Here is a 288,358-nt window from a genome sequence, read left to right on the forward strand (position 1 = left end):
CTCCTGCCCTCCGTCCTATCACAGACCTTCCTTTTGTTCTTCTTCCCCCTCCCCCCTTTCATTTGCTCAAAGACTGTTACATTTCTAACTTTTGCCAGTTCTGGTGAAAGGTCACAGACACAAAATGTTAACTCTGTTTCTTTCTACAGATGTTGCCAGACCTGCTGAGTATTTCCGGCACTTTCTGTTCTCATGTTCACAACTACTCTCTGTTTCCTGTCACCCAGCCAGCTGCGTATCCATGCTGCCACTGTCCCTTTTATTCCATGGGCTCCAACTTTGCTGACAAGCCTGTTATGTGGCATTTTAATAAACGCCTTTTGGAAAATCGTATACACATCATCAACCGAATTATCCTCATCAGCCCTCACTGTTACCTCATCAACAAACTCAGGCAAACACCATTTGCCCTTAACAAATCTATGCTGGATTTCCTTAATTAATCCACATTTGTCCAAATGACTATTAGTTTTGCCCCAAATTATTGTTTCTAAAAGCTTTCTTGACACTGAGGTTAAACTTTATGGCCTGTAGTTGCTGGGCTTGTCACAGAAGCACAGAATTGTTACAGCATAGGAGGCCATTTGGCCCATCATGTCTGTGCTGGCTCTATGAAGGAGCAGTTTACCTAGTGCCACTCCCCCAACTTTCTCCCTGTAGCCCTGCACATTCATCTTTTTCAGATAACAATCCAATTCGCTCTTGAATGCCTTGATTGAACCTGCCTCCACCACACTCTCAGGTAGTGCATTCCAGATCCTAGCCATTTGGTGCATGAAAAAGTTTTTCTTTTGCTTCTTTTGCCAATTACCTCAAACTTGCACCCTCTTGTTCTCGATTCTTCCACCAGTAGGAACAGTTTTCCCTATCTACTCTCTCCAGACCCCTCATGATTTTGAACACCTCCACCAAATCTTTACTCTGGATTGCCCCTTGTCCTTTTCCATAACTTACCCAAACTTATGATGCTACGGTCACTGTCCCCTAAATGTTCTCCTACTGACACTTGATTTACTTAACCGACCTCATTTCTCAGAACCAGATCCAGCAATGCCTCCTTCCTTGTTGGATTGGAAAAATACTGATGTAGAAAATTTTTCTGAAACTCTTGTCCCTCTCTGCCTTTACACCATTACTATCCAAGTCTATATTAGGATAATTAAACACCATGAGCTCATATCTTGTACGGTAATCTTTTATGTGGCAACTTATTAAATGCCTTTTGAAAATCCAAATACACTGCAGCCAGTGGTTCCCTTTAGCCTCCCTGCTTGTTACATCCTCAAAGAACTCTAATAAATTTGTCAAACACAATTTCCCTTTCATAAAACCATGTTGACTCTGCTTGATTGTATTATGATTTTCTAAATGTGCTGCCAGTACTTCCTTACTAATGGATTCCAGCATTTTCCCTATGACAGACTAAGTTGCCACTAATTTCTTACATTCTGTCCCCCTCCTTCCTTGAATAGAGGTGTTATATTTTCAGTTTACCAATCTGCTGGGACCTTTCCAGAATGTAGAGAATTTTGAAAGATTACAACCAATGCAGCCACTTTTCAGCCACTTCTTTTAAGACCCTAGGGTGCAAAGCCATCAGGCTCTGGGGACTTGTCATCCTTCAGTTCTATTAGTTTTCCTAGTACTTTTTCTTTAGTGATAGTGATTGTTTTAAATTCCCCTTTCCCTATTGCCTTTTGATTTTGGGATGGTTTTTGAGTCTTCTACAGTGAGGACAGATACCAAATACTTTAGCTACTCTCTTCCTTTTTTATACTGGCAGAAACTCTTACGATCGTTTTTTATATTCTTTGCTAGTTTACTCTCATATTTTAACTTCTTTTTTTACTATTTGTAGTCTTCCTTTGCTGGTTTCTAAACTTTTGCCAATCTTCTGGCCTACCCCTAATCTTCGCAGCAGTGTACACCTGTTCTTTCAGTCTGGTTTAAATGTTGCAATAAAACGGGAGATGCTCTTTCAATTTGATACCATCCTCAGGGTTAATTAGGGATGGTTCATCCTTCTCGTAGAATCTGTTCAAAGGAGCGCAACCTCTGCTGCGGCTAACGTTTTGCAACATGTCACTGAACAAAACATAAATAAGCAAAATTATGAAATCAACATAGATATAATTCAAAGAGTAAAATGAGTCACCAAAAATCAACTTCAACAAACATCAAATCGCAGTGTTAAAAAAATTTAATACAGACACATGAAGTAAAAATACAATAGTGTGACAATTCCATCCTTTGCACAGTGAGAAAGCATTTCTCCTCAACCTCCAACACCTTCTTCACTCTCTGGGCGACTACTGTGAATACAAGAATGTTGCCTTCCCTCATTCTTGCTCCTCATTGGTTACCTTGCTCAGCGCGCGCACGTGTGATGCCTCACCAGCTGAGAGGGAACGCCATGACGTAAGTAGCACGTGCAGCTCCCTTGTGTCTACGTGGCAACGCTCTGAAGCGGCACATGGGGGAAAAGGGCTTGCGGTGAGGAGAGGGCGGGGCTTGCGAGGGAAGGGGGCGGGGCGCTCAGCTTGCTGAAGAGGTGTCAGTCCGCTTCCGCGGCCGGTGTATTTCTGTATTCCGTTCTCTCTAGCTGTTTAGTTCTGAATCGTGCGTGGGATGTCAACGTCCATGGATCGGGCAGTTTAATTGTTAACGAGAGAAAGTAATGCTGGACAGTGTATTGGCTTCTCCCAGACAAGTTCGACCTTAGTTCAAAGCGGCCTGGACTTCGCTTTGCACAACTTTTAATCGAGAGAAACTTTCACTCCCTGAGCCCCTTTTTCCTACTTTCACCGGTGTTGTCTGCCGGTTGGTGCTGTTGAGGTTTCTCGGGGATCAGGGCTTGTCTGCTACACCCTCACCACCCCGCTCCCTGGTGTTGTGACGGTTGGAAGCGCGTGGATCGACCATGGGTTCGCGGCGATGCTGGGGTCTCGCGCTGTTGCTGGCGGCGCTGCTTGCGCTCAGTTGCCAGGTACGCGGGGGGAAGGATGCGGAACTGTATTGCGGAGGTGAGTGAATGCAGGGCGAGGGCGGACTCGAAATGTTGCTGCACTGTCACTGACTGCAGCAACTTGTATTTGTAGAATGCTGTTAACCGAGTTTAAAAAGGTCCCGAAGCGTTTCACAGAAGATAACATTTTTCTCCTTCCTTGTCCAGCCAAAGAAGACGACTTTAAGGACAGGTGTCAAAGAGGAAGAACTTGCATTTTTATAGGCAGCCTTTTAATGGGACAAAACGTCCCAATGTACTTAAAAAATCATTTTTGACACCGAGCCACAGAAGGAGATGTCAGGACAGATGACTAAAAGTTCAGTCGAAGAGCCTAGTTTTAAGAAGCGTCTTGAGAGTGGCAAGAGACATAGAGGTTTTGGGAGGGAATTCCAGAGCTAGGGACTTGGTAGCTGACAGGGTGGTCGTCAGTGGTGGAACGATTCGAATTGGAGATGTGCAAGAGGGCATAATTGGAGACTTGTAAAGTTGAAGGAAGTTATAGAAATAGCACGGGTTGAGGCCATGAAGGGACTTGAAAATAAGGATGAGGATTTTAAAATTGATTTGCTGGATCGGCAGCTCGTGCACACAGATGAGTAAACAGGACTTGGGGCAAGTTAAGATATGGGCAGCAGAGTTTTGAGTCACGTTTCTCGACCTCTGGATTCCCCAAAGCACTTTACAGCTAATTATTTTCAATGGTATTTGCAATGTTGAAAACGCAGCAGCCAATTTGCACACAGCAAGGTTCTGCAAACAGCAATGTGATCTATTTTTAGTTGGTTGAGGAATAAATATTAGCTAGGACACCAGAGGACTCTCCTGCTTTGCTTCAGAATCACGCTGCGAGATCTTTAATGTTCACCTGAGAGGGCAGTTAGGACCTCAGGTTAATGTCTTGTCCGAAAGATGGTACCTCCGACACTGCAGCACGCACTCAGTACGGTGCTGTAGTGTCAACCTAAATTATATGCTCAAGTCTCCGGAGTGGGACTTGAACCCATGATCTTTTGATTGAGACAAGAGTGTTCCCAACTGTGCATTGGTTGTCACTAGATGTAGGTTTTAACTAATGGTCTTCATTGGAATCCATCGATACTAGCAAGGGGAGATGGAAGGAGGAGCCGATGCAGATAGAAGTTAAATGGACAAAAACAATTGGAGTCTTTGTGAACCTTGTGTCTTGGTGTTCAGCAGAGGAATGTGGAAACTTCTGTCCTGTAGCAAAGTGTCAGCTTTTAATTATATTTGTTGGATAGGTTGAAAGAATTTTTTGGGGGGAGGGAGAAGAGTAATTATGTAACAATGACTGCAAATTTTAAAATTCATGATCTACTTTTTAGTACACTTAATTGTAATATTGAAGTCTTTTCCTCAATGAATAATCAGTGTGGATTTGATATTACAGTTCTGAAATATGTGAATAAGTGAGAAAATCAACCAACTTATTCTCTTTCTGTTGCTTGATTTGAATACTATAAAACAGTAATTGCTGGTTAAAAGAAGGCCAAGGTCTATCTTGTTCGTCTTTTGACAGCATGGTAGTTTTATGATAACCATGATAACTGAATTGTTGACTAATCATAGTGATCAGTCTCTTATCAGTTACTCTACAATAGACCCAGACTTGACATGACATGACTGGGAGAGCTTTGGTAACCATAGGTCCAAAGTCACCTGCTCCTCCCAAAGTATGCTAACATTGCCATATGTTGTCTCAAATTACTGTATCAAATTGCTTGTTTACTGTATTCCAAAATCTTTTCTGAAAGAAATCTATCCAATTTGTATTTTAATTAATGAATTCTCACTGGTTCTATCAACTCCCTAGGGAGTCTGTTTCATAGATTGACTGCTTGCTTACTGAAATATTGTTTGTTTAGGTTAATTATAAATTTACCCACCTTCGGGCACTGTTCTGGACAAGGTGAAATAACTTTATGCTATCTTGTCCCTTTAGAATCTGAAAAACCTTGCAACTGGATTGTTCTTGGTGAGAACATGCCCAATATACATAATCAGTCCTCATAGTCTCTTCTTTGTTCAGGCGCTCTTGCTCGTGTATACGCGCGCTCCCCTTACACTTTCCCTTTCTCTGCTTTCTCCAACCTCACCACCCCCCCCTCCCTCTGCCCCTCCCCCCCCCCCCCCCCACAACATTGTACAGTTTTTCAAAAAAAGGAGAAAGGGATAGACCAAGTAATTACAGGCCAGTCAGTCTAACCTCAGTAGTGGGCAAATAATTGAAAAAAATTCTGAGCGACAGTATTAATCATCATTTAGAAGGGCATGGATTAATCAAGGACAGTCAGGATGGATTTGTTAATGGGAGGTCCTGTCTGACAAACATGATTGAATTTTTTTGAGAGATAATGAGGGTTGATGAAGCTTCTGCATTTGATGATGTCTACATGGATCTTAGCAAGGCATCTGACAAGGTCCCACATGGCAGACTTGTCAGCAAAGTAGAAGCCCAAAGGATCCAAGGGAAAGTGGCAAGTTGGATCAAAATTAGCTCAGTGGCAGGAAGTACTGGTGAACATTTAGAATGGACTGTCCAAGGAGGCAGACAGATAGTGTGGCAAATATTAAGGATTTAAAAGGTTTTGTTGGAACTGGCAAATGGACTGCATAGTCCTGGTTTTCCTATCTGTATTGGAATTAACATTTTCTTTCTTTACAAAGCAGGAGTATTCTTGAGAGACCAACTGGTCTTTTCCTGCCCCTCAATTTTGTATGTTGTTCCTTTTTAGTCAGTTTTCATTTTATTAAAGCTTTACAGATTTTACAGCTTAAAGTTTGAGCATTTCAAGTAAACCAAGAGCCTACAAGAGATTCAAGTATGTGACCTAGCAAAAGCAGTCATTACTCAAGAAGGCAGATGACCATCATCTTGGGTGAATGAGGGATGGACAATAAATGTTGTCTTGCCAGATTCACCCACATCATCATTTTTGGCCTCCTTGTCTCGAGAGTCAATGAGTAAGCGACTAGAGGTGGTCAGTGGTTTGTGGAGCAAGATTGCCAGATTCACCCACACCCGGAAGAAAAAACTTTAAAAATGTTGTGAAAGATGCACTGATCCAACATTACCATCACTGACTGATTACAGTATACTAATGCAGGTTAATAGATCATGAGCATTTCAGCAAAGTGCCCCATGTCAATAACTTAAAACTGTATGTAGACACTACTGATTATAGGCGGGATAGAGGGGGATGTAAAAGGGGTGGGGGAGTTGTATTACTTGTTAAGGGGAATATCACAGCTGTACTGCGGGAGGACACCTCGGAGGGGTCATAAGATCATAAGAACTAGGAGCAGGAGTAGGCCATCCGGCCCCTCGAGCCTGCTCCGCCATTCAATAAGATCATGGCTGATCTTTTCGTGGACTCAGATCCACTTACCCGCGCTCCCACCGTATCCCTTAATTCCTTTATTGTTCAAAAAGATATCTACCTTAGCTTTAAAAACGTTTACTGAAGTAGCGTTAGCTACTTCACTGGGCAAGGAATTCCATAGATTAACAACCCTCTGGGTGAAGAAGTTCCTTCTTAATTCAGTCCTAAATCTGCTCCCTCTAATCTTGAGGCTATGCCCTCTTGTCCTAGCTTCACCTGTCAGTGGAAACATCCTCTCTACTTGTATCTTATCTATTCCCTTCATGATTTTATATGTTTCTATAAGATCCCCCCTCATTCTTCTGAACTCCAATGAATATAATCCCAATCTACTCAGTCTCTCCTCATAATCCAACCCCCTCAACTCCGGAATCAACCTAGTGAACCTCCTCTGCACCCCCTCCAGTGCCCGTACATCCTTTCTCAAGTAAGGAGACCAAAACTGCACACAGTACTCCAGGTGCGGCCTCACCAGTACCTTATACAGCTGCAACATAACCTCTCTGCTTTTAAACTCAATCCCTTTAGCAATGAAGGACAAAATTCCATTTGCCTTCCTAATTACTTGCTGTACCTGCAGACCAACCTTCTGCGATTCATGCACAAGGACACCTAGGTCCCTCTGCATAGCAGCATGCTGCAACTTTTTACCATTCAAGTAATAATCCTTTTTACTGTTACTCCTACCGAAATGGATGACTTCACATTTATTAACATTGTATTCCATCTGTCAGACCTTTGCCCACTCACTCAATGTATCTATGTTCCTCTGCAAAGTTTCACAGTCATCTGCACACTTTGCTCTGCCACTCATCTTAGTGTCATCTGCAAACTTTGACACCCTACACGTGGTCCCCAACTCCAAATTATCTATATAAATTGTAAATAATTGAGGTTCCAACACCGATCCCTGAGGCACACCACTAGTGACTGATTGCCAACCAGAATAGCGCTCATTTATCCCCACTCTCTGCTTCCTGTTAGTCAACCAATCCTCTATCCATGCTAATACTTTACCCCTAACGCCATGCATCCTTATCTTATGCAGCAGCCTCTTGTGCGGCACCTTGTCGAAGGCCTTTTGGAAATCTAGGTACACCACACCCACTGGGTCCCCATTGTCCACCTTGCTCATAATGTCATCATAGAATTCCAAAAGATTTGTCAAGCATGACCTGCCCTTCATGAACCCATGCTGCGTCTGCCCAACGGGACAATTTCTATCGAGGTGCCCTGCTATTTCTTCCTTGATAATAGACTCAAGCGTCTTCCCCACTACAGAGGTTAAGCTAACCGGTCTATAATTCCCCATCTTTTGTCTACCTCTCTTTTTAACCAGTGGCGTCACATCTGCTGTTTTCCAATCTGCTGGGACTACCCCAGAGTCCAGCGAATTTTGGAAAATTACCATCAGTGCACCTACTATTTCTCCCGCCATCTCTTTTAGTACCCTGGGATGCATTCCATCAGGGCCAGGAGACTTATCAATCCTTAGCTCCATTAGCTTGCCCAACACTACCTCTTCCGTAATAATGATTGTTTCCAGGTCCTCACCTACGTTCGTCTCTTTGTCAATTACTGGCATGTTATTAATGTCCTCCACTGTGAAGACCGATACAAAATACCTGTTCAATGCCTCGGCCATTTCATCATATCCCATAACTAAATTCCCCTTCTCATCCTCTAAAGGACCAACGTTTACTTTAGCCACTCTTTTTCGTTTTATATATTTATAGAAACTTTTGCTATCTGTCTTTATATTCTGTGCTAGTTTTTTCTCATGTTCCATCTTACTTTTCTTTATAGCTCTTTTTGTAGCTTTCTGTTGACCTTTAAAGTTTTCCCAATCTTCTAGTTTCATGCTGCTTTTGGCCACTTTGTATGCCTTCTTTTTCTATTTGATAGCCTCCCTTATTTCCTTAGACACCCATGGCAGATTACCCCTTTTCTTCCAGTCCTTCCTTTTCACTGGAATATACTTTTGCTGAGCACTTTGAAAAATTGCTTTGAAAGTCCTCCACTGCTCGTCAACTGTCCCACCATAAAATCTTTGTTTCCAGTCGACTTTAGCCAAGTCCTCCCTCATTCTATTGTAGTCCCCCTTGTTCAAGCACAGGACCCTGGTATTGGATTTTATCTTCACACTCTCCATCTGTATTCTAAATTCAACCATACTGTGATCACTCCTTCCAAGAGGATCCCTAACTATGAGGTCATTAATTATTCCTGTCTCATTACACAGGGCTAGATCTAGGATAGCTTGCTCCCTCGTCGGTTCCATTACATAGTGTTCAAGAAAACTATCACGGATACACTCAACGAACTCCTCCTCAAGGCTACCCTGACTGAGCTGGTTCGACCAATCTACATGTAGATTAAAATCCCCCATGATAATTGCCGTACCATTTTTACAGGCATTAGTGATTTCTTTGTTTATTGCCCGCCCCAATGTGATATTATTTGGTGGCCTATAGACTACGCCTATCAATGACTTTTTCTTCTTAGAGTTTCTAATTTCCACCCAAATGGATTCAACCTCATTCTCCATAGAACCTATATCATCTCTCAGCACCGCCCTGATGTCGTCCTTGAATATCAGAGCTACACCACCTCCCTTACCTTCCTGTCTGTCCTTCCGAATAGTCTGGTACCCCTGGATATTTAACTCCCAGTCGTGACCAACCTGTAACCATGTCTCTGTAATGGCTACCAAATCATATTCATTCACGATGATTTGTGCCGTTAACTCATCAACCTTGTTACGAATGCTACGAGCATTCAGGTAAAGTGCCTTTATGCTCGCTTTCTTACCCTCATGATTTCCAACATCTCTAATAATAACTCCTGAGTTATCCTTCCTTTCTGCTTCTTTCATAGTCTGCCTTGAACTTAAACCCTCCTGCACACATGTTGACCTGCTGCTTACCTTTTTATTTACCATCATACTCCGTCGTTTTCCCTTTCCCTTCCCCCCGAGTCACTAGTTTAAAGTCTTAGAGACCACCCTATTTATCCTTTTCGCTAGAACACTGGTTCCAGATCGGTTCAGGTGGAGACTGTCCCATCGGTACAGATCCCCCCGGTTCCAAAACTGATGCCAATGCCCCATGAAATGGAACCCCTCTTTCCCACACCACTCCCTTAGGCACGTGTTTACTTCCCTAATTTTCTTATCCCTAAGCCAATTTGCACGTGGCTCGGGCAGTAATCCGGAGATTATGACCCTCGAGGACCTGTTCCTTAATTTTGTTCCTAGTGCTTTATAATCCCCAAACAGGTCCTCCATCCTAGCCTTGCCTATGTTGTTAGTCCCAACGTGGACGACAACAACTGGATCCTACCCCTCCCGCTCCAATATCCTTTCAAGCCGGTCAGAGATGTCCTGCACCCTGGCACCGGGCAGGCAACACACCATGCAGGACTCCCGATCCGGCTTGCAAAGGATACTATCTATCCCCCTAATTATAGACCAACGCAAACAGATGGACCGCTGGGTTGAGCACTACCTAGAACTGTACTCCAGGGAGAATGCTGTCACTGAGACTGCCCTCAATGCAGCCCAGCCTCTACCAGTCATGGATGAGCTGGACATACAGCCAACCAAATCGGAACTCAGTGATGCCATTGATTCCCTAGCCAGCGGAAAAGCCCCTGGGAAGGACAGCATTACCCCTGAAATAATCAAGAGTGCCAAGCCTGCTATACTCTCAGCACTACATGAACTGCTATGCCTGTGCTGGGACGAGGGAGCAGTACCCCAGGACATGCGCGATGCCAACATCATCACCCTCTATAAAAACAAAGGTGACTGCGGTGACTGCAACAACTACCGTGGAATCTCCCTGCTCAGCATAGTGGGGAAAGTCTTTGCTCGAGTCGCCCTGAACAGGCTCCAGAAGCTGGCCGAGCGCGTCTACCCTGAGGCACAGTGTGGCTTTCGTGCAGAGAGATCGACTATTGACATGCTGTTCTCCCTTCGTCAGATACAGGAGAAATGCCGTGAACAACAGATGCCCCTCTACATTGCTTTCATTGATCTCACCAAAGCCTTTGACCTCGTCAGCAGACGTGGTCTCTTCAGACTACTAGAAAAGATCGGATGTCCACCAAAGCTACTAAGTATCATCACCTCATTCCATGACAATATGAAAGGCACAATTCAACATGGTGGCTCCTCAACAGAGCCCTTTCCTATCCTGAGTGGTGTGAAACAGGGCTGTGTTCTCGCACCCACACTTTTTGGGATTTTCTTCTCCCTGCTGCTTTCACATGCGTTCAAATCCTCTGAAGAAGGAATTTTCCTCCACACAAGATCAGGGGGCAGGTTGTTCAACCTTGCCCGTCTAAGAGCGAAGTCCAAAGTACGGAAAGTCCTCATCAGAGAACTCCTCTTTGCTGACGATGCTGCTTTAACATCTCACACTGAAGAATGCCTGCAGAGTCTCATCGACAGGTTTGCGTCTGCCTGCAATGAATTTGGCCTAACCATCAGCCTCAAGAAAACGAACATCATGGGGCAGGATGTCAGAAATGCTCCATCCATCAATATTGGCGACCACGCTCTGGAAGTGGTTCAAGAGTTCACCTACCTAGGCTCAACTATCACCAGTAACCTGTCTCTAGATGCAGAAATCAACAAGCGCATGGGTAAGGCTTCCACTGCTATGTTCAGACTGGCCAAGAGAGTGTGGGAAAATGGCGCACTGACACGGAACACAAAAGTCCGAGTGTATCAGGCCTGTGTCCTCAGTACCTTGCTCTACGGCAGCGAGGCCTGGACAACGTATGCCAGCCAAGAGCGACGTCTCAATTCATTCCATCTTCGCTGCCTTCGGAGAATACTTGGCATCAGGTGGCAGGACTATATCTCCAACACAGAAGTCCTTGAAGCGGCCAACATCCCCAGCTTATACACACTACTGAGTCAGCGGCGCTTGAGATGGCTTGGCCATGTGAGCCGCATGGAAGATGGCAGGATCCCCAAAGACACATTGTACAGCGAGCTCGCCACTGGTATCAGACCCACCGGCCGTCCATGTCTCCGTTATAAAGACGTCTGCAAACGCGACATGAAATCGTGTGACATTGATCACAAGTCGTGGGAGTCAGTTGCCAGCATTCGCCAGAGCTGGCGGGCAGCCATAAAGACAGGGCTAAATTGTGGCGAGTCGAAGAGACTTAGTAGTTGGCAGGAAAAAAGACAGAGGCGCAAGGGGAGAGCCAACTGTGCAACAGCCCCAACAAACAAATTTCTCTGCAGCACCTGTGGAAGAGCCTGTCACTCCAGAATTGGCCTTTATAGCCACTCCAGGCGCTGCTTCACAAACCACTGACCACCTCCAGGCGCGTATCCATTGTCTCTCGAGATAAGGAGGCCCAAAAGAATTATAGAATCCCCTATAACTACCACTTGTCTTTTTGCTCCCCCCTCTTGAATGGCCTTCTGCACCATGGTGCCGTGGTCAGTTGGCTCATCCTCCCCGCAGCCCTTTTCCTCATCCACACAGGGAGCAAGTATCTCGTACCTGTTGGATAAGGTCAAAGGCTGAGGCTGCTCCACTCCTGAACTCAGGATCCCCCTACCTGCCACACTTGCAATCGCACCCTGTTGTCCCTGATCACTAACTGAATTTGAATTACTTAATCTACCAGGTGTGACTGCCTCCTGAAACAAAACGTCCAGGTAACTCTCCCCTTCCCGGGTCGTGCAGCGAGGCACTATGGGTGGAGCTCAGGAATAGGAAGGGTGCAGTCACGATGTTGGGGGTTTTCTACAGACCTCCCAACAGCCGGCGGGAGGTAGAGGAGCAGATATGTAGACAGATTTTGGAAAGATGTAAAGGTAACAGGGTTGTAGTGGTGGGTGATTTTAACTTCCCCTATATTGACTGGGACTCACTTAGTGCTAGGGGCTTAGGTGGGGCAGAATTTGTAGGGAGCATCCAGGAGGGCTTCTTGAAACAATATGTAGATAGTCCAACTAGGGATGGGGCCGTACTGGACCTGGTATTGGGGAATGAGCCCAGCCAGGTGGTCGAAGTTTCAGTAGGGGAGCATTTCGGGAACAGACCATAATTCCATAGGTTTTAAGGTACTTGTGCATTAGGATAAGAGTAGTCCTCGGGTGAAGGTGCTAAATTGGGGGAAGGCTAATTATAACAATATTAGGATGGAACTGAAGAATTTAGATTGGGGGCGGCTGTTTGAGGGTAAATCAACATCTGACATGTGGGAGTCCTTCAAATGTCTGTTGATTAGAATCCAGGACCAGCATGTTCCTGTGAGGAAGAAGGATAAGATTGGCAAGTTTCGGGAACCTTGGATAACGCGAGATATTGTGAGCCAAGTCAAAAAGAAAAAGGAAGCATTTGTAAGGGCTGGAAGGCTAGGAACAGACTAATCCCTTGAGGAATATAAAGACAGTAGAAAGGAACTTAAGTAAGGAGTCAGGAGGGCTAAAAGGCATCATGAAAAGTCATTGACAAACAGGATTAAGGATAATCCCAAGGCTTTTTATACATACATAAAGAGCAAGAGGGTAACTAGGGAAAGGCTTGGCCTGCTCAAGGACAGAGAAGGGAATCTATGTGTGGAGCCAGAGGAAATGGGCGAGGTACTAAATGAGTACTTTGCATCAGTATTCACCAAGGAGAAGGACTTGGTGGATGATGAGCCTAGGGAAGGGAGTGCAGATAGTCTCAGTCATCTCATTATCAAAAAGGAGGAGGTGTTGGGTGTTTTGCAAAGCATTAAGGTAGATAAGTCCCCAGGGCCTGATGGGATCTACCCCAGAATACTAAGGGAGGCAAGGGAAGAAATTGCTGGGGCCTTGACAGAAATCTTTGCATCCTCATTGGCTACAGGTGAGGTCCCAGAGGACTGGAGAATAGCCAATGTTGTTCCTTTGTTTAAAAAGGGTAGCAAGGATAATCCTGGAAATTATAGGCCGGTGAGCCTTACATCAGTGGTAGGGATATTATTAGAGAGGATTCTTCGGGATTTACTCCCATTTGGAAACAAACAAACCTATGAGCAAGAGGCAGCATGGTTTTGTGAAGGGGAGGTCGTATCTCACTAACTTGATTGAGTTTTTTGAGGAAGTAACAAAGATGATTGATGAAGGAAGGGCAGTGGATGTTATCGATATGGACTTTAGTAAAACCTTTGACAAGGTCCCTCATGGCAGACTGGTACAAAAGGTGAAGTCACACGGGATCAGAGGTGAGCTGGCAAGATGGATACAGAACTGGCTCTGTCATAGAATACAGAGGGTAGCAATGGAAGGGTGCTTTTCTGAATGGAGGGATGTGACTAGTGGTGTTCCGCAGGGATCAGTGCTGGGACTTTTGCTGTTTGTAGTATATATGAATGATTTGGGGGAAAAGGTAGCTGTTCTGATTAGTAAGTTTGCAGACGACACAAAGGTTGGTGGAGTTGCGGATAGTGATGAGGATTGTCAGAGGATACAGCAGAATATAAATCGGTTGGAGACTTGGGTGGAGAAATGGCAGATGGAGTTTAATCCGGACAAATGTGAGTAATGCATTTTGGAAGGTCTAATGCAGGTGGGAGGTATGCAGTAAATGGCAGAACCCTTAGGAGTATTGACAGGCAGAGAGATTTGGGCGTACAGGTCCACAGGTCACTGAAAGTGGCAACGCAGGTGGATAAGGTAGTCAAGAAGGCGTACGGCATACCTTCGGTCGGGGCATAGAGTATAAAAATTGATAAGTCATGCTGCAGCTGTACAGAACTTTAGTTAGGCCACACTTAGAATATTGCGTGCATTTCTGGTCGCCACACTACCAGAAGGACATGGAGGCTTTGGAGAGGGTACAGAAGAGGTTTACCAGGATGTTGCCTGGTCTGGAGGGCATTAGCTATGAGGAGAGGTTGGATAAACTCGGATTGTTTTCACTGGAACGACTGAGGTGGAGGGGTGACATGATAGAGGTTTACAAAGTTATGAGCGGCATGGACAGAGTGGATCATCAGTAGCTTTTTCCCAGGGTGGAAGAGTCAGTTACTAGGGGACATATGTTTAAGGTGCGAGGGGCAAAGTTTAGAGGGGATGTGCGAGGCAAGTTCTTTACACAGAGGGTGGTGAGTGCCTGGAACTTGCTGCCGGGGGAGATGGTGGAAGCAGGTACGATAATGACGTTTAAGAGGCAGCTTGACAAATATATGAATAGGATGGGAATAGAGGGATACGGTCCCCGGAAGTGCAGAAGGTTTTAGTTTAGACAGGCATCAAGATCGGCGCAGGCTTGGAGGGCCGAATGGCCTGTTCCTGTGCTGTACTGTTCTTTGTTTGTAGTGGTGGGTGATTTTAACTTCCCCTATATTGACTGGGACTCACTTAGTGCTAGGGGCTTGGATGGGGCAGAATTTGTAAGGAGCATCCAGGAGGGCTTCTTGAAACAATATGTAGATGGTCCAACTAGGGATGGGGCCGTACTGGACCTGGTATTGGGGAATGAGCCCAGCCAGGTGGTCGAAGTCTCAGTAGGGGAGCATTTCGGGAACAGTGACCATAATTCCATAAGTTTTAAGGTACTTGTGGATAAGGATAAGAGTCGTCCTCGGGTGAAGGTGCTAAATTGGGGGAAGGCTAATTATAACAATATTAGGCAGGAACTGAAGAATTTAGATTGGAGGCGGCTGTTTGAGGGTAAATCAACATCTGACATGTGGGAGTCTTTCAAATGTCAGTTGATTAGAATCCAGGACCAGTACATGGACAGAGTGGATAGTCAGAAGCTTTTTCCCAGGGTGGAGGAGTCGGTTACTAGGGGACATAGGTTTAAGGTGAGAGCGGCAAAGTTTAGAGGGGATGTGCGAGGCAAGTTCTTTACACAGAGGGTGGTGAGTGCCTGGAACTTGCTGCCGGGGGAGGTGGTGGAAGCAGGTACGATAGCGACATTTAAGAGGCATCTTGACAAATACATGAATAGGATGGGAATAGAGGGATACGGTCCCCGGAAGTGCAGAAGGTGTTAGTTTAGGCATCAAGATCGGCGCAGGCTTGGAGGGCCGAATGGCCTGTTCCTGTGCTGTACTGTTCTTTGTTCTTGATACCCTCCATCGTGTTGTGTGGCACTACCACTGTGCTAAATGGGATAGATTTTGACAGATCTGGCAATGCAAAACTGGGCACCCATGAGGCGCTGTGGGCCATCAGCAGCAGCAGCAGAATTATGCTCAACCACAATCTGTAACCACATGGCCCGGCATATCCCCCACTCTACCATTACCATCAAGCCAGTCGACCAACCCTGGTTCAATGAAGAATGCAGGAGGGCATGCCAGGAGCAGCACTAGGCATACCTCAAAATGAGGTATCAACCTGGTGAAGCTAGAACCCAGGACTATCTGCGTGCCAAACTGCGTAAGCGGCATGCGATAGAGCTAAGCGATCCCATAACCAACGGATCAGATCTAAGCGCTGCAGTTCTGCCACATCCAGCCGTAAATGGTGGTGGACAATTAACTAACTGGAGGAGGTGGCTCCACAAATATCCCCACCCTCAATGATCGGGGACCCCAGAACATCAGTGCAAAGGATAAGGCTGAAGCACTTGCAACAATCTTCAGCCAGAAGTGCAGAGTTGATGATCCATCTCGGCCTCCTCCTGAAGTCCCCAGCATCACAGATGCCAGTCTTCAGCCAATACGATTATACACCATAAGGATATTTTTAAATTGCCATTGTTACAACCAAGGCAGGAGGAGTACAGTGTTCATTCTAGTCCCACGTCTCCTCCACAGGTCACAACATATAGTTAAATTCTCCCACTTACTGATACGGTCAATCATATACTGTATTTTTCCCAAATAAAACGCACTAATGAACAACAAAATTTTCAGTATACTGGTTAATAACTTGTTATATAATAATGAAGTAAAGCATAAACACACAGATTGAAATATGAAAGTTCCCTTTTTACCTTAGCTCGTTACATACACACACACACACACACAGACTGGTTAACCGGAAAAATAAAGGGATATTGTTTGTAGAGCTCTATTACAGACAAAAAAAACTTGGGCTGAATACTTGCTCATTCACCGCATTATAAGAAGGATGTGGAAGCTTTGGAAAAGGTGCAGAGGAGATTTACTAGGATGTTGCCTGGTATGGAGGGAAGGTCTTACGAGGAAAGGCTGAGGGACTTGAGGTTGTTTTCGTTGGAGAGAAGGAGGAGAAGAGGTGACTTAATAGAGACATATAAGATAATCAGAGGGTTGGACAGGGTGGATAGTGAGAGCCTTTTTCCTCGGATGGTGATGGCAAACACGAGGGGACATAGCTTTAAGTTGAGGGGTGATAGATATAGGACAGATGTCAGAGGTAGTTTCTTTACTCCGAGAGTAGTAGGGGCGTGGAACGCTCTGCCTGCAACAGTAGTAGACTCGCCAACTTTAAGGGCATTTAAGTGGTCATTGGATAGACATATGGATGAAAATGGAATAGTGTAGGTCAGATGGTTTCACAGGTCGGCGCAACATCGAGGGCTGAAGGGCCTGTACTGCGCTGTAACGTTCTATGTTCTTCAAGAAACAGCAGATGAGATGTTTTAGAACACAACACTGGCATACAATCTGGCCTCAGAGTACACGTAGACCCGTCACTGGGATCTTTTAGAACAGTTCTTTTTAGGCGGCATTGAGAATTAATTTAGCAGGCTTTTCTTCAAAGACAGGAGACGAGTTGAGTTGACACAATGGAATTCTCCGGGTCCTTTAGAGAGGTGCTGGAAAGCTGAGCTGGATTATGGTCTTCTCTTCTCTCCTTGGAAATTCTCTTCTCTTCTTGGAAGTTCTCTCCCTTTTTATACAGTTCAACCCCAACTCGCAACAATTCAAAAGTGAAACAGAACCTTTTGACCTCCATCAATCTTGACCTGTCACTTCTTTGTAAACAACTTCTCCAGGTATCCAAAGTTCTCTGTTTATTGAGCCGGAAGTCGGGTGGTTTCCGGAAAGGCTTGTTTTCCTCACAAGATCTCTCAGTGCTCCTTTTTAAAAAAAAAAAACATTTCCAGGGGCTGTTTTTCAAAGTCAAGTGGCCTTTACATGACCCCCTTTTTGAAAACCCCCAAAGTTTAACATTTCTTCAATCTTTCAAAAATAAATCCTCAAAAAAAAAATATTTAACAAAACAGAGGCGCTTTCATAACACCATAAAGGCAAACCTCAGCAAATTTGAACTAATGAACATTTTAAATCACATTTTAACTGTGAGTAACTCCTTTATCATGCCTTCCTCGCATAGTTAATTTGAAACGCTCATAATGGAGTTTAAGGGAACTGTCTGTTCTTGTTGGCAAGAAGAAATACACTACTCACTCCCATGCTTGAATCACAAGCCCCCGGCCCCCCCCCCCCCAGTGGTTTTTAAGTTGATGTTTCTCTGCAGCAGGTTGAATAGCTTCTGGACTCTGATGCATGCAGACCCAAGTGGGGGTCTCTCGCGCTCTCTCCTTTTCAACTTGCAAGCTGCGAACTCTGCTTGTTGACTGACCACCTCTGCATATTCCGGCTACAAGCCCAAACCCCTTTGGAGGAAATCATCCACGTCGCTGTCTCCAAGAGATCCACCGAATCAGTCATCTATCTCTTCAAGCTAAAAGTCTCAGGACCACTGAATTCAGCTAGAAGCCAGCCGAATCACCAAACTCCACAGACTACACACCCTTTTTTTAATGGACTCTAACTCGACTAATCTACCCTTCCCCACTCTGTAACCTATTTGTGTGTGTGCGTGTCAAAGTTGTTGAATAATTTATTATTTTAATTAGTTTGGTTTAAGTACAATAAAGTTAACCTGTTCCTTTGTTAAACTCGAAAACCTGTCTGATTAGCTTTTGTTATGATCATCGCAAGTAAGTAATTAAACTTCTACTGAATTGGCCAGTACATCCACTTTAAAAAAGAATTAAACCTGTTGTGATCAGACAAGGAGCAGTAGAAGAGGGAAGCCCTTTGACCCCCTCCTCACCTAACCATAACACTTGACAGTCCGTTAGTGGCCCTATTCCTATCCTGACTTTGCTTTTTATTTATGTGCCTGTAGAATATTTATATTCATATTATGGTTACTACTGCCTTGATCTTTTACTTCAGTTATCTGCTCTGGTTTATCCCCAATTACCAGATCCAGTAGCAAATCCTCCCTTGTTTTTTGTTCCTTGATAAATTAATTTCCTAATTCCTCTTTGGCTTCCTAATTGTCTTTGACTTCTCATCGACTCTCTTCATATTCTCCCTTGTCATGCTCACCTGTGCTGTTCATGTACTTAGTGTATGTCTTTTTTCTTAGCCTCAATTTTTCCCCATGTCTTTATTCATGCATGGTGTCACATTAATGTTCTTGCTTTTTAGTGGAATATATTTTCCCCAGGTTTTGTTAATCACAATTTTAAACATTTCCCATTGCTCTCCTACATTATTGTTTGCCAATATTGTTATCCATCTTATTTCCCAAGCTTTATTCTCTTTTTATTTCCAAAAAAATTTTTTATTCAAATTATTTATTCAAAAAAATCTGTAAAAATTACATTGCCAAACAGTTTCAAACAGCACCAAAAAATACAAACATTGCAAGGGAGATCAGTTTCCTTCAATACAATCATGAGTTGCTTCACAACCCTTCCATTTCATTTGTCATGCCATTAACATTTTTATATTTTACAGCAAATGAAAATTTTTCTCATACAGTTCGAGGGGTTTCCCATGGATCCAGCCCCTCAGTTCAGCTTGGTGGGGGGACCTTATACTGTGGTCTTTCCCCATTGAGCCTTTGCTGCGGCTGCCCCAAGCTTTAGTGCGTCCCTCAGCACGTAGTCCTGGACCTTGGAATGTGCCAGTCTGCAACATTCGGTGGTGGACAACCCTTTGTGCTGGAAGACCAGCAAGTTTCGGGCAGACCAAAGGGCGTCTTTCACTGAATTGATAGTCCTCCAGCAGCAGTTGATGTTTATCTCGGTGTGCGTCCCTGGGAGCAGCCCATAGAGCACAGACTCCTGTGTTATAGAGCTGCTTGGGATGAACCTCGACAAAAACCACTGCATCTCTTTCCACACCTGCTTTGCAAAGACACATTCCAGGAGGAGGTGGGCAACCGTCTCTTCCCCACCACAGCCACCGCGAGGGCATTGCGCGGAGGGGGCGAGACTGCGGGCGTGCAGGAAGGATCTGACTGGGAGGGCTCTTCTCACCACCAGCCAAGCTACATCTTGGTGCTTGTTTGAAAGTTCTGGTGATGAGGCATCCGCCAAATGACTTTGGCGGTCTGCTTGGGGAAGCACCCGACCGGATCCCCCGTCTCTTTTTCCCGTAGGGCCTTGAGGACATTCCGTGCAGACCACTGCCTGATGGATCGGTGGTCAAAGGTGTTTTCCCGCAGAAACTGCTCCACGAAGGATAGGTGGTACGGCACAGTCCAACTGCATGGTGCGTTCCGTGGCAATGTGACCAGGCCCATCCTTCGCAACACCGGGGACAGATAGAACCTCAGCACGTAGTGATACTTGGAGTTTGCGTACTTGATGCAGCCGCTCACGAAGGTGGTCCTCAGGATGAGGGCCACGTTGGGTACATTTTTTCCGCCCTTATCCAGAGGTTTGAACATCGTGTCCCTCCGGACCCAGTCCATTTTGGATCCCCAGATGAAGCGTAAAATGGCTCGGGTGATTGCTACAGCGCAGGAGTGGGGTATGGGCCAGACCTGCGCCACGTACAGCAACAATGTGAGCGCCTCGCACCTGATGACCAGGTTCTTACCCACAATGGAGAGAGATCGCTGCCCCCACATGCTCAACTTTTGTTGTACCTTGGCTACTCGCTCCTCCCAGGTTTTGGTGCACGCCCCGGCCCTTCCGAACCATATCCCCAGCACCATCAGGTAGTCTGACCTGGCGGTGAGGGGGACAAAGAATCGGTCAGCCCAGTTCCCAAAGAACATGGCCTCGCTCTTGCCATGGTTAACTTTGGCTCCCGAGGCCAGTTCGAACTGGTTGCAGATGCTCATCAGTCTGCGCACGGACAGCGGATCTGAGCAGAAGACGGCGACGTCATCCATGTACAGGGAGGTTTTCACCTGAGTGCCTCTGCTGCCTGGGATTGTCACCCCTCTTATGCTCGCATCCTTCCTAATAGACTCAGCAAAGGGTTCAATACAGCAAACAAACAAGACCGGGGAGAGAGGACAGCCCTGTCTGACTCCAGATTGTATCGGGAAACTTTCCGATTCCCACCCATTGATTGAGACTACGCTACTGATGTTTGTGTAGAGCAGTTTGATCCAATTGCAGATTCCCTCTCCAAACCCCATTTTGGAAAGCACGTCCATCATGTAGGTGTGTGATATCCTGTCAAAAGCCTTCTCCTGGTCCAGGCTGATGAGGCAGGTGTCCACCCTCCTGTCCCGCACATAGGCGATCGTATCCCTGAGTAGCGCGAGACTATCAGAGATCTTTCTGCCGGGTACAGTACAAGTCTGATCGGGGTGGATCACCAACTCCAGAGCAGACTTGACTCGACTGGCTATGGACTTTTGGACAGAATCTTTTAGTCAACATTAAGCAGTGAGATGGGCCGCCAATTTCTGATTTCTGCCCTCTCCCCCTTCCGCTTGTCAATGAGGGTGATGATGCCTTTCCTCATGGATTCTGACATGCTGCCGGCCAGGAGCATACTCTCGTATACTTCCAACAGGTCTGGGCCGACCCAGTCCCACAGGGCCGAGTACAACTCGACCGGTAAGCCGTCGCTTCCGGGGGTTTTACTCGTCTCGAAGGACTCGATGGCCTTTGTCAGCTCGTCCAGAGTTAGCGGCTTGTCCAGTCTCTCCCTCCTGCTGTCGTCTAAGACCTCTGTGATAGATGACAGGAAGGACTGGGAGGCTCTGCTGTCTGTGGGCTTTGCATCCCAAGCTTCATTCTCAACCCCGCAAAATCTGCTTTTCTCCAATCTATTATCCTGGACTTTGTTATGCTTATGTCCTTCTAAGTTATTATCCTAATCCATATTATGGTTACTACTGCCTAGATGTTTTTACTTCCGTTATCTGCTCTGGTTTATCCCCAATTACCAGATCCAGTAGCAAATCCTCCCTTGTTGGACTTGTTGCATACTGGGTTAGAAAGGAGTCTTCCACACATTGTAGATACTCTATTCCCGATCCCCTTTACCTACCTCTCTCTGCCAATTAATTCCTCTGTGGTGATTATTTTTGTTACTCATTTCTGTAATTTGCGTATTTCTTCTTCCACCTCCTTCCATTATTAAGTGTCTGTAGCCTACCCGTTTATGTGATTAATCCTTTCTTTTAATATCTCTATCCACATGGATTCTGTTTGTCTTGTTAGCTGTATGCATTTTTCTGCTGCCATTATACTATCTCTGGTAAGTACAGCTACTCCACCTCCCTTTTTCCTACTTGCACTATCTTTTGTATTGCACTCGCTTCTAATTGTGTCTAAGAAAAATATAATTATTATAATTTATTGCAGCCTTTTTTCTAAAGTAAAGGCTAAATATTGTTGATGCTGGAAATCCAGAATATAAACAGAAAATGCTGGATATATTCAGTGGATCAGGCAGCATCTGTGGATAGAGCAACTGAGTTAACATTTCATGTCCGTGGCCTTTCATCAGTAGCTTGTATTCTGTTCTACAAACTTCAGAAAGCATATCAAGGAGAGAAAGCGTTTTTCTTTTGCGTTGAATTTTGAAGTGAAAAAAGCATGCATTTGTCTTAGCTGTGCATTATGGGCGGTTGGAAAATATCAAAATTCTGATTCCTAACACCTGTCAGGCGGAGGATAGCAAGACACACAGTGACTTCATACTGTTACGACTGAGGCGAGAGGAGTGCACTGTCTGTTCTAGTTCCACAGGTCACAACATATATTTAAATGTTCACCCAGTTACCGATGTACGCAATTATATACTCTGTCCTTTATTTCCACATCCCACCCCCCCCCCCCCAAGAATAAATTACACCAACCAGGTTTCTTAATAAACTGATAATTTTCATTTTATTTATAAAACAAGACTCAGCCAGTAAAGAAGCAAAGCATTAACACGGATTGAAATATGACAGTTCCCTTTATAAATACCCCACACACACATGCACACACACTGGTTAAAGAGGGAAAAAAAGAAATCTTCTCTGCAAAGTTCTTCTACAAAAAACAGACAAAAAAATACTTTGGCCAAATACTTGTTAATTCTTAAAGAAAACGGATGAGATATGTTGCGTCATAAAATGACATACAGTCTGGCATCCAAGTACACGTAGATGGGTCACTGGGATCTTTTCTGAAGCAGTTCTTTTCAGGCAGCATTAAGAATTGATCAAGCAAGCTTTCCAGCAGCTCTTCAGGAGAAAGGTGGCATGAGGGATTTTAGCTCCCACACACTCGATATGCAGCGTTTCACAGACACAAGAGGAAAGAGGCAAGCTGGGCACTTCTCTCTTGGCAGGTTGATCTCCAAGGGGTGCTTTCAAACAGTCCACATCACAACAGAACCAAAACAACACCTCAGAAACAAAACCCACTCCTGACCCTCATAAATCATATCATGTCACTTCTCTGTAAACATCTCCCCTAAGTCACCAAGGTTTCTGTTGTTTGTTTATATTAAAGGATGTGACATCCAGTAAAGGGTTGTTTTCAAACGCAACGGGCTGAATTTTACCAGCCCCTCGACGGTGGGGTCGTGGCGGAGGGGCCCGTAAAATACTTGCAGGAGTGGCCCACCACGACCCCCAACGCTGAGAAGGCCCTGCCGCATTTTACTGGCGGCGGCGAGGCCTTGATGCGGACCCTCCCCAAGCCGGATGGCGGCAGGGCCTTCATTTGCATATTATAATGAATGCAAATAAATGGTAAATAATTCACCCAGACGGGGCGGCGTCCCACACCGATATTACGGCCCCCCACCGCAACTTGCACGCCTTCGGGACTCCGTTTGGAGTTCCGAGGTGAGACACTATGGGGATGGGGGTGTGGTGGGGGACGAGTGAAATTATCAGGACGGGTGGTGGGGGAGCGGGAAAAACATCTTTTATTGGCTGTGGGGAGGGTGGGAATGGGTTGAAGGGCAAATGTGACGAGGTTGGGGAGAAAGTTCGGGGTGGGAATAAAGTTATTGTTTGTCATTGGCCAATAAAAAAAACATTTGGGGGGTGGTTGGGAAAGGGTCTCTAGCTTTTAATTATTTAAAAAAAAGAACAATAGTATCTCTTTAAAAACTCAAATGTGTGCTAAGGGCTTGAAGCCCTTTAAACATGGTGCTTGTGTGGTGGCACCAGACACCATTGCCGGGGATGGTGCGGCCGGCCCCGATGACGCCATCGGGGGGCGGCCACTCTGCCCCCGTCCATTGAAATGAGCCCCTGCGTGAAATGTCACAGGGGCTCAGCGGCAGCGCTTCCATACCTAAAGGCTGCCGACATCAAAATGCACCACCACGGTTTGTGGCGCTCTAATAGAATTCAGTCCAAGATCTCGTGTCCTTTCAGCGAACTTGTAAAAAAATAAAATCATGGAGTTTTTTCAGTTTTCTCAAAAAAACAATGTCCATGATTCTAAAATATGAATCCTCAAAAAGATTTTAAAAAAGAAGCACTTTCATAACAATACCAATTTAATTTTTTTTAAAGCAAGCAAGCTGAGTTTAGACAGAAAAATAACAAAGATGGGAAATTTTATTGGATTTTTTGAGGTAAATGGTTTGAATCACCTGTACTTGATCAACAGTAAGTCAATGTAATAATTTGTGCCATGTGATACAGAGGCGACAACCGCGATAGTGCCCTTGTCTTAAATTGTGGTTTTTTTTTCAATAGAAAAACTTAAGTTAAAACATGCATGCCTTTTTAGAGGGAAATTTATTGGAGAGGGAGAAGGGCAACTGGGTATGAGTGTAGGGTCCGATCACTTCCCACAGGCAGAAGAGGCCAGAGAGAGAAGGCAGAAGTGACAAACAGCAATATGAAGGCAAAAGATGCACAAGAGAGAAACTATATTCTCCAAATGATTGTATGCAATGCCACAGGAAATCCATTAATTACTATAAATGTGGAGGTGTCACCTCTGGCATCTTGAGAGACTGTGGAATTTGTCTCCTGGATTTGGGGCTGCAGGTAGAAATCCTGTGTTTATACCCCACTATAAACAAAGCTGTACAAAATTACCAACACCAGTTTCTGTGGTTTAAGTCCTCCTGTTTTTCCATTCTGCCCCATTATCTACTCTTGTGTAGATAGTAGAATCATAGAGCCTTGCAGAAGGAGGCCATTTGGCCATCATGCTTGTGCTGGCACTTTGAAAGATCAATCTTGCTTAGTCTCATATCCCTGCTTTTTGTCTGTAACCTTGTTAGTTCCTCATTCTCCCTTACATGTCCAGGTCCCTTTTTAAAATTATTTGTGGAAACATCTAGTACCACCTTCTCAAGTAGATCATTCTAGATTCTGATAATTGAGCGGGAAAAATCACCTCATTTTCAAATTTAGATCGTTTCCCAATGATTCTGTATCTATGACCTTTGGTTGTTGACCCACCGACCATAGAATGGCCTCGTTCTGTGCTGTAACCATTCGGTCTGTTGAGCCTTTGTTCGCTTTCTGCAAAAACAGTTGAGCTGGACTGTTTCCCTGTAGCCCTGAAGATTTTTTTTCTTCCATTCAGGTGTTTATCCAATTCCCGATTGAAAGCCACAGTTGAATCTGTCTCCACCAACTTTTCAGGCATTCCATTCCTGATTGTAAGCACTCATTGCATTTAAAAAAAAAAGTTTTTGCCCAGAGTTTTCTTAATCTACTCTATCAAAACCTCATCATCTTGAAAACCTCGAATAGGTCACCTCTTAACCTTTTCTGTTTTATGGAGGACAATCCTATCTTTCCAACCTCTACACAGAATAGGAGTTGCTGATCCCTGGTGTCACGCACAGTGGAAGTGCAATTATGCAAATTATGTATTCACTCTGAAGAGTTGTGAAAAACTGACTTTGTCTTTTAAACAGATTAACCTTTATTTTAAAAAGTGTACAATGGCCCAAAATGGTCACCAAAGGAAAAAGGGATTGGCCTTTGTCCTCATCAGACAGTTTGAACACGAAGGACAAATCTTCAAACCGAGGAGGTGTCAATTGCATCCCATCCTAAAACATTCCAGAATTGAATGTCTTCTTCTGAAACAAAGAATGTGTGAAGTAGCCACGTCCTGGGCCATTGTGCACCATGGGGGAAAAGATCAGAACATCTCTTACCAGGATGTCTGAAGTAATACCGCTTTACCTTAAAGACAGCCTAGAGAGACAGACAGCAGAGAGAGAGAGAGAGAAGCAACATCCAGCAGCTTATTTTCTAGTAAGCCAGAAGCCACGTGCCCTGCTGTAGAATCCTACATCTGCAGTGAACTAGAAATGATCCACTATCTTCAACAGAATTTTCAGTCAAGAGAGACATCTGCAATCATCTCAAGCCTGCACCCAATTTCCAAGAGAATTCAACAGGTTTGTTGTGACCTTCTACCTGCCCGCCACAACCCCACCCCCCCCCACCCCACTAAAAATCGTGATAATTCCCTCTCTACCTGTCTCTTCATACATGTGTGTGTGTGTGTGTGTGTGAGAGCGAATGCGTGAGTGGACGTGGTTGAGACTATTTCGGGATAAGGCATATTGTTCAATAAACAATTGAATTTCTGTTTTTTAAACCTACAAGAAAACCTGTCACTGTCTGTTTATTTGAAAATAAAACACCAAAGGGTTAAACCCTAATAACAAAGTACACTTGCTATGGTCAGATGGGGAGTTGAAAGTGGGAACCACCCATATTGCATCACATGGGCATAACACTGGTAATATCGTTGTAAATGGCCTCTGTACACTTTCTATCTTTTCTGAAGTGTGGTGTTCAAAATTGTCCATAAGCCTCCAGCTAATCATAGAACTTTATAAAATCAAACATGATTTTTAAAATATTTTTTACCTTTATTTATAAACCCAAGTATAGTTTGTAACATACTGTCTCTTCCTATTAGTCCTCCCAAAGTGCATCACTTCACACGCCACCATATTGACCTGCTTCTGCTCATTTTTATGATCCTGTGTTATACTGAAGCCTATATCTCCTGATCATGACCTACTATTTTGTCAAGTTTCATATCATCTGCAAACTTTATAATGCTACTGTCTATACCTGAGTCTGCATCATTAATAAAAATTGCAAAGATTAATGGACCCAAAACTGACTGGGCAATACCACTGCAGACCACCTCTCAGGGTGAGTAATATCCATCCACCACCATTCTTTACTTCCTGTCAGTGAACCAGTTTTGTATCCATATCTGGACTTTCCTCTTAATTTCATGAGTTTCCATGCTAAGACTCCTGTGTGGCACTTTGTTGAAATCCTTCTTAAAAGTCTATATACAACATCTACTGCACCACTTTGATCAGCCCTCTCTGTTAGCTCATCAAAAAAATTCAAATTTGTCAGACACTATTTGCCTTGAACAAATACATGCTTGCTTTCCTTCATTAACCTATGCCTTTCCAAATGAAAGTTTATTTTGTTCCTGATAGTATCTAATAACTTTCCCCATCATCAGTGTTAGGCTGGCTGACCTGTAGTTTCCTGTTTTATCCCTCTCCCCTTTCTTGAATAGTGCTATAACATTAGCAATCCTCCAGCACTATTCCTGTATCCAATGAAGATTGAATGATATTGACCAATGCCGTGCTTAACAAATCTACTGGAGATTTTTTGAGGATGTAACTAGTAGAATAGATAAGTGAGAACCAGTGGATGTGGTGTATTTGGATTTCCAAAAGACTTTTGATAAGGTCCCACATAAGAAGTTGGTGTGTAAAATTAAAGCGGTAATATACTGGCATGGATTGAGAATTGGTTGACAGACAGGAAACAGAGAGTAGGAATAAACAGGTCTTTATCCGGGTGGCAGGCAGTGACTAGTGGGGTACTGCAGGGATTAGTGCTTGGGCCCCAGCTGTTCACAATATATATTAATGACTTGGGTGAGGGAACTAAATGTAACATTTCCAAGTTTGCAGACGACACAGAGCTGGGGAGAGGTTGGGGGGGGAATGTGAACTGTGAGGAGGATGCAAAGAGGCTCCAATGTGATCTGGACAAGTTGGGTGAGTGGGCAAATGCATGGTCCATGCATTATAACGTGGATAAATGTGAGGTTGTCCACTTTGGTTGTAAAAACAGAAAGGCAGATTATTATCTGAATGGTGATGGATTGGGAAAGGGGGAGGTGCAACGAGACCTGGGTGTCCTTGTATACTAGTTGCTGAAAGCAAGCATTCAGGTGCAGCAAGCAGTTAGGAAGGCGAATGGTATGTTGGCCTTCATTGCAAGAGGATTTGAGTACAGGAGCAAAGATGTCTTACTGCAGTTATAAGGGCCTTGGTGAGACCACATCTGGGGTGTTGTGTGCAGTTTTGGTCTCCTTATCTGAGGAAGGATGTACTTGCCATGGAGGGAATGCGAAGAAGATTTACTAGGCTGATTCCTGGGATGGCAGGATTGACGTATGAGGAGAGATTGGGTCGACTAGGCCTATATTCACTAGAGTTTAGAGGAATGAGAGGGGATCTCATAAAAACCTATAAAATTCTAACAGGACTAGACAGGCTGGATGCAGGGAGGATGTTCTCTATGGCTGGGGAGTCCAGGTCCAGGTGTCGCAGTATCAGCATATGGGGTATGCCATTTAGAACTGAGATGAGGAGAAATTTCTTCACTCAGAGGGTGCTGAACCTGTGGAATTCTCTACCGCAGAAGGCAGTGGAGGCGAAGTCGTTAAATATATTCAAGAAGGAGATAGATAAATTTCTTAATGCCAAAGTGATCAAGGGATATGGGGAGAAAACGGGAACAGGGTACTGAATTAGACGATCAGCCATGATCATTTTTGAATGGCGGAGCAGTCCCGAAGGGCCAAATGGCCTAATCCTGCTCCTATTTTCTATGTTTCTATGCTATTTCTACTCTACATTTGCTGCTTTTAGCAACCGAGGATGCCTTTCATCTAGACCAGGTGACTTTTCAGTAATGCAAATCTTTTTAGTATGTCTTCCCTTTATTATCCTGTCCCCAATACCATTCTCCTCTTTTAGTGTAATCTTGACATTTGAGAAAATAGATGCAAAGTACTCATTTAATACTTTTGCCATGCCCTCTGCCTCTACATGAAGATTTCTCATTAGGATCTTAATAGGTCCAACTTTTCCCTAGCAAACCGCTTACGTTTTATATGTTTTATTTTAACTTTTGTTCCCTTTGCTATCCAGGATGCATTAGTTTTGGATGCTCTACCTTTTCCCTTCAGCGGAATATGTTGAGTTTGTATCTGAAATAATAGTAAGCAAGTAGTAAGTGGTGGGGCACAGTGGCGCAGTGTTTAGACCGCAGCCTCACAGCTCCAGTGACCCGGGTTCAGTTCTGGGTAATGCCTGTGCGGAGTTTGCAAGTTCTCCCTGTGACCGCGTGGGTTTCCGCCGGGTGCTCCGGTTTCCTCCCGCAGCCAAAGACTTGCAGGTTGATAGGTAAATTGGCCATTGTAAATTGCCCCTAGTGTAGGTACGTGGTAGGAGAATGGTGGGGATGTGTAGGGAATATGGGGTTAATGTAGGGTTAGTATAAAATGGGTTGTTGGTCGGCACAGACTCGGTGGGCCGAAGGGCCTGTTTCAGTGCTGTATCTCTAAATAAATAAATAAAGAGGATGATATATGCTTGGAGGTGCAGGGCAAGGCTAGAATACTCAATGAGTACTTTGTATCGGTGTTTACTAAGGAAGAGAATGCTGATTAATATATCGGCAGAGGCTGAGATGTAAAAGATAATGAATGGGGTAAAAATTGATAAGCAGGATGTACTGGAAAGGCTGGCTATGCCGAGAGTGGATAGGTCACCCGGTCCGAATGACTTTCATCCCAGGTTGCTAAAGGAAATGGGAGTGGAGATAGCAGAAGGACCTGCGGGGCTATGAACCATGTGCTGAAAGGTGGGATTAGTTTGGGCAGATAGTTTATTCGGCCAGTGCAGGCACATTGGGCTGAATGGCCTCCTTCTGTGCTGTACTTTTTCCATGGTTCTAATCTCTCAATCTTCCCTAGATATGGGGGAAGTGCCAGAGGATTGGAGAGTGGCAAATGCCAACTCCCTTATTCAGGAAAGGGGGTAAGGATATTCCTAGTAACTTTTTTTTCTATTGGTTCATGGGATGTGAGTGTCGCTGGCTAGGCCAGCATTTATTCCCCATCCCTAATTGCCCTTGAGAAGGTGGTGGTGAACTGCCACCTTGAACCGCTGCAGTCCACGTGAGGTAGGTACACCTATACAAAAACACGAGAAATAGGAGCAGAAGTAGACCAGATGGCCCATCGAGCCTGCTCCGCCATTCAATATGATCATGGCTGATCTTGGACTTCAATTCCACTTTCCTGCCCGCTCCCCATATCCCTTGATTCCCTGTGAGACCAAAAATCTATCTATCCCAGCCTTAAATGTATTCGATGATGGAGCATCCACAACCCTCTGGGGTAGAGAATTCCAAAGATTCACAACCCTTTGAGTGAAGTAATTTCTCTTCATCTCAGTCCTGAATGATTGACCCCTTATCCTGAGACTACGTCCCCACGTTCTAGATTCCCTGACCAGTGGGAACAATCTCTCAGCAGCTACCCTATCAAGCTCTTTCAGAATCCTATATGCCTCAATTAAATTGCCTCTCATTCTTCTAAAGTCCAGAAAATATAGACCCGATTTACTTATCCTCTCATCATAGGACAACCCCCTCATCCCAGGGGCCAATTTAATAAATCTTCGCTGCACTGCCTGCAGTGCAAGTATATCCTTTCTTAAATGTGGAGACCAAAACTGCACGCAGTATTCCAGGTGCAGTCTCTCCAAGGCCCTGTACAATTTCAGTAAGACTTCTTTATTCCTTTACTCCAATCGCCTTGCAAAGAAGGCCAAATGCTGATGGGAAGGGAGTTCCAGGATTTTGACATAGGCAAAGGAACGGTGATCTAGTTCCAAGTCAGGATGGTGTGTGGCTTGGAGGGGAACTTGCAGTTGGTGGTGTTCCCTTGCATCTGCTGCCCTTGTTCTTCGAGGTGGTAGAGGTCGCGGCTTTGGAAGGTGCTGCCTAAGGAGACTTGGTGAGTTGCTGCAGTGCATCTTGTAGATGATGCACGCTGCTGCCACTGTGCGTCGGTGGTGGAGGGAGTGAATGTTTGTGGATGGGGTGCCAATCAAGTGGGCTGCTTTATCCTGGATGGTGTCGAGCTTCTTGAGTGTTGTTGGAGCTGCACCCATCCTGGCAAGTGGAGAGTATTCTATCATACTCCTGACTTGTGCCTTGTAGATCGTGGACAGGCTTTGGGGAATCAGGAGATGTTACTCGTTGCAGGATTCCTAGCCTCTGACCTGCTCTTGTAGCCACGGTATTTATATGGCTACTCCAGTTCAGTTTCTGGTCAATGGTAACTCCCAGAATATTGATAGTGGGGGATTCAGCGATGGTAATGCCATTGAATGTCAAGGGGAGATGGTTAGATTCTCTGTTGTTGGAGATGATAATTGCCTGGCACTTGTGTGGTGCGAATGTTACTTGCCACTTATCAGCCTTAGCCTGGATATTGTCCAGGTCTTGCTGCATTCCTACATGGACTGCTTCAGTATCTGAGGAGTTGCGAATGGTGCTGAACATTGTGCAATCATCAGCGAACATCTCCACTTCTGACCTTATGATTGAAGGAACATCATTGCTGAAGCAGCTGAAGATGGTTGGGCCTAGGACACTACCCTGAGGGACTCCTGCAGTGATGTCTTGGAGCTGAGATGGTTGACCTCCAATAACCACAACCGTCTTCCTTTGCGCTAGGTATGACTCCAACCAGCGGAGAGTTTTCCCCCTGATTCCCATTGACAGACCTGTTTAACATCAGGTGAGGAAGGCTTGAAAGGCTTCCCTCTTGTCCCTCTCCTTGTTTGACCACAACAGGTTTTATTTCTTTTAAACAGTGGATGTGCTTACCAATTCAGTGAGTGTTTTACCCTTTATGTGCTATGATAATAAAAAAACAAATCGGACAGGTTTTCTTGAGTTTCAACAAGAAAGAAGTTAGTTTATTGTACTTAAGACCAAAATCCGATCAAAGTCAAATAATAAACTACACTCAAACTTTCTCTCGTGCACAAACAAATAGGTTACAAAGTGGAGAAGAATAGATTGGTTGGATTGGAGTCTGAAACAATAACAAAAAAGGGTATACAGTCTGTGGAGTCTGGTAATTCAGTTGTCTTCCGGATGAACTCGGTCCCAGTTTCTGGCTGGTAGATGTGGCCGACTGGTTCAGGTTTTCTTGAAGATGGTGATGCAGATGGTTTTCTTCCCGGGGTCTCTGTCTGCAGCAGTGATAGGCTTAGATGTTTGCAGCCAGCAGGCAGGGTTCGAACTTGCAAGGTCATATCGAGAGAGAGAGAGAAAGAGACCCTACTTAGGTCCTTCACTCGTCAATTTCTTGTGCTTGTCTGTCTGTGGAGAGAAGGAGTAGCTAGTTTCACACAGATGGTGAGTCTGTCACATGATGGCCCACTGCATTCTCTCTTTTGCAATTTAATTAGATTGGGACTAAGAATTCCAAGCTCTCTCGGTCCCATTGTTTCAGCGATTAGCCCTTGAGTGGACTGTCTCCATCAGTGTTAATGATTCAAGGTTGTGAATAAAGACAAGGCTAGTAACCCATTCAAAATTCTCAAGCCATTTTTCTGGTTGGAGATTTACCAGACCTACATCTCCACCACGATGCATTGGAATGTCAGGTCTTTAGATGTAAATTGCAGTGGTCATTTTAATTGCTAGCAGTGATCTTTTATCAATTCTTACTCTCCTATTTCTTTTGAAAGTTTAATTTAGGTTTCCAACCAATTTTTTTTAAAAATTCATTCGGCATAGCACATGTTGATGACAACAATAATCGGGAGAAAAAAATCAACAGGCACTTCACAGAATTGTTACAGTGCAGAAGGAGGCTACTCAGCCCATCGTGTCCACACCGGCTCTCCGAAAGAGCACTTTGCTTCCCCCGCCTTGTCCTCATAACCCTGCATGTTCTTCCTTTTGATATAACTGTCTAATTTGTTAAGTCTGCCTACCCATTTTTTTTTCACGTTTGTGCTTGTGGCTGTTCAATTTTCAGTCCATTAACACTCTATCTGTACTAATGCTTTGTCTTTCAACACACCATTAACATATTGTTTGCCTTAGCTCCATGACCTTCTGGTCAGTTATTCTCTGTGACCTTGTCCTATCTACACCTCCTTTAGAGTGATACAGCACTGAAACAGGCCCTCCGGCCCACCGAGTGTGCCGACCAACAACCACCCATTTATACTAATCCTACATTAATCCCATATTCCCTACCACATCCCCACCATTCTCCTACCACCTACCTACGCTAGGGGCAATTTACAATGGCCAATTTACCTATCAACCTGCAAGTCTTTGGCTGTGGGAGGAAACCAGAGCACCGGCGAAAACCCACGCGGTCACAGGGAGAACTTGCAAACTCCGCCTAGGCAGACCCAGAACTGAACCTGGGTCGCTGGAGCTCTGAGGCTGCGGTGCTAACCACTGTGCCACCCTATGTTCCCGAAGGTTCAGTGCTAGGACCACTGCTTTTTAGGTATATATAAATGACTTGGATGTTGGAATACAGAACAACATTTCAAAATTTGCCAGTGGTACCAAACTTGGAGGTGTGGCAGACAATGAGGATGATAGGAATCGACTGCAACAGGACATAGGCCAGTAGAATGGGCAGACAAGTGGCAGATGAAATTTAAGTATGAGGTGATGCATTTTGGCAGAAGGGATAATAAGCAATATAGACTTAATGGCACAGTTCTAAAGAGTGTATAGAGACTGAGGGTTCATGTGCATAGATCTTAAAAGGTGGCAGGACATATTGAGAGAGTAGTTAGCAAAGCATATGGGATCTTGGGTTTCATAAATAGAGGTATTGAGTACAAAAGCAGGGAAGTTATGCTGAACCTTTATAAAGCTCTAGTTAGGCCACAACTAGAGTATTGCATCCAGTTCTGGTCACCACACTTTAGGTGAGGGTCCTTGATAGGGGATTTAGCTACAAGGTTGGAGAAGCTGGGTTGTTCTCCTTGGAGCAAAGGAGTTTAAGGGGAGATTTGATTGAGGTGTACAAGATTATGACAGGTTTAGATAGGGTAGAAAAAGAGGAGCTGTTCCCATTAGCTGATGATACAAGGACTAGGGGACACAGATTTAAGGTTTTGGGCAAGAGATACAGGATGAAATGAGGAGGAACCTTTTTATGCAGTGAGTGGTAATGACCTGGAATTTGCCGCCTGCGAGGGTAGTGGAACTGGAGACTATGAATAATTTTAAAAGGAAATTGGATGGGCAGTTGAAAATAACCTGCAGGGCTTTAGGGTTAGAAAGGAGAATGAGGCTGGTCGGATTGCTGTACAGAGAACTGGCATGGACTCGATGGGCTGAATAGCCCCCTAAGCTGTAATGACAGTCTGTCTGAATCTATGAATCTTCCCTGAATATCCTCCATTACTTTGTTACTGCTCTACCCTGCAGTTGCCTTTTCCATTCTACCTAAGCTGCCCCCTCCCCCCCCCGCCCCCCCACCCCCGTTAAATCGATGAAATTAGATCTTCCCTAGTTGAGAATTTTTAAGTTTGATATTTTCTTGTCTCTTTTTTCCATAATTAACTTCAAAATGAATTCTGTTGTGTTCACTGTTACCTTGATCTCCTACAGTAATGCACTCCACTTGCCCTACTTCTTTTCCAAGAACAATATCCAACACTGCTTCCTTCCTTGTTGGACTGGAGACATATTGATCGATGAAGTTCTCCTGTGCACATATTAGAAATTCTGCTCCTTCCCTCCCCTTAGTGCAGGTAAACAGTGCTATCATCCTGTTTCTATACTCAATAGCACATGCCACTGGGAGTAATCCTGGGATTACTACCTTTTTGAGTTCCTGTTTTTTAATCTATTTCCAAGCTCCTGAAGCTCTGCCTGAAGGACCTCAACACTTTTTCTACCAACAACATTGGTTCCAATATGGATTGTGACTGCTTGCTGTTCCATTCTTGCAGAATAACCTGCATCTGATTGATATTCTTCACCCTGGCACCAGGGAAGCAACATAGCTTTTGGGAATCATGTTTGTGGTTACAGAAATGCCTGTCGATGCCCCTAACTATAGAGTCTCCTATGACTACGGCATTTCTATTTTTTACCCCCTGTGTGCAGTCAAATGTCCTGTGGTGCTGGGGGCTTGATTCTTAATGCAGCCCAACAAGGAGTAGTCATCCTCCCCAGTATTCTAAACTGAAAACTGGTAAGAGAATGCAACTGCCTTCTGGGGTACTATATCTTCCACCTACCCTGTCTGGTGGTCACCCATTCCCTTACATTCTACACCTTCTGTAGCTGTGGGGTGACCACATACTGGAACCTACTTTCCCAGATGTCTTGCAGTGACAAATGTGATTTTCCAGGATACATGAAGTGTCTTGGAGTTCCCACCTCAAAATGGATATGTGTGCAGTGGGACCCAGCTAGTCTGCCATGGTAGTCAATCTACTAATCTCTTTATCACTGAGACGCAGACCGCTAATGCACTTAACGCTGAGCGCTCAAAATTCTCTTAAGAAATTGACCACTGAAAGACTGAGATACTACAATTTTAAGTTAACTGAAGGCACTGGATGTTGTATCTGTTAATCTGAAAGACAATGGAAATCAGAAGAAATAGGAGCAGGAGTAGACCATTCAGCCCTTTGAGCCCACTCCGCCATTCAATGAAATCATGGCTGATCTTCTACTTCAAGACAACTTCCCTGCAGTCCCCGTGACCCTTGATGTTTTTAATAAGTACAAATTTATCGATCTCCATCTTTAACATACTCAACAACTGAGCCTCCACAGTCCTCTGGGGCAGAGAATTCCAAAGATTCACCACCCTCTGAGTGAAGAAATTCCTCCTGCTCCTCTCAGTCCTAAATGGTTTGACTGTGTCCCCTGGTTCTGGACTCCCCATCCAGTGGAAACATTCTTCTGCATCAACCCTATAGAACACTAAGAATTTTGTATGTTTGAATGAGATCATCTCTCATTCTTCTAAACTCCAGGGAATTGGTAGCAACTAAATTTCAACAGAGAATTATGAACAATTTAAAAATAAAACAAGCTAAAGCTAACACTTGCTTGTTTCTCACCAATCCGCTCGCTCTGTGGCAATAACATCAGTTTTGACTTTCTTTTAGAATTCTGTGTTCAGCTTGAACTCTGGCTGGTTGATTCTGATCTGGCTGACTAGTTTTGTTTCTCATCTTTTCTGATTGCCAGCTACTAGTCACCCAGCTGATGAATCAGTACCCTTCCATGTTCATCACCACTTGGAGGAAGCAGTGAGAGTAGCAAGGGCACAGATGTACACTGAGTGGCAGATTTCGATGTTCACTGAGCTGGCTGAGTCCTGAAGGACATAGCTGGCACACTGGGCTTGGGGTATGTGATGAGAGCTAACACTAAGGAGTACTTATCTGACCTCTTCCTCATTAATCTACCAATTGCAGATGCATCTGAGATTAACTGTTGGTAGGAATGATAACTGCACAATCCTTGTAGGGGCTCTAGTACTGTCTTCATACTGAGAATGGAATCTAATGTCTGAATAGTTTTTTTTTCAGTTTCACAACTCTTGTGAATAAAAAAATCCCGATGTTTCCTAGTGGAGTTCACAACATCATACTTACAGAACTAAAATCTGTCTGCTTGTATGGTGGGAATGGGGTCTGGGCTTCATTTTCCTGTTCAGTTGTACTCTAAATTTTTCTTCTAAAATGGAGCTGACTTTTATGCCTCTAATGGTGTACACTTTTTTCTATTTTGAGTATACTGGTTTGGGGATTATAAAGTAGCGACAATTCTTTCTGAGCACAAAGGTGGTGTATATCAAATGTTGGGTCCATTAAACTGCAGTTTTGTACCTGGTAGTATTCTATTATATTCTACATTTATGCTTCCTCACTTTTCTTGCTGAAATGCTGTAGCCTGGCTCTTCGCGTAGAGCAGAAAAAGAACAGATGGGGCAAGTTTTTTTTTCCCACAGAAACGGGTTAAAATTTAACTCTCCTTTCTGCATTAGGATCGTCATAGAGTTATACAGCCCAGAAACAGGCCCTTCGGCCCGTGTGTCTGTGCCGGCCATACAGCACCCAACTATTCTAATCCCATATTCCTGCACTTGGCCCGTAGCCCTGTATGCTATGGCATTTCAAGTGATCATCTAAATACTACTTAAATGTTGTGAGGGTTCCTGCCTCCACCACATCTTCAGGCCATGCGTTCCAGATTCCAACCACCATCTGGGTGAAAAAAATGTTTCCCCAAATCTCTCCTAAACCTCCTGCCCCTTACCCTAAATCTATGCCCCCTGGTTCTTGATCCCTCTGCTAAGGGAAAAAGTTTCTTCCTATCTAACCTATCAATGTCCCTCATAATCTTGTATATCTCAATCATGTCCCCCTTCAGCCTTCTCTGCTCCAAGGAAAACAACCCTAGCATTTTCAGTCTCTCTTCATAGCTGAAATGCTGCAGCCGTTGACCATTACTCTTTGCCTCCTACCACGAAGCCAATTTTGGATCCAATTTGCCAAATTGTCCTGTATCCCATGGGCTCTTACCTTCCTAACCAATCTACCATGTGGGACCTTATCAAAAGCCTTACTGAAATCCATGTATACTACATCTACAGCTTTACCCTCATCGACACATCTTGTCACCTCCTCTCAAAATTCAATCAAGTTAGTTAGACATGACCTCCCCCTGACAAATCTATGCTGACTATCCCTGAGTAATCCCTGCCTCTCCCAGTGGAGATTAATCCTGCCCCTCAGAATTGTTTTCCAACAGTTTCCCAACCACTGGTGTTAGACTCACCGGCCTGTAATTACCTGGTTTATTCCTACTACCTTCCGTGAATAATGGTAACACATTCCAGTCCTATGGTACCTCTCCTGTGGCCAGAGAGGATTTGAAAATTTGTGTCAAAGCCCATGCTATTTTCTCCCTTGCCTCACATAACAGCCTGGGTTACATCTCATCTGGGCCTGAGGATTTATCCACTTTTAGCCCACTAAAACAACTAATATTTCCTCCCTTTCAATGCTAATATGTTCAAGTATATCACAATCCCCCTCCCTGATCTCTACACCTACATCGTCCTTCTCCATAGTGAACACAGATGAAAAGTAATCATTTAAAACCTCACCTATGTCCTCCGGCTCCACACACACATTGCCACGTTGGTCCGTAATGGGCCCTACTCTTTCCCTGGTTATCCTCTTACCCTTAATATACTTAAAGCACCTTGGATTTTCCTTTATCTTGCCCACCAGTGTTTTTCATGCCCCCTCTTCGCTCTCCTAATTACTTTTTTAAGTGCCACCTTACACTTTCTATACTCCTCTCGTGCCTCCGCTGTTTTCAGCTCTTGGGATCTGCCGTAAGCTTCCGTTTTTTTTCCTGATCCAATCCTTTATATCCCTTGACGTCCAGGGTTCTCTGGGCCTGTTAGTCCTACCCTTCACCTTAACGGGTACATGTTGGCTCTGAACTCTCACTATTTCCTCTTTGACTCCCACTGGTCTGATGTAGACTTTCCAACATGTAGCTGCTCCCAGTCCACTTTGGCCACTTCATATTGAAATCTACCTTCCCCCAATTCAGTACCTTTATTTCCGGTCCATCTTTGTCCTTTTCCATAACTACCTTAAATCTTCCAGTCACTATTCCAGAAATGCTCCCCCACTGACACTTCTACCACTTGTCTGGCTTCATTCCCTAGGATTAGGTCCAGTACTGCCCCTTCCCTTGTAGGACTTTCTACATACTGGCTCAAAAAGCACTCCTGTATGCATTTTAAGAATTCCGCCCCTTTTTAAGCCTTTTGCACGAAGGCTATCCCAGTTAATATTGGGGAAGTTGAAATCCCCTACTATTATTACCCTATTATTTTTACACCTCTGAGATTTGCCTACATATCTGCTCCTCTATCTCTTCCTGACTGTTTAGAGGCCTGTAGTAGACACCCAGGCAAGTGATTGCCCCATTTTTCTTTTTAGGAATCTCAGAACCCTGCTCTTTATTTACAGCCGCCGCTCTGGAACAGGTGCCACGCAGGTCCGCCAGCCGCCGCTCCACTCTGCTCACAATTACCTGGGACGAAAAATGTTACTGCTCTTGTATGTGGCTGATTTTCGAATAGAAGCATATGCGATGCTTGGTTCAACTATCCGGCATCAGCTATTTGAGCACAAGGAAAACCAAATTCTCAGTGTGTTCCACTTGTCCATGGGTCAAGCATACATGCATCTAATTGTATTTAATTTTTATGACACTTTGCAAGCAAAATTAGCAAATTCATACCAGCTGCTGTTCACCCATCACCCCATGCTCGCTGACTTACATTGATTGGCTCCTGGTCCAGCAATGCCTGGCGTTTAAAATACTCATCTTTGTTTCCAAATCCTCCATTGTTTCACCCATCCCTGTCTCTGTCACCTCATTCAGCCCTACATTGCTCTGAGATCTCTGCATATTGCGTATCCTTGATTTTAATGCTGCACCATTGGCAGCTGTGCCTTCAGCTCTGGAATTCCCAGTTGTCACGGAACCGTATTTATTTTCTCCTCCGATTAGAAACAGTGTGCCTTTAAGACTCTGCCAAAAAGCAGTGCACCTTTAAGACAGAGAGAGAAGCTTTTGTATTTCTGAGGCACAGTGTGCCAGCTGCACTTGTTACCTACATGATAGCAGGAGAGAGAGAGGTCACATGGTATAATGTTTTGATTTGACCTGCTGTAAAACTGGCAGAAACCAGTTTTGAGAGACTCCAGCGAAGTGTGCTACAGAAAAGAAGAGCTGTCTTTTTCTCCGCAAAAATTCTACAAGGAGCAACAGGCTGAGTTAATTGCCTAAGGAGGAAAAAAAGCCCTTTTTTTTTTTGAAGAGACCATTTGTATTGCTGGAAGTAGCAAAATGCCTTTTTCTTTACTTCCAATCTAAGAGTCTTTGCTTTGAGATTGATTCTCTTCTGACTGACTGACTGATTGATTGTATTTTCTGGAATTCGCAATAAAGGTTCGACTGAGAGACCGTCAGTTTTAAAATTCAAGTTGATCCATTGCTGTGCTCATAGTTGAAAGAACTGTTTGATGCCTGCTGTAGCCGAAGTGTTTTGAATGCCTATCAAGAACTGACTATTTCATCAAATCTGTGGAGATGTCGAGTAGCATTTGATTATTTTCATATTGGAATACCTCAGCCATCAGGAACGTAACCCACAAAGACTTATTTATCTATTCTTAAGAAACAGCTAATTTTTAAAACATGATTTAAAAAAAAAGAAACCGGTTAACTGTGATTCTTGAATGTATGTGTGTGAATGGGTGAGTTAGGTTAAAATACGTTGTAAGGTCTTTAGACATAGGTTTATCTTCATAGTGTTTAAGGTTTAGTTTTAATAAATAGTTAATTTGTGGTTGTCTGAAGATACCTGGTTTGGTCCGTTTTATTCTAAGGGTTACTGGAGTGTTTAATTTGCCTATTTTTCCGTTTGAGTGGGAAAACTTTAATAATATGGTGCGATTTGTGGAGTGATGGGACTGAATTGACGGTGCATTGCTCCTGCCTCGGTCATAACACAGTCTAACCCTCTCCACTTCTTGACCAGTCACTGCTCCTTTTAAGATGCTTTTTAAAACCTACCTCTATCTGTCCTAATATCTCCTTATGAGTTTGTGTCAAATTTAGTTTGATAACCCTCTTGTGAAGCACCTTGGGACACATTACTATGTTGAAGTGCTATATAAATGAATGTGGTTTGGAAATTTAAAAAAAAAAAATCTGTGTTTTAATGTATGTAAATGTAACTTTGTAAACTGAATTTTAATTTGAAATTTTTAACTTTTTGTTTTGCATCATCTAGTCCTGAAGTCAAAATGTAACTGTCGCTGCTTAATCACTGCTGAAACATGTTCCATTGTAGCCTAGAGGTTTCAAGATGGGAATCATTCACTTTTAGCGACTACTCACTTGATCAACTGAGAAATACGGAAGTGCCTTCCTTGGGTATTTTGCTTTGAATGTGTGCTGGCAGATATTTCCTAGTGTTGCTCGTACTGACTCAGAGGTCTGGGAACATGCAACACCAAAGGAAGAATATCCTATACATAGGGCCCTACCAAATTCACGGTCAGATTTCATGGTCACTGCATTTTAAGAATTGTGAATTTCACGTGTTTAAATTGTAACTTTCATGGTGTCGCAACAAATCATGAAAATAATTTATTTAAAACAAAAAAAAGGACAAGGGAAGTTTCTGGTTTCAAATGGCATTTATTGTATACTCAAAGTATTGTAAAAAGCTGATTATAAATAGGTCACGTTCTTTACTCACTGAAGTCAATGGTCGAATGTGAGCATGGAGCAACCTGCCACTATCTGTCTTTCTTCATTCTGTCTCTGCGTTGTGAACACCTGTCTGTGTTTATACACAGCCCTCTCTGTGTCCACAGTTTGTTGGAATTGTCAGACAGTGTCCTGCTAGCCTTGCAAGGTGGGGGATTTTGCATTCCACAGAGTTCCAAAACTGCAGCACAGGCAAAGCGTCTTTTGCAGTGCTTTTATAAGCAAGAAGCTCTAGCCTACAGTTCTCATCAAAGCCAGGAATTGCATCAAATGAATTTAAATCCACCATCAATAGCTGCATTTGTTCAGGGTCAAAGATCTGTACAGGTTTCAGGAACTCAGCAGTAGGTTGTTGAAACCGCTGAGCTGTTGTTTCTTCACTGCTGGACTCTTCCCCGTAGCAGTAATATTGTTTGAGCTTCTTTGCCATGCAAGAAAACACCTGTTGAGCACAGCCATTTAATTCAGCATCATCAGGATGTTTGTTCAGCATCATCAGCCCAGAACAGTACATCCATTACTTTGTCAGTTTTGAGGGTTGTGACGTGTTGAGATTCAAACCAAGTGATTAAATCCATCAGTCGTGTAGCATTCTTGGCAGCAGACTGAACCTCCTCATTAAGCTGATCATCGTTTAGAAGGGTTACAAAGTCTGTGTTAAAGCCTGTGGTTTCTGTGTCAGTGTGAGCTCTTCTGAGACTAAGTCTGAATACTATTTCCGGTGATCTGCATGGTACTGTACTGTCCAAAACCTAAAATTCCAACATATAATTATTAGCTCTGGAGGAAGGGCGATGTTTCTTCCCCAGTTTCAGCCGCATTTGCAATGTGTTGCCTATATTGAAGCTTGCGGCTAGGGCAGTGTATGGAGATCTTTTTAATGTAGCTGACCCCCGGGTTGTTGACTTTCCCAAAGTCGTTTTTTCACAGCTCACTGACGAGAAATTTTATATGTGCATTACACCTTGGAGCACAGATTTGAAAGATTTTGTCATTAAGTTGCATTGTCACTAATGAAAGCAGACACTTTGTTGAAATCTGCACTGTATTTTGAAACTGTTTAGATTATTGTTTGGGAAATTGGTGTGATCAATAGCTTCGAAGTGGATGCAGTCTGCGAGCACTCTTGTACAGTCAAGAAAGCTAACATCTTCGGCCTTACCTGACATAAAATCAAACAAAACATGCGGCACATAGTTGTCTTGCTCATCAGTGGACTCATCGCAAATAATTGCAAAAGACTCACATGCGTTAATGAGATTTCATCTCCTCACAATGTGTAAGAAAAATCTTCGGTATGTAGTCCTGTTGTAGTTTATTTGCACTGGGCAGGCAATCACCATTTTGCACATTACGTTGAATGAATACCTGCAGCTTTGGGTGATCAAGTTTTTTCCAATAGTATGTTGGTGCTGGCAAAAGCATCCACAGGTTCCATTGTAACCAACTGACAATTTTCTGAGCTGTTGATTTCTTAAAAAGAGATGAAATTATTGTTTTTTTTTTGCATGTTCGTTTTCCAGCAGTGCAGTGTCGGATGCCCCCTTTATGCTGTGATGATGTTACGACCAGGTGAGAATGGGGTATAGGGGTTTCCTCTCGGCCTATTCCTGGTTCGACTGTAACAGGGTTTAATTTTTAAAACGCCGTGTTTTTAACTTCCCCTCAGTGAATCCTTGTTCACTGCTGTCCAATTGCAATGGCAAACAAATCAACCAGACAGGTTTTCTTAGCTTTGAACAAGAAAGGTGAGGTTTATTAACCATAAAACTCTAATTTTGGTTAAAAGTACTAAAAATACGCGATGCGACCATGCTACCATGCAGACACGATGAACACACACGCTGATAGAGACAGAAAAGGGGGAAAGAATCCCAGTAGCTGGAGTTCATTTACTGTTTTTTGAGTTTGATGTAAAGTCTTTGATTGCAATTTGATCTTGCCATCTCGTTGAGCCCAGTACACTCTTTCAAACTTGTGTCGATGGTTTCTGTCTTCTTGAAATCCAGTTGCAGATTCTTTTGGTGAGAGAGACCGCGCCAGGGAGAGACCTTCCTTCTCTTTTGTGTTCAAGTGGGGAAATGGAAGAGGACGGGATGTAGAAGGAAAGAGGAGGGAAGGGAAGAGGAGCAAAATAAGCAGAAAGTAGAAGATGGGGAGAGACCAGACAGGATGCAGAATCAAGGCAGGGAAAATTTGTCAGCAGGGAGGGGCTGTCCACATTTTCATCGAGAGTAAGGGGCCTACCCTCTCGCCAGGACTAGAAATTCTATTTGGGTGGTGATTCAGGCAGGAGTGTTACTGCTCAGCAATCTGCTGGTTCTCCTTTCCTAACCCACCCCCCCCCCCCCCCTCCAACTTAACCGAAATGGATGTTTATCTCTCAACCTTCAGCCTGATGCTGACCAACCTGCTGTGCATGTCCCACGCTTTATTTGTCTTTCCAGTTTCCAGTATTTGCAGTTTTTCCTTTTATATTTTGCTGATAACTTTTGTGTCCTACTTGAATAAATCTAATCTTCATTCCATTTTATAGTTATAACTAGGGCAGATGATTGATTACTCATATATGCTGATAACCTCCAGTACTGTAGAAAAATTGGAGTGCTTGGACACAAGGTGCAAATAAATTGCAAAAGGACAGGCACTGACTGGGCCAAACTGTAGCAGACACAATTCAGTGTGGGGAAGAGTGAAGTAATTCGCTTTGAATCTGACAAAGACAAATCGGAATATTTTCTTAGTGCAAGAGACTAGGAGCTGTGGAGGAGCAAAAGGATTTGGGTGCTCATGTACACAAATCATTAAAAGCTAGTGTACAGGTAGAAAAAGTAATCAAAGGCTAATACAGCGACACTTCCTGCAGATGTGTTTTTCTAGGATACATGGTGCGTCCATGATTTTCCACATGCCACAGGCTGTAATTTCCACTCGGCCGAGCTGCATGCCATACCTTAACTTTATAGACTATTACAAGTCGAATGGCTTATCAGTTACTCACCAACCAGCTCCTTCCACTGCACCAAAGGAAGAACCAAATACTGGAGGGCGAATAAAGTAGAAAAAAGGAGCACCTCCTTCCGGAGTTAACTCCTTCTGGAGTTAAACAAAGGTAATTACATAGGCATGGGGACAGGTTTGGCCCTAGTGGACTGGGCAAGAAGACTAAAAGGTAGAACAGTTGATGAGCAGTGGCAGATGTTTAAGGAGATATTCAATTCCTCCCATCTAAAATATATTCCAGAGAGGAGAAAAGAATGTAAGGGGGGGGAAAAACATCCATGGCTAAGCAAGGAAGTTAAGGATAACATAAAGACAAAAACTAAGGCATACCATATTGCAAAGGCCAGTGGCAGGCTGGAAGATTGGGAAACTTTTAAAGATCCACAAAGGGTTACTAAAAAAGTAATAAAAAGAGCAAAGGTAAATTATGAAAGAAAACTAGAGCAAAAATAAAAATGGATAGCAAAAGCTTCTATAAGTATATAAAAGGGAAGAGAGTAGCTAAAATGAATGTTGGTCCCTTGGAGGATGTGACTGGGGAGTTAATAGTGGGGAACGCAGAAATGGCGGAGACACTAAATCAGTATTTTGCCTCTGTTTTCACGGTGGAGGACACTAGTCCCATCCCAATAGTAACAGGTAATGCAGAGGTTAAAGAAAGGGAGGAACATAGAACGATCATCATCACTGGGGAAAAAGTACTATTGGGATTGAAGGCAGACAAGTCTCCAAGGCCTGATGGCCTACATCCTAGGGTCTTAAAGGAAGTGGCAGCAGAGATAGTGGACCCATTGGTTATAATCCAAATTCCCTGGATGCGGGGAAGGTTTCAGTGGATTGGAAAATGCTAATACAATGCCCTTATTCAAAAATGGACGGAGGCAGAAAGTAGGAAACTATAGACCAGTTAGTTTAACATCTGTCATTGGGAAATTGTTAGAATCCATTATTAAGGAAGTAATAACAGGACATTTAGAAAGTCAAAACTCAATCCGTCAAGAGTCAGCATGGTTTTATGAAGGGTAAATCGTGTTTGACTAATTTGCTAGAGTTCTTCGAAGATGTAACAAGGAAAGTGGATAATGGGGATCCTGTAGATGTAGTATATCTGGACTTCCAGAAGGCATTTGATAAGGTGCCGCACAAAAGGTTAATTCACAAGGTGAGATCACATGGGGTTAGGGGCAATTTATTAGCTTGGATAGAGGATTGGCTAACCAACAGAAAACAGAGAGTCGGGATAAATGGGTCCTTTTCTGGTTGGCAAGATGAAACTAGTGGGGTGCCACAGGGTTCGGTCCTCGGGCCCCAACTATTTACAATCTATATGAATGAGTTGGATGCAGGGATAGAAGGTACTATAGCCAGATTTGCAGATGACACTAAAATAGGTGGGATATTAAGTTGCAATAAAGAAATAAGAAATTTACAAATGGATGTGGATAGGTTAGGTGAATGGGCCAAAATTTGGCAGATGGAGTTTAACCTAGATAAGTGTGAGGTTAGCCATTTTGGTCGGAAGAATAGAAAGGCAAATTATTATCTAAATGGAGAGAAATTTCAGAGTGCTTTGGTGCAGAGGGATCTGGGTGTCCTTGTGCATGAATCTCAGAAAACTAGTATGCAGGTGCAGCAGGTAATAAGGAAGGCAGATGGAATTTTGGCATTTATTGCTAAAGGAATAGAGTATAAAAGTAGGGAAGTGTTGCTGCAACTGTACAAGGCATTGGTGAGACCGCACCTGGTGTATTGCGTACAGTTTTGGTCCCCTTACTTGAGGAGGGATGTAGTTGTATTGGAGGCAGTTCAGAGGAGGTTCACTAGATTGATTCCAGAGACGAGGGGTTTGTCTCATGAAGAGAGATTGAGCAGTTTAGGCCTTTACTCTCTGAAGTTTAGAAGAATGAGAGGAGATCTAATTGAGGTATATAAGATGATTAGGGGGATTGACAAAGTAGACGTAGAGAGGATGTTTCCTTTGGGGCAATCTAGAACAGGAGGTCATAGTTTTAGGATAAGGGGTAGCAGATTTAAAACCGAGATGAGGAGAAATTTCTTCTCTCAAAGGGTCGTGAATCTGTGGAATTCACTACCCCAGAGTGCGGTGGATGCCGGGATATTGAGTAAATTTAAGGAGGAGATAGACAGACTTTTAATTTAGTAATGGGTTGAAGTGTTATGGAGAACGGGCAGGAAAGTGGAGTTGAGGCCGGGATGAGATCAGCCATGATGGTATTGAATGGTGGAGCAGGCTCGAGGGGCTGAATTGCCTACTCCTGCTCCTAGTTCTTATGTTTCCCCTCCCTGCCCCCCCCCCCCCCCCTTCACCGAACTCGCCACTCACCAAACTCGTGACTCTACACTCCACTTGCAATTTGCATGCCGTTTGCTGGCTGCACCTAGACCTCTGTATTTATGCTTTTTGAAGCTGAAACTGCAGCGACCAGATTGGCCTGGTCAGCTACTTAACTAATCAGCTGCTCTGCAGTAGAGCCTATTCATCCTTGCCCAAGACTCGAAGAAACTTACTTTACTTTCTTAACCCTACTTTATCCTGAAGATAAATTCCAGTTAAAGGAAAACTGCAGACCAGATTTTTAGGAAGACATTGACACTTGTATCTCCGCACTCTGCTTGCAGTCTGCACTCCGTTTTTTTTTTTCTTCACTGTTGCTAGGTCAAAAACCTGGAACTCCATCGCTAACAGCACTGTGGCTGTACCCACCTCAGGTGGACTGTAGCGGTTCATGAAGGTGGCTCACCATCACCTTCTGAACGGCAGCTAGGGATGGGCAACAAATGCTGGTCTTGCCAGCAATGCTCACATCCCACGAAAGAATAAAAAAAAATTTACTTTTAGTGTGAAGATTTACCAGAACTGTACCAGAGAGTAAACTGTTAATTCATGAAGACAGATTCAGTAAACTCAGTTTATATTCCCTTGAAGGACTGGAGGGTGATCTAATTGAGGTATTTTAAATGATACAGGGATTCAACAGGGGAGATGCAGAAAAACTATCCCCTCTAGTGGGGGAATCCAGAACAAGGTTATACCTCGGCTTTTTGGGAGTGAAATCGGGGAGCACTGTTTCCCACACAGGGTAGTAGAAATCTAGACTTGCTCCCTAAGGGGCATGTTGGGTCAATCGGCATTTTCAAGGCTAATAAACATACATTTTTGATATGTAAGGGTATTAAGGGAATTAAGGGATATGAAGCAAAGGCAAGTAAATTGAGTTGAGGTACAGATTAGCCATTATCTCATCGAATGGAGAACAGACTTAAGTGGCTACTCTTGTTCCTATGTTCACAACAATCTCTGTGGGTCTAGACGTGTCCAACTGGTATACAGTACTTGATTCCTATGCTGAGGACATTGGCAGAGGTACAGGCAAATATTTAAAAGAAGCAACACCGTGGCATTGTGGGTGCAAGGAGTTACTAGAGCTGCTTTTGAGGAGAATAGGAAATTGGTAGTTGTGGACGATTCTATAATTGGGGGGGGAAAGCTATCCTCCCTTTCAGCCATGACGGAATTGTGAATGGTGTTTTCTTCAGTTGCTAGGCTATGGGATATTAAAGCATTGAATATTTTGGGTCAAAATCCTACACCCCAAGGACTGCAGTGGGTCAAGAAGGCGGCTTAACTTGTCGGGCATTTAGGGATGGGCAATAAATGCTGGCCTAGCCAGCAATGCCCACATCCCATGAATGAAGGAAAAAAGGATGTGAAGAACATCTGAAAAGGTTGAGTGTGACCACTGAGGAGCCAATGACTTCGGAAAGAGCGGAATGGAGGTTTTGCAAATTGTGTACATAGTTATGTCCTAGACTAAAGTGCAAAGCCTCAAGAGTAACTTCTGGGGGAGCAGTGGAGAGGAGCAGACCTGTGGGGAAAACACCGAGCGAGAGCAGAGGATAAATTGAGCTCGAGGATTGCAACCCAGTCACTTACCTTCCGGGAGAGCGGTGGACCTGTGGGGAGAACGCCGAGTGAGAGAAGAGGATAAATTGAACCCGAGGATCGCGGCCAGGTCACTTAACTTCCGGGAGAGCGGCCCAGGCGCACCGGAGTTTGAAAACAAAATGAGCAGTGACGTTACAGGAAAACTGCAAGGTGATTGGTTGGTGAGTAACTGCTGTTAGGGAATAACTCTAAGTAGCTGGGTTAGTAACTAAAAGTAAAGGGAAAGTTCTATAGTTTTTTAAATGTGGGTAGTGTTTTTTGTTTAGGGAATCAAGGTCCCTAGTGCAAATTTAATTTTTGGGTAATTTAAGGGGATAAGTTAAGGGTAAGTTATGGCAGGGCAGCTCGGCAACATGGAGTGCTCCTCCTGTGCAATGTGGGAAGTCAGGGACACATCCAGTGGCCAGGGCTAACACATGTGTAGGAAGTGTCTCCAGCTGCAGCTACTTGAAACGTTTCAGATCTGGAGCGGCGGCTGGAGACGCTGTGGAGTATCCGCGAGGTTGAGATCATCGTGGATAGCATGTACAGGGAGGTGGTCACACCGCAGGTAAAGACTGCTCAAGCAGAAAGGGAATGCGTGACCGCCAGGCAGAGTAGAAGAACTAGGCAGGTAGTGCAGGAGTCCCCTGGGTCCATCTCCCTCTCTAACAGATTTTCCACTTTGGATACTGTTGGGGGAGATGGCTTCTCAGGGTAACGAAGCAGGAGCCAAGTCTGTGGCACCACGGGTGGCTCAGCTGCACAGGAGTGGGGGAGCTATAGTGATGGGGGATTCTATCATATGGGGTACAGATAGGCGTTTCTGTGGCTGCAAACGTGATTCCAGGATGGAGTGTTGCCTCCCTGGTGCTAGGGTCAAGGATGTCACGGAGTGGCTGCAGGACATTTTGAAGGGGGAGGGTGAACAGTCAGAGGTCATGGTACACATTGGTACCAACGACATAGGTAGAAAGTGCGATGAGGTCCTGCAACAAGAATTTAGGGAGCTAGGTAGCAGATTAAAAAGCAGGACCTCAAAGGTTGTAATCTCTGGATTACTTCCGGTGCCATGTGCTAGCGAGTATAGGAATAGGAGGATAGAGCAGATGAATGAGGAGATGGTGCAGGAGGTAGGGCTTTAGTTTCCTGGATCATTGGGTCTCTTTCTGGCAAAAGTGGGACCTGTACAAGTTGGACGGGTTGCACCTGAACCGGAATGGGACCAACATCCTTGCTGGGAGGTTTGCTAGTGCTTTTGCGGGGGGTGGGGTTTAAACTAATTTGGCAGGGGGGTGGGATACAGAATGAAGGTACAGTGGGGGGGTGATGCACAGTCAAATATAGAAGAGAAACTGAGTCAGTCTGGAAGGCAGAGCAAATATAGACCTGGTAAGGCACAAGTGAAAAATGCAAGGCTGGATTGCATCTATTTTAATGCAAGGGGTCTTACTAGTAAGGCAGATGAATTGAGGACGTTGATTAGCACATGGGAATATGATATTGTTGCTATCACAGAGACATGGTTGAGGGAGGGGCAGGACCAGCAGCTCAATATTCCAGGGTACAGAATCTTCAGGCGTGACGGGCGGGGGTAAAAGAGAAGGTGGCATGACACTGTTGATCAAGGAGTCAATTACTGTTGTAAGGAGGGATGATATCTTTGAAGGCTCCTCAAAGGAGGCCATATGGGTGGAACTTAAAAAACCAAAAAGGAGACAATCACTCGGCTGGGAGTGTACTACAGGCCTCCAAACAGTCAGGGAGAGCTGGAGGAGCAGATATGTAGACAAATCTCAGAGGTGTAAAAATAATTGGATAATAATTGTAGGGGATTTCAACTTCTTAGTCTTAGTGCAAAAGACCTAAAGGGGGCGGAATTCTTAAAATGCATACAGGTGAGCCTTTTGAGCCAGTACGTAGAAAGGCCTACAAGGGAAAGGGCAGAACTGGACCTAATCCTAGGGAATGAAGCTGGACAAGTGGTAGAAGTGTCAGTGGGGGAGCATTTCTGGAATAGTGACTGGAAGATTTAAGCTGGTTATGGAAAAGGACTAAGATGGACCGGAAATAAAGGTACTGAATTGGGGGAAGGTAGATTTCAATATGATGAAGTGGCCAAAGTGGACTGGGAGCAGCTACATGTAGGAAAGTCTACATCAGACCAGTGGGAGTCATTCAAAGAGGAAATAGTGAGAGTTCAGAGCCAGCATTTACCCGTTCAGGTAGGACTACCAAGTCCAGGGAACCCTGGATGTCCAGGGCTATAGAGGATTGGATGAGGGAAAAAAACAGAGGCTTCCGGCAGATTCAGAGCGCTGAAAACAGCAGAGGCACTAGAGAAGTATAGAGAATGTAGGGGGGTACTTAAAAAAAGTAATTAGGAGAGCGAAGAGGGGACATGAAAAAACACCGGCGGGCAAGATAAAGGAAAATCCTAAGGTGTTTTATAAGTATATTAAAGGCAAGAGGATAACCAGGGAAAGAGTAGGGCCCATTAGGGACCAACATGCCAATGTGTGTGTGGAGCCGGAGGACATAGGTGAGGTTTTAAATGATTACTTTTCATCTGTGTTCACCATGGAGAAGGATAATGCAGGTGTAGAGGTCAGGGAGGGGGATTGTGATATACTTGAACATATTAGCATTGAAAGGGAGGAAGTATTAGCTGTTTTAGTGGGCTTAAAAGTGGATAAATCCCCAGGCCCAGATGAGATGTATCTGAGGCTGTTATGTGAGGTCAGGGAGGAGATAGCAGGGGCTCTGACACAAATTTTTAAATCCTCTATGGCCAGAGGAGAGGTACCAGAGGATTGGAGGACAGCGAATGTGGTACCATTATTCAAGAAGGGTATCAGGGATAAACCAGGTAATTAGAGGCAGGTGAGTCTAACATCAGTGGTTGGGAAACTATTGGAAAAAGTTCTGAGGGACAGAATTAATCTCCACTTGGAGAGGCAAGGATTAATCAGGGATGGTCAGCATGGCTTTGTCAGGGGGAGATCGTGTCTAACTAACTTGATTGAATTTTTCGAGGCAGTGACTAGATGTGTAGATGAGGGTAAAGCAGTTGATGTAGTCTACATGGACTTCACTAAGGCTTTTGATAAGGTCCCACATGGGCGATTGGTTAATTAAGAGCCCATGGGATCCAGGGCAATTTGGCAAATTGGATCCAAAATTGGCTTAGTGGCAGGAGGCAGAGGGTGATGGTCGAGGATTGTTTTTGAGAGTGGAAGCCTGTGACCAGTGGTGTACCACAGGGATCTGCTGGGACCTTTGCTGTTTGTAGTGTACGTTAATGATTTAGAGGTGAATATAGGAAGTATGATCAGTAAGTTCGCAGATGACATGAAAATTGATGGTGTCATAAATAGTGAGGAGGAAAGCCTTGGATTACAGGACGATATAAATGGGCTGCTAAGATGGGCGGAGCAGTGGCAAATGGAATTTAATTCTGAGAAGTGTGAGGTGATGCATTTTGGGAGGACTAACAAGGCAAGGGAATATGGTAGGACCCTAGGAAGTACAGAGGGTCAGAGGGACCTTGGTGTACTTGTCCATCACTGAAGGCAGCAGCACGGGTAGATAAGGTGGTTAGGAAGGCATATGGGATACTTGCCTTTATTAGCCAAGGCATAGAATATAAGAGCAGGGAGGTTATGATGGAGCTGTATAAAATGCTAGTTAGGCCACAGCTGGAGTACTGTGTGCAGTTCTGGGCACCACACTATAGGAAGGATGTGATTGCAATGGAGAAGGTGCAGAGGAGATTCACCAGGATGGTGCCTGGGCTGGAGCATTTCAGCTATGAGGAGAGACTGAAAAGGCTAGGGTTGTTTTCCTTCGAGCAGAGAAGCCTGAGGGGGGACCTGATTGAGGTATACAAAATTATGAGGGGCATTGATAGTTTAGATAGGAAGAAACTTTTTCCCTTAACGGAGAGGTCAATAACCAGGGGGCATAGATTTCGGGTAAAGGGCAGGAGGTTTAGAGGGGATTTGAGGTAGAATTTTTTCACCCAGAGGGTGGTTGGAATCTGGAATGCACTGCCTGAAGAGGTGGTGGAGGCAGGAACCCTCACAACATTTAAGAAGCATTTAGATGAGCACTTGAAACACCATAGCATACAAGGCTACGGGCTAAGTGCTGGAAAATGGGATTAGAATAGTTAGGTGCTTGATGGCCGTCACAGACATGGTGGGCCGATGGGCCTGTTTTTGTGCTGTATAACTCTTTGACTATGAGTAGTAGCCTCAGGATTGCTGTCGGTGTTGCATGTTCGGTTAGTGAGAGAGATCAAATCAGATATTCTGACATGTGACTGGGAGCATGATGCATCTGAAGGGTTTCAGATTCATCAGACACTAATGTGGTGAATAAGGTTGGTGAACTACAAGCACAAATAGCAGTATGGGAATATGATGTCGTTTTTAAAAATTCATTCATGGGATGTGGGCATTGCTGGCCAGGCCAGCATTTATTGCCCATCCCTAATTGCCCTTGAGAAGGTGGTGGTGTGCTGCCTTCTTGAACCGCTGCAGTCCATGTGGGGTAGGTACACCCACAGTGCTGTTAGGAAGGGAGTTCCAGGATTTTGATCCAGCGACCACAAAGGAACGGCGATATAGTTTCAAGTCAGGATGGTGTGTGACTTGGAGGGATCTTGCAGGTGGTGGTGTTCCCATGCATTTGCTGCCCTTGTCCTTCTAGTTGGTAGAGGTCGCGGGTTTGGTAGGTGCTGTTGAAGGAGCCTTGGTGCGTTGCTGCAGTGCATCTTGTAGATGGTACACACTGCTGCCACTGTGCGTCGGTGGTGGAGGGAGTGAATGTTTGTAGATGGGGTGCCAATCAAGCAGGCTGCTTTGTCCTGGATGGTGTTGAGCTTCTTGAGTGTTGTTGGAGCTGCACCCATCCAGGCAAGTGGAGAGTATTCCATCACACTCCTGACTTGTGCCTTGTAGATGGTGGACAGGCTTTGGGGAATCAGGAGGTGAGATACTCGCCGCAGGATTCCTGGCCTCTGACCTGCTCTTGTAGCCACGGTATTTATATGGCTATTCCAGTTCAGTTTCTGGTCAAAATAGCCCCCAGGATGTTGATAGTGGGGGATTCAGCGATGATAATGCCATTGAATGTCAAGTGGTTTGCTAGGCCATTTCAGAGGGCATTTAAGAGTGAACCACATTGCTGTGGTTCAGGAGTCACATGTAGGCCAGACCAGGTAGGACAGCAGATTTCCTTCCCTAAAGGACATTGGTGAACCAGATGGGTTTTTACAACAATCGACAATGGTTTCAAGGCCATCATTAGACTTGTAGTGGCAATAGCGGAAATGTGGTTTAAAAATGGCGAGGACTGGGCACTTAATATAGAGGGGTATAAAGTGTTCAGAAAAGATAGAGAAGGAAACAAGGGAGGTGGGGTGGCAGTCCTGATTAGGGAGGATGTCCTTGAAGGGGCAAGGACAGAATCCATTTGGTTAGAGTTAAGGAGGAAAAAGGGTGTGATCACGTTACCAGGGATATTCGATAGGCTTCCAAATAGTGTGTGAGAGGGAGATATAGGAGCAAATGTGCTGGGAAATCTGAGAGATGTACAAGAACTATAGAGTGGTGATGGGGGATCTTTAGTTACCCAAATATCGATTGGGATAATTTTAGAGTAAAGGGTAAGGAGGGGGAAGAATTTCTGAAATCTGTTTAAGAGAACTTCCTTGACCAGTATATTCTCAGCCCAACTGGAAAGGAGGCATTGCTGGATCTGGCGCTGGCAAATGAGGTGATCAAGTGTCTGTGGGGAGCACTTGGGCAAGACTGAGCCATTGTATCATAACGTTTAGACTCGTAATGCAAAAAGGAAGGAACAAATAAGGTAGAATGTCCAGATTGGAAGAGGGCTAATTTCAACGCGATGAGAAGGGGTCTAGCCAGGGTAGAATGGAACCAAAGACGGACAGGAAGAGCTGTATCAGAACAATGGGTTATCTTTAAGAAAGAGATGCTTCAGATGCAGGCTAAGAACATTCCAACAAGGGTGAAAGGTAGGGGAACCAAGAACAGAGCTCCTTGGATGAAGAGGGTAATAGAGACTATGATGAAACAAAAAAAAGAGGGTGTATGATGCATGTTGGGTGAACTCATCAAGTGAGAACCAGGTGATACTCAATAAGTTGAGAGGGGAGGTGAAGAGGAAAATAAGACTGGCAAAGAGGGAATATGAAAATAAAATGGCAGTCAACATAAAAGGGAACACAAACATTTTCTACCAGCATGTAAATAGTAAGTGAGTAGTAAGAGGTGGAGTGGGCCTATTAGGGACAAAGAGGTAATATATGCTTAGAGGTGCAAGGCAAGGCTAATATACTTAATGAGTACTTTGCATCAGTGTTCACTAAGGAAGCTGGGAAGGTAGAGGCAATGGAAAGGATAAAAATTGAGAGGGGATGGTGGGGGTAAGTACCAAAAAGGCTGGTTATGCTTAGGGTAGATAAGTCACCTGGTCTAAATGGCTTGCATCCCAGGTTGCTAGTAATAGAAGTGGGGATGGAGATAGCTTAAGGGCTAGCCTTAATCTTCCAATCTTCCCTGAATGTGGGGGAGGTGCCAGAGGATTGGATTGTGGCAAATGTGACTCCCTTATTCAAGAAAGGGTGTAAGGACAGTCCTAGCAACTACAGGCCAGTTAGTTTACCACCAGTGGTGAGTAAGGTTTTAGAAACAATCATCAAGGAATATATCAATGGACACTTGGAGAGATTCGAGTTAATTAAGGATAGCCAGCATGGATTTGTAAAAGGCAGATCGTGCTTGACTAATCTAATTGAATTTTTTGATGAAGGAACAGAGAAGGTTGAAGGGAAATGCGGTGGATGTTGTTTACATGGATTTTAAGAAGGCATTTGATAAGGCACCACATAAAAGTTTGGTTAACAATTGAGGCTCATGGAATAGGAGGGTCAGTGTCCAATTGGATAAAAAAAATGGCTTAAGGACAGAAAACAGTGAGTCATAGTAAATGGTTGCTTTTCAGACTGGAGCATGGTAATGGTGTTCCCCAATGGTCAGTGCTAGGACTACTGCTTTTTTTGCTCTATATAAATGACTTGGATCTTAGAATACAGAGTAGAATCTTAAAATTTGCTGATGACACTAAACTTGGAGGAGCGGCAAACAATAAGGATGATGTGAACAGCCTGCAACAGGACTGAGATAGGCTAGCGGGCAGACAGGTGGCAGATAGAATTTAATACTGTGAGGTGATGCATTTTGGCAGAAGGAATAGGGAGAGGCAATATATACTTAATGGCACAGTTCTAAACAGTGTGCAGGAACAGAGGACCTGGGGTGCATGTACCGAGATCGTTGAAGGTGGCTTCAAAAGAGTGGTTCATAAAGCATATGGGGATCTTGGGCTTCATAAATAGAGACATTGAGTACAGAAGCAGGGAAGTTATGCTGAACCTTTTGTAAGGCTCTGGTTAGGCCCCAACTAGAGTATTGCGTCCGGTTGTGGTCACCACAATATTTATGAAGGATATGAAGGACCTTGAGAGGGTGCAGAGGAGACTTACCAGAATGGTTCCAGGGATGGAGGATTTTAGTTACAAGGCTAGCTTGGAAAAATTGGGTTTGTTCTCCTTAGAACACAGATTGAAGGGAGATTTAGTAGAAGTGTAGAAGATAATGACAGGCTTAGATAAGTTCAACAAGGAATAACTGTTTCCATTAACAAATGGTACAAGCACTAGGGGACATAGATTGCGGCAAAGGATGCAGAGGGAATATGAGGAAGGACGTTTTTACACAGCGGGTGGCGATGACCTGGAACTCGCTGCCCACAAGGGTGGTGGAAGCGAAGACGATCACTGAGTTCAAGAGGAAGTTGGATGACCACATGAAAGAAATAGACTTGCAGGGCTACAGGGATTGAGCTGGGGAGTGGGACTGACTGCATAGCTCCATGGGGAGCCGGCATGGTCTCAATGGGCCAAATAGCCAACTTCTGTGCCATAAATGGCTATGACTTAAGTTGTGGAGTGGGAGAAGCTCTAAAAATGGAATTGGTTTCACCTGAATTAGACCAATGCCTTTACCCATGTAGAAAGGATAATGCAGTTTGGGAGTATTATTTGGGAGAGGCTAACAGAGCCGACCAAGAAAGATGAAAAATAAAGTGATGGAGGCAGATAAGATTAAAAGGTCGCTCTTGAGAATCTGCTGTGGAGGAGAGATTGAACAAAGAGTTAAGTAAGGGAAAATGTAGATGGAGGAGTTTAGAATGACTGACTGATTTACCAGAGGTAGGTGGGAACATTTTATAACCAATCTAATAGGGTTAAAAATGTGATCCTGTACACAATCTTGAAATTCTTTGTGAACAAATTGGTTATGGAGCTTGCATGAGGAGGGACACTGTTGAGCCTGATATAATGTAATAATCAGGAAATGATAGAGCAGGCAAGAATTGGAGGGAACTTTGGCAACAGTGACTGCACTGTGATAGGGTTTTAAGATTAGGCTGATGTTGAAATGAATAAGTACCATCAGCAGCCTAGAAGTAGACCATTTGGCCTATTGTGTCTGTGCTGATTATCTTAAAAAAAAAAAGATATCCACTTAAATCAGACCATTGCTCAGGATTTAAACCAAATAGCAAATGGCATCATTTTGAAAAGTGTAGATGAGCAAGGAGACCATATACATACATCCTTACAGGTGGCAGGACAAGGCAGTTAAAAAAGCATGTGGGTTACTTAGATTTATAAATAAAGGCATAGAATATAAAAGCATAAAGCATGCTAGAACTTTATAAATCAGTGGTTAGGTCTTAGCTGGAGTTTTGTAGATAATTCTGGGTACCACACTTCAGGAAAGATCTAAAGGCATTAGAAAGTGTACAGAGGCAGTTTACCAAGATGTTACTGGGGATGAGGAACTTCAGTTATGAGGAGAGGTTGGAAAAGTTAGGACTGTTTTCCTTGGAACAGAAAAGGTTAAGAGGTGACCTAATAGTGGTTTTCTGGATGATGAGAGGCTTTGATAGAGTAGATTGAGAAAAACTATTCCTAATGGCAAGTGTGTCAATAACCAGAGGTCATTGATCTGTTGCCAATCATTTTAAGTCTAGGGGGAAGATGAGACTTTTTTTTCCCATTGATTTGCCAGGATGGGGAACACTATATCTGAAAAGCTGATTCCATAAATTTTAGAAGGGAATTGAACAGGTACTTGAGGAGCTTACAGGGTTATAAACAGAAACGTCAGAGTGGTTGGGACTAAGTATGACTGCTTTTTACGCCAGCACAGGCATGACTGGCCAGATGCCTTCCTTTTGTTCAGTAAGTTCTATGATTTGATGTGAAATGGATCGTACCTGGTCATTTTTCTTTCAGGAGGTCGCGTATTTCAGCATTGTTTTTATCGAACCAGTCTTGGTGACGACAATGCTCAAACTCAATGGTCTAGACACAGGAGTCTAGTATAGCTGACTTTATTTATTCCCACTGTTCTGAAATTGAGTTGGATATGTGAAGATTTTTCAGATTGGTTGTGAGCTGCACTTGGAATTTCTCTCTTCGGTCGGGCTGCTTTAGGGCTGAGACATTGATCTTTCTTCCTCTTGGGCATTTGGGTCTTGCGATGTCTTGGTGCTAGGTGGATGTTCATCACTGATCGAACAAGTCGATGATCTATCTAGCAAGCATCAGTCCCCTGCATGGATCAAACTATACAGACATCACTTAGATCTTTGACTCAAACAATGACATGATCCAGGAGATGCCAGTGCTTTGATCTAGGATGCCTCCGTGTGGTTTTGTATTTGTCCTTCTGCTGGAAGAGGGTTTTTGTTATAGTGAGGCCATGCTGAGTACACTTTGTCAGCAGGAGGACACCATTTGCACTGGCTTTTCCCAACCCATTTTTTCCAATGGTTCCTCTCTCCAGACATCAGAGTCATGACCAACCCTGTCATTAAAGTCCCCCAGCAGGGTGATCTTTTCTTTTTGGATGGCAGTGAGGACTTCTTCAAGGTCGGAATAGAATTTTTCCTTAACATCTTCGTTGGAGTCAAGGGTCGGGGCATAAGCACTGAAATATGTAACCTCCTGGAACAAAAACAAGCAGTTCATTACCTGGCAGAACAACCCAAGGTCGCAAGTCAAGAAGGCAGCATTCCAACAGCTCAAGGCTTACACCCAAAGACAAATCCGGAAGATAAAGGGCAAGTGGTTGGCAGAGAAAGCCCAAGAGATCCAACAATATGCTGACCATCATGACATGCAAAGCTTTTTTGAAGCCACCAGGGCCATCTGTAGACCAAGGTCAAATGGGCAAAATTGGCTTCGCTCACAGGGTGGTGTCTTTCTTCTTGAGGATGACAATGCATCCGTCAACACTGGGAAGAACATTTTCAACAACTCCTCAGCCATGAATCCACAGCGGTAGCTGATACTCTCCAGGCTGTCCCCCACTACCCTGTGGTAGAATCCATGGGTGAACGACCATTGATGGGAGAGCTGCAACAAGCAATCAAAGGAATGAGAAACAACAGAGCCTGCAACCCCGATGGTATGCCAGTTGAGGTCTTCAAAGCAGGTGGGCTTTCACTCACATCAAGACTCCATACACTCATCCTATTGAATTGGGAGAAAAAAGAATTCCCACTACTTCAGGAATGTGACAGTTGTAACTGTCTTCAAGAGGGAAATAAATCATGCTGTGGAAACTATTGAGGTATTTCCCTCTTTTTCCATCGCAGGGAAAATCCTGACACGCATCTCCTGAATTGCATACTTCTGTGGCTGAGGAAATCCTCCCAGAGACACTGTGTGGCTTTAGACCTTCCAGATGAACCGTTGACATGGTCTTTGCTGCCAGACAAATCCAAGAAGAGTGTCGAACACCAGGAATTCTTCATTGCATTCATCGACCTGACCAAAGCATTTGACTCAGTAAATTGCAAAGCTCTGTGAATTGTACTGCAAAGATTTGGATGTCCAAGAAACTTCACCACAATCATGCAGTTGCTCCATGATATGACTGCAACTGTCTTGAGTGGGAGATCTGAAACAGCTCTCTTAAATCTGGCCTAGGGTCATGCAAGGCTGTGAGATCGCCCCCATGTTATTTACAATCTACCTGGCAGTGGCTGTTCACCTCATGAAAGGTCAGCTGCCCTCTGGTGTGAGTATTAAATAGATGGAAATCTCCTTAACCTCAGTCACCTCCATGCCAAAATTAAACTGGCCACCATAGACATAGATGATCTACAATTTGCGGATGACTGCAGTGTTGTTGCCCACTCTGCACCATGTTTGCAAGCTGTTCTTAGTCTCAGTCTGAATACAAGACTCAGCTTGTCCTTTGAATGTTGCCAAAACAAAGCTTATATTAACCCACACTTGGTCAACCAAATATTCCACCTCCCATATATGTTGAAGGAGAGACTCTGGAATATGTTGAGCACTTCTCATACCTTGGCAGCCACCTCTCTCGAAAGGCCACCATTGATGAGATCCAAAACCAGATCAGCTGCGCCAGCTCAGCCTTCTACAAACTATGGCAGCGCGTGCTTGACCAGAAAGACCGCCAAGTCAACAAATGTCCTTGTGTAAAGAGCAGTTGTTGTCGCCACACTCCTGTGCTGAAGTGAGACCTGGACTGTGTATGAGTGACACATAAGAGCGTTAGAGAAATTCCATCAGCAATGCCTCCGCCACGTCCTCTGGATTCAATGGGAGGACCTTCAAACAAATGCTAGTGTCCTCCTTGAATCCAAATCCACAATCATTCCAGCAAAACTCCTGCAACATCAACTTTGATGGACTGGACACTGTGTCTGGATGGCCAAAAACAGTCCCCTCTGCCAGGTCCTGTTTTCTCAACTCTCAAATGGCCAGCGTTCCGGGGAGGACAAAGAAAACACTTCAAAGACTCTCTGAAACTCTCTTTGAAACGTGGCAGCATTGACGTTGACAAAATGGCAACAACTTGTCCATCAAACTGCATCATGCTTTGAGTCCACACGCCTTAATGATGAGGCAGAGTGGCAGCAGAGAAGGAAAGAAAAGCGTTATGCCAGTGTGTTTTGTTGAAAATGTTCTTTGGTCCACTGGGTGGAGATCTGAATCTGTATTTTTTTTTTAAAGGACATTTTTAAAAGACAATCAACTTAAGATGATCATCACCTAGTTTTCTGCGCTGTATCCAACATTGCAAAGGACTATGAGGAGAGAGACAAAATGTCTGCATTTCCCAGCAAAAACCAAGAGGCAGGATATATAAAGGAACCACCTGTTCTATCGGCAAGAAGAAGAAATACTGCTAATTGCTATGTTTTGAACCACTCACTGGGTGACTGTCAGGTGATAAGCTCCTCCCCATTTGTGGTTTGAGGCTGGTGTTTTTCTCTGCAGCAGAGAAGCAGCTGGACTCTGACATGAGCAGACTCTTAGTGGCGGCCCCTCTCTCTCTTTCTCTCTCTATTCCGGCTTGAAAGCTATCTGATCCTTTTGTTGACTGACCACCTTTGCGTACTGTGGCTACAATCGGAAACCCCCTTGGAAGAAATCATCTGCATTGCTATCTCCAAGAGACTCACCGAATCAGTCATCTACCTCTTCAAACTAAAAGCCTCAGGACCACTGAATTCAGCTAGAATCTAGCTGGATCACCAAAATCCACAGACTGCATGCCTTTTTTATGGACTCTAACTTGATCAATTTACCATGCCCCACTCTGTTTTGTGTGTGTGTGTGTGTGTGTGTAAGTTGGCATGTTTACTTTATTAGTTCGGTTTAGGTACAATAAAGTTAACCTCTTTCTTTGTTAACTCCAGAAAACCTGTCCGATTTAGTTCTTGTAATGATCACAGCAAGTAAGTAATCAAACATCCTACTGAATTGACCAGTGCATCCACTTTAAGAAAGAGTTCAACCTGTTGTGGTCCAACAAGGAGAGGGAAAAGAGGGAAGCCCTTCAACCCCTCCTCACTTGACTGTAACAAAAGGTAGCAAATCCTGCACTCCGGATCCCACACCCTGTAGGACGTCCTGTCCCATGTGCGAGTCGAGAATCGGCCTGTTCAGTCACGTGAAGGTCCATGACAAAAACTCATGACCCTGAGTAAGCGTCATTCTCAAATCGAGGGAGAGCCAACCATGACTTGGTACATGTACTGTTAGAGAATTACCAAGTTTTACTATTCCAGTGTTGTCCAGTAGGTTAACCACTTGCCACATGTGGGTAATTGGGAATCCAGATGTATATAATTGCATTTTTGATCAGTACATGAAAAATGAGTAATAGACACCATTGTTGGGCATATGATTTCTATGCATATTTGCATGTCTTAGACATTATTTTAGTGTGCGTGCGTACGCATGCTTCACTTCCTTGGTTAATGCTTATTGGTTATCTGCTAAAGGATGTATGACAGTATTCTATAATATCTCCACATAAGAGGCAATAGGGATTTCTGAACATATGAAAAAAACAGCTGGTCCATCAAGACTGCCCACACCACAATGGCAGGACCATCATGGCTAAACACTTCAAAATTGCATCCGTCCTGCAGCCATGTACTCGCTTGGAAGAGGCAAAAAAACACAGAGCCAGGAAGGGGAAAAATGCTCTATAAATTCCTCTCCAACCCTCATGCGATCAAAACCAGTCCAGAAGATCACATGGGCCGAGTATTACCTATAAAGACCTTCTATATGATGTGATCACTGTCAGTCAGGAACTGATACAGCTCATTTGTGGAGAGTCAGCACCCACCACACCTGCTGGCAATGTATTCCAGAGCCTCTCAATTCTCAGGGGAAAAGAAGAGCTGCCTAATATCCAATCTCTTCCTACTCTTGCATAGTTTAAATTTTTGTTCCCTGGTCCTCCCCGGTCTGTTAAACTGGAGTAATCTATCACTAGGGCCACCAACCAGCCCTTCAGTTACTTTACAGAATTCTGTCAGGTCACCTGCAGTTTAAGCTGCTCTAAAATAAATAGACAAGGTTCTTAGGCTTATCTGAGAGCTGTGGGTATTTAAACTAGGAATCACTCTTGCAGCTGTCCTCTGGACCTTTACTGCCATGTGGGGGCCCAAAACTGGGCACATTACTCTAGATGCAGTTTGATCAGTGACCTGAACAGAATCAAAATGCTGTCCTCTGATTTATATGGTTCCATTAACCAACCCAATACCTTGTTCGCTTTATCTATAGTTTGTCTACATTGGTCACAAACCTTCAGTGATCTGCATATTAACAAGAATTTTTTTCTCTCAAACTCTTTCAGTATTGTTCCCTGCAAATGATCATGTATTCTGATGAAGGGTCACTGACCTGAAACGCTAACTCTGCTTCTCTCTCCACAGATGCTGCCAGACCTGCTGAGTATTTCCAGTATTTCTTGTTTTTATTTCAGATTTCTAGCATCTGCAGTATCTTGCTTTTATTATCATGTATTCTGTGTTGCCCTGACCAACATGCACAATGCTACATTCATGAAAATAAAATGCCATTTGCCAATTTGCAGCCCACTGTTGTAATCCTCTACCATCTTAACCCTTGCACAGATTTTGGTGTTATTTGTAAATTTACTTGCCAAATTCCCAAATCCATTGTGCGGGTCGTTAATAAAGACCTTAAAGTGTAGTGGACCTTGGATAGATTCCTGGGGGACACCACTAGTAACATGTCCAAGCTGGACCATATCTATCAACTAAAACTTTCTCAGCTGTGGGATTGGAGCTAATTCCTTATCCAGCATTTCAAATTTTGACTGATACCAAAGATCCCATTTGGTACCCTTTTTATTCTAGGTTAATTCACCTTAAAGGCTTTCTGAAAGTCCAGGTAGATCATGTCTATCAGATATGTGACAATATTCTACATAAACTAAACACCCAGCAGGTAAGTCAGCTTCTGCAAAGTGGTTAATATTGAGATGTGTATCCTTCATTTAGAACTAAAACATAAACATAAACAAGCATCTTGGGAATAAAACTAATCAAGTATCTTGGGAAGGTGGGTTTCAGAGGAAAAAAAAAAGGAAATGGGGTGCAACGATACTCACTCGAGAGGAAATTAATGATTGGAATGACCAATCAGCAGGTCTGGCAGCATCTGTGGAAAGAGAAGCAGAGTTAACGTTTCGGGTCAGTGACCTTTCTTCGGAACTGACAAATATTAAAAATGTCACAGGTTATAAGCAAGTGAGGTGGGGGTGGGGCAAGAGATAACAAAGGAGAAGGTATAGATTGGACAAGGCCACATAGCTGACCAAAAGGTCATGAAGCAAAGGCTACCACTACCAAACGCATCTTCCCCTCCCTTCCCCTGTCAGCATTCCGAAGGGATCGTTCCCTCCGCGACACCCTGGTCCACTCCTCCATTACCCCCACCACCTCGTCCCCGTCCCATGACACCTTCCCCTGCAATCGCAGGAGGTGTAATACCTGCCCATTTACCTCCTCTCTCCTCACTATCCCAGGCCCCAAATACTCCTTTCAGGTGAAGCAGCGATTTACTTGTACTTCTTTCAATGTAGTATACTGTATTCGCTGCTCACAATGTGGTCTGCTCTACATTGGGGAGACCAAGCACGGACTGGGTGACCGCTTTGCGGAACACCTCCACTCAGTCCGCAAGCAGGACCCTGAGCTTCCGGTTGCTTGCCATTTCAACACTCCCCCCTGCTCTCATGCTCACATCTCTGTCCTGGGATTGCTGCAGTGTTCCAGTGAACATCAACGCAAGCTCGAGGAACAGCATCTCATCTACCGATTAGGCACACTACAGCCTGCTGGACTGAACATTGAGTTCAATAATTTCAGAGCCCCCCATTTTACTTTCATTTTTAGTTGTTTTTTCTTTTTTCTTTTTTACATTTTTTACAACCTTTCTTTGCATTTATTTCATTTCATCTTGGTTTGTTCAGTTTGCTTACACACTGTTTTTTTCATGTTTTCAGTTGCTGCTGTTCAATATTCAGTCCGTTAACACCTTTTCTGTACTAATGCTTTGTCTTTCGACACACCATTAACATATTGTTTGCCTTTGCTCCATGACCTTTTGGTTAGCTATGTGGCCTTGTCCAATCTACACCTTCTGCTTTGTTATCTCTTGCCCCACCCCCACCTCACTTGCTTATAACCTGTGACATTTTTAATATTTGTCAGTTCCGATGAAGGGTCACTGACCCGAAATGTTAACTCTGCTTCTCTTTCCACAGATGCTGCCAGACCTGCTGAGTGGTCCCAGCATTTCTTGTTTTTATTTCAGATTTCTAGCATCCGCAATATTTTGCTTTTATTATATTGGAATGACCAAGCTGCTTTAATAGAAAAAAAGTTATGATCTTCGAGTGAGGTTTTTTTTCATTCATTCATGGGATATAGGCGTCACTGACCAGGCCAGCATTTATTGCCCATCCCTAATTGCCCTTGAGAAGGTGGTGGTGAGCTGCCTTCTTGAACCGCTGCAGTCCATGTGGGGTAGGTACACCCACAGTGCTGTTTGGAAGGGACTTCAAGGATTTTGACCCAGCGACAGTGAAGGAACGGTGATATAGTTCCAAGTCAGGATGGTGTGTGACTTGGAGGGGAACTTGCAGGTGGTGGTGTTCCCATGTATTTGCTGCCCTTGTCCTTCTAGTTGGTAGAGGTCGCGGGTTTGGAAAGTGCTGTCGAAGGAGCCTTGGTGCATTGCTGCAGTGCATCTTGTAGATGGTACACACTGCTGCCACTGTGCGTCGGTGGTGGAGGGAGTGAATGTTTGTGGATGGGGTGCCAATCAAGCGGGCTGCTTTGAGCTTCTTGAGTGTTGGAGCTGCACCCATCCAGACAAGTGGAGAGTATTCCATCACACTCCTGACTTGTGCCTTGTCGATGGTGGACAGGCTTTGGGGAATCAGGAGGTGAGTTACTCGCCTCAGGATTCCTAGCCTCTGACCTGCTCTTGTGGCTATGGTATTTATATGGCTACTCCAGTTCAGTTTCTGGTCAATGGTAGCCCCTAGGATGTTGATAGTGGGGGATTCAGCGATGGTAATGCCGTTGAATGTCAAGGGGAGATGGTTAGATTCTCTTGTTGGAGATTGTCATTGCCTGGCACTTGTGTGGCGCAAATGTTACTTGCCACCTATCCACCCAAGCCTGGATATTGTCCAGGTCTTGCTGCATTTCTACACGGACTGCTTCAGTATCTGAGGAGTCACGAATGGTGCTGAACATTGTGCAATCATCAGCAAACATCCCCACTTCTGACTTTATGATTGAAGGAAGTTCATTGATGAAGCAGCTGAAGATGGTTGGGCCTAGGACACTACCCTGAGGAACTCCTGCAGTGATGTCCTGGAGCTCAGATGATTGACCTCCAACAACCACAACCATCTTCCTTTGCGCTAGGTATGACTCCAGCCAGCGGAGGGTTTTCCCCCTGATTCCCATTGACCTCAGTTTTGCAAAGGCTCCTTGATGCCATGCTCGGTCAAATGCTGCCTTGATGTCAAGGGCAGTCACTCTCACCTCACCTCTTGAGTTCAGCTCTTTTGTCCATGTTTGAACCAAGGCTGTAATGAGGTCAGGAGCTGAGTGGCCCTGGCGGAACCCAAACTGAGCGTCACTGAGCAGGTTATTGCTAAGCAAGTGCCACTTGATGGCAATGTTGATGACACCTTCCATCACTTTACTGATGATTGAGAGTAGGCTGATGGGGCGGTAATTGGCCGGGTTGGACATGTCTTGCCTTTTGTGTACAGGACATACCTGGGCAATTTTCCACTTTGCAGGGTAGATGCCAGTGTTGTAGCTGTACTGGAACAGCTTGGCTAGGGGCACGGCAAGTTCTGGAGCACAGGTCTTCAGTACTATTTATTTAGCGATACAGCACTGAAACAGGCCCTTCGGCCCACCAAGTCTGTACTGACCATCAACCACCCATTTATACTAATCCTACATTAATCCCATTACCCTCACATCCCCACCTTCCCTCAATTCCCCTACCTCCTACCTATACTAAGGGCAATTTATAATGGCCAATTTGCCTATCAACCTGCAAGTCTTTGGCTGTGGGAGGAAACCGGAGCACCCGGCGAAAACCCACACGGTCACAGGGAGAACTTGCACACTCCGCACAGGCAGTACCCAGAATTGAACCCAGGTCGCTGGAGCTGTGAGGCTGCGGTGATAACCACTGTGTCGGAATATTGTCAGGGCCCATAGCTTTTGCAGTATCCAGTGCCTTCAGTCGTTTCTTGATATCACGCAGAGTGAATCGAATTGGCTGAAGTCTGGCATCTGTGATGAGGAGTCCTGACTCATCAACTGAGGGAGGGCAGTAGGTGGTAATCAGCAGGAGGTTACCTTGCCCATGTTTGACCTGATGCCTTGCGACTTCATGGGGTCCGGAGTCGATGTTGAGGACTCCCAGGGCAACTCCCTCCGACTGTATACTACTGTGTCACCACCTCTGGTGGGTCTGTCCTGCCGATGGGACAGGACGTACCCGGGGATGGTGATGCCAGTGTCTGGGACATTGTCTGTAAGGTATGATTCCGTGGTTATGACTATGTCAGGCTGCTGCTTGACTAGTCTGTGGGACAGCTCTCCCAACTTTGGCACAAGCCCCCAGATGTTAGTAAGGAGGATTTTGCAGGGTCGACAGGGCTGGGTTTGCCGTTGTCATTTCCGGTGCCCAGGTCGATGCCGGATGGTCTGTCCGGTTTCGTTCCTTTTTATTGACTTCGTAGCGGTTAGGTACAACTGAGTGGCTTGCTAGGCCATTTCAGATGGCATGTACGAATTAACCACATTGCTGTGGTCTGGAGTCACATGCAGGCCAGACCAGGTAAGGACAGCAGATTTCCCTTCCTAAAGGACATTAGTGAACCAGATGGGTTTTTACAACAATCAACAATGGTTTCATGGCCATCATTAGACTAGCTTTTAATTCCAGATTTATTAATTAAATTCAAATTCCACCTTTTGCTGTGGTGGGATTCGAACCCATAATAGAGAAATACCCTGGGTCTCTGGGTTACTAGTCCAGTGATAATACCACTATGCCACCGCCCAAGATATTAAGAGAAGAAATGAATGTGCAAGTAGCTAAGATAGCAGAAAGGCATAGGTGAGTGGCACACAAATGAAACTGAAAGAATGGGGAAATTGAAGAAGGAAGAAAAAAATTATTGGCTCTATAGGATTAATGGTGCAAAGAACTGAGTCTAATGGATCAGTTAACTGAATATTGTAATATCTTGAGGTACACAATTTTGTAAGGAACATGATTAACCAATTTCTATCTAGGTTGATAACACAGTATATAAAATGAAAGCATTGAAAATTAATTGTTTTGAAAAATGTGCAGTACTCAGAAGTAGTTTTCAAGGAGTGTCTTAAAGGATAAGAGGTAGAGAGGTGGAGAAGCGTACAAAGCTTCGAGCCAAGGCAATTGAAGGCACAGCCGCCAATGATGGAGCATTTGAAATCTGGGCTTTACAAGAGGCCAGAACTGGAGGATTGCAGATGTGGCTGGCCAGGAGAGTATTGGAATTGTTGAGTCCAGAGGTAACAAATGCACGGATCAGGCTTTCAGCAAGTGATGTGCTGAGGCGGGGCAGAGATGGGCGATGTAGCGAAGGTGGAAGTAGGCAGTCTTGTTGATGGAGAGGATATGGTGTTGGAAGCTCTGCTCAAGGTCCAACAGATGTCAAGATTACAAACGGTCAGGTTCATACTTAGATAGTGGCCAGGGTTGGAGTCGATGTTGGAACAGAGTTTGGGCAGGAACCGAAGACAGTGGCTTTGGCCTTCCCCAATTTTTAATTGGAGGAACTTTCTACTTGTGCAAGATGACAAGCAGCATGACAAATCAGAGGCAGTTGAGGGGTCGAGAGAGGTAGTGTAATGAAATATAGAATTATATTTCATTACTCTTTTAAAAAGTAATCGCATTTACATTTCTTTCTTGCTTCTGTTCATTTCTGCCTGTCAAATGTATCAAAATGTTGCTTTACACTATTAAAGAATTGTATGGCTGTTCAATGTGAGTTTAATAGAGAATAATTTTCCATTTTCTACAGTTCTTGTTTTGCTGCCTTAGTTTACACTTTAAAGCTGCAGGAGTGGAGGAAACTTTTTTGTTGGTGTTGATAAAATCTAGGACATTCCTGGTCTGCATGGCTGAGTGCCACACCACATGGTGTGTTTACCCCTTGAGCTATCAATTCTTCACTGGCTTTACCAGATGGTGGGAGGCTCCCTGCTACAAGCTATAAACAGAGAAGCTCCACTCATTTTTGTGTTTAACTTTCAAATTTGTTTTTCTCCATCTGTACAATGTAGTATTAAAAACTATTTAACCACTAACAAAATCAAATTGAAAAAAGACTGTTTTAGCTCTATATTTCAGCCAGTAGTAGTTTTCTCCTGTTTTAGTTAACAGTGATGGCATGACCTTATTTGATGGTGATTGGTTCTTATTCTAGTGGCCATGAGCTGTTTGAAGCAATCTGTTAAGTGGGAAAACTACTTTTTAAAATATGTACAACAAATCAAGATAGAAATTCTATTAAGAATTAGATATTAAAAGGAATGATCTGTATAATAGATACAATTCTAGCCTGACATATTTATTTCTTGTAGATTTCAGTAAATTCTCCGAAGCTCCCTTAGAAGTTTTAGGGTAATAGCAGATGGTATTCAAGTAAAAGGTGCTAAATATTGCTCAAGGCAGGATTTTGATTTTTTTTTTGTGTGCGTTGGTGTCTTCATCCTGTTTCTGTTACTCTGAGCTGGCTGATAAATACTGCAACTGAAGGGCAGCTTCGTGGACAGTGGATTGCCGCTATTTGGAATCTGTACAGAACGAGCCTGTGTGCAATCAAAGCCTCGTTTCTGCTTTCTGTCCCAGTGTTTTTAAGTTACAGTTTTTTTTGTGAGTTGTGTATTTTTGTTCTTTTGGAGGCTCTCCCACCTGCATAGATTTAATTCTCTGAAATCCTTTCTCATTTTAAGGAGTGGCAGAATGGTGCAGTCATCTTGTGTTGGTGTTGAACTTGGTTGACTCAGCATGAGTTGTGTTTGAGAAGTGTAGGAAAAGATTCCATCCTAACCAACTTTTCTTCATTCTAGTCTCTAGGACATTCTGGTTTTTAATGACGGTTGAACTAACTTCTGTCCATAAAATGATCCATTATTGTGGTTGAGTGGCTCTTATTGTTTTGGCATGTTCACATTGCAAGTTCCCATCTCTGCCTCGCCCCCTACTCATTAGCTACCTTTCTTTGGAGCTTCTCATACGTTTTTGTCAAACACTTGCTACGTATTATGCATGCCAATAATATCCATTTGGCTCCAGGAGCTCATTATATCCTAAATATTTCAGTTGTAGAAATATTCATAATTAATATTTCCATTTTATACTTTATCTTTCTAAAGTTATTGGTGAATATGTGACATCAGCAAGCTGTTTACATTCAATAGCTTACTTTTGAAATGTGGTCATTTTTTTTTTGTAGGCAAAAATGGCAGACAATTTACACACTTTTAGTTTGTTTATGTTTAGTTTAGTTTAGAGATACAGCACTGAAACAGGCCCTTCGGCCCACCGAGTCTGTGCTGACCATCAACCACCCATTTATACTAATCCTACACTAATTCCATATTCCTACCACATCCCCACCTGTCCCTATATTTCCCTACCACCTGTCTGCAGCCACGGCATGCGGTAAGTCCATTGAGGTGAAGAAGGAGCTGCGGGACCCGAGAGAAGTCCTGTGAAAAGGTGCCCCGAACACCCAAAACATCCACGAACGGCCCCCCCGGCCGCAACTTCAAAGCGCCCGCGGGAGATGGCTCGGAGAGCATCTGCAGCGCACTGTCGGCAATGCTGCATGCCTTTATTTAAACCACTGCAAAAAAAAAAACCCTTAGCAAATGTAATCACCTCTAAGTCTGCCAAATGATGCTTCACCTCCCGAAGGACGTGGATGAGCTTTCCGGACGTCGATGGTGGGCACTGAGGAAATGGCTTATTACCTGCACCAGATTCCCCCCCCCCTCCCCCCCCCCTTTACCCCCCTTCCACCCCCCCCCACCCCCGTCCCCTTCCCTGCTCCACCCTCTCAGCTCACCCCCTCACAACCCCGTCCCAGCCCGCCCCCCCCTCGCACCATCTTCACCCCGCACCCCCTTCCCCTGCACCCCCCCCCACCCCCTCCCTCTACCCCTCCCCCTTGCATCCCCTCCTCCCACCGGCACCATCCTACACCTGTGTAGGGGCCCCAACAACCCCACTGCCTTGTGGGCGTCTCGGGAGAGACCAAGGCTAAGGGAGTAAACCCTAACAGAAAATCCGGAGCGGAACCCCGTAGGCGGTCATGTGTCACCTTTGGCATGTTTCCGGCAGTTCCTGCAGCCATACTGGTGCCAAACGTCGTGTCCTGCACTCCTTTGGACCCCACCAGAAAGGCCGAGAGGGGGGTTTTGACGACTGGGCAACTCTCAACCTCCATAAATTTGCCCAGGCATGCGCCATGGAGAGGTCACTCCATAGTTGCCTCACAGCGACTGAAACAACACGGAAGGCAGCAGTTACGGGTTATAAGTCCAGATAAATTGGCGTAGAAACTGGGCGCCACGGGTTGCCTTTGTCGGTGGGAGAGGTCATTGCACCTCACTGGACAGCTACCGCCCGCCTCAAACCGGGCAGCCCCCGGTCAATAAGGTTCTGTCCCGCCACAGTCTGCCTGCTTCAATGGGTGCTTGGAGCTCAGGGTCATTGCCCGAAAGGTGGACTGATACACCGCACCAAACAACATGAAAAAAGGAAAGAAGGTACCAGCCCTTCGCTTTGCAAGCTGGAACGTCAGAACTATGTGTCCTGGCCTGTCGGAAGACCTTACACAAATCAACGATTCTCGGAAGACCGCCATCATTAACAACGAGCTCAGTAGACTCAATGTGGACATTGCAGCACTTCAGGAGACTCGCCTCCCCGCGAGTGGCTCTCTAGCAGAGCAAGACTACACCTTCTTCTGGCAGGGCAGGGATCCTGAAGAACCAAGACAGCATGGAGTGGGCTTTGCCATCAGAAACTCCTTGCTCAGCATGATAGAGCCTCCCTCAAATGGCTCGGAACGCATACTGTCCATCCGACTGCTCACCACCTCTGGTCCAGTACACCTACTCAGCATCTATGCTCCAACACTCTGTTCCGCACCTGAAGCTAAAGACCAGTTCTATGAACAACTCCATAACATCATTAGCAGCATCCCCAACACCGAACACCTATTCCTGCTGGGGGACTTTAATGCCAGGGTTGGGGCCGACCATGACTCATGGCCCTCCTGCCTTGGGCGCTATGGCGTTGGAAGGATGAATGAGAACGGGCAGAGACTGCTTGAGTTGTGTACCTATCATAACCTCTGCATCACCAACTCGTTCTTTCACACTAAACCCTGTCACCAGGTTTCATGGAGGCACCCAAGATCACGTCGTTGGCACCAGCTAGACCTCATTGTCACAAGGCGAGCCGCCTTAAACAGTGTTCAAATCACACGCAGCTTCCACAGTGCGGACTGCGACACCGACCACTCCCTGGTGTGCAGCAAGGTTAGACTCAGACCAAAGAAGTTGCATCATTCCAAGCAGAAGGGCCACCCGCGCATCAACACGAGCAGAATTTCTCACCCACAGCTGTTACAAAAATTTCTAAATTCACTTGTAACAGCCCTTCAAAACACTCCCACAGGGGATGCTGAGACCAAGTGGGCCCACATCAGAGACGCCATCTATGAGTCAGCTTTGACCACCTACGGCAAAAGTGCGAAGAGAAATGCAGACTGGTTTCAATCTCATAATGAAGAGCTGGAACCTGTCATAGCCGCTAAGCGCATTGCACTTTTGAACTACAAGAAAGCCCCCAGCGATTTAACATCCGCAGCACTTAAAGCAGCCAGAAGTACTGCACAAAGAACAGCTAGGCGTTGCGCAAACGACTACTGGCAACACCTATGCAGTCATATTCAGCTGGCCTCAGACACCGGAAACATCAGAGGAATGTATGATGGCATGAAGAGAGCTCTTGGGCCAACCATCAAGAAGATCACCCCCCTCAAATCTAAATCGGGGGACATAATCACTGACCAACGCAAACAGATGGACCGCTGGGTTGAGCACTACCTAGAACTGTACTCCAGGGAGAATGCTGTCACTGAGACTGCCCTCAATGCAGCCCAGCCTCTACCAGTCATGGATGAGCTGGACATACAGCCAACCAAATCGGAACTCAGTGATGCCATTGATTCCCTAGCCAGCGGAAAAGCCCCTGGGAAGGACAGCATTACCCCTGAAATAATCAAGAGTGCCAAGCCTGCTATACTCTCAGCACTACATGAACTGCTATGCCTGTGCTGGGACGAGGGAGCAGTACCCCAGGACATGCGCGATGCCAACATCATCACCCTCTATAAAAACAAAGGTGACTGCGGTGACTGCAACAACTACCGTGGAATCTCCCTGCTCAGCATAGTGGGGAAAGTCTTTGCTCGAGTCGCCCTGAACAGGCTCCAGAAGCTGGCCGAGCGCGTCTACCCTGAGGCACAGTGTGGCTTTCGTGCAGAGAGATCGACTATTGACATGCTGTTCTCCCTTCGTCAGATACAGGAGAAATGCCGTGAACAACAGGTGCCCCTCTACATTGCTTTCATTGATCTCACCAAAGCCTTTGACCTCGTCAGCAGACGTGGTCTCTTCAGACTACTAGAAAAGATCGGATGTCCACCAAAGCTACTAAGTATCATCACCTCATTCCATGACAATATGAAAGGCACAATTCAACATGGTGGCTCCTCATCAGAGCCCTTTCCTATCCTGAGTGGTGTGAAACAGGGCTGTGTTCTCGCACCCACACTTTTTGGGATTTTCTTCTCCCTGCTGCTTTCACATGCGTTCAAATCCTCTGAAGAAGGAATTTTCCTCCACACAAGATCAGGGGGCAGGTTGTTCAACCTTGCCCGTCTAAGAGCGAAGTCCAAAGTACGGAAAGTCCTCATCAGAGAACTCCTCTTTGCTGACGATGCTGCTTTAACATCTCACACTGAAGAATGCCTGCAGAGTCTCATCGACAGGTTTGCGTCTGCCTGCAATGAATTTGGCCTAACCATCAGCCTCAAGAAAACGAACATCATGGGGCAGGATGTCAGAAATGCTCCATCCATCAATATTGGCGACCACGCTCTGGAAGTGGTTCAAGAGTTCACCTACCTAGGCTCAACTATCACCAGTAACCTGTCTCTAGATGCAGAAATCAACAAGCGCATGGGTAAGGCTTCCACTGCTATGTTCAGACTGGCCAAGAGAGTGTGGGAAAATGGCGCACTGACACGGAACACAAAAGTCCGAGTGTATCAGGCCTGTGTCCTCAGTACCTTGCTCTACGGCAGCGAGGCCTGGACAACGTATGCCAGCCAAGAGCGACGTCTCAATTCATTCCATCTTCGCTGCCTTCGGAGAATACTTGGCATCAGGTGGCAGGACTATATCTCCAACACAGAAGTCCTTGAAGCGGCCAACATCCCCAGCTTATACACACTACTGAGTCAGCGGCGCTTGAGATGGCTTGGCCATGTGAGCCGCATGGAAGATGGCAGGATCCCCAAAGACACATTGTACAGCGAGCTCGCCACTGGTATCAGACCCACCGGCCGTCCATGTCTCCGTTATAAAGATGTCTGCAAACGCGACATGAAATCGTGTGACATTGATCACAAGTCGTGGGAGTCAGTTGCCAGCATTCGCCAGAGCTGGCGGGCAGCCATAAAGACAGGGCTAAATTGTGGCGAGTCGAAGAGACTTAGTAGTTGGCAGGAAAAAAGACAGAGGCGCAAGGGGAGAGCCAACTGTGCAACAGCCCCAACAAACAAATTTCTCTGCAGCACCTGTGGAAGAGCCTGTCACTCCAGAATTGGCCTTTATCCAGGCGCTGCTTCACAAACCACTGACCACCTCCAGGCGCGTATCCATTGTCTCTCGAGATAAGGAGGCCCAAAAGAACCTATACTAGGGGCAATTTATAATGGCCAATTTACCTACCAACCTGCAAGTCTTTTGGCTTGTGGGAGGAAGCCAGTTAAAAATCTGTTACACATCCTGTAGCAATCTGGAAAGAGGGTAGAAGCCAAAAATGCATGAGCATTAACTGTTGGGATTAACGTGACAGAGAAGGGGGTGGAAAGTTGTGTCTGTGATACTTCACCGGTATGCCAGGGCTATAGTGCACATACTTGGTACACTTTGTCCCTTGCCTTAAGTATTCCCCAGGAAGACTTGGAGGTCTAAATAAATGGAGTTGTGCCCTATTCTCCTGTAGCTTGGTACTATGCCATGCTGCCTCTCTGCACAAATGGTTTTTGAGTATTCATAATTCAGTCCTAGTCTAATAAAAATTGCTAAGACATGTTGGAAAGTAAATTAAATGAGAAAGGAAAGAGCCAATCAGTGTTTCTGTCTTAATTGCTTGTCCCCAATATGTTGCTAAACACTGCATTGCAAATCAGAGCAAAAATTTCCTGCTGCTTCAATTGGTTTTACACCAATGGGTATGCAAACAAGATGACCCAGGAAACCTGTGTGTATCTCCCTCTAGAGGCCACTGGCACAACACCATTGCAGCTGCAGCAGTTGTGTCCTATGATTTTATTTGTACATGCCATCATACATAATATTTCAGTAAGTCAATAAGCACAGAGCAGATGACTTTGTACCTCAGACTGCAGTGTGCCCAGTTTGAAAAAATAGAGGTCATGTTCCATCTCTCCATTTAATTATATATTAGAATCTTTAAGAATGTAAGTTTGTTCCAATCTTTATTTAGTTCCTGCTTTCAGAAATAAGAAGATTTTGGATCACAAAAACAGGCAGACAAACTTGTCTGTACTAAGTTGAGACTTGGAACAGGGAGAAATATTTAAATATACATTTTTAATATAAGGTGTAGCGAAACAAGTTCTGAAGATATTAGAAGTGAACAACAATAGAGGGAGCCATGAGGAAAAATTACACTTTTTTTCTTTTATAGTAATCCATAGTTAACTAGTTGCCTCCCATCTAGAAATCAAAATGGGAATAGGTAACATATTTCTGCCCTTCTAACCTCTCTGTGGCAAAGCATAGGCCAGAATAACTTTCGATTTGATTAACTGAAGAAAATTGGATGATACTGCATTACCACGATCTGATTGAGCAAATATATCTAAATATGCACTTTCTGAGCCATGTGTCTTCAGAAAATATTCGAGCAAAGTGTATGATGTCAGTTGTATGATGAACATTTTGTTTGTATTGGAGCTGAAATGCACATATCAGGAAAAAAATCCAAGATTTGGCCTTGTATTCCCATAGCTTTCCGACTTCATAATGGTTGCACGAGATGGTAGGTCAAAGCTTCACAAAAATCACAAACAAATTTAAATTGGTTTCCCTTGAGCCTTGTGACATTCTGCAATCTCTTATAAAGCCACAACAGCCTTATACATTCCTCTGGAGAGTATAATCCAGCCATTTTTCTTTTCATTAACCTGTCTGCCTCCAAATTGGTCGACTTGTACATGCTGTGAAGACCCAAAGAATTGCTTGCATTAGCAACAGTCTCTCTAGTAGTTTTATAGAAATGTATTTCTTTTTCTCTGTCTTTATTGTTAAAAAAAACTTATTTTTGCACTTTATCTGCCTGTAATCGTGCTTTCCATGTTCTATAGTGTTAATTATAGCAATCCTTTAAAGAAAAGTGCAAGTACAGAGAAAGAGAGAAAAAGGAGGATTAGTATTACAAAATCCAAGGAAAACTAAAATTTCTATTAACCATTTTTTCCCATTGTCAATCTGTTAATTTTAGTTTGGCGATTTCCCTCCTGGCTTCCACGATCCATTTGAAATTGGAGCAACTTAGGACTGGTCTTTGTAAAGCAGTTTTTAAGTCAATCAAAAGATATAACATCATGCTATGTTGTCGATGTGACCAGATCAATGTGTAAACAAAAAAAATCACCACAGCAAGAGCTGCTTAAAGGATGAGTAAACCTGTCGAGGGGGTCAAAACAACCCAATACCACTTGTGGGAACAAATGACAACTTGTTGCAACTGATGTTTTTTTAAAAATTCTTTCACAGGATGTGGGCATCGCTGGCTAGGCCAGCATTTATTGCCAAACTCTAATTGCCCTTGAGAAGATGGTGCTGAGCCACCTTCTAGAACCGCTGCAGTCCATGTGGTTTAGGTACACCCATAGTGCTGTTGGGAAGAGAGTCCAAGATTTTGACCCAGCAACAGTGAAGGAACGGTGATATAGTTCCAAGTCAGGATGGCGTGTGGCTTGGAGGGGAACTTGCAGCTGGTGTTCCCATGCATTTGCTGTCCTTGTCCTTCTAGGTGGTAGAGGTCACGGGTTTGGAAGGAGCCTTGGTGCATTGCTGCAGTGCATCTTGTAGATGTTACACACTGCTGCCATTTTGTGTTGGTGGTGGAGGGAGTGAATGTTTGTGGATGGGGTGCCAATCAAGCAGGCTGCTTTGTCCTGGGTGGTGTCAAGCTTTGAGTGTTGTTGGAGCTGCACTCATCCAGGCAAGTGGAGTGTATTCCATCACACTCCTACCTTGTGCCTTATAGATGGTGGACAGGCTTTGGGGAGTCAGGAGGTGAGTTACTCACTGCAGAATTCCCAGCCTCTGACCTGCTCTTGCAGCCACAGTATCTATGTAGCTGGTCTAATTCAGTTTCTGAACCATTGATCAGTAACCATTACCTGTGCAGTTAGACTTCAGGTTCATTCTCCATGTTCATCAACTTTATAACATTCATGTGCTCCCAGTTGACTGCATAACACAACTGACTTGTCCCCACCTGCCAAGCATGAGGCACATTGGTTTTGTTGTATGAACATTGATTTTGAACTGTTGCTGGAGTGAGGAAATTACTTGTTGAACAGATCAGTCTTGGCTGGAAAAAATTTGCATACTAACAGGTGGTGCTCGTGCAGACAAAGGACCATTCCCTGACACATTCTACGCACAATAGATGTTGATCACCGGAGGGGGTGGGGAAACGTATTCCAGGGCTTACTGGTGTGATGCAATCCACAGTGGCCAGGACTGGCTGGACCAGGGCTTTTTGAACTAGCCACAGAGTTTGAACTCAAAGACTTTGCTCCTGGACTGAGAAGATTTCTCCTGTCAGCTCCCATCTCTTTCTCACAAGCCTCTGAATCCACTGAAGACACATGAATCTCAAGAAAGAAAAGTCTCCTACAACGAACAAGGTTCAACAAGAATATTGGGCCCCAACGAAAAGCAAGATCAACCTACAATCAAGGACTCTACAATGAGCTCAAAGAACGGTAACACAAACTCTTCAGATATTGCCTCAAACTTTTTCACTTTGTTTCTTCTGCTCTTTTCTGCCTCGATTTGCACGTGGGTATCGCGTGTGCATGCTAGCATGGGCTTGTCGTGTATCCGTAGGCGTCAACCGAGATAGAGTTTAAGTTCAAGTTTAATAAATTCCAACTTTTCTTTAAACCTAAGAAAACCTGTTTGTGCTGGTTTCTTTGCCTTATAATTGGAAAGCAGTGAAGAAGGATTCACCAAGGGGGAGCTAAAAACACAGTGTGTTTAAAATTAAACCCTGTTATGGTAAGACTAGGTCAAGGCTTAGAGGGACCCCTGGACACCTTTCTCACCTGGTCGTAACACTTAATAAAACCGATATCCCTAAATGATATGCTGCCTAACTACAAATACATCAATTTGGCTTCTAAAAATATTAAATTGAAGCCCGTGGGATTGAAGGAGATGTGATACTGCGGGTATGAAATTGACTGCGATTAGTGGTGAATGGTTGGTTGTTTTTCAGACTGGATGGAATAATGCAGCAATGTCCCCCAGGGATTGGTATTAGAACTATTGTTTTGATAATTAATGACCTGGACTTGGTTTTAGGGGGCACAGTTCCAAAGTTTGCACATGATACAAAGCTTGGAAATGTAGTAACCAGTGAGGAGGATAGTAGCAAACCTCAGGAGGGCATGGACTGGTGAAATGGACAGAGATAGGGCAGATTAAATTTAATGTTGAGAAGTGTGAAGTGATGCATTTTGGAAGGAAAACTGAGAGACGATATGTACTCAATAGTGCAATGTAAAGATGGTGCAGGAACAGACGGACCTGGAGGTGTATGTACACAAATTTTTCAAGGTGGCAGGACAAATTTAAAAGGTTGTTAAATAGCATAGGATTCTGGCTTTATGAACAGAGGCATAGAGTACATCAGCAAGGAGGTCGCGGTAAACCTTTTTAAGCTAAATTCTAACCAATGATTTATAGAGTGTTGTGTTCAATTCTGGATACCATGCCTAAGGAAGGATTTGGAGAATGTGCAGCGGAAATTTACCAAGGATGGAGGATTTTAGTTACATGGGGAGACTAGAGAAGCTGGGATTGTTCTTGGAGCAGAGACTGTTAAAAGGAGACTTGCCAGAAGTTATCAAAATTGAGGGGTTTTGATTCAGCAAAAGTGTTTCCACTGGTGGGAGAGTTGGTAACCAGAGGAAATAGATTTAAGATAATTGGTAGAAACCCAGGAATGGGGAGGTGAGAGAAGGAAAATTACACAGCAAGTTATGATCTCGAATGCATTGCCTGAAAAACAGAGTGGAAGCAGAGATACTGGAAATCTGAAATAAAGACAAGAAATGCTGGAAATACTCAGCAGGTCTGGCTGCATCTGTGGAGAGAGAAGCAGAGCTAACGCTTCAGGTCAGTGACCCTTCAACAGTTCTGATGAAGGGTCACTGACCTGAAACGTTAACTCTGCTTCTCTCTCCACAGATGCTGCCAGACCTGCTGAATATTTCCAGCAGTTCTTGTTTTTATTGCCACACAAATACTGTTGTGATCCTTTTACATGATTTGCGGACCCAACTGTGTAGCGCACAAATGCTGAATTTCCAAGTATTTAGACATGCAAATTTGATTTACAGTTGATGCATCATTTAAGACATCTTCCAACATTGACAGTGCCTGCTTCTCCTCCAGCACACCTTCTCTGGTACCAAAACCCTCATGTACACCTTACTCACCTTGACTATTGATTTTTTTTTTTCAAAACGCTCTTCTCACCAGCCTTCCGTTCACAAAATGTAGCTAATCCAGAACATAGCATCCATTTAGGCTTGTCTAGCCAGCTTCTTATGCTTGGGCAAATCACCCTTTTTTAAAAAAAAAATCCTTCATTTTCATGTTTGACTACAGCATTTCCCCAGTACTATTTAGGTTATCTTTCTTGACATTCTCGACTCACTAAGCCCTTTCCCTTAGAATGCTTTAATTGCACTCCATCCTACCTTCAAAAACCTGTCTCTTTAAATGTTTCTTTGATCATTTTCTCCTCCCTCCTCACCTCCAATTTTATCTTGTTCCACCTTTATCCCGTTGCTTAATCACTTCCCTCCACCCTTGCTTGTTGGTAGGACTGTATTACAGCATTAGTAAGAGAGGATATAAGTAAGGGAATGCAAACAGCGCAGACTCTATGGTTAGAATTGAGGAATAAGGGAGGACTTAAAGCTTTGATGGGAGTTGGCTATGTACCTCCTAGTAGCAACAGTGAAGTGGCATAATGTATTAATTCCGAGATTAGAGAAGCTTGTAGCAAAAGCAAAGTTTTAATCATAGTGTGACAGAATTTCCATTTTTTTTGTTAAAACTTGGAATCTATATTTTTAAACTGAAGAGGCTGACCTTTGGGTGTTTTTTTTTAAAAGAAGCTCAGCAAAAGTTGACCAGTAAACAAGTTTTTACTGGAAAGCAGAGGGTTTGACTCGAGAGTTATTTTGTGTTGACAAGAGAGAATTTATGATTAGCGTGAGACTTGCCCGGAAAAAGTTTTGGTTTCACTTTGAACTGTTAAAAGATGTTGGTTTTTGGACTAAAGGAAGCATTTTGGAATTTGTTTATGGACCTGCCAGGAGTTCAGAAGAAAACTGTTGCCTCTCTTTAAAGAATCCCTGCTCTTGAAAAGCAAAAGCTTGTACTGTTGCCTCCTGTATTTTTGAAGACATCTTGAATGCTTGCAGAAACCTTGCATCTTTAAAAGCATCAAATGTGTGAGAACTGAAACTTTTGTTGCTGCACACCTGATGGTAGACCTATATGAAGCCTTCTGCAGTTGAATTTCTTTGAACGCCTACCCAAACAGACTGTTCATCAACCTCACCTGGAAAGATTTCTAGTGGCAGCCAACTATTCGACTTTGGGACACCTTGAAAAACAAAGAACTTCCATATTCAGCATACATTTTTTTTTTATTCCTTCTGTTTCTTTGTAACAGCTATGAACAAAAATCCCTTTTTTCCCAGTTTACTGGTTTTTGGATGTATGTGCATCAGGGATAGGATAAAAAAAATGGGACTTTAATATATCAATTCGCGTATATATTTACTTCGTTATTGGTTAAGACTTGGTTTATATTCAAAGGATAAACAAAAAATTATTCAAGAAGCCTGGTTGGTGTGCTTTATTCTGGGGACAAATAGATGGATGACTGTTTCGGTAAGTAGGAATATTTAATATGTTGTAACCTGTGGAGAAGTGGGACCGAATTAGCAATGCACTGTTCCCGCCTCGGTCGTAACAATAGAACAGTGCAGCACAGAAGGAGGTCATTCGATCCATTGAGTCTGCGCTGTTTCTTCCGAAGACCAGTCCAGTTAGTCCCGCTCCCCTGCTCTTTCCCCATATTCCTGCAATTACTTCTCCTCCACGTATTTATCCAATTCCCTTTTGAAGGCTACTATTGAATCCATATCTACCACCCTATCAGGCAGTACATTCCAAATCCTGACCACCTGTTGCATCAAAAAGATTTTAATCATTTCTGCTTTTGCCAATCGCCTTAAATCTGTGCCCCCCTCAATTCGATAAAATTAGCCCTCCTCCAGTTAAGTATTTTTGTAATGGATTGCTCCTATCCCTCACCATAATTGACCTAAGCTTTATGATACTATGATTACTATTCCTGCAGTACTCCTTACCTGTTATATTCTCCACTTGACCCACTTTGTTAACCAGGACTAGATCCAGCAATAGAAGAGTTTAATTGTCATATTGCATGGGAAGAGCAGAATTCAAGCCAGAAATTTCTTGAGAGCATTGAAGATGGTTTCTGGAGCAATAAGTTCTAGAACCAATAAGAGGGCAGGCCACACCAGATTTAGTAATGAGCCAATCTAACTGATCAGAATGCGTTCAAATTCAGTATTGGGGTTGATAAGTAGAAACTTCTCAGAGTTACGAAGATTCTAAATATTGATAAAGCTAACTTTAACAGGATGAGATAGAAACTGACAAAAGCAAACTGGTCCAAACTGTTATCGGGTAAAACTACAGATGAATAGTGGCCAGGTCATTCAGGAGTGAAGTTAATAAATACTTTTTCATGCAAAGTGTGGTAGAAGTATGGAATTCTCTCTCTCAAAGCAGTAGATGCTAGTTCAATTAATAATTTTAAATTTGAGAGTATAAAATGTTATGGAGCTAAGATACAAATCAGCCATAATCTCATTGAATGGTAGAACAGGCTTGAGGGACTCCTATTTCTATGTTCCTAAGAACATTATGTAAATACAAGTTGTATGCAACTGTTATTTGGCTCAAAGTTGTTTTGTATGTTTCTTTGGCATAACCATAATTCTCTAATACTTGTTCCTCAAAGAACTATGTGGTGTAGATATATTGGACCAGAATTTAATATAAAGATAACAGTGAGGCGAACATTGCTCACCGTTATTTATGCGCAAATTGAGCAGCAACTTCAGGTGAATGCAGCTGTGTTGTAACTTAACTACATTACTGTACACCCAGTGCTACTGCATTATTTGTATTTGTGTCATTTGTGCTGAGCAATGTTGTGTGTATAAAATTATTAATCATTATGTTAATTGTTAGCATAAGTGTCATTGAAAGTATATCGCGGCTAATGTGGATTTAGGATTAGAATTGGTGATCAGTCAAAATAAGTAAATGTGTGGAAACGTGCAGTGACTTCCAAATCCTTTACAGTTCTGAAAAATTGTGCGAACCTGTGGAGTCCAATCAACTTGTATTTGATTCTGTACAGTAAAAATCTGTGATCCAGTGGACAGCAATTTTTTACCTGATTCTTCTATGACTTTTCACCCAATTAAAATAAAAACGTGGCTAACCAACATAATGGCTGATTAACTATTATTTGCGTGCAAAGCGAACAGCAACTTCAGGTGAGCACAACTGTGCAATTAAACGTGAAAATCTGGAAATTGCTGTGCAAGATGTGCCACTCTGCCATAAAGTGGCACAAAAACGACATCTCGCTATCTGGCTATCCATTCAAATGTATCGGATGACCCAAAATTCCTGTATTTGCACGGTAGATGTGTACTGAACTCACCACAAAATTGAAGCTTGTCCATTTCAGTCTAATACCCTTTTTAATGGCATGATAAATGTTAATTACTACCGAATAACCCCTCTGGCACTGAAGGTTAACTTTTCTAAGTGTGGAGTCTTATTCCTTTAGATTTTAATTGTTTGATTTTTTTTTCATAAACTCTCCCCAGTCTTTCATTCCCTCTTTTGCTTTCTATACCTGATTTGATATTGAATTCACTATTCTGACTTGAACTTCCTGGTCCAGTCTGTGCATTGTTCATTAATAATATTTCAATCTAATTGGTTGAGGAGCCACACAGTTGTACAGAGGATGCCATGCCATTTGGATCTTTAACTTACAGCAACTTGCATGTGCTGTTTATTTGCAGGTTACAGTAAATTCTGGCCATGTCTTTTAAAAACGCATTTTTGAAAAGATGCAAAGTTAGCAATGTTTACAGTATCTTAATTTTTGAATTGTAAGTTAATGATTCAGATACAACAGGAAAGAAATGCCTTCAGTCCTGTTTGCAGGAAGATGTTTGGCTTTTAAACACATGACAGAAAATTGGTCTTATTGCAAGCTAATGTGGTGAATAGTTCAGTTCGGTTAAAAACCATTATACATTGTGTTATGATTACGTTTTAAAGTTCTATAAGTGTTTGCTCCTTCATTGGCTGAAAAGAGTGTACTCAGTTGCTCTGTCCTTTTCAGTTATGTTGAAAAATAACTTCTAATATTTTACCTACTGTCTATCAGTGACATTTCGTGAAACATTACTACAAAATAATAGAAAAACAGAGCGCTAGTTTATTAAGTTAAGTTTATATTCTTTATTTTCAAGAAACTAAAATTGCCCTTTTTTCAAAAGAATTACATTTTCCTGAAGGGAATACTGTGTTTAGTGGATGTAGTCTTTGTTCATATTTTAATTAATATCCAAATTTAGCATGCCAGCTCATCTTACCTAACAGTCACAGCAGGCTCCTGAATGACATGAAAAATAATTTGCACTATCGTCATATAAATCCCAATATTACAAAGTATAAATCCTTTTTTTGTATATTAATCTAGAAGAAAATAGAAAAATTGGATTGGTTGGGGATTTGTTGGCTGCATGCTTCAATAAGACAGTCCAGGATGAATGTGACATGGAAGCAGAGAAAGCATAAGCGAGCTGTCATAACCTCAGTCAATACGATATTTTAAGATTATATGTTATTTCTGGGACAAAAAGGAAAATATTCAAATTGTGTGTATTACACATTCACTTCAGTACTTTTTGTCTCGTGAAGATTTGTAAGGACTGCCAGGTCAAAGTAGGTGGGATTGTTTTGCATATAAATTAAAATTGCATCAAATTTTTGGGGGGATTATATTTAGTTCAAAAGAAGTTTAGAGATGCAAGCTCAGAGAGGAATGAGGTTTTAAACATTCTCATACGCTTATTAGGTTTTCATTTCACAATAATCAGTACAGTGATCTGATCGGATCAGCAGTGTTAAACTTTCCAAATAACCATAATTAATAAGTTGTAGCATGATGGATCAAGCTTGCATGAGCTCAGTAACGTTGATCTCTTTGCCTTAAGTACTTAAGAAATACTAAACCAGCTTATTTAACTAGCTGTATTACGTTTTGTATAGTGGAACATTTGCAATGGGCTGAAATGTATACTTCGGATGTAAACAATGGCGGGCTACACGTCGCGGAGCCGCCGCAATATTAAGTGTGGTGAATCATTTAAATAGCTGGGGCGAACTGCCCATCCTGATGATGTGGCGGGGGCGGGCTGTCCGTCCCCAGCAATGGCATCAGCTGCCTTTGCGCAGGCGCTGACGCCATTTTTAAAGGGCTTCGAGCCCTGCATTTCAATTTAAATATTTAAAGTGAGATTGATTTAAAAAAAAATAAAATAAATTGATCTTGACCCTCTCCCACACTCTTTCCCCCCCCCCCCCCCCCCCAACAACCATTGAATTAATTCCTTATCTCTTCTCTTCCCCTGTCCTCCCTCACCGCCACCTCCCCAAAATACTTACCTTGTACACCTGGCCATTTTCTCTCCCCACCCCCCCCCCCCCCCCCCAAAGTTCATAAACTGTAAGCCTTCCCACCATCCCCTACACCAGCCCCCTCCACCCTGCTCCTCACCGCCCCCCCCCCCCCCCCTCCCCAACCCCTTCCCCACCAGTATTCCACCTCAGATCCCCAGCACCGGCACCAATATCGCTCTCGGACAGACGGTGGGAGCTCGACGGTAATTTATTAATTAATTTAAATTGATTTGCATATTTAAATTAGGCTCCCGTCACCGAACGGCAGTGGGGCTGCGATGAGGCCTTGCCGCCGTCGGCAATATGGGGCCGGGCCTTCCTGGCGTCAGTCTGTAGCGGGCCTCTCCCTGAGGCATTTTCTGCCCCACCCTGCCACGAGCCTCACCGTCTGGGGGTCTGTAAAGTTCAGCCCAATGTCTCAGTAGGTAACCATGCCATTCAAGTCTTGGTCCCTTTTTTATATTCTAAGATAATTTCAGAGTTTCACTTTCAATTTTTTTGCATATGCCTAAATTCATACATTCGTATACTACAAACCTTGGTGGAAAACTTCATTAAATTGGGGCACTTGAATGTTTTAGATATGTTTTGTGAAAAAAATTATTCTGCTAATACTTAAAAGCCTTTTGTTCTTTTGTAAAACTTTCTTTTTGCATTATGTTTTGACTTGATTTTGTTTTAATTTAAGTTTGCAGGGCATTAGTCGATGAAATTGACTGGGCAGTTAAGAAAGTGGATCCAAAAAGGACTATTCAAGTGGGATCTTTCCGAATAAGTCCTGATGGCTCTCAAAAACCAAATGAGGTATGTATGCTATTTAATATGCACAATTTACAGCCACTTATTCAAACAGCAGTGGTCCACAAATTCAGTAACCTTAATCATATGGGGTAATAGAATATAAATTAAGTCTAACCTTGGGGAAATGGAAATAATTTTTTGTAATATCTTGGATGGACTTTATATATTCAAGTAATTGAGGTGTTCTAAGAATCTTCATGAAATACAGAAAGGAGAAATTCCAAATTTACCCTTCTACCTTTTGCTCTTTGTAGCTTTCAGTAGCAGTTCTGAGTTTAATGGAATTATAATTGGAGTAGCAAGATGACTTTTTCTCAAAAAAGCAGCTGGCATATTTATTGTAGTGTACTGATATTTTTAAGTGGTTTGAGTAGAATTCACTTGACCTGTTTGTTCAGGCTCACGTTTAATGTCCAGTTTTGTTGTATGTATATTTAATAGAATTTGTATTCAATGTAACAGCTAGCTCACTAAATTAAGAAGATTAATTCTGCATTTAGTTGCGTCAATTTTCCTCCGCAAAACTAAATAATTCCCTCTTTGATGAAGTATATATCTTAGTGATGTATGTAAAGATGGGAGTTTGGAAAAATGTTCAAAGGAATGACTTGTATTTGCAACCCTACTTAAAATTCTTCCAGTACTTTTTCTATATAAACTAAAATAGAATATTATGAAACAATGAGATGCATCATCAAAGGGGAAAAATTAGTTCAAATTAATCTACCATTCTTTTCATAGTACTCAAGTGCTGCACTCCTCATATGATGAATACATTGCTCTTAAATTTTAAAATGCACTACTGCTTTGTGGGGGCTTTCAAAGAGGAGATGGTTTAGATACAGAATAAATGCATTCCCATGTGGAGGAAGGAAGGACATCTAAAACTGGAACTCCCTGGATGACTCGAGATATAGAGGTTAAAATGAGACAGAAAATGGAGGCTTGTGACAATCATAAGGTTAATACAATAAAAAACAAAGCTAAATCTAGAAAGTATAGAAGAGTTTTTTTTTAAAGAGTAAGAAGATAAAGAAAGGGTATGAGAATAGATTTGCAACTAACATACAAAGAGCCCAAAAGTCTTCTTTAAACATGTAATTAGTAAGAGGGTAGTCAAAGTTTGGTGGGGCTGATTCGGGACCAAAAAGGAGATCTTGTGGAGGCAGAGGACATGATTTGGGTACCAAATGAGTACTTTGCATTTGTCTTCACTGGCAAAGAGGATGCTGCTAATGTAGCAGAATGGGATAAATACTTGGAACAGAGAAAGAATTGTATTGCTATGAGGACAGTGCAGAGGAATGGGATTAATTGGATGAGTCTATCAAGGAGCTGGCACAGGCACGATGAGCCGAATAGGCTCCTTGTGTGTAGGATCATGCTGATACTTCAGGTGTAAACAATTGCTTTAAAATGGAGTAGAAAGCGCATATGGGGCTTGTTAATTAGCACTGGCATTATATGCCAGCTAGGCTTAGGGTTAGGCATCTGCAAAACTGGGTCAATGTTTGTGGATTTGAGATTTATTCAGGACTTGGTGCATAACCTAGGCTTATAATTCACTTCAGCAATGAGACAGTACTACATTGTCAGAAATGCTGTCCTTTGGATTAAATGCTAAGATGGTGTTCTGGCTCCTCCTCTTCCTGGTACCTTGGCCAATACTCCTCCCTCAGCTAAAACTACCTTAAAATGATAGATTCTTTGGTCATTCATTTTAATAACGCGTTGTTTACCAGCATAGTCGACTGATGAACATTAAGTGTGTTTTATTTGCGGGCATTGCTGCCAAGGTTGGCATTTATTGCCCATCCTAGTTACTTGGAGAACGAGGTGGTGGACTGCCTTCTAAAACTGCAAACGTGGTTTAATTCAACTGAATGGCTTGCTAGGTCACTTTGGAGGGCAGTTAAGAGGCAACCACGTTGGTATTGGCCAGATAGGACAGCAGGTTTCCATTCTTAAAACTCATTAGTGAAGCAGTTGTGTTTTTATAATGATCTGACAATCTCTTGGTCACTTTTACTGATACTTTTTTTTAAAAATTCTCTCTAACTGAATTCAAATTCTCACACTGCCAGAGTCTGATTTCAACTTGAATTCTCATTTATTAGTCCAGGCTTCTGGTTTACCAGTCCAGTAACTTGACCACTACATTACAGTATCCAGTGGTACTGTATAACTTGTATCAAGTCATTTGTGTTGCGTAATTTAATGTGTGCATATATGTATCATTTAAACAGGTTAATTGTTTGCAGCAGGGGGTGCCATGAAAGCATATCACAGCTAATGTGGATTTTTGATTGGAATTAGTGATCAGTAGATAACAATGTATTTCCAGGGTGTGCACATTGACTTCTAACCCCCTACTATTCAGAAAAATTGTAGGGTCCTGTGAAGTCTAATCAACTTGTTTTTGACTCTGCACATTAAAAATCTGTTAGTCTATGTAGACAGCAATTATTTTAACCACATTTCTGGCTTTTCACCCAACTGAAAGAAAAATGTAGCTAACTGTAGCAATGGGCCAGAATTTCCTGTAAAAAATAAATAAATAAAAGTGTGGCTCAGCGTTATTTATCAGACAGCAACTTCAGCCAAGTGCAGCTATGCGGTTAAACATGCGCCACTTTGCCATAAGCTGCATGCAAACAGCATCTCGCTGTCTGGCTTCCCATTCAAATGTATTGAATGCCATGAAGTTATTGAATTATAGAAGGGTTACAGCACAGAAAAAGGCTACTCGGCCCATCGGGTCAGCACCAGCTCTCCAAGAGCAGTTCAGCTAGTCCCACTCCCCAGCCCTTTCCAGTGTACCCTGCAAATTTTTTGTCTTCAGGTGCTTATCCAATTCCCTTTTGAAAGCCACACTTTGAATCTTTCTCCACCACCCTCTTGGGCAGCGCATTCCAGATCCTAACCACTTTCTCTCTCTCTCTCTCTTCTCTCCCCCTCTCTCTCTTCTCTCCCCCTCTCTCTCTCCCTCTCTCTCTCTCTGCTCTCCCTCTCTCTCTCTCTCTGCTCTCCCCCTCTCTCTCTCTCTCTGCTCTCCCCCTCTCTCTCTCTGCTCTCCCTCTCTCTCTCTCTCTCTCTGCTCTTCCCCTCTCTCTCTCTCTGCTCTCCCCCTCTCTCTCTCTCTCTCTCTCTGCTCTCCCTCTCTCTCTCTCTCTCTGCTCTCCCCCTCTCTCTCTCTCTCTGCTCTCCCCCTCTCTCTCTCTCTCTGCTCTCCCCCTCTCTCTCTCTCTCTGCTCTCCCCCTCTCTCTCTCTGCTCTCCCCCTCTCTCTCTCTCTCTGCTCTCCCCCTCTCTCTCTCTGCTCTCCCCCTCTCTCTCTCTCTCTGCTCTCCCCCTCTCTCTCTCTCTCTGCTCTCCCCCTCTCTCTCTCTCTCTGCTCTCCCCCTCTCTCTCTCTCTCTGCTCTCCCCCTCTCTCTCTCTCTCTGCTCTCCCCCTCTCTCTCTCTCTCTGCCCTCCCCCTCTCTCTCTCTCTCTGCTCTCCCCCTCTCTCTCTCTCTCTGCTCTCCCCCTCTCTCTCTCTCTCTGCTCTCCCCCTCTCTCTCTCTCTCTGCTCTCCCCCTCTCTCTCTCTCTCTGCTCTCCCCCTCTCTCTCTCTCTCTGCTCTCCCCCTCTCTCTCTCTCTCTGCTCTCCCCCTCTCTCTCTCTCTCTCTGCTCTCCCCCTCTCTCTCTCTCTCTGCTCTCCCCCTCTCTCTCTCTGCTCTCCCCCTCTCTCTGCTCTCCCCCTCTCTCTCTCTGCTCTCCCCCTCTCTCTCTCTGCTCTCCCCCTCTCTCTCTCTGCTCTCCCCCTCTCTCTCTCTGCTCTCCCCCTCTCTCTCTCTGCTCTCCCCCTCTCTCTCTCTGCTCTCCCCCTCTCTCTCTCTGCTGTCCCTCCCCCCCCTCTGCTGTCCCCCCCCCCTCTGCTGTCCCCCCCCCCTCTGCTGTCCCCCCCCCCTCTGCTGTCCCCCCCCCCTCTGCTGTCCCCCCCCCCTCTGCTGTCCCCCCCCCTCTGCTGTCCCCCCCCCCTCTGCTGTCCCCCCCCCTCTGCTGTCCCCCCCCCCTCTGCTGTCCCCCCCCCCTCTGCTGTCCCCCCCCCCTCTGCTGTCCCCCCCCCCTCTGCTGTCCCCCCCCCCTCTGCTGTCCCCCCCCCTCTGCTGTCCCCCCCCCCTCTGCTGTCCCCCCCCCCTCTGCTGTCCCCCCCCCTCTGCTGTCCCCCCCCCCTCTGCTGTCCCCCCCCCCTCTGCTGTCCCCCCCCCCCCTCTGCTGTCCCCCCCCCTCTCTGCTGTCCCCCCCCCTCTCTGCTGTCCCCCCCCCTCTCTGCTGTCCCCCCCCCTCTCTGCTGTCCCCCCCCTCTCTGCTGTCCCCCCTCTCTGCTGTCCCCCCTCTCTGCTGTCCCCCCCCTCTCTGCTGTCCCCCCCCTCTCTGCTGTCCCCCCCCCTCTCTGCTGTCCCCCCCCCTCTCTGCTGTCCCCCCCCCTCTCTGCTGTCCCCCCCCCCTCTCTGCTGTCCACCCCCCCTCTGCTGTCCCCCCCCCCTCTCTGCTGTCTCCCCCCCCCTCTCTGCTGTCCCCCCCCCCTCTCTGCTGTCCCCCCCCCCTCTCTGCTGTCCCCCCCCCTCTCTGCTGTCCCCCCCCTCTCTGCTGTCCCCCCCCCCCTCTCTGCTGTCCCCCCCCCCTCTCTGCTGTCCCCCCCCCCTCTCTGCTGTCCCCCCCCCCTCTCTGCTGTCCCCCCCCCCTCTCTGCTGTCCCCCCCCCCTCTCTGCTGTCCCCCCCCCTCTCTGCTGTCCCCCCCCTCTCTGCTGTCCCCCCCCCCTCTGCTGTCCCCCCCCCCTCTGCTGTCCCCCCCCCCTCTGCTGTCCCCCCCCCTCTCTGCTGTCCCCCCCCCTCTCTGCTGTCCCCCCCCCTCTCTGCTGTCCCCCCCCTCTCTGCTGTCCCCCCCCCCTCTCTGCTGTCCCCCCCCCCTCTCTGCTGTCGCCCCCCCCTCTCTGCTGTCGCCCCCCCCTCTCTGCTGTCGCCCCCCCCTCTCTGCTGTCCCCCCCCCCTCTCTGCTGTCCCCCCCCCCTCTCTGCTGTCCCCCCCCCCTCTCTGCTGTCCCCCCCCCCTCTCTGCTGTCCCCCACCCTCTCTGCTGTCCCCCACCCTCTCTGCTGTCCCCCCCCCTCTCAGTTGTCCCCCCCCCCCCTGCTCTCCCTCTCGCGCTGTTGCTCTCTCTCTGCTCACCGTCTCCCCACCCCCCCTCTCTGCTCTCCCTCTCGCGCTGTTGCTCTCTCTCTGCACGCGCTCTCGCTCTCTCCTGCACGCGCTCTCGCTCTCTCCTGCACGCGCTCTCGCTCTCTCCTGCACGCGCTCTCGCTCTCTCCTGCACGCGCTCTCGCTCTCTCCTGCTCGCGCTCTCGCTCTCTCCTGCTCGCGCTCTCGCTCTCTCCTGCTCGCGCTCTCGCTCTCTCCTGCTCGCGCTCTCGCTCTCTCCTGCTCGCGCTCTCGCTCTCTCCTGCTCGCGCTCTCGCTCTCTCCTGCTCGCGCTCTCGCTCTCGCTCTCTCCTGCTCGCGCTCTCGCTCTCGCTCTCTCCTGCTCGCGCTCTCGCTCTCGCTCTCTCCTGCTCGCGCTCTCGCTCTCTCCTGCTCGCGCTCTCGCTCTCTCCTGCTCGCGCTCTCGCTCTCTCCTGCTCGCGCTCTCGCTCTCTCCTGCTCGCGCTCTCGCTCTCTCCTGCTCGCGCTCTCTCCTGCTCGCGCTCTCTCCTGCTCGCGCTCTCTCCTGCTCGCGCTCTCTCCTGCTCGCGCTCTCGCCTGCTCGCGCTCTCGCCTGCTCGCGCTCTCGCCTGCTCGCGCTCTCTCCTGCTCGCGCTCTCTCCTGCTCGCGCTCTCTCCTGCTCGCGCTCTCGCTCTCTCCTGCTCGCGCTCTCGCTCTCTCCTGCTCGCGCTCTCGCTCTCTCCTGCTCGCGCTCTCGCTCTCTCCTGCTCGCGCTCTCGCTCTCTCCTGCTCGCGCTCTCGCTCTCTCCTGCTCGCGCTCTCGCTCTCTCCTGCTCGCGCTCTCGCTCTCTCCTGCTCGCGCTCTCGCTCTCTCCTGCTCGCGCTCTCGCTCTCTCCTGCTCGCGCTCTCGCTCTCTCCTGCTCGCGCTCTCTGCTCTCTCCTGCTCGCGCTCTCTGCTCTCTCTCTCTCTCTCTCTGCTCGCCCTCTCTGCGCTCTCTCTCTCCGCTTGCCCTCTCCTGCTCTCTCTCTCTCTCTCCGCTCGCCCTCTCCCGCTCTCTCTCTCTCTCTCCGCTCGCCCTCTCCCGCTCTCTCTCTCTCTCTCCGCTCGCCCTCTTGCGCTCTCTCTCTCCGCTCGCCCTCTCGCGCTCTCTCTCTCTCTCTCTCCGCTCGCCCTCTCGCGCTCTCTCTCTCTCTCTCCGCTCGCCCTCTCGCGCTCTCTCTCTCTCTCTCCGCTCGCCCTCTCGCGCTCTCTCTCTCTCTCCGCTCGCCCTCTCGCGCTCTCTCTCTCCGCTCGCCCTCTCGCGCTCTCTCTCTCTCTCTCTCCGCTCGCCCTCTCGCGCTCTCTCTCTCTCTCTCTCCGCTCGCCCTCTCGCGCTCTCTCTCTCTCTCTCCGCTCGCCCTCTCGCGCTCTCTCTCTCTCTCCGCTCGCCCTCTCGCGCTCTCTCTCTCTCTCTCTCCGCTCGCCCTCTCGCGCTCTCTCTCTCTCCCTTCCCGCCCATTCATGCGTCCCCTCTTTCCCCCTCTCGCACCCTCTCTGCCCCCCCCCCCCCACCCTCGGGTTTTTCCAGCCGGTTCTGACTTTTATGTCAAGCTCACCAGAAGATTCGGAATCTGTCCGAAGTTCAGAAGCTGCCGTTCCCGATGTAGGCACCCTGTCAGCTGTGAAACTGCGCAATTTTTTTCCAAAAAGCCAGTCTGAAAGAAGAAGCCAGTGGGAAATTTCTCATCTCTGAATTTTATCTGCAGGCTGGATCCTGGCCTGTGGGCCATATGTGTATATGCACAGGTCAGGGTAATCTATGTCTCTTAGAGGTGATGGTGTTTGAACTACAGCTGTTCTTGTTCTTTTTTGGTGCGAGAGATTGTGGGGGAAGGAGATGCTGTTGCAGTAACTATGACTTGCAGCAGTACATCACACCTAGAACTTTGATGCCTAACATCTCACAAATGCAGAGCAGCAATCAAGAAGGTGAATCCAATGTTGAACTAACAGCCAAAACAGTATAATGTAGTCAGTGGAGATAGTGATCAAACCTAATAATGGTCTCTTCAAGCACACTTTGAATATTTGGTCTGGTTCTGGATACAAGAGATAAGGGAGACATTCAAGATCTGACAGTCATGCAGAGAGGAACTATGAGGCTGGTCCCCAATGTCAGTGAGTTATGAGGAAAGACTGGAGAAACTTGGAATTTTTAGCCTGGAAAAGAGACATCTGAGAGGTGATCTTTTAGAGGTGTGCATGATTAAGAGTATAGAAAAGGTTAATCTGGAATAATACTTCAATTTAAACTGTCAGGAAACCCTTCACACAGTGATCAATATATCGTATAAGCTTCCAGTTGTAGTGTGGAGGCAAAAATCCTGGAATCCTTTTAAAAATGATTGATTACTATAATGGGGAATATTAGAATCTCTTTGGATGGATAAAATAAGATGTGTTAAATTGCCTTCCTCTTCCTCAACTTGTGATCCTGTGGCTACGTATACTGCATTCACACATCACCGATAGTGGAGAGGATGTATATTGAGTCCAGTGGCAGGGTGCCTATTGTATGAAGTGCTCGACTCTGGATGTCATTGCTCGTGAGTGTTCTGGTGGTTGCACCTATCCAAGCGAGTGGTGAGTATTTTGTCACACTCCCGACATTCGCCTTGTCTTGGTGATGAGGCTTTGATGAATAAGGTGAGCCACTCATCAGAGCACCAAGTCTCTGGGTGTTTATGTTGCTGTCCCAGTCAAGCCTCTGGTCAGGGGTGACCTCCAAGATGTTGATGGTGGGAAATTGGACAATGATGATGCTGTTGAAAACCACGGCTTTCCCTTGTTTGTTCATTATCTCATGCGACTGTGCCACTTGCCAACTGGCAAGTGTCTGCTGCAGGCTGGCAAGGGCTGGAGAAGGTCTGAATGAAACTGAACACAGAATCATCAGAGAGTAACCCTAATTATGCCTTCTGGTGGAGTGCAGGTCATTGAAACAAAGGAAGATAGCTAGCCTGAGGACTTTTTGAATGGAGCTAAGAAACCGATAGTGAATAATAGAAAACTGTGCCTATGCTTGATTTGTGATTTTCCTCAAAAGAAATCCACATACAATGCCTACATTATTTTTAAGAAAATGGTGTGGTGAGGAACTATTGAAATCTGAATTGTATTTTTAAAGTTACAAGAGAAATTAGGTAATTAGATGAAATTTCAGTCATCACATGAGAAGCCAGACACTGATGATTGTACAGTTTTTTAGATTGAAAGTTAGAGGATGTTTTTGTTTCACAGAAATAGTCGCATTGCTGCATGTTACTTATTGTAGAACAGGTCCAACTGAATACAGTTTTATAAATAGTGTGCATTATGTCACATCAGAAGCAGGAAATACAATGTTTGTTTGCTGTGGTTGCCATCAATTTGATGTCAATGATCTGCTCTACTATTCCACCTAAAAGTCCAGGAAAATTAGATTATTTTTCCAATTTTCTCCCATCCACTCCCGAATGCAGTGATCCATGCGAGGATATTATTTCACAGGTATCAGCAGTGCTCTGGTGTTTCTTTTGCGACTTGAAGCCCCAATGTGATTCTGGCAGCATATAATTTTTTTTCAATTTCAGTATTTTAGTAACCTTTTACAGTGTGTTTCAAATGCTTGTACGTGCACAAACCATCTCTATTTATTTTAAATGTTCATGCCTAAGTCTTAGGAATAGTTTTTTAATGTACCCAAGAAATTTCTTCCTACAAGTGACTTTCATAGAATCATAAGAATGCTACAGAGCAGAAGGAGACCTTTTGGCTTGTCGTGCCTATATTGGTTATTAGTCCCATGCCCACAGCCTTTTCCTCACAACCCTGAAAATTAGTCCTCTTCAAGTATTTTGTTCTTAACTGGCTATATAAATTGCTGCTACGATGAATGGAAAGTTCAAATTTCCATAACTGATCTCTTACTACTGAATGCTGACATGAAATATTTATTAAATCAGTCTTTTTACACTTTAAACCCATCCTAGTTGTATGATATATCTGAGCATTTGTATGGAGAGGGTTTATTTGTTTATAGAGTACGAATTCTTCTACCACTTCATACACCAGATATATATTTTACCAATTACAGAATTTGCAGTTATTGTATTTGATAACCTCATTGTTATATTTATAGGAAAGGGGATTTCACTGAAGGACACCTATTTGTTTCTAAAATATGTCTTGCGTGTAGCTAATGACATTTCCAGAGAGCTTGAGGTGGTTCCAGATCGTGTCTTATAGAGGAGAGTTGTAGCATCTTATCAGTAGGGACAAATAAAATGGCATTGGTCAGGGTGATTTTAAAGACATGGAATTAGAGAGGGAAAACCCACTCTCAAAATACCACAGCTCGCTTTTTTTTTAAATGATTTTGCAGGCTTCAACCACTTGTGTTACATCACAGTATTCCTATGCCACTGTAACAATGTCCTGTTTAAACAGCCAGATTGAATTACCAGAGTTAAATAGATAATAGTTCCCACTTACTGACATGAGGTAAGATGGACATTTTTCACGTTTGAGCTTGTGTTGCTGAATTTAGCTGCTGGTCTCTTGAGTTGGATATTTGGTGGTTAGTCATTTTAGAAAGTGATCAGGATTTCAACTGCAAATTTTGTACATGGCATTTTAGTGCAATCCCTTCTCATAATTTTAAGTTTTCCATGCAGCTCTCTAAGACTGATGGGTGAATTTTGACAGTCTCTCAAATGGCTAGCAGAAGATGCACATGAGCGCCTTGGTGACTTACTCTTTTTATTTTCTCCCCTTCATGGGGAGCTAACTATGTTCCTCACAATGGCCCAGTGGGTAGAGAACTGCAACTCCAAATATGTTATTTTGGGGCTCCTTTTTGAAAATGAGAATAAATCTTTATTTTTATTATTTATGAATTATTTTTATGAACAGACAAGTTCACTATACTTTAAGTTAGCATTTGGTGCTTGTTACTCAAACCATTATGCCAGTTAGAAAGCATGCACAAACAGTGTCCATCACACAGTTTAAGACCTATTATCAAATCAGCAATCTTGAACTGCCAGATACCATGCTTTTCAAACAAAATACTGTAGGGTTGTCCTTATGGATTAGGAATAAATCTACATATGATGCTGTACTGAACTACACAGAGCAGAAAGGCCCTGGTTTAATTAAGGTGTGTACTGAGTTTGCTGATCTCATCCTGTGTCCTGTGGAGTTTATAATTTTTCCCCATTATAGCTCCATCTGCTGGTGCAATGTGCTGATCATTGTTCACCATTTTTGTCTTTGGATTTGTAGAACTTTGTTTTGGGATGGAGGGTTGGCGGGTAACTATTCATTTGAAAATGCTTTCTCGATGTAATATAAATAGGTTAAATTATCCCAATTAGCATACCATTCTAAATAATTTTCCATAATTATTTTCCTATATTACAAAATATAGTTTGTGCAATTCACAACAATAACTTGCATTTAACATCGCAAAACATGCCAAGGCACTTCACAGGAGTGTAATCAGACAAAAACTGACACCGAGCCAAAGGAGGAGGTATTAGGGCAGGTGACTAAAAGCTTGGTCAAACAAGTGTTTTAAGGAGTCTCTAAAAGGAGGAGAGGTTTAAGGAGGGAGATCCAGAGCTTGGGACCTAGACGGTTGAAGGAATGACTGCCAACGGTGGGACAAGGGAAACTTGTTGTATCATCATGTTGCATCTCCAACAGGTTCAAGCAGCAACTGGATAGAGAAACAAAGTTGATATTTTAGGTCAATGACCTTTCATCAGAACTGGAAAAAGTTTGCAACGTAACAAGTTTTAAGCATGTACAGAGGGAAGGGAGGAAAGACAAAAAGGGTACGTCCATGATAAGAGGGTAATAAGACAGGTAAAGAAACAAAAGATGGTGTAGAGGAGGTGTAAACAACAACAGCAGAATCATTACCAACATCTGCTGTCCATAAAAATGAGAGCCGTGGTTATGATCTGAAATTGTCCAATTCAATGTTGAGTCCAGAAAGCTGTAAAGTGTCTAATCGGAAAATTAGTTTCTGTTCCTCAAGCTTACATGAGCTTCATTGGAACAATGTATGAGGCTGAGGACAGAGGTCAAAGTGGGAGTGTAGCAGAGAGTTGAAATGACAGGTGACCAGAAGCTCAGGCTCACGCTTGTGGACTGAACAGAGGTATTCTGCAAAGCGATCACTTATCTCAGCTTTCCCAGTGTAGAGGGGATCATAGCGGGAGCAGTGAATACATTATACTAAATTGAAAAGCGCAAGTTAATCGCTTTCATCTGAAAGTCGTATTTGGGGTCCTGGGTGGTGTGAATGAAGGAGGTTAAAGGGTAGGTGTTGCGTCTTATACGCTTACAAGATGCTTTGGGAAGGGTGAGAGTGTTGGGGGTGATTGAAGAGTGGACCAGGGTGACGTGGAGGGAATGATCCCTTTGGAGTGCTGGAGGGGAGGGGAAGATGTGTTTAATGGTGGCATCACACTGGAGGTGGTGAAATGGTGGAAGATATTCAAGAAGGGTAGTAGGGATAAACCAGGTAATTACAGGCTGATGAGTCTAACATCAGTGGTTGGGAAAATATTGGAAAATTTCTGAGGGAAAGGATTAATCTCCACTTGGAGAGGCAGGGATTAATCAGGGATAGTCAGCATGGCTTTGTCAGAGGGCGATTGTGTCTAACTAACTTGATTGAATTTTTCGCAGAGGTGACTAGATGTGTCGATGAGGGTAAAGCAGTAGGTGTAGTATACATGGATTTCGGTAAGGCTTTTGATAAGGTCCCGCATGGGAGATTGGTTAAGAAGGTAAGAGCCCATGGGATCCAGGGCAATTTGGCAAATTGGATCCAAAATTGGCTTAGTGGCAGGAGGCAGAGGGTGATGGTCGAGGGCTGTTTTTGTGATTGGAAGCCTGTGACCAGTGGTGTACCACAGGGATCGGCGCTGGGACCCTTGCTGTTTGTAGTGTATATTAATGATTTAGAGGTGAATGTAGGAGGTATGATCAGTAATGTCGCAGATGACACAAAAATTGGTGGTGTAAATAGTGAGGAGGAAATCCTTAGATTACAGGGAGATTTAGATGGGCTGGTAAGGTGGGCAGTGGCAAATGGAATTTAATCCTGAAAAGTGTGAGGTAATGCATTTTGGGAGGACTAACAAGGCAAGGGAATATACAATGGATTGTAGGACCCTAGGAAGTACAGAAAGTCAGAAGGACCTTGGTGTACTTGTCCATAGATCACTGAAGGCAGCAGCACATGTAGATAAGGTGGTTAGGAAGGCATATGGGATACAGCCTTTATTAGCCAAGGCATAGGATATAAGAGCAGGGAGGTTATGATGGAGATATATAGAATGCAAGTTAGGCCACAGCTGGAGTGCTGTGTACAGTTCTGGTCACAACACTATAGGAAGGATGTGATTGCACTGGAGAGGTTGTAGAGGAGATTCACCAGGATGTTGCCTGGGCTGGAGCATTTCAGCTATGAGGAGAGACTGAAAAGGCTAGGGTTGTTTTCCTTGGAGCAGAGAAGGCTGAGGGGGGACATGTTTGAGGTGTACAAGATTATGAGGGGCATTGATAGGTTAGATAGGAGGAAACTTTTTTCCCTTAGCGGAGGTGTCAAGAACCAGGAGGCACAGATTTAGGGTAAGGGGCAGGAGGTTTAGGGGAGATTTGAGGAAACATTTTTTCACCCACAGGGTGGTTGGAATCTGGAACACACTGCCTGAAGAGGTGGTGGAGGCAGGAACCCTCACAACATTTAAGAAGTATTTAGATGAGCACTTGAAATGCCATAGCATACAGAGCTACGGGCCAAGTGCAGGAATATGGGATTAGAATAGTTGGGTGCTGTATGGCTAGCACAGACACGATGGGCTGAAGGGCCTGTTTCTGTGCTGTATAACGCTATGACTCTATGACCTGTTGAATGTGAAGTCTGGTGGGGTGGAAGGTCAGGACATAGGTGACCCTATTGTGGTTCTGGTAGAGAAGGAAAGGGTGAGAGCAGAAATGTGGGGAATGGGACAGACACGGTTGAGAGTCCTGTCAACCACGGTGGAGGGGAATTCTCAGTTGAAGAAAAAGGAAGACCTATCGGAAGCACTGGTATGGAAGATGGCATTGTCAGAACAGATGCGATGGAGACAGAGAAACTAGAAGAATGGAATAGTGTCTTTACAGGAGGCAGGATAGGAGGAAGTGTAGTCAAGGTAGTTGTGAGGGTCAGTGAGCTTATAGTGTATATTGTTTGACAGCCTACACCCAGAAATGGAGATAGAGAAGTCAAAGAAAAGCAGGGAAGAGTCTGAGATGTAACATTTTTAAAAAAATTCATTTCATGGGATGTGGGCATCGCTGACCAGGCCAGCATTTATTGCCCATCCCTAATTGCCCATGAGAGGGTCGTGGTGAGCTGCCTTCTTGACCTGCTGCAGTCCATGTGGGGTAGGTACACAGACAGTGCTATTAGGAAGGGAGTTCCAGGATTTTGACCCAGTGACAGTGAAGGAACGGCAATATAGTTCCAAGTCAGGATGGTGTGTTGCTTGAAGGGGAACTTGCAGGTGGTGGTGTTTCCACGCTTCTGCTGCCCTTGTCCTTCTAGGTGGCAGAGGTAGCGGGTTTGGAAGGTTCTGCCTGAGTAGCCTTGGTGCGTTGCTGCAGTGCATCTTGTAGATGGTACACACTGCTGTCACTGTGCGTCAGTGATGGAGGGAGTGAATGTTTGTTTGTGGATGGGGTACCAATCAAGCAGGTTGTTCTGTCCTGGATGATGTTGAGATTCTTGAGTGTTGGAGCTGCACCCATCCAGGCAAGTGAATCACACTCCTGACTTGTGCCTTATATGGCTACTCCAGTTCAATTTCTGGTCAATGGTAACCAGCAGGATGTTGATAGTGGGGAATTCAGCGATCGTGATGGTAATGCCGTTGAATGTCAAGGGGAGATGGTCATTGACTGGCACTTGTGTGGCACGAATGTTACTTGCCAGTTATCAGCCCAAGCCTGGATATTGTCCAGGTCTTGCTGCATTTCTACACGGGCCGCCTCAGTTTCTGAAGAGTCGCAAATGGTGCTGAACATTTTGCAATCATCAGCAGACATCCTCACTTCTGACCTTATGATTGAAGGAAGGTCATTGATGAAGCAGCTGAAGATGTTTGGGCCTAGGACACTACCCTGAGGAACTCCTGCACTAATGTCCTGGAGCTCAGATGATTGACCTCCAACAACCACAGCCATTTTCCTTTGTGCTAGGTAGGATTAAAATCAGAAGAGTGTTTTCCCCCTGATTCCCATTGACTCCAGTTTTGCTAGGGCTCCTTGATGCCGTACTCGGTCAAATGCTGCCTTGATGTCAAGGGCAGTCACTCTCACCTCACCTCTTGAGTTCAGCTCTTTTGTCCATGTTTGAACCAAGGCTGTAATGAGGTCAGGAGCTGAGTGGCCGTGGCGGAACCCAAACTGGGCATCACTGAGCAGTGCTAAGCAAGTGCTGCTTGATAGCACTATTGATGACACCTTCCATCATTTTACTGATGATTGAGAGCAGACTGATGGGGCGGTAATTGGCCGGGTTGGACTTGTCCTGCTTTTTGTGTACAGGACATACCTGGGCCATTTTCTACATTGCCAGGTACATGCCAGCGTTGTAGCTATACTTGGAACAGCTTGGCTAGGGGTGCGGCAAGCTTTTTTTTATTCATTCATGGGATGTGAGCATCGCTGGCCAGGCCAGCATTTATTGCCCATCCCTAACTGCTCTTGAGAATGTGGTGGTGAGCTGCCTTCTTGAACCGCTACAGTCCATGTGGGGTAGTTACACCCACAGTGCTAGCGGTTAGATACAACTGAGTGGTTTTCTAGGCCATTTCAGAGGGCATATAAGAGTTAACCATATTGCTGTGGGTCTGGAGTCACATGTAGGCCAGACCAGGTAAGGACAGCAGATTTCCTTCCCTAAAGGACATTAGTGAATCAGATGGGTTTTTACAACAATTGACAGTGGTTTCATGGCCATCATTAGACTAGCTTTTTAATTCCAGATTTATTAATTGAATTCAAATTCCACCTTCTGCTGTGGTGGGATTTAAACCCATGTCCCAGAGCAATACCCTGGGTCTCTGAGTTACTAGTCCAGTGACAATACCACTACGCCACCACCTCCCCTACTAGGAGTTCTGGAGCACAGGTCTTCAGTACTATTGCCGGTATTTTGTCAGGACCCATAGCCTTTGCAGTATCCAATGCCTTCAGTCGTTTCTTGATATCACGTGGAGTGAATCGAATTGGCTGAACTCTGGCATCTGTAATTCTGGGGACTTCAGGAGGTGGCTGAGATGGATCATCAACTCGGCACTTCTGGCTGAAGATTGTTGCAAATGCTTCTGCCTTATCTTTCGCACTGATGTGCTTGGCTCCCTCACCATTGAGGATGGGGATATTTGTGGAGCCACCTCCTCCAGTTAGTTGTTTAATTGTCCACCACCATTCACGACTGGATGTGGCAGGACTGCTGTGCTTAGATCTGATCCTTCAGTTACGGGATCGCTTAACTCTATCTATTGAATGCTGCTTATGCAGTTTGGCATGCAAGTAGTCCTGGGTTGTAGCTTCACCAGGTTGACACCTCATTTTGAGGTATGCCTGGTGCTGCTCCTGGCATGCACTCCTGCACTCTTCATTGAACCAGGGTTGGTCTCCTGGCTTGATGGTAATGGTAGAGTGGGGGATATGCCAGGCCATGAGGTTACAGATTGTGGTTGAGTACAATTCTGCTGCTGCTGATGGCCCACAGCGCCTCATGGATGCCCAGTTTTGCATTGTTAGATCTGTTCGAAATCTATCCCATTTAGCACGGTGATAGTGTCACACAACACGATGGACGGTCTCCTCAATGTGAAAGCAGGACTTCGTCTCCACAAGGGCTGTGCCGTGGTCACTGCTACCAATACAGTCATGGACAGAAGCATCTGTGGCAGGCAGATTGGTGAGGACAAGGTCAAGTATGTTTTTCCCTCGTGTTGGTTCCCCCCGCCGCAGACCCAGTCTAGCAGCTATGTCCTTTGGTGCTCGGTCAGTAGTGGTGCTACCGAGCCACTATTGGTGATGGACATTGAAGTCCCCCACCCAGAGTACATTTTGTGCCCTTGCCACCCTCAGTGCTTCCTCCAAGTGGTGTTCAACGTGGAGGAGTACTGACTCATCAGCTGAGGGAGGGCGGTAGGTGGTAATCAGTAGGAGGTTTCCTTGCCCATCTTTGACCTGATGCCATGAGACCTCATGGGTTCCGGAGTCGATGTTGAGGACTCCCAGGGCAACTCCCTCCTGACTGTATACCACTGTCCCGCCATCTCTGCTGGGTCTGTCCTGCCGGTGTGACAGGACGAACCCAGGGATGGTGATGGCAGTGTCTGGGACATTATCTGTCGGGTATGATTCCGTGAGTATGACTGTGTCAAGCTGTTGCTTGACTAGTCTGTGGACAGCTCTCCCAACTTTGGCACAAGCCCCCAGATGTTAATATGGAGGGCTTTGCAGGGTCGACAGGGCTGGATTTGCCATTGTCGTTTCTGGTGCCTAGGTCGATGCCGGGTGGTCCGTCCAGTTTCATTCCTTTTTATTGACTTTGTAGCTGTTACGTACAACTGAGTGGCTTGCTAGGCCATTTCAGAGGCCATGTAAGAGTCAACCACATTGCTGTGGTCTGGAGTCACATGTAGGCCAGACCAGGTAAGGACAGCAGATTTCCCTCCCTAAAGGACATTAGTGAACCAGATGGGTTTTTACAACAATCGACAATGGTTTCATGGCCATCATTAGACTAGCTTTTAATTCCAGATTTATTAATTAAATTCAAATTCCACCTTCTGCTGTGGTGGGATTCAAACCCATGTTCCCAGAGCAATACCCTGGGTCTCTGGGTTACTAGTCCAGTGATAATACCACTACGCCACCGCCTGTATCTTGATTTTAATCGTGATTGCATCTGAAACATGAAAAGTGGAATTTCAGTTGAAATCTACATGAAGTAGGTCTGAGCTAGAGATGAATGCTGAGGAAAGATGTGGCTTGAAAGCAAGTTTGGTAGATACCTGATCAAATATGAGGAGGGAAACTGGAGGCAGTGAAAATGAACAAAGTTTAAAAAAAACAAACTGAAATCCTGCCAGAGAAGAGCAAAACTTCTTTAAGGTGGGCATATCTGGAAGAGAAGTGGCATGAATTTAGCACTAAAATAAAAGCAATATACTGCTGATGCTAGAAATCTAAAATAAAACCAGAAAATGCTGGAAATACTCAGCAGGTCTGGCAGCATCCGTGAAGAGAGAAGGTTAATGAGATGAATTTTACGCCGCCCAAGTGGTTGGATGGTGGTGTGGGGGCGGTGTAAAGTTGAGCGGGAGGCCTACCCACCCCGCTCCCGCCTCCGGTCAACTTTATGGGGGTCGGGCGAGGGGTTGGGGGGTGGGAGGAGATTGCCCGCCCGCCCGAGGCCAATCGGGACCCTTAAGTGGCCACTTAAGGGCCCTCTTCCGCCTCCAAGGGTATTTTACCCGTGGCAAGCAGGTGTGCTGGAGACGTGAAAGGCCGCCCAACGATAGCTGCCGGCCCTTCTGCGCGCCAAGGGGTGGGAGGGGGGTGGTGGTGGTGGACGCATGGTAGTTGGGCACAGGGTGCCCGATTGAGGACCGCCCCGCCTCCCAACCCATCCCAGGGACCCAAGATGCCCCCCCCCCCAAGCGACCATTCCAGCCTCACCAGGGAAGGACCAATCTGCCTGGTGAGGCATGCCCAACTTTCCTTCACCTCTGGCTCCATCTGGTCAGCTGGGCTGCAGTCCCAGCAGTGCCCACCGCTCCTGGTGGCGCTGCTGGGACTAAGAGCTGCCGGCCCACTGATTGGCCGGCAGCTCAATGAGGCGGAACTTCCCCTCTCAAGCGGATGGAAGTCCCCCCTCGGAACAATTAAAGTTCGGGGACTAGTAAAGTGCGGGACAGATCCCCGGGCTAGGCGGAAGCGGATTCACCACTGATTTTTACATCAGTGCCAAATTCCCATCCCCCTTAGGTAAAATCCAGCCCAATGTTTCAGATGGATGACCTTGAGTCAGAACTGGAAAACTGAGATGTAACTAGTTTTAAGCAAGTACAGAGCCTGGGAAAGATGGGGGGAGGAAAGAACAAAAGGCAACGTCTCTGATAGGGTGGAATTCTCTAACCCATTCTCACTTTGACCTCTCTTTCCTTAGCCTACTGCTCTGTTCCAGTGAAGTTCAACGTACGCTTGAGGAACAGAACCTTTTATCTTGTGATTCAGCACTTTACAGCCTTCCGAATCAACATTGAGTTCAACTTTTTCAGACTGTAACCAGTGCTCCCATTTTTGCAGATAGCAGCTGTTCGTAATGACTCTATTATTGCCATTTACAACTCCTCAGGACCCATCTTTTGTTTCTTTTCTTGTTCCATTCTCACCCTTGCATTATTTGAAATCTCTTTCCTCTCCGCCCACCCCCAATTTGCCTCTGTACTTGCTTAAAAGCTGTTGCATCTTGTAACTTTTTCCCGTTCAGATGAAAGATTTCCAGCATCTGCAATATTTTGCTTTCCTAAAGTTTAACGCCCACTTCTAAAAATTGTTGAGGCTGTGCTGAGATTGTTCTATAATACTTCTCCTCTGATTACGTAAGTTGACTATTTGAGGCAAGCAATCCTTATGAGTGAAAGCAGGATGATCAATTAAACTTTTTTTTTGCAAACCTTTCTTACTGCTTAGCCCCATCTTGGAGATTGATGTCCCATTCACATCCCCCACTTTTCCTAAAACTATTTTGTTCCCAATAAGACGGCAGAGTCCAATCTTATTAGTTTCAAAAACTGGAGAGGGTAGTGGGGTGGGGGTGGAAATTGAAAGAAATCCAAATTGTGTACCCTGCCTTCACTTATGTCGAGATTGTGTGCCTTAAATAGCTAAAGGCTTAAGGATCTCTACTTCCATGTCGCAATCAGAAGATGCCACAGATATTTCTTTCACTTCAAGTGATGCAGCTTTGCATAGCCAGATGAGATGCACAGCATGGGATGTTTGAATCCCTGTAATTTTTTCGAAGCAGATGTTGAACCTACTTGAGCTGCTTCTGGTGCAGCAGCAATCAGTTACGATGTATCAGGACCCACTGTGATGGGTCCAGTCAGAGGTGCTTCTGATGCATAGGAACCAATTATGATCTCTGCCTCATTCATCGCTGTGGCAAAGCATTACATGCCACAATGATCCTCTGCCTAAAGGAATTTCTCCTGGCCCCTCCTTACCTCTGACAATTTAAAAATGATCACCCTTCATCACTGACTTCCCGAGGAAATAGTCTTTCCATGTTCAGTTGATCAAAATCCTTAATTTTAAAAACCTCCACTAAATCTCCTCTTATTCTGTACATCTTGGTGTCTCAAACATAGAAGAATGATGAGCGCCTTTCTGTGATCAAACCCCAGTTTTCAGAAGAACTGAAAAAACTTTTAAAAAAATGCCAAAACAGAAAGTGCTGGAAATACTCAGCAGGTCTGGCAGCATCTGTGGAGAGAGAAACAGTTAATCTTTCAGGTCTGTGACCTTTCATCAGAACTTGCTTGTTTTATAGTAACTATTTTTAACCCTTGGATGTCAAAACTGGCACTAATCAACTCCTTTGTGTAGATATGAACATTTGGTTCGTTGTCAAACAAAAAGATCCTCCTAACCACTTGTATTTATATAGCACTTTTACCATAATAAAACATCCCGAGGCGCTTCACAGTAAAGTAAAATTTGATAACGAGCGACATGATATATTAGAGAGCTGACCGAAAGCTTGGTTAAAGAGGTAAGTTTTAAGGGGTGTCTTAATGGTGGAGGAAAGAGAGGTATTGAGGCAGCAGGAGAGAATTCCAGAATTTAGGGCCTTGACAGCTGAAGGCACAGCCAGTAATGGTGGAGCAAATAAAATTCCCAAGAGGCCAGAATTAGAGGAATGCAGATATCTTGGAGGGTTGTGGTGCTGAAGGAGCTGACAGAGGTAGGGAAGGGTGAGGCCATGGAGGGATTTGAAAATAAGGATGAGAAATTTAAAATTGAGGTATTGCTTAACCAGGAGCTAATGTAAGTCATCGAGCACCCTAGTGATGGGTGACTAGGACATAGTGAAAGTTAGGATACTGGCAGCATAGTTTTGGATGACCTCAAGTTTACCGAGGATTGAATGTGGGAGACTGGCTAGGTGTGCATTGGAATAGTCCAATCTGGAGGTAACATAGGCATGGATGAGGGTTTCAGTAGCAGGGGTGGACGAAGAGGCATTAGAGGACGATGGTATGGTCAACCGTGTCAAAGGCTATAGACAGGGCAAGAAGGATGAGGAAAGAGTTTACCTTTGTTACAGTCACATAGTTTGTTCCATCACAAATGACATCCTATTTCTTGCAGAGGAGTAGGGCTGCAAATCAGATCAAGGAATTGAGACAAATGGTTCTCGATCTAAGATGCAATTTTTCAAAAAGATTCAACCAAAATGACCAATTTAAACTTTGCTACATTACTCCTCACCACCCCTCCACCCCCCATCCTTCCTCTGAGGACTTCTTGAGACGGGGTGCTCAAATACAGATTCTTGTCGTGATTTTTTTTTCTGATGGTTAATGAGAAGTCCTACATCTGTATATCGTCAGCAATGTTGCATTTTATTATTAACAAAGAACAAAGAAAATTACAGCACAGGAACAGGCCCTTCGGCCCTCCAAGCCTGCGCCGATCCAGATCCTCTATCTAAACATGTCGCCTATTTTCTAAGGGTCTGTATCTCTTTGCTTCCTGCCCATTCATGTATCTGTCTAGATACATCTTAAAAGACGCTATCGTGTCCGCGTCTACCACCTCTGCTGGCAACGCGTTCCAGGCACCCACCATCCTCTGCGTAAAGAACTTTCCACGCATATCCCCCCCTAAACTTTTCCCCTCTCACTTTGAACTCGTGACCCCTAGTAATTGAATCCCCCACTCTGGGGGAAAAAGCTTCTTGCTATCCAACCTGTCTATACCTCTCATGATTTTGTACACCTCAATCAGGTCCCCCCTCAACCTCCGTCTTTCTAATGAAAATAATCCTAATCTACTCAACCTCTCTTCATAGCTAGCGCCCTCCATACCAGGCAACATCCTGGTGAACCTCCTCTGCACCCTCTCCAAAGCATCCACATCCTTTTGGTAATGTGGCGACCAGAACTGCACGCAATATTCCAAATGTGGCCGAACCAAAGTCTTATACAACTGTAACGTGACCTGCCAACCCTTGTACTCAATACCCCGTCCGATGAAGGAAAGCATGCCGTATGCCTTCTTGACCACTCTATTGACCTGCGTTGCCACCTTCAGGGAACAATGGACCTGAACACCCAAATCTCTCTGTACATCAATTTTCCCCAGGACTTTTCCATTTACTGTATAGTTCACTCTTGAATTGGATCTTCCAAAATGCATCACCTCGCATTTGCCCTGATTGAACTCCATCTGCCATTTCTCTGCCCAACTCTCCAATCTATCTATATTCTGCTGTATTCTCTGACAGTCCCCTTCACTATCTGCTACTCCACCAATCTTAGTGTCGTCTGCAAACTTGCTAATCAGACCACCTATACTTTCCTCCAAATCATTTATGTATATCACAAACAACAGTGGTCCCAGCACGGATCCCTGTGGAACACCACTGGTCACACGTCTCCATTTTGAGAAACTCCCTTCCACTGCTACTCTCTGTCTCCTGTTGCCCAGCCAGTTCTTTATCCATCTAGCTAGTACACCCTGGACCCCATGCGACTTCACTTTCTCCATCAGCCTACCATGGGGAACCTTATCAAACGCCTTACTGAAGTCCATGTATATGACATCTACAGCCCTTCCCTCATCAATCAACTTTGTCACTTCCTCAAAGAATTCTATTAAGTTGGTAAGACATGACCTTCCCTGCACAAAACCATGTTGCCTATCACTGATAAGCCCATTTTCTTCCAAATGGGAATAGATCCTATCCCTCAGTATTTTCTACAGCAGCTTCCCTACCACTGACGTCGGGCTCACCGGTCTATAATTACCTGGATTATCCCTGCTACCCTTAAACAAGGGGACAATATTAGCAATTCTCCAGTCCTCCGGGACCTCACCCGTGTTTAAGGATGCTGCAAAGATATCTGTTAAGGCCCCAGCTATTTCCTCTCTCGCTTCCCACAGTAACCTGGGATAGATCCCATCCGGACCTGGGGACTTGTCCACCTTAATGCCTTTTAGAATACCCAACACTTCCTCCCTCCTTATGCCGACTTGACCTAGAGTAATCAAACATCTGTCCCTAACCTCAACATCCGTCATGTCCCTCTCCTCGGTGAATACCGATGCAAAGTACTCGTTTAGAATCTCATCCGTTTTCTCTGACTCCACGCATAACTTTCCTCCTTTGTCCTTGAGTGGGCCAATCCTTTCTCTAGTTACCCTCTTGCTCCTTATATATGAATAAAAGGCTTTGGGATTTTCCTTAACCCTGTTTGCTAAAGATATTTCATGACCCCTTTTAGCCCTCTTAATTCCTCATTTCAGATTGGTCCTACATTCCCGATATTCTTTCAAAGCTTCGTCTTTCTTCAGCCTCCTAGACCTTATGTATGCTTCCTTTTTCCTCTTAGCTAGTCTCACAATTTCACCTGTCATCCATGGTACCCTAATCTTGCCATTTCTATCCCTCATTTTCACAGGAACATGTCTCTCCTGCACGCTAATCAACCTCTCTTTAAAAGCCTCCCACATATCAAATGTGGATTTACCTTCAAACAGCTGCTCCCAATCTACATTCCCCAGCTCCTGCCGAATTTTGGTATAGTTGGCCTTCCCCCAATTTAGCATCTTCCTTTTGGACCACTCTCGTCTTTGTCCATGAGTATTCTAAAACTTACGGAATTGTGATCACTATTCCCAAAGTAGTCCCCTACTGAAACTTCAACCACCTGGCCGGGCTCATTCCCCAACACCAGGTCCAGTATGGCCCCTTCCTGAGTTGGACTATTTACATACTGCTCTAGAAAACCCTCCTGGATGCTCCTTACAAATTCTGCTCCATCTAGACCTCTAACACGAAGTGAATCCCAGTCAATGTTGGGAAAATTAAAATCACCTATCACCACCACCCTGTTGCTCCTACATCTTTCCATAATCTGTTTACATATTTGTACCTCTATCTCATGCTCGCTTTTGGGAGGCCTGTAGTACAGCCCCAACATTGTTACCGCACCCTTCCTATTTCTGAATTCTGCCCATATTGCCTCACTGCTCGAGTCCTCCTTAGTGCCCTCCTTCAGCACAGCTGTGATATCCTCTTTGACCAGTAATGCAACTCCTCCACCCCTTTTACCTCCCTCTCTTGAATTTAGCTTCACTGGCGGACACAGATATGCTCTATCTTGATTTGAGTGTGCCACTTTTTGAAGTGAAGTACAGCTGGAATGTAGGAAACGAGTGTTACGACTGACTGTGCCAATCAAAGCCCCCAATCGAAATATATGATTCTAATTGTGGGAGAAACGCACTGATAATTCAATCCCGTCGCTCCACTGATCGCCTAAGATATTATTTAAAACTTTCCAAATTAAAGAAACACCCAGCCAAATTGTACCATTTATTAACTCCCAACTGAGGCTAACTAAACCCGGTGTCTTTAAATCAACAAATTAACTCTTTAATTTGAAGAACTAAATTCTTAAACACTATGAAGATATAAACAACATTTAAAATAGAAAACATTAGAGTCCTTGCATATTTACAGTCCAATGTTGCCTGAAGTCCTCACAGAATGTTGCTTTCCTTCTCCAGCAAATTTCAATAATTAACGACTCGCAAACACTTTCAACAGAATCAATCTGACTTTAGAGTTTTTGAGGGATAAAAGATTGTCACAGTCTAACTTTCCTTTCTTCAATTTAAATTACCAGAGATCTCTGTTTTGACTTGATGTTTTAGAATTTTGAGAGATAATAATTAAACAGACTAAATTCCTATTCCTTCAGTTTAAATGGCTGAGTGCTCTTTTTCCAGCTGCTGACACCACAGCTGTGTCCTCTGTCTGTGTCAGAACAAACTGTCTTCAACTAAAAGCCAGTTCAAAACAGAATTGTAACAAATGTATCGCATGAGACTCACTCCCAGTAATGAGAATGGACCCTTTGAAGTATCCAAATGGCTGTTTCTAAGGCAACGAAAATGCACCTTCCTATAACTCTTGAGGCTTGCTGGTTCTTAAAGCAATACTGATCCTCTGCAAACCTTAAAGGCAAACCGCATATTCCCGAAAAAAAACTACAGGACCATTGCACGAGGTTGCCAAATTTTGAACAGTACGATCCCACAGCCAATATGATCAATTGATAACCTGTTTTAGTGGTGATTGGGGGATAAATATTTGCCAGGGCACCCTGCTTTTCTTTGAAATAGTGCCGTAAGATCCTTTACTGACCGGACCTCCGTTTAACATCTCATCCAAAAGATGGCACCTGCCGTCAGTCAGGTGCTCAAGTCGTTACAGTGGGACATTGAACCCACAACCGTCTGACTGGAAGGTGAGAGTGCTGCCAGTTGAGCTATGACTGACGCCTACAGAATTTCTACTGCAAATCTTGTCAAAACATCACAAGCTGGGTAGTGGTAGGTATGTCTGCTTTGACATGACTGCTGCTGCTAATATTGGTTTTGTTTAACCTTTTTAGACGTCCAGTCTATGAGCAGTATTTTCCACTGGTGCTGCTTTCTTCTGTCAAGCTGATGCTTAAGTAATGCCACTTATCATTTACCAGCTCTCCTGCCTCCACCTTGCACATCTCTAATTGATGCTGATGCTGCTCTTACTCCAGTTTGCAGTATCACAAGAAAAATAACAAGTAAGGAAAACCGTTTGGCACATCCCACCTCAGCTGTGCTGGCAAAGCCTATATTTTCCAGTAATGTCATCAAACTGACTCTAGAATGAGTACAAAATTCTTGCCACCATTCATTTACCAAGAACATCATTCCAGATCTGGATTTACTCTTTGCATGAAGAATTTGCTCCTGTATCTGTGCAAAACATTCATTAGTTTTAACCTATTTGTTTAATTCTGGCATATCTTGAAGTATAGCTGCAAATTAACTTAATCTGTGGTGTTTACTGTCTTGTATACTTCTACAGTGTTCTTTGTTAGGTGCTTGCTTCAAAGCTCTCCAGTCTTTTATCATGATTCCCTTCTTGATCGAAGCGATCAGTTTCATGGCTTGAATGCTTCCCTTGTGTATGTTTAACCAAAACTGAACAATGCATGAGGTATGATCTGACCAATGCATTATATGGTTTCAGCATGAGATCTATCTGTTTATATTCAATGTAACTTCAATACAACTAAACATTCTATTCACTTTATTTTACTGCTATTCCGCAGAGATTTGATGTGTTAAGTGCCAAATCTGCATTCACACCCAGATCCTTTTCTGCTTCACTTTTTACCAATTTCTACAACATCCCAAGTACTTGGGGCATCAATTTCTTCAGCTGTGCATTGTATGTTGCACTTATCTGTATTGAATGTCATCTGCCACTGATTTTCTTTATTTCAGATTTTGTCTAACTCCTTTTATTGCATCCTTGGCTACTGCTTCTAACTCAACTATCCCCAGGTTTAGTATTGTCTGTGAACAGTTTGTTTTGGTTTTGTTAAAACTAAGTCATTAAAAATGGATTAAGAACAGTGGGGCCCAGCAGTGACTCCGATGGCTATTCACTTGGGAGTTACTATACCCTACGCTCGGACATGCATCTGCTGCTTTATTTTCTTCAGCCAAATCTCTTAAGGTTTTGTCTTGCATTCCCACCAATTTTCAGCTTCAGTAGCGGCCTTTCATGAGAAATCTGTCGTCATAACCTGGTCTGACCTAATATGACACCAGTCTCATACCATTGTGGGGGTTTATTCTTAACTGCTCTCTGAAGTGGCCTAGAAAGCCACCAGTTGCAAAATTCGCTACATAGCTCAAGTAGAAAATTGGATAGACTTATTGACACCTGACGTGATGACTAGGCTGTTAAGCCAAACATAATCTCAGTGCATTTGGTTCATGCCCAAGTTGTGAGAGTTATCCCATAGACTAGTTGAGCAACAGTTGGACATGGAAATGTGATAGTGACTTTCAGCCAATGTCCCAAATACTTCGAACACCATTGATGGGTATATCCTGTCCTGCTGGCAGGACAGAGCCATCAGAGGTGGAGACACAGCGGTAAGCAGTCCAATGGATGTGGTTCTCCAAGACCTAATTATTGACTCCAGACCTGTCAAATGACCATTTACTGCCCTCCCTCAGCTCATGAGTCAGTGCTGTTCCATGTTGAACACTTGGAAGTACTGAGGGTAGCAAAGATACCGAATATACACTTGGTAGGGGACTTTGATATCCATTACCAATGGTGACGTGGTAGTGCTACCACTGACTAAACTAGCTGAATTCTGAAGGACATAGTTGCCAGACTGGTCTTGCAGCAAGGGGTGGAAGAACCAACACAAGGAAATAACCTACTTGACTTTGTCTCACCAATCTACCTCACACATCTGTCCATAACAGTATTGGTTGGAGTGACCACTGCACATTCCTTCTGGGCATCAAATCTCATCTCTCACTGAGTGCATGCTCTGCTGTGTCATGTGATTCTTCCACAGTTCTAAGCAGAATAGATTAAGAACAGATGTTGTAACTTAACTGGGAACCACTGGGTGCAGTGAGCTATCAGCAGGAGCAGATTTGTATAACATCATAATGATCAATCTTGGGTTCTGGTATATTTCTCACTACTCCATCACCATCAAGCCAACAGTGGTTCATTGAGAGAAGCATGAGACGAGCATGCCAGGAGCAGCACCAGGTGTACCTGAAAATGTGGTGTCAACTTGGTGAAGCTACAACACAGAACTATGTATGCTAAACAGCTGAAGCAACATTCTGGAGACAGTTAAGTGATCCTACATTCAATGGATCATGTCAAAGCTCTGTGTAGTCCTGCCACATCCAATCACAAATGGTGTGGGCAATTAAGCAACTAACTGGGAAGGACAGCATTACCCCTGAAATAATCAAGAGTGCCAAGCCTGCTATACTCTCAGCACTACATGAACTGCTATGCCTGTGCTGGGACGAGGGAGCAGTACCTCAGAACATGCGCGATGCCAATATCATCACCCTCTGTAAAAACAAAGGTGACCGCGGTGACTGCAACAACTACCGTGGAATCTCCCTGCTCAGCATAGTGGGGAAAGTCTTTGCTCGAGTCGCTCTAAACAGGCTCCAGAAGCTGGCCGAGCACGTCTACCCTGAGGCACGGTGTGGCTTTCGTGCAGAGAGATCGACCGTTGACATGCTGTTCCCCCTTCATCAGATACAGGAGAAATGCCGCGAACAACAGATGCCCCTCTACATTGCTTTCATAGATCTCACCAAAGCCTTTGACCTCGTCAGCAGACGTGGTCTCTTCAGACTACTAGAAAAGATTGGATGTCCACCAAAGCTACTAAGTATCATCACCTCATTCCATGACAATATGAAAGGCACAAATCAACATGGTGGCACCTCATCAGACCCCTTTCCTATCCTGAGTGGCGTGAAACAGGGCTGTGTTCTCGCACCCACACTTTTTGGGATTTTCTTTTCCCTGCTGCTCTCTCATGCGTTCAAGTCTTCTGAAGAAGGAATTTTCCTCCACACAAGATCAGGGGGCAGGTTGTTCAACCTTGCCCGTCTAAGAGCGAAGTCCAAAGTACGGAAAGTACTCATCAGGGAACTCCTCTTTGCTGACGATGCTGCTTTAACATCTCACACTGAAGAGTGCTGCAGAGTCTCATCGACAGGTTTGTGGCTGCCTGCAATGAATTTGGCCGAACCATCAGCCTCAAGAAAACGAACATCATGGGGCAGGACATCAGAAATGCTCCATCTATCAATATTGGCGACCACGCTCTGGAAGTGGTTCAAGAGTTCACCTACCTAGGCTCAACTATCACCAGTAACCTGTCTCTCGATGCAGAAATCAACAAGCGCATGGGAAAGGCTTCCACTGCTATGTCCAGACTGGCCAAGAGAGTGTGGGAAAATGGCGCACTGACACGGAACACAAAAGTCCGAGTGTATGAAGCCTGTGTCCTCAGTACCTTTCTCTATGGCAGCGAGGCCTGGACAACGTATGTCAGCCAAGAGCGACGTCTCAATTCATTCCATCTTCGCTGCCTCCGGAGAATACTTGGCATCCGGTGGCAGGACCGTATCTCCAACACAGAAGTCCTCGAGGCGGCCAACATCCCCAGCTTATACACACTACTGAGTAAGCGGCGCTTGAGATGGCTTGGCCATGTGAGCCGCATGGAAGATGGCAGGATCCCCAAAGACACATTGTACAGCGAGCCCGCCACTGGTATCAGACCCACCGGCCGTCTATGTCTCCGCTTTAAAGACGTCTGCAAACGCGACATGAAGTCCTGTGACATTGATCACAAGTCGCGGGAGTCAGTTGCCAGCGTTCGCCAGAGCTGGCGGGCAGCCATAAAGGCAGGGCTAAAGTGTGGCGAGTCGAAGAGACTTAGCAGTTGGCAGGAAAAAAGACAAAAGCGCAAGGGGAGAGCCAACTGTGTAACAGCCCCGACAAACAAATTTTTCTGCAGCACCTGTGGAAGAGCCTGTCACTCTAGAATTGGCCTTTATAGCCACTCCAGGCGCTGCTCCACACACCACTGACCACCTCCAGGCGCTTACCCATTGTCTCTCGAGATAAGGAGGCCAAAGAAGAGGGGAGGAGGTGGCTCCATTAACATCCCCATCCTCAATGATGGCAAAGTCCAGATGCTGATTGGATGATCCTTCATGCCCTCTTCCTAATGTTCCCACCATCACACAAGCCAATTTTAACCAATTTGATTCACTCTACGTGTTATTACGAAATGGCTAAATGCACTGGATGTAGCGAAAGCTATGTGCTCCAACATCATCATCATCATCGTCTGTAAAGCCGCAGTCCTGTGTTCCAGAACGAGTCTCACCTCTAACCAAGCTATTCCAGGACAGCTACAACACTGACATTTGCCTGACAATGTGGAAAATAGCCCAGTCTACAAAAGCAAGAAAAATCCATCCCAACCAACAACTGCCCCATCTGTCTACTCTCAATCATCAGCAAAATGATGAAGTTGTCAGAAGTGCCATCAAGTGGCATTTATTCACTAATAACTTGCTCACCAATGCTGAGTTTGGGTTATAGTGTCATAGAGTTATACAGCACAGAAACAGGCCCTTCGGCCCATCGTGTCAGTGCTGGCCATCAAGCACCTAACTATTCTAGTCCCATTTTCCAGTACGGCCCATAGCCTTGTATGCTATGGCATTTCAAGTGCTCATCTAAATATTTCTTCAATGTTCTGCCGAGATCACTTGGTTCCAGACTCAACAGCTTGATCCAAACACTGACACCAGAGCTAAATTTCAGAGATGAGGGGAGAGTGACAGCCCTTGACATAAGGCAGCACTTGACCTAATGCAGCACCATTCACAAGATGTATTGCAGCAACTCGCCAAGCCTCCTTCGACAGTATCTTCCAAACCCACGACCTAGAAGGCCTGGGGTAGCAGACACATGGGAACACCACCACTTGCAAGTTTCCCTCACGTCACACACCATCTTAACTTGGATCTATATCGCTGTTCCTTCACTGTTGCTGGTTCAAAATCCTGGAACTCCCTTCCTAACAGCACTGTGGGTGTACCTACACCGCTTGGACTGCAGCGGTTCAAGAAGGCAGCCGACCATCACCTTCTCGAGGGAAATTGAGAATGAGCAACAAATGCTGATAATTGCACAGTGTTCAGCTCAATTTGTTATTGCTCGGATAATGAAACAGCCCCTGCCTTCATGCAGCAAGACATGGACAACATTGGGCTGATAAGTGGCAAGTGACATTTGTGCCAGGAAAATGCCAGGCAATGATGATTTCAAACAAAGGAGAGTCAAATAACCTTCAATAGCAATAACATTCAATAGCATTACCAGCACCAGATCTCCCACCATCAATATCATTGACGAGCCATATAAATGATGTGGCTACTAGGACAAGTCAGAGGTTTGGTATTCTGTGAGTGGTTTCTGACTCCCTCTCTACCACCTACAAAGCACAAGTTGGGCGTGTGTTGGAATATTCTCCATTTATGTTTGATGGGTACAGCTGCAAGAACACACAAGAAGCTTGACACCATCTCTGACCAAACAGTCGTTGATCGGCATCCCATCCACCATCTTAAACATCACATTCACCACCAGTGTACTGTGGCTGAAATATGTACTATCGCTAGATTACCACAACACAAGAAATTGGGTTATAGCATTATGAAAACTCCCTGGTTTACTTTGAATAGTGTTATTGGAGTTTTTGCCTCTCCCTGATGTTATATCAGTCCCCTATTTTTAATGTCTCAACCATAGGATGATGCCTCTAAAAATGCAGTAATTATATGGCTCTGGAATATCAGCCTGAGTATGTACTCAGTTACTGGAGTAGGCTCAAACCCACAAAGTTCTGACTTGTGAACGTTTTGCCAACTGAGCCAAGATGACAAACAAAACTAACGTATTTCTGTTTAGTGTTGCTGTGGTTGTTGTCATTCTAGAAATTACTATTGCATTTTGGGACAAAGTTATTACACACAGAAGGAGGCCATTCAGACCATCGAGTCTATGCCAGCTATCTGGAGCAATCCAGTCAGTCCCATTGCCCTGCTCTGTCTCTGTAGCCCTGCAGGTTTATTTCCCTCAAGTGCCCATTCAATTTCCTCTTGAAACCATTGATCATCTCCACTTCCACCACCCTCATAGGCAGTGGGTAAAAAAAAAAGTTCTTCCTCTCATCCCTCTTGTATCTCTTGCCCAAAACTTTAAATCTGTGTCCCCCTAGTCCTTGTGCCACCAGCTAATGAGAACAGCTTCGCTTTGTATACCTTATCTAAACCTGTCATAATCTCCTACACCTCTATCAGATCTCCCTACAACGTCCTCTGCTCCAAGGAGAATAACCCAGCTTCTCCAACCTAACCTTGTAGCTAAAATCCCTTTATCACTGGTAAATTTCTTCTGTACCCTCTCATGTACTTTCACATCCTTCCTAAAATGTGGTGACCAGAACTGGATGCAATATTCTAGTTGGGGCCTAACCAGAGCTTTATAAAGGTTCAGCATAACTTCCCTGCTTTTGTACTCAATGCCTTTATTTATGAAGCCCAAGATTCCATATGCTTTATTAACCACTCTTTCAATATGTCCTTCCACCTTCAAAGATCTATGCACGTGCACCCCCTGGTCCCTCTGTTCCTGTACACTCTTTAGAACTGTGCCGTTAAGTATATGTTGCATCTCCCTATTCCTTCTGCCAAAATGCATTGCCTCACACTTGTCAGTATTAAATTCCATCTGCCGCTTGTCTGCCTATTCTGCTAGCCTATCTATGTCCTGTTGCAATCGAATGGTATCACCATCACTGTTTGCCACACCTCCAAGTTTGGTATCATCAGCAAATTTTGAAATTCTACTCTGTATTCCAAGATCCAGGTCACTTACATATATATCAAAAAGAGCAGTAGATCCTAGCACTAACATTTGGGAAACACCACTGTCCACCATCCTCCAGTCTGAAAAACAACCATTTACCACAACTCGCTGTTTTCTGTCCTTAAGCCAAATTTTTTGTTATGATGACACTGAACCTCCTATTCCATGAGCCTCAATTTTGTTATCCAGCCTTTTATGTGGTACCTTGTCAAACGTTTCCCTAAAATCCATATAGACAGCTTCCACTGCATTCACTTCTTCAATCTTCTCTGTTACTTCATCAAAAAATTCAGTTAGATTAGTCAAACATGATCTGCCTTTCACAAATACATGCTGGCTCTTCTTAATTAACTTAAACGTCTTAAAGTGCCTGTCGATTTTTTTTTTTTCCCCCCCGATTATTGTTTCTAAAACCTTTACCCACCACTGATTTTAAACTGACAGGTCTGTAGTTACAAGGAATGTCCTTACACCCTTTCTTGAACGAGGGTGTCACATTTGCCACTTTCCAATCCTCTGACACTTCTCTATATCTAGCGAAGATTGGAAGATTATGGAAGATTATTATATCTTCTATTTCCACTTCCATTTCACTTAGCAACCTGGGATGCATGGCATGCAGATTGACCACCTTACCCACTCTAAGCATAGCTAGCCTTTCCAGTACATCCTGTCTGTCAGTTTTCACCCCATCCATTACCTCTTCCATCTCCACTTGTACTGATATTTTGTCAACATCCTCTTCCTTGGATTTATGGAATGCAGGATAGGTCCAGTATGTATGCTCTTTTGACTGGTCTCACATTGTCCATGAACTTTGTCATCCAAAATTCTGCTGCCCATAACTTATACCACACCAAACTCCACTCATTTATCACTCCTATGATTGGTGATCTACATTGGCTCCCAATCTTGCAATGCCTCAAATCTAGAATTTCAGTCTTTATGGCCTTGCTCCTCTCTGTGTCTTTAACCTCTTGTAGCCCTACAAACCTTGAGAAATTTGTGTTTCCCTATTCCCTTCTCCTGCACCAATGGCAGCCTTGCCTTCAACCACATAGGTGTTAACCCTCCCTAACCTCTCTGCTCTCCATCTCATTTTTTTTTTAGTTTCTCCTTAAAATGGATCTCTTTGACCAAGCTTTTCATCAGCCAACATAATAATCTCTTCCTCTCTTGGCTCGATCAGTTTTTTTTTCTGATTACACTTTCTGAAGCACCTTGCTTTTTCTATGGTTAAAAATGCTGCAAGATGCAAGTTATTGTTGATGGTTGACAGTTTCACTTTGAAGCTGAGCAGCCAACCATCTAGAACACAGCATATCTTTTGTCTGTTTATTTCTTGAATATAAAAGCAAAGTTCTGTTTGAATCGAGGATCAGCTAGAATTGTAGATTCTTACATAACAGATGGAAACTATTCAGCCCATCGAGTCTGTGCCTGCTCTTTGAAAGAGCTGTCCAATGTAGTCCTATATCCCAGCGTTTTCCCCTTAAAAAGTAGCCCTCTTCAAGTACATGCCCGATTGCCTTTAAAAGGTTCTTTTGGAATCTGATTCCAGCACTCTTAACAACCCTATGTGTGATGAAACTTCTCATTTCCCCCCTAGTTCTTTTGCCAATTATTTTAACTCTATGACCTCTGGTTACTGACCCACTTGCAGAGGAAATAGTTTCTCCCTACTTGCTCTATTAAAAAACTGCTCATAATTTTTAATCGCTCTATTAAATCGACCCTTCTCCTCCTTTTGCTCTAAGGAGAACAATCCCAGCTTTTCCAATCTTGCCACATAACTGAAACCCCTCATTCCTGGTAAACCTCCTCCGTATCCTCTCCAGACCCTTGGCATCTTTCCTACAATATGGTGTCCAGAATTGTACACAATAATCCAGCTGAGGCCGAACCAGAAATTTGTGAATTTTTAATATGACTTCATTGTTTTGTATTCAACATCCCTATTTACAAAGCCAAGTATGCCATACACTTTCTTACCTACCTTATCAGCTTGTCTTGCCACCTTCAATGATTTGTCAATATGCATCCCCTCCCCCTGCAATAGTACCATTAGATTACTACCACCCCCTGTTGTTTCTTGCCAAAGTGCATCACTTCACATTTCCCCATTAAACTGAACTGCTAATGTGTCTGCCCATTTCACCATTCTATGTCCTCCTGAAGTCGTTTTTTTATTTGTTCAGGAGACGTGAGCGTCGCTGGCAAGGCCAGCATTTGTTACCAGTTCCTAGTTGCCCTTGAGAAGGTGGTGGTGAACTGCTGCAGTCTGTCTGGTGTAGGTACACCCACAGTACTGTTGGGGAAGGGAGTTCCAGTATATTGACTCCTGCGACAGTGAAGGAACGGTGATAATTCCAAGTCAGGATGGTATGTGGCTTGGAGGAGAACTTGGTGATGTTCCCATGTATCTGCTGCCCTTGTTCTTCTAGGTGGTAGTGGTTGTGAGTTTGGAAGGTGCTGTTGAGGGAGGCTTGGCGAGTTGTTGCAGTGCGTCATATTTGGTACACACTGCTATCACTGTGCATTGGTGTTGGAGGGAGTGAATGTTTAAGGTGGTGGATGGGGTGCCAATCAAGTGGGCTGCTTTGCCCTGAATGATGTTGAGCCTTTTGAATGTTGTTTTAGCTGCACTCATCCAGGTAAGTTGACGGTATTCCATCATACTCCTGACTTGTGTCTTGTAGATGATAGACAGGCTTTGGGGAGTCATGAGGTGCATTCCAGCAGCTGCAGAATTCCCAGCCAGTATCTGAGGAGTTGTGAGTGGTACTGAGCACTGTACAATCATCAGTGAACATCCCTACTTCTGATCTTTATGATGGAGGGGAGATCATTGAAGCACCTGAAGATGGTTGGGCCTAGGACACTACCCTGAGAAATTCCTGCAGCAATGTCCTGGGGCTTAGATGTTTGGCTTCCAACAGCCATATTCCTACTATCGTGCTTACTACGTTGTCAAGGTTTGTATCATCCACAAACTTCAAAGTTGTACTCCTATACCCAAGTACAGGTCATTTATATATAACTAGAAAAGCCACGGTCCTAATACTGTCTCCTGCGGGATCCTGCTGTATACTTCCCTGATTCAAAAAAAATCTGTTCACTCTGCCTCCTATCCCTCAGGCAGTTACATACCCAAGCTACCACCATCCCTTTAATGCCATGTGCTTCCATTGCCCAAATAACTGAGTTACCTTTTGAGAATCTGTATAGACAGCATCTACACTGCTTTCATCATCTCTGTTACTTCATTAAAAAACTCAATCAAGTTAGTCAGACGCAATTTAGGGGAGGCAGTGGCGTAGTGATAATGTCACTGGACTAGTAACCCAGTCAATGCTCTGGGGACATGGGTTCGAATCCCACCAGTGCATATGGTGAAATTTGAATTCAATTGATAAAAATCTGGAATTAAAAGCTAGTCTAATGGTGACCATGAAACTATTGCCAATTGTTGTAAAAACTCATCTGGTTCACTAATGTCCTTTAGGGAAGGAAATAATCTGCCATCCTTGCCTGGTCTGGCCAGGTGACTCCAGACCCACAGCAATGTGGTTGACTCTTAAATGCCCTCTGAAATGGCCTAGCAAGTCACTCAGTTCAAGGGAAATTGGGGATGGGCAACAAATGTTGGCCTAGCCAGCAACACCCACGTCCCATGAACAAATATATAAAAACAAAATTGTCTTTAAGAAATCTGTGCTGGCTGGCCCCCATTAACCCATGCTTCTCCAAGTGAGAATTAATTTTGTCCTTGACAATTTTCTCTAGCAGTTTTCCCATAACTGATAAACTGGCCTATATCAACAGTTAATAATTTTAATTCTTCAAAGATGCTAAAGACCAAAAAGTACAAACGTTTGCTATCAAGCATTTTTATTTCAGTTTATTCCATTCTCCTGCTAACTTCCTTTTGTATCAGCAGAACTGAAATATCCAGTTCTCCTTGATACAACAAAAAAATAATTGGTTTCATCTGAATGAGGACGATCAAGATTGCATAACCATCGATTGTCAAGTCCTTTCTCACAAATTGGAGTGGGTGGGAATGATGGGGAACATAATTTCACTTGTCTCCTAGTTCATTAGTTATGTAACCTACTTAGGTAATGTGTAAGAATTTTTTAAAATTTTGTTTTAGGTGGGATAGAACTGGAGGTGCTTTATTGCTCTCCATTTGATTGTGCAATATACCTCCCTCTAGATATGACTATTGCTGCCTTTAATGTTCTGGGGGTTGTGTTTTTTAAATGATCAGATCACTTCTCCAAATATTAACTACTCGTCAGCCAGGGAGCTCTTTTAAAATATCTTTTCATAGCTGGATATACAGCAGCAACTCACATGGCAGACATATAAATATTTCAGAGAATATTAGCAATGCCATAGATGATAAACTCAAATGTTAATATTTAGTCAGTTTACATATCTGATGTCTCCAGGTGAAAAGTTGTGGATTTCAAATCACTTGCATAAGTAAGGCATTTAGCAGAAGAGAAGACTCTTGGAGAGGGGTGGCTAAGAGAAAAGGTAGAGTAGGGGAAGAAATTAGAAGACGGGCCAATCTGGTGTGCTCTTGGAACCCTGCTTGTTAATTCAGGAGCTGCACAGGCCATGGTATGGAAGCAGGTCACTTGCTCCCCTCTAGCAAGAAAATGATGTATGGCCTGTGGGAGAGAAACCTTTTAATGTTTATATAAAATTTTTATAAACAAAACTGAGTTATTCCTAATTGTTCAGACCTGCTGTTGTTGCAAATCATTTTGAGTGAACATATTTGTCTGTCTTAATAAACCAGTTGACTTATTGCACTGTCACTATAAAGAAATTTACTATACTGCAGTGCAGACGGTATGATTGTAGGTTTGGAAAACTGCACAGAATTGTTGTTTTTTAAACTGGAGTAAAACTCACAAACTACTTTTATGCAATGTCACTTTTTTTAAAAAAGCTGTCCATCTGCTATATTTTATGCTAATGGAAGAAAAATATATTGCTGCTAAAGACCTTAGTCATATGAAGGGTCAGTTCAGTGGAGTTTGATATAATATTCCATTTTACTTCATTCATAATGGAGTATTCATTGTCTGAATATTTAGCCTCTTTACTCACCCAAAACTTAAATCCACAGTTTTAAGATATGTGACCTTTGTAAATGCTTTAAGTTAAGGTGGTGATCTCATTTTGCTTTGTGTAGGCACACTTGATTGTTCATTTGTTTCATTAATGCTGCAATTTCCTGCAGGAACATGATGAAATCTTTAATGAGAAGCTGCACATGTGTTAATACTTTATCAGACTTAATTATTTTTATTTTAAGTTTTTTGATGGATTTTCAAGTAACTTGCATATTACTACTTTTTAGATTGGCACAGTGGTTGTCTTTACTTGACTAAGTTATAGGGGCCATGTTCCCATGATCCTCTGTGACCAATATTAAAGCTTACTCGCTGAATAATTGTCAAGTATACTCTGTGGAATTTTATTGTTCACCTTCAGTTTAAAAAAAAAATGACTTGAGGGATTTCATTAAAAGGTGGCTCGAGGCTGAAGACTGACATCTGACAGATACTTTGTAAACCATGGGCAATATGTTTTTGATTTGTTTGGACCTCACTGGGCTCATATTTCAAAGCATTGATTAGATTTGTTTGATGCTGTAAACAGCTTTAATTCCTCTTCCATCCAATTTTCACACTTCTATATTTCAATTATGTTTAGCACAGTAGTATTTTAATTTCTGCAAAGTTTAAATGGATGTGCTATGTTGCATCACAACAAAAGTGTATTTGTGTGCTTAAATGTCATAAATTAAATGGAACCTTAAGTTTATACAATACTTCATCAGCTTAGCCATTATTTCCTGGGCAGTCAGCAAATTTGAATCAAACACTTTTAACTTTTTAAAAAAGCAACAATTCCAAAACAATTTTGTGAGGAACCCAATAGTACATTTTTTCAATATGTGGTCTACTAATACATAATATAGGCTTGTAATTAACTGTTAAATCTAATTTTGAGCTAATTGCTACAGAAAATCAGCAGTGATATGTTTGTTTTTGTCCATGTCATATTTAGATTGAAACTAATGCTTAAATCTTACAAATAGCACCATATCTTTGTACATTATTTCAAATTGATTCTTTGAATTCTGCTGATGAAACAAACTTTGTGGTCATGCATTTGTAATGCTTACTTTATAGGTACTTTATTCCTGTCAGCAGGGCAAAACAAAAGTACATTTTTGATACATAATTGAAAAACTTTTTGGTATGAAACATCTGAGGTTTATGTCATTTCAAAGTCATGTACCCAACCATGGATGCTAGATAGCAATCATGAAAATAAAACTGCAATTTAAAAGAACTAGTTTCAAAATCCAAATTCGAAAAATTTTAGCGGTCTGTATTTTGTAAACAAGAAAAATTGTTATTTTTCCCTCCAAGTTGTAGGTTTCCAGTAAGTTCTATGCATTCATTCTTGTATTATCATTTATGAGATTAAAGTTTTTAAATAAAATTGTGTACATATGGATTTTCTCTAGCAGTTTGGTTATCTTTATTTAAAAAAATGCTTTTGTCATCCTGAAGGTGGGAATCCACTCCTTCTGTCTCAACACTGGAAAAATCCAAAGCACTTCACCTTTATCACCTCCTTGCAGAGCATCAGTCTTATTTTTTAGTAAGATAAGAAACTTTTGTCCAAAGCAGACAGGCAAAATTGATTGTGACTCTCTTCCATCACATTTTAATAATGGCAGTCTCTTCATTCTCATTTCAATGGCAGCCGCAAATTACAGGGCAGTATCTCCGACATCTTTTCTGCTGGCAGAGGGCAATGTATGTGTGTTTTTCTTTCCACTCCCCTCTGTCACACCAAGAAATGCTTCTATGAACATGATGCATTTAAACTCCTGTGACTGTATTGAGGAAAAGTGTTTTTTTTTTGCCCTAGCTAAATGGTGATCAGTTCCTTGGATCTGTTACAAAGCCACTAGAGAATTTGGTGTTTTCCATAGTGACGGTTACAATGTGTGGGATTTTATGCAGATGTAGCATAAAATATCTAAATGTGCATAGATTTTTCTCTACACTTTTACCAAAATCCTCAATCTAAGATAGATCTTGCAAAGAAAGTTCAATAAAGATTAAGTTGCTTCATTCTGCTAAAATAATCATATCAACTGAGTATAATGGAAAGAACATCTGAGCTAGTAATGTAGTAAGTAAAACACTTATTTTAATGTTTAGGCACTGATGTATTTGCTTTGTGATCAGATGGCAGTGAAGCAAGAAGAGACCTTTTGTGTGAATGAACTGCTTATGTGAAAATGCATCCATAATGTAATCACTGGGACCGGAAGGGGCCATACTGTGTCTGAAAGGAGACAATGGAATCTGGCCATATCTACATTGCTGAAATCGAGTTCATCAGCGATTCAGCCCTTTGACTGCGGTTGTCATGCAAACTTCCTACTTTGATCAGTAGAGGGTGGAGGGAGGGACTCGCGGAGGCCTGCGGATGTATCTCTGTTGTTTACCCTGTACTTGGCTTCCATTGAAACTCTTCCGGAGAAAGCAACGGGGCACATTTTGCACCTTGACCTGTCTAGACAGTTAATACTTTTTTGTCCAGTTACCAAGGGGAAGGGCTATTTTGACCTCTTGTGCACTCTTTGTGGCAATTCATTCTAGGAGTATAGGTGTTAACTGGGGCTTTTCTTGAATTTGGTGAAAGGGGAGGAGATAAGACTATCCAACAGCTTTTATTCCAGGAAATGAAAACTGAGACTGTAGACCTGACTGATGACTTTTGGGCCTGCTTTCTCCTCTGAATCCTGAGCAAGGATTAAGCAGCTGCTGGCAGGCAAATGAACAACGTCTTGACTGACCAGTCATTCAGCAAGCTGGATATGGTGGTCCACTACTAATTTGCTAACGTGAGGTTTTTTCTTTTTATTATTGGTAATTTTTGTTGGTGTTTTCAACAAGACAGAAATTGTATTTGAGATGAACAGAAATGACCAAAACAAACACTAGTACATTTTGATACTTGAATTACATTCCGTGAGTTTGAGACGACAACTTTTTTCAAAAAATGCATAATGTAATGGTGCAGCCTTATTCAAGTTGCTCTGTTTTTCTGCAGATTCCATATGCTAGGTCAGAGATCCATCTACTTGAACTCTTTGAATATATATGTTCAAACATGGATGATTATGCACTGTATGTGGATCCAGAGACCCAGAAGAAGACTTATATGAGATTTGCTCCGAGGGATTCTGAGAAAATGGGTTCAGTAGATTTCAAGAATTTCAAGTTTGATCCTGAAAATTCAAAATCGCTGAAGTTCGTGGTAAGGCTTTTTTTAATGTGTTCAGACAGCTTTTACAGCAGAGGGCACTAGAACTTCAGCTCGTGAAATCTTTGTTAAAAATTATGCTACTAAGGTTTTAGAATTCATCAAAAATAAACTGAAAAGTTCCCTTTAATAGAATGGCAATTAGCTGGTGATCACATTTTTGTAGTTTCATGTTCTCTTATTTTAATGTGGAAATACTACAAGATGTTTTTTGCCATTTGGTGAGAGATAGGAAATTAAAAAATGGCAGCAGGCAACAAAGAAACACCTGGAGTTGTGTGTGCTTCATGGCAATGACGATGACTTATTTTGATTGTTTTGTTCTTTAATACCTTCCTATTTTATTCTGATCTCAGTGTGAAAGTATAGTGGAAGAATATGAAGATGAAATCATTTCTCTGTTCACCCATGAGGCAGACCATGTGGCTGACAGACTATGCAGTGAGAAATCAGGTACTACATCTGATGTGATGGTACAGTTCCTTTTTTGAGTTTCTTGTTGCTATTCTACATTGATGCTCTGTGGGTGGGAGGTGGGTGGGAACGGTGGTGCGGTTGGTGGAATCTTCATTCTGATGGAAATGGCTTAGGTCATTACCTGCATGTATAAGTTTCTTCTGTCAAGGTACCATTAGCCAAATGGAACTTTTGCCTAATTATTGATATTTGTACCAGTTCCAATTTGTCAACCATGCTGTTTCATATGCAGCTTGAAACTAGATATTTTTTATAATATTTATTTATCGATGGCATAAAAATGTAGTTCGCTGATACGTAGATATACTATGTGTTTAGCTAAGTGTATCCCACTGTTTGTGACTGGTTCTCATTAGCATTCAGAAAAGCTGTCTGCTGAAAATCTCCTTAGCTGAAATGAGATTCTTTAGGGAATAAGTGGCTAAAATCTCAATTTTCTTTTGATTAGAGTCCATCTTTAATAACTAATATTTTTCCATCCATGGTGCTGGTAATGAAAAGGTGATGTATCATGTTAATTTCAAAATAGTTGAAAGCTGCAAACCTTTAACAGTGTTTTACTTGATGTGTGTTAGTGTAGCTATTACAAAGATGGCTTGTTTTTGTTGGTACTTGACGACATTTCACAAATGTCTCATTAGTGCTACTGTTTTATTTCAAACTATGGTTGTATCACCTTAGTGATCTAAACCATCTTTAAAATTTAGTTGGAAATTTTGCAGCAAAATTTTAATTGAAGATCCAGATCAGCTCACCACAATAAGCACAAAATACTTGAGAAAATAGTACACCTTGGGAGAATTGAGTTCGCCTGCAAAATATCTTTGATTACTAATATATTATTGGGATTTATGATTCAGCTTGTACATAGAAGGGAAATTGATGTATATTTTTGACAGGTCACGGTGAACAGTGGTTACAAAAAACAAGGTACAAGTGTCATTGAGGATGACAATTGTCTTTGTAGTTCAGAACCCCATTAACTGAATTTTCAAGCTGTTTATTGCAGTGAGATTTATTTTAGTTTCATTAGTAACTTAATGGGAACATTTAAATAGATGCCTGTATACTATCTGATAAAAGCTCCAGTGGTGGTTATTTATGATTCACAAAAAGAGTCTGATCTTTCGGGTCAGCCTTGTCTGTTTTTGTAAATGTTACTATGGTAAACCTAAGTTTATTTTGTGCCTTATGTATTTAACAAGTCAGTAAACAATCATAGCAGTCTGCAGTATCCTTTCATAGGCAGTGTAGATGCAACTCAACCTTTTTAAAAATAATATATGTTTTGAACTCAGCAGACACACATCAATGTAATTTTAAACTACCTCTACAGATTGGGAATATTTGGTGGTGTTAAAACTTATTTGAATTAAAAATACAGCCTTGATTGCCCAAAGTAGTCTATATAAATATATAAGCTGGTATTAACAGTCTTGATGCAAGTTTTTTACTGCAAGAATTACAGAACATGTATTGTAAACCAAATATGTTAAGAGTTTCCAATTGGCTTTGAGATCCTTGGATATTTTGAATCACCATCAGGTACAGGATAGGAAGATCTGTTTACATCATTATAATATGTTAATCATGGTGAATTATTTCTTTAAATGATACCAGCAGATGTTGAATTTTGGAATGTTTATAACAGGTGGTTAAAAGTGTTTGTTTCACTGTTTTCAGTAACTATTTGTATAAACTGTTTCCTCTGGCTTACTCAGCTTATCTTAATAAAGCTTCCCAGATTTGAGATGTTCAGACAATCGAATGTAATTTTATACATGTATGTAATGCAGAAAAATGATCAAAAAATTGACCTTTGGAAAGACCACTTCATAATGCAAGGCATATTCAACTTCAATTAAATATTTGCCTTTTTTGTCCAAGGTGAAAGAATGTATTTTTTTAAATCATTCTTTCTGCTGTTATTTTCCTTTTTAAATACATGGGGATATTATTCAAATCGGCTTGCGCTGATACAATAGTTTAGCTATTAAAAGTATAGCCAGTCCTCACGAAACAGTGTGAATATTCTGAACAACTGTCAAAAACAAAAACTTGGAAGATTTAATTATTTACTTTTTGCCCCCAACCAGAGATGTGTGATCCATCCAGACAAACTCCCCACTCTGAACTATAATCCTGCAAAGAACTGGTGCGTATCAAGTTGGAATAGGAGGATTATAAATGACTGCATCAACTGCTGACAAATTTACACTGGACCAGGACTGCTGCTCTGAATTTGTTGTCTTCTCATACACTTCTTCTCCCAAAGAACCACTAATTCAGATATTTTTTTACTATGGCTTTATCTTTTAATCACTCTTGATCTGTTCTAGCATTTTCAAATTATCCACAATTTATTAGAGATTTTATAACCAAGAGTCATTTGGACTAAATTAAGGTCTATCTTCAAAAAGATTTTTAGCTTAACACAAGAACCAGAAAATAAGACTTACTGCTTTCCCCTCCCCCCCTTTTTTTTGTTCAAATGACATGTGCGGTGATTCTTTCTAGGCTTATTTTCAATTTTATAATCTAATACTTCCAAATAAAATTACATTTTTATTTTAAATTGGTGGATTTTTTTAGTTTTATGTTGATTACTGGGATTGTTTTTTCTTGCAGATCATGAATTCAATAAAAAAAGTACACAGTAGTCAATTTATACCCCATGCTCCCCCCACCGCCCCTGGCCACTACACCCCCAAAATTTAACTTTCATGTTATCCTTGGATTGCTCCACAAACTTTTAGACTGGATTTGGGGTTCCCTTTCCTATTGCATCTCGTCTATTTGATATTCCTATTCAAAATTCAAGAATTCTGTTAAGGCACAATGAACATCACATCACACTGAGCAGAAGTCCCATTTATCTGCACAATAAAATATAAATCTTCACTTTTCAAATAAAAATGGTCTTCTAGCTCCCATTTATTTAGAAATTGTATTCATTTGTAAACATTTTTGTGATATCAAACAATGTAATCAAAATGTGCAATGTGTTCACAACCCACTTAGCAAAAATCATTTTTAAAGCCCACTTGTTTTAACATTTTAATGTTTATTCCAGCATGAGTTTTGTCATGTAAATAAAAATCTCACTCTCAATTTCTGGTGTCTTTAAACTTTTCAGTTATTTTAATTGGTGTTGAGGCTGTTTGTAGTACTGATTTTGTTTTACTAGACAACTTTCCCTCAAATTAGATTCATTTTCAATTATGCACACATCTTTAGCAGAAGTGTTTTTCTTTCCTAAATGTACTGTTCAGTGGATTAGAATAAAAGGAAGACAATGTGCAAGTGTCAGCAAATGTGTTTTTATATTCAAATCGATGACTTTTTAGCAGCTCTACAAGTAAACTTCATTGTCACTTAGTGAAACCAAAGATCCCTTAAAACGTGGAGCTGCTGTCATTGGCTCAATAATTGTTTCTTTATAATGCTGAAATTGACACATAATCTGTGGTCATGAGGTCAAAGTCTTAGAGAATGTCCAGTTTAAAAAGGAACGTTCAAATTTTGAAACCACTGGCGACGCTGAAAACTGATAAACGGTCTGTTTAGCTGGTTCTAGCTGACGACCTAAGTAAGTAAATGTTTAGTAGATAAATACTTTGAAACATTTTTGTCTTTCTGATTATCGCAGCAAGGTATTAATTCTGCCTACTGCGTCTACGTTTCGAATTGTACACGTCCCCAGAAATACTGTGAAGCTCCTCTAGTGTGTTTTTTGCAGAGAGCACATACTTGTAATTCAATGCAGAGTCCTGCTGGGAAGTATAAACTTGTGGGAATTTTGTTCACGATGTCCCTTTTAAACGCGTGTTTGACCACTAGTTTTGTTTTGTAAATAAACTTTATATGAGAACAAGGACTATCTCTTTGTGATCATTCGGAATTAAGTGCTGAGGTTTTTTTAAAGTTTCTATGGCTTTTATTAGTGTGGTTGAGGGGATTGGGGTCAGACTGACCATAGTCGAAGAGCAGTTCCATTCTCGAAATATTCGAGTGTTAATGAGTAATTAAATCTTTATCGTGACATTTGCGTTCATGGTGGTAGATTTGTTTTCTTTTGACTTAATAAGTATATGCTCAGCCCATGTTATTTGCAGAAATCTGTTCTATACATGTCTGTCTATTGATGGATTATCACTTGCAAGTTTCGAGCAGCGGCTTTTTGTTTTGTTGAACAGCTGCTCTCCATATAACAAGAATGTTGTTACAAATTCTTGAGAAATGTATATCCTGAAAATGAATATTTACATCATACAAACGGATTTCTGTATTAGAAATAAATTGATTCGTTAGGCTATGACTTGTATTTTAATTAACCTTGGCTCTGCTCTTCCCGCTCCCCAGCCGAGACACTCAATCTTTTAGCTACTTTTTCTCCACTTTCTGGATGTATTTGGAATAATGATGCAGATTATATGTCTCTGCATATTGACTATAGCGACTGCCATCTTAAAACAGTCATCATTCTACCAATCGCCGGGATCAATGGTCCGCAAAGACCTGATATAAAACTGGTGGAATGGACTTAGTTTGCCATCTGCAAACTGGATAGATAAATGCTCATTTCCTCCTGCTCGTATACGCCTTGGCAGGAGAGCTTAGCAAGGTCAGTGACACAGCTGCTAAGGCTCTGGGTGGAAGAGAGGGAGTATCTTTCTTTAGCCTAGCCTGGTCTGTATGAAGGACCATTTTGTAAAATTACCTAAATTCAATATCATTGAACCAGGAGGTCCACCTCAATCAGAACTGCAGCAAAGTGGTTCTCTACAGTCTGACAAAGTTCAGCCTCTGAGCTGCAGCATTAACTTGTATTCTAACAAGATTAAAATATATTTGTCCTGGGGATTAGCATACTTAAATCCCCCTTCCCCTTTTTGGTGGTGGCAGTTCTCTTTGATCTGTGTTGCATGGCAAGAGTCTGGTTTGGTCCTGGCCATCCGAGTGCCAAGTGTGAAATCGGCCTGATGTCATCCCTATTCTTCACTTTTACATCTTTCACCAGTTTAATTATATTTCCGCCACAAAAGACTGGCGCTTCATTGCATATGCAAGTTGGACAAGGAAGCATTAAAAAGTATGGGTGAAATAACTGTGGGGGGAGGGGTCGCTTTTGTGTTGAAGACGGCTAGTGGGACCCAAAGAAACATTTCTGCTTTTTTTTATTCTGTCTTTCTCTTCCCTACCCCAATACACTGTTCCCCAATGCTTTAAACTTTAACACCACCTATTTTCTAAGTGTGAGATGTCGTAAACTAAACAATATTTAAGCTGGCCCGTTTTGGTTCTTGCCAAAATATTTTCTACCCACCGCCATTTGCAATACTTGATTGTAAAGTCACTGGGGATAATCCTTTTTAGCTCATCACCGCAGATTTTGATTGGTTAAAATGGGTTTGATAGGGAAATGTCAGCTCAAGAGTATGATGAGATGCTTTGAGAGTTTGTGAATTTTATTCAGAGGCGCGGATGAGTTGGGACAGAGAGGAAACGAACCACCTGCAGTTGTGGCAGGAGCTTTGACCTTCACCCCAGTCTCCTGGCCACCGACTCCATTCACAGTGTCTGAGAGGCACAGTTGCTCCCCACTTGTACAGGACCAGGCTCATCAAGGCAGTGACCATTGGGCGTTACTTCCACATACAAGCTAAGCAAGAATAGAAATGCAGATTACTTCTTTAGCATTTGATACCAGGTCAATGCTGGGAAATGCTCTGCTCTGACAGCTTCTTTTGTCTGAGATTTTCTGTAATGTTTCCCAGTCTCCGTATTTAGGAGACAGGTAGAAACGATTTAAACTTATTGACGTTTGGAGAGGAAATAAAGGTACTCATGTTTTTGAAGGGCAAATGGCACCTCTTATTTTCATGATTGTAGCTACCCTATGGTGTAAATAGAAAATTCACGTAACTAGGGCTTCCTACATCAGACTAAAAGCCCGGAGAGGATAATTGAAAGTTACTAGCCAAAACTTTGTAGAAACCCTTCGTCATATTTACAAGTACAATTTATTATTACATCAAATTACTTCACAGGAGCTCGAACTCTTAAAGTTCTTAATTCCAATTTGCTTAATCTAGAAAGTCGTCGTGAATGTTTCAAAAAATGTTTGTAGAGACAGAGGGAAATTTGAAATGCGTGCAATTAATAGGTTAGAATATTGGATGTTTTATAACTCAATTCAGTAAACTATGGAGGATTTCAATTTAATTATAAAGGTGAAGAACAGTGCGGCTTATTGCTATCTCCTCCAAGAAACTTATTTCCCCGTCTTCCCTTCTTCCCCTTGGCTGAAATTCTCAAACCTTTGGAACCGAAACGCTATCTGCTTTGCTGTGCCATTCACTCACATATAAAACGTCACATTTAGTCGTGTGACAAAAAACACTTCTCTATTTAATCCAGGCCAAAGATTTTTGAATAACTTATTTGCCAGCACTTTAGCAGTGTTATAAAGTTCTCAATATAATTCCCAAAATTAAAAGCAAGTGTGTTTACAAAAGGGATATTAATCCGGCGTTCAAGGGACGATCCATCTGGCATAATCGGGCACTGATATTTTACAATCACCATAAAACATACAGGTATGGCAGCCGCCAGCTGCAATTCAAATCTCGCCTGTATACATTTTGCACAGACTCTTTCAGAAACTAACTATTATCGGCGTTCAGTCTGCTGGGAAGGAGTCCTGGATCTGTCCTATTCAACGTATGCACTTCACCTATTTAATTACTAGTAACGATAGTAATAGCCATAAATGTTCAAACTTTCAGCATGTTCTGTGAATTTTGCATTTGCTGAAATATTCCGAATTTAACAGCGATAAGAAGTTTGGACATGAACTGGAGTGTGAAACGGCGTTTATTTTACTAACAACGACATTCCGCATATGGGAAACTTTCTTTCATTTTCATTCCTAGAATGTTTTCAAAATCTTGGCAGTACCCAAGAGTACAGAAAGAACATTAGTACATTCTTGGGCTCTTCAGCGGGTATGTTAATTCACACCTTATAAAACATATAACAGAGGTCGCTTCACCTTTTTGCCCCTTCTGTGACTTGTTTACAGAAAATAATCCAAGTAAGCTTTCTTTTTGTAACTTCTGACTATCAGCCATAGTTAATAGTTATTAGTTCTCTTTTTCTGTACTAAAAAGCTGGTAATGCTTAGGGGAAAACATCATTTTGTTCGGAAATTAATTTTATAAACGCCAAACTCGTTGGCTAATTGGATCATTATCTACTAATGAATCATCAGAATGATTTCGAAATCTGGAAGAGATTGTGCAAAATGCTATTTCTTTACAACGCATGGTCTTTTAGTATACCCTGCCGCTTGAAGTTTTCTACTAAATCAAAACTTTTTTTCTCTTTATTTGATCTGTTGTAGCTGCAATAAAGACCATAAAGTGCTACATTTTAGTGATCTGGTGGTAGAGAATTACTAAATTAGCAGCTGTTGCTCCTTTGTCCTCTAAAGCCACAGTCCAGACCTCTTCATTAATGTTATCCTCATCAACTACTGCACCTTTTATTTGTTGAAAGTAACCAAGACATTTACTAGAGAAGCATTTAGGATATTGTTAAACCCACACGTTCCCTAATGTTTCACTTGTCACCGGATACAAGCCTCATATTTAATCTATTTGGTTTACAAATGGCTAATCTACAGCTTGTTTGTACCTCGGTGATTCAGGTAACTAAATAACATCGCTCGTGTATTGGGGTAGTGTGCCTCGCAAGGAATCAAGAACAACAAAATAAGTAGATTATAGTCGTTCAAACCTGGTTATTTGAAATGTTTCTTTGCTGAACATTAATGACATTAAACTAAAAAAACGCGAGAACCTATTGTTTCATTCAAAGTGGTTAACATTGTCCAACATCTCACAAAATGATGAACTATATTTAAATTAGTACAGGAGATAGAATTAGAGATATATTTATAGGACCAATGATTATAGGGTACGAATTCTGCACATGAACAAATTAGCAATGAATCTACTGAATGACCTTAAATGATCTGACTCCAGCATTTACATTCACTTCTATTTAGTTTGTAATTTTCATTGAATTCAAATAAAACCTAAGCATATTGCTGGCACAGTAACCAGTACCCGCAATTGCGGTTACTTGTGAAAACAGAATAGTTTGAAGGTGATTTCTCCCCCCCCCGCAGAATGTATTTTGTTAATCTTTCAGATTTCTGCCATTAATTCATTTCAGCTTTGGGAGAGACTGCAGTTCTTCGCCTAACTGCACATATTAAAACTGTGACTTTATTAATTATTCCTAAAGCAAAAATGTGACGGAAAGTCTCAAAATGATTTCCCCATCAGGACAATTAGGAATTGGTGACAGAAAACGTCAGCAACAACCACATTTAGATCCCCTTCAAATGCTCAGTTAATTCCTACTTGTCAAAAGTTGGCAGCTGCTTAAGAAATCTGCTTAGGAAATCTGCCGATTTCTACCGGAATCGTTTCGCTATGTCCTTCTAGGATGCAGGCTTTTGTTATTAGTATTAAAAAGTCCTATTTAGTATTGACTGCAGTCAAATTTTTGTGATCTTTGGGAAAAAAAGTGAGTTGAATTATCAGTCATTGTTATTGATCATCTTTCCTAACTTTATTCAGTGTTGCATGTAACACTAACCTTAACCCAAACGATTGAGTGCTCGTCTTTGTTTCCAATCATCTTTCTACGCATTTTAAATCCTTTTTTTCCCATTTAGGAACATGTTTTGTTCTGTTTTCCCTCCATTTCCAACATTGTGGCTTTATTTTCCTATTGCAAGCGTATTTGGCTTGGGAAACAAAATATAGAAGTCGACACAGTGCTACAGTCTATTGTTAAACATAGGGTCTTGTTTGTATTGTAAGCATTACTTCAGTTTAGCCAAGATTATTTAGTTGTGCGCCTGTCATTTCAAAAATTATTATTTTTTTTGAAACTTTGCCTGCCTGATAAAATGTTATAGGGTACTAACCTGAATCATTTATGGAGATTTAAGACTTATAAACAGATTAATTGTCCTTGAATAACAAACGTAATATATATTCACTTGTATGCAACATATATTTCGCTCAATACGTCAAGACACAGTATGGCGCCAAAGTCGATATTATGAACTTGTTACTAAATCGTTCTGCATGCTTTCAGTTATTTTGGGACAACTTGAATTATATATTTACTGCACTGATAAAGTTTATGAATGTCTAAATGTATTACATTGCAGTTTGGGGTGACTCATAAATCCATTTATAACGACGTTACTTTTCTTTAGTAATGATTTCACTGGTCAAGAGCGCGACATTGCTGTATGAAAATACCCATTGTTTTGTAAACTGCGTTATATCATTAAATAACGCTTTTTCAAAATTATAACCCGTTTGGTACTTATCACAATATGGACATAATATATTCCTACTGAATTGGATACAATTATAATATTCCAGACTGTTTTAAAAAGAAGTGAAAATTGTTCATAATTCATGATTGTGCGTCAAGTTATTATTGTACGTCGCTATTGCATGTTATAGTCTGTAAGAAAACCGGCAAAAACGAAGCCCAGTTTCAATCGGATACGACATCAAATATGAAGCCTTTATACTTATGATCTTCACTTACAAAGTAAGTCAATTTCTAATAAAATCAGTGTTCAACTTTTGCTAGCACTTTACTGGCCAAACGGACTTCCATTTTATCCGCATTCGGTTCTAAATGAAATATTACCGAATGTTATGCCTTGGAGTGTACAATTGTTTATTTATCCACTCGAGGAACAAAACACTTGTACAGGACAAATTTGAATGAATGATATATAGATTATATATAAAATTTCCACTGTTTCAAGTCTGGAATCATACAAATAAAATCACAGATACAACGTTAGAATTTAGAGAGAATGCATACAAGATTGATTTTGTTTTCTTTCATACCTAGTTGGCAAAGCATTCATACACGGTTTGCATTTCTACCTAATATATCTTGCAGTTCCTATTTCCCTATTAATGTTTTCTATTCTAGGCACTTGCTGCGATTTTCTTTTCTCTTTTATAAAACTTTTACCCAGTGTCATTGTACCGGCTGTACAGAAATCAAATATCTAAAAACGTACCTAAAGGATACAGAATTTTCCAGTGTTATGTGTGTTATATATACTTAGCCGATGCCACTGAACTAAAATAGTGATGTGCAATATTGAAGTTAACATAAACATTTTAAAACATAATTTATGTTACAAGTTTTGTATCAATTACGGACAAAGCTGTTAACTTACTAAAGTCTAATGATATAGGAAAAGAATGTTTACAAGATTCGACACCACACAGTTAGGATCTCTGCATCTTTGGACAAGAGACTCCCTATACTGCACATTCAGTAACGTTAGGATAATTCTGTGACAAAACATTAACAAGCGTGCTAGCAGCACCTCTTTTTCGAAACTTTAGATTGTTCGAGATTTAATTATCAGAAATTAAACCCACATTATGTGCTTGGCACAAATCGTTCAAGGTTCAGTACATTTGAAACGGAGCAACGAATATGATAATACTACTTTTGCAAAGGGAGAATGCTCTATAAGTCTTAAAATTACAGCAAAAAAGGTCCAAGGTTCACTTTTTAAAAAAAGATAGTTTTAGAACACGTGGGTAAAACTGCAGAAATTGTTTATAAATGACGCTTTGCTCGCTTTGAATTGGAGGCCGTGAATCTGCCAGACTGTTTCTATAAGCCACTCTCAGTGCATTTGCAACGGAGAGCATAAATACACCGGCAGCCGGTTACAGAAACCGATATTTTCAACGGTCGGGTTAGTCATCAGCAGCTGTAAAGTAAGTGTTGACGTTAGAGCGATTTGTGGCTTCATGCTGAATGGTGTTTTTAAAAATCCAAATAAAACCCCACATTCAACAACAATGCTATCGTAACAGGACCTAAAACACGTTAATTAATTAGAGCATATCAGTTGTTTACTATTATAAAAATGCATCTCCTTTAGAGTTTTAAACAACCTTTACACAGACTTCTGGTCATTTGCATTTCGAATCAAGTTTTGTGAGTTGAACTTGACATTTTGAGCCCATGACTCCCCCACCTCTCCATCTACCACAGGAAGGCGCTCCAGAGGCGGAAGCGCGTCCTTGTGAGGATTGCTTTCTTACCTCCCCCTCCTTTATTTATTTTTTAAAAATTAAAAGTATACGTTATTTTACTCTTCTGTGTTTAAACGTTTAAGAGCATCGTCGAACGCTTGCACCCTTCCACCTCATGAAAATATTCTAAATATTGAACGGCCCACCACTTCTCACTAAAACAAATGTGGACACAATTATGTTGAAAGTTGTTTCATGCAACGCGCCTGAAGTATCTTTCACCAAGCTCAGAGAATAAACCTTTCACGCGATTAGGAAAATTTGAGCCCCCCTCACAGCAGAGTTACCAACACCTCAACCATATTCTTTAAATTGAAAAGAACTCCTTTTTTCGGAAATGTTAGTGGTCTAAAAGCATCGAATACGACGATCGAGTGTATTTTGCCCCACAACCATCTGCCTTGTTTGCGATCTCTTAAAAAAAACAATCCCAAAAAGCTGTAAACCTCGTAGTAGAATCAAACATTTGATATTTATTTAATTTAACATTTGTTTTTCTCTGTAAAACAACAGCAGGAAAATTCTTTGGACTTCAGCAGGTTGGTTTAAATTTCACGTCAGACAGTTCACCGAGCGCCTGCAGCATCCAGTCGGCGCCTGGTAGAAAATGCGACCAACAAACATCCACGGCAAAAAGTAGCTTCTGAAATCCCAGAAACAAAAATCTCATCATATATTGAAATATTTCAGTTTTTTTTTACATCACCTTACCTGAATTATATACACAGAATATTGCGGAATATTATCTCATACAATTTCACTTTTTTTTAAAAACTATGCTGGTATCTTTTCTCTCTCTGTCAATACACTGGCCCTTATTTTGATTTATATTATTGCATTGTACTTTTCGCACTTCTGTTGTTAAATTTTTGCTATTCACTTTCTTCCTTGTGTTCCTTCCCCGTGCTGGAGTGGTTATAAAGTCCTTGCGCCATTAAATGGAGTGCCAGTGTGTTCTTTGATCCGGTAGCTTTCTTGATTTTGGCTCGCTTGTTCTGAAACCAGATTTTAATTTGGGATTCGTTGAGACTGAGTTCGTGAGCCAAGCTCTGCCGGCGCTGCTCGGTTAGGTAACGGTTAGTCTGAAACTCGGCTTTCAGTCTCTGCAACTGTTCAGCAGTGAAAGCTGTCCTCGGTCGCTTGTCCTCTTTATTGAGAGTCTTCTTCTTTGGTTTTCGGGACCTGGGACCTAAAAATCAAACCCAATATTATAAAAAGTAAATATTGATTTTATATAGTAAAAACAAATAAAAAGATAAGCTGGCTTTTAAAAAAATAAACTGCAGTGGGAAAGAAAGTGGGACACGAACAGAGAGAGGTGCCATTTTTTCGTCCCTCGTGACAATTGCTTCGAAATACAATAAATCAAAACTTAAAAATATAATAGTAACAGTAATCCATTCACAATTTCTGCTTGTTCTCTCTAGCAATTTTAACATGTAAATAGTTGTAGCAAGCAGCACCCAATTGTAAATTGCAGCAAGTAAATTATTCAGTAGTATAGATCAGCGGCTGTAGGACTACAGGAACTGAGATTTTTGTTTGTGGATAATACGATACAATTAATTGCAGCAGTCTAGCGTGATCCATCACTTAACCAAATACAAACTGTGGTAAAGATGTGCATCTTATTACAGATTAGCTCCACGAAGTTTACGCTGCTCGTGTATCTCACTCTATTTCCAGCTTCCCAAACTCAGAAAACCTTGTAACACTACATTTAGAGTGGCGCTTCTGCTGATTAACTGGTCCTCGATTTTACAGCAGCGATATGTGAGCATGAGAAACTCGAAGAAAATAAATATCTCGAGTCCGAGATCGAAGACGACGAAGCACATTTGCCTTGTTACACAACTCGTGAAGTTTTGAGAAAAGGACAAAACAATTGACCAGAGTTGAACTCACAAGATTGTCGCTTTGTTATTGTTTGGGAAGACGTAACATTTCGTGTGATAACAGACTCGCCGTCCAATGGTCAGTTCGGAAAGGGAAAAGTAACCCTGGAGTATTTATTATGAGTCTGTGCAATTTGAAGTTCCTGTGAGAAATCTAATATAAGGCAGGGCAGATCCATGATCATTGATCACTTATATAAAAAGTAGCATTAAAATGGAGGGCGAAAGACTTAAGGAAATAGTGAATTAATGAGAAACCCATTGGCGCGTCAGAAAAACAACTAAACCATTACTAAATATATTTGAATAAAGGTCAGACAATAATGGGAGAGCCATTCACTCCTGCCTAAACCTAAGGTCAGAAAGTTGTTACAGTACCATAAAATGTTGCAAGAAGCAAAGATTGAACAAATGTTTGATTCGCTGCTTGATGCAGAGACAACATTTGGAGGTCGCAGTCAGGCAAGTTTCTGTCACAAGTGTACTTTGGAAGAAAGTAAATTTTAAAATGTGGTTTGTGGGGAGAATGGGGAACAGGGTGTCACATATTTATTGGTAAATTGTAAGCATTATTAAAAACAGTAAATCTCTAACTAGCATTACAGGAAAGTGGGACGGTCCAGGGGGATGTCGGCTGGTTTTGTCTGTTGGTTCTTATCCGGCCATCGTATTGGAGCGGGTTAAATTTTTAATGCATCCCGGCTCAGCGCCTCATCAACTATAAACCTAACACTCCATCAGAGACAACTGCACAGAACCGGAAGGTTAAAATAAGTACAGATAATGTGTAAAATCAAAAAGCATAACAAATGTAGTTTGTTTTTAGCAGACTAACTAAAATGGTCTACATTTCAAAATCTCGCCTTGGTTATAATGTATTTAAAAATATACCAAGGCTATGATAGATTAAATATATTTCTCAATGCCCCTCCTGTACATTATCAAAACCCCAAAATTAAAGGTCCAAATATATTTACATAGTCATCGAAAATGTCTATTATTTCCGCTGAAATTATTTCGTCGTCTCTTTGTACCAGGGGCCGAAGTTGCATTTTCTGCACGTTTAGAAATTTCAGAACGCCATTTCAATGCAGTAGGTTGCGGAGTAATTTACTGCGAGTGTTTTTTTTAAATACTCTTGACGAATTCCGTCCTCCTACAACCCCATCGAAAGCTGCAAGTCTGAAGCCGATCTAGTTTCGCGAGGCCTACTACCCTGACAAAAATATGCTAAACACTCGTCAACAAAGAGCTCTATACCATACAAGAGCGATGGAGCGCACCACGAGCGGTTTTATATAGTAATAATTACCAGACAGATTTCTGCAAAAAAAAAAATTCCACCTTATTTTTCGTCATGAAACTCCTAGTTACCCTCCATTTTAATCTAACAATGGACGGGGCTGTTTTTCAAACAATAGGTCTTGGGATAATTTACCCAATAGGCGCTCTATTGAAAAATATTAACACCGAAACCCGCTCTGGGTAACAGTTGAAGCGCCCACTTGATCGGGCCGATGGTTTCAGACAGTGCTGATGTCTGCAATCCTCACTAAACTTGAAAATGTAACCTTTGGATTTACTAGAAAACGACAAAACCATTACAGAGTTGGACGTGACTTAAAAGTATGTTAAGTAGGGAGTGACGTGCGGTGCCCCCTTCCCCTCCAAACATAATCCAGACTTTAGATAGGATCATCCAAAAAGAATTTAAATTATGAACATGAATGAGTGTTGAGGGGATCCCACGTGTAAGGGGGTCTGCCTTTTGTTATTTGGCAAATCCAAACACATTTGCACAACAGCCCACGACACATCTCATGGCCAGTGCAGTATTATCTATTTTCAGCAACTTTTCCTGCCATTGGTTTCCTGCAGGCTAACATCATCCCTGTAAAATATTATGTCACGTGGAAAACAATCTTAATAGTCATCCAGTATTTAGTCTAAGTCGATACAAGATGAAGTAATAATCATGTTCTTTATCAATCCATTAATTACCGGCCCCTAAATTTTAAAACTAGTCTTGATTTTCTTCTTTGAAAATAGACATGATCTAGAGAGTGGCTTGATTTGTGTGTGTTTTCTCACCTGAAGAAGGCCTGTCCGAGTATCTAGTGCAGTAAACCCAAGCAGGCCACAGCATGGGCTGTGAAGCTGCGTTCTGGCCGCTCTGGGAGCTGTCCGAGTCCGAGCTCTGACTCTGCTCGGCGCTCTCGCCGTTTCTCAACGCTCCTTCTCCCGCCACATCACGTTTCTTGGCCGGGGCAGACGGGCTGGGTGGAGCCCCTCCTCCTCCTCCTCCTCCACCTCCACCACCTCCTCCTCCTCCTCCACCTCCCCCGGGCGAATTGCCTCCGCTCTGAGCGGACACCAGAGCCGAGGGGCTGACGTTCTCTCTCCCGGGGATATGGCTCTGATCCCGGTGCCCGTCTTTCCTCTTGCCGAAGTCCGGCCGCAGGATGTTGTCGATGAAAAAGTTGGTGATCCGGTGGGGGAGCTGGTTGCCGGGCGCCTGCAGAAGGGGCATGATGGCCCGGTTCGACTCGTCGCTCGACTCCTGGTTGTCCACGCGGTGGTGATTTTGATCATTTTCTTCCATAGTGTGTGTGAAAGCTTCGGAACTCTGGTCCCCCGTCCCCTTGCCACTTTCTGCCTTCACCCACTGACTGCACAACAATATCCAACTTGGTTTGAGGAGAGAGAGAAAAGAAAAAAAAAGCACAGGATCTTGCTTTTGGAAAAATCCCCCTAATTTTCCTCCTTTAATTTCGTCCCAGCGTCAATCTCTACGTCTCCCCCCCGCCCTCCCTCCCTCCCGGGCTCAGTCCCTTTGCTGGTGTGTTTTATGGACGAATAATCATACTTCCTCTTTCCCCAGTTCCACAGTCAGGTATCCATGGTTCACATTTATTCAGCAGCCTTCACTTTTCCAGGCTGTGATCTCCCTCCTCCTCCTTCTCCTCCCCCTCCAGCACAACCTGCCGACCAACCCCTCGACTAGAGCAGCAACAGCAGGCAGGAGATCTCTCTTACACACATACACTCTCTCGCTCTGTGTGTATGTCTGTCTGTTCGCCGGGAAATAAATATTAAAGAGAGACGCTAACTGATCAGAAATACTTTCACTCTGCTGGATTTTTGTTCTTTTTTTTAATAGAGCCCATCACGTGACGCTGGTCCCCAGTATCCTGGACACGTGCCTCCGTCCAATAAACGGGAGGAGATTTCACCACATGACGATGACACTTTGGAGTAAATGACAACGCCGATCCACCTCTCATCTTCCCCCTTTACTTAAAGCTGTAATGTTCCTGCAAGGCACAACCACACATAACACAACCCAGAGCAAAAAAAAACAGCAACCTGCAACACTCCAGCGCTTTCATCCATCAGTCTTTTGCACCACCAGTTAATTAGAACAAAACAAACACATGTTACTCTGACTTTTTTTTTGCTAATTGACACTGTACAATAGAAATCTCTTTCTACACACCTACCCACAATCCTTCGCTGTATTATAACAAATAATATTTGATTGGGTACAAGCACAAAGAGGTGGGGGAAGAGAGAGAGAGGCAGAGAGAGAGAGAGAGACAGGCACAACAGTTATTTCCCTCAATTGAATCTGAAAGCGTCCTTAATTCCATCGCAATTTTATCCATCACCACACAGCCACTGGGAATTTGGTTTGAAATTGCCCCAGTTTTTTTTTGGCTTGCTTAAAAAGTCAGGGTCAACCCCAGGTTTTTAAGATGATGTTTCATAGCAATAAGGGGGAGGCTGGACTCAGGATAGGGCCTCTGGAAGACAGCCATGCCCATTTATCAAACACCCCTGCTTTAAATAAAAAGCCTCTGTCTCCCTGATGCAAACGGTTGTGATATTGGTGCACATGAGACGCAGCAGCGGGGAGGACAAAACAAAAGCCACATCCGACACAACTCGCCAGTTTCTTTTCGGGTCAGGCGGCCAGTGCCTTACTTTGGAGCTGATCGTCTGTCAATCGGAATCATTTTAACTAGAAATAAGCTTTGGCTAAAATAGCCTCTCTTCTCTCTCCACCCCCTCCCACCACCTCTTCCAGGGATTGGTTTCGGTCGGAAGCCTTCAGAAGTTGCTGAGCCAGAGGCCGATGTGGGAAAAAATGGTCTTTATCGAGGCAGATGCCGCCGCTTCGTGTTTTTTTTTTACATCTGACCTCGCTGCCTGCATTTCGCGGTACATTTTTAATGGGAATGGGGGTGGGGAGGAGGGGGTTTCGTTTTGGGACGGGGACAGAACGGAAATCGGTTGGACAGCCCCAGGGATGCAATGCGACGGTCTCACTGACAGACAACTGTACGTGATGTGGCAATGCCAAGCAGAATGGATACAGTCCCCTGATCACAGCTCAAAGCGACGCCAGAAAAAAAGAGGCTGAATGTGTCTACCCTGTGTAACTTTGTAGGTTCCTGTAGTAAAATTACATGTACATGTAACTGTATAGCATTTACTTTCCCAGACATTCAGCACGATCTGTTCTCCCCACCCCCACCCCCCCCACCACCCACCACCAACACACACTCACATACACACCGACACACACAATTTCATTGCAGTGTTTAAACTTCTACAGATGGGGAGGCAGTGGATCCGCTAAAGTTTGGCAGCAATCTTTAAACGGACATGGCCCGAATTCTGTACTCGCATTTTTTTTTGGTGTGGCCCAGGATAGCTGTGCAGGGAGAAAGCATCAAAGCCGATTAGAGTGACTCCACCAAGCAGTTTGCGATTGTGTAACTGCTCTAGCGCACTAATACCCAGTTATTAAGCCCTTTAAAGTCGTTGCAAGGTGTTTAGCCATTAGGTATTTTCCTTGCGGGACTTCACTATTTGAAGCAAGTTATAGTTTCAATCGGGTCCTGTGTTAATTGAGTGCGCTTAAAATGCCTCGCCCTAAGATCACTTTTAATCTTTCAATGGGAATGGAGTGAGTTTGGGACGCCTTGCAGGGCAGATAGAGCCACGAGAATCATTTTAAGTATCGCTGCATAACGGCTAGAAAACGTTTTGGGATAGCCTGAGGCCGTGACAGGCGCTATACGAATGCAGTTTTTAAAAATATGAACAACATATGAATTATGAATTTTAAACCATTGATAGATCCTAGCTTTAAACAGTAGTAGCAGTATTATTAGGCTGGTTTCTTCCTCTGACCCGAGACTAGTTTTGTTGTCTAAACGAATAGTCTTGTTCTCTCCCATTCTCGCTAACAAACACTCTCTTCATGCATACATTCAGAGCAAACTTTATTTATTTGCCCCCCATCCCCCCACCATTGACTCTAAGCTTGCGTTTACTTTCTGTACGGTTGTACCTTGCTCTCGCTCCCTCCCCCTCCCCCACTGATCTTCTGGGACATCAAAAATGGGATTTCCCACCTTCCACCATAAAAAAACTCGAGTTGCATTCAAATAACTTGCTTTCTTCGTCGCTTCCAAAGTTTTCTATTACATAAATAAAGATGTATTCTAAGCCAGGTATGTTGGCAATCTAAAATAATTCACAATATTGTTACCAATCAACCGCGCGTGAATGTTTGATTTTTTTAATGATTATGACAGTTTTGTTTTGCTTCAGATGTTGTTTCAGACATTTAGATGGAATATAGGACTTATCCAAATACAGCACCAGGCGTACAATATACCTACAGTGACTTGTTGCTGGAGTATTCATTTGTTAAGGATACCCCCGCCCCCCCACCCCCCCAATACATTCCATGTGTTTGCTAAAATCAACATTATAATTGTTATGGAAATAAGGCTGTGTGTTTCTAATGACCAGCCTGGGTAAAATGCCACCTACACTATGACACGTATAAATACAGAAAATGCCCATCCACGTCTTATTGCCAAAGTGCAACTGGACTGACATTTCTAATCACTATTCTACAACACAATTTATCTATTCTAAAAAGTGTGGACTAAAAGTAGGAAAACCAATGAAAAACTAAAAGGAAACCGAACTTAATCAGCTCCTTGGTTATGCAGAAGCCTCCAGCAGTCGCAGTGTGAACTGAGATTGTTTAATTCTGATTTTTTTTTTATCGTCAGGCGTCATTTCCTTCAATTCAACAGTGCCTACACTTCAAAAGTACTTTCTAAAACACTTCGGGCGCCCTGAGCCCGTGAAAGGAGCTATATTAATTATATATTAATATTCTTTTGGGGACAAAGTTTGAGGCAATGAACGCAATTAATTGGGAACATTCTTAAATTGCGATTGTCACTGCTAGAGATGCCTCAGCCCCACACGACAGGTACATAATACACACCCACTTCGCAGGTATTGTAATGGCCTAATGCTTTGTTTCTAGATTAGGAGGTAGATGAAGTAGAAGACAAGCCAAGGCCTAATTTGTGCTTACCGAGGCTTCCAGCGTTACTGCTGAGCTCGGCTTCTTTGCTCAGTGAGATGGCCAGTATTTCATATTTCAGACCAAAAGTTACTACTACCGCTGAAAATGACTTGAAACTACTCTCAGCATTATATACCCATAGATCTTGAGTTTGGCTACCCAACTGAAACAGTGGCCGAGCTTTCAGTAAATATACAGAGACCTGTTGATGCCGCTCCTATTCCTTCTGCTACCGTGTGTTTACTAAAAAGAGAAAAACAATTGAAGGAACAGTGAAACCAATTCAGGGCTTCTGCAAATGTAAAATTTTATTCAGCTATCGTGTTGTGCTCTTATGAACTTCTCTAACAATTTTTTGAACGATGCAACAATTACATTGTTTTTGTCCGTTATTGACAGCCTGGTAACTAATCCTAGTGCCTTGACACAAACAATCCGAGGGCGTTGAATATCGGTGAGTTCACCTTTAATTAAACCACCTACAATCTGAGCATCTGCTGTATGGGGACACTCGACATGTGAACACTTACATTCACCTGCAATTGCTCTCTCCATTCACAGCACCTTCTGCCTCATCCTTGAGTTCAATATGATTTTCCGAAACATTGACTGATCCGTTAACTTCGAAAGAGGCAGAAAGATGAGAGGACATTTCTCAATAAGCTTTGATGAGGCTCCCGACTTAATTAATACTTTTTGGAGAATTTATTTAAACGGCTAAAATACTGAAAGCCACATTTGCGAATACATGTCTCCTTTATACGCCGGGAGATGGATGCAGTATTAACTAACACCAGAGAGATGATGAAACATCAGAGGATAATCATATGGGCCAACAAGAAATTAAAAGATGCACTTAATTCATAACAATCTTCTCATTAAGATCCCCACATTTCTTTTAAATATTTGCTCACTTCTGTGTAACAAAATTAAGCAGATCTTCCGTTTTTCTAGTTCGGTAAGCACTTTGTGCGTTAGGAGACAGTTTGTGCTGTCCTGTGTGGTTGAAGTAAATGTTGGCGAATGCTAGGCTAAATGTAACGTTCAACAGTTTGCCAATAGAACGCCAGTGTGTTTCCTTTACCTACACAATTCTTCCTGCGACATTATTACTCTTTCTATTGACATTTTAAACGCGTGAAATAATTCAGATACATTGATTGAATTGAACATCTTATTTGTGCTTTGAAGTTTAATCAACATTTCAGAAATATTTCCATCGAAGATTCTTTTATCCACTCCGGGAGAAACATAATTCTATTATTTGGACAATTAAGGATGAAATAATTCAATGAGCAATTTAATCATCGCCTTTAATGCCATCGTGTTGAGAAGACCAGTGAGAAAGTGCTCTCTATCTGAGAAAAACTCAGTAAAAGCGCAAAACAACTTATGATAGTGTCCCCCCCCCCCCCCCCCCCCTCTTAATGTTGCCTCCATGAATATTGCAGTTGGCGGATGGTAGTTTTAGAGTCTCCTCATATCCACAGCAAGAAAATGTTCTGTAAACTTATTTTTTAATTAGCTTGAGTGATGCATACACTTTAACAAACGATAAATACCTCTTCTGGGATCTCCCATCCTGTCGGCCTGCCCTGAGATTGCACAGCAAGGGTTTCAGTGCACAGTTAAGAAATTGGATTATTTTAGTGGGACAAACACATGAGTTGAAAATCGGAGCTAATCCTTCAATAGGTGTCACTTTGTCCCGAGTTCTGGACTCATCTACAGCTCCACTTTTCAGCATCAAAGAACGAGTATGTCTGGGTGTTTTGGGAGTTGTTACTGCAGATCAAACCTGAAGTAAAGGAAAGGCAGTGTGTGAGTTACTTGGGAGAGGAGTGCTTCTCCACTTTGGGTTTCAGTTTCACACCAAATAAGCTCTCCAGAGCTCTTCAGAGTTCTTAGCTGACGAGCTTGTAAGTCTGTGTTGCTGTTGTGAATTACGTCAAAAGATGTGAAATCATGACGTTGAACACAGAATCGGGAAATGCAGAATGTATCAAAGGTTGAAGAAGGGTAATCATTTCTGCAACTGTGAACATGTCAGAAAGTACAAGCTATTATCGGGTAAGTATACAGAAATATTGTTAATGCTGGGGACCAACGGACAAACTTCACACTTAACACACAGACAGACACATAGATGGAGAGAATGTCAATTGGAACCCAACATCAATTTCCCTTCTCTGACTGTTATTCTTTAGATTTCGAAATGTACGAAACAAAGTCTTCTTTTTAATGCCTCGAATTTCAAGGATTTTTTTTTTACTTCCGAGCTGCTAATCCTTCTAGACACAACAAGGAGTATTGTGACGGTAAACTTCTGCAACACTATCCGATCTTGGGTATTAACGTCGGCCCAAGCGAGGGAAACAAGATCCGCTCGACCATTCAGACAAAAAAGTGGCGAATTCCTTTGGATTTTCACGTCGGTATATTTTTCTATTAACAGGGTGCAGTAAAAGCCTCAATTAATGTGACAATTTGAACACACACATTCAATTCTCATTAGTACTGAAAGGTCACTTTGAGCAGTTCTTTTAAAAGCACATTAACCCAATGCTTAAGTGTGAATAACTTTGAGGGTGTTTATATATATATATATATATATATATATACCTCCTTTGGTTTGAGGTGGTCAGTAATTTAAAAAAAATGTTTGTTTGTTTAGAAAGAGAAGCTACTCTTTCCAGACTTGGGGAATATATGGATCTAATCTATTTACAAGGCCAATAGTTGCCTCTTTTGTCTAACCGGGGACTGGAGTCGCACTCAATTAGTGTTCGTTGGTCCCAGCATCGCCTGCTGGAAGTTAAACAGTTCCCTACCACTGCACTCAGTTTGAAAGTATTGTGTGAAGCTTTGCTCAACCTTGTTTATTTGCACTTTCAGTTGCTTTATCTTTCTGTTAAAAAAAACACCCAGAGGGGGAAAAAAAACCACGCGAACGTGTTTGCATCAAATAAGTTAATTGATTGCAAATGCCCAGTCTCCGTGCCTTACTACTGGTTGCTGGGACCCCCTCCCCCCACCCCCCCAATCCACCCTCCGTTATTTTTTTTTCCAAAGCGGACCTTTTTGTCAATCTCACTAAATATAAAATCAATCAGCGTTTCTTGACTGATGTTAAAACTGTCAGACACGGTCGCAGAGAGATATGCCTGAGCTGAGGGTTTCATTTCTACATTTTCTTAAAAACACACACACACACAGAGGAATTTCTTTTCATTTGAAAAAAGAAACGACAGCCTAGCTTTAATTTAGCCTGTTTGGCTGAGGGTTCAAGTCAAAGGCTCTTGTAATTTCCGAAGCACCGAGAGGTTTGGCACGGTGTTAAGCTGCTTTGAATGGGTCGAATGCAGTTATTACGGAAGTTATTAGGACTGCAGTTTAAATTTCTAGAAAGTAGCCAGCTCCTCTTCATCAAAACTTCTTAACCAAAATAAGTAGTGTAAATCTTGTGCTTAGGTAGTTAATTGCTATATATTATATATATATATATACATTTGTTAAGACTTCATGTCAGAAGCGTTTACATGGATGCAATATTCAGAATGTCATTGGCAATTCAGTGCTATAGGTCAGCGATGTCACACTTGTCTCCGCATTTAAAAGTATTTATGAATGAACGGCGTTGCAGTTGCCAGCCCATAGATCATAGAGCAGTGTGACTACAAGGATGTGGTCCAATGAATCGGCGCAACAGCAGTCCGAATACAAAGCGAGGGGTCACAATCTGAATCTTCAAGCATCAAACATGGGGATGGAAGAAGCCAGATTGCCTGAAAGTCATGTCCTTAAATGTGATTTATTAAAAAAAAGGAAGGGTGCATGTCATTGTGGGCAAGAGTTGAGGGGTTAGAGTGTTCGACAAAACCTTTGTGGGTTTACTGCAAACCTATAGCTGTCTGTATTGTTAACAACACACATTTGAAATCAACCCCGATGAGGGCCCAGCAGATGACGCAACTTCTATTAAAATGCAGGCGTTATCTAAAGCGTGAAACATCTGCTTTTCTTTTTTCAGTGGACTTTCCCTCTGACAATTATTCGAAAGCTCTCGTTCCTCTTTACATATTAAAATATAAGTCAACTATGTGTCTGACTGTTGTAACGATCTTATCTAAATCAATCTTGCTGTTAGCACTTACGGCTTTTGATGTGCTTAAAGTCACACTAACAACGCGTGAAATCACCATCAGATGATTGGGAAACTGATCAGAAATGCTCAATAGACGAATAGATTGTAACTTTAAAGCAAGAAAAGATTGGGAAAAAAAGTCAATTCCGTACGGTTTAAAAAAAAATTGAAATACAGCTAGTTAGGTTTAGGACTTGACACATTGCTAATGGCGGTCTGGCTGGAGTTGGGGCGAAGCCTGCTTTAAAATATTTTGCTGTGGAGTGGTCTCGATTTGATTAGATTTTAATTAGAACAGTATCGATGTCCCATTCGGCGCCAGGTCGCTGCTGTTGTCCTCTTTCTCCTTTTTTATTGTTGTTTTGTGTTTGATCCAATTTCTTTGAAAGGGTAAACGGAGGCATCAGAGGGCTTCTCTTCAGCGGAGTGGACACTTTGAAAAAAATGTTGCGAAAGATAATTTCTGGGTTTTAATTACTCTTTAATCCGCCTGATCGCCGCGGCGTGAAGAAATCCCCTCTGAATGGGCCTGACTGAAAAGCGCCGTCAGGATTCTGCTAGCAGCTTCTAATCGAGCCCTTTGCAGCAGTGTATTACACACTCCTCTGTCCTAAAACGCAATTAAGGACCTGTAGATAAACCTAATTGAATGATGGTTCTTGTCTTTGGAGACACCGTTTAGTAAAATGGCTTCATTGACAGCCGCAACCTGGTCATTTATCCTGCTTTCAACTTTTGTATAGACGGTGCTGGGGTATAATAGGATGATAAACAATTTCGAGTCATTAGTCTTTCAAATTAATGACGCCCTGGCCCATTTTTTCCAGGATGCCATTTTCTGATATTTTCATTAGCTCTTAAAACGCACACGTGGATTCCAAGGGATATTATCATAACCTCAAAGAGGAAAATAAAATGACAATGATAACGAAGGCAGTAACAATTGCTAATTGGGTCGCCTCGGTTGCCTTCCTTTGGGTCGATATCGGTATGGATGCAGGGAGAATAAAGTTAACGCATGCAACTAGGCAGATCAGACAACAGAAACGAGGTGTTTAAAAAAATATGTGGTATCACATAACATAATATGTGACAACAGATACACCGCAAAGTGAATTAGTCACAGGGGCAATTTTACGGATATCTTTCCTCTGAATGAATGGGGTTGTGATTAAAATGTACTAATATTGACGCCATATCCCAGCTTTGCCATCCTTTCTGTAAGGATTTTGATTAATGGTTCCAGCACCATATCTTGTTACAAATTCGGTATTCTCCATGCTGCACGGAATAGGAGACACTCAGCACTTCTAGAAATACGAATGTTAAAAGCAATGTACAACTTTGCAGACACAACAATTCCGGATGTTCACTGAAGTATCACCGAGCGTATAGGTGTAATCAGGCACTAGCAAGTAATTTTTGGAAGGAGCTAATTGAATATGTATGCAAAGACTGGCGAATTCAAGAGAATGTACCAACAACATATGGTAATTAATAATATATATATTCCTATATCACTGACTCAACTCAAACCACTAGTTCCAAAATCACTTTCTACATTGAATAATCTATAAAATCAATTCACTCTTGTCAAGTGCGGGTCGTACCTTGCTCCTTACTCTGAAGATACTGTTTCACTGAAGTGTTAATACACCTTTCTCCCAGTGCCTTTGAGTAAAAAATACTTAAAGCTTGTAATAATCAGGAATCGCTCAAAGGCGAGTCACGCCATATCTATTGACACTTTCCACCTTTAGTAATGCATTTCTTGTAAACAGGACTCCCAAGTAAACCATCAAAAGAGAAAGCACCTTTTGGGAGAACAGTCAGTTCAGCAGAAGTCTTCCGACCAAGAGCTCAAGCCGAAATGTTAACTTGTCTCTGTTTTTTGACAGATGCTGATGAATTATGTTTGTCCAGAATTGTTTACTTCAAGTTTCCAGAATCTTTTTATTTCAAGACATCCTCCGGATTTTTGTTCTGTTTTATTGCTGGGGAATCTATACCCACAACCCTAAATTCCTGACAAACATTTCAGTTGCCTGAACTGTGGGGCTGTATTCCTGTTTCCTTTGACGTTACTAAAATACGTTTGCACCTAATTTTTTTTTAACGGTTAGCGGGTAAGCTAATTCTGGTCTAAGTGAAAGACTGGAACAGAAAAAGAGCGATTTAAAGAAAGCTGTAAAAGTTAACTCTGGGAGTTCCGATATATCATAATACATAGCGGTGCAAAGCCACACTGAATTGCTAAATAAGTGAGTATGTTAAGTCAAACTGCTGCATGAAGCTAAATTACAGCGAATAAAAGGCGCCTGGATCCACTTTGAACTAACACTTAAGTAAAATCAATAGTTTGTTGCCGAAGTGCGAATATTTTCACTTTGTATTTTAGATAGATAATAAATCCTTAGAAAAGTTGAAAAAGCACACGCACAAGGGAAAGCTGATTTTATATCACTCAACCACAACTGGATAACGAATAAAGTTTAGAAGTCCCACAAATCAGTTAATCTGTTCTTTCCATCTCTTGCCAAAAATATATTAGGGTGTCTTAACATTCCTTTTGAAAAACGGGGTTTAGGGGGTGGGGGAAGGATTGAAATGTGTTCACATAAACACTAAAGCAATCTCCAGGTCTCGCTAGCTGCTAGCACCTTGCTATCAAAAACTTGACACTGTCGAGCCCAGCTTTTGGGAATCGACACCATGACAAATCGATTCATAGACAACAAACGTCTGGAATTTGAATTCTGAACAAAATACTTTCCAAAGACCCCTGTTAATAAACTTGACTTGTATATATTCACACCGGAAGCGTTAATAATAGATGAAAAGGCCGAACTCAGTGCCACTAATGCCGGACAGAAGGTATGCAACACAACTGGACTATTACTGTGACCCTGCAGCGAATGTTTACTCTCAGAGCCGCTACAGCTTTCCTTTTATTAATTTTGGAACCCTTCGGTGTGTGTAAGTTTTCGTTGTGGGTTTAGTTACCCAGAGCTTCCGTTCTGGCAAAAGTAATCCTGATTTGATCAGTTTAAAAGAAACTCTTTATTCGCATTTTGCCAGCAAACTGCTGTAAAGGGGATCCTTTTCCCCCCCTTCCTCATTGATTTTTCTCCTCCCTCCATCTCCTACCTAGTTACCAATTAACATCGACACCGCAGTTCCACAGTTTATATTCACAAGGCATATTGCCTTTCATTTGACTTTTATTTTGCTTTGCTTCTTTCATACACTGCAGCGGAATATTTCCCTATCTTTATCCAGACTTTTAATCCTCTCGATCCACCCAAGTCCTGGCTCTCTCCTCCTTACATATTCTTCATTTGCAATAAACACACACGTTACTGAATAAATCAAAAAGATTATCGGATTGGTGCGGATATCTCTTGTTATTTGTTTCCCATCTCAGATGAACATTCAAGCACAACTCGGAGCGTTAAAACATCGGCTCTTACTTGCTTTAATCCTAGATATTTAGCAATTATGAATTCTCAGAAACTCATTAAAAGAGTAGACAATACACTTGTACCGCCTCCAGCCACAGTTGTGGGCTACAATAAACCTAATTACCATAGGCGCCAGCTTTCCAAACATTTTTAGTGCAGCTCCAGTCAAGGTTCAGGTTTAAAAGGCAAAACATGTCTTTTAAAAAAAAAATCACAGCTGTTTCTTTTCTTAATAATAAAAAAATTACAACAAATATCCATTTAAGTCAGGGGTTGGGTAAGGCCTGAGCTCCAAAGCCTCCTGGAGTTTGCAGCTATGCTAATTACCTGTGGATTATGGAGTGACTAGATAGTTCGTTATAAGAATGGAATGTGGATGCAGAAAGGTCTTGTTACACCCTAGAGGGTCAATCTTGTAATTTGATGAAACAATTTTTTTTTACTGTTATGGACTGAAACGATGTTTTTTTCCCCTGCTTTCTTTTCTCTCTCCCAGTTATATTCTGTTATACATCTCCCCAGCGAGAATAGGCTGCATGTGAGGGTATTTAAATGTAAAACCAAATGTTACAGAAGTGTTAGAGCTTTAATGGGCTGGGGCATTACTGGAGGCTTGAGGTCACTCCTGTAAACGTACACGCAGAAAATTGCAGTCACTATTTATTTGTCACAGTCAATTACCAGGATTTCAACCGCACTGGATCACTCCAGGAGGACTTTGCTGGGCAGTGGTCTCCATTGAGAGAGCGAAGGGCAGAGATAATGCTGCCATGACGTCATCAGAGGAGGACTAGCCCTTTGATGTCAGCAGTCATTCACGTGGCTGTACTGTCAATCACCTTCCAATGCAGCTTCCTGCCTCCTGCAGAATGCCAGAGACTTCTATTAAAAATGTCTTCCAGCAAGCACCCCCTGCCCTCCAATCCACCATGTGAAAAAAAGAGACTCTCTGCAGGATTCCCAGAGTGAAATGTTTAATGTACGTTCACGTTGTCATGAGCTACAGGTGTGGGGAATTGCCTAACTTTAAAAAAAAATCCATTTCTGAGGAACCGGTTCAGGTGTCACCGAACAGTTCACATAGAGTCAATTACTTTCAAAAGCAATGACTGTAGGGCGCCCAGTTAACCAACGCCTTGCATTTAAAATTCTCATCCTTGTTTTCAAATCCCTCCATAGCCTCGCACTCCCCCTCCCCCTCCCCCGCCCTAGCTCTGCAATCTCCTCCAGCCAACCCTCCCAGATATCTGTGTTCCTCTAATTCTGGCCTCTTGAGTGTCCCTGATTTTAATCGCTCTACCACTGGTGGCTGCGCCTTCCATTGCCTAGAAGCTCTGGAATTCTCTCCCTATACCTCTCCACCGATTTACCTTTGTTTGCTCCTTTAAAACACTCCTTAAAACTACCTTTTCAACAAAGCTTTTGGCCATCTGTCCGAATATCTCCTTATGTAGCTCAGTGTCAAATTTCATTTGATAACGCTCCTGTGAAGCATCTTGGGATGTTTAATCATGTTAAAGGTGCTATATAAATACAAATTGTTGTTGTAGTAGGTAACTATTTTGACAGCGTAACCCCACCCCCCAAAAAAACTTGCTTGAATCTTGACAAAAACATTCAGAAATTTTAACATTAATTTATCAACTTGTTGAAGTAGCTACACTGATAGATGGCAGCCATTTTGAATATCCATTGGAAGCTTGGAACAATAAATAGCTACATTTGCTGCTTCAGTCACTATGCAGATGCTCTGAAGCTGCCAGTCATCATCACAGTTTTGGTCCAACAACTCAATCCTTGGGAGCAGCAGCAAACTAGCCTGCACTGCCATTCATATTCTGAACAATTCCTCATGTTGGCAGTCCTTTTCAGTACACTCTCTCTGCTGCACTGTAACAATGCCTCTGTTCCTCTTACCACCACACCATCTCTAATCATGCTGCTACAATCTCCAATACTTTGCAATCCCATTACTTGTTTAGCATGAGTACAATCTGGTTTCAATTTCTCTCCAAGGCTAAAGTTGTGTCCTATCAATCCTGCACTGAAACCTGAACTAATTCTGAAGTGAAACAGAATGTGACCCTCCCTGCTCCAAAGACACTCGTTCCACTTTGCTGTGGTGTCTGGTTGGGCTCTGACTCCCGATTGATGCTGCATTTATACCATAACTACAGTGTTGGTGCAAAATGAACTGGCTTCTCACTGAAATAACAGTTGTAATGTAACCTTTACCCTTTTACCTGGTATTACTGCACTCAGATACTGGTACTGCATATTTTAGCAACTTTTTTCATGCATTCCTTTAACCTCGCCCTTGGATATATTAGCTCCACCATGCCCTTTATCTGTTTTGACCACAGCCTCTGATCTGGTCTCTGATTTATACCCGCAAAGGGCCTTGCCCTCAAGGTTTGCTGTCAACTTCCAATGCTTCTCACCAATCAAGGAAAGATTGGAGCACGAAACAACACATTTTATAGTTAGTATGGACATTAACTCTGGATTTACATTGTACATGTTTAGCATTGGTGTAGAGTAAAATATGCAACACAAAGTGTTATCTTTGTAATGTAAATATTAAACTGAGATGATCTTTTATTTTGAGAACTTTCATGTCACATAGGTTAATTCAGCCTCCACATTCTAGATGCATTTGAAAATGCTACTCGTCTGCTTTATTCCTTCTAGTAAAACTCTCCTTTCACTCTTTTTGTGAATACCTGCTCAGCTACTTGGTGAAAATATACTATAAGTAAATAAGAATGAATGTGCACTTAGACAGCACCTTTCACAACTTCAGGATATCCCAGAGCACTTCAGAGCCAATGAGGTACTTTTGAAGTCAGAGTCATAACAGGAGAGAAGGGGGCCATACGGTCCATTGAGTCTGTTCCATTACTCAATAAGATCAGGGCTGAACTTGTCAATTACACTTTCCCTCCTATCGCCATATCCCTTGATTGCCTTACTGCCCAAAAATCTAGTGATTGCAGTCTGAGCATCCACAGCCCTCTGGGAAAGAGAATTCCAAAGATTCACCACCCGCAGAGTGAAGAAATGTCTCCTAATTTCAGTCCTAAATAGTTGTCCTCCTAATCCTGAGACTGCAATCACTAGTTCTAGGCTCTCCAGGCAGGGGAAACAACCTCTGAGCATCTCCCTGTCAAGCCCTTTAAGAATTTTACACGTTTCAATGAGATCAATTCCCATCCTTCTAAACCCCAGAGAATATACAACTATTCTATTCAATTTCTCCTCATAGGACAGCCCTCTCATCTCAGGAATCAATCTAGTGAACCTTTGTTGCACCCCTTGAAGGCAAGTATATCCATAATTGACTAAGGTTTTTTTATTCTTTCGTGGGATATGAGTGTCACTGGCAAGGCCAGAATTTGTTGTCCTTCCCTAATGGCCCTTTTGAAGATAGTGGTGAGCCACCTTCTTGAATTGCTGCAATCCATGTGGTGTAGGTACACTCACAGTGCTGTTAGGAAAGGAGTTCCAGGTTTTTGACCCAGCAACAGTGAAGGAATGGTAATACAGTTCCAAGTCAGGATGGTATGTACCTTGGATTGGTCTTGCCAAAGTCCTGTATAATTGCAGCAGGACTCCTTTACTCTTATACTCTAAACCCTTTCAATAAAGGCTAACATCCTATTTTCCTTCCTAATTGCTTGCTTCACCTGCATGTTACCTTTCTGTGATTTGTATACAAGGACACCCAAATCCAATTAGATCCCAACATTTACTCATCTCTCACTTTTAAGAACATTCTGTTTTTCCATTCTTCCTACCAAAGTGGATAATTTCCCACTTTCCCACATTATATTCTATCTGACACCTTCTTGCCCAATCACTTAGAACAGTATTTGTTTAACATCCTTCTATACTGTACTAGTCTGATTTCCTTATTCCCTATTATAATTTCTGTCTTTACCTCCAAGGATCCCATGTTTACACTAGCTAATCTCTTCCTTTTTACATCCTTGTAAAAGCTTTCACAATCTTTTTTTTATATAATTCTTGCCAGTTTACTCTCATATTGTTTTCTCCCTCTTTAGCAATGTTTTGGTCATCCCTTGCTGATTTTTAAAACCCTCCAATTTATCAGGCTTACTATTCTTTTTGACAACATTGTAAGCCTGTTCTTTAAATCTAAAACTACCTTAAACTTCTCGAGTTAACCATGGTTGTACCACTTTTCTAGTAGAGTTCTTATTTGTCAAGAAAATGTATATTCATTGAGAATTACAATTAGAAAAAATGTTTACCATTGCTTATCTATCATCATTTTGTTTGATCTAATTTCCCAATCTACCTCAGCCAATGCACCCATCATATCACTGGAATTGGCTTTGTTTAAATTTAAGACCCTTGTTTCGAACTTAGCCACATCACTCTCAAACCTAAAATGAAATTCTATCATATTATGATCACTCTTCCCCAGAGGATACTTTACGTAAGATTACCATTTAATCCTGTCTTATTAAACAATTCTAGACCTAACATAACCTATTCCCTTGTTGGTTTCTTGTCATAGGAAACATGGCAGTCAATTTGCACACAGCAAGGTCCTAAAATAACAATGAGGTAATGACCAGATAATCTGTTTTCATGATATTGTTTGAGGGATTAATATTGCCCAGGACACCTAGAGAACTGCCCTGCTCTCCATTAAAATAGTGCCATGGTATCTTTTATGTCAAACTGAGAGGGCAGACGGGGATCAGTTTAATTTCTCATCTGAGGGAGTGCACCACCAACAGTATAACATTCTTTCAGTACTGTGCTGGAGCGTCAGTCTTATTATGTGCTCAAATCTCTGGAGTGAGACTTGAATTCACAACTTTCTGATTCAGAGCTGGGAGTGCTACCAATTGAGCAGAGGCTGGCATCTAACTATTAATCTTATTCACCATCGGACTTTGAAATTACAATATTGAAGTTAGAAGTCAAAAAAGTTATAATGAAAGTAAATTAAAAAGTGAATCTTTTATTTATTTTGTAAGATGCCTTACCCTTTTTTTTTTCCTTGAGGACTTCCTATGCTTTCCCTGCAGGGAAGGCACATCAGTTGCAGACCTCTGCCAATATTCAGCCAACTACTTGAAGGTCAGTAAAAGAGTGACCTGAGCTAAATTTCCCTTCCTTTCTCTTGGGTAACACTTGTCCGATGCTCTGATTCTCTGAGTGACTTAGCCCAGATCATGAACTCATTGTGCAAAGAATTGTAGCAAGGACCTATACCTCAGTTCTCCATTGCTGGTTCAGTAAAGTGATATACCACCATGTCACTGAAAGCAGCCTACACTCATATTAATTAATATTGATATAAAAATAAAAATTACATTCTATAGATGAAGCTGTGAGTTTTGTTCTGAGAAATAATGTGTGTTTGAAACTTATACATTAAATCAGTAATCAAAGCAATGTTATATATTTGTTTTCTTTAGTGAAATAGCACTATAATTTTAGCTGATTTTAAAATAAATCTGTGAAAGAAATTCCAGCACAAAAATTGCATTGAGGAACACAAAACACAATAACTGAATGAAACCATGATAAAGGGAAGAAAATATGTTCATCTTGATATTGTTGAACTGATAATCAGAGTTATTGGTGGTGGTACAACTTACCTTCTTCTTTTATTTGTCAGTTCCTTTCACTCTTTAAAAAGTCTTTGTGGGATAGATTTCCAAATGCCAAAGACCCCTTTCTCTGAGTCGCCATTCTTTGTGAGCGAGCCAAGACAGTTAATGTCAACAGAATAATTATTTATTTAGGGCATTTTAGCTCAGCACTGCCTTGTTGTCCCACCATGTTCTTTTCATACACTGCAGTCACTGCATAATAATCGTAAGTGGGAAACTTCACAGATTGATCACCTCTCTGAGGCCAGTTGTGGCACTTCAAGGGCTGCCTAACACAAATCCCAAACGTGGCACAAGCCAGAATTCTGAAACTTCATGGTTTATATGGTTTAGTACTACACCGGGCATGGAATTAACCACAATACAATTGGGAAGCTCAAAGATTTTTTTTGCTATTTATTGGTCTCTCTGTGGCATGTGGAAGTTTCCTGCCTCAAGCAGAACCTCCCACCCTCATGCAGAACCTCGCTGCCTCATGGGGAAACTTCCTGCCTCATGCGGAAATTTCCTGCCCCATGCATAAAATTCCTGCCTCATGCAGTAACTCCCTGCCTCATGTGGAACCTCCCTGACCAATGCAGAAACTCACTGCCCCATGCAGAACCTCCCTGCCCCATGCAGAACCTCCCTGCCCCATGCAGCACCTCCCTGCCCAATGCAGAACCTCCCTGCCTCATGCAGTAACTCCCTGCCTCATGTGGAACCTCCCTGACCAATGCAGAAACTCACTGCCCCATGCAGAACCTCCCTGCCCCATGCAGAACCTCCCTGCCCCATGCAGCACCTCCCTGCCCAATGCAGAACCTCCCTGCCTCATGCAGTAACTCCCTGCCCCATGCACAACCTCACTGCCTCATGCAGAACCTACTTGCCTCATGCAGAACCTCCGTGCCACATGCAGCGTTCCCTGCCCCATGCGGAACCTCCCTGCCCCATGCAGAACCTCCCTGCACCATGCAGAACCTCCCTGCCACATGCAGAACCTCGCTGCCCCAGGCGGAACCTCCCTGCCCCATGCAGAACCTCGCTGCCCCATGCAGAACCTCCCTGCCTCATGCAGAACCTCCTTGCCTCATGCAGAACCTCCCTGCCCCATGCGGAACCTCCCTGCCCCATGCAGAACCTCCCTGCCTCATGCAGAATCTCCCTGCCTCATGCAGAACCTCCCTGCCCCATGCGGAACCTCGCTGCCCCATGCAGAACCTCCCTGCCCCATGCGGAACCTCCCTGCCTCATGCAGAACCTCCCTGACCCATGCAGAACCTCACTGCCCCATGCAGAACCTCCCTGCCTCACGCGGAACCTCCCTGCCCCATGCAGAACCTCCCTGCCTCATACGGAACCTCCCTGCCCCATGCAGAACCTCCCTGCCTCATGCGGAACCTCCCTGCCCCATGCAGAACCTCCCCGACCCATGCGGAACCTCCCTGCCACATGCAGAACCTCCCTGCCTCATGCGGAATCTTCCTGCCTCATGCAGAACCTCCCTGCCTCGTTTGGAACCTCCCTGCCACATGCGGAATATTACTTCCTCATGCAAAACCTCCCTCCCTCATGCGGAACCTTCCTTCCTCATGCGGAACTACCCTTCCTCATGCAGAAACATTCTGCCTCATGCAGAACCTCCCTTCCTCATGCAGAACCTCCCTTCCTCTTGCAGAACCTTCCACCCTCATGCAGAACCATCGTTCCTCATGCAGAACCATCCTTCCTCATCCAGAACCTTCCTTCCTCATGCAGAACCCTCCTTCCTCATCCAAAACCTTCCTTCCTCATGCAGAACCATCCTTCCTCATGCAGAACCTTTGTGCCTCATGCATAACCTCCCTGCCTCATCCAGAACCTTCCTTCCTCATACAGAACCATCCTTCCTCATGCAGAACCTCCGTGCCTCATGCAGAACCCTCCTTCCTCATCCAGAACCTTCCTTCCTCATGCAGAACCATCCTTCCTCATCCAGAACCTTCCTTCCTCATGCGGAACCCTCCTTCCTCATCCAGAACCTTCCTTCCTCATGCAGAACCATCCTTCCTCATGCATAACCTCCCTGCCTCATGCGGAACCTCTCTTCCTCATGCAGAACCATCCTTCCTCATCCAGAACCTTCCTTCCTCATGCGGAACCCTCCTTCCTCATCCAGAACCTTCCTTCCTCATGCAGAACCCTCCTTCCTCATCCAGAACCTTCCTTCCTCATGCAGAACCATCCTTCCTCATGCAGAACCTCCCTGCCTCATGCAGAACCATCCTTCCTCATGCAGAACCTCCCTGCCTCATGCAGAACCTCCCTCCTCATGCAGAACCTTCCTCCCTCATGCAGAACCTCCCTGCCACATGCAGAACCTCCCTTCCTCATGCAGAACCTCCGTGCCCCATGCAGAAATTTTCCTCCCTCATGCAGAACCTTCCTCCCTCATGCAGAACCTCCCTTCCTCATGCAGAAGCTTCCTTCCTCATGCAAAACCTTCCTCCCTCATGCAGAACCCTCCTCCCTCATGCAGAACCTTCCTCCCTCATGCAGAACCTTCCTCCCTCATGCAGAACCTCCCTTCCTCATGCAGAACCTCCCTCCTCATGCAGAACCTTCCTTCCTCATGCAGAACCTTTCTTCCCTCGTGTGGAACCACCCTTCATCATGCAGAAACTCCCTTCCTCATGCAGAAACTTGCTCCCTCATGCAGAACCTCCCTTCCTGATGCAGAACCTCCCTTCCTGATGCAGAACCTCCCTTCCTCATGCAGAACCTCCTTTCCTCATGAAGAACCTCCCTTCCTCATGCGGAAACTCCCTTCCTCATGCAGAACCATCCTCCAGCATGCAGAACCTCCCTGCCTCATTGGGAACCTTACTCCCTCATGCAGAACCTCACTTCCTCATGCACAACCTTCCTGCCTCATGCAGAACCTTCCTTCCTCATGCAGAACCTCTCTTCCTCATGCGGCACCTCCTTTCCTCAGGCAGTAACCTCCTGCCTCATGTGGAACCTCCCTCCCTCATGCAGAACCTCGCTGCCACATGGAGAACCTTTCTTCCCCCATGCAGAACCTCCGTTCCGCATGCAGAGCCTCAATCCCTCATGCAGAGCCTCCCTGCCTCATACAGAACCTTCCTCCCTCATGCACAACCTTCTTGCCTCATGCACAAATTCCCTTCCTCGTGCAGAACCATTTTGCCTCAAGCAGAACCTCCTTTCCTCTTGCAGAAACTCCCAACCTCATGCAGAAACTTCCTTCCACATGCAGAATCTCCCTTCCTCATGCACAACCTTCCTCCCTCATGCAGAACTTCCTGCCCCATTTGGAACCTCCCGGCTTCATGCAGAACCTTCCTGCCTCAATCAGAACTTCCCACCTTCATGCAGAAACTCCCTGCATCATGTGGAATATCCCTTTCCATCCAGAACCTTCCTTCCTCATGCAGAAGCTTCCTGTCTCATCCAGAACCTCCCTGCCTCATGCACAAACTCCCTTCCTCATGCAGAATCTCCCTCCCTCATGCAGAACGTCCCTTCCTCATTTGGAAACTAACTGCCTCATGCAGAAAACCCTGCCTCATGCAGAACCTTCCTGCCTCATGCACAACCTCCCTTCCTCATGCGGAACCTCCCTTTCCATCCAGAACCTTCCTTCCTCATGCAGAACCTTCCTGCCTCATCCAGAACCTCCCTGCCTCATGCACAACCTCCCTGCCTCATGCACAACTTCCCTTCCTCATGCAGAACCTCCCTTCCTCATGCAGAACCTTCCTGCCTCATTCGGAAGCTTTCTGCCTCATATGCAACCTCCCGGCCTCATGCAGAATCTTCCTACATCATGTGGAATCTTCCTGCCTCATGCAGACCCTCCTTGCTCTTTCAGACCCAGCCTGCCTCATGCAGACCCTCCCTACCTTATGCAGAAACTTGGTGCCTCATGCAGAACCTTCCTGCCTCATGCACAACCTCCCTTCCTCATGCGGAACCTCCCTTTCCATCCAGAACCTTCCTTCCTCATGCAGAACCTTCCTGTCTCATCCAGAACCTCCCTGCCTCATGCACAACCTCCCTTCCTCATGCAGAACCTCCCTTCCTCATGCAGAACCTTCGTGCCTCATTCGGAAGCTTTCTGCTTCATATGCAACCTCCCGGCCTCATGCAGAATGTTCCTACATCATGTGGAATCTTCCTGCCTCATGCAGACCCTCCTTGCTCTTTCAGACCCAGCCTGTCTCATGCAGACCCTCCCTACCTTATGCAGAAACCTCCTGCCTCATGCGGTACCTCCCTGCCCCATGCGACACCTTCCTGCCCCATGCAGAACCTTCCTGCCCCATGCAGAAGCATCCTGCCTCATTCCGAACCTCCCTGCCCCATGCGGCACCTTCCTGCCCCATGCAGAACCTTCCTGCCTCATCCTGAACCTCCCTGACCCATGCGGCACCTTCCTGCCCCATGCAGAACATTCCTGCCCCATGCAGAACTTTCCTGCCTCATGCAGAACCTTCCTGCCGCATGCGGAACCTTCCTGCCCCTTGCAGAATCTTCCTGCCTCATGCAGACCCTTCCTGCCTCATGCAGAAACTTCCTGCCCCATGCAGAAAATTCCTGCCCATTGCAGAACCTTCCTGCCTCATGCAGAACCCTCCTGCCCCATGCAGAAACTTCCTGCCTCATGCAGAACTTTCCTGCCTCATGCAGAAACTTCCTGCCACAAGTGGAAACTTCCTGCCTCATGTGGAACCTTCCTGCCCCATGTAGAACATTCCTGCCTCATGTGGAATCTTCGTGCCCAATGCAGAAACTTCCTGCCTCATGCAGAACCCTCCTGCCCCATGCAGAACCTTCCTGCCTCATGCAGAACCTTCCTGCCTCATGTGGAACCTTCCTGCCTCATGCAGAACCTTCCTGCCACATGCAGAAACTTCCTGCCTCATGTGGAACCTCCCTGCCCCATGTGGAACCTTCCTGCATCAAGCAGAACTTTCCTGCCTGATGTGGAACCTTCCTGCCTCATGTAGAACCTCCCTGCCTCATGTGGAAACTTCCTGCCTCATGCAGAACCTTCCTGCCTCATGTGGAAATTCCCTGCCTCATGTGGAATCTCCCTGCCTCCTGTGGAACCTTCCTGCCCCATGTGGAACCTCCCTGCCTCATGTGGAACCTTCATGCCACAAGTGGAACCTCACTGCCTCATGCAGAATCTTCCTGCCTCATGCAGAACCTTCCTGCCTCATGCAGAACCATCCTGCCTCATGTGGAACATTCCTGCCCAATGCAGAACCTTCCTGCCTCATGTGGAACCTTCCTGCCTCATGCAGATCATTCTGCCTCATGTGGAACCTTCCTGTCCCATGCAGAAACTTCCTGCCCCAAGCGGAACCTTCCTGCCTCATGCAGAACCTTCCTGCCCCAGGCAAAACCTTCCTGCCTCATGTAGAACCTTCCTGTTCCATGCAGAACCTTCCTGCCCCATGCAGAAACTTCCTGCCTCATGTGGAAACTCCCTGCCCCATGTGGAACCTCCCTGCCTCGTGCAGAACCTTCCTGCCTCATGTGGAACCTCCCTGCCTCATGTGGAACCTTCCTGCCTCATGTGGAACCTTCCTGCCTCATGCAGAACCTTCCTGCCTCATGTGGAACTTCCCTGCCTCATGTGGAATCTCCCTGCCTCCTGTGGAACCTTCCTGCCCCATGCGGAACCTCCCTGCCTCATGTGGAACATTCATGCCCCAAGTGGAACATCCCTGCCTCATGCAGAACCTTCCTGCCTCATGCAGAACCTTCCTGCCCCAAGCAAAACCTTCCTGCCTCACGCAGAACCTCCCTGCCTCATGCTTAGCCTTCCTGCCTCATGTGGAAACTCCCTGTCCCATGGAGAACCTCCCTTCCTGATGCAGAACCTCCCTTCCTCATGCAGAACCTCCTTTCCTCATGAAGAACCTCCCTTCCTCATGCGGAAACTCCCTTCCTCATGCAGAACCATCCTCCAGCATGCAGAACCTCCCTGCCTCATTGGGAACCTTACTCCCTCATGCAGAACCTCACTTCCTCATGCACAACCTTCCTGCCTCATGCAGAACCTTCCTTCCTCATGCAGAACCTCTCTTCCTCATGCGGCACCTCCTTTCCTCAGGCAGTAACCTCCTGCCTCATGTGGAACCTCCCTCCCTCATGCAGAACCTCGCTGCCACATGGAGAACCTTTCTTCCCCCATGCAGAACCTCCGTTCCGCATGCAGAGCCTCAATCCCTCATGCAGAGCCTCCCTGCCTCATACAGAACCTTCCTCCCTCATGCACAACCTTCTTGCCTCATGCACAAATTCCCTTCCTCGTGCAGAACCATTTTGCCTCAAGCAGAACCTCCTTTCCTCTTGCAGAAACTCCCAACCTCATGCAGAAACTTCCTTCCACATGCAGAATCTCCCTTCCTCATGCACAACCTTCCTCCCTCATGCAGAACTTCCTGCCCCATTTGGAACCTCCCGGCTTCATGCAGAACCTTCCTGCCTCAATCAGAACTTCCCACCTTCATGCAGAAACTCCCTGCATCATGTGGAATATCCCTTTCCATCCAGAACCTTCCTTCCTCATGCAGAAGCTTCCTGTCTCATCCAGAACCTCCCTGCCTCATGCACAAACTCCCTTCCTCATGCAGAATCTCCCTCCCTCATGCAGAACGTCCCTTCCTCATTTGGAAACTAACTGCCTCATGCAGAAAACCCTGCCTCATGCAGAACCTTCCTGCCTCATGCACAACCTCCCTTCCTCATGCGGAACCTCCCTTTCCATCCAGAACCTTCCTTCCTCATGCAGAACCTTCCTGCCTCATCCAGAACCTCCCTGCCTCATGCACAACCTCCCTGCCTCATGCACAACTTCCCTTCCTCATGCAGAACCTCCCTTCCTCATGCAGAACCTTCCTGCCTCATTCGGAAGCTTTCTGCCTCATATGCAACCTCCCGGCCTCATGCAGAATCTTCCTACATCATGTGGAATCTTCCTGCCTCATGCAGACCCTCCTTGCTCTTTCAGACCCAGCCTGCCTCATGCAGACCCTCCCTACCTTATGCAGAAACTTGGTGCCTCATGCAGAACCTTCCTGCCTCATGCACAACCTCCCTTCCTCATGCGGAACCTCCCTTTCCATCCAGAACCTTCCTTCCTCATGCAGAACCTTCCTGTCTCATCCAGAACCTCCCTGCCTCATGCACAACCTCCCTTCCTCATGCAGAACCTCCCTTCCTCATGCAGAACCTTCGTGCCTCATTCGGAAGCTTTCTGCTTCATATGCAACCTCCCGGCCTCATGCAGAATGTTCCTACATCATGTGGAATCTTCCTGCCTCATGCAGACCCTCCTTGCTCTTTCAGACCCAGCCTGTCTCATGCAGACCCTCCCTACCTTATGCAGAAACCTCCTGCCTCATGCGGTACCTCCCTGCCCCATGCGACACCTTCCTGCCCCATGCAGAACCTTCCTGCCCCATGCAGAAGCATCCTGCCTCATTCCGAACCTCCCTGCCCCATGCGGCACCTTCCTGCCCCATGCAGAACCTTCCTGCCTCATCCTGAACCTCCCTGACCCATGCGGCACCTTCCTGCCCCATGCAGAACATTCCTGCCCCATGCAGAACTTTCCTGCCTCATGCAGAACCTTCCTGCCGCATGCGGAACCTTCCTGCCCCTTGCAGAATCTTCCTGCCTCATGCAGACCCTTCCTGCCTCATGCAGAAACTTCCTGCCCCATGCAGAAAATTCCTGCCCATTGCAGAACCTTCCTGCCTCATGCAGAACCCTCCTGCCCCATGCAGAAACTTCCTGCCTCATGCAGAACTTTCCTGCCTCATGCAGAAACTTCCTGCCACAAGTGGAAACTTCCTGCCTCATGTGGAACCTTCCTGCCCCATGTAGAACATTCCTGCCTCATGTGGAATCTTCGTGCCCAATGCAGAAACTTCCTGCCTCATGCAGAACCCTCCTGCCCCATGCAGAACCTTCCTGCCTCATGCAGAACCTTCCTGCCTCATGTGGAACCTTCCTGCCTCATGCAGAACCTTCCTGCCACATGCAGAAACTTCCTGCCTCATGTGGAACCTCCCTGCCCCATGTGGAACCTTCCTGCATCAAGCAGAACTTTCCTGCCTGATGTGGAACCTTCCTGCCTCATGTAGAACCTCCCTGCCTCATGTGGAAACTTCCTGCCTCATGCAGAACCTTCCTGCCTCATGTGGAAATTCCCTGCCTCATGTGGAATCTCCCTGCCTCCTGTGGAACCTTCCTGCCCCATGTGGAACCTCCCTGCCTCATGTGGAACCTTCATGCCACAAGTGGAACCTCACTGCCTCATGCAGAATCTTCCTGCCTCATGCAGAACCTTCCTGCCTCATGCAGAACCATCCTGCCTCATGTGGAACATTCCTGCCCAATGCAGAACCTTCCTGCCTCATGTGGAACCTTCCTGCCTCATGCAGATCATTCTGCCTCATGTGGAACCTTCCTGTCCCATGCAGAAACTTCCTGCCCCAAGCGGAACCTTCCTGCCTCATGCAGAACCTTCCTGCCCCAGGCAAAACCTTCCTGCCTCATGTAGAACCTTCCTGTTCCATGCAGAACCTTCCTGCCCCATGCAGAAACTTCCTGCCTCATGTGGAAACTCCCTGCCCCATGTGGAACCTCCCTGCCTCGTGCAGAACCTTCCTGCCTCATGTGGAACCTCCCTGCCTCATGTGGAACCTTCCTGCCTCATGTGGAACCTTCCTGCCTCATGCAGAACCTTCCTGCCTCATGTGGAACTTCCCTGCCTCATGTGGAATCTCCCTGCCTCCTGTGGAACCTTCCTGCCCCATGCGGAACCTCCCTGCCTCATGTGGAACATTCATGCCCCAAGTGGAACATCCCTGCCTCATGCAGAACCTTCCTGCCTCATGCAGAACCTTCCTGCCCCAAGCAAAACCTTCCTGCCTCACGCAGAACCTCCCTGCCTCATGCTTAGCCTTCCTGCCTCATGTGGAAACTCCCTGTCCCACGGAGAACATTCCTGCCTCATGTGGAACGTCTCTGCATCATGTGGAAACTCCCTGCCTCATAGGGAACCTTCCTGCCTCATGCAGAACCTCCCTGCCGCATGTGGAACATTCCTGCCTCATGCAGAACCTTCCTGCCTCATGTGGGACCTTCCTGCCTCATGTGGCACCTTCCTACATCATGCAGAACATTCCTGCCTCATGTGGAACCTTCCTGCCTCATGCAGAACCTTCCTGCCACATGCAGAACCTTCCTGCCTCATGTGGAACCTCCCTGCCCCATGTGGAACCTTCCTGCCTCAAGCAGAACTTTCCTGCCTCATGTGGAACCTTCCTGCCTCATGTAGAACCTTCCTGCCTCATGTGGAAATAACCTGCCTCATGTGGAATCTCCCTGCCTCCTGTGGAACCTTCCTGCCCCATGTGGAACCTCCCTGCCTCATGTGGAACCTTCCTGTCCCATGCAGAAACTTCCTGCCCCATGCAGAACCTTCCTGCCTCATGCAGAACCTTCCTGCCCCAGGCAGAACCTTCCTGCCTCATGTAGAACCTTCCTGTTCCATGCAGAACCTTCCTGCCCCATGCAGAAACTTCCTGCCTCATGTGGAAACACCCTGCCCCATGTGGAACCTCCCTGCCTCGTGCAGAACCTTCCTGCCTCATGTGGAACCTCCCTGCCTCATGTGGAACCTTCCTGCCCCATGTGGAACATCCCTGCCTCATGTGGAACCTACCTGCCTCATGTGGAACCTTCCTGCCTCTTGTGGAACCTTCCTGCCTCATGCAGAACCTTCCTGCCTCATGTGGAACTTCCCAGCCTCATGTGGAATCTCCCTGCCTCATGTGGAACCTTCATGCCCCAAGTGGAAACTCCCTGCCTCATGCAGAACCTTCCTGCCTCATGCAGAACCTTCCTGCCCCATGCAAAACCTTCCTGCCTCATGCAGAACTTTCCTGCCTCATTTGGAAACTTCCTGCCGCATGCAGAACCTTCCTGCCTCATGCAGAGCCTTCCTGCCTCATGTGGAAACTCCCTGTCCCATGCAGAACATTCCTGCCTCATGTGGAACCTCTCTGCATCATGTGGAAACTCCCTGCCTCATAGGGAACCTTCCTGCCTCATGCAGAACATCCCTGCCTCATGTGGAACCTTCCTGCCTCATGCAGAACCTTTCTGCCTCATGTGGGACCTTCCTGCCTCATGCAGAACCTTCCTGCCTCATGTGGAAACTTCCTGCCTCATGCAGAACCTTCCTGCCCCATGCAGAACCTTCCTGCCTCATGTGGAACCTCCCTGCCCCATGTGGAACCTTCCTGCCTCAAGCAGAACCTTCCTGTCTCATCCAGAACCTCCCTGCCTCATGCACAAACTCCCTTCCTCATGCAGAATCTCCCTCCCTCATGCAGAACGTCCCTTCCTCATTTGGAAACTAACTGCCTCATGCAGAAAACCCTGCCTCATGCAGAACCTTCCTGCCTCATGCACAACCTCCCTTCCTCATGCGGAACCTCCCTTTCCATCCAGAACCTTCCTTCCTCATGCAGAACCTTCCTGCCTCATCCAGAACCTCCCTGCCTCATGCACAACCTCCCTGCCTCATGCACAACTTCCCTTCCTCATGCAGAACCTCCCTTCCTCATGCAGAACCTTCCTGCCTCATTCGGAAGCTTTCTGCCTCATATGCAACCTCCCGGCCTCATGCAGAATCTTCCTACATCATGTGGAATCTTCCTGCCTCATGCAGACCCTCCTTGCTCTTTCAGACCCAGCCTGCCTCATGCAGACCCTCCCTACCTTATGCAGAAACTTGGTGCCTCATGCAGAACCTTCCTGCCTCATGCACAACCTCCCTTCCTCATGCGGAACCTCCCTTTCCATCCAGAACCTTCCTTCCTCATGCAGAACCTTCCTGTCTCATCCAGAACCTCCCTGCCTCATGCACAACCTCCCTTCCTCATGCAGAACCTCCCTTCCTCATGCAGAACCTTCGTGCCTCATTCGGAAGCTTTCTGCTTCATATGCAACCTCCCGGCCTCATGCAGAATGTTCCTACATCATGTGGAATCTTCCTGCCTCATGCAGACCCTCCTTGCTCTTTCAGACCCAGCCTGTCTCATGCAGACCCTCCCTACCTTATGCAGAAACCTCCTGCCTCATGCGGTACCTCCCTGCCCCATGCGACACCTTCCTGCCCCATGCAGAACCTTCCTGCCCCATGCAGAAGCATCCTGCCTCATTCCGAACCTCCCTGCCCCATGCGGCACCTTCCTGCCCCATGCAGAACCTTCCTGCCTCATCCTGAACCTCCCTGACCCATGCGGCACCTTCCTGCCCCATGCAGAACTTTCCTGCCTCATGCAGAACCTTCCTGCCGCATGCGGAACCTTCCTGCCCCTTGCAGAATCTTCCTGCCTCATGCAGACCCTTCCTGCCTCATGCAGAAACTTCCTGCCCCATGCAGAAAATTCCTGCCCATTGCAGAACTTTCCTGCCTCATGCAGAAACTTCCTGCCACAAGTGGAAACTTCCTGCCTCATGTGGAACCTTCCTGCCCCATGTAGAACATTCCTGCCTCATGTGGAATCTTCGTGCCCAATGCAGAAACTTCCTGCCTCATGCAGAACCCTCCTGCCCCATGCAGAACCTTCCTGCCTCATGCAGAACCTTCCTGCCTCATGTGGGACCTTCCTGCTTCATGTGGCACCTTCCTGCCTCATGCAGAACCTTCCTGCCTCATGTGGAACCTTCCTGCCTCATGCAGAACCTTCCTGCCACATGCAGAAACTTCCTGCCTCATGTGGAACCTCCCTGCCCCATGTGGAACCTTCCTGCATCAAGCAGAACTTTCCTGCCTGATGTGGAACCTTCCTGCCTCATGTAGAACCTCCCTGCCTCATGTGGAAACTTCCTGCCTCATGCAGAACCTTCCTGCCTCATGTGGAAATTCCCTGCCTCATGTGGAATCTCCCTGCCTCCTGTGGAACCTTCCTGCCCCATGTGGAACCTCCCTGCCTCATGTGGAACCTTCATGCCACAAGTGGAACCTCACTGCCTCATGCAGAATCTTCCTGCCTCATGCAGAACCTTCCTGCCCCATGCAGAACCTTCCTGCCTCATGCAGAACCATCCTGCCTCATGTGGAACATTCCTGCCCAATGCAGAACCTTCCTGCCTCATGTGGAACCTTCCTGCCTCATGCAGATCATTCTGCCTCATGTGGAACCTTCCTGTCCCATGCAGAAACTTCCTGCCCCAAGCGGAACCTTCCTGCCTCATGCAGAACCTTCCTGCCCCAGGCAAAACCTTCCTGCCTCATGTAGAACCTTCCTGTTCCATGCAGAACCTTCCTGCCCCATGCAGAAACTTCCTGCCTCATGTGGAAACTCCCTGCCCCATGTGGAACCTCCCTGCCTCGTGCAGAACCTTCCTGCCTCATGTGGAACCTCCCTGCCTCATGTGGAACCTTCCTGCCTCATGTGGAACCTTCCTGCCTCATGCAGAACCTTCCTGCCTCATGTGGAACTTCCCTGCCTCATGTGGAATCTCCCTGCCTCCTGTGGAACCTTCCTGCCCCATGCGGAACCTCCCTGCCTCATGTGGAACATTCATGCCCCAAGTGGAACATCCCTGCCTCATGCAGAACCTTCCTGCCTCATGCAGAACCTTCCTGCCCCAAGCAAAACCTTCCTGCCTCACGCAGAACCTCCCTGCCTCATGCTTAGCCTTCCTGCCTCATGTGGAAACTCCCTGTCCCATGGAGAACATTCCTGCCTCATGTGGAACGTCTCTGCATCATGTGGAAACTCCCTGCCTCATAGGGAACCTTCCTGCCTCATGCAGAACCTCCCTGCCGCATGTGGAACATTCCTGCCTCATGCAGAACCTTCCTGCCTCATGTGGGACCTTCCTGCCTCATGTGGCACCTTCCTACCTCATGCAGAACATTCCTGCCTCATGTGGAACCTTCCTGCCTCATGCAGAACCTTCCTGCCACATGCAGAACCTTCCTGCCTCATGTGGAACCTCCCTGCCCCATGTGGAACCTTCCTGCCTCAAGCAGAACTTTCCTGCCTCATGTGGAACCTTCCTGCCTCATGTAGAACCTTCCTGCCTCATGTGGAAATAACCTGCCTCATGTGGAATCTCCCTGCCTCCTGTGGAACCTTCCTGCCCCATGTGGAACCTCCCTGCCTCATGTGGAACCTTCCTGTCCCATGCAGAAACTTCCTGCCCCATGCAGAACCTTCCTGCCTCATGCAGAACCTTCCTGCCCCAGGCAGAACCTTCCTGCCTCATGTAGAACCTTCCTGTTCCATGCAGAACCTTCCTGCCCCATGCAGAAACTTCCTGCCTCATGTGGAAACACCCTGCCCCATGTGGAACCTCCCTGCCTCGTGCAGAACCTTCCTGCCTCATGTGGAACCTCCCTGCCTCATGTGGAACCTTCCTGCCCCATGTGGAACATCCCTGCCTCATGTGGAACCTACCTGCCTCATGTGGAACCTTCCTGCCTCTTGTGGAACCTTCCTGCCTCATGCAGAACCTTCCTGCCTCATGTGGAACTTCCCAGCCTCATGTGGAATCTCCCTGCCTCCTGTGGAACCTTCCTGCCCCATGTGGAACCTCCCTGCCTCATGTGGAACCTTCATGCCCCAAGTGGAAACTCCCTGCCTCATGCAGAACCTTCCTGCCTCATGCAGAACCTTCCTGCCCCATGCAAAACCTTCCTGCCTCATGCAGAACTTTCCTGCCTCATTTGGAAACTTCCTGCCGCATGCAGAACCTTCCTGCCTCATGCAGAGCCTTCCTGCCTCATGTGGAAACTCCCTGTCCCATGCAGAACATTCCTGCCTCATGTGGAACCTCTCTGCATCATGTGGAAACTCCCTGCCTCATAGGGAACCTTCCTGCCTCATGCAGAACATCCCTGCCTCATGTGGAACCTTCCTGCCTCATGCAGAACCTTTCTGCCTCATGTGGGACCTTCCTGCCTCATGCAGAACCTTCCTGCCTCATGTGGAAACTTCCTGCCTCATGCAGAACCTTCCTGCCCCATGCAGAACCTTCCTGCCTCATGTGGAACCTCCCTGCCCCATGTGGAACCTTCCTGCCTCAAGCAGAACCTTCCTGCCTCATGTGGAACCTTCCTGCCTCATGTAGAACCTTCCTGCCTCATGTGGAATCTCCCTGCCCCATGCAGAAACTACCTGCATCATGCAGAACCTTCCTGCCTCATGTGGAACCTTCCTGCTTCATGCAGAACCTTCCTGCCTCATGCAGAACCTCCTTGACCCATGAGGAAACTTCGTGCCTCATGTGGAACGTCTCTGCATCATGTGGAAACTCCCTGCCTCATAGGGAACCTTCCTGCCTCATGCAGAACCTCCCTGCCGCATGTGGAACATTCCTGCCTCATGCAGAACCTTCCTGCCTCATGTGGGACCTTCCTGCCTCATGTGGCACCTTCCTACCTCATGCAGAACATTCCTGCCTCATGTGGAACCTTCCTGCCTCATGCAGAACCTTCCTGCCACATGCAGAACCTTCCTGCCTCATGTGGAACCTCCCTGCCCCATGTGGAAGCTTCCTGCCTCATGTGGAACCTTCCTGCCTCATGTAGAACCTTCCTGCCTCATGTGGAAATAACCTGCCTCATGTGGAATCTCCCTGCCTCCTGTGGAACCTTCCTGCCCCATGTGGAACCTGCCTGCCTCATGTGGAACCTTCCTGCCTCATGCAGAACTTTCCTGCCTCATATGGAAACTTCCTGCCGCATGCAGAACCTTCCTGCCTCATGCAGAGCCTTCCTGCCTCATGTGGAAACTCCCTGTCCCATGCAGGACGTTCCTGCCTCATGTGGAACCTCCCTGCCTCATGTGGAAGCTTCCTGCCTCATGTGGAACCTTCCTGCCTCATGTGGAAACCTCCTGCCACATGCAGAACCTTCCTGCCCCATGCAGAACCTTCCTGCCCCATGCAGGACGTTCCTGCCTCATGTGGAACCTCCCTGCCTCATGTGGAACCTTCCTGCCTCATGTGGAACCTTCCTGCCTCATGCAGAACCTTCCTGCCTCATGTGGAAATAACCTGCCTCATGTGGAATCTCCCTGCCTCCTGTGGAACCTTCCTGCCCCATGCGGAACCTCCCTGCCTCATGTGAAACATTCATGCCCCAAGTGGAACATCCCTGCCTCATGCAGAACCTTCCTGCCTCATGCAGAACCTTCCTGCCCCAAGCAAAACCTTCCTGCCTCACGCAGAACCTCCCTGCCTCATGCTTAACCTTCCTGCCTCATGTGGAAACTCCCTGTCCCATGGAGAACATTCCTGCCTCATGTGGAACGTCTCTGCATCATGTGGAAACTCCCTGCCTCATAGGGAACCTTCCTGCCTCATGCAGAACCTCCCTGCCGCATGTGGAACATTCCTGCCTCATGCAGAACCTTCCTGCCTCATGTGGGACCTTCCTGCCTCATGTGGCACCTTCCTACCTCATGCAGAACATTCCTGCCTCATGTGGAACCTTCCTGCCTCATGCAGAACCTTCCTGCCACATGCAGAACCTTCCTGCCTCATGTGGAACCTCCCTGCCCCATGTGGAACCTTCCTGCCTCATGTGGAACCTTCCTGCCTCATGTAGAAGCTTCCTGCCTCATGTGGAAATAACCTGCCTCATGTGGAATCGCCCTGTCCGATGCCGAAACCTCCTGCCCCATGCGGAACCTTCCTGCCTCATGCAGAACCTTCCTGCCCCAGGCAAAACCTTCGTGCCTCATGTAGAACCTTCCTGTTCCATGCAGAAACTTCCTGCCCCATGCAGAACATTCTGCCTCATGTGGAACCTTCCTGTCCCATGCAGAAACTTCCTGCCCCATGCGGAACCTTCCTACCTCATGCAGAACCTTCCTGCCCCAGGCAAAACCTTCCTGCCTCATGTAGAACCTTCCTGTTCCATGCAGAACCTTCCTGCCCCATGCAGAAACTTCCTGCCTCATGTGGAAACTCCCTGTCCCATGGAGAACATTCCTGCCTCATGTGGAACGTCTCTGCATCATGTGGAAACTCCCTGCCTCATAGGGAACCTTCCTGCCTCATGCAGAACCTCCCTGCCGCATGTGGAACATTCCTGCCTCATGCAGAACCTTCCTGCCTCATGTGGGACCTTCCTGCCTCATGCGGCACCTTCCTACCTCATGCAGAACATTCCTGCCTCATGTGGAACCTTCCTGCCTCATGCAGAACCTTCCTGCCACATGCAGAACCTTCCTGCCTCATGTGGAACCTCCCTGCCCCATGTGGAACCTTCCTGCCTCATGTGGAACCTTCCTGCCTCATGTAGAAGCTTCCTGCCTCATGTGGAAATAACCTGCCTCATGTGGAATCGCCCTGTCCGATGCAGAAACCTCCTGCCCCATGCGGAACCTTCCTGCCTCATGCAGAACCTTCCTGCCCCAGGCAAAACCTTCCTGCCTCATGTAGAACCTTCCTGTTCCATGCAGAACCTTCCTGCCCCATGCAGAACATTCTGCCTCATGTGGAACCTTCCTGTCCCATGCAGAAACTTCCTGCCCCATGCGGAACCTTCCTACCTCATGCAGAACCTTCCTGCCCCAGGCAAAACCTTCCTGCCTCATGTAGAACCTTCCTGTTCCATGCAGAACCTTCCTGCCCCATGCAGAAACTTCCTGCCTCATGTGGAAACTCCCTGCCCCATGTGGAACCTCCCTGCCTCGTGCAGAACCTTCCTGCCTCATGTGGAACCTCCCTGCCTCATGTGGAACCTTCCTGCCTCATGTGGAACCTTCCTGCCTCATGCAGAACCTTCCTGCATCATGTGGAACTTCCCTGCCTCATGTGGAATCTCCCTGCCTCCTGTGGAACCTTCCTGCCCCATGCGGAACCTCCCTGCCTCATGTGGAACATTCATGCCCCAAGTGGAACATCCCTGCCTCATGCATAACCTTCCTGCCTCATGCAGAACCTTCCTGCCCCAAGCAAAACCTTCCTGCCTCACGCAGAACCTCCCTGCCTCATGCTTAGCCTTCCTGCCTCATGTGGAAACTCCCTGTCCCATGGAGAACATTCCTGCCTCATGTGGAACGTCTCTGCATCATGTGGAAACTCCCTGCCTCATAGGGAACCTTCCTGCCTCATGCAGAACCTCCCTGCCGCATGTGGAACATTCCTGCCTCATGCAGAACCTTCCTGCCTCATGTGGGACCTTCCTGCCTCATGTGGCACCTTCCTACCTCATGCAGAACATTCCTGCCTCATGTGGAACCTTCCTGCCTCATGCAGAACCTTCCTGCCACATGCAGAACCTTCCTGCCTCATGTGGAACCTCCCTGCCCCATGTGGAACCTTCCTGCCTCAAGCAGAACTTTCCTGCCTCATGTGGAACCTTCCTGCCTCATGTAGAACCTTCCTGCCTCATGTGGAAATAACCTGCCTCATGTGGAATCTCCCTGCCTCCTGTGGAACCTTCCTGCCCCATGTGGAACCTCCCTGCCTCATGTGGAACCTTCCTGTCCCATGCAGAAACTTCCTGCCCCATGCAGAACCTTCCTGCCTCATGCAGAACCTTCCTGCCCCAGGCAGAACCTTCCTGCCTCATGTAGAACCTTCCTGTTCCATGCAGAACCTTCCTGCCCCATGCAGAAACTTCCTGCCTCATGTGGAAACACCCTGCCCCATGTGGAACCTCCCTGCCTCGTGCAGAACCTTCCTGCCTCATGTGGAACCTCCCTGCCTCATGTGGAACCTTCCTGCCCCATGTGGAACATCCCTGCCTCATGTGGAACCTACCTGCCTCATGTGGAACCTTCCTGCCTCTTGTGGAACCTTCCTGCCTCATGCAGAACCTTCCTGCCTCATGTGGAACTTCCCAGCCTCATGTGGAATCTCCCTGCCTCCTGTGGAACCTTCCTGCCCCATGTGGAACCTCCCTGCCTCATGTGGAACCTTCATGCCCCAAGTGGAAACTCCCTGCCTCATGCAGAACCTTCCTGCCTCATGCAGAACCTTCCTGCCCCATGCAAAACCTTCCTGCCTCATGCAGAACTTTCCTGCCTCATTTGGAAACTTCCTGCCGCATGCAGAACCTTCCTGCCTCATGCAGAGCCTTCCTGCCTCATGTGGAAACCCCCTGTCCCATGCAGAACATTCCTGCCTCATGTGGAACCTCTCTGCATCATGTGGAAACTCCCTGCCTCATAGGGAACCTTCCTGCCTCATGCAGAACATCCCTGCCTCATGTGGCACCTTCCTGCCTCATGCAGAACCTTCCTGCCTCATGTGGAAACTTCCTGCCTCATGCAGAACCTTCCTGCCCCATGCAGAACCTTCCTGCCTCATGTGGAATCTCCCTGCCCCATGCAGAAACTACCTGCATCATGCAGAACCTTCCTGCCTCATGTGGAACCTTCCTGCTTCATGCAGAACCTTCCAGCCTCATGCAGAACCTCCTTGACCCATGAGGAAACTTCATGCCTCATGCGGAACCATCCTGCCTCATGTGGAACCTTCCTAAAACATGTAGAACTTACCTGCCGCATGCAGAACCTTCCTGCCTCATGCAGAACTTCCCTGACCATGTGGAACCTTCCTGCCTCATGTGGGACCTAACTGCCTCCTGTGGAACATTCCTGCCTCATGTGGAAACCTCCTGCCACATGCAGAACCTTCCTGCCTCATGCAGAGCCTTCCTGCCTCATTTGGAAACTTCCTGCCGCATGCAGGACGTTCCTGCCTCATGTGGAACCTCCCTGCCTCATGTGGAACCTTCCTGCCTCATGTGGAACCTTCCTGCCTCATGTGGAAACCTCCTGCCTCATGCAGAACCTTCCTGCCCCATGCAGAACCTTCCTGCCCCATGCAGGACGTTCCTGCCTCATGTGGAACCTCCCTGCCTCATGTGGAACCTTCCTGCCTCATGTGGAACCTTCCTGCCTCATGCAGAACCTTCCTGCCTCATGTGGAACTTCCCTGCCTCATGTGGAATCTCCCTGCCTCCTGTGGAACCTTCCTGCCCCATGCGGAACCTCCCTGCCTCATGTGGAACATTCATGCCCCAAGTGGAACATCCCTGCCTCATGCAGAACCTTCCTGCCTCATGCAGAACCTTCCTGCCCCAAGCAAAACCTTCCTGCCTCACGCAGAACCTCCCTGCCTCATGCTTAGCCTTCCTGCCTCATGTGGAAACTCCCTGTCCCATGGAGAACATTCCTGCCTCATGTGGAACGTCTCTGCATCATGTGGAAACTCCCTGCCTCATAGGGAACCTTCCTGCCTCATGCAGAACCTCCCTGCCGCATGTGGAACATTCCTGCCTCATGCAGAACCTTCCTGCCTCATGTGGGACCTTCCTGCCTCATGTGGCACCTTCCTACCTCATGCAGAACATTCCTGCCTCATGTGGAACCTTCCTGCCTCATGCAGAACCTTCCTGCCACATGCAGAACCTTCCTGCCTCATGTGGAACCTCCCTGCCCCATGTGGAAGCTTCCTGCCTCATGTGGAACCTTCCTGCCTCATGTAGAACCTTCCTGCCTCATGTGGAAATAACCTGCCTCATGTGGAATCTCCCTGCCTCCTGTGGAACCTTCCTGCCCCATGTGGAACCTCCCTGCCTCATGTGGAACCTTCCTGTCCCATGCAGAAACTTCCTGCCCCATGCAGAACCTTCCTGCCTCATGCAGAACCTTCCTGCCCCAGGCAGAACCTTCCTGCCTCATGTAGAACCTTCCTGTTCCATGCAGAACCTTCCTGCCCCATGCAGAAACTTCCTGCCTCATGTGGAAACACCCTGCCCCATGTGGAACCTCCCTGCCTCGTGCAGAACCTTCCTGCCTCATGTGGAACCTCCCTGCCTCATGTGGAACCTTCCTGCCCCATGTGGAACATCCCTGCCTCATGTGGAACCTACCTGCCTCATGTGGAACCTTCCTGCCTCTTGTGGAACCTTCCTGCCTCCTGTGGAACATTCCTGCCTCATGTGGAAACCTCCTGCCACATGCAGAACCTTCCTGCCTCATGCAGAACCTTCCTGCCTCATGCGGAACCTCCCTGCCTCCTGTGGAACCTTCCTGCCCCATGTGGATCTCCCTGCCTCATGTGGAACCTTCATGCCCCAAGTGGAAACTCCCTGCCTCATGCAGAACCTTCCTGCCTCATGCAGAACCTTCCTGCCCCATGCAAAACCTTCCTGCCTCATGCAGAACTTTCCTGCCTCATTTGGAAACTTCCTGCCGCATGCAGAACCTTCCTGCCTCATGCAGAACCTTCCTGCCTCATGTGGAAACTCCCTGTCCCATGCAGAACATTCCTGCCTCATGTGGAACCTCTCTGCATCATGTGGAAACTCCCTGCCTCATAGGGAACCTTCCTGCCTCATGCAGAACATCCCTGCCTCATGTGGAACCTTCCTGCCTCATGCAGAACCTTCCTGCCTCATGTGGGACCTTCCTGCCTCATGTGGCACCTTCCTGCCTCATGCAGAACCTTCCTGCCTCATGTGGAACCTTCCTGCCTCATGCAGAACCTTCCTGCCCCAAGCAGAACCTTCCTGCCTCATGTGGAACCTTCCTGCCTCATGTAGAACTTTCCTGCCTCATGTGGAATCTCCCTGCCCCATGCAGAAACTACCTGCATCATGCAGAACCTTCCTGCCTCATGTGGAACCTTCCTGCTTCATGCAGAACCTTCCAGCCTCATGCAGAACCTCCTTGACCCATGAGGAAACTTCATGCCTCATGCGGAACCATCCTGCCTCATGTGGAACCTTCCTAAAACATGTAGAACTTATCTGCCGCATGCAGAACCTTCCTGCCTCATGCAGAACTTCCCTGACCATGTGGAACCTTCCTGCCTCATGTGGAAACCTCCTGCCACATGCAGAACCTTCCTGCCCCATGCAGAACCTTCCTGCCCCATGCAGAACCTTCCTGCCCCATGCAGAACCTCCCTGTCTCATGCAGAAAATTCCTTCCCCATGCAGAACCTTCCTGCCTCATGCAGAACAGTCCTGCCCCATGCAGAACCTTCCTGCCTCATGCAGAACCTCCCTGCCTCATGCAGAGCCTTCCTGCCTCATGTAGTACCTCCCTGCCTCATGTGGAACCTCCCTGCCTCATGTGGAACCTCCCTGCCTCATGTAGAACCTCGCTGCCCCATGTGGAACCTTCCTGCCTCATGCAGAACCTCCCTGCCTCATGTGGAATCTTCCTGCCTGATGCAGAACCTTCCTGCCTCATGTGGGACCTTCCTGCCTCATGTGGAACCTTCCTGCCTCATGCAGAACCTTCCTGCCCAATGCAGAACCTTCCTGCCTCATGTGGAACCTCCCTGCCCCATGTGGAACCTTCCTGCCTCAAGCAGGACCTTCCTGCCTCATGTGGAACCTTCCTGCCCCATGCAGAACCTTCCTGCTTCATGCAGAACCTTCCTGCCCATGCAGAAAATTCCTGCCTCATGCGGAAACGTCCTGTCCAATGCAGAACCTCCCTGCCTCATGCAGACCCCTCCTGCCCCATGCAGAAACTTCCTGCCCCATGCAGAACCTTCCTGCCTCATGCAGAACCTTCCTGCCCCATGCAGAACCTTCCTGCCTCATGCAGAACCTTCCTGCCTCATGTGGAACCTTCCTGCTTCATGCAGAACCTTCCAGCCTCATGCAGAACCTCCTTGACCCATGAGGAAACTTCGTGCCTCATGTGGAACCTTCCTGTCCCATGCAGAAACTTCCTGCCCCATGCAGAACCTTCCTGCCTCATGCAGAACCTTCCTGCCCCAGGCAGAACCTTCCTGCCTCATGTAGAACCTTCCTGTTCCATGCAGAAGCTTCCTGCCCCATGCAGAAACTTCCTGCCTCATGTGGAAACTCCCTGCCCCATGTGGAACCTCCCTGCCTCGTGCGGAACCTTCCTGCCTCATGTGGAACCTCCCTGCCTCATGTGGAACCTTCCTGCCCCATGTGGAACATCACTGCCTCATGTGGAACCTACCTGCCTCATGTGGAACCTTCCTGCCTCTTGTGGAACCTTCCTGCCTCATGCAGAACCTTCCTGCCTCATGTGGAACTTCCCAGCCTCATGTGGAATCTCCCAGCCTCCTGTGGAACCTTCCTGCCCCATGTGGAACCTCCCTGCCACATGTGGAACCTTCATGCCCCAAGTGGAAACTCCCTGCCTCATGCAGAACCTTCCTGCCTCATGCAGAACCTTCCTGCCCCATGCAAAACCTTCCTGCCTCATGCAGAACTTTCCTGCCTCATGCAGAACCTTCCTGCCTCATGTGGAAACTCCCTGTCCCATGCAGAACATTCCTGCCTCATGTGGAACGTCTCTGCATCATGTGGAATCTCCCTGCCTCATAGGGAACCTTCCTGCCTCATGCAGAACATCCCTGCCTCATGTGGAACCTTCCTGCCTCATGCAGAACCTTCCTGCCTCATGTGGGACCTTCCTGCCTCATGTGGCACCTTCCTGCCTCATGCAGAACCTTCCTGCCACATGCAGAACCTTCCTGCCTCATGTGGAACCTCCCTGCCCCATGTGGAACCTTCCTGCCTCATGTGGAACCTTCCTGCCTCATGTAGAAGCTTCCTGCCTCATGTGGAAATAACCTGCCTCATGTGGAATCGCCCTGTCCGATGCAGAAACCTCCTGCCCCATGCGGAACCTTCCTGCCTCATGCAGAACCTTCCTGCCCCAGGCAAAACCTTCCTGCCTCATGTAGAACCTTCCTGTTCCATGCAGAACCTTCCTGCCCCATGCAGAACATTCTGCCTCATGTGGAACCTTCCTGTCCCATGCAGAAACTTCCTGCCCCATGCGGAACCTTCCTACCTCATGCAGAACCTTCCTGCCCCAGGCAAAACCTTCCTGCCTCATGTAGAACCTTCCTGTTCCATGCAGAACCTTCCTGCCCCATGCAGAAACTTCCTGCCTCATGTGGAAACTCCCTGCCCCATGTGGAACCTCCCTGCCTCGTGCAGAACCTTCCTGCCTCATGTGGAACCTCCCTGCCTCATGTGGAACCTTCCTGCCTCATGTGGAACCTTCCTGCCTCATGCAGAACCTTCCTGCATCATGTGGAACTTCCCTGCCTCATGTGGAATCTCCCTGCCTCCTGTGGAACCTTCCTGCCCCATGCGGAACCTCCCTGCCTCATGTGGAACATTCATGCCCCAAGTGGAACATCCCTGCCTCATGCATAACCTTCCTGCCTCATGCAGAACCTTCCTGCCCCAAGCAAAACCTTCCTGCCTCACGCAGAACCTCCCTGCCTCATGCTTAGCCTTCCTGCCTCATGTGGAAACTCCCTGTCCCATGGAGAACATTCCTGCCTCATGTGGAACGTCTCTGCATCATGTGGAAACTCCCTGCCTCATAGGGAACCTTCCTGCCTCATGCAGAACCTCCCTGCCGCATGTGGAACATTCCTGCCTCATGCAGAACCTTCCTGCCTCATGTGGGACCTTCCTGCCTCATGTGGCACCTTCCTACATCATGCAGAACATTCCTGCCTCATGTGGAACCTTCCTGCCTCATGCAGAACCTTCCTGCCACATGCAGAACCTTCCTGCCTCATGTGGAACCTCCCTGCCCCATGTGGAACCTTCCTGCCTCAAGCAGAACTTTCCTGCCTCATGTGGAACCTTCCTGCCTCATGTAGAACCTTCCTGCCTCATGTGGAAATAACCTGCCTCATGTGGAATCTCCCTGCCTCCTGTGGAACCTTCCTGCCCCATGTGGAACCTCCCTGCCTCATGTGGAACCTTCCTGTCCCATGCAGAAACTTCCTGCCCCATGCAGAACCTTCCTGCCTCATGCAGAACCTTCCTGCCCCAGGCAGAACCTTCCTGCCTCATGTAGAACCTTCCTGTTCCATGCAGAACCTTCCTGCCCCATGCAGAAACTTCCTGCCTCATGTGGAAACACCCTGCCCCATGTGGAACCTCCCTGCCTCGTGCAGAACCTTCCTGCCTCATGTGGAACCTCCCTGCCTCATGTGGAACCTTCCTGCCCCATGTGGAACATCCCTGCCTCATGTGGAACCTACCTGCCTCATGTGGAACCTTCCTGCCTCTTGTGGAACCTTCCTGCCTCATGCAGAACCTTCCTGCCTCATGTGGAACTTCCCAGCCTCATGTGGAATCTCCCTGCCTCCTGTGGAACCTTCCTGCCCCATGTGGAACCTCCCTGCCTCATGTGGAACCTTCATGCCCCAAGTGGAAACTCCCTGCCTCATGCAGAACCTTCCTGCCTCATGCAGAACCTTCCTGCCCCATGCAAAACCTTCCTGCCTCATGCAGAACTTTCCTGCCTCATTTGGAAACTTCCTGCCGCATGCAGAACCTTCCTGCCTCATGCAGAGCCTTCCTGCCTCATGTGGAAACCCCCTGTCCCATGCAGAACATTCCTGCCTCATGTGGAACCTCTCTGCATCATGTGGAAACTCCCTGCCTCATAGGGAACCTTCCTGCCTCATGCAGAACATCCCTGCCTCATGTGGCACCTTCCTGCCTCATGCAGAACCTTCCTGCCTCATGTGGAAACTTCCTGCCTCATGCAGAACCTTCCTGCCCCATGCAGAACCTTCCTGCCTCATGTGGAATCTCCCTGCCCCATGCAGAAACTACCTGCATCATGCAGAACCTTCCTGCCTCATGTGGAACCTTCCTGCTTCATGCAGAACCTTCCAGCCTCATGCAGAACCTCCTTGACCCATGAGGAAACTTCATGCCTCATGCGGAACCATCCTGCCTCATGTGGAACCTTCCTAAAACATGTAGAACTTACCTGCCGCATGCAGAACCTTCCTGCCTCATGCAGAACTTCCCTGACCATGTGGAACCTTCCTGCCTCATGTGGGACCTAACTGCCTCCTGTGGAACATTCCTGCCTCATGTGGAAACCTCCTGCCACATGCAGAACCTTCCTGCCTCATGCAGAGCCTTCCTGCCTCATTTGGAAACTTCCTGCCGCATGCAGGACGTTCCTGCCTCATGTGGAACCTCCCTGCCTCATGTGGAACCTTCCTGCCTCATGTGGAACCTTCCTGCCTCATGTGGAAACCTCCTGCCTCATGCAGAACCTTCCTGCCCCATGCAGAACCTTCCTGCCCCATGCAGGACGTTCCTGCCTCATGTGGAACCTCCCTGCCTCATGTGGAACCTTCCTGCCTCATGTGGAACCTTCCTGCCTCATGCAGAACCTTCCTGCCTCATGTGGAACTTCCCTGCCTCATGTGGAATCTCCCTGCCTCCTGTGGAACCTTCCTGCCCCATGCGGAACCTCCCTGCCTCATGTGGAACATTCATGCCCCAAGTGGAACATCCCTGCCTCATGCAGAACCTTCCTGCCTCATGCAGAACCTTCCTGCCCCAAGCAAAACCTTCCTGCCTCACGCAGAACCTCCCTGCCTCATGCTTAGCCTTCCTGCCTCATGTGGAAACTCCCTGTCCCATGGAGAACATTCCTGCCTCATGTGGAACGTCTCTGCATCATGTGGAAACTCCCTGCCTCATAGGGAACCTTCCTGCCTCATGCAGAACCTCCCTGCCGCATGTGGAACATTCCTGCCTCATGCAGAACCTTCCTGCCTCATGTGGGACCTTCCTGCCTCATGTGGCACCTTCCTACCTCATGCAGAACATTCCTGCCTCATGTGGAACCTTCCTGCCTCATGCAGAACCTTCCTGCCACATGCAGAACCTTCCTGCCTCATGTGGAACCTCCCTGCCCCATGTGGAACCTTCCTGCCTCATGTGGAACCTTCCTGCCTCATGTAGAACCTTCCTGCCTCATGTGGAAATAACCTGCCTCATGTGGAATCTCCCTGCCTCCTGTGGAACCTTCCTGCCCCATGTGGAACCTCCCTGCCTCATGTGGAACCTTCCTGTCCCATGCAGAAACTTCCTGCCCCATGCAGAACCTTCCTGCCTCATGCAGAACCTTCCTGCCCCAGGCAGAACCTTCCTGCCTCATGTAGAACCTTCCTGTTCCATGCAGAACCTTCCTGCCCCATGCAGAAACTTCCTGCCTCATGTGGAAACACCCTGCCCCATGTGGAACCTCCCTGCCTCGTGCAGAACCTTCCTGCCTCATGTGGAACCTCCCTGCCTCATGTGGAACCTTCCTGCCCCATGTGGAACATCCCTGCCTCATGTGGAACCTACCTGCCTCATGTGGAACCTTCCTGCCTCTTGTGGAACCTTCCTGCCTCCTGTGGAACATTCCTGCCTCATGTGGAAACCTCCTGCCACATGCAGAACCTTCCTGCCTCATGCAGAACCTTCCTGCCTCATGCGGAACCTCCCTGCCTCCTGTGGAACCTTCCTGCCCCATGTGGAACCTCCCTGCCTCATGTGGAACCTTCATGCCCCAAGTGGAAACTCCCTGCCTCATGCAGAACCTTCCTGCCTCATGCAGAACCTTCCTGCCCCATGCAAAACCTTCCTGCCTCATGCAGAACCTTCCTGCCTCATGTGGAACCTCCCTGCCTCATGTGGAACCTTCCTGCCCCATGTGGAACATCCCTGCCTCATGTGGAACCTACCTGCCTCATGTGGAACCTTCCTGCCTCTTGTGGAACCTTCCTGCCTCATGCAGAACCTTCCTGCCTCATGTGGAACTTCCCAGCCTCATGTGGAATCTCCCTGCCTCCTGTGGAACCTTCCTGCCCCATGTGGAACCTCCCTGCCTCATGTGGAACCTTCATGCCCCAAGTGGAAACTCCCTGCCTCATGCAGAACCTTCCTGCCTCATGCAGAACCTTCCTGCCCCATGCAAAACCTTCCTGCCTCATGCAGAACTTTCCTGCCTCATTTGGAAACTTCCTGCCGCATGCAGAACCTTCCTGCCTCATGCAGAGCCTTCCTGCCTCATGTGGAAACCCCCTGTCCCATGCAGAACATTCCTGCCTCATGTGGAACCTCTCTGCATCATGTGGAAACTCCCTGCCTCATAGGGAACCTTCCTGCCTCATGCAGAACATCCCTGCCTCATGTGGCACCTTCCTGCCTCATGCAGAACCTTCCTGCCTCATGTGGAAACTTCCTGCCTCATGCAGAACCTTCCTGCCCCATGCAGAACCTTCCTGCCTCATGTGGAATCTCCCTGCCCCATGCAGAAACTACCTGCATCATGCAGAACCTTCCTGCCTCATGTGGAACCTTCCTGCTTCATGCAGAACCTTCCAGCCTCATGCAGAACCTCCTTGACCCATGAGGAAACTTCATGCCTCATGCGGAACCATCCTGCCTCATGTGGAACCTTCCTAAAACATGTAGAACTTACCTGCCGCATGCAGAACCTTCCTGCCTCATGCAGAACTTCCCTGACCATGTGGAACCTTCCTGCCTCATGTGGGACCTAACTGCCTCCTGTGGAACATTCCTGCCTCATGTGGAAACCTCCTGCCACATGCAGAACCTTCCTGCCTCATGCAGAGCCTTCCTGCCTCATTTGGAAACTTCCTGCCGCATGCAGGACGTTCCTGCCTCATGTGGAACCTCCCTGCCTCATGTGGAACCTTCCTGCCTCATGTGGAACCTTCCTGCCTCATGTGGAAACCTCCTGCCTCATGCAGAACCTTCCTGCCCCATGCAGAACCTTCCTGCCCCATGCAGGACGTTCCTGCCTCATGTGGAACCTCCCTGCCTCATGTGGAACCTTCCTGCCTCATGTGGAACCTTCCTGCCTCATGCAGAACCTTCCTGCCTCATGTGGAACTTCCCTGCCTCATGTGGAATCTCCCTGCCTCCTGTGGAACCTTCCTGCCCCATGCGGAACCTCCCTGCCTCATGTGGAACATTCATGCCCCAAGTGGAACATCCCTGCCTCATGCAGAACCTTCCTGCCTCATGCAGAACCTTCCTGCCCCAAGCAAAACCTTCCTGCCTCACGCAGAACCTCCCTGCCTCATGCTTAGCCTTCCTGCCTCATGTGGAAACTCCCTGTCCCATGGAGAACATTCCTGCCTCATGTGGAACGTCTCTGCATCATGTGGAAACTCCCTGCCTCATAGGGAACCTTCCTGCCTCATGCAGAACCTCCCTGCCGCATGTGGAACATTCCTGCCTCATGCAGAACCTTCCTGCCTCATGTGGGACCTTCCTGCCTCATGTGGCACCTTCCTACCTCATGCAGAACATTCCTGCCTCATGTGGAACCTTCCTGCCTCATGCAGAACCTTCCTGCCACATGCAGAACCTTCCTGCCTCATGTGGAACCTCCCTGCCCCATGTGGAACCTTCCTGCCTCATGTGGAACCTTCCTGCCTCATGTAGAACCTTCCTGCCTCATGTGGAAATAACCTGCCTCATGTGGAATCTCCCTGCCTCCTGTGGAACCTTCCTGCCCCATGTGGAACCTCCCTGCCTCATGTGGAACCTTCCTGTCCCATGCAGAAACTTCCTGCCCCATGCAGAACCTTCCTGCCTCATGCAGAACCTTCCTGCCCCAGGCAGAACCTTCCTGCCTCATGTAGAACCTTCCTGTTCCATGCAGAACCTTCCTGCCCCATGCAGAAACTTCCTGCCTCATGTGGAAACACCCTGCCCCATGTGGAACCTCCCTGCCTCGTGCAGAACCTTCCTGCCTCATGTGGAACCTCCCTGCCTCATGTGGAACCTTCCTGCCCCATGTGGAACATCCCTGCCTCATGTGGAACCTACCTGCCTCATGTGGAACCTTCCTGCCTCTTGTGGAACCTTCCTGCCTCCTGTGGAACATTCCTGCCTCATGTGGAAACCTCCTGCCACATGCAGAACCTTCCTGCCTCATGCAGAACCTTCCTGCCTCATGCGGAACCTCCCTGCCTCCTGTGGAACCTTCCTGCCCCATGTGGAACCTCCCTGCCTCATGTGGAACCTTCATGCCCCAAGTGGAAACTCCCTGCCTCATGCAGAACCTTCCTGCCTCATGCAGAACCTTCCTGCCCCATGCAAAACCTTCCTGCCTCATGCAGAACTTTCCTGCCTCATTTGGAAACTTCCTGCCGCATGCAGAACCTTCCTGCCTCATGCAGAGCCTTCCTGCCTCATGTGGAAACTCCCTGTCCCATGCAGAACATTCCTGCCTCATGTGGAACCTCTCTGCATCATGTGGAAACTCCCTGCCTCATAGGGAACCTTCCTGCATCATGCAGAACATCCCTGCCTCATGTGGAACCTTCCTGCCTCATGCAGAACCTTCCTACCTCATGTGGGACCTTCCTGCTCATGTGGCACCTTCCTGCCTCATGCAGAACCTTCCTGCCTCATGTGGAACCTTCCTGCCTCATGCAGAACCTTCCTGCCCCATGCAGAACCTTCCTGCCTCATGTGGAACCTCCCTGCCCCATGTGGAACCTTCCTGCCTCAAGCAGAACCTTCCTGCCTCATGTGGAACCTTCCTGCCTCATGTAGAACCTTCCTGCCTCATGTGGAATCTCCCTGCCCCATGCAGAAACTACCTGCATCATGCAGAACCTTCCTGCCTCATGTGGAACCTTCCTGCTTCATGCAGAACCTTCCAGCCTCATGCAGAACCTCCTTGACCCATGAGGAAACTTCATGCCTCATGCGGAACCATCCTGCCTCATGTGGAACCTTCCTAAAACATGTAGAACTTATCTGCCGCATGCAGAACCTTCCTGCCTCATGCAGAACTTCCCTGACCATGTGGAACCTTCCTGCCTCATGTGGAAACCTCCTGCCACATGCAGAACCTTCCTGCCCCATGCAGAACCTTCCTGCCCCATGCAGAACCTTCCTGCCCCATGCAGAACCTCCCTGTCTCATGCAGAAAATTCCTTCCCCATGCAGAACCTTCCTGCCTCATGCAGAACAGTCCTGCCCCATGCAGAACCTTCCTGCCTCATGCAGAACCTCCCTGCCTCATGCAGAGCCTTCCTGCCTCATGTAGTACCTCCCTGCCTCATGTGGAACCTCCCTGCCTCATGTGGAACCTCCCTGCCTCATGTAGAACCTCGCTGCCCCATGTGGAACCTTCCTGCCTCATGCAGAACCTCCCTGCCTCATGTGGAATCTTCCTGCCTGATGCAGAACCTTCCTGCCTCATGTGGGACCTTCCTGCCTCATGTGGAACCTTCCTGCCTCATGCAGAACCTTCCTGCCCAATGCAGAACCTTCCTGCCTCATGTGGAACCTCCCTGCCCCATGTGGAACCTTCCTGCCTCAAGCAGGACCTTCCTGCCTCATGTGGAACCTTCCTGCCCCATGCAGAACCTTCCTGCTTCATGCAGAACCTTCCTGCCCATGCAGAAAATTCCTGCCTCATGCGGAAACGTCCTGTCCAATGCAGAACCTCCCTGCCTCATGCAGACCCCTCCTGCCCCATGCAGAACCTTCCTGCCCCATGCAGAACCTTCCTGCCTCATGCAGAACCTTCCTGCCCCAGGCAGAACCTTCCTGCCTCATGTAGAACCTTCCTGTTCCATGCAGAACCTTCCTGCCCCATGCAGAAACTTCCTGCCTCATGTGGAAACACCCTGCCCCATGTGGAACCTCCCTGCCTCGTGCAGAACCTTCCTGCCTCATGTGGAACCTCCCTGCCTCATGTGGAACCTTCCTGCCCCATGTGGAACATCCCTGCCTCATGTGGAACCTACCTGCCTCATGTGGAACCTTCCTGCCTCTTGTGGAACCTTCCTGCCTCCTGTGGAACATTCCTGCCTCATGTGGAAACCTCCTGCCACATGCAGAACCTTCCTGCCTCATGCAGAACCTTCCTGCCTCATGCGGAACCTCCCTGCCTCCTGTGGAACCTTCCTGCCCCATGTGGAACCTCCCTGCCTCATGTGGAACCTTCATGCCCCAAGTGGAAACTCCCTGCCTCATGCAGAACCTTCCTGCCTCATGCAGAACCTTCCTGCCCCATGCAAAACCTTCCTGCCTCATGCAGAACTTTCCTGCCTCATTTGGAAACTTCCTGCCGCATGCAGAACCTTCCTGCCTCATGCAGAGCCTTCCTGCCTCATGTGGAAACTCCCTGTCCCATGCAGAACATTCCTGCCTCATGTGGAACCTCTCTGCATCATGTGGAAACTCCCTGCCTCATAGGGAACCTTCCTGCCTCATGCAGAACATCCCTGCCTCATGTGGAACCTTCCTGCCTCATGCAGAACCTTCCTGCCTCATGTGGGACCTTCCTGCCTCATGTGGCACCTTCCTGCCTCATGCAGAACCTTCCTGCCTCATGTGGAACCTTCCTGCCTCATGCAGAACCTTCCTGCCCCATGCAGAACCTTCCTGCCTCATGTGGAACCTCCCTGCCCCATGTGGAACCTTCCTGCCTCAAGCAGAACCTTCCTGCCTCATGTGGAACCTTCCTGCCTCATGTAGAACCTTCCTGCCTCATGTGGAATCTCCCTGCCCCATGCAGAAACTACCTGCATCATGCAGAACCTTCCTGCCTCATGTGGAACCTTCCTGCTTCATGCAGAACCTTCCAGCCTCATGCAGAACCTCCTTGACCCATGAGGAAACTTCATGCCTCATGCGGAACCATCCTGCCTCATGTGGAACCTTCCTAAAACATGTAGAACTTATCTGCCGCATGCAGAACCTTCCTGCCTCATGCAGAACTTCCCTGACCATGTGGAACCTTCCTGCCTCATGTGGAAACCTCCTGCCACATGCAGAACCTTCCTGCCCCATGCAGAACCTTCCTGCCCCATGCAGAACCTTCCTGCCCCATGCAGAACCTCCCTGTCTCATGCAGAAAATTCCTTCCCCATGCAGAACCTTCCTGCCTCATGCAGAACAGTCCTGCCCCATGCAGAACCTTCCTGCCTCATGCAGAACCTCCCTGCCTCATGCAGAGCCTTCCTGCCTCATGTAGTACCTCCCTGCCTCATGTGGAACCTCCCTGCCTCATGTGGAACCTCCCTGCCTCATGTAGAACCTCGCTGCCCCATGTGGAACCTTCCTGCCTCATGCAGAACCTCCCTGCCTCATGTGGAATCTTCCTGCCTGATGCAGAACCTTCCTGCCTCATGTGGGACCTTCCTGCCTCATGTGGAACCTTCCTGCCTCATGCAGAACCTTCCTGCCCAATGCAGAACCTTCCTGCCTCATGTGGAACCTCCCTGCCCCATGTGGAACCTTCCTGCCTCAAGCAGGACCTTCCTGCCTCATGTGGAACCTTCCTGCCCCATGCAGAACCTTCCTGCTTCATGCAGAACCTTCCTGCCCATGCAGAAAATTCCTGCCTCATGCGGAAACGTCCTGTCCAATGCAGAACCTCCCTGCCTCATGCAGACCCCTCCTGCCCCATGCAGAAACTTCCTGCCCCATGCAGAACCTTCCTGCCTCATGCAGAACCTTCCTGCCCCATGCAGAACCTTCCTGCCTCATGCAGAACCTTCCTGCCTCATGTGGAACCTTCCTGCTTCATGCAGAACCTTCCAGCCTCATGCAGAACCTCCTTGACCCATGAGGAAACTTCGTGCCTCATGTGGAACCTTCCTGTCCCATGCAGAAACTTCCTGCCCCATGCAGAACCTTCCTGCCTCATGCAGAACCTTCCTGCCCCAGGCAGAACCTTCCTGCCTCATGTAGAACCTTCCTGTTCCATGCAGAAGCTTCCTGCCCCATGCAGAAACTTCCTGCCTCATGTGGAAACTCCCTGCCCCATGTGGAACCTCCCTGCCTCGTGCGGAACCTTCCTGCCTCATGTGGAACCTCCCTGCCTCATGTGGAACCTTCCTGCCCCATGTGGAACATCACTGCCTCATGTGGAACCTACCTGCCTCATGTGGAACCTTCCTGCCTCTTGTGGAACCTTCCTGCCTCATGCAGAACCTTCCTGCCTCATGTGGAACTTCCCAGCCTCATGTGGAACCTCCCAGCCTCCTGTGGAACCTTCCTGCCCCATGTGGAACCTCCCTGCCACATGTGGAACCTTCATGCCCCAAGTGGAAACTCCCTGCCTCATGCAGAACCTTCCTGCCTCATGCAGAACCTTCCTGCCCCATGCAAAACCTTCCTGCCTCATGCAGAACTTTCCTGCCTCATGCAGAACCTTCCTGCCTCATGTGGAAACTCCCTGTCCCATGCAGAACATTCCTGCCTCATGTGGAACGTCTCTGCATCATGTGGAATCTCCCTGCCTCATAGGGAACCTTCCTGCCTCATGCAGAACATCCCTGCCTCATGTGGAACCTTCCTGCCTCATGCAGAACCTTCCTGCCTCATGTGGGACCTTCCTGCCTCATGTGGCACCTTCCTGCCTCATGCAGAACCTTCCTGCCCCATGCTGAACCTTCCTGCCTCATGTGGAACCTCCCTGCCCCATGTGGAACCTTCCTGCCCCATGCTGAACCTTCCTGCCTCATGTGGAACCTCCCTGCCTCATGTGGAACCTTCCTGCCTCATGTAGAACCTTCCTGCCTCATGCGGAATCTCCCTGCCCCATGCAGAAACTACCTGCATCATGCAGAACCTTCCTGCCTCATGTGGAACCTTCCTGCTTCATGCAGAACCTTCCAGCCTCATGCAGAACCTCCTTGACCCATGAGGAAACTTCGTGCCTCATGTGGGACCTTCATGCCTCATGCGGAACCATCCTGCCTCATGTGGAACCTTCCTAAAACATGTAGAACTTACCTGCCGCATGCAGAACTTCCCTGACCATGTGGAACCTTCCTGCCTCATGTGGGACCTAACTGCCTCCTGTGGAACATTCCTGCCTCATGTGGAAACCTCCTGCCACATGCAGAACCTTCCTGCCTCATGCAGAACCTTCCTGCCTCATGTGGAAACCTCCTGCCACATGCAGAACCTTCCTGCCTCATGCAGAACCTTCCTGCCTCATGTGGAACTTCCCAGCCTCATGTGGAATCTCCCTGCCTCCTGTGGAACCTTCCTGCCCCATGTGGAACCTCCCTGCCTCATGTGGAACCTTCATGCCCCAAGTGGAAACTCCCTGCCTCATGCAGAACCTTCCTGCCTCATGCAGAACCTTCCTGCCCCATGCAAAACCTTCCTGCCTCATGCAGAACTTTCCTGCCTCATTTGGAAACTTCCTGCCGCATGCAGAACCTTCCTGCCTCATGCAGAGCCTTCCTGCCTCATGTGGAAACTCCCTGTCCCATGCAGAACATTCCTGCCTCATGTGGAACCTCTCTGCATCATGTGGAAACTCCCTGCCTCATAGGGAACCTTCCTGCCTCATGCAGAACATCCCTGCCTCATGTGGAACCTTCCTGCCTCATGCAGAACCTTCCTGCCTCATGTGGGACCTTCCTGCCTCATGTGGCACCTTCCTGCCTCATGCAGAACCTTCCTGCCTCATGTGGAACCTTCCTGCCTCATGCAGAACCTTCCTGCCCCATGCAGAACCTTCCTGCCTCATGTGGAACCTTCCTGCCTCAAGCAGAAACTTCCTGCCTCATGTGGAAACTTCCTGCCTCATGTAGAACCTTCCTGCCTCATGTGGAATCTCCCTGCCCCATGCAGAAACTACCTGCATCATGCAGAACCTTCCTGCCTCATGTGGAACATTCCTGCTTCATGCAGAACATTCCAGCCTCATGCAGAACCTCCTTGACCCATGAGGAAACTTCATGCCTCATGCGGAACCATCCTGCCTCATGTGGAACCTTCCTAAAACATGTAGAACTTACCTGCCGCATGCAGAACCTTCCTGCCTCATGCAGAACTTCCCTGACCATGTGGAACCTTCCTGCCTCATGTGGGACCTAACTGCCTCCTGTGGAACATTCCTGCCTCATGTGGAAACCTCCTGCCACATGCAGAACCTTCCTGCCCCATGCAGAACGTTCCTGCCTCATGCGAAAACTTCCTGCCCCATGCAGTACCTCCCTGTCTCATGCAGAAAATTCCTTCCCCATGCAGAACCTTCCTGCCTCATGCAGAACAGTCCTGCCCCATGCAGAACCTTCCTGCCTCATGCAGAACCTCCCTGCCTCATGCAGAGCCTTTCTGCCTCATGTAGTACCTCCCTGCCTCATGTGGAACCTCCCTGCCTCATGTGGAACCTCCCTGCCTCATGTAGAACCTCGCTGCCCCATGTGGAACCTTCCTGCCTCATGCAGAACCTCCCTGCCTCATGTGGAATCTTCCTGCCTGATGCAGAACCTTCCTGCCTCATGTGGGACCTTCCTGCCTCATGTGGAACCTTCCTGCCTCATGCAGAACCTTCCTGCCCAATGCAGAACCTTCCTGCCTCATGTGGAACCTCCCTGCCCCATGTGGAACCTTCCTGCCTCAAGCAGAACCTTCCTGCCTCATGTGGAACCTCCCTGCCCCATGTGGAACCTCCCTGCCTCGTGCAGAACCTTCCTGCCTCATGTGGAACCTCCCTGCCTCATGTGGAACCTTCCTGCCTCATGTGGAACCTTCCTGCCTCATGCAGAACCTTCCTGCCTCATGTGGAACCTTCCTGCCCCATGCGGAACCTCCCTGCCTCATGTGGAACATTCATGCCCCAAGTGGAACATCCCTGCCTCATGCAGAACCTTCCTGCCTCATGCAGAACCTTCCTGCCCCAAGCAAAACCTTCCTGCCTCACGCAGAACCTCCCTGCCTCATGCTTAGCCTTCCTGCCTCATGTGGAAACTCCCTGTCCCATGGAGAACATTCCTGCCTCATGTGGAACGTCTCTGCATCATGTGGAAACTCCCTGCCTCATAGGGAACCTTCCTGCCTCATGCAGAACCTCCCTGCCGCATGTGGAACATTCCTGCCTCATGCAGAACCTTCCTGCCTCATGTGGGACCTTCCTGCCTCATGTGGCACCTTCCTACCTCATGCAGAACATTCCTGCCTCATGTGGAACCTTCCTGCCTCATGCAGAACCTTCCTGCCACATGCAGAACCTTCCTGCCTCATGTGGAACCTTCCTGCCCCAGGCAGAACCTTCCTGCCTCATGTAGAACCTTCCTGTTCCATGCAGAACCTTCCTGCCCCATGCAGAAACTTCCTGCCTCATGTGGAAACACCCTGCCCCATGTGGAACCTCCCTGCCTCGTGCAGAACCTTCCTGCCTCATGTGGAACCTCCCTGCCTCATGTGGAACCTTCCTGCCCCATGTGGAACATCCCTGCCTCATGTGGAACCTACCTGCCTCATGTGGAACCTTCCTGCCTCTTGTGGAACCTTCCTGCCTCCTGTGGAACATTCCTGCCTCATGTGGAAACCTCCTGCCACATGCAGAACCTTCCTGCCTCATGCAGAACCTTCCTGCCTCATGCGGAACCTCCCTGCCTCCTGTGGAACCTTCCTGCCCCATGTGGATCTCCCTGCCTCATGTGGAACCTTCATGCCCCAAGTGGAAACTCCCTGCCTCATGCAGAACCTTCCTGCCTCATGCAGAACCTTCCTGCCCCATGCAAAACCTTCCTGCCTCATGCAGAACTTTCCTGCCTCATTTGGAAACTTCCTGCCGCATGCAGAACCTTCCTGCCTCATGCAGAACCTTCCTGCCTCATGTGGAAACTCCCTGTCCCATGCAGAACATTCCTGCCTCATGTGGAACCTCTCTGCATCATGTGGAAACTCCCTGCCTCATAGGGAACCTTCCTGCCTCATGCAGAACATCCCTGCCTCATGTGGAACCTTCCTGCCTCATGCAGAACCTTCCTGCCTCATGTGGGACCTTCCTGCCTCATGTGGCACCTTCCTGCCTCATGCAGAACCTTCCTGCCTCATGTGGAACCTTCCTGCCTCATGCAGAACCTTCCTGCCCCAAGCAGAACCTTCCTGCCTCATGTGGAACCTTCCTGCCTCATGTAGAACTTTCCTGCCTCATGTGGAATCTCCCTGCCCCATGCAGAAACTACCTGCATCATGCAGAACCTTCCTGCCTCATGTGGAACCTTCCTGCTTCATGCAGAACCTTCCAGCCTCATGCAGAACCTCCTTGACCCATGAGGAAACTTCATGCCTCATGCGGAACCATCCTGCCTCATGTGGAACCTTCCTAAAACATGTAGAACTTATCTGCCGCATGCAGAACCTTCCTGCCTCATGCAGAACTTCCCTGACCATGTGGAACCTTCCTGCCTCATGTGGAAACCTCCTGCCACATGCAGAACCTTCCTGCCCCATGCAGAACCTTCCTGCCCCATGCAGAACCTTCCTGCCCCATGCAGAACCTCCCTGTCTCATGCAGAAAATTCCTTCCCCATGCAGAACCTTCCTGCCTCATGCAGAACAGTCCTGCCCCATGCAGAACCTTCCTGCCTCATGCAGAACCTCCCTGCCTCATGCAGAGCCTTCCTGCCTCATGTAGTACCTCCCTGCCTCATGTGGAACCTCCCTGCCTCATGTGGAACCTCCCTGCCTCATGTAGAACCTCGCTGCCCCATGTGGAACCTTCCTGCCTCATGCAGAACCTCCCTGCCTCATGTGGAATCTTCCTGCCTGATGCAGAACCTTCCTGCCTCATGTGGGACCTTCCTGCCTCATGTGGAACCTTCCTGCCTCATGCAGAACCTTCCTGCCCAATGCAGAACCTTCCTGCCTCATGTGGAACCTCCCTGCCCCATGTGGAACCTTCCTGCCTCAAGCAGGACCTTCCTGCCTCATGTGGAACCTTCCTGCCCCATGCAGAACCTTCCTGCTTCATGCAGAACCTTCCTGCCCATGCAGAAAATTCCTGCCTCATGCGGAAACGTCCTGTCCAATGCAGAACCTCCCTGCCTCATGCAGACCCCTCCTGCCCCATGCAGAAACTTCCTGCCCCATGCAGAACCTTCCTGCCTCATGCAGAACCTTCCTGCCCCATGCAGAACCTTCCTGCCTCATGCAGAACCTTCCTGCCTCATGTGGAACCTTCCTGCTTCATGCAGAACCTTCCAGCCTCATGCAGAACCTCCTTGACCCATGAGGAAACTTCGTGCCTCATGTGGAACCTTCCTGTCCCATGCAGAAACTTCCTGCCCCATGCAGAACCTTCCTGCCTCATGCAGAACCTTCCTGCCCCAGGCAGAACCTTCCTGCCTCATGTAGAACCTTCCTGTTCCATGCAGAAGCTTCCTGCCCCATGCAGAAACTTCCTGCCTCATGTGGAAACTCCCTGCCCCATGTGGAACCTCCCTGCCTCGTGCGGAACCTTCCTGCCTCATGTGGAACCTCCCTGCCTCATGTGGAACCTTCCTGCCCCATGTGGAACATCACTGCCTCATGTGGAACCTACCTGCCTCATGTGGAACCTTCCTGCCTCTTGTGGAACCTTCCTGCCTCATGCAGAACCATCCTGCCTCATGTGGAACTTCCCAGCCTCATGTGGAATCTCCCAGCCTCCTGTGGAACCTTCCTGCCCCATGTGGAACCTCCCTGCCACATGTGGAACCTTCATGCCCCAAGTGGAAACTCCCTGCCTCATGCAGAACCTTCCTGCCTCATGCAGAACCTTCCTGCCCCATGCAAAACCTTCCTGCCTCATGCAGAACTTTCCTGCCTCATGCAGAACCTTCCTGCCTCATGTGGAAACTCCCTGTCCCATGCAGAACATTCCTGCCTCATGTGGAACGTCTCTGCATCATGTGGAATCTCCCTGCCTCATAGGGAACCTTCCTGCCTCATGCAGAACATCCCTGCCTCATGTGGAACCTTCCTGCCTCATGCAGAACCTTCCTGCCTCATGTGGGACCTTCCTGCCTCATGTGGCACCTTCCTGCCTCATGCAGAACCTTCCTGCCACATGCAGAACCTTCCTGCCTCATGTGGAACCTCCCTGCCCCATGTGGAACCTTCCTGCCTCATGTGGAACCTTCCTGCCTCATGTAGAAGCTTCCTGCCTCATGTGGAAATAACCTGCCTCATGTGGAATCGCCCTGTCCGATGCAGAAACCTCCTGCCCCATGCGGAACCTTCCTGCCTCATGCAGAACCTTCCTGCCCCAGGCAAAACCTTCCTGCCTCATGTAGAACCTTCCTGTTCCATGCAGAACCTTCCTGCCCCATGCAGAACATTCTGCCTCATGTGGAACCTTCCTGTCCCATGCAGAAACTTCCTGCCCCATGCGGAACCTTCCTACCTCATGCAGAACCTTCCTGCCCCAGGCAAAACCTTCCTGCCTCATGTAGAACCTTCCTGTTCCATGCAGAACCTTCCTGCCCCATGCAGAAACTTCCTGCCTCATGTGGAAACTCCCTGCCCCATGTGGAACCTCCCTGCCTCGTGCAGAACCTTCCTGCCTCATGTGGAACCTCCCTGCCTCATGTGGAACCTTCCTGCCTCATGTGGAACCTTCCTGCCTCATGCAGAACCTTCCTGCATCATGTGGAACTTCCCTGCCTCATGTGGAATCTCCCTGCCTCCTGTGGAACCTTCCTGCCCCATGCGGAACCTCCCTGCCTCATGTGGAACATTCATGCCCCAAGTGGAACATCCCTGCCTCATGCATAACCTTCCTGCCTCATGCAGAACCTTCCTGCCCCAAGCAAAACCTTCCTGCCTCACGCAGAACCTCCCTGCCTCATGCTTAGCCTTCCTGCCTCATGTGGAAACTCCCTGTCCCATGGAGAACATTCCTGCCTCATGTGGAACGTCTCTGCATCATGTGGAAACTCCCTGCCTCATAGGGAACCTTCCTGCCTCATGCAGAACCTCCCTGCCGCATGTGGAACATTCCTGCCTCATGCAGAACCTTCCTGCCTCATGTGGGACCTTCCTGCCTCATGTGGCACCTTCCTACATCATGCAGAACATTCCTGCCTCATGTGGAACCTTCCTGCCTCATGCAGAACCTTCCTGCCACATGCAGAACCTTCCTGCCTCATGTGGAACCTCCCTGCCCCATGTGGAACCTTCCTGCCTCAAGCAGAACTTTCCTGCCTCATGTGGAACCTTCCTGCCTCATGTAGAACCTTCCTGCCTCATGTGGAAATAACCTGCCTCATGTGGAATCTCCCTGCCTCCTGTGGAACCTTCCTGCCCCATGTGGAACCTCCCTGCCTCATGTGGAACCTTCCTGTCCCATGCAGAAACTTCCTGCCCCATGCAGAACCTTCCTGCCTCATGCAGAACCTTCCTGCCCCAGGCAGAACCTTCCTGCCTCATGTAGAACCTTCCTGTTCCATGCAGAACCTTCCTGCCCCATGCAGAAACTTCCTGCCTCATGTGGAAACACCCTGCCCCATGTGGAACCTCCCTGCCTCGTGCAGAACCTTCCTGCCTCATGTGGAACCTCCCTGCCTCATGTGGAACCTTCCTGCCCCATGTGGAACATCCCTGCCTCATGTGGAACCTACCTGCCTCATGTGGAACCTTCCTGCCTCTTGTGGAACCTTCCTGCCTCATGCAGAACCTTCCTGCCTCATGTGGAACTTCCCAGCCTCATGTGGAATCTCCCTGCCTCCTGTGGAACCTTCCTGCCCCATGTGGAACCTCCCTGCCTCATGTGGAACCTTCATGCCCCAAGTGGAAACTCCCTGCCTCATGCAGAACCTTCCTGCCTCATGCAGAACCTTCCTGCCCCATGCAAAACCTTCCTGCCTCATGCAGAACTTTCCTGCCTCATTTGGAAACTTCCTGCCGCATGCAGAACCTTCCTGCCTCATGCAGAGCCTTCCTGCCTCATGTGGAAACCCCCTGTCCCATGCAGAACATTCCTGCCTCATGTGGAACCTCTCTGCATCATGTGGAAACTCCCTGCCTCATAGGGAACCTTCCTGCCTCATGCAGAACATCCCTGCCTCATGTGGCACCTTCCTGCCTCATGCAGAACCTTCCTGCCTCATGTGGAAACTTCCTGCCTCATGCAGAACCTTCCTGCCCCATGCAGAACCTTCCTGCCTCATGTGGAATCTCCCTGCCCCATGCAGAAACTACCTGCATCATGCAGAACCTTCCTGCCTCATGTGGAACCTTCCTGCTTCATGCAGAACCTTCCAGCCTCATGCAGAACCTCCTTGACCCATGAGGAAACTTCATGCCTCATGCGGAACCATCCTGCCTCATGTGGAACCTTCCTAAAACATGTAGAACTTACCTGCCGCATGCAGAACCTTCCTGCCTCATGCAGAACTTCCCTGACCATGTGGAACCTTCCTGCCTCATGTGGGACCTAACTGCCTCCTGTGGAACATTCCTGCCTCATGTGGAAACCTCCTGCCACATGCAGAACCTTCCTGCCTCATGCAGAGCCTTCCTGCCTCATTTGGAAACTTCCTGCCGCATGCAGGACGTTCCTGCCTCATGTGGAACCTCCCTGCCTCATGTGGAACCTTCCTGCCTCATGTGGAACCTTCCTGCCTCATGTGGAAACCTCCTGCCTCATGCAGAACCTTCCTGCCCCATGCAGAACCTTCCTGCCCCATGCAGGACGTTCCTGCCTCATGTGGAACCTCCCTGCCTCATGTGGAACCTTCCTGCCTCATGTGGAACCTTCCTGCCTCATGCAGAACCTTCCTGCCTCATGTGGAACTTCCCTGCCTCATGTGGAATCTCCCTGCCTCCTGTGGAACCTTCCTGCCCCATGCGGAACCTCCCTGCCTCATGTGGAACATTCATGCCCCAAGTGGAACATCCCTGCCTCATGCAGAACCTTCCTGCCTCATGCAGAACCTTCCTGCCCCAAGCAAAACCTTCCTGCCTCACGCAGAACCTCCCTGCCTCATGCTTAGCCTTCCTGCCTCATGTGGAAACTCCCTGTCCCATGGAGAACATTCCTGCCTCATGTGGAACGTCTCTGCATCATGTGGAAACTCCCTGCCTCATAGGGAACCTTCCTGCCTCATGCAGAACCTCCCTGCCGCATGTGGAACATTCCTGCCTCATGCAGAACCTTCCTGCCTCATGTGGGACCTTCCTGCCTCATGTGGCACCTTCCTACCTCATGCAGAACATTCCTGCCTCATGTGGAACCTTCCTGCCTCATGCAGAACCTTCCTGCCACATGCAGAACCTTCCTGCCTCATGTGGAACCTCCCTGCCCCATGTGGAACCTTCCTGCCTCATGTGGAACCTTCCTGCCTCATGTAGAACCTTCCTGCCTCATGTGGAAATAACCTGCCTCATGTGGAATCTCCCTGCCTCCTGTGGAACCTTCCTGCCCCATGTGGAACCTCCCTGCCTCATGTGGAACCTTCCTGTCCCATGCAGAAACTTCCTGCCCCATGCAGAACCTTCCTGCCTCATGCAGAACCTTCCTGCCCCAGGCAGAACCTTCCTGCCTCATGTAGAACCTTCCTGTTCCATGCAGAACCTTCCTGCCCCATGCAGAAACTTCCTGCCTCATGTGGAAACACCCTGCCCCATGTGGAACCTCCCTGCCTCGTGCAGAACCTTCCTGCCTCATGTGGAACCTCCCTGCCTCATGTGGAACCTTCCTGCCCCATGTGGAACATCCCTGCCTCATGTGGAACCTACCTGCCTCATGTGGAACCTTCCTGCCTCTTGTGGAACCTTCCTGCCTCCTGTGGAACATTCCTGCCTCATGTGGAAACCTCCTGCCACATGCAGAACCTTCCTGCCTCATGCAGAACCTTCCTGCCTCATGCGGAACCTCCCTGCCTCCTGTGGAACCTTCCTGCCCCATGTGGAACCTCCCTGCCTCATGTGGAACCTTCATGCCCCAAGTGGAAACTCCCTGCCTCATGCAGAACCTTCCTGCCTCATGCAGAACCTTCCTGCCCCATGCAAAACCTTCCTGCCTCATGCAGAACCTTCCTGCCTCATGTGGAACCTCCCTGCCTCATGTGGAACCTTCCTGCCCCATGTGGAACATCCCTGCCTCATGTGGAACCTACCTGCCTCATGTGGAACCTTCCTGCCTCTTGTGGAACCTTCCTGCCTCATGCAGAACCTTCCTGCCTCATGTGGAACTTCCCAGCCTCATGTGGAATCTCCCTGCCTCCTGTGGAACCTTCCTGCCCCATGTGGAACCTCCCTGCCTCATGTGGAACCTTCATGCCCCAAGTGGAAACTCCCTGCCTCATGCAGAACCTTCCTGCCTCATGCAGAACCTTCCTGCCCCATGCAAAACCTTCCTGCCTCATGCAGAACTTTCCTGCCTCATTTGGAAACTTCCTGCCGCATGCAGAACCTTCCTGCCTCATGCAGAGCCTTCCTGCCTCATGTGGAAACCCCCTGTCCCATGCAGAACATTCCTGCCTCATGTGGAACCTCTCTGCATCATGTGGAAACTCCCTGCCTCATAGGGAACCTTCCTGCCTCATGCAGAACATCCCTGCCTCATGTGGCACCTTCCTGCCTCATGCAGAACCTTCCTGCCTCATGTGGAAACTTCCTGCCTCATGCAGAACCTTCCTGCCCCATGCAGAACCTTCCTGCCTCATGTGGAATCTCCCTGCCCCATGCAGAAACTACCTGCATCATGCAGAACCTTCCTGCCTCATGTGGAACCTTCCTGCTTCATGCAGAACCTTCCAGCCTCATGCAGAACCTCCTTGACCCATGAGGAAACTTCATGCCTCATGCGGAACCATCCTGCCTCATGTGGAACCTTCCTAAAACATGTAGAACTTACCTGCCGCATGCAGAACCTTCCTGCCTCATGCAGAACTTCCCTGACCATGTGGAACCTTCCTGCCTCATGTGGGACCTAACTGCCTCCTGTGGAACATTCCTGCCTCATGTGGAAACCTCCTGCCACATGCAGAACCTTCCTGCCTCATGCAGAGCCTTCCTGCCTCATTTGGAAACTTCCTGCCGCATGCAGGACGTTCCTGCCTCATGTGGAACCTCCCTGCCTCATGTGGAACCTTCCTGCCTCATGTGGAACCTTCCTGCCTCATGTGGAAACCTCCTGCCTCATGCAGAACCTTCCTGCCCCATGCAGAACCTTCCTGCCCCATGCAGGACGTTCCTGCCTCATGTGGAACCTCCCTGCCTCATGTGGAACCTTCCTGCCTCATGTGGAACCTTCCTGCCTCATGCAGAACCTTCCTGCCTCATGTGGAACTTCCCTGCCTCATGTGGAATCTCCCTGCCTCCTGTGGAACCTTCCTGCCCCATGCGGAACCTCCCTGCCTCATGTGGAACATTCATGCCCCAAGTGGAACATCCCTGCCTCATGCAGAACCTTCCTGCCTCATGCAGAACCTTCCTGCCCCAAGCAAAACCTTCCTGCCTCACGCAGAACCTCCCTGCCTCATGCTTAGCCTTCCTGCCTCATGTGGAAACTCCCTGTCCCATGGAGAACATTCCTGCCTCATGTGGAACGTCTCTGCATCATGTGGAAACTCCCTGCCTCATAGGGAACCTTCCTGCCTCATGCAGAACCTCCCTGCCGCATGTGGAACATTCCTGCCTCATGCAGAACCTTCCTGCCTCATGTGGGACCTTCCTGCCTCATGTGGCACCTTCCTACCTCATGCAGAACATTCCTGCCTCATGTGGAACCTTCCTGCCTCATGCAGAACCTTCCTGCCACATGCAGAACCTTCCTGCCTCATGTGGAACCTCCCTGCCCCATGTGGAACCTTCCTGCCTCATGTGGAACCTTCCTGCCTCATGTAGAACCTTCCTGCCTCATGTGGAAATAACCTGCCTCATGTGGAATCTCCCTGCCTCCTGTGGAACCTTCCTGCCCCATGTGGAACCTCCCTGCCTCATGTGGAACCTTCCTGTCCCATGCAGAAACTTCCTGCCCCATGCAGAACCTTCCTGCCTCATGCAGAACCTTCCTGCCCCAGGCAGAACCTTCCTGCCTCATGTAGAACCTTCCTGTTCCATGCAGAACCTTCCTGCCCCATGCAGAAACTTCCTGCCTCATGTGGAAACACCCTGCCCCATGTGGAACCTCCCTGCCTCGTGCAGAACCTTCCTGCCTCATGTGGAACCTCCCTGCCTCATGTGGAACCTTCCTGCCCCATGTGGAACATCCCTGCCTCATGTGGAACCTACCTGCCTCATGTGGAACCTTCCTGCCTCTTGTGGAACCTTCCTGCCTCCTGTGGAACATTCCTGCCTCATGTGGAAACCTCCTGCCACATGCAGAACCTTCCTGCCTCATGCAGAACCTTCCTGCCTCATGCGGAACCTCCCTGCCTCCTGTGGAACCTTCCTGCCCCATGTGGAACCTCCCTGCCTCATGTGGAACCTTCATGCCCCAAGTGGAAACTCCCTGCCTCATGCAGAACCTTCCTGCCTCATGCAGAACCTTCCTGCCCCATGCAAAACCTTCCTGCCTCATGCAGAACTTTCCTGCCTCATTTGGAAACTTCCTGCCGCATGCAGAACCTTCCTGCCTCATGCAGAGCCTTCCTGCCTCATGTGGAAACTCCCTGTCCCATGCAGAACATTCCTGCCTCATGTGGAACCTCTCTGCATCATGTGGAAACTCCCTGCCTCATAGGGAACCTTCCTGCATCATGCAGAACATCCCTGCCTCATGTGGAACCTTCCTGCCTCATGCAGAACCTTCCTACCTCATGTGGGACCTTCCTGCTCATGTGGCACCTTCCTGCCTCATGCAGAACCTTCCTGCCTCATGTGGAACCTTCCTGCCTCATGCAGAACCTTCCTGCCCCATGCAGAACCTTCCTGCCTCATGTGGAACCTCCCTGCCCCATGTGGAACCTTCCTGCCTCAAGCAGAACCTTCCTGCCTCATGTGGAACCTTCCTGCCTCATGTAGAACCTTCCTGCCTCATGTGGAATCTCCCTGCCCCATGCAGAAACTACCTGCATCATGCAGAACCTTCCTGCCTCATGTGGAACCTTCCTGCTTCATGCAGAACCTTCCAGCCTCATGCAGAACCTCCTTGACCCATGAGGAAACTTCATGCCTCATGCGGAACCATCCTGCCTCATGTGGAACCTTCCTAAAACATGTAGAACTTATCTGCCGCATGCAGAACCTTCCTGCCTCATGCAGAACTTCCCTGACCATGTGGAACCTTCCTGCCTCATGTGGAAACCTCCTGCCACATGCAGAACCTTCCTGCCCCATGCAGAACCTTCCTGCCCCATGCAGAACCTTCCTGCCCCATGCAGAACCTCCCTGTCTCATGCAGAAAATTCCTTCCCCATGCAGAACCTTCCTGCCTCATGCAGAACAGTCCTGCCCCATGCAGAACCTTCCTGCCTCATGCAGAACCTCCCTGCCTCATGCAGAGCCTTCCTGCCTCATGTAGTACCTCCCTGCCTCATGTGGAACCTCCCTGCCTCATGTGGAACCTCCCTGCCTCATGTAGAACCTCGCTGCCCCATGTGGAACCTTCCTGCCTCATGCAGAACCTCCCTGCCTCATGTGGAATCTTCCTGCCTGATGCAGAACCTTCCTGCCTCATGTGGGACCTTCCTGCCTCATGTGGAACCTTCCTGCCTCATGCAGAACCTTCCTGCCCAATGCAGAACCTTCCTGCCTCATGTGGAACCTCCCTGCCCCATGTGGAACCTTCCTGCCTCAAGCAGGACCTTCCTGCCTCATGTGGAACCTTCCTGCCCCATGCAGAACCTTCCTGCTTCATGCAGAACCTTCCTGCCCATGCAGAAAATTCCTGCCTCATGCGGAAACGTCCTGTCCAATGCAGAACCTCCCTGCCTCATGCAGACCCCTCCTGCCCCATGCAGAACCTTCCTGCCCCATGCAGAACCTTCCTGCCTCATGCAGAACCTTCCTGCCCCAGGCAGAACCTTCCTGCCTCATGTAGAACCTTCCTGTTCCATGCAGAACCTTCCTGCCCCATGCAGAAACTTCCTGCCTCATGTGGAAACACCCTGCCCCATGTGGAACCTCCCTGCCTCGTGCAGAACCTTCCTGCCTCATGTGGAACCTCCCTGCCTCATGTGGAACCTTCCTGCCCCATGTGGAACATCCCTGCCTCATGTGGAACCTACCTGCCTCATGTGGAACCTTCCTGCCTCTTGTGGAACCTTCCTGCCTCCTGTGGAACATTCCTGCCTCATGTGGAAACCTCCTGCCACATGCAGAACCTTCCTGCCTCATGCAGAACCTTCCTGCCTCATGCGGAACCTCCCTGCCTCCTGTGGAACCTTCCTGCCCCATGTGGAACCTCCCTGCCTCATGTGGAACCTTCATGCCCCAAGTGGAAACTCCCTGCCTCATGCAGAACCTTCCTGCCTCATGCAGAACCTTCCTGCCCCATGCAAAACCTTCCTGCCTCATGCAGAACTTTCCTGCCTCATTTGGAAACTTCCTGCCGCATGCAGAACCTTCCTGCCTCATGCAGAGCCTTCCTGCCTCATGTGGAAACTCCCTGTCCCATGCAGAACATTCCTGCCTCATGTGGAACCTCTCTGCATCATGTGGAAACTCCCTGCCTCATAGGGAACCTTCCTGCCTCATGCAGAACATCCCTGCCTCATGTGGAACCTTCCTGCCTCATGCAGAACCTTCCTGCCTCATGTGGGACCTTCCTGCCTCATGTGGCACCTTCCTGCCTCATGCAGAACCTTCCTGCCTCATGTGGAACCTTCCTGCCTCATGCAGAACCTTCCTGCCCCATGCAGAACCTTCCTGCCTCATGTGGAACCTCCCTGCCCCATGTGGAACCTTCCTGCCTCAAGCAGAACCTTCCTGCCTCATGTGGAACCTTCCTGCCTCATGTAGAACCTTCCTGCCTCATGTGGAATCTCCCTGCCCCATGCAGAAACTACCTGCATCATGCAGAACCTTCCTGCCTCATGTGGAACCTTCCTGCTTCATGCAGAACCTTCCAGCCTCATGCAGAACCTCCTTGACCCATGAGGAAACTTCATGCCTCATGCGGAACCATCCTGCCTCATGTGGAACCTTCCTAAAACATGTAGAACTTATCTGCCGCATGCAGAACCTTCCTGCCTCATGCAGAACTTCCCTGACCATGTGGAACCTTCCTGCCTCATGTGGAAACCTCCTGCCACATGCAGAACCTTCCTGCCCCATGCAGAACCTTCCTGCCCCATGCAGAACCTTCCTGCCCCATGCAGAACCTCCCTGTCTCATGCAGAAAATTCCTTCCCCATGCAGAACCTTCCTGCCTCATGCAGAACAGTCCTGCCCCATGCAGAACCTTCCTGCCTCATGCAGAACCTCCCTGCCTCATGCAGAGCCTTCCTGCCTCATGTAGTACCTCCCTGCCTCATGTGGAACCTCCCTGCCTCATGTGGAACCTCCCTGCCTCATGTAGAACCTCGCTGCCCCATGTGGAACCTTCCTGCCTCATGCAGAACCTCCCTGCCTCATGTGGAATCTTCCTGCCTGATGCAGAACCTTCCTGCCTCATGTGGGACCTTCCTGCCTCATGTGGAACCTTCCTGCCTCATGCAGAACCTTCCTGCCCAATGCAGAACCTTCCTGCCTCATGTGGAACCTCCCTGCCCCATGTGGAACCTTCCTGCCTCAAGCAGGACCTTCCTGCCTCATGTGGAACCTTCCTGCCCCATGCAGAACCTTCCTGCTTCATGCAGAACCTTCCTGCCCATGCAGAAAATTCCTGCCTCATGCGGAAACGTCCTGTCCAATGCAGAACCTCCCTGCCTCATGCAGACCCCTCCTGCCCCATGCAGAAACTTCCTGCCCCATGCAGAACCTTCCTGCCTCATGCAGAACCTTCCTGCCCCATGCAGAACCTTCCTGCCTCATGCAGAACCTTCCTGCCTCATGTGGAACCTTCCTGCTTCATGCAGAACCTTCCAGCCTCATGCAGAACCTCCTTGACCCATGAGGAAACTTCGTGCCTCATGTGGAACCTTCCTGTCCCATGCAGAAACTTCCTGCCCCATGCAGAACCTTCCTGCCTCATGCAGAACCTTCCTGCCCCAGGCAGAACCTTCCTGCCTCATGTAGAACCTTCCTGTTCCATGCAGAAGCTTCCTGCCCCATGCAGAAACTTCCTGCCTCATGTGGAAACTCCCTGCCCCATGTGGAACCTCCCTGCCTCGTGCGGAACCTTCCTGCCTCATGTGGAACCTCCCTGCCTCATGTGGAACCTTCCTGCCCCATGTGGAACATCACTGCCTCATGTGGAACCTACCTGCCTCATGTGGAACCTTCCTGCCTCTTGTGGAACCTTCCTGCCTCATGCAGAACCTTCCTGCCTCATGTGGAACTTCCCAGCCTCATGTGGAACCTCCCAGCCTCCTGTGGAACCTTCCTGCCCCATGTGGAACCTCCCTGCCACATGTGGAACCTTCATGCCCCAAGTGGAAACTCCCTGCCTCATGCAGAACCTTCCTGCCTCATGCAGAACCTTCCTGCCCCATGCAAAACCTTCCTGCCTCATGCAGAACTTTCCTGCCTCATGCAGAACCTTCCTGCCTCATGTGGAAACTCCCTGTCCCATGCAGAACATTCCTGCCTCATGTGGAACGTCTCTGCATCATGTGGAATCTCCCTGCCTCATAGGGAACCTTCCTGCCTCATGCAGAACATCCCTGCCTCATGTGGAACCTTCCTGCCTCATGCAGAACCTTCCTGCCTCATGTGGGACCTTCCTGCCTCATGTGGCACCTTCCTGCCTCATGCAGAACCTTCCTGCCCCATGCTGAACCTTCCTGCCTCATGTGGAACCTCCCTGCCCCATGTGGAACCTTCCTGCCCCATGCTGAACCTTCCTGCCTCATGTGGAACCTCCCTGCCTCATGTGGAACCTTCCTGCCTCATGTAGAACCTTCCTGCCTCATGCGGAATCTCCCTGCCCCATGCAGAAACTACCTGCATCATGCAGAACCTTCCTGCCTCATGTGGAACCTTCCTGCTTCATGCAGAACCTTCCAGCCTCATGCAGAACCTCCTTGACCCATGAGGAAACTTCGTGCCTCATGTGGGACCTTCATGCCTCATGCGGAACCATCCTGCCTCATGTGGAACCTTCCTAAAACATGTAGAACTTACCTGCCGCATGCAGAACTTCCCTGACCATGTGGAACCTTCCTGCCTCATGTGGGACCTAACTGCCTCCTGTGGAACATTCCTGCCTCATGTGGAAACCTCCTGCCACATGCAGAACCTTCCTGCCTCATGCAGAACCTTCCTGCCTCATGTGGAAACCTCCTGCCACATGCAGAACCTTCCTGCCTCATGCAGAACCTTCCTGCCTCATGTGGAACTTCCCAGCCTCATGTGGAATCTCCCTGCCTCCTGTGGAACCTTCCTGCCCCATGTGGAACCTCCCTGCCTCATGTGGAACCTTCATGCCCCAAGTGGAAACTCCCTGCCTCATGCAGAACCTTCCTGCCTCATGCAGAACCTTCCTGCCCCATGCAAAACCTTCCTGCCTCATGCAGAACTTTCCTGCCTCATTTGGAAACTTCCTGCCGCATGCAGAACCTTCCTGCCTCATGCAGAGCCTTCCTGCCTCATGTGGAAACTCCCTGTCCCATGCAGAACATTCCTGCCTCATGTGGAACCTCTCTGCATCATGTGGAAACTCCCTGCCTCATAGGGAACCTTCCTGCCTCATGCAGAACATCCCTGCCTCATGTGGAACCTTCCTGCCTCATGCAGAACCTTCCTGCCTCATGTGGGACCTTCCTGCCTCATGTGGCACCTTCCTGCCTCATGCAGAACCTTCCTGCCTCATGTGGAACCTTCCTGCCTCATGCAGAACCTTCCTGCCCCATGCAGAACCTTCCTGCCTCATGTGGAACCTTCCTGCCTCAAGCAGAAACTTCCTGCCTCATGTGGAAACTTCCTGCCTCATGTAGAACCTTCCTGCCTCATGTGGAATCTCCCTGCCCCATGCAGAAACTACCTGCATCATGCAGAACCTTCCTGCCTCATGTGGAACATTCCTGCTTCATGCAGAACATTCCAGCCTCATGCAGAACCTCCTTGACCCATGAGGAAACTTCATGCCTCATGCGGAACCATCCTGCCTCATGTGGAACCTTCCTAAAACATGTAGAACTTACCTGCCGCATGCAGAACCTTCCTGCCTCATGCAGAACTTCCCTGACCATGTGGAACCTTCCTGCCTCATGTGGGACCTAACTGCCTCCTGTGGAACATTCCTGCCTCATGTGGAAACCTCCTGCCACATGCAGAACCTTCCTGCCCCATGCAGAACGTTCCTGCCTCATGCGAAAACTTCCTGCCCCATGCAGTACCTCCCTGTCTCATGCAGAAAATTCCTTCCCCATGCAGAACCTTCCTGCCTCATGCAGAACAGTCCTGCCCCATGCAGAACCTTCCTGCCTCATGCAGAACCTCCCTGCCTCATGCAGAGCCTTTCTGCCTCATGTAGTACCTCCCTGCCTCATGTGGAACCTCCCTGCCTCATGTGGAACCTCCCTGCCTCATGTAGAACCTCGCTGCCCCATGTGGAACCTTCCTGCCTCATGCAGAACCTCCCTGCCTCATGTGGAATCTTCCTGCCTGATGCAGAACCTTCCTGCCTCATGTGGGACCTTCCTGCCTCATGTGGAACCTTCCTGCCTCATGCAGAACCTTCCTGCCCAATGCAGAACCTTCCTGCCTCATGTGGAACCTCCCTGCCCCATGTGGAACCTTCCTGCCTCAAGCAGAACCTTCCTGCCTCATGTGGAACCTCCCTGCCCCATGTGGAACCTCCCTGCCTCGTGCAGAACCTTCCTGCCTCATGTGGAACCTCCCTGCCTCATGTGGAACCTTCCTGCCTCATGTGGAACCTTCCTGCCTCATGCAGAACCTTCCTGCCTCATGTGGAACCTTCCTGCCCCATGCGGAACCTCCCTGCCTCATGTGGAACATTCATGCCCCAAGTGGAACATCCCTGCCTCATGCAGAACCTTCCTGCCTCATGCAGAACCTTCCTGCCCCAAGCAAAACCTTCCTGCCTCACGCAGAACCTCCCTGCCTCATGCTTAGCCTTCCTGCCTCATGTGGAAACTCCCTGTCCCATGGAGAACATTCCTGCCTCATGTGGAACGTCTCTGCATCATGTGGAAACTCCCTGCCTCATAGGGAACCTTCCTGCCTCATGCAGAACCTCCCTGCCGCATGTGGAACATTCCTGCCTCATGCAGAACCTTCCTGCCTCATGTGGGACCTTCCTGCCTCATGTGGCACCTTCCTACCTCATGCAGAACATTCCTGCCTCATGTGGAACCTTCCTGCCTCATGCAGAACCTTCCTGCCACATGCAGAACCTTCCTGCCTCATGTGGAACCTCCCTGCCCCATGTGGAACCTTCCTGCCTCAAGCAGAACTTTCCTGCCTCATGTGGAACCTTCCTGCCTCATGTAGAACCTTCCTGCCTCATGTGGAAATAACCTGCCTCATGTGGAATCTCCCTGCCTCCTGTGGAACCTTCCTGCCCCATGTGGAACCTCCCTGCCTCATGTGGAACCTTCCTGTCCCATGCAGAAACTTCCTGCCCCATGCAGAACCTTCCTGCCTCATGCAGAACCTTCCTGCCCCAGGCAGAACCTTCCTGCCTCATGTAGAACCTTCCTGTTCCATGCAGAACCTTCCTGCCCCATGCAGAAACTTCCTGCCTCATGTGGAAACACCCTGCCCCATGTGGAACCTCCCTGCCTCGTGCAGAACCTTCCTGCCTCATGTGGAACCTCCCTGCCTCATGTGGAACCTTCCTGCCCCATGTGGAACATCCCTGCCTCATGTGGAACCTACCTGCCTCATGTGGAACCTTCCTGCCTCTTGTGGAACCTTCCTGCCTCATGCAGAACCTTCCTGCCTCATGTGGAACTTCCCAGCCTCATGTGGAATCTCCCTGCCTCCTGTGGAACCTTCCTGCCCCATGTGGAACCTCCCTGCCTCATGTGGAACCTTCATGCCCCAAGTGGAAACTCCCTGCCTCATGCAGAACCTTCCTGCCTCATGCAGAACCTTCCTGCCCCATGCAAAACCTTCCTGCCTCATGCAGAACTTTCCTGCCTCATTTGGAAACTTCCTGCCGCATGCAGAACCTTCCTGCCTCATGCAGAGCCTTCCTGCCTCATGTGGAAACCCCCTGTCCCATGCAGAACATTCCTGCCTCATGTGGAACCTCTCTGCATCATGTGGAAACTCCCTGCCTCATAGGGAAACTTCCTGCCTCATGCAGAACATCCCTGCCTCATGTGGAACCTTCCTGCCTCATGCAGAACCTTTCTGCCTCATGTGGGACCTTCCTGCCTCATGTGGCACCTTCCTGCCTCATGCAGAACCTTCCTGCCTCATGTGGAAACTTCCTGCCTCATGCAGAACCTTCCTGCCCCATGCAGAACCTTCCTGCCTCATGTGGAATCTCCCTGCCCCATGCAGAAACTACCTGCATCATGCAGAACCTTCCTGCCTCATGTGGAACCTTCCTGCTTCATGCAGAACCTTCCAGCCTCATGCAGAACCTCCTTGACCCATGAGGAAACTTCATGCCTCATGCGGAACCATCCTGCCTCATGTGGAACCTTCCTAAAACATGTAGAACTTACCTGCCGCATGCAGAACCTTCCTGCCTCATGCAGAACTTCCCTGACCATGTGGAACCTTCCTGCCTCATGTGGGACCTAACTGCCTCCTGTGGAACATTCCTGCCTCATGTGGAAACCTCCTGCCACATGCAGAACCTTCCTGCCTCATGCAGAACTTTCCTGCCTCATTTGGAAACTTCCTACCGCATGCAGAACCTTCCTGCCTCATGCAGAGCCTTCCTGCCCCATGCAGGACGTTCCTGCCTCATGTGGAACCTCCCTGCCTCATGTGGAACCTTCCTGCCTCATGCAGAACCTTCCTGCCCCATGCAGAACCTTCCTGCCCCATGCAGGACGTTCCTGCCTCATGTGGAACCTCCCTGCCTCATGTGGAACCTTCCTGCCTCATGTGGAACCTTCCTGCCTCATGTGGAACCTTCCTGCCTCATGCAGAACCTTCCTGCCTCATGTGGAACTTCCCTGCCTCATGTGGAATCTCCCTGCCTCCTGTGGAACCTTCCTGCCCCACGCGGAACCTCCCTGCCTCATGCTTAGCCTTCCTGCCTCATGTGGAAACTCCCTGTCCCATGGAGAACATTCCTGCCTCATGTGGAACGTCTCTGCATCATGTGGAAACTCCCTGCCTCATAGGGAACCTTCCTGCCTCATGCAGAACCTCCCTGCCGCATGTGGAACATTCCTGCCTCATGCAGAACCTTCCTGCCTCATGTGGGACCCTCCTGCCTCATGTGGCACCTTCCTACCTCATGCAGAACATTCCTGCCTCATGTGGAACCTTCCTGCCTCATGCAGAACCTTCCTGCCACATGCAGAACCTTCCTGCCTCATGTGGAACCTCCCTGCCCCATGTGGAACCTTCCTGCCTCATGTGGAACCTTCCTGCCTCATGTAGAACCTTCCTGCCTCATGTGGAAATAACCTGCCTCATGTGGAATCTCCCTGCCTCCTGTGGAACCTTCCTGCCCCATGTGGAACCTCCCTGCCTCATGTGGAACCTTCCTGTCCCATGCAGAAACTTCCTGCCCCATGCAGAACCTTCCTGCCTCATGCAGAACCTTCCTGCCCCAGGCAGAACCTTCCTGCCTCATGTAGAACCTTCCTGTTCCATGCAGAACCTTCCTGCCCCATGCAGAAACTTCCTGCCTCATGTGGAAACACCCTGCCCCATGTGGAACCTCCCTGCCTCGTGCAGAACCTTCCTGCCTCATGTGGAACCTCCCTGCCTCATGTGGAACCTTCCTGCCCCATGTGGAACATCCCTGCCTCATGTGGAACCTACCTGCCTCATGTGGAACCTTCCTGCCTCTTGTGGAACCTTCCTGCCTCCTGTGGAACATTCCTGCCTCATGTGGAAACCTCCTGCCACATGCAGAACCTTCCTGCCTCATGCAGAAACTTCCTGCCTCATGTGGAACTTCCCAGCCTCATGTGGAATCTCCCTGCCTCCTGTGGAACCTTCCTGCTCCATGTGGAACCTCCCTGCCTCATGTGGAACCTTCATGCCCCAAGTGGAAACTCCCTGCCTCATGCAGAACCTTCCTGCCTCATGCAGAACCTTCCTGCCCCATGCAAAACCTTCCTGCCTCATGCAGAAATTTCCTGCCTCATTTGTAAACTTCCTGCCGCATGCAGAACCTTCCTGCCTCATGCAGAGCCTTCCTGCCTCATGTGGAAACTCCCTGTCCCATGCAGAACATTCCTGCCTCATGTGGGACTTTCCTGCCTCATGTGGCACCTTCCTGCCTCATGCAGAACCTTCCTGCCTCATGTGGAACCTTCCTGCCTCATGCAGAACCTTCCTGCCTCATGTGGGACTTTCCTGCCTCATGTGGCACCTTCCTGCCTCATGCAGAACCTTCCTGCCCCATGCAAAACCTTCCTGCCTCATGCAGAAATTTCCTGCCTCATTTGGAAACTTCCTGCCGCATGCAGAACCTTCCTGCCTCATGCAGAGCCTTCCTGCCTCATGTGGAAACTCCCTGTCCCATGCAGAACATTCCTGCCCCATGCAGAACCTTCCTGCCTCATGTGGAACCTCCCTGCCCCATGTGGAACCTTCCTGCCTCAAGCAGAACCTTCCTGCCTCATGTGGAACCTTCCTGCCTCATGCAGAACCTTCCTGCCCCATGCAGAACCTTCCTGCCTCATGTGGAACCTCCCTGCCCCATGTGGCACCTTCCTGCCTCATGCAGAACCTTCCTGCCTCATGTGGAAACTTCCTGCCTCATGCAGAACCTTCCTGCCCCATGCAGAACCTTCCTGCCTCATGTGGAATCTCCCTGCCCCATGCAGAAACTACCTGCATCATGCAGAACCTTCCTGCCTCATGTGGAACCTTCCTGCTTCATGCAGAACCTTCCAGCCTCATGCAGAACCTCCTTGACCCATGAGGAAACTTCATGCCTCATGCGGAACCATCCTGCCTCATGTGGAACCTTCCTAAAACATGTAGAACTTACCTGCCGCATGCAGAACCTTCCTGCCTCATGCAGAACTTCCCTGACCATGTGGAACCTTCCTGCCTCATGTGGGACCTAACTGCCTCCTGTGGAACATTCCTGCCTCATGTGGAAACCTCCTGCCACATGCAGAAACTTCCTGCCTCATGCAGAACTTTCCTGCCTCATTTGGAAACTTCCTGCCGCATGCAGAACCTTCCTGCCTCATGCAGAGCCTTCCTGCCTCATGTGGAAACTCCCTGTCCCATGCAGGACGTTCCTGCCTCATGTGGAACCTCCCTGCCTCATGTGGAACCTTCCTGCCTCATGCAGAACCTTCCTGCCCCATGCAGAACCTTCCTGCCCCATGCAGGACGTTCCTGCCTCATGTGGAACCTCCCTGCCTCATGTGGAACCTTCCTGCCTCATGTGGAACCTTCCTGCCTCATGCAGAACCTTCCTGCCTCATGTGGAACTTCCCTGCCTCATGTGGAATCTCCCTGCCTCCTGTGGAACCTTCCTGCCCCACGCGGAACCTCCCTGCCTCATGCTTAGCCTTCCTGCCTCATGTGGAAACTCCCTGTCCCATGGAGAACATTCCTGCCTCATGTGGAACGTCTCTGCATCATGTGGAAACTCCCTGCCTCATAGGGAACCTTCCTGCCTCATGCAGAACCTCCCTGCCGCATGTGGAACATTCCTGCCTCATGCAGAACCTTCCTGCCTCATGTGGGACCTTCCTGCCTCATGTGGCACCTTCCTACCTCATGCAGAACATTCCTGCCTCATGTGGAACCTTCCTGCCTCATGCAGAACCTTCCTGCCACATGCAGAACCTTCCTGCCTCATGTGGAACCTCCCTGCCCCATGTGGAACCTTCCTGCCTCATGTGGAACCTTCCTGCCTCATGTAGAACCTTCCTGCCTCATGTGGAAATAACCTGCCTCATGTGGAATCTCCCTGCCTCCTGTGGAACCTTCCTGCCCCATGTGGAACCTCCCTGCCTCATGTGGAACCTTCCTGTCCCATGCAGAAACTTCCTGCCGCATGCAGAACCTTCCTGCCTCATGCAGAACCTTCCTGCCCCAGGCAGAACCTTCCTGCCTCATGTAGAACCTTCCTGTTCCATGCAGAACCTTCCTGCCCCATGCAGAAACTTCCTGCCTCATGTGGAAACACCCTGCCCCATGTGGAACCTCCCTGCCTCGTGCAGAACCTTCCTGCCTCATGTGGAACCTCCCTGCCTCATGTGGAACCTTCCTGCCCCATGTGGAACATCCCTGCCTCATGTGGAACCTACCTGCCTCATGTGGAACCTTCCTGCCTCTTGTGGAACCTTCCTGCCTCCTGTGGAACATTCCTGCCTCATGTGGAAACCTCCTGCCACATGCAGAACCTTCCTGCCTCATGCAGAAACTTCCTGCCTCATGTGGAACTTCCCAGCCTCATGTGGAATCTCCCTGCCTCCTGTGGAACCTTCCTGCCCCATGTGGAACCTCCCTGCCTCATGTGGAACCTTCATGCCCCAAGTGGAAACTCCCTGCCTCATGCAGAACCTTCCTGCCTCATGCAGAACCTTCCTGCCCCATGCAAAACCTTCCTGCCTCATGCAGAAATTTCCTGCCTCATTTGTAAACTTCCTGCCGCATGCAGAACCTTCCTGCCTCATGCAGAGCCTTCCTGCCTCATGTGGAAACTCCCTGTCCCATGCAGAACATTCCTGCCTCATGTGGGACTTTCCTGCCTCATGTGGCACCTTCCTGCCTCATGCAGAACCTTCCTGCCTCATGTGGAACCTTCCTGCCTCATGCAGAACCTTCCTGCCTCATGTGGGACTTTCCTGCCTCATGTGGCACCTTCCTGCGTCATGCAGAACCTTCCTGCCCCATGCAAAACCATCCTGCCTCATGCAGAAATTTCCTGCCTCATTTGGAAACTTCCTGCCGCATGCAGAACCTTCCTGCCTCATGCAGAGCCTTCCTGCCTCATGTGGAAACTCCCTGTCCCATGCAGAACATTCCTGCCCCATGCAGAACCTTCCTGCCTCATGTGGAACCTCCCTGCCCCATGTGGAACCTTCCTGCCTCAAGCAGAACCTTCCTGCCTCATGTGGAACCTTCCTGCCTCATGCAGAACCTTCCTGCCCCATGCAGAACCTTCCTGCCTCATGTGGAACCTCCCTGCCCCATGTGGAACCTTCCTGCCTCAAGCAGAACCTTCCTGCCTCATGTGGAACCTTCCTGCCTCATGTAGAACCTTCCTGCCTCATGTGGAATCTCCCTGCCCCATGCAGAAACTACCTGCATCATGCAGAACCTTCCTGCCTCATGTGGAACCTTCCTGCTTCATGCAGAACCTTCCAGCCTCATGCAGAACCTCCTTGACCCATGAGGAAACTTCGTGCCTCATGTGGGACCTTCATGCCTCATGCGGAACCATCCTGCCTCATGTGGAACCTTCCTAAAACATGTAGAACTTACCTGCCGCATGCAGAACCTTCCTGCCTCATGCAGAACTTCCCTGACCATGTGGAACCTTCCTGCCTCATGTGGGACCTAACTGCCTCCTGTGGAACATTCCTGCCACATGCAGAACCTTCCTGCCCCATGCAGAACCTTCCTGCCCCATGCAGAACCTTCCTGCCCCATGCAGAACGTTCCTGCCTCATGCGAAAACTTCCTGCCCCATGCAGAACCTCCCTGTCTCATGCAGAAAATTCCTTCCCCATGCAGAACCTTCCTGCCTCATGCAGAACAGTCCTGCCCCATGCAGAACCTTCCTGCCTCATGCAGAACCTCCCTGCCTCATGCAGAGCCTTTCTGCCTCATGTAGTACCTCCCTGCCTCATGTGGAACCTCCCTGCCTCATGTGGAACCTCCCTGCCTCATGTAGAACCTCGCTGCCCCATGTGGAACCTTCCTGCCTCATGCAGAACCTCCCTGCCTCATGTGGAAACTTCCTGCCTGATGCAGAACCTTCCTGCCTCATGTGGGACCTTCCTGCCTCATGTGGAACCTTCCTGCCTCATGCAGAACCTTCCTGCCCAATGCAGAACCTTCCTGCCTCATGTGGAACCTTCCTGCCACATGCAGAACCTTCCTGCCCCATGCAGAACCTTCCTGCCCCATGCAGGACGTTCCTGCCTCATGCGAAAACTTCCTGCCCCATGCAGAACCTTCCTGCCCCATGCAGAACCTCCCTGTCTCATGCAGAAAATTCCTTCCCCATGCAGAACCTTCCTGCCTCATGCAGAACAGTCCTGCCCCATGCAGAACCTTCCTGCCTCATGCAGAACCTCCCTGCCTCATGCAGAGCCTTCCTGCCTCATGTAGTACCTCCCTGCCTCATGTGGAACCTCCCTGCCTCATGTGGAACCTCCCTGCCTCATGTAGAACCTCGCTGCCCCATGTGGAACCTTCCTGCCTCATGCAGAACCTCCCTGCCTCATGTGGAATCTTCCTGCCTGATGCAGAACTTTCCTGCCTCATGTGGGACCTTCCTGCCTCATGTGGAACCTTCCTGCCTCATGCAGAACCTTCCTGCCCAATGCAGAACCTTCCTGCCTCATGTGGAACCTCCCTGCCCCATGTGGAACCTTCCTGCCTCAAGCAGAACCTTCCTGCCTCATGTGGAACCTTCCTGCCCCATGCAGAACCTTCCTGCTTCATGCAGAACCTTCCTGCCCATGCAGAAAATTCCTGCCTCATGCGGAAACGTCCTGTCCAATGCAGAACCTCCCTGCCTCATGCAGACCTCTCCTGCCCCATGCAGAAACTTCCTGCCCCATGCAGAACCTTCCTGCCTCATGCAGAACCTTCCTGCCCCATGCAGAACCTTCCTGCCTCATGCAGAACCTTCCTGCCTCATGTGGAACCTTCCTGCTTCATGCAGAACCTTCCAGCCTCATGCAGAACCTCCTTGACCCATGAGGAAACTTCGTGCCTCATGTGGGACCTTCATGCCTCATGCGGAACCATCCTGCCTCATGTGGAACCTTCCTAAAACATGTAGAACTTACCTGCCGCATGCAGAACCTTCCTGCCTCATGCAGAACTTCCCTGACCATGTGGAACCTTCCTGCCTCATGTGGGACCTAACTGCCTCCTGTGGAACATTCCTGCCTCATGTGGAAACCTCCTGCCACATGCAGAACCTTCCTGCCCCATGCAGAACCTTCCTGCCCCATGCAGAACCTTCCTGCCCCATGCAGAACGTTCCTGCCTCATGCGAAAACTTCCTGCCCCATGCAGAACCTCCCTGTCTCATGCAGAAAATTCCTTCCCCATGCAGAACCTTCCTGCCTCATGCAGAACAGTCCTGCCCCATGCAGAACCTTCCTGCCTCATGCAGAACCTCCCTGCCTCATGCAGAGCCTTTCTGCCTCATGTAGTACCTCCCTGCCTCATGTGGAACCTCCCTGCCTCATGTGGAACCTCCCTGCCTCATGTAGAACCTCGCTGCCCCATGTGGAACCTTCCTGCCTCATGCAGAACCTCCCTGCCTCATGTGGAAACTTCCTGCCTGATGCAGAACCTTCCTGCCTCATGTGGGACCTTCCTGCCTCATGTGGAACCTTCCTGCCTCATGCAGAACCTTCCTGCCCAATGCAGAACCTTCCTGCCTCATGTGGAACCTTCCTGCCACATGCAGAACCTTCCTGCCCCATGCAGAACCTTCCTGCCCCATGCAGGACGTTCCTGCCTCATGCGAAAACTTCCTGCCCCATGCAGAACCTTCCTGCCCCATGCAGAACCTCCCTGTCTCATGCAGAAAATTCCTTCCCCATGCAGAACCTTCCTGCCTCATGCAGAACAGTCCTGCCCCATGCAGAACCTTCCTGCCTCATGCAGAACCTCCCTGCCTCATGCAGAGCCTTCCTGCCTCATGTAGTACCTCCCTGCCTCATGTGGAACCTCCCTGCCTCATGTGGAACCTCCCTGCCTCATGTAGAACCTCGCTGCCCCATGTGGAACCTTCCTGCCTCATGCAGAACCTCCCTGCCTCATGTGGAATCTTCCTGCCTGATGCAGAACTTTCCTGCCTCATGTGGGACCTTCCTGCCTCATGTGGAACCTTCCTGCCTCATGCAGAACCTTCCTGCCCAATGCAGAACCTTCCTGCCTCATGTGGAACCTCCCTGCCCCATGTGGAACCTTCCTGCCTCAAGCAGAACCTTCCTGCCTCATGTGGAACCTTCCTGCCCCATGCAGAACCTTCCTGCTTCATGCAGAACCTTCCTGCCCATGCAGAAAATTCCTGCCTCATGCGGAAACGTCCTGTCCAATGCAGAACCTCCCTGCCTCATGCAGACCTCTCCTGCCCCATGCAGAAACTTCCTGCCCCATGCAGAACCTTCCTGCCTCATGCAGAACCTTCCTGCCCCATGCAGAACCTTCCTGCCTCATGCAGAACCTTCCTGCCTCATGTGGAACCTTCCTGCTTCATGCAGAACCTTCCAGCCTCATGCAGAACCTCCTTGACCCATGAGGAAACTTCGTGCCTCATGTGGGACCTTCATGCCTCATGCGGAACCATCCTGCCTCATGTGGAACCTTCCTAAAACATGTAGAACTTACCTGCCGCATGCAGAACTTCCTGCCTCATGCAGAACTTCCCTGACCATGTGGAACCTTCCTGCCTCATGTGGAAACCTCCTGCCACATGCAGAACCTTCCTGCCTCATGCAGAACCTTCCTGCCTCATGTGGAAACCTCCTGCCACATGCAGAACCTTCCTGCCTCATGCAGAACCTTCCTGCCTCATGTGGAACTTCCCAGCCTCATGTGGAATCTCCCTGCCTCCTGTGGAACCTTCCTGCCCCATGTGGAACCTCCCTGCCTCATGTGGAACCTTCATGCCCCAAGTGGAAACTCCCTGCCTCATGCAGAACCTTCCTGCCTCATGCAGAACCTTCCTGCCCCATGCAAAACCTTCCTGCCTCATGCAGAACTTTCCTGCCTCATTTGGAAACTTCCTGCCGCATGCAGAACCTTCCTGCCTCATGCAGAGCCTTCCTGCCTCATGTGGAAACTCCCTGTCCCATGCAGAACATTCCTGCCTCATGTGGAACCTCTCTGCATCATGTGGAAACTCCCTGCCTCATAGGGAACCTTCCTGCCTCATGCAGAACATCCCTGCCTCATGTGGAACCTTCCTGCCTCATGCAGAACCTTCCTGCCTCATGTGGGACCTTCCTGCCTCATGTGGCACCTTCCTGCCTCATGCAGAACCTTCCTGCCTCATGTGGAACCTTCCTGCCTCATGCAGAACCTTCCTGCCCCATGCAGAACCTTCCTGCCTCATGTGGAACCTTCCTGCCTCAAGCAGAACCTTCCTGCCTCATGTGGAACCTTCCTGCCTCATGTAGAACTTTCCTGCCTCATGTGGAATCTCCCTGCCCCATGCAGAAACTACCTGCATCATGCAGAACCTTCCTGCCTCATGTGGAACATTCCTGCTTCATGCAGAACATTCCAGCCTCATGCAGAACCTCCTTGACCCATGAGGAAACTTCATGCCTCATGCGGAACCATCCTGCCTCATGCAGAACTTCCCTGACCATGTGGAACCTTCCTGCCCCATGCAGAACGTTCCTGCCTCATGCGAAAACTTCCTGCCACATGCAGAACCTTTCTGCCCCATGCAGAACCTTCCTGCCCCATGCAGAACCTTCCTGCCCCATGCAGAACGTTCCTGCCTCATGCGAAAACTTCCTGCCCCATGCAGAACCTCCCTGTCTCATGCAGAAAATTCCTTCCCCATGCAGAACCTTCCTGCCTCATGCAGAACCTTCCTGCCTCATGTGGGACCTAACTGCCTCCTGTGGAACATTCCTGCCTCATGTGGAAACCTCCTGCCACATGCAGAACCTTTCTGCCCCATGCAGAACCTTCCTGCCCCATGCAGAACCTTCCTGCCCCATGCAGAACGTTCCTGCCTCATGCGAAAACTTCCTGCCCCATGCAGAACCTCCCTGTCTCATGCAGAAAATTCCTTCCCCATGCAGAACCTTCCTGCCTCATGCAGAACCTTCCTGCCTCATGCAGAACCTCCCTGCCTCATGCAGAGCCTTCCTGCCTCATGTAGTACCTCCCTGCCTCATGTGGAACCTCCCTGCCTCATGTGGAACCTCCCTGCCTCATGTAGAACCTCGCTGCACAATGTGGAACCTTCCTGCCTCATGCAGAACCTCCCTGCCTCATGTGGAATCTTCCTGCCTGATGCAGAACCTTCCTGCCTCATGTGGGACCTTCCTGCCTCATGTGGAACCTTCCTGCCTCATGCAGAACCTTCCTGCCCAATGCAGAACCTTCCTGCCTCATGTGGAACCTCCCTGCCCCATGTGGAACCTTCCTGCCTCAAGCAGAACCTTCCTGCCTCATGTGGAACCTTCCTGCCCCATGCAGAACCTTCCTGCTTCATGCAGAACCTTCCTGCCCATGCAGAAAACTCCTGCCTCATGCGGAAACGTCCTGTCCAATGCAGAACCTCCCTGCCTCATGCAGACCCCTCCTGCCCCATGCAGAAACTTCCTGCCCCATGCAGAACCTTCCAGCCTCATGCAGAACCTCCTTGACCCATGAGGAAACTTCGTGCCTCATGTGGGACCTTCATGCCTCATGCGGAACCTTCCTAAAACATGTATAACTTACCTGCCGCATGCAGAACCTTCCTGCCTCATGCAGAACTTCCCTGACCATGTGGAACCTTCCTGCCTCATGTGGGACCTAACTGCCTCCTGTGGAACATTCCTGCCTCATGTGGAAACCTCCTGCCTCATGCAGAACCTTCCTGCCCCATGCAGAACCTTCCTGCCCCATGCAGAACGTTCCTGCCTCATGCGAAAACTTCCTGCCCCATGCAGAACCTCCCTGTCTCATGCAGAAAATTCCTTCCCCATGCAGAACCTTCCTGCCTCATGCAGAACAGTCCTGCCCCATGCAGAACCTTCCTGCCTCATGCAGAACCTCCCTGCCTCATGCAGAGCCTTTCTGCCTCATGTAGTACCTCCCTGCCTCATGTGGAACCTCCCTGCCTCATGTGGAACCTCCCTGCCTCATGTAGAACCTCGCTGCCCCATGTGGAACCTTCCTGCCTCATGCAGAACCTCCCTGCCTCATGTGGAATCTTCCTGCCTGATGCAGAACCTTCCTGCCTCATGTGGGACCTTCCTGCCTCATGTGGAACATTCCTGCCTCATGCAGAACCTTCCTGCCCAATGCAGAACCTTCCTGCCTCATGTGGAACCTTCCTGCCACATGCAGAACCTTCCTGCCCCATGCAGAACCTTCCTGCCCCATGCAGGACGTTCCTGCCTCATGCGAAAACTTCCTGCCCCATGCAGAACCTTCCTGCCCCATGCAGAACCTCCCTGTCTCATGCAGAAAATTCCTTCCCCATGCAGAACCTTCCTGCCTCATGCAGAACAGTCCTGCCCCATGCAGAACCTTCCTGCCTCATGCAGAACCTCCCTGCCTCATGCAGAGCCTTCCTGCCTCATGTAGTACCTCCCTGCCTCATGTGGAACCTCCCTGCCTCATGTGGAACCTCCCTGCCTCATGTAGAACCTCGCTGCCCCATGTGGAACCTTCCTGCCTCATGCAGAACCTCCCTGCCTCATGTGGAATCTTCCTGCCTGATGCAGAACTTTCCTGCCTCATGTGGGACCTTCCTGCCTCATGTGGAACCTTCCTGCCTCATGCAGAACCTTCCTGCCCAATGCAGAACCTTCCTGCCTCATGTGGAACCTCCCTGCCCCATGTGGAACCTTCCTGCCTCAAGCAGAACCTTCCTGCCTCATGTGGAACCTTCCTGCCCCATGCAGAACCTTCCTGCTTCATGCAGAACCTTCCTGCCCATGCAGAAAATTCCTGCCTCATGCGGAAACGTCCTGTCCAATGCAGAACCTCCCTGCCTCATGCAGACCCCTCCTGCCCCATGCAGAAACTTCCTGCCCCATGCAGAACCTTCCTGCCTCATGCAGAACCTTCCTGCCCCATGCAGAACCTTCCTGCCTCATGCAGAACCTTCCTGCCTCATGTGGAACCTTCCTGCTTCATGCAGAACCTTCCAGCCTCATGCAGAACCTCCTTGACCCATGAGGAAACTTCGTGCCTCATGTGGAACCTTCCTGTCCCATGCAGAAACTTCCTGCCCCATGCAGAACCTTCCTGCCTCATGCAGAACCTTCCTGCCCCAGGCAGAACCTTCCTGCCTCATGTAGAACCTTCCTGTTCCATGCAGAAGCTTCCTGCCCCATGCAGAAACTTCCTGCCTCATGTGGAAACTCCCTGCCCCATGTGGAACCTCCCTGCCTCGTGCAGAAACTTCCTGCCTCATGTGGAACCTCCCTGCCTCATGTGGAACTTTCCTGCCCCATGTGGAACATCCCTGCCTCATGTGGAACCTACCTGCCTCATGTGGAACCTTCCTGCCTCTTGTGGAACCTTCCTGCCTCATGCAGAACCTTCCTGCCTCATGTGGAACTTCCCAGCCTCATGTGGAATCTCCCTGCCTCCTGTGGAACCTTCCTGCCCCATGTGGAACCTCCCTGCCACATGTGGAACCTTCATGCCCCAAGTGGAAACTTCCTGCCTCATGCAGAACCTTCCTGCCCCATGCAAAACTTCCTGCCTCATGTGGAAACTCCCTGCCCCATGTGGAACCTCCCTGCCTCATGCAGAACCTTCCTGCCTCATGTGGAACCTTCCTGCCTCATGCAGAACCTTCCTGCCCCATGCTGAACCTCCCTGCCCCATGTGGAACCTTCCTGCCTCAAGCAGAACCTTCCTGCCCCATGTGGAACCTCCCTGCCTCATGCAGAACCTTCCTGCCTCATGTGGAACCTTCCTGCCTCATGCAGAACCTTCCTGCCTCATGTGGAACCTCCCTGCCCCATGTGGAACCTTCCTGCCTCAAGCAGAACCTTCCTGCCTCATGTGGAACCTTCCTGCCTCATGTAGAACCTTCCTGCCTCATGTGGAATCTCCCTGCCCCATGCAGAAACTACCTGCATCATGCAGAACCTTCCTGCCTCATGTGGAACCTTCCTGCTTCATGCAGAACCTTCCAGCCTCATGCAGAACCTCCTTGACCCATGAGGAAACTTCGTGCCTCATGTGGGACCTTCATGCCTCATGCGGAACCATCCTGCCTCATGTGGAACCTTCCTAAAACATGTAGAACTTACCTGCCGCATGCAGAACCTTCCTGCCTCATGCAGAACTTCCCTGACCATGTGGAACCTTCCTGCCTCATGTGGGACCTAACTGCCTCCTGTGGAACATTCCTGCCTCATGGGGAAACCTCCTGCCACATGCAGAACCTTCCTGCCCCATGCAGAACCTTCCTGCCCCATGCAGAACCTTCCTGCCCCATGCAGAACGTTCCTGCCTCATGCGAAAACTTCCTGCCCCATGCAGAACCTCCCTGTCTCATGCAGAAAATTCCTTCCCCATGCAGAACCTTCCTGCCTCATGCAGAACAGTCCTGCCCCATGCAGAACCTTCCTGCCTCATGCAGAACCTCCCTGCCTCATGCAGAGCCTTTCTGCCTCATGTAGTACCTCCCTGCCTCATGTGGAACCTCCCTGCCTCATGTGGAACCTCCCTGCCTCATGTAGAACCTCGCTGCCCCATGTGGAACCTTCCTGCCTCATGCAGAACCTCCCTGCCTCATGTGGAAACTTCCTGCCTGATGCAGAACCTTCCTGCCTCATGTGGGACCTTCCTGCCTCATGTGGAACCTTCCTGCCTCATGCAGAACCTTCCTGCCCAATGCAGAACCTTCCTGCCTCATGTGGAACCTTCCTGCCACATGCAGAACCTTCCTGCCCCATGCAGAACCTTCCTGCCCCATGCAGGACGTTCCTGCCTCATGCGAAAACTTCCTGCCCCATGCAGAACCTTCCTGCCCCATGCAGAACCTCCCTGTCTCATGCAGAAAATTCCTTCCCCATGCAGAACCTTCCTGCCTCATGCAGAACAGTCCTGCCCCATGCAGAACCTTCCTGCCTCATGCAGAACCTCCCTGCCTCATGCAGAGCCTTCCTGCCTCATGTAGTACCTCCCTGCCTCATGTGGAACCTCCCTGCCTCATGTGGAACCTCCCTGCCTCATGTAGAACCTCGCTGCCCCATGTGGAACCTTCCTGCCTCATGCAGAACCTCCCTGCCTCATGTGGAATCTTCCTGCCTGATGCAGAACTTTCCTGCCTCATGTGGGACCTTCCTGCCCAATGCAGAACCTTCCTGCCTCATGTGGAACCTCCCTGCCCCATGTGGAACCTTCCTGCCTCAAGCAGAACCTTCCTGCCTCATGTGGAACCTTCCTGCCCCATGCAGAACCTTCCTGCTTCATGCAGAACCTTCCTGCCCATGCAGAAAATTCCTGCCTCATGCGGAAACGTCCTGTCCAATGCAGAACCTCCCTGCCTCATGCAGACCCCTCCTGCCCCATGCAGAAACTTCCTGCCCCATGCAGAACCTTCCTGCCTCATGCAGAACCTTCCTGCCCCATGCAGAACCTTCCTGCCTCATGCAGAACCTTCCTGCCTCATGTGGAACCTTCCTGCTTCATGCAGAACCTTCCAGCCTCATGCAGAACCTCCTTGACCCATGAGGAAACTTCGTGCCTCATGTGGGACCTTCATGCCTCATGCGGAACCATCCTGCCTCATGTGGAACCTTCCTAAAACATGTAGAACTTACCTGCCGCATGCAGAACTTCCTGCCTCATGCAGAACTTCCCTGACCATGTGGAACCTTCCTGCCTCATGTGGGACCTAACTGCCTCCTGTGGAACATTCCTGCCTCATGTGGAAACCTCCTGCCACATGCAGAACCTTCCTGCCTCATGCAGAACCTTCCTGCCTCATGTGGAAACCTCCTGCCACATGCAGAACCTTCCTGCCTCATGCAGAACCTTCCTGCCTCATGTGGAACTTCCCAGCCTCATGTGGAATCTCCCTGCCTCCTGTGGAACCTTCCTGCCCCATGTGGAACCTCCCTGCCTCATGTGGAACCTTCATGCCCCAAGTGGAAACTCCCTGCCTCATGCAGAACCTTCCTGCCTCATGCAGAACCTTCCTGCCCCATGCAAAACCTTCCTGCCTCATGCAGAACTTTCCTGCCTCATTTGGAAACTTCCTGCCGCATGCAGAACCTTCCTGCCTCATGCAGAGCCTTCCTGCCTCATGTGGAAACTCCCTGTCCCATGCAGAACATTCCTGCCTCATGTGGAACCTCTCTGCATCATGTGGAAACTCCCTGCCTCATAGGGAACCTTCCTGCCTCATGCAGAACATCCCTGCCTCATGTGGAACCTTCCTGCCTCATGCAGAACCTTCCTGCCTCATGTGGGACCTTCCTGCCTCATGTGGCACCTTCCTGCCTCATGCAGAACCTTCCTGCCTCATGTGGAACCTTCCTGCCTCATGCAGAACCTTCCTGCCCCATGCAGAACCTTCCTGCCTCATGTGGAACCTTCCTGCCTCAAGCAGAACCTTCCTGCCTCATGTGGAACCTTCCTGCCTCATGTAGAACTTTCCTGCCTCATGTGGAATCTCCCTGCCCCATGCAGAAACTACCTGCATCATGCAGAACCTTCCTGCCTCATGTGGAACATTCCTGCTTCATGCAGAACATTCCAGCCTCATGCAGAACCTCCTTGACCCATGAGGAAACTTCATGCCTCATGCGGAACCATCCTGCCTCATGCAGAACTTCCCTGACCATGTGGAACCTTCCTGCCCCATGCAGAACGTTCCTGCCTCATGCGAAAACTTCCTGCCACATGCAGAACCTTTCTGCCCCATGCAGAACCTTCCTGCCCCATGCAGAACCTTCCTGCCCCATGCAGAACGTTCCTGCCTCATGCGAAAACTTCCTGCCCCATGCAGAACCTCCCTGTCTCATGCAGAAAATTCCTTCCCCATGCAGAACCTTCCTGCCTCATGCAGAACCTTCCTGCCTCATGTGGGACCTAACTGCCTCCTGTGGAACATTCCTGCCTCATGTGGAAACCTCCTGCCACATGCAGAACCTTTCTGCCCCATGCAGAACCTTCCTGCCCCATGCAGAACCTTCCTGCCCCATGCAGAACGTTCCTGCCTCATGCGAAAACTTCCTGCCCCATGCAGAACCTCCCTGTCTCATGCAGAAAATTCCTTCCCCATGCAGAACCTTCCTGCCTCATGCAGAACCTTCCTGCCTCATGCAGAACCTCCCTGCCTCATGCAGAGCCTTCCTGCCTCATGTAGTACCTCCCTGCCTCATGTGGAACCTCCCTGCCTCATGTGGAACCTCCCTGCCTCATGTAGAACCTCGCTGCACAATGTGGAACCTTCCTGCCTCATGCAGAACCTCCCTGCCTCATGTGGAATCTTCCTGCCTGATGCAGAACCTTCCTGCCTCATGTGGGACCTTCCTGCCTCATGTGGAACCTTCCTGCCTCATGCAGAACCTTCCTGCCCAATGCAGAACCTTCCTGCCTCATGTGGAACCTCCCTGCCCCATGTGGAACCTTCCTGCCTCAAGCAGAACCTTCCTGCCTCATGTGGAACCTTCCTGCCCCATGCAGAACCTTCCTGCTTCATGCAGAACCTTCCTGCCCATGCAGAAAACTCCTGCCTCATGCGGAAACGTCCTGTCCAATGCAGAACCTCCCTGCCTCATGCAGACCCCTCCTGCCCCATGCAGAAACTTCCTGCCCCATGCAGAACCTTCCAGCCTCATGCAGAACCTCCTTGACCCATGAGGAAACTTCGTGCCTCATGTGGGACCTTCATGCCTCATGCGGAACCTTCCTAAAACATGTATAACTTACCTGCCGCATGCAGAACCTTCCTGCCTCATGCAGAACTTCCCTGACCATGTGGAACCTTCCTGCCTCATGTGGGACCTAACTGCCTCCTGTGGAACATTCCTGCCTCATGTGGAAACCTCCTGCCTCATGCAGAACCTTCCTGCCCCATGCAGAACCTTCCTGCCCCATGCAGAACGTTCCTGCCTCATGCGAAAACTTCCTGCCCCATGCAGAACCTCCCTGTCTCATGCAGAAAATTCCTTCCCCATGCAGAACCTTCCTGCCTCATGCAGAACAGTCCTGCCCCATGCAGAACCTTCCTGCCTCATGCAGAACCTCCCTGCCTCATGCAGAGCCTTTCTGCCTCATGTAGTACCTCCCTGCCTCATGTGGAACCTCCCTGCCTCATGTGGAACCTCCCTGCCTCATGTAGAACCTCGCTGCCCCATGTGGAACCTTCCTGCCTCATGCAGAACCTCCCTGCCTCATGTGGAATCTTCCTGCCTGATGCAGAACCTTCCTGCCTCATGTGGGACCTTCCTGCCTCATGTGGAACATTCCTGCCTCATGCAGAACCTTCCTGCCCAATGCAGAACCTTCCTGCCTCATGTGGAACCTTCCTGCCACATGCAGAACCTTCCTGCCCCATGCAGAACCTTCCTGCCCCATGCAGGACGTTCCTGCCTCATGCGAAAACTTCCTGCCCCATGCAGAACCTTCCTGCCCCATGCAGAACCTCCCTGTCTCATGCAGAAAATTCCTTCCCCATGCAGAACCTTCCTGCCTCATGCAGAACAGTCCTGCCCCATGCAGAACCTTCCTGCCTCATGCAGAACCTCCCTGCCTCATGCAGAGCCTTCCTGCCTCATGTAGTACCTCCCTGCCTCATGTGGAACCTCCCTGCCTCATGTGGAACCTCCCTGCCTCATGTAGAACCTCGCTGCCCCATGTGGAACCTTCCTGCCTCATGCAGAACCTCCCTGCCTCATGTGGAATCTTCCTGCCTGATGCAGAACTTTCCTGCCTCATGTGGGACCTTCCTGCCTCATGTGGAACCTTCCTGCCTCATGCAGAACCTTCCTGCCCAATGCAGAACCTTCCTGCCTCATGTGGAACCTCCCTGCCCCATGTGGAACCTTCCTGCCTCAAGCAGAACCTTCCTGCCTCATGTGGAACCTTCCTGCCCCATGCAGAACCTTCCTGCTTCATGCAGAACCTTCCTGCCCATGCAGAAAATTCCTGCCTCATGCGGAAACGTCCTGTCCAATGCAGAACCTCCCTGCCTCATGCAGACCCCTCCTGCCCCATGCAGAAACTTCCTGCCCCATGCAGAACCTTCCTGCCTCATGCAGAACCTTCCTGCCCCATGCAGAACCTTCCTGCCTCATGCAGAACCTTCCTGCCTCATGTGGAACCTTCCTGCTTCATGCAGAACCTTCCAGCCTCATGCAGAACCTCCTTGACCCATGAGGAAACTTCGTGCCTCATGTGGAACCTTCCTGTCCCATGCAGAAACTTCCTGCCCCATGCAGAACCTTCCTGCCTCATGCAGAACCTTCCTGCCCCAGGCAGAACCTTCCTGCCTCATGTAGAACCTTCCTGTTCCATGCAGAAGCTTCCTGCCCCATGCAGAAACTTCCTGCCTCATGTGGAAACTCCCTGCCCCATGTGGAACCTCCCTGCCTCGTGCAGAAACTTCCTGCCTCATGTGGAACCTCCCTGCCTCATGTGGAACTTTCCTGCCCCATGTGGAACATCCCTGCCTCATGTGGAACCTACCTGCCTCATGTGGAACCTTCCTGCCTCTTGTGGAACCTTCCTGCCTCATGCAGAACCTTCCTGCCTCATGTGGAACTTCCCAGCCTCATGTGGAATCTCCCTGCCTCCTGTGGAACCTTCCTGCCCCATGTGGAACCTCCCTGCCACATGTGGAACCTTCATGCCCCAAGTGGAAACTTCCTGCCTCATGCAGAACCTTCCTGCCCCATGCAAAACTTCCTGCCTCATGTGGAAACTCCCTGCCCCATGTGGAACCTCCCTGCCTCATGCAGAACCTTCCTGCCTCATGTGGAACCTTCCTGCCTCATGCAGAACCTTCCTGCCCCATGCTGAACCTTCCTGCCTCATGTGGAACCTCCCTGCCCCATGTGGAACCTTCCTGCCTCAAGCAGAACCTTCCTGCCTCATGTGGAACCTTCCTGCCTCATGTAGAACCTTCCTGCCTCATGTGGAATCTCCCTGCCCCATGCAGAAACTACCTGCATCATGCAGAACCTTCCTGCCTCATGTGGAACCTTCCTGCTTCATGCAGAACCTTCCAGCCTCATGCAGAACCTCCTTGACCCATGAGGAAACTTCGTGCCTCATGTGGGACCTTCATGCCTCATGCGGAACCATCCTGCCTCATGTGGAACCTTCCTAAAACATGTAGAACTTACCTGCCGCATGCAGAACTTCCTGCCTCATGCAGAACTTCCCTGACCATGTGGAACCTTCCTGCCTCATGTGGGACCTAACTGCCTCCTGTGGAACATTCCTGCCTCATGTGGAAACCTCCTGCCACATGCAGAACCTTCCTGCCTCATGCAGAACCTTCCTGCCTCATGTGGAAACCTCCTGCCACATGCAGAACCTTCCTGCCTCATGCAGAACCTTCCTGCCTCATGTGGAACTTCCCAGCCTCATGTGGAATCTCCCTGCCTCCTGTGGAACCTTCCTGCCCCATGTGGAACCTCCCTGCCTCATGTGGAACCTTCATGCCCCAAGTGGAAACTCCCTGCCTCATGCAGAACCTTCCTGCCTCATGCAGAACCTTCCTGCCCCATGCAAAACCTTCCTGCCTCATGCAGAACTTTCCTGCCTCATTTGGAAACTTCCTGCCGCATGCAGAACCTTCCTGCCTCATGCAGAGCCTTCCTGCCTCATGTGGAAACTCCCTGTCCCATGCAGAACATTCCTGCCTCATGTGGAACCTCTCTGCATCATGTGGAAACTCCCTGCCTCATAGGGAACCTTCCTGCCTCATGCAGAACATCCCTGCCTCATGTGGAACCTTCCTGCCTCATGCAGAACCTTCCTGCCTCATGTGGGACCTTCCTGCCTCATGTGGCACCTTCCTGCCTCATGCAGAACCTTCCTGCCCCATGCAGAACCTTCCTGCCTCATGTGGAACCTTCCTGCCTCAAGCAGAACCTTCCTGCCTCATGTGGAACCTTCCTGCCTCATGTAGAACTTTCCTGCCTCATGTGGAATCTCCCTGCCCCATGCAGAAACTACCTGCATCATGCAGAACCTTCCTGCCTCATGTGGAACATTCCTGCTTCATGCAGAACATTCCAGCCTCATGCAGAACCTCCTTGACCCATGAGGAAACTTCATGCCTCATGCGGAACCATCCTGCCTCATGTGGAACCTTCCTAAAACATGTAGAACTTACCTGCCGCATGCAGAACCTTCCTGCCTCATGCAGAACTTCCCTGACCATGTGGAACCTTCCTGCCTCATGTGGGACCTAACTGCCTCCTGTGGAACATTCCTGCCTCATGTGGAAACCTCCTGCCACATGCAGAACCTTTCTGCCCCATGCAGAACCTTCCTGCCCCATGCAGAACGTTCCTGCCTCATGCGAAAACTTCCTGCCCCATGCAGAACCTCCCTGTCTCATGCAGAAAATTCCTTCCCCATGCAGAACCTTCCTGCCTCATGCAGAACCTTCCTGCCTCATGCAGAACCTCCCTGCCTCATGCAGAGCCTTCCTGCCTCATGTAGTACCTCCCTGCCTCATGTGGAACCTCCCTGCCTCATGTGGAACCTCCCTGCCTCATGTAGAACCTCGCTGCACAATGTGGAACCTTCCTGCCTCATGCAGAACCTCCCTGCCTCATGTGGAATCTTCCTGCCTGATGCAGAACCTTCCTGCCTCATGTGGGACCTTCCTGCCTCATGTGGAACCTTCCTGCCTCATGCAGAACCTTCCTGCCCAATGCAGAACCTTCCTGCCTCATGTGGAACCTCCCTGCCCCATGTGGAACCTTCCTGCCTCAAGCAGAACCTTCCTGCCTCATGTGGAACCTTCCTGCCCCATGCAGAACCTTCCTGCTTCATGCAGAACCTTCCTGCCCATGCAGAAAACTCCTGCCTCATGCGGAAACGTCCTGTCCAATGCAGAACCTCCCTGCCTCATGCAGACCCCTCCTGCCCCATGCAGAAACTTCCTGCCCCATGCAGAACCTTCCTGCCTCATGCAGAACCTTCCTGCCCCATGCAGAACCTTCCTGCCTCATGCAGAACCTTCCTGCCTCATGCAGAACCTTCCAGCCTCATGCAGAACCTCCTTGACCCATGAGGAAACTTCGTGCCTCATGTGGGACCTTCATGCCTCATGCGGAACCTTCCTAAAACATGTATAACTTACCTGCCGCATGCAGAACCTTCCTGCCTCATGCAGAACTTCCCTGACCATGTGGAACCTTCCTGCCTCATGTGGGACCTAACTGCCTCCTGTGGAACATTCCTGCCTCATGTGGAAACCTCCTGCCACATGCAGAACCTTCCTGCCTCATGCAGAACCTTCCTGCCTCATGTGGAACTTCCCAGCCTCATGTGGAATCTCCCTGCCTCCTGTGGAACCTTCCTGCCCCATGTGGAACCTCCCTGCCTCATGTGGAACCTTCATGCCCCAAGTGGAAACTCCCTGCCTCATGCAGAACCTTCCTGCCTCATGCAGAACCTTCCTGCCCCATGTGGAAACTTCCTGCCGCATGCAGAACCTTCCTGCCTCATGCAGAGCCTTCCTGCCTCATGTGGAAACTCCCTGTCCCATGCAGAACATTCCTGCCTCATGTGGAACCTCTCTGCATCATGTGGAAGCTCCCTGCCTCATAGGGAACCTTCCTGCCTCATGCAGAACATCCCTGCCTCATGTGGAACCTTCCTGCCTCATGCAGAACCTTCCTGCCTCATGTTGGACCTTCCTGCCTCATGTGGCACCTTCCTGCCTCATGCAGAACCTTCCTGCCTCATGTGGAACCTTCCTGCCTCATGCAGAACCTTCCTGCCCCATGCAGAACCTTCCTGCCTCATGTGGAACCTCCCTGCCCCATGTGGAACCTTCCTGCCTCAAGCAGAACCTTCCTGCCTCATGTGGAACCTTCCTGCCTCATGTAGAACCTTCCTGCCTCATGTGGAATCTCCCTGCCCCATGCAGAAACTACCTGCATCATGCAGAACCTTCCTGCCTCATGTGGAACCTTCCTGCTTCATGCAGAACCTTCCAGCCTCATGCAGAACCTCCTTGACCCATGAGGAAACTTCGTGCCTCATGTGGGACCTTCATGCCTCATGCGGAACCATCCTGCCTCATGTGGAACCTTCCTAAAACATGTAGAACTTACCTGCCGCATGCAGAACCTTCCTGCCTCATGCAGAACTTCCCTGACCATGTGGAACCTTCCTGCCTCATGTGGGACCTAACTGCCTCCTGTGGAACATTCCTGCCTCATGTGGAAACCTCCTGCCACATGCAGAAACTTCCTGCCCCATGCAGAACCTTCCTGCCTCATGCAGAACCTTCCTGCCCCAGGCAGAACCTTCCTGCCTCATGTAGAACCTTCCTGTTCCATGCAGAAGCTTCCTGCCCCATGCAGAAACTTCCTGCCTCATGTGGAAACTCCCTGCCCCATGTGGAACCTCCCTGCCTCGTGCAGAAACTTCCTGCCTCATGTGGAACCTCCCTGCCTCATGTGGAACCTTCCTGCCCCATGTGGAACATCCCTGCCTCATGTGGAACCTACCTGCCTCATGTGGAACCTTCCTGCCTCTTGTGGAACCTTCCTGCCTCATGCAGAACCTTCCTGCCTCATGTGGAACTTCCCAGCCTCATGTGGAATCTCCCTGCCTCCTGTGGAACCTTCCTGCCCCATGTGGAACCTCCCTGCCACATGTGGAACCTTCATGCCCCAAGTGGAAACTTCCTGCCTCATGCAGAACCTTCCTGCCCCATGCAAAACTTCCTGCCTCATGTGGAAACTCCCTGCCCCATGTGGAACCTCCCTGCCTCATGCAGAACCTTCCTGCCTCATGTGGAACCTTCCTGCCTCATGCAGAACCTTCCTGCCCCATGCTGAACCTTCCTGCCTCATGTGGAACCTCCCTGCCCCATGTGGAACCTTCCTGCCTCAAGCAGAACCTTCCTGCCTCATGTGGAACCTTCCTGCCTCATGTAGAACCTTCCTGCCTCATGTGGAATCTCCCTGCCCCATGCAGAAACTACCTGCATCATGCAGAACCTTCCTGCCTCATGTGGAACCTTCCTGCTTCATGCAGAACCTTCCAGCCTCATGCAGAACCTCCTTGACCCATGAGGAAACTTCGTGCCTCATGTGGGACCTTCATGCCTCATGCGGAACCATCCTGCCTCATGTGGAACCTTCCTAAAACATGTAGAACTTACCTGCCGCATGCAGAACTTCCTGCCTCATGCAGAACTTCCCTGACCATGTGGAACCTTCCTGCCTCATGTGGGACCTAACTGCCTCCTGTGGAACATTCCTGCCTCATGTGGAAACCTCCTGCCACATGCAGAACCTTCCTGCCTCATGCAGAACCTTCCTGCCTCATGTGGAAACCTCCTGCCACATGCAGAACCTTCCTGCCTCATGCAGAACCTTCCTGCCTCATGTGGAACTTCCCAGCCTCATGTGGAATCTCCCTGCCTCCTGTGGAACCTTCCTGCCCCATGTGGAACCTCCCTGCCTCATGTGGAACCTTCATGCCCCAAGTGGAAACTCCCTGCCTCATGCAGAACCTTCCTGCCTCATGCAGAACCTTCCTGCCCCATGCAAAACCTTCCTGCCTCATGCAGAACTTTCCTGCCTCATTTGGAAACTTCCTGCCGCATGCAGAACCTTCCTGCCTCATGCAGAGCCTTCCTGCCTCATGTGGAAACTCCCTGTCCCATGCAGAACATTCCTGCCTCATGTGGAACCTCTCTGCATCATGTGGAAACTCCCTGCCTCATAGGGAACCTTCCTGCCTCATGCAGAACATCCCTGCCTCATGTGGAACCTTCCTGCCTCATGCAGAACCTTCCTGCCTCATGTGGGACCTTCCTGCCTCATGTGGCACCTTCCTGCCTCATGCAGAACCTTCCTGCCCCATGCAGAACCTTCCTGCCTCATGTGGAACCTTCCTGCCTCAAGCAGAACCTTCCTGCCTCATGTGGAACCTTCCTGCCTCATGTAGAACTTTCCTGCCTCATGTGGAATCTCCCTGCCCCATGCAGAAACTACCTGCATCATGCAGAACCTTCCTGCCTCATGTGGAACATTCCTGCTTCATGCAGAACATTCCAGCCTCATGCAGAACCTCCTTGACCCATGAGGAAACTTCATGCCTCATGCGGAACCATCCTGCCTCATGTGGAACCTTCCTAAAACATGTAGAACTTACCTGCCGCATGCAGAACCTTCCTGCCTCATGCAGAACTTCCCTGACCATGTGGAACCTTCCTGCCTCATGTGGGACCTAACTGCCTCCTGTGGAACATTCCTGCCTCATGTGGAAACCTCCTGCCACATGCAGAACCTTTCTGCCCCATGCAGAACCTTCCTGCCCCATGCAGAACGTTCCTGCCTCATGCGAAAACTTCCTGCCCCATGCAGAACCTCCCTGTCTCATGCAGAAAATTCCTTCCCCATGCAGAACCTTCCTGCCTCATGCAGAACCTTCCTGCCTCATGCAGAACCTCCCTGCCTCATGCAGAGCCTTCCTGCCTCATGTAGTACCTCCCTGCCTCATGTGGAACCTCCCTGCCTCATGTGGAACCTCCCTGCCTCATGTAGAACCTCGCTGCACAATGTGGAACCTTCCTGCCTCATGCAGAACCTCCCTGCCTCATGTGGAATCTTCCTGCCTGATGCAGAACCTTCCTGCCTCATGTGGGACCTTCCTGCCTCATGTGGAACCTTCCTGCCTCATGCAGAACCTTCCTGCCCAATGCAGAACCTTCCTGCCTCATGTGGAACCTCCCTGCCCCATGTGGAACCTTCCTGCCTCAAGCAGAACCTTCCTGCCTCATGTGGAACCTTCCTGCCCCATGCAGAACCTTCCTGCTTCATGCAGAACCTTCCTGCCCATGCAGAAAACTCCTGCCTCATGCGGAAACGTCCTGTCCAATGCAGAACCTCCCTGCCTCATGCAGACCCCTCCTGCCCCATGCAGAAACTTCCTGCCCCATGCAGAACCTTCCTGCCTCATGCAGAACCTTCCTGCCCCATGCAGAACCTTCCTGCCTCATGCAGAACCTTCCTGCCTCATGCAGAACCTTCCAGCCTCATGCAGAACCTCCTTGACCCATGAGGAAACTTCGTGCCTCATGTGGGACCTTCATGCCTCATGCGGAACCTTCCTAAAACATGTATAACTTACCTGCCGCATGCAGAACCTTCCTGCCTCATGCAGAACTTCCCTGACCATGTGGAACCTTCCTGCCTCATGTGGGACCTAACTGCCTCCTGTGGAACATTCCTGCCTCATGTGGAAACCTCCTGCCACATGCAGAACCTTCCTGCCTCATGCAGAACCTTCCTGCCTCATGTGGAACTTCCCAGCCTCATGTGGAATCTCCCTGCCTCCTGTGGAACCTTCCTGCCCCATGTGGAACCTCCCTGCCTCATGTGGAACCTTCATGCCCCAAGTGGAAACTCCCTGCCTCATGCAGAACCTTCCTGCCTCATGCAGAACCTTCCTGCCCCATGTGGAAACTTCCTGCCGCATGCAGAACCTTCCTGCCTCATGCAGAGCCTTCCTGCCTCATGTGGAAACTCCCTGTCCCATGCAGAACATTCCTGCCTCATGTGGAACCTCTCTGCATCATGTGGAAGCTCCCTGCCTCATAGGGAACCTTCCTGCCTCATGCAGAACATCCCTGCCTCATGTGGAACCTTCCTGCCTCATGCAGAACCTTCCTGCCTCATGTTGGACCTTCCTGCCTCATGTGGCACCTTCCTGCCTCATGCAGAACCTTCCTGCCTCATGTGGAACCTTCCTGCCTCATGCAGAACCTTCCTGCCCCATGCAGAACCTTCCTGCCTCATGTGGAACCTCCCTGCCCCATGTGGAACCTTCCTGCCTCAAGCAGAACCTTCCTGCCTCATGTGGAACCTTCCTGCCTCATGTAGAACCTTCCTGCCTCATGTGGAATCTCCCTGCCCCATGCAGAAACTACCTGCATCATGCAGAACCTTCCTGCCTCATGTGGAACCTTCCTGCTTCATGCAGAACCTTCCAGCCTCATGCAGAACCTCCTTGACCCATGAGGAAACTTCGTGCCTCATGTGGGACCTTCATGCCTCATGCGGAACCATCCTGCCTCATGTGGAACCTTCCTAAAACATGTAGAACTTACCTGCCGCATGCAGAACCTTCCTGCCTCATGCAGAACTTCCCTGACCATGTGGAACCTTCCTGCCTCATGTGGGACCTAACTGCCTCCTGTGGAACATTCCTGCCTCATGTGGAAACCTCCTGCCACATGCAGAAACTTCCTGCCCCATGCAGAACCTTCCTGCCTTATGCAGAACCTTCCTGCCCCAGGCAGAACCTTCCTGCCTCATGTAGAACCTTCCTGTTCCATGCAGAAGCTTCCTGCCCCATGCAGAAACTTCCTGCCTCATGTGGAAACTCCCTGCCCCATGTGGAACCTCCCTGCCTCGTGCAGAAACTTCCTGCCTCATGTGGAACCTCCCTGCCTCATGTGGAACCTTCCTGCCCCATGTGGAACATCCCTGCCTCATGTGGAACCTACCTGCCTCATGTGGAACCTTCCTGCCTCTTGTGGAACCTTCCTGCCTCATGCAGAACCTTCCTGCCTCATGTGGAACTTCCCAGCCTCATGTGGAATCTCCCTGCCTCCTGTGGAACCTTCCTGCCCCATGTGGAACCTCCCTGCCACATGTGGAACCTTCATGCCCCAAGTGGAAACTTCCTGCCTCATGCAGAACCTTCCTGCCCCATGCAAAACTTCCTGCCTCATGTGGAAACTCCCTGCCCCATGTGGAACCTCCCTGCCTCATGCAGAACCTTCCTGCCTCATGTGGAACCTTCCTGCCTCATGCAGAACCTTCCTGCCCCATGCTGAACCTTCCTGCCTCATGTGGAACCTCCCTGCCCCATGTGGAACCTTCCTGCCTCAAGCAGAACCTTCCTGCCTCATGTGGAACCTTCCTGCCTCATGTAGAACCTTCCTGCCTCATGTGGAATCTCCCTGCCCCATGCAGAAACTACCTGCATCATGCAGAACCTTCCTGCCTCATGTGGAACCTTCCTGCTTCATGCAGAACCTTCCAGCCTCATGCAGAACCTCCTTGACCCATGAGGAAACTTCGTGCCTCATGTGGGACCTTCATGCCTCATGCGGAACCATCCTGCCTCATGTGGAACCTTCCTAAAACATGTAGAACTTACCTGCCGCATGCAGAACTTCCTGCCTCATGCAGAACTTCCCTGACCATGTGGAACCTTCCTGCCTCATGTGGGACCTAACTGCCTCCTGTGGAACATTCCTGCCTCATGTGGAAACCTCCTGCCACATGCAGAACCTTCCTGCCTCATGCAGAACCTTCCTGCCTCATGTGGAAACCTCCTGCCACATGCAGAACCTTCCTGCCTCATGCAGAACCTTCCTGCCTCATGTGGAACTTCCCAGCCTCATGTGGAATCTCCCTGCCTCCTGTGGAACCTTCCTGCCCCATGTGGAACCTCCCTGCCTCATGTGGAACCTTCATGCCCCAAGTGGAAACTCCCTGCCTCATGCAGAACCTTCCTGCCTCATGCAGAACCTTCCTGCCCCATGCAAAACCTTCCTGCCTCATGCAGAACTTTCCTGCCTCATTTGGAAACTTCCTGCCGCATGCAGAACCTTCCTGCCTCATGCAGAGCCTTCCTGCCTCATGTGGAAACTCCCTGTCCCATGCAGAACATTCCTGCCTCATGTGGAACCTCTCTGCATCATGTGGAAACTCCCTGCCTCATAGGGAACCTTCCTGCCTCATGCAGAACATCCCTGCCTCATGTGGAACCTTCCTGCCTCATGCAGAACCTTCCTGCCTCATGTGGGACCTTCCTGCCTCATGTGGCACCTTCCTGCCTCATGCAGAACCTTCCTGCCCCATGCAGAACCTTCCTGCCTCATGTGGAACCTTCCTGCCTCAAGCAGAACCTTCCTGCCTCATGTGGAACCTTCCTGCCTCATGTAGAACTTTCCTGCCTCATGTGGAATCTCCCTGCCCCATGCAGAAACTACCTGCATCATGCAGAACCTTCCTGCCTCATGTGGAACATTCCTGCTTCATGCAGAACATTCCAGCCTCATGCAGAACCTCCTTGACCCATGAGGAAACTTCATGCCTCATGCGGAACCATCCTGCCTCATGTGGAACCTTCCTAAAACATGTAGAACTTACCTGCCGCATGCAGAACCTTCCTGCCTCATGCAGAACTTCCCTGACCATGTGGAACCTTCCTGCCTCATGTGGGACCTAACTGCCTCCTGTGGAACATTCCTGCCTCATGTGGAAACCTCCTGCCACATGCAGAACCTTTCTGCCCCATGCAGAACCTTCCTGCCCCATGCAGAACGTTCCTGCCTCATGCGAAAACTTCCTGCCCCATGCAGAACCTCCCTGTCTCATGCAGAAAATTCCTTCCCCATGCAGAACCTTCCTGCCTCATGCAGAACCTTCCTGCCTCATGTGGAAACCTCCTGCCACATGCAGAACCTTCCTGCCTCATGCAGAACCTTCCTGCCTCATGTGGAACTTCCCAGCCTCATGTGGAATCTCCCTGCCTCCTGTGGAACCTTCCTGCCCCATGCAGAACCTTCCTGCCCCATGCAGAACCTTCCTGCCTCATGTGGAACCTTCCTGCCTCATGTGGAACCTTCCTGCCTCATGCAGAACCTTCCTGCCCAATGCAGAACCTTCCTGCCTCATGTGGAACCTTCCTGCCACATGCAGAACCTTCCTGCCCCATGCAGAACCTTCCTGCCCCATGCAGGACGTTCCTGCCTCATGCGAAAACTTCCTGCCCCATGCAGAACCTTCCTGCCCCATGCAGAACCTCCCTGTCTCATGCAGAAAATTCCTTCCCCATGCAGAACCTTCCTGCCTCATGCAGAACAGTCCTGCCCCATGCAGAACCTTCCTGCCTCATGCAGAACCTCCCTGCCTCATGCAGAGCCTTCCTGCCTCATGTAGTACCTCCCTGCCTCATGTGGAACCTCCCTGCCTCATGTGGAACCTCCCTGCCTCATGTAGAACCTCGCTGCCCCATGTGGAACCTTCCTGCCTCATGCAGAACCTCCCTGCCTCATGTGGAATCTTCCTGCCTGATGCAGAACCTTCCTGCCTCATGTGGGACCTTCCTGCCTCATGTGGAACCTTCCTGCCTCATGCAGAACCTTCCTGCCCAATGCAGAACCTTCCTGCCTCATGTGGAACCTCCCTGCCCCATGTGGAACCTTCCTGCCTCAAGCAGAACCTTCCTGCATCATGTGGAACCTTCCTGCCCCATGAAGAACCTTCCTGCTTCATGCAGAACCTTCCTGCCCATGCAGAAAATTCCTGCCTCATGCGGAAACGTCCTCTCCAATGCAGAACCTCCCGGCCTCATGCAGACCCCTCCTGCCCCATGCAGAAACTTCCTGCCCCATGCAGAACCTTCCTGCCTCATGCAGAACCTTCCTGCCCCATGCAGAACCTTCCTGCCTCATGCACAACCTCCCTGCCTCATGCAGAGCCTTCCTGCCTCATGTGGAACCTCCCTGCCTAATGTGGAACCTTCCTGCCTCATGTGGAACCGCCCTGCCTCATGTGGAATCTCCCTGCCCCATGTGGAACCTTCCTGCCTCATGCAGAACCTTCCTGCCTCATGTGGAACATCCCAGCCTCATGCAGAACCTCCCTGCCTCATGCAGAGCCTTCCTGCCTCATGTGGAACCTTCCTGCCTCATTTGGAACCTTCCTGCCTCATGTGGAATCTTCCTGCCTCATGTGGAACCTCCTTGCCTCATGCAGAACCTTCCTGCCTCATGTGGAACATCCCTGCCTCATGTGGAACCTTCCGGCCCCTTGTGGAACCTCCCTGCCTCATGTGGATCTCCCTGCCTCATGTGGAACCTTCCTGCCTCATGTGGAACCTTCCTGCCTCATGCAGAACCTTCCTGCCTCATGTGGAAATTCCCTGCCTCATGTGGAATCTCACTGCCTCCTGTGGAACCTTCCTGCCCCATGTGGAACCTCTCTGCCTCATGTGGAACCTTCATGCCAAAAGTGGAACCTCCCTGCCTCATGCAGAATATTCCTGCCTCATGCAGAACCTTCCTGCCCCATGCAGAACCTTCCTGCATCATGCAGAAACTTCCTGCCCCATGCAGAACCTTCCTGCCTCATGCAGAACCTTCCTGCCCCATGCAGAACCTTCCTGCCTCATGCAGAACCTCCCTGCCTCATGCAGAGCCTTCCTGCCTCATGTGGAACCTCCCTACCTCATGTGGAACCTTCCTGCCTCATGTGGAACCGCCATGCCTCATGTGGAACCTCCCTGCCCCATGTGGAACCTTCCTGCCTCATGCAGAACCTTCTTGCCTCATGTGGAACCTCCCAGACCATTGCAGAAACTCCCTGCCTCATGCAGCGCCTCCCTGCCTCATGTGGAACCTTCATGCCACAAGTGGAACCTCCCTGCCTCATGCAGAAACTTCCTGCCTCATGCAGAACCTTCCTGCCCCATGCAGAACCTTCCTGCCTCATGCAGAACCATCCTGCCTCATGTGGAACCTTCCTGCCCTATGCAGAACCTTCCTGCCTCATGTGGAACCTTCCTGCCTCATGCAGAACCTTCCTGCCTCATGTGGAACCTTCCTGTCCCATGCAGAAACTTCCTGCCCCATGCAGAACCTTCCTGCCTCACGCAGAACCTTCCTGCCCCATGCAGAACCTTCCTGCCTCATGCAGAACCATCCTGCCTCATGTGGAACCTTCCTGCCCTATGCAGAACCTTCCTGCCTCATGTGGAACCTTCCTGCCTCATGCAGAACCTTCCTGCCTCATGTGGAACCTTCCTGTCCCATGCAGAAACTTCCTGCCCCATGCAGAACCTTCCTGCCTCATGCAGAACCTTCTTGCCTCATGTGGAACCTCCCAGACCATTGCAGAAACTCCCTGCCTCATGCAGCGCCTCCCTGCCTCATGTGGAACCTTCATGCCACAAGTGGAACCTCCCTGCCTCATGCAGAAACTTCCTGCCTCATGCAGAACCTTCCTGCCCCATGCAGAACCTTCCTGCCTCATGCAGAACCATCCTGCCTCATGTGGAACCTTCCTACCTCATGTGGAACCTCCCTGCCTCATGTGGAACCTTCCTGCCCCATGTGGAACATCCCGGCCTCATGTGGAACCTTCCTGCCTCATGTGGAACATCCCTGCCTCATGTGGAACCTTCCGGCCCCTTGTGGAACCTCCCTGCCTCATGTGGATCTCCCTGCCTCATGTGGAACCTTCCTGCCTCATGTGGAACCTTCCTGCCTCATGCAGAACCTTCCTGCCTCATGTGGAAATTCCCTGCCTCATGTGGAATCTCACTGCCTCCTGTGGAACCTTCCTGCCCCATGTGGAACCTCTCTGCCTCATGTGGAACCTTCATGCCAAAAGTGGAACCTCCCTGCCTCATGCAGAATATTCCTGCCTCATGCAGAACCTTCCTGCCCCATGCAGAACCTTCCTGCATCATGCAGAAACTTCCTGCCCCATGCAGAACCTTCCTGCCTCATGCAGAACCTTCCTGCCCCATGCAGAACCTTCCTGCCTCATGCAGAACCTCCCTGCCTCATGCAGAGCCTTCCTGCCTCATGTGGAACCTCCCTACCTCATGTGGAACCTTCCTGCCTCATGTGGAACCGCCATGCCTCATGTGGAACCTCCCTGCCCCATGTGGAACCTTCCTGCCTCATGCAGAACCTTCTTGCCTCATGTGGAACCTCCCAGACCATTGCAGAAACTCCCTGCCTCATGCAGCGCCTCCCTGCCTCATGTGGAACCTTCATGCCACAAGTGGAACCTCCCTGCCTCATGCAGAAACTTCCTGCCTCATGCAGAACCTTCCTGCCCCATGCAGAACCTTCCTGCCTCATGCAGAACCATCCTGCCTCATGTGGAACCTTCCTGCCCTATGCAGAACCTTCCTGCCTCATGTGGAACCTTCCTGCCTCATGCAGAACCTTCCTGCCTCATGTGGAACCTTCCTGTCCCATGCAGAAACTTCCTGCCCCATGCAGAACCTTCCTGCCTCACGCAGAACCTTCCTGCCCCATGCAGAACCTTCCTGCCTCATGCAGAACCATCCTGCCTCATGTGGAACCTTCCTGCCCTATGCAGAACCTTCCTGCCTCATGTGGAACCTTCCTGCCTCATGCAGAACCTTCCTGCCTCATGTGGAACCTTCCTGTCCCATGCAGAAACTTCCTGCCCCATGCAGAACCTTCCTGCCTCATGCAGAACCTTCTTGCCTCATGTGGAACCTCCCAGACCATTGCAGAAACTCCCTGCCTCATGCAGCGCCTCCCTGCCTCATGTGGAACCTTCATGCCACAAGTGGAACCTCCCTGCCTCATGCAGAAACTTCCTGCCTCATGCAGAACCTTCCTGCCCCATGCAGAACCTTCCTGCCTCATGCAGAACCATCCTGCCTCATGTGGAACCTTCCTACCTCATGTGGAACCTCCCTGCCTCATGTGGAACCTTCCTGCCCCATGTGGAACATCCCGGCCTCATGTGGAACCTCCCTGCCTCATGTGGAACCTTCTTGCCTCATGTCGAACCTTCCTGCCTCATGCAGAACCTTCCTGCCTCATGTGGAACTTCCCTGCCACATGTGGAATCTCCCAGCCTCCTGTGGAACCTTCCTGCCCCATGCGGAACCTCCCTGCCTCATGTGGAACCTCCCTGCCTCATGTGGAACCTTCTTGCCTCATGTCGAACCTGCCTGCCTCATGCAGAGCCTTCCTGCCTCATGTGGAAACTCCCTATCCCATGCAGAACATTCCTGCCTCATGTGGAACGTCTCTGCATCATGTGGAAACTCCCTGCCTCATAGGGAACCTTCCTGCCTCATGCAGAACCTCCCTGCCTCATGTGGAATCTTCCTGCCTCATGCAGAACCTTCCTGCCTCATGTGGGACATTCCTGCCTCATGTGGCACCTTCCTGCCTCATGTAGAACCTTCCTGCCTCATGTGGAACCTTCCTGCCTCATGCAGAACCTTCCTGCCACATGCAGAACCTTCCTGCCTCATGTGGAACCTCCCTGCCCCATGTGGAACCTTCCTGCCTCAAGCAGAACTTTCCTGCCTCATGTGGAACCTTCCTGCCTCATGTAGAACCTCCCTGCCTCATGTGGAAACTTCCTGCCTCATGCAGAACCTTCCTGCCTCATGTGGAAATTCCCTGCCTCATGTGGAATCTCCCTGCCTCCTGTGGAACCTTCCTGCCCCATGTGGAACCTCCCTGCCTCATGTGGAAATTTCATGCCACAAGTGGAACCTCCCTGCCTCATGCAGAAACTTCCTGCCTCATGCAGAACCTTCCTGCCCCATGCAGAACCTTCCTGCCTCATGCAGAACCATCCTGCCTCATGTGGAACCTTCCTGCCCCATGCAGAACCTTCCTGCCTCATGTGGAACCTTCCTGCCTCATGCAGAACCTTCCTGCCTCATGTGGAACCTTCCTGTCCCATGCAGAAACTTCCTGCCCCATGCAGAACCTTCCTGCCTCATGCAGAACCTTCCTGCCCCAGGCAGAACCTTCCTGCCTCATGTAGAACCTTCCTGCCCCATGCAGAACCTCCCTGCCTCATGTAGAACCTTCCTGTTCCATGCAGAACCTTCCTGCCTCATGCAGAAACTTCCTGCCTCATGTGGAACTTGCCAGTCTCATGTGGAATCTCCCTGCCTCCTGTGGAACCTTCCTGCCCCATGTGGAACCTCCCTGCCTCATGTGGAACTTTCATGCCACAAGTGGAACCTCCCTGCCTCATGCAGAAACTTCCTGCCTCATGCAGAACCTCCCTGCCCCATGCAGAACCTTCCTGCCTCATGCAGAAGCATCCTGCCTCATGTGTCACCTTCCTGCCCCATGCAGAACCTTCCTGCCTCATGTGGAACCTTCCTGCCTCATGCAGAACATTCCTGCCTCATGTGGAACCTTCCTGTCCCATGCAGAAACTTCCTGCCCCATGCAGAACCTTCCTGCCTCATGCCGAACCTTCCTGCCCCATGCAGAACCTCCCTGCCTCATGTAGAACCTTCCTGTTCCATGCAGAACCTTCCTGCCCCATGCAGAAAATTCCTGCCTCATGTGGAAACTCCCTGCCCCATGTAGATTGTCCCTGCCTCGTGCAGAAACTTCCTGCCTCATGTGGAACCTCCCTGCCTCATGTGGAACCTTCCTGCCCCATGTGGAACATCCCTGCCTCATGTGGAACCTACCTGCCACATGTGGGACCTTCCTGCCTCATGTGTAACCTTCCTGCCTCATGCAGAAACTTCCTGCCTCATGTGGAACTTCCCAGCCTCATGTGGCATCTCCCTGCCTCCTGTGGAACCTTCCTGCCCCATGTGGAACCTCCCTGCCTCATGTGGCACCTTCATGCCCCAAGTGGAACCTTCCTGCCTCATGCAGAACCTTCCTGACCCATGCAAAACCTTCCTGCCTCATGCAGAACTTTCCTGCCTCATGTGGAAACTTCCTGCCTCATGCAGAACCTCCCTGCCTCATGCAGAGCCTTCCTGCCTCATGTGGAAACCCCCTGTCCCATGCAGAACATTCCTGCCTCATGTGGAACCTTTCTGCATCATGTGGAAACTCCCTGCCTCATAGGGAACCTTCCTGCCTCATGCAGAACCTCCCTGCCTCATGTGGAACCTTCCTGCCTCATGCAGAACCTTACTGCCTCATGTGGGACCTTCCTGCCTCATGTGGCACCTTCCTGCCTCATGCAGAACCTTCCTGCCTCATGTGGAATCTTCCTGCCTCATGCAGAACCTTCCTGCCCCATGCAGAACCTTCCTGCCTCATGTGGAACCTCCCTGCCCCATGTGGAACCTTCCTGCCTCAAGCAGAACCTTCCTGCCTCATGTGAAACCTTCCTGCCTCATGTATAACCTTCCTGCCTCATGTGGAATCTCCCTGCCCCATGCAGAAACTACCTGCATCATGCAGAACCTTCCTGCCTCATGTGGAACCTTCCTGCTTCATGCAGAACCTTCCTGCCTCATGCAGAACCTCCTTGACCCATGAGGAAACTTCGTGCCTCATGTGGGACCTTCATGCCTCATGCGGAACCTTCCTGCCTCATGTGGAACCTTCCTACCTCATGTGGGACCTAACTGCCTCCTGTGGAACATTCCTGCCTCATGTGGAAACCTCCTGCAACATGCAGAACCTTTCTGCCCCATGCAGAACCTTCCTGCTTCATGCAGAACCTTCCTGACCCATGCAGAACCTTCCTGCCTCATGCGAAAACTTCCTGCCCCATGCAGAACCTCCCTGCCTCATGCAGAAAATTCCTTCCCCATGCAGAACCTTCCTGCCTCATGCAGAACATTCCTGCCCCATGCAGAACCTTCCTGCCTCATGCAGAACCTCCCTGCCTCATGCAGAGCCTTCCTGCCTCATGTGGTACCTCCCTGCCTCATGTGGAACATCCCTGCCTCATGTGGAACCTCCCTGCCTCATGTAGAACCTCCCTGCCCCATGTGGAACCTTCCTGCCTCATGCAGAACCTCCCTGCCTCATGTGGAATCTTCCTGCCTGATGCAGAACCTTCCTGCCTCATGTGGAACCTCCCTGCCTCATGCAGAACGTCACTGCCACATGCAGAGCCTTCCTGCCTCATGTGGTACCTCCCTGCCTCATGTGGAACCTCCCTGCCTCATGCAGAACCTCCCTGCCTCATGTGGAATCTTCCTGCCTGATGCAGAACCGTCCTGCCCCATGTGGAACCTCCCTGCCTCATGTGGAACGTTCGTGCTCCAAGTGGAACATCCCTGTTTCATGCAGAACCTTCCTGCCTCATGCAGAACCTTTCTGCCTCATGTGGAACCTTCCTGTCCCATGCAGAAGAACCCTGACTCATGCTGAACCTTCCTGCCTCATGCAGAATCTTTCTGCACCAGGAAGAACCTTCCTGCCTCATGCAGAAACTTTCTGCCTCATGTGGAACCTCCCTGCCACATGCAGAACCTTCCTGCAACATGCAGAACCTTCCTGCACCATGCAGAACCTTCCTGCTTCATGCAGAACCTTCCTGTCCCATGCAGAACATTCCTGCCTCATGCAGAACCTTCCTGCCCCATGCAGAACCTTCCTGCTTCATGCAGAACCTTCCTGCCCCATGCAGAACCTTCCTGCTTCATGCAGAACCTTCCTGTCCCATGCAGAACATTCCTGCCTCATGCGGAACCTCCCTGCATCATGCAGAACCTTACTGCCCGATGCAGAAACTTCCTGCCCCATGCAGAACCTGCCTGCCTCATGCAGAACCTTCTTGCCCCATGCAGAACCGTCCTGCCTCATGCAGAATCTTCCTGCCTCATGTGGAACCTCCCTGCCTCATGTGGAACCTTCCTGCCCCATGTGGAACCTCCCTGCCTCATGTGGAACCTCCCTGCCTCATGTGGAACCTTCCTGCCTCATGAAGAACCTCCCTGCATCATGCGGAACGTTCCTGACTCATGCAGAAACTTCCTGCCTCATGTGGAACCTTCCTGCCCCATGGAGAACCTTCCTGCCACATGCTGAACCTTCCTGCCTCATGCAGAACCTCCCTGCCTCATGCAGAGACTTCCTGCCTCATGTGGAACGTCCCTGCCTCATGTGGAACCTTCCTGCCTCATGTGGAACCTCCCTGCCTTATGTGGAACCTTCTTGCCCCATGCTGAACCTTCCTGCCTCATGCAGAACCTTCCTGCCCCATGCAGAAACTTCCTGCCTCATGCAGAACCTCCCTGCCTGATGCAGAGCCTTCCTGCCTCATGTGGAACCTCCCTGCCTCATGCAGAACCTTCCTGCCTCATGTGGAACCTTCCTGTCCCATGCAGAACCTTCCTGCCCCATGCAGAACCTTCCTGCCTCATGCAGAACCTTCCTGCCGCAGGCAGCACCTTCCTGCCTCATGAAGAACATTCCTGGACCATGCAGAACCCTCCTGCCTCATGCAGAACCTTCCTGCTTCATGTGGAACCTCTCTGCCCCATGTGGAAACTTCCTGCCTCAAGCAGAACCTTCCTGCCTCATGTGGAACATTCCTGCCTCATGTGGAACCGCCCTGCCTCAGGCAGAACATTCCTGCCTCATGCAGAACCTTCTTGCCTCATGTGGAAACTTCCTGCCTCATGTAGAACGTTCCTGCCTCTTGCCGAACCTTCCTGCCTCATGCAGAACCTTCCTGCCTCATGTGGTACCTTCCTGTCCCATGCAGAACGCTCCTGCCCAATGCAGAACCTTCCTGCCTCATGTAGAACCTTCCTGCCTCATGTGGAATCTCCCTGCCCCATGCAGAAACTACCTGCATCATGCAGAACCTTCCTGCCTCATGTGGAACCTTCCTGCTTCATGCAGAACCTTCCAGCCTCATGCAGAACCTCCTTGACCCATGAGGAAACTTCGTGCCTCATGTGGGACCTTCATGCCTCATGCGGAACCTTCCTGCCTCATGTGGAACCTTCCTGCCTCATGTAGAACTTACCTGCCGCATGCAGAAGCTTCCTGCCTCATGCAGAACTTTACTGCCTCATGTGGGACCTTCCTGCCTCATGTGGCACCTTCCTGCCTCATGCAGAACCTTCCTGCCTCATGTGGAAACTTCCTGCCTCATGCAGAACCTTCCTGCCCCATGCAGAACTTTCCTGCCTCATGTGGAACCTCTCTGCCCCATGTGGAACCTTCCTGCCTCAAGCAGAACCTTCCTGCCTCATGTGAAGCCTTCCTGCCTCATGTAGAACCTTCCTGCCTCATGTGGAATCTCCCTGCCCCATGCAGAAACTACCTGCATCATGCAGAACCTTCCTGCCTCATGTGGAACCTTCCTGCTTCATGCAGAACCTTCCAGCCTCATGTAGAACTTCCCTGACCCATGTGGAATCTTCCTGCCTCATGTGGGACCTAACTGCCTCCTGTGGAACATTCCTGCCTCATGTGGAAACCTCCTGCAACATGCAGAACCTTCCTGCCCCATGCAGAACCTTCCTGCTTCATGCAGAACCTTCCTGACCCATGCAGAACCTTCCTGCCTCATGCGAAAACTTCCTGCCCCATGCAGAACCTCCCTGTCTCATGCAGAACATTGCTGCCCCATGCAGAACCTTCCTGCCTCATGCAGAACATTCCTGCCCCATGCAGAACCTTCCTGCCTCATGCAGAACCTCCCTGCCTCATGCAGAGCCTTCCTGCCTCATGTGGTACCTCCCTGTCTCATGTGGAACATCCCTGCCTCATGTGGAACCTCCCTGCCTCATGTAGAACCTCCCTGCCCCATGTGGAACCTTCCTGCCTCATGCAGAACCTGCCTGCCTCATGCAGAACCTTCTTGCCCCATGCAGAACCGTCCTGCCTCATGCAGAATCTTCCTGCCTCATGTGGAACCTCCCTGCCTCATGTGGAACCTGCCTGCCTCATGCAGAACCTTCTTGCCCCATGCAGAACCGTCCTGCCTCATGCAGAATCTTCCTGCCTCATGTGGAATCTCCCTGCCCCATGCAGAACCTTCCTGCCTCATGCGGAACCTTCCTGCTTCATGCAGAACCTTCCAGCCTCATGCAGAACCTCCTTGACCCATGAGGAAACTTCGTGCCTCATGTGGGACCTTCATGCCTCATGCGGAACCTTCCTGCCTCATGTGGAACCTTCCTGCCTCATGTAGAACTTACCTGCCGCATGCAGAACCTTCCTGCCTCATGCAGAACTTCCCTGACCCATGTGGAATCTCCCTGCCTCATGTGGGACCTAACTGCCTCCTGTGGAACATTCCTGCCTCATGTGGAAACCTCCTGCAACATGCAGAACCTTCCTGCCCCATGCAGAACCTTCCTGCTTCATGCAGAACCTTCCTGACCCATGCAGAACCTCCCTGTCTCATGCAGAAAATTCCTTCCCGATGCAGAACCTTCCTGCCTCATGCAGAACATTCCTGCCCCATGCAGAACCTTCCTGCCTCATGCAGAACCTCCCTGCCTCATGCAGAGCCTTCCTGCCTCATGTGGTACCTCCCTGCCTCATGTGGAACATCCCTGCCTCATGTGGAACCTCCCTGCCTCATGTAGAACCTCCCTGCCTCATGCAGAACCTCCCTGCCTCATGTGGAATCTTCCTGCCTGATGCAGAACCGTCCTGCCCCATGTGGAACCTCCCTGCCTCATGTGGAACGTTCGTGCTCCAAGTGGAACATCCCTGTTTCATGCAGAACCTTCCTGCCTCATGCAGAACCTTCCTGCCTCATGTGGAACCTTCCTGCCTCATGCAGAACCTTTCTGCCTCATGTGGAACCTTCCTGTCCCATGCAGAACCCCCCTGACTCATGCTGAACCTTCCTGCCTCATGCAGAATCTTTCTGCACCAGGAAGAACCTTCCTGCCTCATGCAGAAACTTCCTGCCTCATGTGGAACCTCCCTGCCACATGCAGAACCTTCCTGCCACATGCAGAACCTTCCTGCACCAAGCAGAACCTTCCTGCTTCATGCAGATCCTTCCTGTCCCATGCAGAACATTCCTGCCTCATGCGGAACCTTCCTGCCCCATGCAGAACCTTCCTGCTTCATGCAGAACCTTCCTGCCCCATGCAGAACCTTCCTGCTTCACGCAGAACCTTCCTGTCCCATGCAGAACATTCCTGCCTCATGCGGAACCTCCCTGCATCATGCAGAACCTTACTGCCCGATGCAGAAACTTCCTGCCTCATGCAGAACCTGCCTGCCTCATGCAGAACCTTCTTGCCCCATGCAGAACCGTCGTGCCTCATGCAGAATCTTCCTGCCTCATGTGGAACCTCCCTGCCTCATGTGGAACTTTCCTGCCCCATGTGGAACCTCCCTGCCTCATGTGGAACCTCCCTGCCTCATGTGGAACCTTCCTGCCTCATGCAGAAACTCCCTGCATCATGCGGAACGTTCCTGACTCATGCAGAAACTTCCTGCCTCATGTGGAACCTTCCTGCCCCATGGAGAACCTTCCTGCCACATGCTGAACATTCCTGCCTCATGCAGAACCTCCCTGCCTCATGCACAGACTTCCTGCCTCATGTGGAACGTCCCTGCCTCATGTGGAACCTTCCTGCCTCATGTGGAACCTCCCTGCCTTATGTGGAACCTTCTTGCCCCATGCTGAACCTTCCTGCCTCATGCAGAACCTTCCTGCCCCATGCAGAAACTTCCTGCCTCATGCAGAACCTCCCTGCCTGATGCAGAGCCTTCCTGCCTCATGTGGAACCTCCCTGCCTCATGCAGAACCTTCCTGCCTCATGTGGAAACTTCCTGTCCCATGCAGAACCTTCCTGGCCCATGCAGAACCTTCCTGCCTCATGCAGAACCTTCCTGCCGCAGGCAGCACCTTCCTGCCTCATGAAGAACATTCCTGGACCATGCAGAATCCTCCTGCCTCATGCAGAACCTTCCTGCTTCATGTGGAACCTCTCTGCCCCATGTGGAAACTTCCTGCCTCAAGCAGAACCTTCCTGCCTCATGTAGAACCTCCCTGCCTTATGTGGAACCTTCTTGCCCCATGCTGAACCTTCCTGCCTCATGCAGAACCTTCCTGCCCCATGCAGAAACTTCCTGCCTCATGCAGAACCTCCCTGCCTGATGCAGAGCCTTCCTGCCTCATGTGGAACCTCCCTGCCTCATGCAGAACCTTCCTGCCTCATGTGGAACCTTCCTGTCCCATGCAGAATCTTCCTGCCCCATGCAGAACCTTCCTGCCTCATGCAGAACCTTCCTGCCGCAGGCAGCACCTTCCTGCCTCATGAAGAACATTCCTGGACCATGCAGAACCCTCCTGCCTCATGCAGAACCTTCCTGCTTCATGTGGAACCTCTCTGCCCCATGTGGAAACTTCCTGCCTCAAGCAGAACCTTCCTGCCTCATGTGGAACATTCCTGCCTCATGTGGAACCGCCCTGCCTCAGGCAGAACATTCCTGCCTCATGTGGAAACTTCCTGCCTCATGTAGAACGTTCCTGCCTCTTGCCGAACCTTCCTGCCTCATGCAGAACCTTCCTGCCTCATGTGGTACCTTCCTGTCCCATGCAGAACGATCCTGCCCAATGCAGAACCTTCCTGCCTCATGCAGAACCTTCCTGCCGCAGACAGAACCTTCCTGACTCATGCAGAGCATTCCTGGACCATGCAGAACCCTCCTGCCCCATGCAGAACATTCCTGCCTCATGTGGAACCTCTCTGCCCCATTTGGAAACTTCCTGCCTCAAGCAGAACCTTCGAGCCGCATGTGGAACCTTCCTGCCTCATGTGGAACCGCCCTGCCTCAGGCAGAACATTCCTGCCTCATGCAGAACCTTCCTGCCTCATGTGGAACCTTCCTGCTTCATGCAGAACCTTCCTGCCGCAGGCAGAATCTTCCGGCCTCATGAAGAACCTTCCTGGACCATGCAGAACCCTCCTGCCTCATGCAGAACCTTCCTGCTTTATGTGGAACCTCTCTGCCCCATGTGGAACATTCCTGCCTCATGTGGTACCGCCCTGCCTCAGGCAGAACATTCCTGCCTCCTGCAGAACCTTCCTGCTTCATGTGGAACCTCTCTGCCCCATGTGGAACATTCCTGCCCCATGTGGAACCTCCCTGCCTCATGTGGAACCTTCATGCCCCAAGTGGAACCTCCCTGCCTCATGCAGAACCTTCCTGCCTCATGCAGAACCTTCCCGCCTCATGTGGAACCTCCCTGCCTCATGTGGAACCTCCCTGGCTCATACAGAACCTTCCTGCCTCATGTGGAACCTCCCTGCCTCATGCAGAACCTTCCTGCACCATGTGGAACATTCATGCCTCATGTGGAACCTCTCTGCCCCATTTGGAAACTTCCTGCCTCAAGCAGAACCTTCCAGCCGCATGTGGAACCTTCCTGCCTCATGTGGAACCGCCCTGCCTCAGGCAGAACATTCCTGCCTCATGCAGAACCTTCCTGCCTCATGTGGAACCTTCCTGCTTCATGTGGAGCCTTCCTGCCTCATGCGGAATCTTCCTGCCTCATGTGGAACCTTCCTGTCTCATGTGTAACCTTCCTACCTCATGTGGAACCGCCCTGCCTGAGGCAGAACATTCCTGCCTCCTGCAGAACCTTCCTGCCTCATGTGGAACCTTCCTGCCTCATGTGGAACATTCCTGCCCCATGTGGAACCTTCCTGGCTCATGCAGTACCTCCCTGCCTCATGTGGAATCTTCTTGCCTCATGCAGAACCTTCCTGCCTCATGTGGTACCTCCATGCCTCATGCAGAACGTCACTGCCACATGCAGAGCCTTACTGCCTCATGTGGAACCTCCCTGCCTCATGAAGAACCTTCCGGCCTCATGTGGAACCTCCCTGCCTCATGTGGAACCTCCCTGGCTCATACAGAACCTTCCTGCCTCATGTGGAACCTCCCTGCCTCATGCAGAACCTTCCTGCACCATGTGGAACATTCATGCCCCAAGTGGAACCTCCCTGCCTCATGCAGAACCTTCCTGCCTCATGCAGAGCCTTCCTGCCCCATGCAGAACCTTCCTGCCTCATGCAGAACATTCCTGCCTCATGTGGAAGCTTCCTGCCTCATGTGGAACCGTCCTGCCTGAGGCAGAACATTCCTGCCTCCTGCAGAACCTTCCTGCCTCATGTGGAACCTTCCTGCCCCATGTAGAACATTCCTGCCTCTTGCAGAACCTTCCTGCCTCATGCACAAACTTCCTGCCTCATGTGGAACCATCCTGTCCCATGCAGAACCTTCCTGCTCCATGCAGAAACCTTCTGCCTCATGCAGAACATTCCTGCCCCAGGCAGAACATTCCTGCCTCATGCAGAACCTTCCTGGACCATGCAGAACCCTCCTGCCCCATGCAGAACCTTCCTGCCTCATGTGGAACCTCTCTGCCCCATGTGGAAACTTTCTGCCTCAAGCAGAACCTTCCTGCCTCATGTGGAACCTTCCTGCCTCATGTGGAACCTTCCTGCCTCATGTAGTACCTTCCTGCCACTTGCAGAACCTTCCAGCCTCATGCAGAAGCTCCCTGCCCCATGTGGAACCTTCCTGCCTCATGTGGAACCTTCCTGCATCATGCGGAACATTCCTGCCTCATGTGGAATCTTCCTGCCTCATGCAGTACCTTTCTGCCTCATGTGGAAACCTCATGCCTCATGTCGAACCGTCCTGCCTCATGCAGAACCTTACTGCCTCATGTGGAACCATCCTGCCTCATGTGGAACCTCCATGGCCCATGTGGAACGTTGCTGCCTCATGTGGAACCTTCTTGCCTCATGTGGATACTTCCTGCACCATGTGGCAACGTCCTGCCACATGCAGAACCTTCCTGCCCCATGCAGAACCTTCCTGCTTCATGCAGAACTTTCCTGCCCCTTGCAGAACCTTCCTGCCTCATGTGGAACCTTGCTGGCCCATCCAGAACCTCCCTGCCTCATGCAGAACCTTCGTGCCCCATGGAGAACCTTCCTGCCTCATGCAGAACCTTCCTGCCACATGCAGAACCTTCCTGCCTCATGCAGAACGTTCGTGCCCCATGCAGAACCTCCCTGCATCATGCAGAGCCTTCCTGCAGCATGTGGAACCTCCCTGCCTCATGTGGAACCTTCCTGCCTCATGTGGAACATCCCTGCCTCATGTAGAACCTCCCTGCACCACGTGGAAACTTCCTGCCTCATGCAGAACCTCCCTGCCTCATGTGGAACCTTCCTGCCTCATGTGGAACATCCCTGCCTCATGTAGAACCTCCCTGCACCACGTGGAAACTTCCTGCCTCATGCAGAACCTCCCTGCCTCATGTGGAATCTTGCTGCCTCATGTGGAACCTCCATGCCTCATGCAGAACGTCACTGCCACATGCAGTGCCTTGCTGCCTCATGTGGAACCTCCCTGCCTCATGTGGAACCTTCCTGCTCCATGTGGAACCTCCCTGCATCATGTGGAACCTCCCTGCCTCATGCAGAACATTCCTGCCTCATGTGGAACCTCCCTGCCTCATGTGGAACCTTCCTGCTCCATGTGGAACCTCCCTGCCTCATGTGGAACCTCCCTGCCTCTTGTGGAACCTTCCTGCCTCATGCAGAACCTCTCTGCCTCATGTGGAAACTTCCTGCCTCATGCAGAACCTTCCTGCCTCATGTGGAACCTCCCTGCCTCATGCGGAACCTCCCTGCCTCCTGTGCAAATTTCCTGCCCCATGTGGAACCTCCCTGCCTCATGTGGAACCTTCATGCCCCAAGTGGAACCTCCCTGCCTCATGCAGAACCTTCCTGCCTCATGCAGAACCTTCCTGCCCCATGCAGAACATTCCTGCCTCATGCAGAACCTTCCCGCCTCATGTGGAACCTTCCTGCCCCATGCAGAACCTTCCTGCCTCATGTGGAACCTTCCTGCCTCATGCAGAACCTTCCTGTCTCGTGTGGAACCTTCCTGTCCCATGCAGAACCTTCCTGCCCCATGCAGAACCTTCCTGCCTCATGCAGAACCTTCCTGCCGCAGGCAGAATCTTCCGGCCTCATGAAGAACCTTCCTGGACCATGCAGAACCCTCCTGCCTCATGCAGAACCTTCCTGCTTCATGTGGAACCTCTCTGCCCCATGTGGAACATTCCTGCCTCATGTGGAACCGCCCTGCCTCAGGCAGAACATTCCTGCCTCCTGCAGAACCTTCCTGCTTCATGTGGAACCTCTCTGCCCCATGTGGAACATTCCTGCCCCATGTGGAACCTCCCTGCCTCATGTGGAACCTTCATGCCCCAAGTGGAACCTCCCTGCCTCATGCAGAACCTTCCTGCCTCATGCAGAACCTTCCGGCCTCATGTGGAACCTCCCTGCCTCATGTGGAACCTCCCTGGCTCATACAGAACCTTCCTGCCTCATGTGGAACATCCCTGCCTCATGCAGAACCTTCCTGCACCATGTGGAACATTCATGTCCCAAGTGGAACCTCCCTGCCTCATGCAGAACCTTCCTGCCCCATGCAGAACCTTCCTGCCTCATGCAGAACATTCCTGCCTCATGTGGAAGCTTCCTGCCTCATGTGGAACCGTCCTGCCTGAGGCAGAACATTCCTGCCTCCTGCAGAACCTTCCTGCCTCATGTGGAACCTTCCTGCCCCATGTAGAACATTCCTGCCTCTTGCAGAACCTTCCTGCCTCATGCACAAACTTCCTGCCTCATGTGGAACCATCCTGTCCCATGCAGAACCTTCCTGCTCCATGCAGAAACTTTCTGCCTCATGCAGAACATTCCTGCCCCAGGCAGAACATTCCTGCCTCATGCAGAACCTTCCTGGACCATGCAGAACCCTCCTGCCCCATGCAGAACCTTCCTGCCTCATGTGGAACCTCTCTGCCCCATGTGGAAACTTTCTGCCTCAAGCAGAACCTTCCTGCCTCATGTGGAACCTTCCTGCCTCATGTGGAACCTTCCTGCCTCATGTAGTACCTTCCTGCCACTTGCAGAACCTTCCAGCCTCATGCAGAAGCTCCCTGCCCCATGTGGAACCTTCCTGCCTCATGTGGAACCTTCCTGCATCATGCGGAACATTCCTGCCTCATGTGGAATCTTCCTGCCTCATGCAGTACCTTTCTGCCTCATGTGGAAACCTCATGCCTCATGTCGAACCGTCCTGCCTCATGCAGAACCTTACTGCCTCATGTGGAACCATCCTGCCTCATGTGGAACCTCCATGGCCCATGTGGAACCTTGCTGCCTCATGTGGAACCTTCTTGCCTCATGTGGATACTTCCTGCACCATGCGGCAACGTCCTGCCACATGCAGAACCTTCCTGCCCCATGCAGAACCTTCCTGCTTCATGCAGAACTTTCCTGCCCCTTGCAGAGCCTTCCTGCCTCATGTGGAACCTTGCTGGCCCATCCAGAACCTCCCTGCCTCATGCAGAACCTTCGTGCCCCATGGAGAACCTTCCTGCCTCATGCAGAACCTTCCTGCCACATGCAGAACCTTCCTGCCTCATGCAGAACGTTCGTGCCCCATGCAGAACCTCCCTGCATCATGCAGAGCCTTCCTGCAGCATGTGGAACCTCCCTGCCTCATGTGGAACCTTCCTGCCTCATGTGGAACATCCCTGCCTCATGTAGAACCTCCCTGCACCACGTGGAAACTTCCTGCCTCATGCAGAACCTCCCTGCCTCATGTGGAACCTTCCTGCCTCATGTGGAACATCCCTGCCTCATGTAGAACCTCCCTGCACCACGTGGAAACTTCCTGCCTCATGCAGAACCTCCCTGCCTCATGTGGAATCTTGCTGCCTCATGCAGAACCTTCCTGCCTCATGTGGAACCTCCATGCCTCATGCAGAACGTCACTGCCACATGCAGTGCCTTGCTGCCTCATGTGGAACCTCCCTGCCTCATGTGGAACCTTCCTGCTCCATGTGGAACCTCCCTGCATCATGTGGAACCTCCCTGCCTCATGCAGAACATTCCTGCCTCATGTGGAACCTCCCTGCCTCATGTGGAACCTTCCTGCTCCATGTGGAACCTCCCTGCCTCATGTGGAACCTCCCTGCCTCTTGTGGAACCTTCCTGCCTCATGCAGAACCTCCCTGCCTCATGTGGAACCTTCCTGCCTCATGCAGAACCTTCCTGCCTCATGTGGAACCTCCCTGCCTCATGCGGAACCTCCCTGCCTCCTGTGCAAATTTCCTGCCCCATGTGGAACCTCCCTGCCTCATGTGGAACCTTCATGCCCCAAGTGGAACCTCCCTGCCTCATGCAGAACCTTCCTGCCTCATGCAGAACCTTCCTGCCCCATGCAGAACATTCCTGCCTCATGCAGAACCTTCCCGCCTCATGTGGAACCTTCCTGCCCCATGCAGAACCTTCCTGCCTCATGTGGAACCTTCCTGTCTCATGCAGAACCTTCCTGTCTCGTGTGGAACCTTCCTGTCCCATGCAGAACCTTCCTGCCCCATGCAGAACCTTCCTGCCTCATGCAGAACTTTCCTGCCGCAGGCAGAATCTTCCGGCCTCATGAAGAACCTTCCTGGACCATGCAGAACCCTCCTGCCTCATGCAGAACCTTCCTGCTTCATGTGGAACCTCTCTGCCCCATGTGGAACATTCCTGCCTCATGTGGAACCGCCCTGCCTCAGGCAGAACATTCCTGCCTCCTGCAGAACCTTCCTGCTTCATGTGGAACCTCTCTGCCCCATGTGGAACATTCCTGCCCCATGTGGAACCTCCCTGCCTCATGTGGAACCTTCATGCCCCAAGTGGAACCTCCCTGCCTCATGCAGAACCTTCCTGCCTCATGCAGAACATTCCTGCCCCATGCAGAACATTCCTGCCTCATGCAGAACCTTCCCGCCTCATGCAGAAACTTCCTGCCTCATGTAGAACGTTCCTGCCTCTTGCCGAACCTTCCTGCCTCATGCAGAAACTTTCTGCCTCATGTGGAGCCTTCCAGTCCCATGCAGAACGTTCCTGCCCAATGCAGAACCATCCTGCCTCATGCAGAACCTTCCTGCCGCAGACAGAACCTTCCTGCCTCATGCAGAGCATTACTGGACCATGCAGAACCCACCTGCCCCATGCAGAACATTCCTGCCTCATGTGGAACCTCTCTGCCCCATTTGGAAACTTCCTGCCGCAAGCAGAACCTTCCAGCCGCATGTGGAATCTTCCTGCCTCATGTGGAACCGCCCTGCCTCAGGCAGAACATTCCTGCCTCATGCAGAACCTTCCTGTCTCATGTGGAACCTTCATGCTTCATGTGGAACCTTCCTGCCTCATGCAGAACCTTCCTGCCTCATGTGGAACCTTCCTGCCTCATGTGGAACCTTCCTGCCTCATGTAGAACATTCCTGCCTCTTGCAGAACCTTCCTGCCTCATGCAGAAAATTCCTGCCTCATGTGGAACCTTCCTGTCCAATGCAGATCTTTCCTGCCCCATGCAGAAGCTTCCTGCCTCATGCAGAACATTCCTGACCCAGGCAGAACCTCCCTGCCTCATGCAGAACCTTCCTGCCTCATGCAGAACCTTCCTGCCCCATGCAGAACCTTCCTGCCTCATGCAGAACCTTCCCGCCTCATGTGGAACCTTCCTGCCCCATGCAGAACCTTCCTGCCTCATGTGGAACCTTCCTGCCTCATGCAGAACCTTCCTGTCTCGTGTGGAACCTTCCTGTCCCATGCAGAACCTTCCTGCCCCATGCAGAACCTTCCTGCCTCATGCAGAACCTTCCTGCCGCAGGCAGAATCTTCCGGCCTCATGAAGAACCTTCCTGGACCATGCAGAACCCTCCTGCCTCATGCAGAACCTTCCTGCTTCATGTGGAACATCTCTGCCCCATGTGGAACATTCCTGCCTCATGTGGAACCGCCCTGCCTCAGGCAGAACATTCCTGCCTCCTGCAGAACCTTCCTGCTTCATGTGGAACCTCTCTGCCCCATGTGGAACATTCCTGCCCCATGTGGAACCTCCCTGCCTCATGTGGAACCTTCATGCCCCAAGTGGAACCTCCCTGCCTCATGCAGAACCTTCCTGCCTCATGCAGAACCTTCCGGCCTCATGTGGAACCTCCCTGCCTCATGTGGAACCTCCCTGGCTCTTACAGAACCTTCCTGCCTCATGTGGAACCTCCCTGCCTCATGCAGAACCTTCCTGCACCATGTGGAACATTCATGCCCCAAGTGGAACCTCCCTGCCTCATGCAGAACCTTCCTGCCTCATGCAGAGCCTTCCTGCCCCATGCAGAACCTTCCTGCCTCATGCAGAACATTCCTGCCTCATGTGGAAGCTTCCTGCCTCATGTGGAACCGTCCTGCCTGAGGCAGAACATTCCTGCCTCCTGCAGAACCTTCCTGCCTCATGTGGAACCTTCCTGCTCCATGTAGAACATTCCTGCCTCTTGCAGAACCTTCCTGCCTCATGCACAAACTTCCTGCCTCATGTGGAACCATCCTGTCCCATGCAGAACCTTCCTGCTCCATGCAGAAACTTTCTGCCTCATGCAGAACATTCCTGCCCCAGGCAGAACATTCCTGCCTCATGCAGAACCTTCCTGGACCATGCAGAACCCTCCTGCCCCATGCAGAACCTTCCTGCCTCATGTGGAACCTCTCTGCCCCATGTGGAAACATTCTGCCTCAAGCAGAACCTTCCTGCCTCATGTGGAACCTTCCTGCCTCATGTGGAACCTTCCTGCCTCATGTAGTACCTTCCTGCCACTTGCAGAACCTTCCAGCCTCATGCAGAAGCTCCCTGCCCCATGTGGAACCTTCCTGCCTCATGTGGAACCTTCTTGCATCATGCGGAACATTCCTGCCTCATGTGGAATCTTCCTGCCTCATGCAGTACCTTTCTGCCCCATGCAGAACCTTCCTGCCTCATGCAGAACTTTCCTGCCCCTTGCAGAACCTTCCTGCCTCATGTGGAACCTTGCTGGCCCATCCAGAACCTCCCTGCCTCATGCAGAACCTTCGTGCCCCATGGAGAACCTTCCTGCCTCATGCAGAACCTTCCTGCCACATGCAGAACCTTCCTGCCTCATGCAGAACGTTCGTGCCCCATGCAGAACCTCCCTGCATCATGCAGAGCCTTCCTGCAGCATGTGGAACCTCCCTGCCTCATGTGGAACCTTCCTGCCTCATGTGGAACATCCCTGCCTCATGTAGAACCACCCTGCACCACGTGGAAACTTCCTGCCTCATGCAGAACCTCCCTGCCTCATGTGGAACCTTCCTGCCTCATGTGGAACATCCCTGCCTCATGTAGAACCTCCCTGCACCACGTGGAAACTTCCTGCCTCATGCAGAACCTCCCGCCTCATGTGGAATCTTGCTGCCTCATGCAGAACCTTCCTGCCTCATGTGGAACCTCCATGCCTCATGCAGAACGTCACTGCCACATGCAGTGCCTTGCTGCCTCATGTGGAACCTCCCTGCCTCATGTGGAACCTTCCTGCTCCATGTGGAACCTCCCTGCATCATGTGGAACCTCCCTGCCTCATGCAGAACATTCCTGCCTCATGTGGAACCTCCCTGCCTCATGTGGAACCTTCCTGCTCCATGTGGAACCTCCCTGCCTCATGTGGAACCTCCCTGCCTCTTGTGGAACCTTCCTGCCTCATGCAGAACCTCCCTGCCTCATGTGGAACCTTCCTGCCTCATGCAGAACCTTCCTGCCTCATGTGGAACCTCCCTGCCTCATGCGGAACCTCCCTGCCTCCTGTGCAAATTTCCTGCCCCATGTGGAACCTCCCTGCCTCATGTGGAACCTTCATGCCCCAGGTGGAACCTCCCTGCCTCATGCAGAACCTTCCTGCCTCATGCAGAACCTTCCTGCCCCATGCAGAACATTCCTGCCTCATGCAGAACCTTCCCGCCTCATGTGGAACCTTCCTGCCCCATGCAGAACCTTCCTGCCTCATGCAGAACCTTCCTGCCTCATGCACAAATTTCCTGCCTCATGTGGAACCATCCTGTCCCATGCAGAACCTTCCTGCTCCATGCAGAAACTTCCTGCCTCATGCAGAACATTCCTGCCCCAGGCAGAACATTCCTGCCTCATGCAGAACCTTCCTGGACCATGCAGAACCCTCCTGCCCCATGCAGAACCTTCCTGCCACATGTGGAACCTCTCTGCCCCATGTGGAAACATTCTGCCTCAAGCAGAACCTTCCTGCCTCATGTGGAACCTTCCTGCCTCATGTGGAACCTTCCTGCCTCATGTAGTACCTTCCTGCCACTTGCAGAACCTTCCAGCCTCATGCAGAAGCTCCCTGCCCCATGTGGAACCTTCCTGCCTCATGTGGAACCTTCCTGCATCATGCGGAACATTCCTGCCTCATGTGGAATCTTCCTGCCTCATGCAGTACCTTTCTGCCTCATGTGGAAACCTCATGCCTCATGTCGAACCGTCCTGCCTCATGCAGAACCTTACTGCCTCATGTGGAACCATCCTGCCTCATGTGGAACCTCCATGGCCCATGTGGAACCTTGCTGCCTCATGTGGAACCTTCTTGCCTCATGTGGATACTTCCTGCACCATGCGGCAACGTCCTGCCACATGCAGAACCTTCCTGCCCCATGCAGAACCTTCCTGCTTCATGCAGAACTTTCCTGCCCCTTGCAGAACCTTCCTGCCTCATGTGGAACCTTGCTGGCCCATCCAGAACCTCCCTGCCTCATGCAGAACCTTCGTGCCCCATGGAGAACCTTCCTGCCTCATGCGGAACCTTCCTGCCACATGCAGAAACTTTCTGCCTCATGCAGAACGTTCCTGCCCCATGCAGAACCTCCCTGCATCATGCAGAGCCTTCCTGCAGCATGTGGAACCTCCCTGCCTCATGTGGAACCTTCCTGCCTCATGTGGAACATCCCTGCCTCATGTAGAACCTCCCTGCACCAAGTGGAAACTTCCTGCCTCATGCAGAACCTCCCTGCCTCATGTGGAACCTTCCTGCCTCATGTGGAACCTCCCTGCCTCATGTGGAACCATCCTGCCTCATGTGGAACATCCCTGCTTCATGTAGAACCTCCCTGCACCACGTGGAAACTTCCTGCCTCATGCAGAACCTCCCTGCCTCATGTGGAACCTTCCTGCCTCATGTGGAACATCCCTGTCTCATGCAGAACCTTCCTGCCTCATGTGGAACCTCCCTGCCTCATGCAGAACCTTCCTGCACCATGTGGAACATTCATGCCCCAAGTGGAACCTCCCTGCCTCATGCAGAGCCTTCCTGCCTCATGCAGAGCCTTCCTGCCCCATGCAGAACCTTCCTGCCTCATGCAGAACATTCCTGCCTCATGTGGAAGCTTCCTGCCTCATGTGGAACCGTCCTGCCTGAGGCAGAACATTCCTGCCTCCTGCAGAACCTTCCTGCCTCATGTGGAACCTTCCTGCCCCATGTAGAACATTCCTGCCTCTTGCAGAACCTTCCTGCCTCATGCACAAATTTCCTGCCTCATGTGGAACCATCCTGTCCCATGCAGAACCTTCCTGCTCCATGCAGAAACTTCCTGCCTCATGCAGAACATTCCTGCCCCAGGCAGAACATTCCTGCCTCATGCAGAACCTTCCTGGACCATGCAGAACCCTCCTGCCCCATGCAGAACCTTCCTGCCACATGTGGAACCTCTCTGCCCCATGTGGAAACATTCTGCCTCAAGCAGAACCTTCCTGCCCCATGGAGAACCTTCCTGCCTCATGCGGAACCTTCCTGCCACATGCAGAACCTTTCTGCCTCATGCAGAACGTTCCAGCCCCATGCAGAACCTCCCTGCATCATGCAGAGCCTTCCTGCAGCATGTGGAACCTCCCTGCCTCATGTGGAACCTTCCTGCCTCATGTGGAACATCCCTGCCTCATGTAGAACCTCCCTGCACCACGTGGAAACTTCCTGCCTCATGCAGAACCTCCCTGCCTCATGTGGAACCTTCCTGCCTCATGTGGAACATTCCTGCCTCATGCAGAACCTTCCTGCCTCATGTGGAACCTCCATGCCTCATGCAGAACGTCACTGCCACATGCAGTGCCTTGCTGCCTCATATGCAATCTCCCTGCCTCATGTGGAACCTTCCATCCTCATGTGGAAACTCCCTGCATCATGTGGAACCTCGCTGCCTCATGCAGAACATTCCTGCCTCATGTGGAACCTCCCTGCCTCATGTGGAACCTTCCTGCTCCATGTGGAACCTCCCTGCCTCATGTGGAACCTCCCTGCCTCTTGTGGAACCTTCCTGCCTCATGCAGAACCTCCCTGCCTCATGTGGAACCTTCCTGCCTCATGCAGAACCTTCCTGCCTCATGTGGAACCTCCCTGCCTCATGCGGAACCTCCCTGCCTCCTGTGCAAATTTCCTGCACCATGTGGAACCTCCCTGTCTCATGTGGAACCTTCATGCCCCAAGGGGAACCTCCCTGCCTCATGCAGAACCTTCCTGCCTCATGCAGAACCTTCCCGCCTCATGTGGAACCTTCCTGCCCCATGCAGAACCTTCCTGCCTCATGTGGAACCTGCCTGCCTCATGCAGAACCTTCCTGCCTCGTGTGGAACCTTCCTGTCCCATGCAGAACCTTCCTGCCCCATGCAGAACCTTCCTGCCTCATGCAGAACCTTCCTGCCGCAGGCAGAACCTTCCGGCCTCATGAAGAACCTTCCTGGACCATGCAGAACCCTCCTGCCTCATGCAGAACCTTCCTGCTTCATGTGGAACCTCTCTGCCCCATGTGGAAACTTCCTGCCTCAAGCAGAACCTTCCTGCCTCATGTGGAACATTCCTGCCTCATGTGGAACCGCCCTGCCTCAGGCAGAACATTCCTGCCTCCTGCAGAACCTTCTTGCCTCATGTGGAAACTTCCTGCCTCATGTAGAACGTTCCTGCCTCTTGCCGAACCTTCCTGTCCCATGCAGAACCTTCCTGTCCCATGCAGAACGTTCCTGCCCAATGCAGAACCTTCCTGCCACATGCAGAACCTTCCTGCCTCAGACAGAACCTTCCTGCCTCATGCAGAGCATTCCTGGACCATGCAGAACCCACCTGCTCCATGCAGAACATTCCTGCCTCATGTGGAACCTCTCTGCCCCATTTGGAAACTTTCTGCCTCAAGCAGAACTTTCCAGCCGCATGTGGAATCTTCCTGCCTCATGCAGAACCTTCCTGCTTCATGCAGAACTTTCCTGCCCCTTGCAGAACCTTCCTGCCTCATGTGGAACCTTGCTGGCCCATCCAGAACCTCCCTGCCTCATGCAGAACCTTCGTGCCCCATGGAGAACCTTCCTGCCTCATGCAGAACCTTCCTGCCAGATGCAGAACCTTCCTGCCTCATGCAGAACGTTCGTGCCCCATGCAGAACCTCCCTGCATCATGCAGAGCCTTCCTGCAGCATGTGGAACCTCCCTGCCTCATGTGGAACCTTCCTGCCTCATGTGGAACATCCCTGCCTCATGTAGAACCTCCCTGCACCACGTGGAAACTTCCTGCCTCATGCAGAACCTCCCTGCCTCATGTGGAATCTTGCTGCCTCATGCAGAACCTTCCTGCCTCATGTGGAACCTCCATGCCTCATGCAGAACGTCACTGCCACATGCAGTGCCTTGCTGCCTCATGTGAAATCTCCCTGCCTCATGTGGAACCTTCCTGCCTCATGTGGAACCTCCCTGCATCATGTGGAACCTCCCTGCCTCATGCAGAACATTCCTGCCTCATGTGGAACCTCCCTGCCTCATGTGGAACCTCCCTGCCTCTTGTGGAACCTTCCTGCCTCATGCAGTACCTCCCTGCCTCATGTGGAACCTTCCTGCCTCATGCAGAACCTTCCTGCCTCATGTGGAACCTACCTGCCTCATGCGGAACCTCCCTGCCTCCTGTGCAAATTTCCTGCACCATGTGGAACCTCCCTGTCTCATGTGGAACCTTCATGCCCCAAGTGGAACCTCCCTGCCTCATGCAGAACCTTCCTGCCTCATGCAGAACCTTCCCGCCTCATGTGGAACCTTCCTGCCCCATGCAGAACCTTCCTGCCTCATGTGGAACCTGCCTGCCTCATGCAGAACCTTCCTGCCTCGTGTGGAACCTTCCTGTCCCATGCAGAACCTTCCTGCCCCATGCAGAACCTTCCTGCCTCATGCAGAACCTTCCTGCCGCAGGCAGAACCTTCCGGCCTCATGAAGAACCTTCCTGGACCATGCAGAACCCTCCTGCCTCATGCAGAACCTTCCTGCTTCATGTGGAACCTCTCTGCCCCATGTGGAAACTTCCTGCCTCAAGCAGAACCTTCCTGCCTCATGTGGAACATTCCTGCCTCATGTGGAACCGCCCTGCCTCAGGCAGAACATTCCTGCCTCCTGCAGAACCTTCTTGCCTCATGTGGAAACTTCCTGCCTCATGTAGAACGTTCCTGCCTCTTGCCGAACCTTCCTGCCTCATGCAGAACCTTCCTGCCTCATGTGGAGCCTTCCTGTCCCATGCAGAACGTTCCTGCCCAATGCAGAACCTTCCTGCCACATGCAGAACCTTCCTGCCTCAGACAGAACCTTCCTGCCTCATGCAGAGCATTCCTGGACCATGCAGAACCCACCTGCCCCATGCAGAACATTCCTGCCTCATGTGGAACCTCTCTGCCCCATTTGGAAACTTCCTGCCTCAAGCAGAACTTTCCAGCCGCATGTGGAATCTTCCTGCCTCATGCAGAACCTTCCTGTCTCATGTGGAACCTTCATGCTTCATGTGGAATCTTCCTGCCTCATGCGGAACCTTCCTGCCTCATGTGGAACCTTCCTGTCTCATGTGGAACCTTCCTACCTCACGTGGAACCGCCCTGCCTGAGGCTGAACATTCCTGCCTCCTGCAGAACCTTCCTGCCTCATGTGGAAACTTCCTGCCTCATGTAGAACATTCCTGCCTCTTGCAGAACCTTCCTGCCTCATGCAGAAAATTCCTGCCTCATGTGGAACCTTCCTGTCCCATGCAGATCTTTCCTGCCCCATGCAGAAACTTCCTGCCTCATGCAGAACATTCCTGCCCCAGGCAGAACATTCCTGCCTCATGCAGAACCTTCCTGGACCATGCAGAACCCTCCTGCCCCATGCAGAACCTTCCTGCCTCATGTGGAACCTCTCTGCCCCATGTGGAAACTTCCTGCCTCAAGCAGAAGCTTCCTGCCTCATGTGGAACCTTCCTGCCTCATGTGGAACCTTCCTGCCTCATGTAGAACCTTCCTGCCACTTGCAGAACCTTCCTGCCTCATGCAGAAGCTCCCTGCCCCATGTGGAACCTTCCTGCCTCATGTGGAACCTTCCTGCATCATGCGGAACATTCCTGCTTCATGTGGAACCTTCCTGCCTCATGCAGAACCTTCCTGCCTCATGTGGAACCTTGCTGCCTCATGCAGAACCTTCCTGCCTCATGTGGAACGTCCCTGGCCATTGTGGAACCTTGCTGCCTAATGTGGAACCTTCCTGCCTCATGTGGAACCTTCCTGCACCATGCGGCAACATGCTGCCACATGCAGAACATTCCTGCCCCATGCAGAACCTTCCTGCTTCATGCAGAACCTTCCTGCCCCATGCAGAACCTTCCTGCCTCATGCGGAACATTCCTGCCCCATCCAGAACCTCCCTGCCTCATGCAGAACCTTCCTGCCCCATGCAGAACCTTCCTGCCCCATGGAGAACCTTCCTGCCTCATGCAGAACCTTCCTGCCCCATGCAGAAACTTCCTGCATCATGCGGAACATTCCTGCCCCATCCAGAACCTTCCTGCCTCATGCAGAACCTTCCTGCCACATGCAGAACAATCCAGCCTCATGCAGAACCTCCCTGCCTCATGCAGAGCCTTCCTGCCTCATGTGGAACCTTCCTGCCTCATGTGGAACCTTCCTGCCTCATGTGGAACATTCCTGCCCCATGTGGAACCTTCCTGGCTCATGCAGAACCTCCCTGCCTCATGTGGAATCTTCCTGCCTCATGCAGAACCTTCCTGCCTCATGTGGTACCTCCATGCCTCATGCAGAACGTCACTGCCACATGCAGAGCCTTACTGCCTCATGTGGAACCTCCCTGCCTCATGAAGAACCTTCCGGCCTCATGTGGAACCTCCCTGCCTCATGTGGAACCTCCCTGGCTCATACAGAACCTTCTTGCCTCATGTGGAACCTCCCTGCCTCATGCAGAACCTTCCTGCACCATGTGGAACATTCATGCCCCAAGTGGAACCTCCCTGCCTCATGCAGAACCTTCCTGCCTCATGCAGAGCCTTCCTGCCCCATGCAGAACCTTCCTGCCTCATGCAGAACATTCCTGCCTCGTGTGGAAGCTTCCTGCCTCATGTGGAACCGTCCTGCCTGAGGCAGAACATTCCTGCCTCCTGCAGAACCTTCCTGCCTCATGTGGAACCTTCCTGCCCCATGTAGAACATTCCTGCCTCTTGCAGAACCTTCCTGCCTCATGCACAAACTTCCTGCCTCATGTGGAACCATCCTGTCCCATGCAGAACCTTCCTGTCCCATGCAGAAACTTTCTGCCTCATGCAGAACATTCCTGCCCCAGGCAGAACATTCCTGCCTCATGCAGAACCTTCCTGGACCATGCAGAACCCTCCTGCCCCATGCAGAACGTTCCTGCCTCATGTGGAACCTCTCTGCCCCATGTGGAAACTTTCTGCCTCAAGCAGAACCTTCCTGCCTCATGTGGAACCTTCCTGCCTCATGTGGAACCTTCCTGCCTCATGTAGTACCTTCCTGCCACTTGCAGAACCTTCCAGCCTCATGCAGAAGCTCCCTGCCCCATGTGGAACCTTCCTGCCTCATGTGGAACCTTCCTGCATCATGCGGAACATTCCTGCCTCATGTGGAATCTTCCTGCCTCATGCAGTACCTTTCTGCCTCATGTGGAAACCTCATGCCTCATGTCGAACCGTCCTGCCTCATGCAGAACCTTACTGCCTCATGTGGAACCATCCTGCCTCATGTGGAACCTCCATGGCCCATGTGGAACCTTGCTGCCTCATGTGGAACCTTCTTGCCTCATGTGGATACTTCCTGCACCATGCAGCAACGTCCTGCCACATGCAGAACCTTCCTGCCCCATGCAGAACCTTCCTGCTTCATGCAGAACTTTCCTGCCCCTTGCAGAACCTTCCTGCCTCATGTGGAACCTTGCTGGCCCATCCAGAACCTCCCTGCCTCATGCAGAACCTTCGTGCCCCATGGAGAACCTTCCTGCCTCATGCAGAACCTTCCTGCCACATGCAGAACCTTCCTGCCTCATGCAGAACGTTCGTGCCCCATGCAGAACCTCCCTGCATCATGCAGAGCCTTCCTGCAGCATGTGGAACCTCCCTGCCTCATGTGGAACCTTCCTGCCTCATGTGGAACATCCCTGCCTCATGTAGAACCTCCCTGCACCACGTGGAAACTTCCTGCCTCCTGCAGAACCTTCCTGCCTCATGTGGAACCTTCCTGCCCCATGTAGAACATTCCTGCCTCTTGCAGAACCTTCCTGCCTCATGCACAAACTTCCTGCCTCATGTGGAACCATCCTGTCCCATGCAGAACCTTCCTGTCCCATGCAGAAACTTTCTGCCTCATGCAGAACATTCCTGCCCCAGGCAGAACATTCCTGCCTCATGCAGAACCTTCCTGGACCATGCAGAACCCTCCTGCCCCATGCAGAACCTTCCTGCCTCATGTGGAACCTCTCTGCCCCATGTGGAAACTTTCTGCCTCAAGCAGAACCTTCCTGCCTCATGTGGAACCTTCCTGCCTCATGTGGAACCTTCCTGCCTCATGTAGTACCTTCCTGCCACTTGCAGAACCTTCCAGCCTCATGCAGAAGCTCCCTGCCCCATGTGGAACCTTCCTGCCTCATGTGGAACCTTCCTGCATCATGCGGAACATTCCTGCCTCATGTGGAATCTTCCTGCCTCATGCAGTACCTTTCTGCCTCATGTGGAAACCTCATGCCTCATGTCGAACCGTCCTGCCTCATGCAGAACCTTACTGCCTCATGTGGAACCATCCTGCCTCATGTGGAACCTCCATGGCCCATGTGGAACCTTGCTGCCTCATGTGGAACCTTCTTGCCTCATGTGGATACTTCCTGCACCATGCAGCAACGTCCTGCCACATGCAGAACCTTCCTGCCCCATGCAGAACCTTCCTGCTTCATGCAGAACTTTCCTGCCCCTTGCAGAACCTTCCTGCCTCATGTGGAACCTTGCTGGCCCATCCAGAACCTCCCTGCCTCATGCAGAACCTTCGTGCCCCATGGAGAACCTTCCTGCCTCATGCAGAACCTTCCTGCCACATGCAGAACCTTCCTGCCTCATGCAGAACGTTCGTGCCCCATGCAGAACCTCCCTGCATCATGCAGAGCCTTCCTGCAGCATGTGGAACCTCCCTGCCTCATGTGGAACCTTCCTGCCTCATGTGGAACATCCCTGCCTCATGTAGAACCTCCCTGCACCACGTGGAAACTTCCTGCCTCATGCAGAACCTCCCTGCCTCATGTGGAATCTTGCTGCCTCATGCAGAACCTTCCTGCCTCATGTGGAACCTCCATGCCTCATGCAGAACGTCACTGCCACATGCAGTGCCTTGCTGCCTCATGTGCAATCTCCCTGCCTCATGTGGAACCTTCCTGCCTCATGTGGAACCTCCCTGCATCATGTGGAACCTCGCTGCCTCATGCAGAACATTCCTGCCTCATGTGGAACCTCCCTGCCTCATGTGGAACCTCCCTGCCTCTTGTGGAACCTTCCTGCCTCATGCAGTACCTCCCTGCCTCATGTGGAACCTTCCTGCCTCATGCAGAACCTTCCTGCCTCATGTGGAACCTACCTGCCTCATGCGGAACCTCCCTGCCTCCTGTGCAAATTTCCTGCACCATGTGGAACCTCCCTGCCTCATGCAGAACCTTCCTGCCTCATGCAGAACCTTCCTGCCCCATGCAGAACATTCCTGCCTCATGCAGAACCTTCCCGCCTCATGTGGAACCTTCCTGCCCCATGCAGAACCTTCCTGCCTCATGTGGAACCTTCCTGCCTCATGCAGAACCTTCCTGTCTCGTGTGGAACCTTCCTGTCCCATGCAGAACCTTCCTGCCCCATGCAGAAACTTCCTGCCTCATGCAGAACCTTCCTGCCGCAGGCAGAATCTTCCGGCCTCATGAAGAACCTTCCTGGACCATGCAGAACCCTCCTGCCTCATGCAGAACCTTCCTGCTTCATGTGGAACCTCTCTGCCCCATGTGGAACATTCCTGCCTCATGTGGAACCGCCCTGCCTCAGGCAGAACATTCCTGCTTCCTGCAGAACCTCCTTGCCTCATGTGGAAACTTCCTGCCTCATGTAGAACGTTCCTGCCTCTTGCCGAACTTTCCTGCCTCATGCAGAACCTTCCTGCCTCATGTGGAGCCTTCCTGTCCCATGCAGAACGTTCCTGCCCAATGCAGAACCATCCTGCCTCATGCAGAACCTTCCTGCCGCAGACAGAACCTTCCTGCCTCATGCAGAGCATTCCTGGACCATGCAGAACCCACCTGCTCCATGCAGAACATTCCTGCCTCATGTGGAACCTCTCTGCCCCATTTGGAAACTTGCTGCCGCAAGCAGAACCTTCCAGCCGCATGTGGAATCTTCCTGCCTCATGTGGAACCGTCCTGCCTCAGGCAGAACATTCCTGCCTCATGCAGAACCTTCCTGTCTCATGTGGAACCTTCATGCTTCATGTGGAACCTTCCTGCCTCATGCAGAACCTTCCTGCCTCATGTGGAACCTTCCTGCCTCATGTGGAACCTTCCTGCCTCATGTAGAACATTCCTGCCTCTTGCAGAACCTTCCTGCCTCATGCAGAATATTCCTGCCTCATGTGGAACCTTCCTGTCCCATGCAGATCTTTCCTGCCCCATGCAGAAGCTTCCTGCCTCATGCAGAACATTCCTGCCCCAGGCAGAACATTCCTGCCTCATGCAGAACCTTCCTGGACCATGCAGAACCCTCCTGCCCCATGCAGAACCTTCCTGCCTGATGTGGAACCTCTCTGCCCCATGTGGAAACTTCCTGCCTCAAGCAGAACCTTCCTGCCTCATGTGGAACCTTCCTGCCTCATGTGGAACCTTCCTGCCTCATGTAGAACCTTCCTGCCACTTGCAGAACCTTCCTGCCTCATGCAGAGCATTCCTGGACCATGCAGAACCCACCTGCTCCATGCAGAACATTCCTGCCTCATGTGGAACCTCTCTGCCCCATTTGGAAACTTGCTGCCGCAAGCAGAACCTTCCAGCCGCATGTGGAATCTTCCTGCCTCATGTGGAACCGTCCTGCCTCAGGCAGAACATTCCTGCCTCATGCAGAACCTTCCTGTCTCATGTGGAACCTTCATGCTTCATGTGGAACCTTCCTGCCTCATGCAGAACCTTCCTGCCTCATGTGGAACCTTCCTGCCTCATGTGGAACCTTCCTGCCTCATGTAGAACATTCCTGCCTCTTGCAGAACCTTCCTGCCTCATGCAGAAAATTCCTGCCGCATGTGGAACCTTCCTGTCCCATGCAGATCTTTCCTGCCCCATGCAGAAGCTTCCTGCCTCATGCAGAACATTCCTGCCCCAGGCAGAACATTCCTGCCTCATGCAGAACCTTCCTGGACCATGCAGAACCCTCCTGCCCCATGCAGAACCTGCCTGCCTGATGTGGAACCTCTCTGCCCCATGTGGAAACTTCCTGCCTCAAGCAGAACCTTCCTGCCTCATGTGGAACCTTCCTGCCTCATGTGGAACCTTCCTGCCTCATGTAGAACCTTCCTGCCACTTGCAGAACCTTCCTGCCTCATGCAGATGCTCCCTGCCCCATGTGGAATCTTCCTGCCTCATGCAGAACCTTCCTGCCTCATGTGGAACCTTCCTGCTTCATGTGGAACCTTCCTGCCTCATGCGGAATCTTCCTGCCTCATGTGGAACCTTCCTGTCTCATGTGGAACCTTCCTACCTCATGTGGAACCGCCCTGCCTGAGGCAGAACATTCCTGCCTCCTGCAGAACCTTCCTGCCTCATGTGGAACCTTCCTGCCTCATGTGGAACATTCCTGCCCCATGTGGAACCTTCCTGGTTCATGCAGAACCTCCCTGCCTCATGTGGAATCTTCCTGCCTCATGCAGAACCTTCCTGCCTCATGTGGAACCTTCCTGCATCATGCGGAACATTCCTGCCTCATGTGGAATCTTCCTGCCTCATGCAGTACCTTTCTGCCTCATGTGGAAACCTCATGCCTCATGTCGAACCGTCCTGCCTCATGCAGAACCTTACTGCCTCATGTGGAACCATCCTGCCTCATGTGGAACCTCCATGGCCCATGTGGAACCTTGCTGCCTCATGTGGAACCTTCTTGCCTCATGTGGATACTTCCTGCACCATGCGGCAACGTCCTGCCACATGCAGAACCTTCCTGCCCCATGCAGAACCTTCCTGCTTCATGCAGAACTTTCCTGCCCCTTGCAGAACCTTCCTGCCTCATGTGGAACCTTGCTGGCCCATCCAGAACCTCGCTGCCTCATGCAGAACCTTCGTGCCCCATGGAGAACCTTCCTGCCTCATGCGGAACCTTCCTGCCACATGCAGAACCTTTCTGCCTCATGCAGAACGTTCCTGCCCCATGCAGAACCTCCCTGCATCATGCAGAGCCTTCCTGCAGCATGTGGAACCTCCCTGCCTCATGTGGAACCATCCTGCCTCATGTGGAACATCCCTGCCTCATGTAGAACCTCCCTGCACCACGTGGAAACTTCCTGCCTCATGCAGAACCTCCCTGCCTCATGTGGAACCTTCCTGCCTCATGTGGAACATCCCTGTCTCATGCAGAACCTTCCTGCCTCATGTGGAAGCTCCCTGCCTCATGCAGAACCTTCCTGCACCAAGTGGAACATTCATGCCCCAAGTGGAACCTCCCTGCCTCATGCAGAGCCTTCCTGCCTCATGCAGAGCCTTCCTGCCCCATGCAGAACCTTCCTGCCTCATGCAGAACATTCCTGCCTCATGTGGAAGCTTCCTGCCTCATGTGGAACCGTCCTGCCTGAGGCAGAACATTCCTGCCTCCTGCAGAACCTTCCTGCCTCATGTGGAACCTTCCTGCCCCATGTAGAACATTCCTGCCTCTTGCAGAACCTTCCTGCCTCATGCACAAATTTCCTGCCTCATGTGGAACCATCCTGTCCCATGCAGAACCTTCCTGCTCCATGCAGAAACTTCCTGCCTCATGCAGAACATTCCTGCCCCAGGCAGAACATTCCTGCCTCATGCAGAACCTTCCTGGACCATGCAGAACCCTCCTGCCCCATGCAGAACCTTCCTGCCACATGTGGAACCTCTCTGCCCCATGTGGAAACATTCTGCCTCAAGCAGAACCTTCCTGCCTCATGTGGAACCTTCCTGCCTCATGTGGAACCTTCCTGCCTCATGTAGTACCTTCCTGCCACTTGCAGAACCTTCCAGCCTCATGCAGAAGCTCCCTGCCCCATGTGGAACCTTCCTGCCTCATGTGGAACCTTCCTGCATCATGCGGAACATTCCTGCCTCATGTGGAATCTTCCTGCCTCATGCAGTACCTTTCTGCCTCATGTGGAAACCTCATGCCTCATGTCGAACCGTCCTGCCTCATGCAGAACCTTACTGCCTCATGTGGAACCATCCTGCCTCATGTGGAACCTCCATGGCCCATGTGGAACCTTGCTGCCTCATGTGGAACCTTCTTGCCTCATGTGGATACTTCCTGCACCATGCGGCAACGTCCTGCCACATGCAGAACCTTCCTGCCCCATGTGGAACCTCCATGGCCCATGTGGAACCTTCCTGCCTCATGTGGAACCTTCCTGCCTCATGTGGAACCTTACTGCCTTATGTGGAACCTTACTGCCTCATGTGGAACCATCCTGCCTCATGTGGAACCTCCATGGCCCATGTGGAACCTTCCTGCCTCATGTGGAACCTTCCTGCCTCATGTGGAACCTTACTGCCTTATGTGGAACCTTACTGCCTTATGTGGATCCTTCCTGCCTCATGCAGAACCGTCCTGCCTCATGCAGATCATTCCTGCCTCATGTGGAACCTTCCTGCCTCATGCAGAACCTTCCTGCCTCATGTGGAACCTTCCTGCCTCATGCAGAACCTTCCTGCCTCATGTGGAACCTTCCTGCCTCATGTGGAACCACCATGGCCCATGTGGAACCTTCCTGCCTCATGCTGAACCTTCCTGCCTCATGTGGAACCTTCCTGCCTCATGTGGAACCTTACTGCCTTATGTGGATCCTTCCTGCCTCATGCAGAACCGTCCTGCCTCATGTGGAAACCTCCTGGCTCATGTGGAATCTTCCTGCCTCATGCAGAACGTTCCTGCCTCATGTGGAACCTTCCTGCCTCATGTGGAACCTCCATGGCCCATGTGGAACTTTCCTGCCTCATGCAGAACCTTCCTGCCTCATGTGGAACCTTCCTGCCTCATGTGGAACCACCATGGCCCATGTGGAACCTTCCTGCCTCATGCTGAACCTTCCTGCCTCATGTGGAACCTTCCTGCCTCATGTGGAACATCCCTGCCTCATGTGGAACCTCCCTGCCTCATGCAGAGCCTTCCTGCCTCATGTGGAACCTCCCTTCTTCATGCAGAACATTCCTGCCTCATGTGGAACCTTCCTGCCTCATGCAGAACCTTCCTGCCTCATGTGGAAACCTCCTGGCTCATGTGGAATCTTCCTGCCTCATGCAGAACCTTCCTGCCCCATGTGGAAACCTCCTGGCTCATGTGGAACCTTCCTGCCTCATGTGGAACCTCCATGGCCCATGTGGAACTTTCCTGCCTCATGCAGAACCTTCCTGCCTCATGTGGAACCTTCCTGCCTCATGTGGAACCACCATGGCCCATGTGGAACCTTCCTGCCTCATGCTGAACCTTCCTGCCTCATGTGGAACCTTCCTGCCTCATGTGGAACCTTACTGCCTTATGTGGATCCTTCCTGCCTCATGCAGAACCGTCCTGCCTCATGTGGAAACCTCCTGGCTCATGTGGAATCTTCCTGCCTCATGCAGAACGTTCCTGCCTCATGTGGAACCTTCCTGCCTCATGTGGAACCTCCATGGCCCATGTGGAACTTTCCTGCCTCATGCAGAACCTTCCTGCCTCATGTGGAACCTTCCTGCCTCATGTGGAACCACCATGGCCCATGTGGAACCTTCCTGCCTCATGCTGAACCTTCCTGCCTCATGTGGAACCTTCCTGCCTCATGTGGAACCTTACTGCCTTATGTGGATCCTTCCTGCCTCATGCAGAACCGTCCTGCCTCATGCAGATCATTCCTGCCTCATGTGGAACCTTCCTGCCTCATGCAGAACCTTCCTGCCTCATGTGGAAACCTCCTGCCTCAGGTGGAATCTTCCTGCCTCATGCAGAACCTTCCTGCCTCATGTGGAACCTTGCTGCCTCATGTGGAACCTTCCTGCCTCATGTGGAACCTTCCTGCAACTTGCGGCAACGTCCTGCCACATGCAGAACCTTCCTGCCCCATGCAGAACCTTCCTGCCTCATGTGGAACATTCCTGCCCCATCGAGAACCTCCCTGCCTCATGCAGAACCTTCCTGCCCCATGGAGAACCTTCCTGCCTCATGCAGAACCTTCCTACCAAATGCAGAAACTTCCTGCCTCATGCAGATCCTTCCTGCCCCACGCAGAACCTTCCTGCCTCATGCAGAACCTCCCTGCCTCATGCAGAGACTTCCTGCCTCATGTGGAACCTCCCTGCCTCATGTGGAACCTTCCTGCCTCATGTGGAATTTCGCTGCCTCATGTAGAACCTCCCTGCACCATGTGGAACCTTCCTGCCTCATGCAGAACCTCCCTGCCGCATGTGGAAATTTCCTGCCTCATGCAGAAACTTCCTGCCTCATGTGGAACCTCCCTGCCTCATGCAGAACCTTCCTGCCTCATGTGGAACCTCCCTGCCTCATTTGGAACCTTCCTGCTCCATGTGGAACGTCCCTGCCTCATGTGGAACCTCCCTGCCTCTTGTGGAACCTTCCTGCCTCATGCAGAACCTCCCTGCTTCATGTGGAACCTTCCTGCCTCATGCAGAACCTTCCTGCCTCATGTGGAACCTCCCTGCCTCATGCGGAACCTCCCTGCCTCCTGTGGAAACTTCCTGCCCCATGTGGAACCTCCCTGCCTCATGTGGAACCTTCATGCCCCAAGTGGAATATCCCTGCCTCATGCAGAACCTTCCTGCCTCCTGCAGAAACTTCCTGCCCCATGCAGAACCTTCCCGCCTGATGTGGAACATTCCTGCCCCATGCAGAACCTTCCTGCCTCATGTGGAACCTTCCTGCCTCATGCAGAACCTTCCTGCCTCATGTGGAACCTTCCTGCCTCATGTGGAACCTTCCTGCCTCATGTAGAACCTTCCTGCCACTTGCAGAACCTTCCTGCCTCATGCAGATGCTCCCTGCCCCATGTGGAATCTTCCTGCCTCATGCAGAACCTTCCTGCCTCATGTGGAACCTTCCTGCTTCATGTGGAACCTTCCTGCCTCATGCGGAATCTTCCTGCCTCATGTGGAACCTTCCTGTCTCATGTGGAACCTTCCTACCTCATGTGGAACCGCCCTGCCTGAGGCAGAACATTCCTGCCTCCTGCAGAACCTTCCTGCCTCATGTGGAACCTTCCTGCCTCATGTGGAACATTCCTGCCCCATGTGGAACATTCCTGGTTCATGCAGAACCTCCCTGCCTCATGTGGAATCTTCCTGCCTCATGCAGAACCTTCCTGCCTCATGTGGAACCTTCCTGCATCATGCGGAACATTCCTGCCTCATGTGGAATCTTCCTGCCTCATGCAGTACCTTTCTGCCTCATGTGGAAACCTCATGCCTCATGTCGAACCGTCCTGCCTCATGCAGAACCTTACTGCCTCATGTGGAACCATCCTGCCTCATGTGGAACCTCCATGGCCCATGTGGAACCTTGCTGCCTCATGTGGAACCTTCTTGCCTCATGTGGATACTTCCTGCACCATGCGGCAACGTCCTGCCACATGCAGAACCTTCCTGCCCCATGCAGAACCTTCCTGCTTCATGCAGAACTTTCCTGCCCCTTGCAGAACCTTCCTGCCTCATGTGGAACCTTGCTGGCCCATCCAGAACCTCCCTGCCTCATGCAGAACCTTCGTGCCCCATGGAGAACCTTCCTGCCTCATGCGGAACCTTCCTGCCACATGCAGAACCTTTCTGCCTCATGCAGAACGTTCCTGCCCCATGCAGAACCTCCCTGCATCATGCAGAGCCTTCCTGCAGCATGTGGAACCTCCCTGCCTCATGTGGAACCATCCTGCCTCATGTGGAACATCCCTGCCTCATGTAGAACCTCCCTGCACCACGTGGAAACTTCCTGCCTCATGCAGAACCTCCCTGCCTCATGTGGAACCTTCCTGCCTCATGTGGAACATCCCTGTCTCATGCAGAACCTTCCTGCCTCATGTGGAACCTCCCTGCCTCATGCAGAACCTTCCTGCACCATGTGGAACATTCATGCCCCAAGTGGAACCTCCCTGCCTCATGCAGAGCCTTCCTGCCTCATGCAGAGCCTTCCTGCCCCATGCAGAACCTTCCTGCCTCATGCAGAACATTCCTGCCTCATGTGGAAGCTTCCTGCCTCATGTGGAACCGTCCTGCCTGAGGCAGAACATTCCTGCCTCCTGCAGAACCTTCCTGCCTCATGTGGAACATTCCTGCCCCATGTAGAACATTCCTGCCTCTTGCAGAACCTTCCTGCCTCATGCACAAATTTCCTGCCTCATGTGGAACCATCCTGTCCCATGCAGAACCTTCCTGCTCCATGCAGAAACTTCCTGCCTCATGCAGAACATTCCTGCCCCAGGCAGAACATTCCTGCCTCATGCAGAACCTTCCTGGACCATGCAGAACCCTCCTGCCCCATGCAGAACCTTCCTGCCACATGTGGAACCTCTCTGCCCCATGTGGAAACATTCTGCCTCAAGCAGAACCTTCCTGCCTCATGTGGAACCTTCCTGCCTCATGTGGAACCTTCCTGCCTCATGTAGTACCTTCCTGCCACTTGCAGAACCTTCCAGCCTCATGCAGAAGCTCCCTGCCCCATGTGGAACCTTCCTGCCTCATGTGGAACCTTCCTGCATCATGCGGAACATTCCTGCCTCATGTGGAATCTTCCTGCCTCATGCAGTACCTTTCTGCCTCATGTGGAAACCTCATGCCTCATGTCGAACCGTCCTGCCTCATGCAGAACCTTACTGCCTCATGTGGAACCATCCTGCCTCATGTGGAACCTCCATGGCCCATGTGGAACCTTGCTGCCTCATGTGGAACCTTCTTGCCTCATGTGGATACTTCCTGCACCATGCGGCAACGTCCTGCCACATGCAGAACCTTCCTGCCCCATGTGGAACCTCCATGGCCCATGTGGAACCTTCCTGCCTCATGTGGAACCTTCCTGCCTCATGTGGAACCTTACTGCCTTATGTGGAACCTTACTGCCTCATGTGGAACCATCCTGCCTCATGTGGAACCTCCATGGCCCATGTGGAACCTTTCTGCCTCATGTGGAACCTTCCTGCCTCATGTGGAACCTTACTGCCTTATGTGGAACCTTACTGCCTTATGTGGATCCTTCCTGCCTCATGCAGAACCGTCCTGCCTCATGCAGATCATTCCTGCCTCATGTGGAACCTTCCTGCCTCATGCAGAACCTTCCTGCCTCATGTGGAACCTTCCTGCCTCATGCAGAACCTTCCTGCCTCATGTGGAACCTTCCTGCCTCATGTGGAACCACCATGGCCCATGTGGAACCTTCCTGCCTCATGCTGAACCTTCCTGCCTCATGTGGAACCTTCCTGCCTCATGTGGAACCTTACTGCCTTATGTGGATCCTTCCTGCCTCATGCAGAACCGTCCTGCCTCATGTGGAAACCTCCTGGCTCATGTGGAATCTTCCTGCCTCATGCAGAACGTTCCTGCCTCATGTGGAACCTTCCTGCCTCATGTGGAACCTCCATGGCCCATGTGGAACTTTCCTGCCTCATGCAGAACCTTCCTGCCTCATGTGGAACCTTCCTGCCTCATGTGGAACCACCATGGCCCATGTGGAACCTTCCTGCCTCATGCTGAACCTTCCTGCCTCATGTGGAACCTTCCTGCCTCATGTGGAACATCCCTGCCTCATGTGGAACCTCCCTGCCTCATGCAGAGCCTTCCTGCCTCATGTGGAACCTCCCTTCTTCATGCAGAACATTCCTGCCTCATGTGGAACCTTCCTGCCTCATGCAGAACCTTCCTGCCTCATGTGGAAACCTCCTGGCTCATGTGGAATCTTCCTGCCTCATGCAGAACCTTCCTGCCTCATGTGGAAACCTCCTGGCTCATGTGGAACCTTCCTGCCTCATGTGGAACCTCCATGGCCCATGTGGAACTTTCCTGCCTCATGCAGAACCTTCCTGCCTCATGTGGAACCTTCCTGCCTCATGTGGAACCACCATGGCCCATGTGGAACCTTCCTGCCTCATGCTGAACCTTCCTGCCTCATGTGGAACCTTCCTGCCTCATGTGGAACCTTACTGCCTTATGTGGATCCTTCCTGCCTCATGCAGAACCGTCCTGCCTCATGTGGAAACCTCCTGGCTCATGTGGAATCTTCCTGCCTCATGCAGAACGTTCCTGCCTCATGTGGAACCTTCCTGCCTCATGTGGAACCTCCATGGCCCATGTGGAACTTTCCTGCCTCATGCAGAACCTTCCTGCCTCATGTGGAACCTTCCTGCCTCATGTGGAACCACCATGGCCCATGTGGAACCTTCCTGCCTCATGCTGAACCTTCCTGCCTCATGTGGAACCTTCCTGCCTCATGTGGAACCTTACTGCCTTATGTGGATCCTTCCTGCCTCATGCAGAACCGTCCTGCCTCATGCAGATCATTCCTGCCTCATGTGGAACCTTCCTGCCTCATGCAGAACCTTCCTGCCTCATGTGGAAACCTCCTGCCTCAGGTGGAATCTTCCTGCCTCATGCAGAACCTTCCTGCCTCATGTGGAACCTTGCTGCCTCATGTGGAACCTTCCTGCCTCATGTGGAACCTTCCTGCAACTTGCGGCAACGTCCTGCCACATGCAGAACCTTCCTGCCCCATGCAGAACCTTCCTGCCTCATGTGGAACATTCCTGCCCCATCGAGAACCTCCCTGCCTCATGCAGAACCTTCCTGCCCCATGGAGAACCTTCCTGCCTCATGCAGAACCTTCCTACCAAATGCAGAAACTTCCTGCCTCATGCAGATCCTTCCTGCCCCACGCAGAACCTTCCTGCCTCATGCAGAACCTCCCTGCCTCATGCAGAGACTTCCTGCCTCATGTGGAACCTCCCTGCCTCATGTGGAACCTTCCTGCCTCATGTGGAATTTCGCTGCCTCATGTAGAACCTCCCTGCACCATGTGGAACCTTCCTGCCTCATGCAGAACCTCCCTGCCGCATGTGGAAATTTCCTGCCTCATGCAGAAACTTCCTGCCTCATGTGGAACCTCCCTGCCTCATGTGGAACCTTCCTGCCTCATGTGGAACCTCCCTGCCTCATGCAGAACCTTCCTGCCTCATGTGGAACCTCCCTGCCTCATTTGGAACCTTCCTGCTCCATGTGGAACGTCCCTGCCTCATGTGGAACCTCCCTGCCTCTTGTGGAACCTTCCTGCCTCATGCAGAACCTCCCTGCTTCATGTGGAACCTTCCTGCCTCATGCAGAACCTTCCTGCCTCATGTGGAACCTCCCTGCCTCATGCGGAACCTCCCTGCCTCCTGTGGAAACTTCCTGCCCCATGTGGAACCTCCCTGCCTCATGTGGAACCTTCATGCCCCAAGTGGAATATCCCTGCCTCATGCAGAACCTTCCTGCCTCCTGCAGAAACTTCCTGCCCCATGCAGAACCTTCCCGCCTGATGTGGAACATTCCTGCCCCATGCAGAACCTTCCTGCCTCATGTGGAACCTTCCTGCCTCATGCAGAACCTTCATGCCTCATGTGGAAACTTCCTGGCTCATGTGGAATCTTCCTGCCTCATGCAGAACGTTCCTGCCTCATGTGGAACCTTCCTGCCTCATGTGGAACCTCCATGGCCCATGCGGAACCTTCCTGCCTCATGCAGAACCTTCCTGCCTCATGTGGAACCTTCCTGTCTCATGTGGAACCACCATGGCCCATGTGGAACCTTCCTGCCTCATGCTGAACCTTCCTGCCTCATGTGGAACCTTCCTGCCTCATGTGGAACCTTACTGCCTTATGTGGATCCTTCCTGCCTCATGCAGAACCGTCCTGCCTCATGCAGATCATTCCTGCCTCATGTGGAACCTTCCTGCCTCATGCAGAACCTTCCTGCCTCATGTGGAACCTTCCTGCCTCATGTGGAACCACCATGGCCCATGTGGAACCTTCCTGCCTCATGCTGAACCTTCCTGCCTCATGTGGAACCTTCCTGCCTCATGTGGAACATCCCTGCCTCATGTGGAACCTCCCTGCCTCATGCAGAGCCTTCCTGCCTCATGTGGAACCTCCCTTCTTCATGCAGAACATTCCTGCCTCATGTGGAACCTTCCTGCCTCATGCAGAACCTTCCTGCCTCATGTGGAAACCTCCTGGCTCATGTGGAATCTTCCTGCCTCATGCAGAACCTTCCTGCCTCATGTGGAAACCTCCTGGCTCATGTGGAACCTTCCTGCCTCATGTGGAACCTCCATGGCCCATGTGGAACTTTCCTGCCTCATGCAGAACCTTCCTGCCTCATGTGGAACCTTCCTGCCTCATGTGGAACCACCATGGCCCATGTGGAACCTTCCTGCCTCATGCTGAACCTTCCTGCCTCATGTGGAACCTTCCTGCCTCATGTGGAACCTTACTGCCTTATGTGGATCCTTCCTGCCTCATGCAGAACCGTCCTGCCTCATGTGGAAACCTCCTGGCTCATGTGGAATCTTCCTGCCTCATGCAGAACGTTCCTGCCTCATGTGGAACCTTCCTGCCTCATGTGGAACCTCCATGGCCCATGTGGAACTTTCCTGCCTCATGCAGAACCTTCCTGCCTCATGTGGAACCTTCCTGCCTCATGTGGAACCACCATGGCCCATGTGGAACCTTCCTGCCTCATGCTGAACCTTCCTGCCTCATGTGGAACCTTCCTGCCTCATGTGGAACCTTACTGCCTTATGTGGATCCTTCCTGCCTCATGCAGAACCGTCCTGCCTCATGTGGAAACCTCCTGGCTCATGTGGAATCTTCCTGCCTCATGCAGAACGTTCCTGCCTCATGTGGAACCTTCCTGCCTCATGTGGAACCTCCATGGCCCATGTGGAACTTTCCTGCCTCATGCAGAACCTTCCTGCCTCATGTGGAACCTTCCTGCCTCATGTGGAACCACCATGGCCCATGTGGAACCTTCCTGCCTCATGCTGAACCTTCCTGCCTCATGTGGAACCTTCCTGCCTCATGTGGAACCTTACTGCCTTATGTGGATCCTTCCTGCCTCATGCAGAACCGTCCTGCCTCATGCAGATCATTCCTGCCTCATGTGGAACCTTCCTGCCTCATGCAGAACCTTCCTGCCTCATGTGGAAACCTCCTGCCTCAGGTGGAATCTTCCTGCCTCATGCAGAACCTTCCTGCCTCATGTGGAACCTTGCTGCCTCATGTGGAACCTTCCTGCCTCATGTGGAACCTTCCTGCAACTTGCGGCAACGTCCTGCCACATGCAGAACCTTCCTGCCCCATGCAGAACCTTCCTGCCTCATGTGGAACATTCCTGCCCCATCGAGAACCTCCCTGCCTCATGCAGAACCTTCCTGCCCCATGGAGAACCTTCCTGCCTCATGCAGAACCTTCCTACCAAATGCAGAAACTTCCTGCCTCATGCAGATCCTTCCTGCCCCACGCAGAACCTTCCTGCCTCATGCAGAACCTCCCTGCCTCATGCAGAGACTTCCTGCCTCATGTGGAACCTCCCTGCCTCATGTGGAACCTTCCTGCCTCATGTGGAATTTCGCTGCCTCATGTAGAACCTCCCTGCACCATGTGGAACCTTCCTGCCTCATGCAGAACCTCCCTGCCGCATGTGGAAATTTCCTGCCTCATGCAGAAACTTCCTGCCTCATGTGGAACCTCCCTGCCTCATGTGGAACCTTCCTGCCTCATGTGGAACCTCCCTGCCTCATGCAGAACCTTCCTGCCTCATGTGGAACCTCCCTGCCTCATTTGGAACCTTCCTGCTCCATGTGGAACGTCCCTGCCTCATGTGGAACCTCCCTGCCTCTTGTGGAACCTTCCTGCCTCATGCAGAACCTCCCTGCTTCATGTGGAACCTTCCTGCCTCATGCAGAACCTTCCTGCCTCATGTGGAACCTCCCTGCCTCATGCGGAACCTCCCTGCCTCCTGTGGAAACTTCCTGCCCCATGTGGAACCTCCCTGCCTCATGTGGAACCTTCATGCCCCAAGTGGAATATCCCTGCCTCATGCAGAACCTTCCTGCCTCCTGCAGAAACTTCCTGCCCCATGGAGAACCTTCCCGCCTGATGTGGAACATTCCTGCCCCATGCAGAACCTTCCTGCCTCATGTGGAACCTTCCTGCCTCATGCAGAACCTTCATGCCTCATGTGGAAACTTCCTGGCTCATGTGGAATCTTCCTGCCTCATGCAGAACGTTCCTGCCTCATGTGGAACCTTCCTGCCTCATGTGGAACCTCCATGGCCCATGCGGAACCTTCCTGCCTCATGCAGAACCTTCCTGCCTCATGTGGAACCTTCCTGTCTCATGTGGAACCACCATGGCCCATGTGGAACCTTCCTGCCTCATGCTGAACCTTCCTGCCTCATGTGGAACCTTCCTGCCTCATGTGGAACCTTACTGCCTTATGTGGATCCTTCCTGCCTCATGCAGAACCGTCCTGCCTCATGCAGATCATTCCTGCCTCATGTGGAACCTTCCTGCCTCATGCAGAACCTTCCTGCCTCATGTGGAAACCTCCTGCCTCATGTGGAATCTTCCTGCCTCATGCAGAACCTTCCTGCCTCATGTGGAAACTTGCTGCCTCATGTGGAACCTTCCTGCCTCATGTGGAACCTTCCTGCAACTTGCGGCAACGTCCTGCCACATGCAGAACCTTCCTGCCCCATGCAGAACCTTCCTGCCTCATGCGGAACATTCCTGCCCCATCGAGAACCTCCCTGCCTCATGCAGAACCTTCCTGCCCCATGGAGAACCTTCCTGCCTCATGCAGAACCTTCCTACCAAATGCAGAACCTTCCTGCCTCATGCGGAACATTCCTGCCCCATCGAGAACCTCCCTGCCTCATGCAGATCATTCCTGCCCCACGCAGAACCTTCCTGCCTCATGCAGAACCTCCCTGCCTCATGCAGAGACTTCCTGCCTCATGTGGAACCTCCCTGCCTCATGTGGAACCTTCCTGCCTCATGTGGAATTTCGCTGCCTCATGTAGAACCTCCCTGCACCATGTGGAACCTTCCTGCCTCATGCAGAACCTCCCTGCCGCATGTGGAAATTTCCTGCCTCATGCAGAAACTTCCTGCCTCATGTGGAACCTCCCTGCCTCATGTGGAACCTTCCTGCCTCATGTGGAACCTCCCTGCCTCATGCAGAACCTTCCTGCCTCATGTGGAACCTCCCTGCCTCATTTGGAACCTTCCTGCTCCATGTGGAACGTCCCTGCCTCATGTGGAACCTCCCTGCCTCTTGTGGAACCTTCCTGCCTCATGCAGAACCTCCCTGCCTCATGCGGAACCTCCCTGCCTCCTGTGGAAACTTCCTGCCCCATGTGGAACCTCCCTGCCTCATGTGGAACCTTCATGCCCCAAGTGGAATATCCCTGCCTCATGCAGAACCTTCCTGCCTCCTGCAGAAACTTCCTGCCCCATGCAGAACCTTCCCGCCTGATGTGGAACATTCCTGCCCCATGCAGAACCTTCCTGCCTCATGCAGAACCTTCATGCCTCATGTGGAAACTTCCTGGCTCATGTGGAATCTTCCTGCCTCATGCAGAACGTTCCTGCCTCATGTGGAACCTTCCTGCCTCATGTGGAACCTCCATGGCCCATGCGGAACCTTCCTGCCTCATGCAGAACCTTCCTGCCTCATGTGGAACCTTCCTGTCTCATGTGGAACCACCATGGCCCATGTGGAACCTTCCTGCCTCATGCTGAACCTTCCTGCCTCATGTGGAACCTTCCTGCCTCATGTGGAACCTTACTGCCTTATGTGGATCCTTCCTGCCTCATGCAGAACCGTCCTGCCTCATGCAGATCATTCCTGCCTCATGTGGAACCTTCCTGCCTCATGCAGAACCTTCCTGCCTCATGTGGAAACCTCCTGCCTCATGTGGAATCTTCCTGCCTCATGCAGAACCTTCCTGCCTCATGTGGAACCTTGCTGCCTCATGTGGAACCTTCCTGCCTCATGTGGAACTTTCCTGCAACTTGCGGCAACGTCCTGCCACATGCAGAACCTTCCTGCCCCATGCAGAACCTTCCTGCCTCATGCGGAACATTCCTGCCCCATCGAGAACCTCCCTGCCTCATGCAGAACCATCCTGCCCTATGGAGAACCTTCCTGCCTCATGCAGAACCTTCCTACCAAATGCAGAACCTTCCTGCCTCATGCAGATCCTTCCTGCCCCATGCAGAATCTTCCTGCCTCATGCAGAACCTCCCTGCCTCATGCAGAGACTTCCTGCCTCATGTGGAACCTCCCTGCCTCATGTGGAACCTTCCTGCCTCATGTGGAATTTCGCTGCCTCATGTAGAACCTCCCTGCACCATGTGGAACCTTCCTGCCTCATGCAGAACCTCCCTGCCGCATGTGGAAATTTCCTGCCTCATGAAGAAACTTCCTGCCTCATGTGGAACCTCCCTGCCTCATGTGGAACCTTCCTGCCTCATGTGGAACCTCCCTGCCTCATGCAGAACCTTCCTGCCTCATGTGGAACCTCCCTGCCTCATGTGGAACCTTCCTGCTCCATGTGGAACGTCCCTGCCTCATGTGGAACCTCCCTGCCTCTTGTGGAACCTTCCTGCCTCATGCAGAACCTCCCTGCTTCATGTGGAACCTTCCTGCCTCATGCAGAACCTTCCTGCCTCATGTGGAACCTCCCTGCCTCATGCGGAACCTCCCTGCCTCCTGTGGAAACTTCCTGCCCCATGTGGAACATCCCTGCCTCATGTGGAACCTTCATGCCACAAGTGGAATATCCCTGCCTCATGCAGAACCTTCCTGCCTCCTGCAGAAACTTCCTGCCCCATGCAGAAACTTCCCGCCTGATGTGGAACATTCCTGCCCCATGCAGAACCTTCCTGCCTCATGTGGAACCTTCCTGCCTCATGTGGAACCTTCCTGCCTCATGCAGAACCTTCCTGCCCCATGCAGAACCTTCCTGCCTCATGCAGAACCTTCCTGCCCCAGGCAGAACCTTCCTGCCTCATGTGGAACCTTCCTGCCTCATGCAGAACCTTCCTGCCTCATGCAGTACCTTTCTGCCTCATGTGGAAACCTCATGCCTCATGTCGAACCGTCCTGCCTCATGCAGAACCTTACTGCCTCATGTGGAACCATCCTGCCTCATGTGGAACCTCCATGGCCCATGTGGAACCTTGCTGCCTCATGTGGAACCTTCTTGCCTCATGTGGATACTTCCTGCACCATGCAGCAACGTCCTGCCACATGCAGAACCTTCCTGCCCCATGCAGAACCTTCCTGCTTCATGCAGAACTTTCCTGCCCCTTGCAGAACCTTCCTGCCTCATGTGGAACCTTGCTGGCCCATCCAGAACCTCCCTGCCTCATGCAGAACCTTCGTGCCCCATGGAGAACCTTCCTGCCTCATGCAGAACCTTCCTGCCACATGCAGAACCTTCCTGCCTCATGCAGAACGTTCGTGCCCCATGCAGAACCTCCCTGCATCATGCAGAGCCTTCCTGCAGCATGTGGAACCTCCCTGCCTCATGTGGAACCTTCCTGCCTCATGTGGAACATCCCTGCCTCATGTAGAACCTCCCTGCACCACGTGGAAACTTCCTGCCTCATGCAGAACCTCCCTGCCTCATGTGGAATCTTGCTGCCTCATGCAGAACCTTCCTGCCTCATGTGGAACCTCCATGCCTCATGCAGAACGTCACTGCCACATGCAGTGCCTTGCTGCCTCATGTGCAATCTCCCTGCCTCATGTGGAACCTTCCTGCCTCATGTGGAACCTCCCTGCATCATGTGGAACCTCCCTGCCT

General features: G+C 48.7%; 2 protein-coding genes across 2 annotated transcripts; one reads left to right on the plus strand and one right to left on the minus strand.

Annotated features, from left to right (window-relative positions):
- Positions 1–2,513: 2,513 nt before the first annotated feature.
- On the plus strand, positions 2,514–129,120 carry LOC137380187 (protein canopy homolog 1-like). The gene is made up of 5 exons (XM_068051960.1): positions 2,514–3,023; positions 85,165–85,280; positions 125,320–125,526; positions 125,889–125,985; positions 128,106–129,120. The coding sequence occupies exons 1-5, from the start codon at positions 2,921–2,923 to the stop codon at positions 128,147–128,149; spliced, it is 567 nt and encodes a 188-aa protein (XP_067908061.1). The 5' UTR covers positions 2,514–2,920; the 3' UTR covers positions 128,150–129,120.
- An 8,935-nt stretch (positions 129,121–138,055) lies between these two features.
- Positions 138,056–141,680, minus strand: en2a (engrailed homeobox 2a). Its single transcript, XM_068051973.1, has 3 exons — positions 141,416–141,680; positions 141,170–141,370; positions 138,056–138,372 (listed from the first exon to the last, which is right to left on the minus strand). Exons 1-3 carry the CDS (start codon positions 141,678–141,680, stop codon positions 138,056–138,058), a joined length of 783 nt encoding a protein of 260 aa, XP_067908074.1.
- Positions 141,681–288,358: the final 146,678 nt, after the last annotated feature.

Source organism: Heterodontus francisci, chromosome 2 (assembly GCF_036365525.1).
Source record: "Heterodontus francisci isolate sHetFra1 chromosome 2, sHetFra1.hap1, whole genome shotgun sequence".
Taxonomy (NCBI): Eukaryota; Metazoa; Chordata; class Chondrichthyes; order Heterodontiformes; family Heterodontidae; genus Heterodontus; species Heterodontus francisci.

Bases quoted from the DNA above. Each gene is read 5' to 3' on its own strand.
- LOC137380187 (XM_068051960.1), top strand. From the start codon at position 2,921: ATGGGTTCGCGGCGATGCTGGGGTCTCGCGCTGTTGCTGGCGGCGCTG. The intron at 125,527-125,888 runs GTAAGGCTTTTT...TTCTGATCTCAG, and splicing joins CAAAATCGCTGAAGTTCGTG to TGTGAAAGTATAGTGGAAGA. The intron at 125,986-128,105 runs GTACTACATCTG...GCCCCCAACCAG, and splicing joins ACTATGCAGTGAGAAATCAG to AGATGTGTGATCCATCCAGA.
- en2a (XM_068051973.1), bottom strand. From the start codon at position 141,680: ATGGAAGAAAATGATCAAAATCACCACCGCGTGGACAACCAGGAGTCG. The intron at 141,371-141,415 runs GTGGAGGAGGAG...GAGGAGGAGGAG, and splicing joins AGGCAATTCGCCCGGGGGAG to GAGGGGCTCCACCCAGCCCG. The intron at 138,373-141,169 runs GTGAGAAAACAC...TTTGATTTTTAG, and splicing joins CTCGGACAGGCCTTCTTCAG to GTCCCAGGTCCCGAAAACCA.